This window comes from Sarcophilus harrisii, chromosome 4 (assembly GCF_902635505.1).
Source record: "Sarcophilus harrisii chromosome 4, mSarHar1.11, whole genome shotgun sequence".
In the NCBI taxonomy this organism is placed as follows: Eukaryota; Metazoa; Chordata; class Mammalia; order Dasyuromorphia; family Dasyuridae; genus Sarcophilus; species Sarcophilus harrisii.
This window is the reverse complement of record NC_045429.1, coordinates 441,358,854-441,642,807: the sequence shown is the minus strand read 5'-3', so window position 1 is coordinate 441,642,807 and position 283,954 is coordinate 441,358,854. Positions and strand designations below refer to the sequence as shown.

General features: G+C 47.5%; 6 protein-coding genes, 1 long non-coding RNA gene and 4 other non-coding genes across 20 annotated transcripts; 4 read left to right on the top strand and 7 right to left on the bottom strand.

The window, feature by feature from the left end:
* Nucleotides 1-12,703: 12,703 nt before the first annotated feature.
* Nucleotides 12,704-25,799, top strand: KCTD7 (potassium channel tetramerization domain containing 7). Of its 3 annotated transcripts, XM_031967882.1 has the most exons (6): nt 12,704-13,200; nt 13,932-14,075; nt 17,102-17,271; nt 19,418-19,596; nt 21,398-21,770; nt 23,748-25,799. In XM_031967882.1, coding segments are annotated over exons 1-6 (1,347 nt in total). In that variant the 5' UTR covers nt 12,704-12,720; the 3' UTR covers nt 23,749-25,799. The 3 variants fall into 3 exon arrangements, with proteins under 3 accessions (XP_031823742.1, XP_031823741.1, XP_031823743.1); XM_031967881.1 differs by lacking the exon at nt 23,748-25,799 and having other exon boundaries at nt 21,398-23,271; XM_031967883.1 differs by lacking the exons at nt 13,932-14,075; nt 23,748-25,799 and having other exon boundaries at nt 12,707-13,200; nt 21,398-23,271.
* Nucleotides 25,800-29,583: 3,784 nt separating this feature from the next.
* RABGEF1 (RAB guanine nucleotide exchange factor 1) lies at nt 29,584-64,960 on the top strand. Of its 5 annotated transcripts, XM_031967880.1 has the most exons (10): nt 29,791-30,728; nt 48,777-48,962; nt 50,546-50,712; nt 52,556-52,675; nt 56,025-56,191; nt 57,447-57,528; nt 58,418-58,550; nt 59,630-59,721; nt 60,848-61,104; nt 62,825-64,960. In XM_031967880.1, the coding sequence occupies exons 1-10, from the start codon at nt 30,625-30,627 to the stop codon at nt 63,221-63,223; spliced, it is 1,707 nt and encodes a 568-aa protein (XP_031823740.1). In that variant the 5' UTR covers nt 29,791-30,624; the 3' UTR covers nt 63,224-64,960. The 5 variants fall into 5 exon arrangements, with proteins under 5 accessions (XP_031823739.1, XP_031823740.1, XP_012405281.1 ...); XM_031967879.1 differs by lacking the exons at nt 29,791-30,728; nt 52,556-52,675 and adding an exon at nt 29,584-29,724 and having other exon boundaries at nt 56,022-56,191; XM_012549827.3 differs by lacking the exons at nt 29,791-30,728; nt 52,556-52,675 and adding an exon at nt 48,353-48,511 and having other exon boundaries at nt 56,022-56,191.
* Nucleotides 64,961-73,092: 8,132 nt separating this feature from the next.
* TMEM248 (transmembrane protein 248) lies at nt 73,093-99,521 on the top strand. Of its 2 annotated transcripts, XM_031967876.1 has the most exons (8): nt 73,093-73,430; nt 74,019-74,094; nt 89,228-89,404; nt 93,168-93,453; nt 94,410-94,560; nt 95,550-95,733; nt 96,981-97,124; nt 98,071-99,521. In XM_031967876.1, exons 3-8 carry the CDS (start codon nt 89,237-89,239, stop codon nt 98,089-98,091), a joined length of 954 nt encoding a protein of 317 aa, XP_031823736.1. In that variant the 5' UTR covers nt 73,093-73,430; nt 74,019-74,094; nt 89,228-89,236; the 3' UTR covers nt 98,092-99,521. The 2 variants fall into 2 exon arrangements, with proteins under 2 accessions (XP_031823736.1, XP_031823737.1); XM_031967877.1 differs by lacking the exons at nt 73,093-73,430; nt 74,019-74,094 and adding an exon at nt 81,313-81,449.
* Nucleotides 99,522-125,994: 26,473 nt separating this feature from the next.
* LRRC75A (leucine rich repeat containing 75A) lies at nt 125,995-235,174 on the top strand. Its single transcript, XM_031967875.1, has 4 exons — nt 125,995-126,405; nt 175,541-175,669; nt 212,713-212,828; nt 233,214-235,174. Exons 1-4 carry the CDS (start codon nt 126,076-126,078, stop codon nt 233,764-233,766), a joined length of 1,128 nt encoding a protein of 375 aa, XP_031823735.1. The 5' UTR covers nt 125,995-126,075; the 3' UTR covers nt 233,767-235,174.
* A 769-nt stretch (nt 235,175-235,943) lies between these two features.
* On the bottom strand, nt 235,944-237,289 carry LOC116423666 (proline-rich protein 2-like). Its single transcript, XM_031968745.1, has 2 exons — nt 237,188-237,289; nt 235,944-236,969 (listed from the first exon to the last, which is right to left on the bottom strand). The coding sequence occupies exons 1-2, from the start codon at nt 237,287-237,289 to the stop codon at nt 235,944-235,946; spliced, it is 1,128 nt and encodes a 375-aa protein (XP_031824605.1).
* Nucleotides 237,290-239,969: 2,680 nt separating this feature from the next.
* Nucleotides 239,970-242,521, bottom strand: LOC100933934. 2 transcript variants are annotated; one of them, XR_001121126.3, is made up of 5 exons: nt 242,392-242,521; nt 241,804-241,889; nt 241,519-241,542; nt 240,942-241,002; nt 239,970-240,740 (listed from the first exon to the last, which is right to left on the bottom strand). It is a non-coding gene; the product is annotated as an uncharacterized LOC100933934 (long non-coding RNA). The 2 variants fall into 2 exon arrangements; XR_001121127.2 differs by lacking the exon at nt 242,392-242,521 and adding an exon at nt 242,192-242,385.
* Nucleotides 240,813-240,885, bottom strand: LOC111720927. Its single transcript, XR_002770356.1, has one exon. It is a non-coding gene; the product is annotated as a small nucleolar RNA SNORD65 (small nucleolar RNA).
* LOC111720925 lies at nt 241,095-241,168 on the bottom strand. The gene has a single exon (XR_002770354.1). It is a non-coding gene; the product is annotated as a small nucleolar RNA SNORD49 (small nucleolar RNA).
* On the bottom strand, nt 241,617-241,689 carry LOC111720928. The gene has a single exon (XR_002770357.1). It is a non-coding gene; the product is annotated as a small nucleolar RNA SNORD65 (small nucleolar RNA).
* Nucleotides 241,968-242,042, bottom strand: LOC111720926. The gene has a single exon (XR_002770355.1). It is a non-coding gene; the product is annotated as a small nucleolar RNA SNORD49 (small nucleolar RNA).
* A 2,812-nt stretch (nt 242,522-245,333) lies between the features above and the next one.
* Nucleotides 245,334-278,056, bottom strand: TRPV2 (transient receptor potential cation channel subfamily V member 2). Of its 2 annotated transcripts, none has more exons than XM_031967872.1 (16): nt 277,369-278,056; nt 270,736-271,024; nt 269,719-269,852; nt 267,791-267,943; nt 264,032-264,172; nt 262,576-262,880; nt 260,716-260,889; nt 259,861-260,016; nt 259,389-259,484; nt 257,956-258,026; nt 254,677-254,842; nt 254,098-254,164; nt 253,120-253,418; nt 251,758-251,885; nt 249,676-249,770; nt 245,334-247,435 (listed from the first exon to the last, which is right to left on the bottom strand). In XM_031967872.1, exons 2-16 carry the CDS (start codon nt 270,936-270,938, stop codon nt 247,347-247,349), a joined length of 2,277 nt encoding a protein of 758 aa, XP_031823732.1. In that variant the 5' UTR covers nt 270,939-271,024; nt 277,369-278,056; the 3' UTR covers nt 245,334-247,346. The 2 variants fall into 2 exon arrangements, with proteins under 2 accessions (XP_031823732.1, XP_031823733.1); XM_031967873.1 differs by lacking the exon at nt 277,369-278,056 and adding an exon at nt 276,187-277,172.
* Between the last annotated feature and the right edge of the window lie 5,898 nt (nt 278,057-283,954).

Sequence of the window (283,954 nt, the reverse complement as noted above, 5' to 3'; positions counted from 1 at the left end):
CTGAGGACGTTTATCCCCCTCACCCAGGGCTATGAAGTTTCTTTATTTAAAGGCCCACAAAACAAAGTGTTAGTCTGCCCTCCAACAGTCTAAGGGACAGTGAACTGGCCCCCTTTTAAAAAGTTTGAGGACCCCTGGTGGGCTTGTATTAGAGATAAGGGGCAGTAAGATGGAGCAATGGATAGAGCCATGGGCCTGGAAAACCTGATTCCAAATTTGGCCTCTCACTTACTACTTGTGTGACCCCAGGCAAATCTCTTAATCCTGCCTGCTTCAGTTTCCTCATCTGTCAAAAGATCTGGAGAAGGAAAGGGCAAACAATCCATTATCTTTACCAAGAAAACCCCCAAACGTTGGACATGATGATAAAATGACTGAATAGCAAAAAATATGAGACAGCCCCCACAGTTGTCTGCCACAGGGAGGGATGCAATCCACTTTCCCACCTTTGGAGTGGTTGATCCCACATCCCTTCGGGTTAAATCACCACCCCTTTTATTATTGTTATTATTATAGCTTTTTATTTACAAGATAAATGCACGGGTAATTTTTCATCATTGACCCTTGCAAAACCTTCTGTTCCAACTTTTTCCTTCCTTCCCCCACCCCCTCCTCTAGATGACAGGCAGTCCCATATTTGTTAAATATGTTAAAGTATATGTTAAATACAATATATGTATTCATATGTATATAATTATCTTGCCGCATAAGGAAAATCTAAATCACTGTGCCTTTGGGGTTCAGTTCCAGCCCCTTCTTTGGAGATCACTAATCCAGGAGATCACTGCCTTAGGCTCTGGAAGAACAATTTGTTCATGGAAGCTTCAGAGTTCTGCTGTCATACTTGGTTAAATGGCCTTGCCTCAGAATGGCTTTCACACAGCCCACAATTACCCTGAAGGTAGGATGCTATCTCCAACCCCACCCCTTAAAATCACAATGTCTCACTAAGGGGTCATTCTGCTGTCCCCGCTTCAGTCCCAGGAGAAGGCTGCCTCCCGGACTCTTTTCCTCAGTCTCTTCCTCCCAATCACTCAACAGGCCTTCATCTCCCAGCTGTCAGACTCCATGTTTCTGGCCAACATATAAACAGAATCAAATGGGAAATTCCATCCCTAAAGGAAATGAACAACATAAAGGAAAAGCTAAAAAACCAAACCATGATTGGAAACATATTGTTGGTGACCTTGCTTCATCCTCGCCATATATCTCTGGAATTCTTTTCCTACATTCTTGAACAACCTGGCTTTAGGGGTTGGAGGGTGGGGAGGAAGGAGGCGGCTACTTTCCTCTCCTATCAGCTTCATCTTTCCCCAGAGGGCCTCTCAAAATCACATATGGCTCTCATTTGGGGTCATGTGGGATAGTGGAAAGAGTGCTGGACAAACTGAGCAAGACCTGCTTTGAAATCCTAGCTCTGGCACAATTATGTGCGACTTTGGGAAAGCCGATTTCTTCATCTGTAAAATGATGATAATGATAATAATCAGAGTACTTATATCACATCCTAAATAGGGATTATTTCCTCTGATCCAGTGAAGAATTTTGATGATAGCCCTACAGTTAATTGATCGAACTATTATTTATTGATGGTAGGGCAATTTCTCCTCCTTTAGTTCTTCATTGTGGGAAGCCGGCACTAATCTACAGCCACATAAGGCCAACCTTGAATAGGCTGAATCACATTATACCAAAGACTTCCTGAATAGGAATCTCCTAATCACATCCTAACTTTGAATAGGCAGATATCTAGGCATCCCCTAATCGCATCATAGAGCTTCCTGCCACCAGAAACATCTGAGCAGCTCATCCTTGGGCGGGATACCAACCCTTTGTCATGGACCCCCACCCTGTACTGTGTTTGTACAACCCTGCCTTCTTTCCTACTGCTATATATATCTGTACTAGTGCACCCATTAAAATGAGGCTTGATCAGAATGATTTGACTTGCCTCCATTTTGCGCGTCCCCTCTCTCTTGCCCTTATCTCTTTTCTTCCAGGGTCCACACACTCTGCCTCGCGGGCCGAGGCACTTCATTTTTCACTCGTTTACTTTTTTAGGCTTCTCTTGAATTCTGTGTTTAATGTCACATTTTCTATTGATGGCTTCTAGTCCCATGGAACTAAAACATCGCCTCCATTGTGTCTCCCTGAGGATCTCTCTGTCCTGTGAGGCATGTGGCTCTACCCAGTTTTAGTCTGGGGGAAACCTAGCCTCTAATGAGAAGCAGGGTAGGCTCTCTTTTCTCACTTTCGTTAATTTATTAAAATCCAACTCTGATACATCTGGGACAAATTATTTAAAGCTTATGTTTTTGTCTTATCCTAAGTCCCTCTAAGTAGATACCCTCTAAGACTCTTCCTGATAAGATTCTGAGAGGTTACATGTATCATCTCCCCATATAAAAATGTTAACAATTTGACCTTGTTTAGTATTTTATGATTTTTCACTCCTATTTACTTTTATGCTTCTCTTGAGTTCTGTGTTTAAATGTCAAATTTTCTATTCAGCTCTGTCTTTTGAGGAGGAATCCTTTTAAAAATCTTCTACTTCATTAAATATCCATTTTCCTCTCACTGGATTATATTCATATTTGCTGGGCAGATTATTCTTTGTTGTAATCTGAGATGCTTTGCCTTTTGGAATATATTCCATGCCCTCTTTTTCTTTATAGTGATAGGTGCTAAAGCTTGTGTGCTCTCTACTATAGTTTAACCGAACTTAAATTCTTTCCTTCTGACTGCCTTCAGTATTTTTTTTTGACCTGAAAGTTTTGGGTTTTGGCTATAATATTCCTGGAAATCTTTCAGGAGATGAACAGTAGATTATTTCATTTTAAAAAATGTTTGTTTCTGTTTCTAACATATCTGGGAAGTTTTATAATTTCTTTAAAAAATGTGTTTAGACTATTTTTTTTTTGACTGAGACAATTGGGGTTAAGTGACTTTCCCAGGATCACACAGCTAGGAAATATTAAGTGTCTGAGACCAGATTTGAATTCAGGTCCTCCTGACTTCAAGGCTGGTGCTCCATCCACTGTGCCACCTAGGTGCCCTGGACTCTTTTCTTGTTTGTGTTTCATGTAGTCCAATGATACTTAAATAATCTCTCAACCTATTTCCAAGTCAATTATTTTTCCTCTGAGATATTTTAGTTTTTTACTTTTCCCATCATTTTATTTTATTTTATTTTATTTCTTGATGTCTCATGGAATTATTAGCTTCCATTTGGCCAATTTTAATATTCAAAGAGTTATTTTCTTTAATAAGGTTTTGTAAATTTTTTTCCAATTTTTTTAATCTTTCTTTCCTAGTTCTTGCCTCTTTTCACACTCTTTCTTCTGCTGCTCTTTATTGGTTTGTAAATCATTTTAGATTCTTTTTAATACTTTAACTCTTCTAGAAATTCTTCTTGAGTTTAGCTCCAATCTGCATTTTTTCTTTATGTTTTCATAGATGTTTTCAAGTCATTTTCTTCTGTGTTTGTATCTTTAACTTCTTTGTCATGATAGTGGTTCTTTATGGTTGGTTCTTTCTTTTGTTTCTTTCTCTTCCAATCATCTTGTTTTGGGGCTCTATGACAGTGATGAGTTCTTCTCACTTCTGAAGGGATATAGGATGATGTCTGCTCTGAACATCTGTTCTTTTATATTCTTCTACTGCTTTCATAACTCAAATGACTCACTGTAACTTGTATTGATTTTTCTGTTGAAAATTCATTCTGTACAAAAAGAATCAGACTCTGAAATATTGTACAATTAGCTTGTGAAGGAAATCAAAAATGCAGGTGTGCATAAATATAGGGATTGGGAATTCAATGTAATGGTTTTTAGTCATCTCCCAGAGTTCTTTTTCTAGGCATAGCTAGTTCAGTTCATTACTGCTCCATTAGAAATGATTTGGTTGATCTCGTTGCTGAGGATGGCCTGGTCCATCAGAACTGGTCATCATATAGTATTGTTGTTGAAGTATATAATGATCTCCTGGTCCTGCTCATTTCACTTGGCATCAGTTCGTGTAAGTCTCTCCAAGCCTTTCTGAAATTATCCTGTTGGTCATTTCTTACAGAACAGTAATATTCCATAATATTCATATACCACAATTTATTCAGCCATTCTCCAACTGATGGACATCCATTCAGTTTCCAGTTTTTAGCCACTACAAAAAGGGCTGCCACAAACATTCGTGCACATACAGGTCCCTTTCCCTTCTTTATAATCTCTTTGGGATATAATCCCAGTAGTAACACTGCTGGATCAAAGGGTATGCACAGTTTGATAACTTTTTGAGCATAGTTCAAACTACTCTCCAAAATGGTTGGATTAGTTCACAACTCCACCAACAATGCATCAATGTCCCAGTTTTCCTGCATCCCTCAACAATCATCATTATTTTTCCTGTCATCTTAGCCAATCTGACAGGTGTGTAGTGGTATCTTAGAGTTGTCTTAATTTGCATTTCTCTGATTAATAATGACTTGGAGCATCTTTTCATATGACTAGAAATAGTTTCAATTTCTTCATCTGAGAAAAAGAACTCTGGGAGATGACTAAAAACCATTACATTGAATTCCCAATCCCTATATTTATGCCCACCTGCATTTTTGATTTCCTTCACAAGCTAATTGTACAATATTTCAGAGTCTGATTCTTTTTGTACAGCAAAATAACGTTTTAGTCATGTATACTTATTGTGTATCTAATTTATATTTTAATGTATTTAACATCTACTGGTCATCCTGTCATCTGGGGGAGGGGTGGGGAGGGTAAGAGGTGAAAAATTGGAACAAGAGGTTTGGCAATTGTTAATGCTGTAAAGTTACCCATGCATATATCCTGTAAATAAAAGGCTATTAAAAAAAAAAAAGAAATTAAAAAAAGAAAAAAAGAAAATTCATTCTGGTGCATTTTCAGTATTATTGGGGAAGAGGTGTACTTAGGAGCTAAGGGGAAAAAAAAAGAATTTCATATTCCACCATCTTGGCTCTCTCCTATCCCACCAAGTAAAAAGGGAATCAAGTAGTAATTCAATATGAATCAGCTATGGGAAGGTATTTTATTCCTGAACACAAAAGAAATACTAGACATCAAAAGTGCATGGCACATGTTGACAGAATGACTTAAAAAGAAGATTCATTAACTTAGCTTCTACGTCACAATCTGCTGGGATGCTGATTCTTAAATCTTGTCAGAACCTAGACACTTGATAAGGGCCCAGAAGACAGGAATTATGGGTGATTGACAGTTATATGATGATTATGCCCCCAGGAATTTACAGAATCTTGACTATTAAACTAATTATGTGTGAACTCATGAATCAATCTAGCTGCTTCTGTCTACATGTCTCCCTCTAAGAGGAAGGGGCCTAATCTGACCAAATGACAGGGATAGAATGACATAATGTATGTAAAACATTTTTGTAAACCTCAAAATGTCATATAAATGTAATTTATTATTTTCGAGGGAAACTGTTTTAGGAGGCTCCTGGCATCTTCACTGTTGACACAGTTTTCCTTCCTGGAAAATAATGTACTCTGGAGAATGGTGGAATGTGGGGTGGTCCCTGAATGCTTGGATACTAATTCCCATGATGTATATTATTTAGGTAACTTGCTGGACATATTTGTTTACTTTTTTTCTAATAGTATTTTATTTTTCCAAATATATGTAAAGATAGTTTTTAACATTCAATCTTGTAAAACTTTGTTCCAAATTTTTCTCCTCCTTCCCCAAGACAGTAAGCAATCTGATACAGGTTAAATATGTGCTGTTCTTTTACATTTATTTCCATATTTGTCATGTGGTGCAAGAAAAATCAGATCAGATTTTTCTTGTGCAGCAAGATAATTATACAAATATGTATGCCTATTTTGGACTTAACATATTTTTACCATGTTTAACATATGTTGAATTACTTGCCATCTAGGGGAGGGGGGAAAGGAGGGGAAATTGGAACACAAGGTTTTTCAAGGGTTGATGTTGAAAAAAATATCCTTGCATATGTGTTGAAAATCAAATCTTCAATAAAAAAAGAAAAGGAAAATTACATTGAAACTGGGGGGAGGGACCATGAGAAAGAAAACAAACAAAAAGGTGAAAATATTGTTTTCGATTGATATTCAGTCTCTGTAGTTGTCTCTCTGGATGTGGATGGTATTTTCTATCCCAAGTCTATTAGAACTGCCTTGAATCACCTCACTGTTGAGAAGACCAAAGTCCATCACAGTTGATCATCACAAAATCTTCTTGTTGCTGTGTACAGTGTTCTCTTGGTTCTGCTTGCTTCACTCTTGCTGGACATATTTGATACTATCTTCAGAATATTGACCAAGTAATGGAGAAATTCTTGGTCATATAAAGCCTGGCCCACATCTACTTTATGTGAACCCAGATTAGGCTAGAGATCCCTTTTAGCTCATTCATCCATTCAATAAACATTTGCTAAGCACCGGAGATATAAAAAGACATTCTGCGGTTTCTCACAACCAGCCCTACTAACAGTATCTCCCTCTAGGTCTGCACCATGTATTCCTGGGTTATTGTAATGCCTCCTCACCACTCTACACCTTCAATGTTCTTTTCCTCCCATCTACCCTTCATACGACTGATAACTTTGTTGTTGTTGTTAGTTGTCTTCAATTCATTGTGATCCCATTTAGAATTTTCTTGGCAGAGAAATTGGGGTGTTTTGCCATTTCCTTCTCCAGACTTTCCCAGGGTCAAACAGCTAGTAACTGTGAGGTCACATTTTAACTCAGATTCTTCTATCTCCAGGTCTGGCACAATATACACTATGGCATCCCCTAGCTGCCCACATAAACTTTAAAGTGATAGATAAATGACAGTTATTGTAATTATGCCCCTATTAAAAGATCCTAGAACTTCAAGGAACCTTATGATAGTATCTCCTCCTTTTCCAGAGAAGGAAACAGAGGCCTAGGGAAAAGATGTCCAAAATCACCCAGGTGAATTTTAAACCTGAGTCCTATGGCTCCAAAGCCCCTGGTCTTTTTATATTACATCCCACTTCAAGTTTTGTGACATTCACCCCAAAGTTCCCTAGAACCTAGGGCCATGGACCAGTTGAAATTATGTTAGTGTAGAGGTGACCCTGGGCCCTTAAAGGCTCTCAGAGCACAAACTTCAGCAGGTCTTCTACTAAACTGCAAGAACTTTGAATTGATGTGTTTGGAGGGGAGAAGGTAGGTGGGAGGCAATGGCAATGGACTGGTCAGATTTTATCCAAACCTAGCTAAGTTCAAAGAGACTGGTCATTGAGAATCTGGCCAAGCTGATGAATTGATTCAGTTATAATGACTCATGTTTGTCAAAGTGGGGTCATAATCTGATCATAATCCCTGGAAAGAGAACTGCACGGATGAAATCACGAGTCTTAGAAATCTAAAAGGAATATTATCTCCCTAGAACTATAATTATAATAATAATAGCTCTTATTCTTGTTATCTCTAGTTTCATCTTAGAACAAACCCAGGCCCAGAGAGACTCCCTTCCTCTTCACTATCTGTTCAACTGCTTGAGAGACAGACTGATATGGTGGATAATTATCCAGCACTGGCCTTGGAGTCACAAAGAGTTCTGACACATGCTAGCTATGTGATCTTGGGTGGACATTTAAGTTCTCTGAGTCACAGTTTTCTCGTCTGTAAAATGAACATATTAAACCACAAAATAAATATATTAAATCACTTCTGTGAGTTTCTTTCCAACTATACATCATATTCCACCCAAGGATTGTTTATCTGTCTTTAGGTGTGCTCAACAATCTGCTTAGCACCTCCCCTTTTCCTGTATACCAATAGCAGATCACCAGGAAGTTAGCTCCTCCTATTTTCTAAGTAGAGTATAAGCTTCTTGAGGGCAGGGACAATTTTATCTTTATATCCCCAGCATCTAATACTGTGCTTACTATATAACTGGACACTTGTTAAATACTTGCTAGTTTTAATTGATTGGTTTTTGTATTTATGTATTCCTCATTTTCCAATTCTTTGCTACCACAGGGTTTATGTGTACTCTAAGCCTAAGAACATAGGCAAGGGAGAATCCTAGATGTGTAAGTTGTAGTATATCTTGAAGGGAAAGAAGGAAGGATAAATTCTTTTGTTCATATACACTCATTTAGACCAAGGCTTCTTAACCAATTTTTTTTTTTTTTTTTGTATCATGGGCCCCTTTGGCAGTCTGGTGAAGGTTCAGAAGACTGTTTTTAAATGCATCAGTTAAAATACAGGATTACAGAGAAAATCATTTTTATTGAAATACAGTTATCTAATTATATGTTAATATTATGTGGCTATATTTATTGTATATTTTATTTATATCAATTTACACACACACACATATATGGTTCATAGAATCCAGATTAAGAACCTGCCCTGGCTCTAGGCTAACACTTTGAGACACTTTCTTGCCCCTCACCCCTGAGGGACCCTCTTTCCCACCACAAGACATCAGGGAACTAAGATTCTTACTTCTAGATTCCTCTTCTTGACACAGATATCTGCTGTATGACTGACTTTGTTTTGCTTTTCTCCAATCTGGTCCCGTTTCCTTCCTAGCATCATCCCAGGTTCCTCCAGGTAGGACTGCCCCCCAGTAGCAGCCTCCTAGTCCTTTCCATTATGGATTCATATATGTAATGAGTTGGAAGAGATTGCAGGAGTCATCTTATCTAATCCTCCCCCATTTTACAGATGAGGAAACTGAGGCCCAGAGAAATGAAGCACCCTCCTCTGGGTAATTCTAGCAGTGAGCAGTAGAAGCTGGATTCAGGTGCAGGTTTTATGATCCCAAGTTCAGATCTCTTTCTACTGTCCCTCCCATGACCCAGTACCTTAGCTGGGTGATTTAGTTTTTTGTCTTGGACACTTCTACTGTGACCTTCTGAATTTCTACTCTGTTGGCTAGACAGCTAACTTTTTCTTGGCATTTTCAGGTTTCCAAAGTCCTTTACATGTTATCCCATTTGAGCCTGATCTGTGAAGCAGCTGCTAAGTATTATTACCAAGATTTTACAGATGAAGGAACTGAGACTCGGAAGTTAAAGTGACTTGCCTGTGGTCCCACTGCAAGCAAATGTCAATGGCAGAATTTGAATCTAGATCTTTCTTGATTCTTAGTCTAGCTCTTTTTTTTCCCCACCAAACCAGAGGTTCTTATTTTGGGGATCGTAAAATATAATTTTAAAACAATTTTTTGTTAACTGTATTTCCATATTACTGCTTTCCTCTATAATCTGATATATTTTATTTCATGAATTTATAAATATTATGAATGGGGCCATAGCCTTCACCAGACTGCAAAGGGGATCACAATGTAAAAAATGATGATAAAACTACCCTTTTCCTTTTCTTGCTTTTTTTGTAAATAAAATGTCCTTCATCCTTCATCTCATATTCATTCCATTTTCTGGAAATGACTGAAATCTGGCTTTCCTCTTTGGATAATAAATTCATCAACACCCCCATTAGAGTTGTGAAACGATCCAACCATTCTGGTGAGCAATTTGGAACTATGCCCAAAGGGCTATAAAACTGTGCCTACCCTTTGACCCAGCATTGCCATTATTGGATCTGTATCCCAAGGAAATCATAAAGGAGGGATAAGGACCCACACGTGCAAAAAATGTTTGTAGCAGCTTTTTTGTGGTAGCAAAGAATTGGAAAATGAGTAGATGCCCATCAATTGGGGAATGGCTGAACATGAAGCTGTGGTACATGAACGTAATGAAATATTAATTGTTCTATTAAAAATGATTTTGGAAAGGCCTGGAAAGATTTCCATGAACTGATGCTGAGCAAAACAAGCAGAGTAGGAACATATTGTACATAATAATAGCAATAATATGCAATGATCAGCTATGAAAGACTTGGTTCTTCTCAGCAGTTCAGTGATCCAAAGCAATCCTAGCAGACTTTGGACAGAAAATGCCATCTGCATCCAGAAAAAGAACTAAGGAAACTGAATGCAAATCAACACATGCTATGTTCCCTTCTTTTTTAAATCTCTCCCATGGCTTTTTTTTTTCTTTTGCTCTAATTTTTTTTCTCTCCCATAAAGCAATGTGTATAATAGATAATAAATAAATTATATATATATATAAATAAATAGAAAAAAAATCATCCCCACTAATGGCTCCTCTCTCATATCCCACACTCACAGGCTTCCTTCTCCCTGAAGCTGATCTCAAACTCAAATTATACCACTATCACTCAACAACCTCTTCTCCTGGGGGTGTTTCATACCATTCAATTATACTACCCTCTCCCAGTCCTCATTACCATGATCTATTGACCTCCTATAATGTGCTCCTACCATCCTCCATAATTTGATAAACCAATAAGCTCGATGACAATTTTCTCTCCACTTTATCCCCTACATTATCCTTAGGGAAATGATTGTACTTATTGGTTACCCTACTAACAACCTGGACACAACTTCAAGCCTTCTTAAATCCCATGACTAGGGTCCAACTGGTCCTGTGTCTAGGGCCAGTGAAGAAGTTTTCAGCTCCTTAAAATTAGTATAATAAAGACTAACAAAAATCATTTATGTACAGGATAGCCTCAAAAGTACAATTTTGATCATTAAAAGCTTGAAACTGCCTGTTTCAAAACTGACTTTTGGGATAGCCTGTATATATCTGTATGTATATGTATGCATATATATATATGTATACATATATACACACATACATACATATGTGGATTATATATGTGTGTATGTGTATATTTCTCTCTGTGTGAACGGTATTTTTTGGTTCCATTAGGAATATAGGACAGCAATCACTTGATCCACCCTGCCTCATTAGTCTGCTAAATGAAGTTCCAAGGCAATTTGCAAGAATCCAATGCTAGCTGGGTTAAAAGAAGAGAGGAGTTAAAAAGGATTTTCTCACCTCAACCCAAATAGCAAGCATATTTGAGGTAGTAGCATCTGGAAGGAAATGATGTAGCACAAAAGACAGACTCGGCCTAGGGGCGTTTTGCTACCTGGCTGGGTGCTAGCTTTGGGTCTAATTCATCAAAGAACCGGAGTAATTGTGATGCCATGGGCCAGATGCACGAAAAGTCTCTTCCTCTGTGGGGAAGAGATTACATAGTAGCTGTGATCCAGCAGAAGCAAAAGATGGCAGCCCAGCAGAGAGAATTCCCCAGCAGGCAGTGCTTTCCCCAGCTCTTAAAAAAATACAAACTTTTATTAAAGACAGATCTCATAGGCAAGGATGTGAGGTAAATTTTTAGAAATTAAGGTGGTGAAAAGACAAAAGATATAAATAAAAATAAGATTAAAAAGCAACCCAGCAGATAACACCAGCAACTCAAAGCTCAACATTGAAAGCAGCCCAGCAGATGATATTGGCAACTCTGCAGCAAAAAAATCAGTTTCAGAAGCAGAAAGAGGTTCCCGCTGGGATGCAATTCAACGAGCATTTGTTGTCCTAGCTGGGAATGTTTATTGTGTTTGTTCTTGAAGAGGACAATGACATCAGAAAGGTGATGCTGTGACTTGCAAATACATTGGGTTTAAGTGAGGGAGGGCTGGGCAAAGTCACCAGCCTCACTTTCTCATCTAGAGCCAGCGGGGACCAGTGGCAGGATATAGATCAGGTTGGCTGGAGGTGGCTCTGGGTGCAGTGGGAGACCTTGACCTTTTTAAGCAAAGGTCCCAGGTTCACCGAGGCAACACCTAGTCAGTGGTTAAGCCCAGGTAAGAAATGAGGCAGAGAATGGCCTCTATTACATAATTACAAAAAACAATCTGGGAAGGGAAGATCCTCAGGGTTTCGGGCCCAAACAGAAACAATTGCTATTCGCACTCCCTCTGAGTAGAAGAAAAAACAGAAGTGATAGAAACGCAAAGGATGGCGATAAAATATTAAATCTTTGTCGGGAGTGAAGGGCATCCTTGCTGAACTCCTTCTGGGGGGCCTCTATATGTACCTCCTGCTACCAGGAGGAAAGCTGAAGGTGGACAAGGAGTGACCCCCCTCCCTTCTCTGGGTCACAGACTATAGCTTTACCAGTGGAAGGGGAATCAGCCCTTTATCTTGCGGCGGCAAAGAGTCACCCAGGCAGGAGCGAAAGGAGCCGGGAGTAAGGTGGGATTTGAACCAGGGGCCCGGGCCGCGGAGCCCCAGCCTGCCCCCCGCCCAGTCCCGGGGGGACGCACACCCGCGGGAGTGGAAGCACTTGTGGTCAGTCCGCTCCGCTCCAAGCCCCTCGTTTCACGGCCCAGACCCCCGGCCTGGCCAGAGCTCGGCCCGGCAGCCTCCTCCCTCCCGGGGTCGCAGAGGTCAAGGCCAAGAGCAGACCGCCGGAGAGATGGAAAGGGAGGAGTTGGAGGGCGGCGGATGCGGCGCGAATCCCGTGGCCATGGTTACGGCAGGCCCCGCCTTCTCCTCGCTCTCCCACCCCGGAGGGCGGGGCGGTCTCGGGCCAGCCGGGCAGGGCCCCGCGGAGGCGGCGGGTCCCCGAGAGGAGGGGGCACCCCCCGGCCGGCCCCCGGGCCGTGTCCTCGCCCCGGGCCGACGCGGAGGGTCGGGAGAACGAGCGTGCCAGCCAGCCGGCGAATCCGAGCCTGGCGGGGCGGGCCTCCCGGCGGCCCGCGGCCACTCACGCGCTGGCCGGGCTCTTCGGCTGGCCCGGGACTGGGCGGCGTGGCTGCCAATCAGAGGCGGGCCAGCCGCGGCGCTGGGCCAATGGGAAGGCTCGGCTCGGCTCGCCCTGGGCAGGCAAGGAGGGAGCCGAGGCAGTCCGGCGGTAACGCGGTCCTGGCGCCGCCGCGGGCAGGGAGCACCCCGGGCCCCCACCGCGGGCCCCTTCCTCCTCAGAGGTCTCCGGTTGCTGCCCCTCCCCCGCCTCCGGCTGCCCTTCCCCCCCCGCCGGCTCCCGGTCCCAGCCCCCGCGGAGGCACGCCCCCTCCCCCATCATGCCCGGGCGCTCCCGGGTCTAGCTCCCCGCTGACCCCCCCCCCCCGCCCCACCTGGGCCGGCCCCCCCCAGCCTCGCCTCCCCCCGCTGCCCAGAGCCAGAGGGATGGTGGTAGTCACGGGGCGGGAGCCAGCCAGCCGTCGCCCGGATGATGCCATGTCCAGCTCGGACGCTGAAGACGACTTCCAGGAGCCTGCCACCCCCACGGCCACCCAGGCTGGGCACGCGCTGCCGCTGCTGCCCCAGGAGGTAACGGGAGGGCGGGGGCGCCGCGTGCCGGCTCCGGCAGAGCCCGGACAGCCGGGCCGGGGGGGGCCGGACCGGGGGTCTCCGAGCGACCCCCGAGCGGGGGGCGGGGCGCGGCCAGCCTGGAGGAGCGGGGGAGCCCCTTCCCTCGCGGGAGGGGCGCGGAAGCGAGGTCACGAGGAGTGAAGCAGAAGCTTCTGTCCGCTTTTCTCCGACTTGTCTCCACGGGCGGCCGGCCCGGGGGGCCGCCGCTCCCGACTGACCATTGGGGGTGTGTCTGCAGGCCGGGCGGCGGCCTCCGCCCTCCGCTTCCCACCCCAGCCCGGCCGGTCCTCTGATGCAGCGGGGCTTCTTCTGGGTGCTCGCCAATGCGCGACTCCATCTTCTCCCCGTTCCCCCGGGGGTGAGCTGAAAAGCCTGGGAAATGGCAGGGGGGCGGGGACCGGGCGCCTCCCCGATGGGGGCTCTGGAGGCGCCGGGCCGGGCGGCAGGGCGCGGGTTCTTTGTCCCGCCCGGCACTGACCCGCTCCTCGCCCCCAGCTCTGGGCAGGGAGCCCGACGGTCCCCGGAAGCGGGGGACGGGCAGGCGCCAGGCCCCGGGGCTGTGGGAGGAAAGGGGCAGCCGAGGCCTCAGGTGGTGGTGCCTGGGGAGGCCAAAGGAGGATGGGAGCCTCTCCCTGGAGACCTCCCCCCACCCACGCGGCCGGTCAGAGCCTGGTCGTTATCCCCATCAGCCGCCGGCACTCCCTCACCTCCGGCTATGCGGAGAATCTCCCGGCGGTGTGGACAGTTATGGAGGAGTACGGAAATCATGGACCCCTCAGCGAACACCTGGGGCCGCTCGGAGCGGCACGTTCGCCGGAGAGATCATCCAGAGGGTGAGCCAGGGCTGCTGCTGCGTTCCCGAGCCCCGGAAAACGGCCGGCTCCCAACCTCTGGGCAAGGCGCGCCTTTAAGTCTCGAGCCTCACGTAAAGCACCCAGAGAAAAAGGCCCGGTCATTATGTAGGGGCTGTCAAACGTGGAAACTCCCCACTCCAGGGCAGGCCGCCGCCTTCCAGCCCTGGAGGGCCCCAGCAGAGGTGCCGAGCTCCAGCACAAGTGGGGGCCGCTGACCTGGACGAAATCCTCATGATGACTTAGAAAACCGCATCTTGATATCCTGAAGTTTCCGGGCAGAGATTCTAGATGGGTTTGTTGTTTCCTTCTCCAGCTCCACTTTGCAGAGGAGGAAACTGAGGCAGGCAGGGTGAAGGGCCTTGCCTAGGACCGACCATACAGCTAGTAAGTGTCTGAGGCTGGATTTGAATTCAGGAAGAGGAATCTTTCTCACTCTAGGCCTGGCGCTCCATCCATTTTAGGTGTTAATATATGTAAAATTTTATTTTGTTAAAAAAATTTTTCCAGTTATGTTTTAATCTGATTTGGGCTGCAGTGGAGAGCGTTGCTGCTGTGGGCTGTTTGGCACTTCTGGGTTTAGAACACTAAGAGGTGAAATGACTTGTCTAGGATCACACAGTCAGTATGTGTCAAGTCAACAAGGATTTGCCAAGAACTTATGGGGCACCAGGCACTGGGAATAACCAGAAAGACAGGCCCCAGTCCCTACCTCAAGGAACAGCTCGTGGCTTGATGAGGAAGACAACCTGCAAACAGCTCTGTACAAACAAGAGATGGGATGAGAGCAGGGAAAGTACAAACACTAAAGGAGACTTAAAGGTTTCTTAGGGAAGCAGGGACTTTAGCTGGGACTTGAAAGAAGTTTGGCTGGGAAGAGCCAGCCTTCCTTGGCTGTGAGACCCTCCTCTCTATAAACCTTGTCACGTTGCCTTTCTTTGGGTATGAAAAGTAGAGGAGGAAGATACTAAATCCATCTACCTCCAGTGCCAGATTTTAGGGGAAGATCTAAATTATATATGTAAAAGGGCCTAGCACAGTGTCTGGCACATAACAGCAACAATTTATTCAGTGCCTAATACGTACTGGGTACTGTTCTAGGTGCTTTATATATAGTATTTCATCCTCACAACAATATTGGGAAGTTATTATTATTATCATCCCCATTTTACAGATGAGAAAATTGAGGCAAATAGCGCTTAAGTGAATTGTCTAAGGTCATACAGATAGTATGTGTCTAAAACTGGATTTGAACTCAATTCTTCCTGCCTTCATTCTCTATGCTTTATCTACTGAACTACCCAGCTGCTGCTTTATAGTAGGTGCTTAATGTTTATTGATTGAAAGAAGGTTAAAAAAAAAAAGAAAGAAGAAAAATGGGAGATAAAGAGATGGTGTAGGACAATGAAAAGAGCCCTGGGTCGAGTCAGAGGACCTACCTCAGTTCCCTCCTCTGTCAAACATGGGGGTTGGACCAGGTGACCTGTAAGTTTCCTTCTAACTCTAGATCTGGGATACTTTGATCCTCAGGACAGGTTGGCTATTATTACATCATCTAAGATGTCGTTCATGTGGGTATTCCCCCAACTTCCACCCCCACTCCCAGCTCCATCACAGATCCCAACTCCTCTAAAAAATGATTTTGTAGAATTCCCACAGCAGAAAAAAGTTATCTTAGCCAACCTAGTGGGGAGCCCTCTGAACTAAGCCAGGCCATTCCTGAGATGACAGACACATATTCTGGTCACTAGCCTGTGCCTGAAGCCTCCCCAATCTGGAAACACCTGCTATGGCTAATCCCCTGCAGCTGGCCTGACCTTTGAGAATCCAGAGTCACCTCGGGGCCTAATGAGGCATTGAAAGACGAATGAGTCTTAACTGGAGGCATTGACGGGATGGTGGACACAGCACCCCACAGGAAGGAAGATCCACCTCTGACTCTTACAGACCCTGTGACTCTGAGCAAGACAGCTAACCTCCAAACTGTCCCAGTCAGCAGTCTGTAAGTGTGACTCGAGCTTGCAGAGCAGGTGGCAATCTGCCTGGATAGAGAAGCCTTCACTGATGAAATCGTGTCTGTCCCAGAAAAAGAAAAAAAGGAGGGATGTAGCTTGGAGCAGGGCTGTCAATCAGTAGGCATTTATTAAGCACCTACTAGGTATCAGGTAGTGCATTAGGGACTGAGGATACAAATACCATATGTGACAATCCTTGTCCTTAAGGAGCTACTTTCTCCCACTTCTACTGAGGGACCTGGTCAAGTCCCTTCAGTTTCCTGCTCTGTCAAATGGAGGGGTTGGATTAAGTGATCTCTGAAGTCCTTTCCAGCTCTAAACCTCGGATCCTATGACTAGATCACCACTAAGGTTCCTCTGATCCCTTTAGGGCCTAAGAATCAGTTCCTATCCTAGGGAACTAGCCTCATTTTTTTTTCAGATTTATTTTGGTAGCACCCCAACACAGTGAAACAAATCCAGAAAATCCAAGGGGTGATGACTGTATGACACATTCAGGGATTAAATGTCTTCACTTACCTGCCACAGGTAAATTTACCTAGCAGTTCCCTTTCCTCATTTTTGTTGTTATTATTCAGTCATTTTTAGTCATGTCTGACTCTTCATGACCCCATTTGGAGTTTTCTTGACGAAGACACCGGAATGGTTGGCCACTGCCTTCTCCAACTCATTTTACAGATGAGGGAACTGAGGCAAGGAGGGTGAAGTGACTGGTTCAGTAAGTGTTTGAGGCTGGATTTGAATTCAGGCCTTCCTGACTCTGGGCTCCAGTGCTTTATCCACTCAACCATCTGGCTGCCTTTCCTCATTTTACAGGTTGTTGTTATTGAGTCATTTCAACCATGTCTGACCCTTCACCCTATTTGGGTAAGATGTATTGCATGGGCAAAGGAAGGGAAGGACAGGTCAGACACAGCGGGATTCCCTTTCGATGCCCAGGTTCCCTGTGCCGCCTTCCAGTCCATTCCAACGCCTCCTTGTTTGTCCCTCCAGTTCCCCGAGGTCGTGCCTCTCAACATTGGAGGGATGTACTTCACCACACGCCTGTCGACACTGCGGCGCTACGAGGACACCATGCTGGCAGCCATGTTCAGCGGGCGCCACTACATTCCCACTGATGCGGAGGGGCGGTATTTCATCGACCGTGATGGGACCCACTTTGGGTAGGTGTTGTCTGCTGCTTCTCCAGGGCTGTCCCTCCATGCACGTTTGCTTAGTCTCAGGGACCGTGGACCTAGCTCTCTTATGGTGCTGTGGCGCAGCATCTTGTAGGTACCCCACAAGTGCTCAGCTGACTGAATAGGAAGGTACCGGGGGGAGAGAAGCTGGACTCCGTGGGCCTCTGACCCACTCTAGCTGGGGACTCTCAGCACCTCACTCACCCTTTCTGGGACCCAGTTTCTTCATCTGTTAAGGGAAGGGTTGGACCAGATGTCCTCAGTTCCTTTCCAGTTCTGTGTCTGACTATACTGAACATGTCTTAAGCTGAAGCAATATCAGCTCCCAAAAGGTTCACATTAAAAAATAACTCTGGACATTGTTTTAAAAAAAAAAAAAAAGAAAAAGGAAAAACTTGTATTTGTTGATAACTTTTGTTTTTATATCACCTTCATTTTTGAATATATTTCTTCTCCTCATGCCTCTTCAGTGATCCAACCCTGTGATAAAGATTGAAAAAGAGAGGAAAAGGTATTCAGCAAAATCAACCCAAACCGCAGTCCTATGTGGCTGTGTATACAGAAGGTACCCCCAAAATCCCCCACCTCTGCAAAGAGGAGAGGGAGGGACTTTTGGAGTGATAGGGGAGTAATGGAGCAGATTTTCCTCTAGAAACTTTTAAAAAACAAGAGGTGCTTCTCAGTATGGAACTGGAAAAAACTCAAATTTCCAAGCTTTTCTAGTTAGATCCAAAAGAGCTGTGATTCCGTTAGAGATGCTCCCTTTGCCCCTGGACTGACTCTCTCAGGGTAAAGGAGGACATTAGAGGGGCTCCTCTACCCTGGCTCCTTAGGCTGGCCTGTCCTCCCACTTCCACAGTATGACCATTAGGCCACTCCTGAATTCCTGTCATTGGAAACTCAGCTAGTCGTCTCCCCCGCCCTCCACCTCCAAGCAGGACTTCCTCATTCCCAGGGCGGACAAGGGGCCGCCTTCCACCTTCACAGAGGGGACATGTGGCCAACTCATTTGCTTTGTAGCATCTTCGTGTCCCCAGTGGGCCGTCAGCTGCCTCTGGCTCTGAGAAAACAACGTGTCACATCACTCGTTGGAGCTATAAAAAGATTTGTTTGCGGGCTCTTTGGGGGAGGAAAGTGCTAGGTCTCAGCTGGCATCCCATGCAGACCTTCGATCCCGGCTGGGACTGGCTGGCCAAGAGGAGGGGCTCCTGGTGCCAGGGAAGCACTGAGGTATTTGTTTTTTCCTGAGAAGGCCTCTGGATTGGTGTGCGCCCTGTCCTTGAGGATGCTGCCAAAGAGTGAAGGAAGCCAGGTGGCAGGGCAATAAACATGGCAGCCCTGTCTGGCTCCAATCTCCTGCTAGTCTTGGTACCAGGACATAGCTTGGCAAAGGCCTGGGAAGGACAAGAAGGGTTTGAGACCCGTGACGCTGCTCAAGCTTGGAGCTTAGGGAGAAACCCAGGGTCGGGTTTCCTCAGATCCCCAGGCAAGGCAGCTTCCTCAGCTTGAGTCAGTGAGAAGTGGACACGAGCAAGATGGAGGGTGTCAGGGATGCAAAGGGCCTCGAGAAGTTGCACCTTCTAAAGATTGACTGAAAGAGTGGGTGTATTGAGTCAGGAGAGTCAACCAATCTAATAATGAGCATTTATTAAGTACCTTATGTATGCCAGGTGCTGGGGCTCCCAATACAAAAATGAGACAAAAAATTCTTCCCCCAAAGAAGATGACATTAATGGGGAGCATGAATATAAGTATATACTAAATAAAATACAAGGTAGGGTGGGGAAAGCCCCAGGGTTGGGTGGATAAGGAGAAGGCTTCTTGTAGATCCTAGTGCTTTAGCTGTGTCTTGAAGGAAGAGAGGGGTTCTGAGGTAGGAGTATATCCTGGGAAAGGAAGGGAGGACTGGAGTGGGGACCTGGAGGCAGGAGTTAGAGCTGGAACGGGCCTGTTTCTGTCCAATGTCCTCTTTTTATAGATGAAGAGACTTGTCCGGGCCTTCTTTCCCTTCCTGCAGCCATCCTTCCATCCTTCCCTGCCTGTTTCTTCCCTTCCTTTATTCTTCCCTCCCTCCCACCCCACCTCCCCCAGCGTAGCCCTGTGATTGATTCCTCCTTTGCCTCCCTCTCAGAGATGTGCTTAACTTCCTTCGTTCTGGTGACCTGCCTCCGCGGGACCGTGTACGGGCTGTATACAAGGAGGCCCAGTATTATGCCATCGGGCCCCTGCTGGAGCAGCTCGAGGATGTGCAGCCGCTGAAGGGGGAGAAGGTGCGCCAAGCGTTCCTGGGGCTCATGCCCTATTATAAAGGTGAGGAGGGCAGGGCTAAGCCATGGAATCTCACTTGCTGTGAGACCCTGGGCCAATCACTGAAATACTCTCGGCCTCAGTTTTCCCATCTGTAAAATGGTGACCATAATCCTTGCCACCTCACAGAGTTGTTTTAAGCAATATTCCTTACAAATCTGAAAATATCAGGTAGATGTCTGTTGCTATTTGGGTGTACATACTGGGGTTTGTGGGTCGACTTCAGGGGGTTGTGAATTTGGATGGAGGGAAACGACATCTTTATTTCAATATAATTGATTTCTTTTTTAGTACTGTATTTTATTTTGATTCTAGGACTCTACAGGCTTCCTCGGACAGCCCACAAAAAAGTTAGGAAGCCTTGTCTTACCTCAGCCTACTTATTTTTTTAAATAATAGTATTTTTTCCCAAATATACTAAAGACAGTTTTCAACTTTCACCTTTGCAAAACTTGATGTTCCGATTTTTTCTCCCTTCCTTCTTTTCATCTCCTCCCCAAGACAGCAAGCAATACGATATAGGTTAAACATGCACAATTCTTCTAAACGTATTTCCATATTTGTTATATTGAGCCAGAAAAATCAGATCAAAAGGAAAAAAAAAAAAAATGGGAAAAAAACAAACAACAAAAAGGTGAAAATATTATGCTTTGATCCACATTCAGTCTCCACAGCCCTCTCTCTGGATGCAGATGGCCTCTTTCCATCCTAAAAATATTAGAATTGTCTTGAGTCACCTCATTGTTAAAAAGAACTAAATCCATTACAGTTGATCATCACATAATGTTGTTGTTGCCACGTACAATGTTTTCTTGGTTCTGCTCACTTCCCTCAGCATCAGTTCCTATCAGTCTCTCCAGGCCTTTCTGAAATCATCCTGCTGATCGTTTCTTATAGAACAAAAATATTCCATAATATTCATATACCACAACTTATTCAGCCATTCTCCAATTGATGTGCATTCACTCAGTTTCCAGTTTCTCGCCACTACAAAAAGAGCTGCTACACACACTTTTGCACACGTGGATCCCTTTCCCTCTATAATGATCTCTTTAGAATCTACAGTGTGTCTCAGGGATGGCTCTTGAACCCATGTCTCCCTGTCCCCAAGCCTGGCTTGTTATGTTTAACATGAGAAACAGACCCAAGAAGACATTGAGGGTCACCGTCCCATTTTCTGTCTCTGCTCTACCTTTGTGGCTTTATTTTGCTAGATAGATAGAAATTCTGGCCATTTTTTAACCAGAGCTCCCAAGAAAGGGAATTCACTCACTTTGATTCATTTGGGTTTCATTCTTTTTTCTTTTTCCCCTTTATTTCCCACTTCTTTTTATTTCAGATAGATAAGTAATTTTCAACTCAAACTAATAAAATAAAAACTGTTATTTTTCCTTCCTTTAATAAAAACTGTTATTTTATTTTTATTTCAAACTAGAATCCCTGTTGAAGTATAAAGAGCCCTATTCTTTTTTAGAAACAGGAGTATTACTATTTCTGAAGCATCCTGGTATCAAGAAGACTCAACTTCAAATCCTGCCTTAGATACCTACTGGCATGTGACCTGGGCAAGTCACTTAACTCCCTCAGCCTCAGTTTCCTAGAAAAGTGAAGGCATTGAACTCAGCAGTTTCAAAGGTTTCTTCTGACTCTAGACTTAGGATTCTGAGGATTCCCTCAGATTAGTATTTTAGGCCTATCGGGGGCAGTGTTGTTCCTTTGTCTGGCCTCCCCCAGCCAGGCCCTGTCCCTCCTCCTGGTATGTCCCCCTCTCCCTGTGACTGCTGCTGTTTTCTGTTCCCCTAAGATCACTTGGAGCGGATTGTGGAGATCGCCCAGCTGCGGGCTGTCCAGCGCAAGGCGCGCTTTGCCAAGCTGAAAGTCTGTGTCTTCAAGGAGGAGATGCCCATCACCCCCTATGAGTGTCCCCTCTTTAACTCCTTGCGCTTCGAGCGCAGCGAAAGTGACAGTCCCTTCTTCGAACACCACTGTGAAGTGGACGTGTCCTTCGGGCCGTGGGAGGCCGTGGCTGATGTCTATGACCTGCTGCACTGCCTGGTCACGGACCTCTCTGCCCAGGGCCTCACAGTGGATCACCAGTGCATCGGGGTCTGCGACAAGCACCTGGTTAACCACTATTACTGCAAGAGGCCCATCTATGAGTTCAAGATCACATGGTGGTGAGTAGCCCTGGCAAGAAGCCCCAGTGGGAGGGGGCGCTGTCAGCTCTGCTTGACGTCCCCTGGAAAAAAAATGAGCCTCTGGAAGTGCTGCTGACCACCGGTCCCAGGGACATGCTGTGATGGGGACTGAGTCCTGAGCAGCCCAGCCTAGGGGGGCCCAGCTCCAGGGATGCACTTGGGGGCCAGGCCCAGGGCATTAGCCAGCTGGAACAGTGGCCCCATTGGGCCCTCTCTTAGGAGCAGCACCTTCTTGCCTGTGGCTCAGGGCATCTAGCTGGGGCCCATCTGGGAGACCCAGAACTATCTGACTGTCTCCCTGACCTCAAGGGAGAGCTGTGATTCTTCTTCGAGGTCAGGGCCGGGTCTTGAGCCATGTTTCATACTCTGGTGGGCATTAGTCCCTTTCCTTCCCGCTCCCAACCCCCCTGTTCTGGTTTCATTCCTTATAAAACCCTATGTGCCCAGGACCCAGCTGGGAAAAAGAGAATGGAGTATGGGAGATTGACCGGAATGAATTCCCTAAACTTCCCATGCTGGTGGAGAAAAGGGATCTGCTTTTATCAAGTTATCTCCCTCAAATATCCCTCATCAGTTTCTCCTCTTGGGACCTAGAAAGTTTTGGGACCGTTCTTCCTCACCAAGCACGTTTCTCATCCCCTTTGGGATCTGTGATCAGACCTGCCAAAGGCCTGTGCCCGGTTCGCCTTAGAAAAACCAGTGTTTACAGCCCTGATTTGGGCATTGGTTCCTGCTATCCCTTCTTCCCATCCCCAACCTCTTCCCTCCCATTCCCCAAACTCTGCACGGGGCTATTCTCATAGAGTTGAGATGCAGACAGCAGAGGCTGATGGGAGGCAGGGATAGACGTGGACTCTCCATCCACATCCTTTTCCATGCTCCTCGCTGCTGTGTTAAGTGCTCAGCTCATAGTTACAAAACATATCCACCCTAGAATCAAACAGCAAAAGTCCATGTACTCAGGTCTCTCCCTCAGGCAGGCCCTGGGTTCTGAAGGATCAAAGGAGGGACTGAATGGGAAGCACTGTCTCCCCAAAGGCTTGTAGGTAAGCCAGCAATAATTCCCAAGGAAACTTGGGCCCCTAGATTTGGAAGATTTTAAATGGTCTCTGAGCTTCTCCCTTCTCCTTTAAGGAAGCTGTTCAAATTATGGGCCTGCCCTTCTTGGAGGCTTGGACAGCCAAGCAATGGCACTCAGTGATCCCCCACCCAGCATCTCCAACCACTCCCCCATTCCTCGGCAGGACATGTCAGGGCTACTTAGAGAGTCCCACTGCTGGGCTCCCATCCCCACTCACACCCAGAGCCGTGTGCTATAGAGGGGAGCTTACATGGTCAGCTCTGGCTAACCCATCCCTATTGACTCCATGCATATAAGGACTGGTTGACTTAGCCTAGAGCATCTAAGGATGCTTCCAGAACCCTGATAGTGGCTTAGTCTGAGCCCAAGAAGCTGAGCCAGAGCTCCCCCCCCCCCCCCCCCGCGGGCCCCCGCCCGGGGCCCCCCAAGCGGCGCCCCCGCCCCCCCCCCCCCCCCAGCTTGTGTGCCTCGTCCTTGGGTCCCTGTGCAAAGCAGCCCTCCCCCCCAGGAGAAGTAGCCCTAAGGCCATGAGAGACAGAGAGATCCAGCCCCCGGGGAGAGGAATAATAGGTGCTGAATGAATGAGCCGGCACTGGGCAAGAAGAACCGGGGCTGTGGAGCAGAGGAGTTTCTGTGTGGTAGATAGTACCTGAGACTGGAGAGAAGCTTCACTATAAGCTGGCAGGGCAGCTGCTCTTCTGGATGTCCAGGTGCCTTTTTCATCCAAAAGGCGACTGGGGATGTTCCTTTTGGGGTTGATGTTCCTGCATGGTACCGCGTGTTCTAACCGCGTGTCCAGTCGCCTTGAGCTTAGTAGGAAAATCTTGATGTCTCCGAGTGCTGTTACTGCCTAATCCGTGTTCGTTTCTTGACAGACACTGAGCCAAGCTATTGAGGAGGATGTCAGTGTGAGTAGAGCGCAGATTACTAACACCAGTGCTGGCAGTAACCCACATTGGCCTCTGTCCCCCTGTCCCCTCCTGGTCCCGCCACAGAGCATCGCAGTGGGCTTATTTAGAATCCACATGGGTGAGACCCAGAATGACTGGTTTTCGAAAGTCCCTGCAGCCCTGCTTGGGGGCTAACCTGGATGCTGGGTGAGGACAGTGCCCCCCCATCTTTCTGGAAGGTCACTCTCTGTTACTCTGTCGTGCTGTGCTTTCAATGACTGTGTTTCGTTATGTGTCCTTCTGGGGAGAGGAGGGCTACCAGAAAGGAGCTTCCCTGGTTATGTTTAGGGAACTTTTTCTAGAGCTAGCAACAGACTCTTGGATCAGATTTCCCCTCTGTCTAGGACCTGAAGCTGAGTTGGAAGACAAGTAAAAAAATCTGTAGTTCTATAGCCATCACACCCAAAGGGGAGGAGGGGAAAAAAAAAAACAGCTTCAGGTTCTGCCCTTGGGCTGAGGGAATAACACCCCTTCTCTGGGGAAATTATTCTTGCCCCCAGGGAGTTCTTCTGTGGGGCTAGGGCCTTTTCTGTCCCCCAGCTCCTCTGTGATTTGTCATTGAAGTCTAAGTCAAGAGGGAACAACTTCTCAAGAGAGCCTTAGAATCCTCCCCTCGCCACTACTAACAATGGAGTTTATTTGAATTCTTGCAACTTCTTGGGACCCACTGCCCCCTACCTTTAAACGTACAGCCAGAAGCGTTCTCTTCAGGGATGGGCCAGGAGAAAAGACTCAGTGGACTGAGATGGTCTCATAGATTTTGAGCTGGAACAGGCTTGAGCCCCAATCGTCTAGTTCCTTCATTTTGCAAATGAGAAAACTTGTCCAAGTCATAACATACTGAAGGTGGGATTTGAACACAGCTCTCTGTCTCCAAATCCATTGCTCTTTCCACTGTATCATAGGTCACTGGAGAAAGGAGTTCTCAAAGGTCAGGATACAGGCAGAGGAAAGCAAAAGCCCAGAGTAGGAGTTTCCCCCGGGGTTGGCTCCCTATGGGTCTCTGGTTGGCAGGTGGAGAAGGCAAGACCTGGGGCTGGGCTGTTGACTGGATCCCTACCCAGCTGAGCTGGCTGGTGTCAGCTGACCCAGAGGGAGACGAGTGGTCATCTCCTTGCCCACACTGTTCGTGCAGATGCTCCCTCTGGATTAGCTCATTGGCCCGCCACACCGCTGGCAGCCAGTCCTGCCCTCCTGCCGGCTTCTCAGGCCTACAGCCCACTGGGGGCTTTCTGGAGATGCTCAGGTTGGGTCAGATGATTGCCCTCTGGGTGGTTTGTAGCTCTGTTGAGCCCCTGGCAGCGCTGGTCCTGGTGGCGGTGGTGCCGTAGAAAGGGTCGAGGTCACTGAGCAGGAGGCATTCCGCATGTGACCTTGGGCTCAGGGTACTCAGGGGTGACCCCGTTTCAAAAGAGTTAAAAATATCTTCCCTTACTGTAAGCTGTCTGCTCCCAGAAAGGACCACACACAAACACAAACACACATACTCACACACATAGTCACACACTCACACACATAGTCACACACTCACACACACACGGACATCCATAACTCTTGAGCCAGAAGGGGTCTCAGAAGCCAGCTCGTCCAACCACCTCGTGACACAGATGAGACCCCAGGAGGTGATGGGACCTGCTCAGAGTCACATGGGCAATAAGTATTTGAAATAAGATTTGAACTCAGGTTCTCTTACCCCAGAGTCAAAGCTCTTTCCACTCTGCTTCCCTGCCCTGGGTGGCCGGAGGCTGAAGGAGGCAGGTTTTCTACAATTCTGGGGAAATGTGCATGGGGAAGGGAATGGCGGAAGAAGGGCTGTGCAGGCGCTGACCGGGCTGAGTGCCTTCCTCCCCTGAGACCTGGGGCTCCGTGTCACTGTGTAACAGATCCTGTGTCGCGGCTTCCTTTCAGTCCAATGTCTGTGACAGGATGGCTGTGCCAGCCTTCACGCTGTACGTGGCATTAAAGTGAAGTATCGGATGTAGGCGTGTGTACTTGGTCCTTTGGGGGGCTGGCTGCCTCCTCTCCCCTACCTCCGACTTGACAGAATCATAAGATTCAGAGCTGGAAGTAATCTTAGCACTCCCGAGGACCCCCTCAGAGAACACAAGGCCAAGAGAGGCCGTGCCATTGGGACACTTGTGACTGCCGAGACTCAGGTAAGGAAAAAGGGCCTGTGGCCTCCTGAGAAGACTCCTGCAGCCCAGCCTCCCAGCACTCAGCAATCCCTTTTGTAAGGAGCCTTCCTTCTTGTTCAGATGTTGGGCCGACTCCATTCGCTGCCTTGGATTAACGTTCCTAATGCTCTTTGCTGCCAAAGCCGGGAGCCCCGGCCCTGAATTGTCCCAAAGGACTCCACAGACTAGGCTTCCTTCCATCTCCTCCACCAGTGTTTGTGAGGGGGACCTGAATAAAGGTTTCTGTTTTCTTTTCTATAACTCAGACTTGAAAAGCACCAGATTCGCCAAGTAAAATGGATCTTTAGGGAGATTTTCACAGAGTAACCTTCCCATGAGTGACAAACCACAGGCCAGTGGCTCACCTGTGTCATGCTTGGTGCCTATTAATATCCCCCCTATGATGCAAGCAGCCAGGGAGACCCTCACCTGAGCTTCTGGGTTTAAAGGATTCCTAGAGTCTAAAATGGGAGTGCACTGGTCACTGAATAGTGTGCATAATAGGTCTCATTGGAAGGAAGGTGGAGAAATGAAGCTGCAAAGCAGGAGTTCTTAGCCTTTGTGTGTGTCCTGGACCCCTCCGACAGTCAGTGGAAGTCTATGGACCCCTTCCTTATCAAAATAATGTTTTTAAATGCAAAACAAGGAAGCCAAGCATTTGAAAATGAAGGTCTCAGAATTTTTGAAAATGTCCAGTACATGGACTTCCCAGGTGATGATGTAATATATCTGCTCTAGATGGGCTGATCGGGGCACAGTCTGAGTCATCACCCATATCTCCAAAGAGATGTGTGCACAGAGAAGTACCAATGACCAACGTTTTAGGAATCGGATAGAAATGGACCCTATCAAGAAAACCAATCGACAAATGTGGAGTCAATGTTTCAGTGGGCATTTATGAAGTGCCTACATAGCTACTATGCTATGCAAAGAAGGGCAAAAGTCAGTCTTCCACTTGAGGACATCACAATCTAAAGCCCAGCTTTTTATACTGTGGTCTCATAATTGAAGGAGTCGCAAAATTAAGATTTATTATAAGTAAATGTCTGATTTGTATTCTTGTTTTATATCTCTCAGGGGCATATAAAAATTTCTTGGGTGAAAAGGGACAAGTGGAAAAAGAAGCCCTTGTCTAAAGCACCTCCTGGGTGTCAGGTACCCTGTTAGGTGCTGAGCATATAAATACAACGAACAAAACAATCCCTTTGTACAATGTTTTGTTCTAGCAAGGAAGACATACGATGAGTACAGATATAAAGGTATATACAAAATAGATATAAAGAGTATAAACAAGTAGCTGATAACAAGAGTGATTTGCTAGGGAAAGCTGTAGCACATGGGGGATCAGGAAAGGTTTTTGGGAAGGTGATGCTTGGTTTTGAATGAAAGAAGAGGCATCTGAGTCAGAGAGGAGCAGGAAAAGTATTCCAGGCATGGGGGACAGGTGGTACAAAGCCCAAAGACGTGATGGAATGAAAGCTAGTTTGTCTGACTCTCAAGAGTATGTAAAGGCTGAGGGGAGAAGACTAAAGTTTCCAACCTCTTGGCTCTTCAGTTGCCCCCTTTGTAAAGTAAGGATGATAATACTTTCCTGCGTAAGAGATGGCTAGAGCAGATGACACAAACTACTTTCATATATTGTAATCTAAAGACAAAAATAATGTAGGACACTTTAAAAAGTGAGTCCCAGGGTTGACAGGCTAAGGTGTGTGTGTGTGTGTGTGTGTGTAATGGGAATGAAAATTTGATTATTTTAAATCTTATCATTGGGCTTGCGTAGATAAGCACACTTTCCTCCTAAGAATAAGCCGACATTTATATAAGAGCTTTAATGTTTATAAAGTTCTTCCTATCTGTCTTTGTTTCATCTCCACAATAGTAGGAGATAGGTACTATTAACCTGTTTTGCATATAAGGAAATTGAAGTTTCAGAGTGCTTCTTGCCTAAAATCACACAATCTAATAAGGGTCTAAGTAGGAATGGGAGCTCAGGTCTTCCCACCCTCAAGTCCAGCGTTCTGATTACGTGGCCTTGAAGGGTTTTGCCTAGTGCTGCAAGGTCAGAGGTACAAATATTATGTCTATCCTCACGGCCCCAAAGCTTTGCTCCATGTGAATGGGTGCTTTCACTCTTACACAGAGCAGGCTGGCCATTTTATTTCATCCTTTCCTTAGATCCTTATGGAGGCTCTGCTATTTTTTTTTTTTTGGGGGGGGGGGTATCCCGCTGACAGGAAGACCTGACACCAACTTGCTATGTGACCCTGGGCAAGTCACTTATAGACAACTCTCAATTACCCTCCCAAACCCGTGCGACTGGCATCTGTGTAATTCCACTGGGGAGTTCCCTAAACGCATGAAATCACAGGTCTGACTCTTCTCCCAAATAGGGAACTACTAAAATAGGGCTTTTTAGGATATTGCTTAATTGACCAGCCCATTTTTTTTTTTTTTTTGGAAATACACGTCATGAATGTCTGATAACGTTTTCTCCCGCTCCAGTCAAATGCCACATCCGTGCTCTGAGCACAAACATGACGTTCCCAAATTTTCGGATGAGGAAAATGAACCTCCAAGAGTGTACTGATGTGTCTAGGGCCAAGAGCTAGGAAGTGGTCAGACTCTCCATCGCTGCCCCCTTGAAGGCCAGGGCGAGCCTTCTCGGATAGCAAACCGATGACGCATCGCTTCGCTGCGGGGGTGGCAGTTGTCCCCTCTGCCCTCCCCGGGCAGGAATCGGGGGATTCCTTCCCCGTCCTCAGTTGCGCCGCTGGCTACCAGCCCCTCTGAACGCAGCCAATTGTCCAGGGTTGGGAGCTACTTGCCCCGCCCCGCTGGCGGAGACTCGTCTCCCGGGTAAAAGAGAGGGAGGACACCGAAGAAGGCCCTTGGGTCCACCCCGGGATTTCCCCCTCGGGGGCCTGAATTTGCCCCTCCCCTTTCCGGGCGTACTGCCCAGGCACAACCCTTCCCGGATGTTTCCGAGCCCCCCCCCCTTTTGTCCAAGTTTGTTTTCTTCAGTCGCTTCTCCAGGTAGGAGTCCGTGCCCTGCCCCTTTGCTAAGTTTTCGTTCCAGCCCCGCCCCTTTCCCAGGTGTGAGCCCCGCCTCCTCTCTGACTTCTAATTTCTGCTCGGTCCGATTCCCAGTCTCGGCATTCTATCCCCGCCCTCTCCAAGACTAGGTTCCAGCTACGCCCCCTCCGAGTCTTCGAGTTCCAGTCTCCACCCCTCTCCCGGGTTAGAGTTCCAGCCCCGCCTCCTTTGTCCCAGCCCTCTTCCCAGGCATGTTTCTCAGCTCCGCCCCTTCCACGTCAGCTTTAGGATTATCTTCGTCCCTTAAACTCTGTTCTCTCAAGTCTTCTTCCAATCAGAACTTCGCCCCCGCCCCCTAAGGAGGAGGAAGAAGCGAGAAAAGGCTCTCCATGGCTAGGCCCGGCCCGGCGACTCGTGACGCGCGTCAGCTGATGCGTGACGTGATGCGTTGGTCGGAGCAGGGGGCGGGCTTTGCGCGCGCGCGCCCGGTGACGGTGAGGGCGCCGGCGCCGCCGTCGGCGCCGGGTCGGGGGGCGGGGCGAAGCGGGGCCGGGCCGGGCCGGGGCGTGGCCAAGGCCGGGCCGGGCGGGAGTGGACAGACTCGGAGGGAACGCACGGGCCGTGGTGGCACGGCGTGGCGCGACCAGTTCCGGGAGGCAGGCGGCGGGACGCGGCGCGGCCGGCCCGGGGACACGGTAAAACTGGGGACTGATTGACTGGCGGGTCCCGCCCCTCGGGGCCGCCCGCCCCGGCCCGGCCCCCTCCCCCTCCCCATCCCCGGCCCCGTCCCCCTGGTCCCTGCTCGGAGAACTTTGGGTCCTCGGCTCCGCCGCCCCTCGGGCCATTCCCGGACCACCCTCGCCGGCCCCGAGCGCCCGCCGCGCCGCGCCTTTACGAGCCCCGCGTCGGGCAGGCGGGCGCCCGGGAACTTGGGGGAGGGCTCCTCAGCGCCCCCTTATTCTCCCGAATCCCCGACCGAAGCTGAACCTTTCGATCAGTTCCCTGGGGGTCCCGCACTCCGCACCACATGCGCCCTCCGGGAGTCCCGGGCCCAGAGAGGGGCCGCAGTCCCCGACCTCGCCCGCCCCTCCCTCACGGAGAGGAAACTGAGGCGGCGAGCGGGGCAGCGGTGCCCAAGGTCACCCGGCTCGGGGAGGCAGAGCTGGCCCGAGAGCCCCGCTCCTGCCTCCCCTCTCCGGCCGGCTGGTGCAGACGCTCCTGGGCTGCATCCTGCGGCGCGCCCCGGATGACACCCCGCCCAAGGGTGCTCGAGGCCCTGCTTGACGGGGAGCGGCCGCCGAGGGGACTGGCCCGGGAGTTAGCCCGGAGAGGGCATAGTTCACGTCTCCCGGGGCCCGTCAGCAAGAGCGGGAGCGGCTTCTGCCGACCTCAGGGATGAGCCTCCTGACGCCCGATAAGCCGGGGGCCGCGGGCGGGGGGTGTGCCGACTCGGGGCCCCTTGCGGCTGCTCCCGGGGTGCTCGCGGCGTTCGAGAGGGGCGAAGCCTTGAACGCCGGGATTAGGCGGAGGAGTCAGCGGGCAGACGGGTTGGCGGAGGCAGGCTCGAGCTTTTCCGACGAGTTGGGACTCGTCTAATGGACTGGGAGAAGAGACGCCGAGATGCTCCCAGACGAGTCACAGACAAAACCGGTGGGACGGAAGGAGCCAGTCACAGACAGCTGGTGCTGCATCAGTCTCGGTGACTTGTCTCTGTGGTTGGGAAGTGTGTCAAAGGTGCTCGTTGTAGCCTTGTGGGGCCGGGAAGTTCGTTTTGCCTGAACCAGATGAGGGTTTGGTTCATGGGCTTTGGGTCCGGGAGAGGGAGAGATTAGGTGAAGAGATTTGTTGTCTTCCCCATAAGCAACCTCACAGGTCTTGCTAGTCCGAGATTGTGTGATTGATAAGAAAACAAACTAGGTTTGAATGCTAATACCGAGATACCAGAATGCCATTTACCCTCGCTGTGAATATATATCTCTTAAACATCCGTACCTTCAGCATTCCTGCATCAGAGCCTTTTGCAATCTCCTTGCTGTCCTGATTCTGTCCAATAAATCCCAAGCCTCCTTAACCTGTATTCCATGAACAGTTAGAAAGAAGCCTTCTTGTAACTTCTGAGTTCACTTAGCATCAAGTTCACTCATCAGACCTTTCACTGTTCCATATTCATTCACAATTATCTATGCCTTATTTATCATTGATCCTGTTCTGGTCTCTCTCTCTCTTTTTTTTTTTTTTTAAATCAGTAATTCAGATAAAATCATGTAAGGCACGATGACTGGGTTTTCAAATGACACAAAATTGAGCAGAAGAGTAATGGGATCAGACCTGGAATTTTTTCCCTCCCGGAGGCAATTGGGTTTAAGTGATTTGCCCAGGGTCACACAGCTAGAAAGAATTATTTGGCAGCTTAGTGTAAAAGGACAGGAGAGAAGAAAGCCTAGATGAGGCTTGTAGTCAGTGGTGTCTAGAATATAGGGGATGCCCAATAAATGTTTGGACTTACTCTTCAGAACTTAAGAAATTATCTAATTCAACTCCCCCACATTTTACAGAGTAAATAATAAACCTATGAAAGCTAACTAAGGAAGGAAGAAGCCATGCTAAAAATGATATTCTGAATCTTGAGCTCAGGAGAAAGCAGGAAGTCAGACAGTATGGTTGACTGATTATAGTTTTTGTTCTTTTATTAAGTATCACAGGTGGATTTTCATCATTCCATCAGAATGAAAACCCCACAAAATTTCAGTTGGTGGCCAGCCAGTGATTGCTTCTTGTATTAATTTTCCTTTTTTTTTTTTTTAATTTTAATAGCTTTTTATTTACAAGTTATATGCATGGGTAATTTTACTGCACTGACAATTGCCAAACCTTTTCTTTCAATTTTTCCCCTCCTTCCCCCCACCCCCTCCCCTAGATGGCAGGATGACCAATACATGTTAAATATGTTAAAGTATAAATTAAATCTTGGATTAATTTTTCAATCCTTGATCTTGGCTTGATGTTCTGTATATTGTTAGTATTCTAGAATGCTAACTTTTCTGTATCTCCTCGTGCATCCAAATTTCATCTGTATAAAGTTTCCTCTCAAACTCCTTACAGCCTAAGACATGTGATACAGTTAAACTGGACCACTTTCTGCCTGCCCCCAACCATATACTACTACTACCACCACATCTTCTCTGCTTTTACTGTTTTCTGAACTTGCCTGGGCCTTCCTCCTTTTGTAGCCTGTATTCTCCCCTCAGAAGGCATATTCCTTGTCCAGTCTCACATAGTTCTTCTTCCCCACTTTTAATATTGTAATGCTTAAAAAAACAAAAACAAACAAACAAACAAAAAATCATTGCTACCAATTCCCAATGTAGTCAAGCAAAACAAACCTGCCCATTGGTCTTGTCAGAAAATGTATACTTTGCTCTGACCCTGTGTTATAGGAGCCACCTGCTAGTTGCTGCTGGGTTTCTAATTCTGACCAGCAGGATAGATCCCTTCATATGAGAGGATGGTAATTATATAAGAAGACTAAGAGGCAGTTGCATTCTCTGACCTCTCTCCTCTTCCCTCTTGCCTCCAGTTTATTTCATTTTCAATCCACAAACAACATCTGCGGCAGTAAAGGCTGGTTTGCAATTCCTTCAAGTGTGTTATGATTCACAGCTGTGAGGTCTTTTGCACTTAGACATGGTCCTTACCAACTCTGTAGTCCACTATTTCTCTACTCGTATGTGGAAGGCCAGCATCATTACTAGGTCTCTGCAATGGTATTTCTTAGATTTTTGAAGTCTTTCAATAAAGTTTTCCTTTATATTTTTGTATAAAGATGTTTTGATTCTGCTTACTTTATTTTGTATCAGATGTCTTTCACCATTTTATTATGCTTATACTGGGGTCTCTTCCTTGGACCCTAAACTAAGCTGTGTGTTGGGATCCTTGTACTTTCTTCATTGTCTCACTTAGGACTTTGTACACAAAAAATATTTAATGTTGGTCGAATGAAATGTTTCTAGGCCTTTAGGGATAGGAAACTTTCTTTTTTTAAGGTCAGGGTTTATTTTTTTCTCATTGATTTTTGGCATTCATTTAAAAAAATTTTGAGATCCAAATTCTCTTCCTTTCAACCCTCCTCCACCCATTGAAAAGGCAAGCAATATCACACCTATACATGTGAAGTCATGCAAAATATATTTCCCTAATAGCCATGTTACCACAAAAAAAAAAGGCAAGAAAAATAAAGAAAGTGAAAAACAATAGACCAGTCTGTGCACAGAGTTCATCAGTTCCTCTCTGGAGGTGGACAGTATTTTTCATCATGATTTCTTTGAAACTATCTTGGATCATTGTCTTGATCAGAGTAGTCAAGTCTTTCATGGTTTCATTGTTACGATATTATTGTTACTGTGTATAATGTTCCCGGTTCTGCTTATTTCACTTTGTATCAGTTCATATAAGTCTCAGGAACTAAGCAGTCCTTTCTCTTTTTGGAAAGTATTACAAATCTTTAGAAAGTTGTTTCCTCATAATGAGCTAAAACCCTTTCCCTTTGTAACCTCCACCCATTGGTCCTAGTTTGCCCTTTGAGGTCAAGCTGGCTAAGGCTTATCTTCTACATGCTGCTTCTTAAATATTTGAAGACAGTGATCATGTCCACTCTAATTCATTGTCTTCAGGCTGAACATCTTCTGTTACCTCAGCTGATCCTAGTGCAGCTTGGTTTTGAGTGATCCTTTTGTCTCTTCTTTGACTTGTCAGTTTCCCTTCTGAAATGTGGCTCCCGATACTGGACATGATACTCTAGTTGTCACCTGACCGGGGTGGAATATATCAACACTATCACCTTCCTAATCTTGGCAAGACTGTTTTTACTAGCTCTTGGCTAATAAGAACATAGTGAGCTTTCAAGGCATTAAAGTCACTATATCTCTTTCATGAACTCTTTGATATGTTTCCCTCATTTTCTACTTGTATGGCTGATTTAAAAAGAAATTCATTGCAGTATTTCACACTTACCTCTACTATATTATGTTATTAAATTTACCCCATTGTTCTATTTTGAGGTCTTTTTGTATCCTCTTTCTGTCACCAGGTATCCCAATTTTGTGTCATCTGAAAATTCAGTATGTATGCTATATGTGACTTTATCTGAATTATTGACTTTTTAAAAATGTTAACTAGAGCAGGACCAATGATAAGGCACAGATAATTGTGATTGAATATGGAGCAGTGAAGGGTCTGGTGAATGAACTTGATGCTAAGTAAACTCAAAAGTTATAAGCAGCAGACTTTTAACTGTCTGTTCATGAAATATAGGCTAAGGAAGCTTGAGATTTATTGTACAGAAATCATGACAGCAAGGAGATTTCAAAAGGCTGTGATGCGGGAATGCTGAAGGTGCCAGTGTTTGAAGTACTAAGAGCATCGTAGGGAGAAAATTTGATGCTATTAAACCTAAAGGGATAATGGTTGTCAGCAGTAGGCAAGCAGATATTATTTGCTGAATTTATATGACAATCCACAAGAGTTAGCTGCATAGAAGTGCTATTATACTATAGTAAAGCATTTAAACTCAGTCTTCTTGAAACTAACACGGAATACTTATTTAGCAATAATGGCTTAGTTTGTTAAAAGAGTGTTTTAAAACTTCAAGTGGCTATTTGGTTAATTACATATATATGTATATATATATATATATATATATATATTGCATATGCATATTTAGAAATTTAGGGTGATCAGCACAAGCTGAAAAAAAGCAAATGAAAAATATTTTATTTTAGTATTTCCCAGTCTATTAGAAGCTGCTAAGTAAATGCACACAACTCAGTGTGAAACATAGCAGTCTCCTTTTTAGAGAGTGCATTGGAGCCCAAGAAGGAAAATGTCATTAGAAATTCAATTCCTTAGTTAAATATATTTATAGATAAGGAGAACATTTTTATATTGCTTTTTATTGTCTTTTTTTTTTTAAAGCAGAATATGTTATTTTAGGGATTTTCTTTGCATCTGCTGCAATGATTCTTAGTCCTTTATTTCTCTATTGATTTGCTTCTACTGGACTTCATTTTCTTACCAGGAAAGCCGTCATGGTATTTGTAAAGGCTCTTTATGCTTGGAGGGCTTCCAAAGGAAGAGTCTATTTGAAGGCTATATATGACTTGATCTTGTGATCTCATTGCTATAGCTTGGAGAGTCTTGAGACAAGGGCCCTGTATAGTGGTGGTGTAGTCTGGCCTGTGTCTTTTTTCCTTTTCTTTTTTTTTTTTTTTTTAAATGATTGGTTGATTTTGTTTGGGATGCTGAGATTTCTAAGTGCCTATTTGGAGTTGTTGCCTCCCCACAAAAATGGGGAGAGGCAGAAAACATTCTACTTAAGTGAACATTGGGTGCAACTGTTCTTTGCTAAATAGAATTATGTAATCCCCTAGTCACTTCATTGTGGTGCATCTTGTTTTAAAAGAATTTCTGAAAAAGAAGGTAGTCCAAAGGCTTTGAAAAGGATAATATAAAAGTTAATTCTGAGGGATAGCTAATCAAATGGCACATTTAAGTGCTATAATGAATGTGTTCATAGGAAGTATGTTTACTTGCCACATGGAAAACTGGATTAAATTTATGTTTATATGGATCCATAGAGCCACTCCCATTTGGGATGTTATGTAATTGATGAGTGCCGATCCTGTTTGCTGAGATTCTCAAGCATTGAGTAGTCATGGAGTGGGAAGCCTCATGCTACTTCCCTGAGGTCATTGGGTAGAAAGGCATTATTATAAACCGATTATACATTACATTACAGATTATATATGGATGTCAACAATATAAGCATGATGTCATTTACCTCAAATGATAGAATGAGTTTAAGGCAGAGGCAGAGTAGACTATGAGCCTCCTTTCTACTGAAAAGAATAGTGTAGATCATGGCTAAGGAAAATTAGTAGCTAAATACTTGAACTCTCTTCTCTGTTGGGGAGATGTTACTTTCTCCCCAAATATTGATTTTCTTATGAGCATTCTGTGGCTATTTGGTAAGAAATTTCCTGTGACCTTCCAAAAATCTGGTAGAATATGCAGCCTACTACTTCCCCAGGATAGTGAGTTCTTTGTTGTTGTTGTTATTGTCATTTTAGTTTTCTGTGATCTAATAACTTAAGAAATTAAAAAGTCTAAGACATTGTTCAGAAAGCAAATACGGGCTTATTTGGATGTAAGACTAATAAAAGTGTGACAGGGAAATCAAGAGTGTTCATTTCTGCCTGTGGACTTTGTGGCGAGAGCTTAGTCAATCATGAATGCTGGAGGACCATATAAGTCCAATGTATGTATTTTCCAGTAGGACACAAAAATGTCACTTTCACCCTGCCCAGATTTTACCTGTGGTGAGAAGACAGGGTTTTGTGAACTAGAAAGTACGTTGGAAGGTTTTTTTTTTTCTTTTTTCAGATTTATTCTTAGGAAGTGAAATTTTGGTCCTTCCTTGTTTGTGCAGTTTCAGAGTCTCCTGAACTTAGTACAGATTTTTCTAAGAGAGCCCTTCTTAATTGTGTAAATGAAAGATAACCTGCAAAACTCTGACCACTCCCCATTCACATATTTTCTTCCCAAGGTTGCTTAACAACCACCTGGTTCTTTTACAGTTTCAGCTGAGCTGAAGGAAAACTGGGTTAAGATTAGCTATTTCTCTCCAGGAAGTTCTCTTAATTTGAATACTTTTTTTTTAAGAATGGAATTTTGACCAGATAGGAAAAGCCATTATATTTTCTTGCCACTTTTCCTCTTTTTCTTCCCACTTTTATTGGATCCTAGAGGCAGAGGTAGATCAGGAGCTGGATTTTAGTAAGATTGTTTAATTTTTGCAGGTATCCTGAGCCATTAGGCTGTTCTTTAGCAGATACCATCTCCTGACAGGATAATTTTGACTAGGTGAAAGCTAGGTTTGAGATCCAACAGAGCAGTTGATTGTTGGCCAGAAGTGATTGCTTAGGGATCAGGCTTTGCCACCTCTTCTTTAGGTTATGAGTCTTACTTTGACTGCAGTAAACCTTGAACTACATCTACTTCTTGAAATAGAAGTCAGATTTTGGTGAGCAGGCTAGGAGAGGAGCTCTGACTGCTAATCTCATGGGTGGAAGTGAAAGGGGTATCTTTGTCACAGTTGCTGGCTGATGCTTTGGGAATTTATCATTGCTTCAAAAACATTTGGAGCCAGAAGGGACTTTTGAATTCATCAGATGCAAGTTTGACCTCATTTGATCCATGAGGAATATCAGAAGAGTCAAATGATAGCCCAGGGTCCCCCAGATTGTAAGTGGCCTCAATGCATTACAGAGGAGCCCATGTAGGGAGATGGATGGAGAACTGACTTCCAAGACCCAGGGATTGGGGTCTGAGAGGCCCCAGGCAAACTATACTTTCTACCCCATTGTCCTTTTTTCCTCCTTTTCTCCAATGAAAAGAGAATTATCAATACTTTGTTGACTTTGGACAGTCTTTTGCCTTCTCTGTATCTGTTTCCTCCTGCCCTATTTACCTCATGCAATTGTTTATGAGGATTCAACGAAATATTATGAAGGCACTCTAACAATGCCTTATATTTATATGGAGCTTCACTTTTTATAAGCACTTTTACACTCATTTGATGCTAAGCAGTTATAATTGAGCAAGCATTGTTTGAGAGACTAGAGCCCAGAAGGATTAAGGGACTTGCTCAAGAGCACACGGCTCCAGATTTGTAGCTTGTTGGCCAGTCATTTTCCACTTATATTCAACTCTTTATGATTGAGGTCAAGTAACCTCTACTTGGGGTTTTCTTGGCAAAAACATTGGAGTGGTTTGCCATTTTCTTCTCCAGTTCATTTGACAGATGAGCAAATTGAGGCAAACAGTGTGAAGTGGCTTGCTCCAGTCACACAGGTAGTAAGTGTCTGAGGCTGGATTTGAACCCACAGTGAATCTTCTTGACTTCAGGCCTGGTACTCTATGCACTGCAGCTCCACCTAGCTGAAATTGTAGGGCAAACACTCAAAGGCCAGTTCTTTCACTTTGTATTTTTAAAAACATGTAAGAGATTATTGATGTTTTTCCTTCGGATACAGCACAGCACATAGGATAGAGAACTACCTTCAGGAATGACTTGGATCTTGCTGACTTTATTATTCTGGGCTGGTTTCTTCACTTCTCAGGGCCAGGCAACTCTCAAAATCATTTAATTTCTGAAAAATTACAGATTTGTATCACTAGCTGGTTTCTTTCTGGAGTTTCCTCACAGCAGTAAAATCATAGATTGTAGTGGACCAGAATTTGGGGGGGGGATGAAAATGTCCAATTGCTTATACACTAAAACCTCATTTAGTCATCATTATCCCCTGCGTGTTGACACTATCCTCATTTCTCTGTCTTCACTTGATAAATGAACTCCGTGCTAAACTGTCCTCTGATCTCCAATCCCTTGTTCCTTGTCCCTTCACCAATCACCCCTTGCCAATCTTATCTAATTCTAGTTCCACCCAGTGGTGGAAGAAGTCATAAAACTGTTTCCATCATGAGTTTATATTATTTAATCTACCTCTCAAACTTCCCTGTTAGTGTTAAGAACATCACCTTTCTCCCAGCCCCTTGGCCTCTGGCTTCCTTGACTCCTTACTTAAACTCACCCCACATAGCCTATGGCCAAATACAGTCACTTCTGCCTTATACTGTCTTCGATATCCGTCCCCTTCTTGCAGCTCACACAACCACCATCTTGTTTCAGGCCTCTAACACTTCTCTCACTATTGAGATAGACTGCTCTTTGATCTTTCTGCTTCATGGTTTCTCTCTCTTCATCCTCCATTCACCCACCAAAGTGATTTTTCCTGAAATATCAGTCTGACAGTCAATAAACATTTATTATGTGCCTACTATATGCCAGGCCCTGCAATAAGTGCTGGAGATACAAAGAAACACAAAAGACAACCCTTTTCTTCAAGGAGCTCACTCTCTAATTAGATAGCACATTAAAACAAAGCTAATCACAGGGGCAGAGGCTAGGGTGAGATGAAATGGATGTCCTGGCCACTCTTCTTAAATGGAGGATCTGCAAGGATGGACTCTCTACAGCAGCCTCCTCAGTTCTAATCAGAAGGAAGGATGAGTCCTGGGCCATGGGGTAGAGGAAGGGTGAGTTTCTCAGTTGGTATGATATTGCAAGATAATGAAGTTCCAGAGAGCATGATGTGGAAGTGGGAGGAGTGCAGCCAGATGGCGATCAAGTCACGTATGCCCTCTCCCTTCCCTCACTGAGCATGAGTGACTTCTGATTAACTCCAGGATCAAATACAGACTTCTCAGTTTGGCATTTAAAGGTTTTTTTGTTTTTTTGTTTTTAACCTGGGCCCTTCCTACCTCTTACTGTTCTGCAATCCAGTTACACTGGTTTACCTATTATTCTTCAAATATGATGGTCCATCTCCCATCTTTACCACCTTGCCCTGGCCCTCTACCAGGCTGCCCCTTTCACCTGTTCTTGGCTTCCCTGATTGTCTTCAAAAGGCTTCAAAAAACTTAAAACTTTAAATGTCATCTTCTGAAGGAGACCTTTACAATCCTGCCAGCTGCTAGTACCTTCCTTTTGAGGTTATCTTTCATCTGTTCTAAAACTCTTGAAAATGCCTCAGTTCAGTCTTTACATGTTGTCCCCTCCATTAGAATGTAAGGTCTTTGATAGAATATTTATCTTTTTCTTTGTTTTCAGCATGTAGCCTTGTGCCTAGTACATAGTGGGCACTTAATAAGTGCTTGACAAACTTGACTGATTTATCAAGGGAATCAGGTGTTCTAGGTGGTTTTCCAGGTCACTGAAGGTTATCTTTTAAAGTGCCAACCAGTTAGCCAAGTTAGAGGGTAATTTTCTAAAATGTGCTGTAGCACATTTATATTTGTATTCTGTGTGCTGATTTTAATATAACTTTTTTTTTTAGATGATTCCGGGTTTTTATTATGGATAATTCAATGGAGCCTGGCAACTCCCTCTAACAATCTGCTTCTGGTGGTAGTCTTCTTTGTTCCCCCTTCCTCCAGTCGTGGGACCTTTAAAGAAAACAGATTCTGTTTGATTTGTTAGCTTGTTGGACATAATACAATTTAAGAAAACATATTTAGTTAACTATTAATTATCACAGAAAATCTAGCAGGTTTATAATTGGGGAAAAGGGTAGAAGAAAAAAACCTGTAATCATAGGTTAAAAATAATGGGCTTGGAGAGTCCCCTCTGCACTGCCTAAAACAAGGTGCCACAGGGTGGTTTGCTCCCATCGTGACTTTAAAGGGATATCTACAGAATGTTGGAGCCCTTGCTGAAAGAGAATGCTGTCTCTAATTTCTTGCTACTTTGTTGGTAGTGGTCTGGTGGCCAGATGGAATAATATAACTCCATAAGAGTGATGGTATCAACATCACAGATCTTAGGAGAGCTTAGGAAGACCTTCCCCTGGCAGCTTATAATATGTTTGGCCTTGGAAATCCAGCTGCCTTGAAGGGCATCTCCTCTGGGAATACTGGCCAGTGTATAGTTGGGGCTGGGCAGCTTTTCAGAATCCTTGACTCTTGGTGATTGCTGATCTAAGGTTAATCACTGCCCATTGATGGAAGCATCATCTGTTAACCTTTCAACTATTGTACTGAGGAACACAGATGTCCCGCTTTGATGTGTGGGCATTGCTGTTCCATGAAGCAACAACAATAGCTAGCATTTATATAGTGTTTTGAAGCTGACAAAACACAACAGCCCTGGAAGGTTGGTACTATTATCAATCTCATTTTACAGATGAAGAAACAGGCAATTGGAGATGTGACTCACCCAGGATCACACAATTAGGAAGTGTCTGAAGCTGGATTCCAACTCAGGTCTTTCCGACTTCAAGCCCTGCAATTTATTCTCTGAACTATTTGAAACTCACTCTGATGTGGTATGGGAGGTTCTGACCTCTGAAGGCCTGTGCATGTATGGCACCATCCCCCCCACGATTGGGGCTGCGGGAGGTCATGTCTAATTTTTGCTTCTCCAGGGATCCTATGGAGGTTGAGAAGGACAGAGTGTGGCAGTGTTTTTGAAATAATTTATTTCCTTATTTCTTACAGTACAATAGTATTCCATCACATTCATGTATACTTATTTAGTCGTTCCTCCGTTGATGGACATTATCTTGGTTTCCAGTTTTTTTACTACCAAAAAAAGCTACTATAAATACTTTTGCACATATGAATCCCTTTCCTTTTCCTTTTCCTTTTCTTTTACTCTCTTTTGGATATAGGCCTAGTATCTAAGGCACATAGGTATTAAAAAATCCCATCATAAACAAATTAGAAAAACATGGGGAAAAGTACCCATCAGATCTTTGGAAAGAAGAATAGTTCTTGGACAGAAATAAGAGAGGATCACAGGAGATAAAATGGATAATTTTGATTACATAAAATTAAAAAGCTTTTGCACACACAAATCTAAAAATGCTAAGATTAAAAGGGAAACAATTAGATGGAATCATAGAGTTTAGAGTTAAGAGGAACCTTAGCTAAGTGTGCCTCCTTTTTCCTGATGAGGAAATTGAAGCCCTGATAAGAGGGTGAGGGCTTTGGCCAAGACAACATAGGTAGCAAGTAGCAGGGCTGTTAAGTCAATCTTGGGCCTTTGACTCCAAATCCAGTGATTGTCCTGCTATCCCGGATGCCTCTGGATGTCCTTGGTGCTTTTCTTTGCCTGGAAAAGAGATAAGGAAATGTTAATTGATTTAATAATCTCTAGAGTGTGTCTTTAGAGACCATGCATTTTAGAGCACAGAGCAAGAATATATGTACTGAGTTTAACCTGACAGATCTAGAGAGAAAGAAATAAGGAAAAGAGTTGAAAGCACTAAAAAGACTCCTGGAAAAAGCTGAGACCTTGAAGCTCATGTGATCCACTAGTTGTTCTGTGACTAAATTTTAAACCTGATGATGAATAGTGAAACAAAGTATACCTATGGGGATTTTACTGGGATAAACAACAAACCATTTTTTCCAAAAGTACCTGGAGATTTTGATTTTATAATTCTATGACCAGAAGATCTAATAATCTTTCATATGAAGAAAATTGAAAGGTGAACCCACTGAAAGGGGTCTTACTGCCTCATGATCTTTTTAAACAGTGGGACTGGTTTTGCAGCATTTCATATAGTTTACTTTAAAAAATTTTTTTAAATTTATTTTATTTTTAATTTATGGAATAAAAGTTTCCATAACAGTATAATTTTTAAAAGATTGCAAATTTATTATGTACAACTTGCTATTTCTTTTAAATATATAATAAAGTTATCATGTAACTTTCTTTTTCCCTTTTTCTCCCCTCTCCCTACCCTAGAGATGGTTACCATTAGATACAAATGTGTGTGTGCCGCTGCACATAGCCATTCTATACATCTATTTATCTGTACTTTGTCTTGATGTAGATAGCGTTTCCGTCATAAGTCCTTTTTAGTTAGTTTGGGTATTTATAACAGTCAAAATGACTTACTTGCTTCAAGTTGTTCTTTGAATAGTATTGCTGTTACTATATACAATGCTCTCTTAGTTCTGCTCATTTCGCTCTTCATTATAAACACAGCAGGTATTTGAAATTTCTGACAACTAGAAGAAATCCAGGGGAAGGAGACCAGGATAGATATGACTCTCTTTAAGTATCTGTAGGATAGTCATGTGGAAGAAAGGATTAGATCTGAGCTGGGAGGATAGAAGTCAAAAGGGCAAGTGAAGGCTCTAGAGAAGAATCAGGGAAAACTTCCCATCATTTAAAGCTAGCCACATGGCGAATGAGCTTCCTCCAGAACAACAGTCCAGAACCAGGAGCCTCTGAACTTTTTTCTTAAGTATTTTAATAATCTCTACAGTATAATTGGTTTCCTTTGTATTTTATTTTCTGTATTTGATTCTATGATTCTGAGAAGGGGTCCATAGGCTTTACCTAATTGACTGCCTAAGAAGTCCTTGACCAAAAAAAGTCAAGAACCCCTGTTCTAGAAGTAGTGAGCTCCTTGTCAGTGGAAATCTTTATGCCAAGGTTGGGTGATTGCCTATTGCTTAGGGATAAGTGGGGCAGAAATTCTATTTCAGGTTAAACTAGCCTGCTTTTGAGGGTCCTTCCGCTTAGTCAAATTCTGTGACTGGCCCGGAACTTGTCTCTTCTGTAGAACTCTGGCGCTGCTTTTGGAAGAGCTTTATGACTTTTGGGGTCACTTTGAACTTGACTTGTTAAGTAATAAGATAGTTATTGGACAAATGTCAGGTTTCTTAGACTTGGTGAATTTTCTGTGGTGACTTCTCTAGTGATCTCAGTATTCTGCTGGCAGCTTTACTTTCAAGATTTTTGTTTGCATTGAAAATGTGGGTGCTGTTTGGGCAGAAAACTTGGGGGGCTTAGGGTCTAGATTCAAATCCCAGCTCTGCCTGGGGAATAGCTGGATTATCTAGGGTCAATTTGGGCCTCAGTTTGTCTTTCTCTAAGAGAAAGGAGTTGGGCTCAGTAATCTCCCAAGTCCCTTCGTGCTCTAAATCTGAGGTCCTGTGACTTTCCAGTGTAAGTAAAGAGCATTGGGTTGGGAGTCATGAGACCTGGTTCTTTCAAGTGCAGGCTCCCCCAAGGATTCTGGGCCTCTCATCATTTTGGTTTTTTGTTTAGAAAGAGCTGAGAAAATGCACTCCCTCCCCCCAGCTTGTCCCCTCTGGCCTTCCCAGCCTTCTTACACTGGACTTCCCTCCACGGTATGGTCAGTCCACCAGGGGCTTGTATTCATCGAACCCCACGCTCCAGACCTCTTCTTTGGCTGGCCTGATGCCCAGAGTGCCCTCCTCCCGCCTCCCTCCTGCCTCCCACTGTCTTCCAGTCTCAGCTGGAATGCCACTTTCCCCAGGAGGCAAAGCTTTCAGACTCTGCACTTGGGGAAGCCATTGCCTTTCCTCTGAGATGGTTTTCTGTTTGCACTGCCCATTTCTCCTGTCTAGTTATCTTCCATGTCAGACTAAGCTCCTTGAGAACGAGAACTCTGCTTTTTGTGTTTCCTGGTCTCTCTCGTGAGGGCCATCTCCAGCTGTCCTGATCTCCGTCTTGCCACTGGACCCAAATGGCTTTGGAGGAGAATGTGAGACTGCACACAAAGTCCTCCCCCACTTCAGTCCAATCCATTTGCTTGTTTTGGCATCCCTTCCCTGAGGTCATGGGCCATGAGAATGAAGGACAGATAGCAAAATCTCTTGTACTTAATACAATTCCTGGTACAGCAAGGGCTTACTTAGTGCAAGGTACAGACTGGGGGTGTGGAGTGTGATGTAAGTGTATTGCTTAGTTTGGCTGAACCACTTTTCTCTTTTAAAAATGATTTTTGTTGCGCTGGAAGGCTTGCTGGACAGTGGAGTGGAAAAGAAAGTAAGGCAAAAAAATGAACGACAGCAATAAAGACACTTTTTTTTTTTTTAAAGCAAATAAGAGAGTTGAACTAGGTAATAATCTCCATTGCCCTTATGTGTTTAATAATCTTGGATTCTTTCGATCTTTGATTTATTGACTGAGAATTGTAAAGGATTCTAGGGTTCATCTTAGCCAATCTTTAATTTGTAGATGAACAATCCAATTCTGCCCTCTACAAATTGTTACCTATCTCAGAAAACTCAGGCTTGATTACATTGCTATTCTGAAATGCAGAAGGTTTTAATAACTTAGTTGAATTTCAGAAGGAAGTCTGTGGGAGTTATATTTCAGGGACTACCTGAACTGCAGAAGTTGAAGGGAGTGCCTCTGTCGACACCATCTCTGATAGTCTCTTTGCAGTTAAAAGAATGGGTTCTTGTTACCAGCTAGGTTCTCCAGAGACTCACTTAGAACCTCTCATTGTATTCTGAAGGAATTGTAAACTAAATGAAGGCATTTGTTTGAGTGTGCCCTTTATTTTCTTTCCCCCAGTTGAAACTGTCTACAGAATTTAACTCATTACTCCGTATGTGGTCCAAGTGATATGCTAGAGAGAATCTTTATCCTATCTTAATGGTAAAGACATTCAGAATATCCTACTATCTTTAGGAAACTTGCACACCTGAGCTTTGAGTTCTAAAAATCCTTTAAAAAAAAAATGAATGGCCAGTCAGCTCATGAGCGATTTGGTGAGTCTTTTGGGGGGCAACGTGCTACAGGGGAAAGGGAACCTGGTTTGCAGTCAAAGAATCTAGGTTTGTAGCCTACTTCTGACACTAATATAAATTGCTGACACACGACGGGCACTGTTATATCAATGCTAGCCATCGTTGTTAATTTTTTTAAAAATAGTGTATTTTTCCTAATACAGGCAAAGATAGTTTTCAACATTCATCTTTGCAAATTTGTGTTCCAAATTTTTCTCCCTCTTTCCCTCCCTCCTCTTCTCTCCAAGACAGCAAGCAATCCAATATAGGTTAAACATGTGCAATTCTTCTAAACATTCCCATATTTGTTGTGCTGTACAAGAAAAATCAGATCAAAAGGGGAAAAATATAAGAGAGGGGAAAAAAAAACAAGCAAACAACAACAAAAAGATGAAAATACTTAGCTTTGATCCACATTCAGTCTCCATAGTTTTCTCTCTGGATGTAAATGATATTTTCCATCACAAGTCTGTCATTATTATCATTATCATCATCATATTATTATTATTATTTGATTTTTACAGCTATAGAGAAGGCATTTATTAACTAGGTACCTTGTATGTCAGATCCTGTGCTACACTGAAGGTTGGCTGTTATTGGGGAATTAAATTTAAGGGACATTTTGTAATTAATAAAATACTGTCCCAAAGGTAGTAAGATTGTTCAGGTAGCCTCTTAAAGGCACTCAGATGTGCCTTTCTTGTTCCTTCCTCTCCCTTTTGGATTGAGGAACTCAAACCCTGATTCCATTCATACCTGTTCCCCAGCCTTTTGCTTTCTCTTGCCCCAAGAAGCTCAGACCAGCTCTTTAGCCTCCTCCCTGTGGCCTCCCAGTGATCTCTCCTTATCCCTTTTCTAGAAGTTTTTTTGTGTCATCTTCCCCTCCTCTTCTTTGCTTATATTTGTGACATCAGTGCTTAGCACAGTGATTTGTGCACAGTAAGACATTTTAAAATGCTCTCCCGTTGATGTGATGTCAATTCTGCCAAGGGCAGTGATAAGTATCAAAGAAGTTTTGAAGATTCTCAGCACGGAAGAACCTAAAGGCAGCTCACCCAGTTTGATGGTCTTTTAGAGCACATTTTAGGTTTACTTCCTTTTGGACCTATTCCATCCCACCTTGCTCTGCCAATTTTAAATGGCAGGTAAATGGTCTAAAGTCTTCAGAGTCTTCTAAGAAGTCAGAGCAGAGCTTTTGTAAGTCTGTTTTGCAGGTTAGATCTGTATAGAATGCTAAGAGAAGGATCAGTGCTGCTTCTGGAACTATTAAAAATCTTTGGGAAGATTGGCAAAGATGGTCAAGTGGGGAGGGGGGAGGGCTTCCCATAGATGTTATTCCAACCCCAGAGAGGGATCAGAGCTTTAGCCCACTGTAAGGCTCTCCAGCTGAGCCCGCTTGTATAGGCTAGAGGTAGGCCTGCAACTCTGATGCTCTGACCTTAGAATAGGATCTCTGATTCAGTCAAGGGTGCAGAATATGGAGTCTTCCTGAGGCTCTGTTCCTCAGAGGAAGATCACTGATTTAGGTCACAGGGAAGTGAGTAATGCAGAAATTGTGGGAGAACTTTTATTTGGAGGGAGTGAGATAAGTAATTAAAAGTTTTAAATGGAAAAAAAGAATACCCACAGGTCATTGCAACAATAAACAGAGCATCGGAAAGTTCAGAAAGGGACACAGACATGCAGGGAAATGTTGGAACTGCCATGTTAAAATTAAAAGATTTTTAAAAATACGCTATATGTAGTAGAAATTTATAGTTTCACATAAAATGTTTTTAATTGGTTTTCTATTCTTTGTCTAGGAAAAGATTTGTGTTTCTTGATGCTTGTCAAGTTCATAATGGTAAAACAGGGTGTGTGTGTGTGAAATCAAAGACTCCATTCTGAGCAGTTATCATTACAATGAAACTTACCTTCTGCCTCTTGGCAGAAGAGGTGATGAGTTTGAAGTGCTGATCAAAACTTATTTTCAGTCATGGCCAATGTGCGGACATTTTTGCTTGAAGACAGACATCCATTCCTCCCCTCTTCATCATCCTGCTTGCCACCACAGCTGTTCAAAGCATTCTTGTCTCTGATCCAACCTTCCATGGTACCTCCTCTCTTACCCCTTTGAGCTGAGGGCCTCTCCATATAGTTCACTTAAACAACTGTGGCTATTCCAGTCTCATCTTTCCACTTCTCTATCTCACCTTATTCAAAATCTTTCCTTCCTGTTTTCTTCTCTACCCCTGTCTCATGAAGAAAAAGGGTCCCTTCTTTCCAAAATAATCCCATCTCTATATATTCTCCATCCTACCCATTCCCAACTTCTGTAGCCCTTTACTATTATCATCCCTATTGAGCAGCTAGGTGGTACAGTAGATAGAGTGCCAGTCCTGGAGTCAGGAAAACTCCTGAGTTCAAATCTGCCCTCAGACATTTACTGGTTGTGTGACCCTGGGCAGGTCATTTCATCCTGGTTGCCTCGGTTTCCTCATCTGAAAATGAGCTGCTTCAGTGGCAAAGTACTCCAGTATCTTTTTCAAGAAAACCCCAAAGGGGATCTCAAACAGTACCGCAAATGACTGAACAATACCTACAGAAGAGAAAGTTCACAGTTTCATAGCCAATTCTCTTTTCTATTCTGTGTGTATTGAAATGCCTATGTTAGTTAAGTTCATAATAAAGTACTCTATAAGTGATAGCTTTTCTGGTTGGGGAGAATCTATGAGCTATTTCCATCCAAAGGATTTCCTTTCCTAGAATGCCTCCTTTTCCTCTAAGCAGTGACTCTGTGTCTAGTGAATGCAAGGAAAAAGTAGATAACTGCCAAGATCTGCCTAACTGTATTGTCTTTATCACAAAAGTTGGACTGGAAAAAGCTAGAACAACTGTTGGTATTCTTGGCCCCGGCGTCACCTCTCTTGTTGGGAATTAGCTTTTTCCAAATTAGATTCTTTCTCCTTACTACCTAAAAAGGGAAAAGGATGTGCTAATACATACTTCCCTATTTTCATGATGTCCCCAAGATGAATCTTTCATTGATTTCTTTCATGGGTCACCCAGCTGACAGACGTTGTTTCTTGTGTGAATCCGCAGGAAATGTTACATCAAATCTCAAAGAGAAACTCCTCCATTGACCAATGGAGGCGTGGTTGTAGGGAACAAAACAGCCCTGTCACTTCCCAAAGTCACTGATGCCTTAACTGCCCCCACCTTCCTCTTAGCATTGCTGTATAAAGGACGTGTATATAAATATTTCTTCAGAGGCAGAAAGCCAAAGTAGAGTAAGAAAACACTGATGTATTGCTGAATGGTGTTTTTTGGGTAAGAATTGTAAAGAGTTTGCTGGTGCCTGAAAAGGACCTACTTTGTCCTCAAAGGTTTCCTACCAGTCTAATCTCCAGGCCCCTCCTGAGTCTCAAGAATGTAAGCTCTGACCTGATAACTTTGCTAGTTTTTCTCCCCTAATTTTGGGAGAGTTTAAGGCCATGGATGAATTCCATTGGATTTTGCTATTCCTTCTTCCTGTACCATGGTATACCCAAGCTCTAGAAGTTCTAATTCCCTCCTTTTGTTCCTTGGTTAATAGAAGGAAGATGAACCTGAAGTCTGAACGCAGAGGGATTCATGTGGACCAGTCGGAACTCCTGTGCAAGAAAGGATGTGGTTATTATGGCAACTTGGCTTGGCAGGGCTTCTGCTCCAAGTGCTGGAGAGAAGAGTATCACAAAGCCCGACAGCGGCAGATTCAGGAGGACTGGGAGCTGGCTGAACGGTGAGGGATGACTTCCTACTGCTCAAGGGGGTGGGATGTGGTTCTTTCCCTGGGAATTAATCGTTTTCCCACTCCTGTACATTGGATTGTCAGGTGTTTGGCATAACGTCTGGGAAAAAGGACATTTCCTAGCTCCCTTTTTTGTTCCTTGTTAGACTCAGTTTAAGCTTCGTTGATGACAGTGGAGCAATTAGTACATATTAGAAATTAGAGACTGCCTGAGCTGATGGGACTCTCCTGATCATGAATTCCAAATCCCTCATTTTACAGATGATCAAAAGGAAGCCCAAGAAGTGAAGGGATTTGAAGTAGCAGAGGGAGAATTTGAACTCAGTTCCTCTGATTTTTAATTCAGTGCTTTTTCTGCTACCGTCTGTTGTGTTCCCTGATTGTTTCCTATCCTATGTGTGAGTCCCCAAAATAGCTAGACTGTAATCCCTTTAAGGGTAAAGACTTCTGCTCATCATATCCTAATAATATATAATCAATAAATATTATTGTTTAATCAGTAAATATGATTGGGTTGTTTTGAGGTATAGAACCTTAAATCCAGAAATAGAGCCTTACTCTAAAAATGATGTAGATTTGTATATTCAAGGTGATTTGTATTCCCCAGTTAAGGGATTGTAATAAAATTTAAAAGATGGGAACAAGTAGTAAACTGGGCAGATTGATAGATAAATGGATGGATGGATAGATAGAAAGAACATGAAGAAATGGATAGATAGGAAGATAGATAGATGGAAGGAAGGAAGGAAGGATAGAGCATATGTGATGGTCCCTCAGTTAAGTGCTGGGGATGCAAATAAAAGCAAGCAAGCCAGTACCTGCCCTTAAAGAGCTGACAGTCTAGGGGGAAGACAACATTTAAAGGGGAGCTGGAAGGTCTGGAGAGGGCAAAATGCTGTGGCTAGAGATGTCAGGAAATGCTTTGGAAATCTGCAGCTGAGCGAGAGAAGGCTAGAGTTGGCTACCTGGGAGGTGGAGAAGGTTCCCAGGGCAGAGCAATTTTCTGATGGGGAGAAAGTGGAGGTAATAGCCGGATGTGTCTGGGAAACACTCATGGTTTGTGATCATGAATTCATGAGAAATGTCCCTTGGGACAATCTCTTCCTTGACTCTGCATCCTAAGTGTCTGTAGGCCATTGCCACAGGAGCCTAAATGGTCCTGCAGGCTCTTTATTGGCTTCTAGGAGTGAAGCAGATGTCAAGCATTTAATGCGTGTCCTGGGATAGAGGCATAAACTGCTAATATTTTGTATTCTAATTAAAGAAATAATCTAATTCACTAAATGTTTCCCAAGCCCCTGCTTCCTGGAAGCACTTTGCTAGATGTTGGGGATATTTACTGTTCACGGAACATTCCCCTTGAGCAAGGCGACAGTGGATTAGTTGGGAAGGAGGGGATTTGTGAAGTACGAGAGCTGTCTTTTTCAGATTTTTTGGTAGGTTTAGCATCTGGTTCTAAATCTCTGGCTTCTCCCCAGATCATTGAGTTCAGAGGAAATCCTCTTAGACACAAGGGAAGCCCCTTTCCCTGGAACATTTTTGTTCCCAACTTATCCACGTCTCTCACGTTGCAGGCTCCAGAGGGAGGAAGAAGAAGCCTTTGCCAGCAGTCAGAGCAGCCAAGGGGCCCAGTCTCTCACCTTTTCCAAATTTGAGGGAAAGAAAACCAATGAGAAGAGTCGCAAGGTGACAACGGTGAAAAAATTCTTCAGCGCCTCCTCCCGAGGTGGCCCCAAAAAGGGTAACTAACTGTCCCCTCCTTTGTCTGCAGGGATGGAGGGCTGGGCGCTGGGGGCAGATAGAGGCAGTTTGGGGTCAGCACTGGCTCCATTTGGGGGCAGTGCTGAGCTAGTCAGCAAAAAATTGCTGTGGGGGGTGAAGGGGTATGGGAGGGGGGCCTTTATTTAAAAGTTTGTGTCTCACAGATGATAACAGTTGAGGAATGGAATTGGGTAATTTGAAGGTAATCATTGCATATGGTGCTCAAGCCTTCCATGATTGATTTTTTCTGGTCTTATTATGGCCTTCCTTTTCAGCATCCGGGACTCATGAGAGGGCTCTGTCCCTGGGTTCCCTTTCTCAGGACCAAGTCAGCAGATTTGTGGCACCTTCATTGCCTCAGCTTTGTTTAGAGGCATCCGATCCTGTTAGAGGAGGTTCTAAGATTGGGACCTGGGGGTGGGAAATCTCTTAGCTGACTTCTGGAATGGAATCCAGGGCACTGCTGGAAAGACCCCCTTGTTAGGGCTCAGCACCTTAGGAGTTCATGGGGGTGAGGGGGAGTGGTTAGCAGGATGTTCCTGAAATTGTGCAGCAGCCTGGCTTGTTACTATCAGCAGCTGTCCACCTGCAACCCACTCTGAAGTAAGAATTTCAAACTTAGGTCCTTGGTAAAGTCGAGAATCCAGCCATAATGTGCTCTGATGCACGGGAGTGAATGAAGCAAGCTCTTCAGGCCTCACTGGTCCTGGGTTTCAGGAGGAAAATTTATTTTCCACCAAAACATGGCCTATTGACAAAGCTCGTATTCTCTGTCTTCTCTATGACTCGAGTGCCCGGCACTCGCCTGGTTCCATGACGTTTATTCAAGGTGGCGTGTTGGGTGATGTGTAGAAGGGGGTCTGTGTCAGAGTGAAGAATGTATTCAGAATGTGATTCACAAAAGATTGTGTTTCTGATAGACTGAATCACTGCAATGGGGACAGCTCCTGGAGCTCCAGTGGATGTCTAGTATATTAGAAAGCTGAGGGACTGGAGTCCAGTTATTCACTCATCCTTTCTCTGGAGGAAAACCTCTCTGTATTGAGAATTGGCGATGTCAGGTTAAATTGAGTAAGCCCGATAAGGCAATGATGGCCCTGGGGTTTGAGGATGGAGACAGGTTTTCAGGGATCTTGGACTTTCAGAGCAGGAGGCCTTTGGGATCATCTGGGAAAGTAGCAGATGGAGCCTCAGGGAAACTTGATACTTTGGTTGTGAGGAGCAAGCCCACTGGGATTTGAACCAGAGCTCTTGGGCCCATGGGGTCTCACCAAGGTGCTCCTAATGTGTGACTGATGTAGAATTCTCCCCATGTGGTCCCGGGCTTGGAGCCTAATTTTCTGCTGATGTGTATGATGACCATGGGTCCAGGTTCTCCTCTGGGATTTAAAAATGTTGCATGGGAAAGGACTATTAGAAAGCATGTGAAGTACGTTATGTAAAGAACATTTCTAATGCGGTACAGAGCTTGCTTGCTTTCTTTTTTTTTAAATAAAACTCCTCCTGGTGCTTTTGATCTGGAAGCTTTTGCATTTATTTATTCATTTATAAATGGGCCTCCTTTCCTATCTTTATAGAAAGCTAGACTGTGTGAAGAAGTCTTAGAAATCATATTTTCCAAAACAACCAATGTGTATTTTGACAGCAGGAGCGGTCCCTTTTAGCAGGTATTAGTTGGGGTGCTCAGCGCCCTGACCCAGTCTGGCTGCTGTGTAGTCGTTGAGTCTGGCCCAGCTCCAGGCACCTTGCTTCTCGTGTGTTCATTCCCCCATCACTTGCTTTTCTTGCTTTTGGTGTTTTTCTTGCTCCTGCATTTATTTCAGTGGCTCAAGAGAAAACTCTTAAGCAAGGACAGCTTGGGAGGGAGCGAAACGCTGATAACCTGTTCAGGGACTTGAAGGAGATTTTCACTCCCACCTGGGAGCTGACCTCACCTTCTGAAGGTAACTGTGCGCAGGACCACCTGGCGCTGCCCGCTTAGATCAGTGAACGCACGTAGTTGACTCTGCAGTCTGTAAACTGAGGTTGTGCCAGATCCGACTCCTGCCCCTGGGGGGAAGGCTTCCCAAGCCATGCCTGAATACATTCTTTAAGGATCTCAAGGGCAGCTATTACAGAGAAGAACCCCACATAGGCCCAGTAGGGCTTGTTAATTTAATTGGACATGTAAAAACTGTGCTCCAAAGCCCTTTACTCCTGGACTAAAATCTTCCATTCTTAGTTGTGTTTTTACACACACACGTGCACACACACATACACACATTCACATGCATATAACATATTTTATACACACATATATAGATAGATAGATAAACACTGCATGGCTTGAAGATATATGTACAGGTGGGCTTCTTTATTCTATGGCTCTCCCTCCTTGAAGTAGGTATTCATGGGAGCGTCAATTTTACATCTTAGAAATGACCAAAATATGCCTTTGGGTGTGAATTAATTCAAGACCATCATAAGGGAAAATAACTCCACATGCATCAGATGGGAGACCTAAAAGTCACATTAAAAATCCTGGAGGCAGAATCCTATATCTGGGCCTACTTGGTACCAGGAGCATGGGCAGGGCACAGCTAGGGCCACTTAGGCCTCCTGGATCCCAGATCCCTGCAGTGGCACAATCCTAGTTGCATACTCAAAAGCTTGTCTCCCTGCCCTGACATCCTCTTCTTGCATAGAGGGGTCTAGCTGGGAACCTGTGGGCTAGCAACAGGGTAGGGGCTAGACCAGGCCTGTCTTCCCCAGGTGGGCCTTTCCTTCTGTCCTTTTTGTGGCAGCTCCTTCCTAAACTAGCTTTCCTCAGCCCTTGGGTGGAACGGGGCAGGGGCTGGGGTTCTCTGGGACTTGCTTTGCTTAAGCAATCAGCTTCACTTCCATGTGTAGCATAGCACTGTGTTGTGTCTACACCGGTACCCCTGTCAATATTTAGGGATTGATATTGAATCTGAAAAGACTGTGGCATTCATCTGTTGGATTTTCTAATAGTGGGAATGAGATACTTAAAACTTCAGACTTGCTGCTGCAGTGTCTGTGGGCACTGCTCTCTGTAGGGCCTACGGATTACTTTGGGTGGACACCTGGAAGGCAATTTCCACTCGAGCCCAAGGCAGACGTGCAAAATGAGTATTTCTGGTTTTCTCTTTCTCTTCTTCTAATGACCTCTCGTTCTTCCTTTCCCCTACAAGGCCACAACTGAGCCAGCCCTCCCCAGTTCCCTCTGTGCCATATTTTGTTCTATGTCTTCCTTTCCCCATCTTCCAATCAAAATTCTCATTCCTTTAGGGGAAGATGATCTCAGGTGGTTGAAAGAAACAAAACTGACTAAACAGTTTTAGAATAATTCACACTAAGATGCCCATGACTGGCTTAATTACCCTATTTGCATTTAAAAAGTAAAATTTGTCAATTCAAAATGTCATCAAATTGGGGAAGTATTTGGAGAGAGGGAGGTCTTGCCTCCCTATGATAGGCTGGTATTTAGTAGGCAACTTAATATTTATTGAATTTTAATATCTTTGCCCTCTGGTGCCTGCCATCCTCTTATGTCATGATCACAGAAAGAATATGTGGGAGTGGCTTGACATCTTACTAAGTGGCCTCCTCTATAAGTTACTTAAATTTTTTGAGCCTCAGTTTCTTCATCTGTAAAATGAAAAAGTTGGACTTCATGATCTTTAAGATCTCTTGCTCTGAATTTGTGATCCTTAGATTCCTTCTGTAGTGTGTTGGATTGAGAGGAAGCTTAAGTTCTTAAGCTTATACGATTCTTTTAAATTTGGGGGGGAGGTTAGAAAAATCACTTTTCAAAAGAGCATGTCTCATTTACCTTTGAAATATCAAATTGTGAATTAAAGTTACACATAAATTTTGTTCTAAGTTAAACTGAAAGATAACCATAAAAGTACATTTTTCTTTTGCTGTATTTCCTGATAGTACTTGGGAAAACTCAGCCCTGACGCTTTAACATGAGAAAAATTAAAACTGACTTGAGCTAATGCTGTATCATCTTAATTGCCAGTTAATACCCCATCGAGGGAGAAGTAGATTTCTCAATTTGATAGCTCCAGTTATTAGTGTGTATCATCCACCAGCTAGCTGGCACATGATTCCTTCAATGAGTAAATTTATCACTCTAATTGGGATATTGAATTTTATTATCTTAAATCTTTATTGAAGTTTAGTGTTTCATGCATAAAATGCAAAGATGTTCATACGGAGTGCCAGAGTAGGTTGATTTATTTCTTCAGAAAAACGTTTCCTTCATGAATTTATTATATCTCTTCCTGGATAAGCAGAACTTCTAAGCTTGCTGGTGGGTGTCCCTAGTTACCAGTAAATGGTTCCTCTACATTTGGAGCAGGGTAGAAGCTGCAGAATTCTGTCAGGAAGACTCGAAAGGCCCAGAAAGATCTGGCAAGCTGAGATTTTGTGGAGGGAGATCCTTTTTCTTTGGAAGAGTTCTGACTTTTTTTTTTTTTTTAAACTCACGTCTGTCACCATAAAATCACGATCCTTTTTCTGCATGTAGAAGTAGGTTTGTTTTGTGGAATGGGGGAGGTAACGGAGAAGAGGTTTGATTTTTGGAATGGGCTGGAACATGTTTTCAGTCTCTCCCCAGCCTCCCAATCTCTCTTTATATTCCATCATGTTCATGTATACCAGTCATTCAGACTCATTCTTTCCTATTGAATGGGGCTGGCAGGCAGACTGAAAAATGGGTGAGCTCATTTGAGACCTCTCTGGTTTACATCCAGTTTTTCCCTTTCTTATCAAGTATTGGACCGGGGAGAGAGGTGGGTTTGGACAGTAGGGTATTGAGACAGGCCAGGATGGCCCAGTCATTTCTTAAATCGCCCACAATTCTCTTGTGTCCTTACGTGCATCTGCCCACTGTCAGTTTGCCCACTGTCTGTTTTGTGATCTCCAGATTTTTTTGAATAAAATCTGCTTTCCAAATCCTCTGTGGCTTTTCAGAATGAGGAAAGGCACCGGGAGGTGCTTCCCAGAGATCTTAGTGAACAGCATGAGAATGCTTCACCTACAAACACTGTCCGGCAGCAGCTTGTCCTAACCCAGATGCTTCCATTAAGAGTTGTGCTCGCTGGTTGTTTGTAGAAACTCAGCCTGGTTTAGGCAAGTTGTCAGATGTGTAAATATGAAAGAGTCTTAATTCCATTTTAACCTGGGTTATAAATAGCTCCAGTGGCCTTAAGTCACAAACTTTAAACTGTGACTGGCATGGATATTTCGCTTGATGAGCCTAACGATGTTTGCTCTTCCCAGCAGAGATTCCGGAGGCAAAAGCTGCAAGCCCTTCCCTTCACCGGCAGGCCAGCCTGGAGACGGACAGGGCGTCCAAGGAGTTCATAGAATTTCTTAAGACCTTCCACAAAATGGGCCAAGAAATCTATAAGCAGACCAAGAGCTTTTTGGAAGCCATGCATCACAAACGGGTAAGGGGTGGTACATGATCGGGCACATGGGCTGAGGGAGCCAGGAGGTGCCCATGGACACACAGTGAGCCATGGCAGAGTGAGAGCCGTAGCCCCACCCGTGTCAGCAGTTCATTTGGATCCCCCATTAGTGCAGGAAAACCAGCAACGAGGAAACCCAACAGGCTCCAGACAGGCCTTTGAGGCCTGTGCTCACCTGTGACAGGTGGCCAGGAGCAGCAAAGGGATGCTTTCTTTATAAATGTCTTTCCATTGTACTGACTGGGAAACCAGGCAGAGCAGGCAGGTCATGCTTGTGTCTAAATTTTGGAAATACTTGAGAGCTCATTTGGCCCGGAGGAGTAAGTGGTGCCCCAGGTTACCTGCTGACTTCCTTACAGAGCCAAAAGGCACTCCCAGTGCTGGGGTCGGAGCAAAGAGAGCAGGGAGACGTGCATGTGACCCCTCTGCTGTTCAACAAGTTTAGGATTCCCAGAAAGTCAGAAGGAGCTTCCAAAGCCGGACTCTTGAGTATTGCCTCAGAACTTTTCCCACACTGCCCCCAGGCCTGGGATTTGGTGCTCTTAGAGTCCCTCCTTGGAGTTCTAGGCTCAGCTCCAGGGCTGCCTCCTTTTCTCCCTCTGAAGGCTATTTCCATTCTTCCCCCACTGCCCATTTGTTTCTATTCAATTGGCATGGAGCCTATATTTATTTATCCAGGGAGCTTTCTGTGTCTGTCTCCCCAGTACCTGGCAGGTGTCTGGCACTAGGAAACCCTGAACAAATAACTACAGTTTTTCCATATAGCCCTTGGCATCTCTCACTCTACCCAGTAAACAGGCATTGCTCTAGTTCCCCTAAGTCATGTTTGATCAGACAGTGCTGCCTGTTTACCTCTGCGTGGCTCCCCTGCAGCTGATGGTTACTCCTGCTTCCTTTGTGTTTGCTGAGTTTAGGGGAGGTGCCTCTGGGAGAAAACTGGGGGAGAGGGGTAGGAAGGCCTTGGCGCTGGCCTGAGGTGAGCCATGCAGGATGCTTTGGGGTGAACCTTCCTTTGCTGTCCCTTGGTGTCTGAGGCCAGAAGGCTATTACAGGAAATGGTGTTCAGATGCAGACTGCCCAGTCAGCAAGCTCTGCTCCCCGCTCGCTTGGCCAAGGCCAGCGTCGAGGGGACCGCTGGGGCGGCTTCTTTGTGCTCTTACACTGGCTGGGGCGGCTTGTTTGAGGCCGTGCCTCTGACCTCGTCTCACTGTGTTTCATCTGAATTCTGTTGAAGGAGCTGAGTATTGAGGAGCAGTCGGAGTACGCCCAGGACTTTTACCAGAATGTGGCCGAGAGACTGCAGACCCGGGGGAAAGGTAACGGCCCCTTCTCTGTCCCGCCATGTAGCTAGTGCCCACAGGGACCAGCCTCCCGGGCTTCCTGCTCTCGGAGAAGCTGCTGCGGCCTTCTGGGCTCCAAGGGAGCCACATTTATCATCTGATCACAGCAAACAGGCGAAAGTGGGACCAATGGATGGCAAAGCGATCCGTCCAGCCGCAAGACTGAATTAGTGTGTACTTGGAACACGTGCTGGTCTCTCAAATGGGCACATGTGCTGGTGGACTTTCACCTGAGGAAGTGGGAGAAAGGGCTCAAGCTCGGTGCATGCATCTCTGTGCCAGCTGTGACATTTCTCTTAAGCAGGAGGGGGAGCTCCCCTCATTAAATTCTGGGCACCAAGCCCAGCTATTGATAGGCTTTTGAGTGTTGCCTCAGACTAGACTCTGTATCCCACATTCATCTCTTTCCAATCCCACAAATGAAAACTGGCCAAGTCAGGAGAAGAATCACTCTGAAAGTCAGGATTAAGAACTCGGGTCTTGGGGCAGCTAGCTGGTGCAATGGATAGAGCTGACAAGACCTGATTAAAAATCTGGTCTCAGACACTTCCTGGCTGTGTGACCCTGGGCAAGTTACTTAACCCCAATTGCTTCAGCAAGGGGAAAAAAAAACAGGTCATTTAAGGAAGGAAAATGCACACTCATATGTGTAGGAGAGTATGTGTGTGTGTGTGTGTTGGGGGGGAGGGGGGGTCACATGGATGGTTTTACTTCCAAGGTCTGTAACCACCAGATTTCTCCTTCGTATTTAACGTTATTTTCTGGCTTGGGGATATCATGGCATTTTTTGGCCACTGAGGGAATGCTAACACAAAGGCCCAGCTCACCTGGGGGTCTCTAATTGATGTGACCGTGTATTTCCCAGTGCCCCCAGAGAAGATGGAGAAGGCTATGGATCAGATTGAGAAGTACGTCATGACACGCCTGTACAAGTATGTGTTTTGTCCGGAAACTACTGACGATGAGAAGAAGGATCTGGCTGTTCAAAAACGGATCAGGTGGGCGTGCTATCTGGACTGGGGGAGGGAATCAGGGCTTAGAATGACCTTGAGTCAGGAGACACAGTGCCAGGCAGCAGGCTTCACTTCCCCTGCCCTGGCTCACTGTAAGGGAAGGCATTTGCAGTAGTCCAATCACAGCAGTGATAGAAGTCTAAAGGGGTGAGCAGGGGCTCCTCTGTTCATCCTCTGATCCTGGGAATCACCCAAGTCATACTGAGAGCAACTGAGTTTTTGTCATGTGCATCACACTCTCCGAGGAATGAGATGCCATTTGAGTGTCTAAACTCCAACTCTCAGAAATCTCCCACGGATGTCGGGCCTACTACTCTTCTCCTGTCCTCCCCCCAACAACTTAGAATAGAGTAAGGCCATCAAGTCCCACAGTCTGTGAAATGGTTTGTGAAGTCTTATGATTGTTGTATTTCAGCAATGCTGGCTTCCTTAGGATTTTACTTTACCCGTTTAAAACCTTTTTCCGAGAAGCAGTCCACAGACTTCACCTTCCTGACTGCCAAAGAGACCCATGGCTTAGAGCAGAAGAATCTCTAATGTAGTTCTACTTCTTCATTTTATAGAGGAGGAATCAAGGCCCCCAAAGTGTCAAGGATATGCCTGCCATGGGTGCACTGCTAGCAGGAGCCAGAATTGGCTTTAGGCCCTGTGTTTGCTGAGTGCTGGGCCTGTTGGCTTTGAGGTACCTGGGATAAGCCCAGTGTTATCACTTCCACCAGGATGGAGAACAGCACAACTCTAGCCTTATAGAAACTTTTGCAAATAACTCTCAGCCTTCTCTGGGATAATTTCATTTCATCTAATAAATATTCACATTTGTTATTGGTGGGCTTTTAGTATTCTAAATACCCCGATGGGAATACCTGTTGGTCAGATACCAAATAATCATTGAATATCTACACTTTGTAGGGCTCAGGGTTTGATTCCTGGATTGCCCGACGAGATGGTTTAGCATCTTACTTTTCCCTAGCTGAAGAAACTGCCAAGCTCAGTTGCCCACATAGATACTTAAGAAATTTCTTTACTGGCATGGCAAATGGCCATTAATTTCTTTCTTTTTATAGAGCCTTACACTGGGTTACTCCACAGATGCTTTGTGTCCCTGTTAATGAAGAAATCCCAGAAGTCTCTGATATGGTCGTAAAAGCCATTACAGGTCAGTGAGAGATACAAGGTTTAATTTGTTGGGGATGGAGAGTCTTTTTCAGGCTCCTGTTATAGAGTGATTCACTGGCCCAGGATGGGAGTGTGGTGAGACCAACCTCCTGTAAGGGACTCCGACCATTGGAGTCTCAGTCTTCAGTGCCTGTGGTGCCCACTTCTTTCTTGGTGCCATGGCCAGGGCATGCAGACTGCTCAGCTGCCCCATCTACTGTGGCCTGGCATTCCCATATGTTGTATGCTGGGAAAACACATGGTGCAGTGAGGTCATCTTCACAAGTGCCAATGATTGTCCTTGCCCTCATCAGGAGGATGTAAATGTGGCATCCTTTTTCCAACAGTGGTTACAGGTTGTGATAAACCATCCTGTTTTTCTCAGTCCTTATGGTGGAGCAAAGCAAAAATTGCCTTCTCTGTGCAATCAATGAGTCTGTGTAGGGATTGAGCCCAGGATCCTGACTTCTGCACTGGTACCACACTCTTAACCACCGAGTTCACCAATCTGGAGCAATCTCCCAAGAGTCATCAAGGCCTTGGCTTTTTCTTTTATTTGTCATACATGGAAATATTTGCATTTGTTGAACTTAAGTTCATAGTGAGAAAAAAGGGGAAAAAAACCCTTTAAAGTCATATTTTAAGTGTTTGCAGATCTACTCGACTGGGCTCTTCATCAGTTTAGATCTGAATAGGTTGATTATTGAAATAGGATTTTTATTTTATGGTTGGATTTTGTAATCAAATGTAGACTACTTCATGTGGTGGCTGTGAGTAAGGAAAGTATAAATTAAACAGCTGTTCAATATAAAGTGGGCTGGTACAGCTGGAGAAAGTGTATCCCAATGATCTGACTCTCATCCGTGTAGAGAATGGTGCTTCTCCTTTGTAAGGAGGACATGCCCTTTGGATTCTGAGTGTCAGATGCATTAGAAGAGCTCCTTAGTTGAAGAAATACCCTTCACAACAATGAACTTTAACCAGCAATTCTTTTGTAGAAATGATTTTCTCCTGACTTGTCCAGGTTTTCATTTACTGGATTTTGTTTAAAGTGGGGTGAGCTTGGGACAAGATGTAAATCATTCAGGAATCTCTTGATTGGAGGCAACCTTTTGTCTGTTTTGTAGACATTATTGAGATGGATTCCAAGCGTGTCCCCCGAGACAAGCTGGCCTGCATCACCAAATGCAGCAAACACATCTTCAACGCTATTAAGATCACCAAGAACGAGCCAGCCTCAGCTGATGACTTCTTACCCACCCTCATCTACATTGTCCTGAAGGGTAACCCCCCACGACTGCAGTCCAACATCCAGTATATTACCCGTTTCTGTAATCCAAGCCGACTGATGACTGGGGAAGATGGCTACTACTTTACCAATTTGGTAGGTGTTTGGCTCAGCTTTCCCTTGGTATCTTAGACTCAGTTGGGCGTTCAGTTTTGGTGAGAGATCCACCAGAGGAAGCCCCATGAGCTGGGAGTAAAACCTCGACTTTTCTTATGGGGAGATGATAACACAGACTTCTCTTGACCAATAGATTACCACTGATTCCATAACAGAGATTTTCCCTGATTCTATCTATACCTCCTTATCCACTATTGAGCCAGAGCACATGTGGTTAATAATGCTTGATCCCCATGAGAGTGGGAAGGATGAAGAGTATGGCCAGTCTCACCTGCTCCTTCCTCATTCAGTCCATTTCGTAAGAGCCATTAAATTTGCTGTGTTTCTTCAGTTGAGGGGGCCATGTTCCAAACTGAAGTTGAACCTCAATTTAAGGAAAATTGGAGTTAATTTTTTTCATGTCTTTTCTCAAGGTGATAGTTTTAGCAGAGATTTTGTTTAAAGAAAAAATATCCCAGTTGAGAATTGGGAAGAGGCGAGCCTGTTTTCCACCACTGAGCTTCTCACTTCTCACTCATTGCATTATTACTGATCCTGAGAACAGTTAAATTTGTTCCTTTCTTTGTATTTTAGCTATATTATTGTACTATATATTAACATGTGTTGTGTTATTTCATACATATGTGCATATATATTACTAGCACACATAAGTGATTGAAAACCAGGTGAGGAAGGAAGGAAGGAAGGGCTGGAGGCCACATGTCCTCAGGGCATGGTACCAAAATGCCAGTCTTGGTGGGGCCACTGCTCAGCTGGCCTTGGTAAAGCACTGATTCCTCTTCCCTTCTTGGCACTTAGCTCTTGGGACTTTAGTCCCCAGAAGGGAGAATGGGTTGGAGTGGAATCTGATCATCCCTTTTCTTATCCTTTTACATTTGCCTGTTTCTTTAAAATGGGAATGAAATGTATATTTCATTGCTCTCAACTATGCATGAGACTGTGGTGGTTCAGAGGTCTAGTTCTCACCCCCTTGGTTAAAGTCTTGGGGAAATGTGGAAGGAATAGAAATTCAGGAAGTTATGCAGGGACTTTGGAGGTTAAGGATGAAGCTGGGAGTCTGCTAAAAGCAGAAGAAGGGATGAGCTGAATAGGATTTAGAGCCCACAGATATTTATTGACCCTTGTAAAGGACCCTGTACCAAACTGTGGGGGCACAAAGATTGCTTTTCTGTTAAGCTTGCACATTTTAGATGGAGAGAAGTCCTGTCATTTTGAAGTCATTAAACAGCCATGCAGAGCAATTCATAATTGATGGATAGAAAAGTAAAAATTCTAAGGGTGAAAAGAATAGTGTTTGGGGGCCTGGGGGCAGGAAAGAGAGCCTGAAAGAAGGGAAGGAGAATGCAGTTCTGTGGCTGTGGGTGGTAGAATGAGGAGCCCAAGTTGGCCTGGGACCAGAAGGGCAAGGGATTTCTGAAGGGTGGGGTCAGCCCCTCAAGCTCTCCCTGGTCCAAGCCCATTAGCTGCCTCCTCCCCAGCCCATTATGTGACATGGGCTAAGTCTTGGGCAAAGCCGGCCAAGAAGAGTTGTTCGTTGGGCTTTCTGCCATCGTTAAGGGTCTAGGGAGGCACTTTTCAGAGAAGCAGCCCTTCTATCTCCCTTCAGGATGGAGCTCTTCCCTCTCTTCCTCAGACCCCATGTCGGAGGGGGCTTCTGATGTGCCTCTCGGGCTCACGGTCACTCTCTCTCTTTTGGCAGTGTTGCGCGGTGGCTTTCATCGAGAAGCTGGACGCTCAGTCTTTGAATTTAAGTCAGGAGGACTTTGATCGCTACATGTCTGGCCAGACTTCTCCAAAGAAGCAGGAGTCTGAGCGCTGGGCTCCCAATGCATGCCTAGGGGTCAAACAGATGTATAAGAACTTAGATCTTCTCTCTCAACTGAATGAGCGACAAGAAAGGCTCATGAGCCAGGCCAAGAAGCTGGAAAAAGACCTCATCGACTGGACTGATGGGATTGCGAAGGAGGTTCAGGACATCGTGGAGAAGTATCCCCTGGAAATCAAGCCCCCAAGCCAACCCCTAGCAGCCATTGACTCGGAGAATGTCGAAAACGACAAGCTCCCTCCTCCCCTGCAGCCTCAGGTCTATGCAGGATGATGTCCATTTACCTGGGGAGTGTTGGCTGGGACCCCGACCAAGTTAGGCCGCAGTACTCACTTCCTGCCGATTGGAAGCCAGCATAGGAGAAAGGACATGCTTAGGAGGGTTAAAGGAGTACAATTTTCAAGGTACAGTTGTGGGGGGTGGGGCTAATGTGTAATAAATATTATTTATTTTAGTTATCAAAGTAGGTTCTTATGAGGCTTTTGTGTATTTTTTTTAACTGAACCTGCCTTTTTTACACAAAGCCGTTGTCATTTTTAAGAAACACTAGCATCATTAACAAATTCTTAATGCTTCCTCCCAGGCATGCACTCTGATTTGGTTTTGGTTAAATCATCACTTTAATCGTAAGGCGGCTAGTTTGAGGTCATGTACGTTCAAGAGTCAAGCGGGAACTCCATGGTACTACTGTCCCCACCTCTGAGATTATTTTGTAATTAAAAAGTTGGAAAATATATTGATGAGTAAATATGTAGAATTGTAAATATGTAAAGAAAATTGGAATTTCTGCTGTGCATGGCAACGTGTGAGCTGACGTTCTTAGTGCAACACGACGTATGGCCGTCCGCCTTTCTGACCTCCACTGTTTGTTTGTTGTTCGGCCCTTTTAAACGAGCCTGGCGGAATTTAGATGTTCAGGTGTCCAAGACCGGTCCCTTTTTGTAGCGCGGTGCGGGTGCTGACTCTGTGATTCAGTCAGCGGGAGGTTCATATTCAAACCAGGACCTCATCCAGGGTATCGATTGTCTTTCCCTCACGTCATGTCACTGTTTATTATGATGTCCATCAAATACTTGGAACCACGCTGTTGCCCTGATCACTGAGATGGTCCATCTTTGTGTGAGTCTCCTTCGCGCAGGACGGCTGATACGTGAAGGCCGCTGGCCTAGGGCTCAGGCAGAGGGGATTAAAGAACGGCGGTCAGTGGTGGCCCCAGGCGGAAGTGGCCATGACCTCTCTGCCGAGGACCCGCCCTTTGTCACAGGTGCCTAGCCGTGCCTGTCATTTGGGCCTCGGCCTTGTCATAGATGGACCAAGACGGCTGTCCCGTATCCCCTGCTTCTGAACAAGAAAGCAGAGACCTCGCCCTCTCGTCAGCTGTCACCAACCACTGAACGGTACATTCCGGGCCCGGTGCCTCTCAGCCCGGCGGTTTGCCGTTGGGTGAAACTGCTGAGGCCGCCACTGGAGGGAGGCCTGTGTTCCAGGGGAACATTTTCTCTCCTCTCTCATTCCTTCTTCTGGCTGAGTCTCAGCAGGGTATCCACCATGCTTTCCCAAGGCAGCTTCTGGAGCAATGACGTGTTCGACCGTCATTGGGAGCGGCTTCCTTGTTCTCTCCCTGTTCCTAGCGCAGCTCCCAAGCTTGCAGTGATTTCAGGTCCCAGTTGTGATGTCTGTACGTACACACACACACACACACACACACACTTTATTTACTTGGATAAGCTGCCACCTGGTGCCCAGCTTCTCCCAACCAGGACTGGTCCCCAGAAATGCTCCCATAGATGAAGCTGGTAACTCAGTGGCTGAGCAGCTTCTGCCGCTGCTCTTACGTAATCTGTAACCCGGACAACTCTTTGGAAAGGGGCTGCTTTTCCTTCGGGTTATTTCCTTGCATTCTCTAGGTGCTAATCCAGGTACATGCACAGTCTCACTTTCCCCCAAATGTACAAAACTTACTGCTGTACACTGCTTTTGTGGAATAAAAATATGGACGCCACCCTCTCACCAAGGCTGAATTCTTTGAGTGTCTTGCCGGTTAGTAAAGTGGGTTGTGACATGGATACAGTTCACGCACATCTGTCCCTGGTCAGATAGAGGCGCCGGCTCTCTGCTCAGGCCGACGTTGTCTTGTACCCACCCCTGTACTTGGATAGCGGCGGATGCTGTGGTGATGAGCACCACAGTTTTGTCCTTCCCAACCCAGCTTCCAAAATAATCTTCCCAGGGCACAAGTCTGCCCACTCCATTCCTCTGCTCAAGGACCAACTGGGGCCTCCTATTTCTGTTAGCTTTTAAAGGCCTCCAGGATCTGATCCTTCTCAGACTTATTTCCTGTTCATTCCCTTCCCTCACCCTACATCCCACCAGGGCTGCTTGTTCAATTCTTCTTTCTCTTGCCTCCGGCCCGTGTCTAGACAATCCTCCTTGGTGGGAATGTTTACTCTCACTCCTCATCTTTGTCTCCAAAAATGAATCCTTGAGCTTCCTTCAGAACTCAGTTTAGGTGCCTTTTCTTACAAGAAACCTCTCTTAATCCCTCAGGTTATTCCAGGAACCATGAGGACACTGAGCTGGATTGGAGACAAGGGGCTTGTAGCTCCTTTTGATTACTAAGTCCAGCTAGTTAGCACGTGGTCCCGCACATAGTAGGGACTTCATAAATATTTATTTATTCCTCCTGTGATTCACATGCCCTTTTCCAAAGATAGTCTTGTAGGGACTGTGTATGCAGGGGCAGCCATCAAGCATGCAATAAGAGACACCATCCACAAGGGGCCACTCTGCATGGAGACATTCCTATAGTACAGAGTATCTTAAAAGAAGAGCTTGTTTTTAAAAGGAATCCACTTGTGAAAGCCTCCATCATTGTTGCCAAAACAAGATGAGCTGTGACGTTAGAATCCCTCTCGTTCCTTAATCAAAAGTAGGAATCTAGTTTCCTTTTTATGGAGGACAGCCAGGACTGGTAAACATCTTCAGAAGCAAGTAAAAGAATCCAGCTTTTAACACATATTTTTAAAAAATAATAAAACCTACTGTGATGGCACTGATGGCATTGGCAGGGAGGCGCCTATGAGCACATAGGCACTGGATTATTGGCAGGGATGGAATTGGCAGGGACCTAGGAGGAGTGTCATGTGGACACTGGGTTTAGCAACTGGAAATTGATGTTACTTAGGCCCTCTCAGGGGCCTGAGCTCTCAGGACAGCAAATCTCTCGCTGATTCTCTGTGGTGCTTGCAAGAGGAGCTCTTCCAGATCTCTTCTTTTCAAGCCTCTCATACCCATCCTCCAATTTAAAACCTTACTTCACACTTTGCCGAGAAAATAAAGACAATTCACTTTGGGTTCCCTCTTCTCCCCTCCTGTATACCTCAAAATACCTCTACATCATCCTCCATTTTCTTCTTTAGTATTTGATTAAGTGACCTCTCTGCCAAGGCCAGGTCCTCTTCATGTGCTCTCCATCTCATCCTCTCTAATCTTTTCCAGCAAATTGCATTCCCCACCCCCAATTGCTTTCTCTAATTTTCAGTCTTTCTCTCTCTCTACTGCTACTCCTCCTCAACAGCCTTTTCTACAGGCCCAATTCTCCCCATCTTGGAAAAACTCACTAGCTTCTACTATTCTTAATAGCTTAAGGCTATTGGCTATATTTCTCTTCCCTTTCTTTTTAATCCTTTGCGGTCTGCTTCTGACCTCATCGCTCAATTGCCCTGCCCAAAATCACCAATAACTTCCTGTCACATCTAATGGCCTTTTTTCTCTCAATCTTCATCCACCTCTGCAGGATTTACTACTTTGGATGCCCCTCTCCTCCCATATCCCCTCTGTAAGTTTTCATGGGGCTGCCTTCTAGTTCTCCATGTATCTGAGTACTGCTCGGTACCTTTTGCTGGATGATTGTGCTTGTTAAAGCCACTGACTATTGATGCACCCTAAGGCTCCCATTTAAGTCCTCTTCTTTCTGTATCATTTTGTTGATAATCTCTTCAGCTCTCATGGATTCAATTGTCATCTTTCCATAGGTGACTTCTCAGGTCTATGGTCCATCTTATGTCTTTCTTGAACTCTCATCACACATCTGGCTGCCTGCTGGATGTAGCAAACGGAATCTTGTTTCTTCTCCCACCATATTTCCCGCACCTCTCCCCTTCTCTCCACTCCCAACAGCCTATAACAATTCCTGTAGTATTGAGTATCTTAAAAGAAGAGCTTGTTTTTAAAATGAATCCACTTGTGGTAATCATTGTCGCCAAAACAATATGAGCTTGAAGTTAGAATCGGAACCAATTTGGTTCTGTAGTCCAGTGTGACTGAGCATGCTGCTCCCAATACGTGACTTACCACCTTGTCTGTCCCCATTGCTTCCATTGTGCCCTTCCTCCCGTTTCATAGAATCCCTTCCAAACTCGCCTCCAATGTCACCTGTTACATGGAGCCTTTCCTAATTGCCCCCAAATTACTAGTGCCTTCTTCCTCCAAGTTCCTGGCATTTCTTGTGTATGTATTCTTATCTAAATATACATCTTCTCTCTTGGAATGGATACTTCTTTAAGGCAAAGACCATTTCATTTTCAAACATTATATCCCCATTGGACAGGCATATATAGTAGTTCCTGGGTCTGGTGGCTGTCCTTCGTTCTTGAAGAGTGCAAAAAGGACATCACTATGTTAGAATAAAGTCATCATGTCCAACAGTGGCTGATGAGACCCCAGTACGAGCTTGGAGTGTCTCCTTCTCCCTTTCCCTCTTCCTCTCCCACAGATAGTCCCCGTGAACATTTGGAGTGGGAACACATCCCTCTGTGTATCTCGTATTTCTGAGCTAATTCCATTCTGCTTTGCTCAGAGAGCACAGCCCCTTCTCCGATGAGGGCACACCATGCTGAGTGTTCCTGTGCCAGTGTCTCCCATGTCATACCATCAATTCTAAATTCTTTAAAGAACCAATAAGGGCTTATTGTTTGATTGATGGACCTCACAACACACTCACTGAAGTAAAAAACATTTTTTTTTAAAGTTGAGACAAGTCCATTTGTAAGGTAGGAACCAGTAAGACCAATTGATCAAAAGGGTTGGACTGAGTGACCTCTTAAGATTCCTCCGAAATCTTGAGCTAGGTGGGATACAAAGGGCCAGAAGACAATCTCTAGCCTCCGAGAGTTTATACTCTAGAGAGAAAGGCAAATTATTTATGAAATCCTAGGAAACAATAACATGTTCCAAGGCAGGGTTGGCTAATCACTAAGAAAAGGTCTCCGCAGTGCATACTGTGAGTTTGGGGAGAGCTCAGGCTGGAGCCAGGATGAATGCCCAAGGGAGGCGAGATCTGAGCTTCATCTTCAAAAGAGGGGGGATTTAGAGGAATTCCAGGAAGAATGCAGTCGTCCAGCCACTGACCATCAGAATCCCCAGTCTAGAGGCCATCCTCTCCAATGCCCTTATTTACAGAGGAACAAAATGAGGCCACAGGAGTCATTAGTAGCAAAAGCCAGGATTTGAAGCTACAGCCTCTGAGTCAAAATCCAATCTTCTTTTTTGCTGCACCATAAAACACAGCTTAGCTTTTAGTTATTTAGGTCATAAAATTAGGATATTTTTGATTACGGCTTCTGAGTCCTTGGATTAATGGCCTGGTGTTCAGGTACAGACCACAAGATCACGCCAATTCAGCGTATGTGAGCTGGTACACTTCTGTCCTGGGTTATTTCAGCTACTCCATCAAATCTGATTTCATCATCATGTGAAATTCATTTACTAGGTTTTGCTATGTGCCCCCCCCCCACTAGGAAAAAAACTTCCACATCATCTGAAAGATGATTGTCTACATTACAAAAATACCCTTGAGGTACGTTGCCATGGGTTGGAGAGAATAAAATGGCCACTGAAAAAATAGGAATTTTTTTAGCTGTTATGTGTAGACTTTTATCCATTTCAATCAAAACTAGGCCAATGCATTTCAGATGGGAGTTTATCATTAACTACCTCCCTGGACCAAAAGGACTGATAAAGCAAGGACAGTTAAAACTGGTGTGACCAGGCAGCGTTGCCAATGGACGATTGATTGGAAATGAACATAAGGCATTGCTTGAATGAATGGGTAAGTAAGGGTGGGAAATGGAGGAGCCTTATAAAGCTGGATTGATGGATAACTTCAAGGATAGGTCCATGACTTTGGACACATTGCCCTCTTCTCTCCAAAAGAAACCTAGATGGTGGGATGGGATATAGGTTAGCTCTTCCTAGAAGGAAGACTTCTGACTTAATCAGAATATTAGAGTTCTTTTGACATTCAGAATGGGAATAGGAAATAAGTCCATTTGAAAACAAGAAAAAGATAAAAGCTACAAAACCTCTAAAATACAGTTTAAAAGGTCAGTGGAAATGGGGATAGAAAGAGCTTGAATCAATAACAAGTATCTTTTAGTCAATCAACCAACATATACTTATTAAATGCTGATTATGGGCTAGTTCCTGTACTACGTGCTGGAGACATGAAGACAAAAAAACAAAAACAAAAACAAAAAAAAAAACTACTGTGTGCTGGATACAATCTCTGTCCTTTAGGATCTTGCATTCTATCAGGGAAAACATGATATATACATATATGTACATCTGTATAAAATAACATGCATACAAAAAGCTATAAAATAATTGGGAGTATGGCAGCAGACTTGGTAACTGAAGGGACAGTGGCGGTAGTTTTTAATATGTTCTCAGAAGAATCAAAATGGGAGGCACCCAGAGAACAATAATGGTGACACAGCTAACATTTGTCTAGTGCTTTGAGGTTTACAAAAGGCTTTCCATGTATATTGTGGTCTCATTTGATCCTTACAACTGTAGAAGGTAAGCATAATTAATATCTATTATTCCCATTGTCCAGATAAAGCAAGTCCAGTAATATTAAGTGTTGCCCCGAGTCACACAGCTAGTGAGTGACCACAGTAATCTAGGATTTAACAAGCCTAAAGATCCAAGTCTTGGGGTTAAGAATTCGCCATCTGGAGGAGGAAGAAATTTGTGACCAAAGATGAACTAGAGACCATTATTGATCACAAAATAGAAAATTTTGATTACATCAAATTAAAAAGCTTTTGTACAAACAAAACTAATGCAAACAAGATTAGAAGGGAAGCAACAAACTGGGAAAACATCTTCACAGTTAAAGGTTCTGAGAAAGGCCTCATTTCCAAAATATATAGAGAATTGACTCTAATTTATAAGAACCAAGCCATTCTCCAATTGACAAATGGTCAAAGGATATGAACAGACAATTTCCAGATGATGAAATTGAAACTATTACCACTCATATGAGTGTTCCAAATCACTATTAATCAGAGAAATGCAAATGAAGACAACTCTGAGATACCACTACACACCTGTCAGATTGACTAAGATGACAGGAAAAAATAACGATGAATGTTGTAGGGGATGCGGGAAAACTGAGACATTGATGCATTGTTGGTGGAGCTGTGAACAAATCCAACCATTCTGGAGTTATATATCTGGAATTATGCCCAAAAAGTTATCAAACTGTGCATGTCCTTTGACCCAGCAGCACTATTACTGGGCTTATACCCCAAAGAGATACTAAAGAAGGGAAAGGGACCTGTATGTGCCAAAATGTTTGCGGCAGCCCTGTTTGTAGTGGCTAGAAAGTGGAAAATGAATGGATGCCGATCAATTGGAGAATGGTTGGGTAAATTGTGGTATATGAATGTTATGGAATATTATTGTTCTGTAAGAAATGACCAGCAGGATGAATACAGAGAGGCTTGGAGAGACTTACATGAACTGATGCTGAGTGAAATGAGGAGAACCAGGAGATCATTATATACTTCAATGATACTGTATGAGGATGTATTCTGATGGAAGTGGATTTCTTTGACAAAGAGACCTAATTCAGTTCCAAATGATCAATGATGGACAGAAGCAGCTACACCCAAAGAAAGAACACTGGGAAATGAATGTAAACTGTTTACATTTTTGTTTTTCTTCCCGGGTTATTTTTACCTTCTAAATCCAATTCTCCCTGTGCAACAAGAGAACTGTTCGGTTCTGCACACATATATTGTATCCTATTTAACATGTATAGGACTGCTTGCCATCTAGGGAAGGGAGTGGAGGGAAGGAGGGGAAAAATCAGAACAGAAGTGAGTGCAAGGGATAATGTTGTAAAAAATTACCCTGGCATGGGTTCTGGCAATAAAAAGTTATTATAATAAATTAACAAAAAAGAAAAATTAAAAAAACAAAAACAAAAACTCGCCATCTGACAAAAATTGCTGAGAATACTGGAAAGCAGTTTGGTGGTAATTGGTCCATAGACCAATATCTCAAACCACATACCAAGGGAAGGTCTAAATGGATCAATGATTTAGACATAAAGGATAATCTAAGTCAATTAGGGGAGCGTGGAAAATATAGCTGTCAGATCTGTATGGGGATAAAGGAAGAGCTGGATGACCATAAAAGACAGGATCATGGGAAATAAAAAGGAAACATGAAACTAAAAAGGTTTTGCATATATACAAAAAGGACGCAGCCAAAATTAGAAGGAAAAAGGTTGATTATAAAAAACATTTTAAGAGGAAAAGGCATGTCTTGAATGGCGGGGAAGTGGTGGGGCTGGGGAGGAGAGTGTGTTAAAGTTGGATCGCTGTGGGACATGCCCCCTGACTGTGGGCGGCTCTCCCTTCCGTCAGCTAACCTGTGTTAAAGGCTTTCTTTGTGCCAGACACTGAGTGCCTGCTATGAAAAGAGACAAAATAAATAAAAGTTCCTGTCCTCCAGGAACTGACAGTCTGACGGAGGAACCCAGAAACTGCCCGGGATAAATAGGAAATCACTAACGGGAAGAAGGCGCTGGAAGGAAGAGGGGCTTGGGGGGTCACCGCATTCTCTGCCGCCTCCAAAAGAAACTGGGGAGTGGCCGAGGGAGGAGTGAAGGTGCCCATCTGCACCGTGGGGAATGAAGCCAGCAGGTTTGCTCCACAGCAAACCAACACGAGTTCGGCCGGTGGGAAATAATTGCCCAGGAGGAGGGAACGAGTTTTTATTAAAAACCATATTGCTTACAAATAGCACATTAGCTCCTCAGCCACCTTGGGACAGTGCCCGGCACACAGCACGTGCTTAATATGTGCTTGTTCCCTTCCCTTTTCCTTCATTTGGTCCTCACAACGTTATCCTCTCAGAAGAAACAGCTTAAGTGTCTTTTCATTAGAAGTCTATGCTAGTCACCAAGCTGCCACTCAGCTGCCTGGTTAGGGCGCCAGACTTGCACCCTCAAGACTCCAAGTATTTGGCTTTGTGGAACCCCGGGCCAGACACTGCCTTCCGGCCTCAGTTTCCTTATCTGTAAAATGGGGTGCACGCACGCAGGTTGTAGTGAGGACCAAATGAGAAGATCATTGTTTTAAAGGATGACTGCACAGGGCCTGGCACGGACTAAGTGCCGAAGTATTTTTTATGGGCAGTCATTTTATTATATTATTATATGGCTATATTACTACTACTTCCACTCCCCCCCACCCCCACCCCCAGGGTTGCAAGGAATAAACGAGACACTTTGTAACCAGCGCTTGGCACAGGGCTTACACCTAGTAGGCGCTGAATAAATGCTTATTCCCTTATCCCTTCCCTGGGGTAGAGCACACAGAAGGTATTTAATAAATGCTTATTCCCTTATCCCTTCCCTCGGGGTAGAGCACACAGAAGGTATTTAATAAATGCTTATTCCCTTATCCCTTCCCTGGGGTAGAGCACACAGAAGGTATTTAATAAATGCTTATTCCCTTATCCCTTCCCTGGGGTAGAGCACACAGAAGGTATTTAATAAATGCTTATTCCGTTATCCCTTCCCTCCGGATACAGCACACATAAGGTATTTAATAAATGCTTTAGCAATGGAGGGATGTTTTCTCCCGGGTAAGAAAGAGAAGGCTGGCTCCGTGCCCTGAGTGCGCGCCCCCTGTGCGGGAGCTGACGCGGACGCCGCCAAGCGGGCGATGCGAGAGGCCCGGCCCCAGCCCTGGCCAGGTCGTCGGCCATTGGCCAGAGCGCCACCAGGCTCCGCCCCGAGGAGCCCCGCCCCGCTTCGCGGCTCCGCGCCCGAGGAGTCTTGTTTCTGCCCGGCCGCCGTCGGGGCCGCCGGGGTCGGAGGTCGCGGCGGCGTGGTTACCCGGAAACTGCCGCGGCCCAGTGCCGGAGCCGGAGCGGCGGCGTCTGGGGCGGAGGCGACGGCCGCGGCCTGGGCCTGGGCCTGTCAGCGTCCCGGGCTCCCGGAGCGGAACGCGGAGGGACAGCCAGGAGCGGGCCGGGGGAGAATGGTGCAGAGCGGCCCGGAGCCCGCGCCCGCCCCGCTGCCGCCGCCGCCGCTGCTGCTGCTGCTGCGTGTGAGCGCGGCCCGTTAGCGGCGCCTCCCCGCTCCCGCCCGGCCCAGGGCGGCCGGGCCAGCCCGCGGAGGGTGAGCGCCGGGAGATCCCCCCTCATGCCCGCCCCCGGACCCGGGGGAGAAGCGGGGGGCGCGCACGTGTCAGCCCCCTAGAGCCGGGGACGCCCTGCCTCCCCTTTCCTGTCCCCCCAGGAGGAAACGGGCCCCAAGAGCCGGGGACGGAGGAGTGACCGGCCCCGACACGGGCGTGTCTCTGGGGCACACCGAGGCCGGCCTGGCTCCTGGCTCCTGGCTGCGGCCCCGCCGCCCTCCCAGCGCCGAATGACATTTCTCGGGGTGGACGAGGCTCCCTTTGCCCCTTGATCCACGTGACCCGGGACCGAAGGGGGTCCCTCTTTAGCTTTGCCATTAGCCCCCTCCCCCCGCTGTCACTTCGCGGGGCGCCGGGGGCTCGGGGCTGGAGGAGGCCCCGGGTCCGCTTGGGGGGGGGGGCGGCATCCCTCCGCTAGGAGAGCTCGGGGAGCCCGGGAGGAGGAAGGGACTTACAGGTGCAGGGGGAGGGGCTGGGGAGGGGCCAGGCCGGCCCCCCTTCCTCCCGGACTGGCCCCTCCTCCCCGGGTCCGGTCTCATCCTCGGCTTGCTTTTGGAACTCCTTTGCAGACATCCTCAGAGGGAAGATCGTACGCCCCCTGAAGAGCCTCGCCCCTCCGGACCTGGTCCCTGCTTCGTCTCAGAGGTGAGCCCGGGGGAGGGCCGGGAGGTGGGGGAGAAATGGGGGGAGGCGCCGCGGGACAGGCTCCTCCCCCTCCCAGCCCAGGAGTGGTCAGCACTCCGAGAGGAGCATCTTGGGGCCCCCTCCCCTCGGCCTGGCTCTTCCCTCTGGGGCAGCTGAGCCCCCTCCCCCCCCCGTCCTGGGGGGGCAGTCCTCCTCAGACTGAGGCGCGGGGTCCGCCCTGTCATCAGCCAGGGTCCTGCCGCTCTCGTTCGGCGGCCAGTGGTGGCCGGCGGCTTAGCTGACCTTGGGGAGGCTGCGAAGGAAGGAGATGGCCAGCCGCTCTCCAGCCTGGTCTCGGGCTCTGCCACGTGTGCCGGGGCGGTGGGGGAGGGGGCCCAGCTGTTGTGGGAGGTGCTCTAGGATTACAGGTGCCTGGAGTGTTGGGTCCCAGCCTCCGGGCTCCGGCTTGGTTCCTTTTCTCTGTTGTCTTTGGGTGTTTCTCTGGGAACCCGAGCCAGCCAAACCCCGTCCTTTGCCACATCCTGTTTCCTTCACAGATTCCTCTTTGTGAGGCAGGCAGGTCTGTTGGGGTCCCAGGTTCATGATTCTCCTTAAGTTTTGGGGCGAGCCTTCAGCCAGCTCTTCCCTTGGAGGCCGGGGATCGGCCCTCGGTCAGCCCCTTTGAATCGGCTACACTTAGTGAGCCACGCTGACATTCTGTGGGCTGCCTCTCCCAAGTCAAGCATTGAATAACCTCTCCTTAAAAAATGGGAAAGTGACTGGGTTTTAGGTGCCCGAGTCCCTAGACACCCCAGATTTGGCATTTCTTTATAATGATTTTCTAGGGCAAGTTGGGACCTCTTAATTTGCTCTCTTCCCCGGCAGCTCTCCGGTGTTTCATGCTGATGCGTGATTAGGCAATGGGTGCTCAGCTTTCGTAACACAGTGCAGCCTTGCCCAGACCGGGCCCTGTTTTAGCACAGATCACACCTTTTAAAAATGTGGAACCTGAAATGTCATCCCAGAAGCTTCTCTCCACATTTGCCGGCCTTTCTCCCCTCCTTGTCCTACTTAGAGGCAGCAGCTCCTCCAAGTTCCAGGCTCTGCTCATGGCCTGTAGTTAAATCCTCGAGACTTTGGAACCCTGGCAGAACTTGGGGGTAGTGCTGGTCGGGGGCCCAGAAGGGATTGAAAGATGATTGGAGAGAAACTGGGGGGACAGGGGGGAGTCTCGTTCGGTCCGCTGCCCTCGTAGATGGTCATGCTTCTGACCCAGGCCTGCCCCTCAGGGCGCTGTGCCCTCCGATCGGCCACCTCACCTTTGCAGTCGATGCTGTCCCAGATTCAGGATTGGAAATAACCGCAGGTTTCCTCAAGGAAACTAGGGGTCTGGGGTTACCCAGGAAGGAGGTGGGGAAGGAGCCAGAGTCCCCCAAATCCAGAGAGTGGGTGGCACTGTCACCTGCTTCCTCCTAGGGTGGCCCAAGGCCAGGGCTGTGCTGCACCTAGTGCAATTATTGAGGGGCCGCAGAAGGTGGTGGTCTTTCAGGGACTTCATTCACTGTGTGAATCAGTTAGGAGGCTCTGGGCCTCCTGCTTTGGACACCTTGGGGCAGTCACAGTTTATCCTCTTCCCTCTGGGCCAAGCAGACATGGGCCACTAAGGCCCATGTCCCAGCCTATAAAGACTTTAAACCCTCCTGAATGGAGAGGAGCATTCCCCGGCTCTGAGATTGTGAGAGGATTTGGGGGGGGGGGGGAAGAGACAAGTGACCAGCCCACAGTCACTTGCCACCAGAATCCAGGCCCAGGTCATCCTTTGTGGTCTCCAGGCCAGGCACAAGCTGAGCTCGATGAAACATCAGCTCTCCAAAGGTGGGCACCATTCCCCATCTCTGTGTTTCCTGGTACCTGCTCTAGCCTGGGGCCCTGCCCAGTGAGCCCAGAGCAGGTGTGTTTTAAGAATGGCAATTGGTTGCATTGGAGAGCTCACTGTGCTGGGGACCCCCACCAACTGCAGCGGGAAGTCACAAGCTCTACAGGCACAGTGGCTCAGGTTACAAAGAATCCTCCTCCTTCTGCACGTGGGTGTGGGTGCAATTTTTTTTAAATCTCCCACATTGCTTTTAGGTAGGAGTTTTGATTGGGAGTGTTTGGGTTTGGGGACATTTGGCATCAAAAAGAATGGGCTTCCCTCCTTTCTTCCATTTGCTCCAGCCGGGGGTTGGGGGTGGGGGGGAGTGCTGACTCTGGCCTGACAGCGTCTAAAGTTGTTTATCTTTGAAAATCACTTTTGCTTCCTCTCCTGGAACTGCAGAGTGATCTGCTTCCTTTTCAAGGTGTTCTGGGGCTCATGGGCTGAAGCCACAGAGCAAGTGGAATTAATAGTAGATGACCTGCCTCATTTGATTGACATGAGTGCCAAGGTTATTTCAGCAAGTGTGCTGCCAAACTGGGCGGGGAAGGCCGGTTCTTCTTTCTGTTGGCATTTTATTACCTGTACAAGATAATGGCATAATGAACTTTACAGCTATTTTTTCCCTTGTTTTTTTTTTTTTTTTTTTCTCGTGTGACATTTGAAGATTGGCCCTTTGGCAAGAGTCCTGATTTAGTTTGTAAACTTTTTGTAAATGCCCCAAAATGTTATTGGGTTGCTGAATAATTCAGCATTTCAGGACAAAAGGTTTGTTTGAAATTTCTTGAGATTTTTCCCCCCAACTTTTAAATTAATTAATGTGCAGTTTGGTGCCTCACCAGTGCAGTTAATACCCCAGGAGCCTGCTCCATTTTCTTTTCTTTTTAAAATGTGTGTTAAACATGTGCTTATGCGTGACTATTGCAGAACTGATTTGCCCTGAGGGTGGGGAAATCTTTGAGCTGAGTGGCAGTTTTGTGACAGCTCGTAGTCGGCTGCGCTGTCTTCATCATCTTCCTGCCTCCAGTGGAGAGTGCACTGGAAAGGACCCAGAGAGGCCTGGATTCTGGCCTCAGCCCCGTCCATGAGCAAGCACTGTGGGTTGGTCATTTCCCTCTTCCCCTTAGTAGTATTTTCTTTAAAATGAGAAGGTTGGGCTGGGTGGCCCCTTTCCAGTTCTACAGCTTGGTGATTCAGCTGGGAAGAGGCTTACTAGAGATGTTGGTTAGCCATGTCTGTCTCTTCTGACCCCTTGGGGGTTTTCTAGGCGGATATAGGAGCAGTTTGATATTGCCTGTCCCAGTTCATTTGACAGATGAGGAAACTGAGGCAGACTTGCCCAGAGTCATACAACTAGTGTCTAAGGCCAGATCTGAATCCAGGGAGATGAATTTTCCTGACTCTAGGTTCAGGGAATGGAGTATTAGAAGCAGGCATCTTAGGAAGGCTTGGAAAGCCTTGCAGAACTTGTATACAATCCTGGAGGCCATAGGAAGTCTCTGGAGGTGCCGTGGGCAGTGGCTGAATGGATGCTGGGTTAGTGGGGAGAGAGCTGAGGCAGCAGCCTCACCCTCCGGCCATTGTAGTAATAATCTCAGCGTGAAGGGCTGAGGATCTCCACCAAGCTGGGGAATGTGTCACAGAAGTGCAGTTGACTGGCTCTGGCAAACAGCTTGGATACAGGGAGAGAAAATCCTAGCTTGTGAGCCCAGGGGACTGGGAGGATGCTGTTGTATGAGGTCCCTCAGACCATCCTGGAGAGGGACTTGAGCTGGAGATCCCTACTTGGTTGGCTCTACTGAGAGCCCTCAATATCTGCCTCTGAAGAATGGGGGAATTGTACTAAAGAACTGCTGAGACCTCTTGTGGCTCCAGTGCTCTGTGATTCTGGTACTTAATTTGTATTTTTGCTTACTGATTGTTGGATTGACTTATAATTCCTGGTGAGCTCATCTGGGTCCTAGAAGCTAATTTAGCAGTGGCAGCAGAGGACTGCAGAGGGGAAGGAGCTCTGACCAGCTTCAAATTCTGCTTGTGTGACCAAAACTTCTTGAGCCTCAATTTCCCCAACTGTAAAGTGAAGGGGTTCAATTAAATAATGTCTGTGGATCCTTCGAGTCCTAAATCTGTGGTCTTATCATTATGTCACTTGTACAATCAGTTTTAAAAATTCAAGTTCAAGACATAGCTATATACACACATTATTCTCATTCTCTCCTTTTATATCTGCCTATATCTATCTATATAAATTTGCACTTAACACACACATGCATTTCATCTTCTTAGCTTTAGCCCTCCAGCAATAAACCGTGTATCTTTGTAAATATTCATTATCCAGTGTGTTGTAGATACTCATATCTTTGTAGATATTCATTATCTGATGTGTTAGCAATCATTCCTTCGTGCTTTTTGTCATCTGCATATTTGATAAGCATGCCTTAAATACAGCTTTTTCACAAACATGTTGAACAGAACAGGGTGACAGATGGACACATGCCCCAGGTTTTCAGCCGGTCTGCATTGGGCAGCATTGTGAAGGCTGATCAGAGGCAGGGAGCCTAAGGAGGAAGTGACTGAGGGGCTGATGGGATGGTGGCTTCCCGTGAGTCAACAGATAGCATGAAGGCAAAACTGACAAGAGCTGGCCCCAAAGATTCCACTGCAGAGTTTCTTCAGGTTCGGCCTCAGTCCATTAATTGGTCCTTTTTGAATCTATTGAGCTAGGTTCTGGTGCTCTTCCCTAAGCTCTCATCCAGCCCACGTCTCTCCCATCTTGTCCATAGGGACAGATGACAACCAGGATGCTCTTTGATCACAAGTGGGAGACTTTGACCATCTGTGTTGATGAAATTCAGGCATCCTTCATCTGTGAAAATCCTCCTTTATTAGTTGTCACAAAATGGAAATGGGGCTAATCCAACACAACTTGCTCGTGGTGGCTGCCTCTCCCTAAGTCCTTCTTTTCTTCTCTTTGTTAATTCACCCCACAGTTTTGCCAGGGATTGAAGTCAAGTTCATTAGTCTTATTTAAAGTAACTGCCTTAGAATTATTGGGGGCCAAAAGGAACCTCAGTGGCCATCTAGTCCTCATTTTACAGAGAAGAAAAGGCCAGGAGCAGTTCAGTGACTTGTCTGAAGTGACGCAGACTAGCAGGCCTGAGAGTCACACCCCAGTCTGTGGATTCCAAATGCAGAATCTTCCCCCAAGATACCCCCTTCTCAAGAAAATCCAGAGAGCATTCACTGACCCCTTACCAGGCTTGCCACATCTCCCCTCTGAGGTCAGAGAAACCGTGTGCATAAATTATTTTCAGGGGGGTGTCATTTTTTTGGCTCAGGACACTTGATGCTTTAAAAAAATAATTGTCCTTTCCCAACTCTCCTCATCGTGAAGGCAAACAAAATAAACTCATTTCCTCTGAGTTGTCAATGGGTGCAGATTTTCTCCAGCTGTTGTCCTCTGTCCCTCTCTGCAGAGGAGGAGCAGAATTTGTTTTCGGCCTTCCAAAATCAGGTTGGATCATGGCGCTTATGCGGCTTCTGATCTTGCTGAGGGCAGGCTTTCTTCATATCACGGTGATCTCGGTTCTGCCTTCCCCGTCTGCTTCCAAAGTATCCCCTTGTTCTTCTATCTTCATTCTCCATTGAGAGAGAGGTGGGGGCTTCCTTATCTCTGCTTTCATTTGGCTCACGACCGTTTTGTTCTCGCCTTCCCAGTCAAAAGAGTCCTCCTTGCTGAAGAAAACCAGAGCCACAGCAAGTATGGAAGAAGTTCTGCTTTCTTGTTATTGTGCCTTCTTGCCTTGCCTTTCTCAGGTCCTTTGCTTTGATCGTCCAGATCAGAGTCCACAGATTGCCCGGGCACCATCTCCACAGATGGAACCTTCCCTTGTGGCAGGGAGAGACAGTGGGCCTAGTGGGGGTGCCGGACTCCACTGACTGTCATCCTTGGCCTGATGTTTCCCGTGTTCCCCCAGGACTGTCCTTTGTTTCTGAGCACTACCTATGTTCTAGATTGGCTTGTGATTGCTTTAGTAGCCATTGCCTAGTTAACGGGCTTCCATTTTCCCCTAGTTCTTTGCTCCATTTTGCCGTGGATATTTTGGTATAATTTGGACCATTGTTTTCTATTTTGAACTTTCTTGGTGAATATTCTCAGTCATGGATTGCTGGGTTCAAGCACATGTGACCAGTTTAGTCTTTTTGCTTGTCTTTTTGCTTTTTGCCAGATTTATATTGACTGTTTGGATTAATCCGGAGGCTCATTCTAAACCAATATTCTCTATTTAAGTAACATTGTATTGGTCTTTTGTGATGACATCTTCTACATTTTCTGATGTGTCTCCAACCCTACCCCTTCCCATATAAAAAAGGGGGGAGAAGCTTTCCAACAAAAGAAATCAAGAAAAACCCTGATAGGATTAGGGTTCTCCACACGTCATTCCACGCAATTGTGTTCTCCTTTCTTTGATGCTTTTGGCACTGATTGCCTTCACTGTATGGTTGTATTAGCTATTAGCCTATTTTCTTCTTTTCCCTTTGTTGCCAGTGCTGTTTGTCAGGGTTTTGGAAGGTGTTTTTTTTCTCTTTTCCCCAAATAGATTGTAATCCCCTTGTAGGTGGAGACAGTGTTTTGTGTGTCTTTTGCATCCCACAGTGCCTTGTAAAGTGCCGATGACATTCACTAGGATCATCAGATTCCAGATTTGGACCTAAAATGGGCCTCCGGTTGTCTAGGCCAACATCCTCCCCGCTTCTGTGAAGAGAAGGAGCCCAGAGATGTGGAGGGGTTTGGGTGGGATTCACACCCAGGCCCTCAGCTGCCCAGGCTCCCTGTCCTTCTGCGAGGTGTTTGTGCCGTTTTGAGCATCTGATTTTGCTCACGAGTAGCATGTGGGGTCGTGTGCTAAGCTGGAGCACTTGTGCTGGCCCGCAGCACTCAGCGAGCCTTCCCAGAGCAGCTGAAGGGAGAGTGACAGAGGTCAGAGGCCGGGTGAACACCCCCTGGTTCCCTCACTTGTTGGAGTCTGAGTTTTCTCATTGCTGTGCTGGGGACAGTGACATCTGGAGTTGGAGGCAGTAGGAGTGGGAGCCGCCGCTCTGAGAGGTTGGAGATATGTGAGCCTTGGGCCTGGCCGGATGGATGGTGCAGGGCCCTCACTGGCTCCTTCCAGAAGCTTCTCTTCTCGCTCCGACTTTCAGGAAGCCTCCCCTCCCTCCCCCCCAGGATTGTCAATTGGACGCTCAGAATGTGAGTCAGAGTGCTCCCACTGCAGTGGAGGTGAAACAAGGGCCCGTTACCTCACAATGGGCCTTGGGACCAATTGCCATTCAGGGGCTACAGACACCTTCAGAATCCCCTGGGCCCGATCCTGAAGACAGAAAGTGTGTCTGGTAGACCTGGGCTCTGACTGGGACACCCCTTTCCTGGGGGAGGGGCTCGGCGCGCCCTGCTCTGCAGGTGACAGGAAGAAGCCGGGTGGCTCGGGGGCTTGGTTTTGGGGCGTGCTCAGCGATCAGGCCTCCTGAGCTCTGGGATCATGCTTCATGCAGCTGGTTGTCTGGTACACTTTACAGTTCAGATTGTCCATGGTTGAAGTGCCTTGTACACAGGAGACACTCAGTATTCTCCACCCACATGCATTTATCGAGCTTCTTCTGTTTGCTGGGGATAAAAAGGGAAAGGAGACCCCCTGGGCGGGACGAGGCCCAAGGTGCCAAAGTGCTGGCAGGTCCCACTCACTCCTGAGGACTCCGGGCTGGCCTCCATGGCCTTGAGCTTCTTTTCAGGTCTCGACAATGTGAACGGCTGCACAGTTAGCATGCATTCGAGATTGATTTGTTTGTCACGATCGTCCATGACCTCAACCTTGCCCGGGGAGGCAGCAGATGCTTGCCCCTCTTCCATGGGGACCATGAGCACTATGTGGGGCTGGCTAGCAAAGTGGGCTGGGCTTACAATCGTCCCGGGTGCACTCAAAACCTTCCCTTTTTGTCATCCTCAGCAGGTCAAGAATGGTGCCCCTTGTTGGTGCTTCCTCTTCTGCCCACCCCTTGTGAGTCAAGGGTGGAACCAGGCACCCCCAGCGCCCCTTCTTCACTGCTCTCATTGACTTTCTTAGGAGAATCACCCTTCAGCCACCTCAGTCTGAGTGTCCTGGCTTCTGTTCTTTAACTAATTTCCATTTGACTCTTGCTTTTTATCAACTTGTCGTCAGATTCCAGGCACCTCGTGGAACATAAAAATCCCATGATTTCCCAGCTTCATCGTGAGCCCCCTTTGTGGAAAGAAACCCAGAATCCTGGGAAACCTCACAGCCCTTATCAGCAGAGAAGGCACAGTCCTGAACTCCTAACCTCCTCCTGGAATGATTTCCTTATTGTTTCCTTCTGTTTGGGAGCTTTCATCCTTTGTCCTTTATACCTCCAGTCAGCAGCTTTCCTTGAAGCAGATAATAACTTTTTTTTATACCTTTTTATTTATAAGATATATGCATAGGTAATTTTTCAGCATTGACAATTGCAAAACCTTTTGTTCCAACTTTTCCCCTCCTTTTCCCCATCCCCTCCCTCAGATGGCAGGATGACCCATACATGTTAAATATGTTAAAGTATAAATTAAATACAATATAAGTATACATGTCCAAACAGTTATTTTGCTGTACAAAAAGAATTGGACTTTGAAATAGTGTACAATTAGCCTGTGAAGGAAATAAAAAATAGAGGGATTGGAAATTCTATGTAGTATTCGTAGTCATCTCCAGAGTTCTTTCACTGGGTGTAGCTGGTTCTATTCATTGCTGAACAATTGGAACTGAATATTCCATAATATTCATGTACCACAATCTATTTATCCATTCTCCAACTGATGGGCATCCACTCAGTTTCCAGTTTCTGGCCACTACAAAGAGGGCTGCCACAAACATTCTTGCACATACAGGTCCCTTTCCCTTCTTTAAGATCTCTTTGGGGTATAAGCCCAGTAGAAACACTGCTCAAAGGGTATGCACAGTTTGATAACTTTTTGGGCATAGTTCCAAATTGCTCTCCATAATGGCTGGATGTATTCACAGTTCCACCAACAATGCATCAGTGTCCCTGTTTAGCCTCATCCCCTCCAACATTCATCATTATCTTTCCCTGTCATTCTAGCCAGTCTGACAAGTGTGTAGTGGTATCTCAGAGTTGTCTTAATTTGCATTTCTCTGATTAATAATGATTTGGAGCATCTTTTCACATGGCTAGAAATAGTTTCAATTTCTTCGTCTGAGAATTGTCTGTTCATATCCTTTGACCATTTATCAATTGAAGAATGGCTTGATTTCTTATAAATTAGAGTCAATTCTCTATATATTTTGGGAATGAAGCCTTTATCAGAACCTTTCACTGTAAAAATGTTTTCCCAGTTTATTGCTTCCCTTCTAATCTTGTCTGCATTAGTTTTGTTTGTTCAAAAACTTTTCAATTTGATATAATTAAAATTTTCTTTTTTGTAATCAATAATGATCTCTAGTTCTTCCTCTTCCACAGGTCTGAGAGGTAAACTATCTTATGTTCTTCTAATTTGTTTATAGTCTCATTCTTTATGCCTGAGTCATGAACCCATTTTGACCTTATCTTGGTGTACAGTGTTAAGTGTGGATCAATAACTAGTTTCGAAGCAGATAACTTGATCAAGTCAATGCACTGAGCAACCGTACTTTGTTTCTTTTGAATTCTTTACCTTTGGTAAAATTGTATTCTTGTTTCTCTTCACTAGCCCCACTGTCCTTCCTCCCCCTCAAAGAAAACTCAATGACAACCCAGAAATAATCTGTATTCAAGACTTCACTTGCCAAGGCAGAAATCAGAGCAATTTCTTTGGGTTGGGCCTTGTTGAGAGGGAAGAAATGTAGTTATGGAAACATTTTTAATTTGATGCTTCCAGAATATGTTTGCAAAGATCTGCCTATGAAATAGCTGGTCTGGGGCTTAGTTCATTTGGTCCAAAACTTAATGCTGTATAACTACCTTTTCCTTTTTTTTTTTTTTTTTTTTTTTATTGACAGAACCCATGCCAGGGTAATTTTTTTACAACATTATCCCTTGCACTCACTTCTGTTCCAGTTTTTTCCCCTCCCTCTCTCCCTCTCCTCCCCTAGATGGCAAGCAGTCCTATACATGTTAAATATGTCGCGGTATATCCTAGATACAATATATGTGTGCAGAACCGAACAGTTCTCTTGTTGCACAGGGAGAATTGGGATTCAGAAAGTATAAATAACCCGGGAAGAAAAACAAAAATGCAAACAGTTTACATTCATTTCCCAGTGTTCTTTCTTTGGGTGTAGCTGCTTCTGTCCATAATTGATCAGTTGAAACTGAGTTAGGTCTCTTTGTCAAAGAAATCCACTTCCATCAGAATACATCCTCATACGGTATCGTTGTTGAAGTATATAATGATCTCCTGGTCCTGCTCATTTTGCTCAGCATCAGTTCGTGTAAGTCTCTCCAGGCCTTTCTGACATCATCCTGTTGGTCATTTCTTACAGAACAATAATATTCCATAACATTCATATACCACAATTTACCCAACCATTCTCCAATTGAGGGGCATCCATTCATTTTCCAGTTTATAGCCACCACAAACAGGGCTGCCACAAACATTTTGGCACATACAGGGCCTTTTCTCTTCTTTAGTATCTCTTTGGGGTATAAGCCCAGTAGTAGCACTGCTGGATCAAAGGGTATGCACAGTTTGATAACTTTTTGGGCATAATTCCAGATTGCTCTCCAGAATGGCTGGATTCGTTCACAACTCCACCAACGATGCATCAGTGTCCCAGTTTTCCCGCATCCCCTCCAACATTCATCATTATTTTTCCTGTCATCTTAGCCAATCTGACAGGTGTGTGGTGGTATCTCAGAGTTGTCTTAATTTGCATTTCTCTGATCAATAGTGATTTGGAACACTCTTTCACATGAGTGGAAATAGTTTCAATTTCTTCATCTGAGAATTGTCTGTTCATATCCTTTGACCATTTATCAATTGGAGAATGGCTTGATTTCTTATAAATTAGAGTCAATTCTCTATATATTTTGGAAATGAGGCCTTTGTCAGAACCTTTAACCGTGAAGATGTTTTCCCAGTTTGTTGCTTCCCTTCTAATCTTCTTTGCATTAGTTTTGTTTGTACAAAGGCTTTTTAATTTGATGTAATCAAAATTTTCTATTTTGTGATCAGTAATTGTCTCTAGTTCATCTTTGGTCACAAATTTCTTCCTCCTCCACAAGTCTGAGAGATAAACTATCCTATGTTCCTTTAATTTATTTATAATCTTGTTCTTTATGCCTAAATCATGGACCCATTTTGATCTTATCTTGGTATATGGTGTTAAATGTGGGTCCATGCCTAATTTCTGCCATACTAATTTCCAATTATCCCAGCAGTTTTTGTCAAATAATGAATTCTTATCCCAAAAGTTAGGATCTTTGGGTTTGTCAAACACTAGATTGCCATAGTTGACTATTATGTCTTGTGAACCTATATCTTTTCCTTAATGACAGTAAATGGCCTCCTCTAGGAAGTTCCTCTAAGTCTGATGGGAAGCTGGTAGGTTGTAGAGTATTGCAACTGGATGAAAATTTAGAGATCATCTCTTTTATTTTATTTTTGAGATCATCTCATTTTACAAAGGAACATCCTGCGTGTATAAAGGTACTTAGAGCAGCATTTCTTAGAGGAGTAAAGAACTGGATATGATGCAATATATATGTTTATTTTAGTAGTGTGATCTAAAAAATAATCCTTGATGGCAGTTTCCAGGTGAATGCCCTGCCTCATATTTGCATACAAATGAAGGCCCTGAGCTCTGCATTCATTACAGATTGAGGTCCGGACCCTTTATTTGGGGAGAACCAGCTAATTGGTAGCTGGATTGTGTCTTCTCTGTCTCTTCTACACCCCTCAGTCTGGCTTCCAATTAAGAAGGCCTTGTACCCTCTGATTTCATTTACAAATCTGCTTCCTCTGGCTCCCTTCCCTTTTTTTTTCAAAGCCATAAATCCTAACTTTAAAAATAGCTTTCTGATTAGAGTCAAAAGAATGTTGTTTATAAAAATTTCTGTTTAAAAAGTTTTAATGCCTTTTTTTTTTTTTTTTTTTTTTTTTTTTTAACATCATCGTTTCAAAATCCTCTCTCCTTCCACCTGGCCTTATATCAAAGGTTTAAAAAGAAAGAAAATAATTCTGAAAAGACAGCCTCTAACAGCCTATGATTAGAGTATTGCACATGCAGAATCCTCTGGTGGTAAAAGAAGGAGGGGCATTTCCTCAGCTCTCTTTATAGTATTAGAAGGACTTTAGCGGCTATCTATTCCCCACTCCCTCATTTTATAGATGAGGGGTCAAGACACTTGGCCAGGATCACAAAGCTGGTCGATGTCTGAGTTGGGATGTGAACCTAGGTTTTCCTGCCTTCAGGTCCAGTGCTCTCCACTATATCAAGTTGCTGCTAAGTTATAGAACCCCTCCCCCACCGCCCATTTCAAGAAGATTTTAAGCATTTCTGTGCTGTGCTATCAGTGGCTACCAAGTAGTGGTGAAATTCTATAAGCAGAGTATCAAACCCATAGTCCTCTTGGCCATTCCAAAAGATGAACGGGAAAGGGAAAAAGATCCTACATAAATAGCATAGATTGCTACAGTATGGCAGACTCTGGAATGGTTGGCTTTTCCTAGTATGGTGAAGGTTTGGTATTTAGGATCGATTCTGCTCTCTAAGCAGAATGTTGTGGGCATTCAACTTAGTGATAACCTCCTTGAATACAGGAATTAGCTTTATGATCTTTTTAATACCTGATAGTTTTATATTCCTAATTATTCAAGTATAGGTTGGATAAATGAACTCAATGCTTCTCTTACCAATTTTGCCAACTAGCTTCTTACTCATCTGGACACTAGGTCTGTTAAGAGCCTCTTTTGCTTGCTCTTAGATCTCTGGCTCCTCCTTTCCTCATATCTGTTCCCCTTATTTAAAATAATAATAATAATCTTATTTCCAATTATATGTAGAAGCAATTCTTAACATAAGTTTTTGAAAACTTTGAGTGCAAATTCTCTCCCTCCATCCATTCCTTTTCACCTCCCTGAGACAACAAGCAATCATGCAAAACATAGTTCCATACTAGTCATGTTGTGTAAGAAAATCCAGAACCCCCCCCCCCAAAAAAAAAAAATAAAGTGAAAAATAGTATGACTCAGGCTCCATCAGGTCCCATCAATTCTTTCTCTGGAGGTGGACAGCATTTTTCAACATGAGTCCTTTGGAATTGTCTTGGATCAATGTATCCTTGAGAAGAGCTAAGTCATCAGAGTTGAAAGATGTACAATATTGTTGTTACAGTATACAATGTTCTCCTGGTTCTGCTCATTTCACTTTGCATCAGTTCATGTCTTTCCAGGTTTTTCTGAAATTATTCTGCTCATCATTTCCTACAATACAAACTGTTCTCTTTATTTTGGGCATTTTGCACCCCAGCTAAGCTTGGTGGTAGTGTGGTGGATAATTTGGAGTATGAGAAAGGGGCTTTAGTAGGAATATTCCTCAGAGTTCATTCTAGTAGGCACAGTAGGAGCTGAGGCTGAAGTGAAGGTGTGAACACAGAAGTGGAAAGGAAAGAGAAATAGATGGAAGAGAGATTTTAGAGGCTGGTGGTGGGTTGGGTGTAGAGAAGAAGGAAGGAAGGAATTTAAGATGACTGAGGTTTTAACATGGGAAGGAGAATAGGAAAGTATTAGATTGCCTTTTAACATGGGCTGTGATCACATAAAATAACACACAGTACACTGAGAGTAAAGCCACACAGCTGGAAGGATCTCTTTCTAGAGAGGTTTAAATCGTGCTAAAGACCCAGATGTCCTCAGCGGACATTTGTTATGTCTGTCAGTCTGCACAGCTTGACCATCTGGCATGGGTCTTTGAATTCTGAGAGCTGGGGTCTGAAATCTCAATCTATCAACAAAAACCACCATTTTCTAGCCTTTCATCTTCTCCTGCAGTGGCCATACATACATGTGTGTGATTGAACTCTCTGCAGTGTTGTCCTAAGGCGGGTTTGTAGGCCTTCTGGCAGAATTCTTCATCTGTAGATTCAGAAAAACCCAAGCCTTAGACAATGATCACTATCGCTTAAGGAAGGGCTTATGGTGGCTTTAGAACAGAGTGAGTGTGTGTAGATACATTTTGTATACATAGATGGATACATTTTGTGTGTGCATGTTCAGATACATTTTGTGTATATAGATACATTGTGTGTGTGTGTATATAAATACATTATATATGTGCACAGATACATTTTCAGTCCCATTCTATCCTCAAGAACACAACAGCCAAAAAAAACCTAGTCAGACATTATGTAAGAGAAGATGATGATAGAGCTTTCTGTGTTCATTAAGTCTCCTCCCCTCCCCCCCACTTAAAGTCTACCAGTTGGCTGACCTTCCATTTCTCTCTCCAGGGGGTTGTATCCGGGTGGTAAGAATATACTATTTAGTTTCCTTTAATGGAAACTCCCGATCTGTGCCTTCTTGCCCAACTGAGGTCATATTGTATTTACTTTGAGGGCTCCAGTTGCTGCTTATGTGAAGAATACACCGTAGCTCACCCAAGGGAACAACTTGACTCCTCTGAATATAAGCTAACTTCTGCTTCCCTCCAAAGAGAAATTTCTGAAAGAAAAAAAATTCCATATGAATAGATAACTATAGAGGATACTATAAAGAAATACATCTCCTACACATTGAAAAACAGCTTGGATTCATAGACTAGTGGTTGCATTTTTTAGAGCCACAGCGACCTTAGAGGTCCCTTAATACAACTTCACGTAAAGAGAAGGGGACTGAGACCAGGGAAGTGAAAATATTTGCCCACCAGTGAGTGGCGGGGGATGGGGGAAGGGGCTCACTCCCATGATCCTCGATGTTCCAGATCACTTGGGTTTTTACACAGACCAGATTTTGCACGAAAGTGCCACTGATATTTTTGTTGGTGGCAAAGGAAACCAGACACCTCTTCTTTTAAAAATGTTTAATTCATGTCATCATGCATTTTGTATCACGCCCGCTGGCCAGCCCCTTTTCAAGGGAGTCAGTCACATTGTCAGTTTCGGGAATCAGTAGCTTTTTTTAAGAGATAAAATGTCCTTTTGAGATGGTTTGATTTTTTTTTTTAAGTCTTTTCTCTGCTGTGCTCCCCTCAGGTGGAACTAATGAGAATAATGTTTAACATCAATCCCTTGGAGAACCTGAAGGCTCATATTAGCAGCCGGCCTCCACTGGTTGTCTTTATGGTCAGTGTGAGTGCCATGGCCATCGCTTTCTTGACCCTGGGATATTTCTTTAAAATAAAGGAGATCAAGTCACCCGAAATGGCAGAGGTAAGAGAATGTTTAGGATTCATCTTTATTTAGCACTGGGTGGGCTTGTGGGAAAGTGAAAAACATCGACAGTCTCTCTGGGTGAGATGTCTTAATTTGAACTTTTTTTTCCCTCGAGAACATCTTATTATTAGTGTAAAACAGCAAAAGGTTCCTTGTGCTTTTCCTTTGCCAAAAAACTCTCAGGTATTATTATATGCCCTTTTAGCAAAGATCTTGGTTTATTCTGCTAGATAAGTTATGGTTAATTGAACCTGTACAGTATAGTTATTCTAACAGGCTGGCAGCTTTACAATCCTGGGGAACTCTCTTACTCTCTTCATGCTCCCATTGGAGAGTCTAAAACTACATGCCCTAACTAAGGAGTGGCTAGTCTGCATCAGTGAAGGGACTTTTCACTATGTCAAGAGATTGTGACTCAGAACTCCTTGGGTCAAGGTTCGAGAAAATGTTATCTGAAGTTTGGAGAGCCTTCCCCCTCCCCCCCTTTTTAAAAAATAGGATTTACAGGAGGATAGAAGGGTTTCTGAGTAGATGAAAACCACTCCCCCCCAATTCTTTTTACAGAGAAGGCCATTTAGACCCAGTGAAGTCACGTGGTTTGCCCAAGATCAAACCCAGGCCTCTGACTCCAGGTTCCTGCCCCTTCCATCCAGCCTTGTATGGTGGTTTTTTTAAATGTTTGTTACGTATTTCAGAGGAACGTTTTAAAATCCTACATGCTAAGAAGTCTGTGGAATTTTCGAAATTAAATGATTTTAAAACTAAAATCAACTTGAAAAGCATTTACTTGTTGCTTTATGCCTCATAATTTATACTTGATATAGCTTTCTGATAGATTAAGTGGTCTGGAAAGTGCCAGTTTTCTTTAAAAACCAGTCATGTTTTCTCTTAAGCTTAGTAAAGAACCAAGTACTTTGTGGAGAAAAGGAGGGCTAGGGAGTTGGTTCTTTGTATGGTCAGCATTCTGGCTCTTCCCTGGACCTAATGAGAGTCTCCAAGCAGCTTATAAGTGTTGACGGTCATAGGGAACAGAAAGACGCCAGATAAATCCATTGTGATTTGGTTTAATTAGAACTGTTTTAGCTGGAAGCACATGGAACCTTTGACCAGCATGCTTTTGAGAAAAAACTTTAGTTACCCTAAGCTGCCCCTCCTCTTCCTCTGGTCTGGGAAGTGCTGACTAGCAGTGACCTTGACCAGAGGGTGAGCAGCCTTTCAGAGAGGATGAGAACCACAGGATCTGGATTACTTACATCCGGAAAGCCTGCCCCAGAGAAGTCTGCAAGGAGACATGAGTTTCCACAGTCATAGAGTTAGTTCTGGGTGGACTTTGCTGGATAGGGAGGTTCAGTGGGAGGGGAATTCCAAGGCTTTGCAGGTTTTGTGCCCAAATGTTTCAGAGCCTTCATTTCTTCATCAATTCAGTTCGACTCAACCAACTTCAAGTTGCTAACATGTTTAAGAAACTGTTTACAAAGTGGACCAGCAGGATCCATTGGGAATTTTTACTTCAGCTTCAGTCCTTCCAGCTGGTACATTCTTGGGCTGGGCCCAAATAGAGCTGCATTCATCAGATCCAAAGTCCAGTTACTGAAGTTGGGCTGAGAACAGTAAGGGAGTTAAATGCATTTTCATTTGGCTTAAAGGAGAGCGAGCAGTTTTTGATAGAGTGCCATGCAGGAGACAGTGCAGCAAATCGTGTACGAATGAAAATTGGCAGAGAGAAAGTGCTTGGATGTCTCACTTCGGGGGTCAGCTCTGTGCTTCCGGTCATTTTAATGTGGGGCTTCTCATTTCCAAAATGGCTTCTGAGTAAAGCCTCAATGTGCCCTCCAGATGTGAAATCATTAGAAAATGTTAAAAGATGCCTGGGGGAGGGGGCAGTTAGATGGCACAGGGGTCTGGAGTGGGGAGGACCTGAGTTCACTTAACAGTCACAAGCTCTGTGACCCTGGACAAATTACTTAATCCCAAATGTCTTACAAAACAAAAAACAAACAAAAAGATGCCCAAAAGTGTTTTTTCTTCATCTGATATTTGAAAAATATCTTCAGGATGGAGTCCATTGTGAGGAGGGCAGATAGATGGACCCAGATAAATATTAGTGCCCTCTGAGGATTGAGGAATTGCTTTTCACCATAAATGGAATTGAGATTATTTGTAAGTTAAAGTCACTGTTTTGAGAGCTTTTGTATCATCTTTGTCTGACTGGGCTCTTATGCCTCAGGACAACAGGCAGTTTCCATTCCTGGAATCAAAACCAGAGCCCTTTCTCTTGTCCCCTGTGGATGTTATGCCCTAGCTCCCTAGGTTTTTTTTTTTTTTTTTTTATTGTTATAGCTTTATATTTGCAAGATATATGCATGGGTAATTTTTCAGCATTGACAATTGAAAAACCTTTTGTTCCAGTTTTTCCCCTCTTTCCCCCCACCTCCTCCCCTAGATGGCAGGTTGACCAATATATGTTAAAATATAAGTCAAATACAATATAAGTATACAAGTCCATACAGTTATTTTGTTGTACAAAAAGAATCAGACTTTGAAATAGTGTACAATTAGCCTGTGAAGGAAATCAAAAGTGCAGGAGGGCAAAAAATAGAGGGATTCTATAGTTATGCACACCTGCATTTTTGATTTCCTTCACAAGCTAATTGTACAATAATTCAGAGTCTGATTCTTTTTGTACAGCAAAATAATGTTTTGGTCATGTATACTTATTGTGTATCTAAGTTATATTTTAATATATTTTAACATCTACTGGTCATCCTGACATTTAGGGGAGGGGGTGGGGGGGTAAGAGGTGAAAAATTGGAACAAGAGGTTTGGCAATTGTTAATGCTGTAAAGTTACCTATGTATATATCCTGTAAATAAAAGGCTATTAAATAAAAAAAAATTTAAAAAAAAAAAAAAAGAGGGATTGGGAATTCTATGTAGTGGTTCATAGTCATCTCCTAGAGTTCTTTCCCTGGATGTAGCTCGTTCAGTTCATTCCTGCTCTATTGGAACTAATTTGGTTCATGTCATTGCTGAGGATGGCCACGTCCATCAGAATTGATCATCATATAGTATTGTTGTTGAAGTATATAATGATCTCCTGGTCCTGCTCATTTCACTCAGCATCACTTCATGTAAGTCTCTCTAGGCCTTTCTGAAATCTTCCTGCTGGTCATTTCTTACAGAACAATAATATTCCATAATGTTCATATACCACAATTTATTCAGCCATTCTCCAATTCATGGGCATCCCCTCAATTTTCAATTTCTGGCCACTACAAAGAGGCCTGCCACAAACATTCTTGCACATATAGGTCCCTTGCTTCCTAACTTTCTTAACAAATTCTCCATGCAAGGAGCAGGTTGCTTGCCTCTGAGATCATAAACGTGACAGGATTTTGAAATCATCACAGCTGCCCTGCAGATGAAAAGTGATGACAGTTTCACTTGGAAGGAGCTGGATCCCAGCAGTATGGACAGTCTTTGGTCAGTGTAGATCACAGCTCTTTTGTGGCCAGAAGAAAGAAATTCATTATCTGATCATTGGCCTGGACGGATGGCCCTGAGCTTAGAGGACTGGTTCTCAGGCCGATCTGTCGTGAGGCTTTTCTGGCAAGGAAAGACCTGGGGGGCACAGCTCAGTGACCACACCGTGGGACCACTGAGGCGCTAGACTAGCCTTGGTGGAGGAGGGGATCAGATACAACAGTGGCCTGTAAAAGTTCTTACACGCCGGTGTCTCATGGCTTCGTTCTTTATTTAAGGATTGGAATACTTTTCTTCTGAGGTTCAATGACTTGGACTTGTGTGTCTCGGAGAACGAAACCTTAAAGCATCTTCTGAATGACACTGCCACCTCGGAGACTGCAGTGACCAGCGGGCAGGCCCGGTCAGCCACCCAGGCACCTCAGGCCCTCGATGACTCTGGCCCCACGAACATTTCTGTTGCCATCACCCTGACCCTGGACCCACTGAAGCCCTTTGGAGGGTACTCCCGCAATGTCACTCACCTGTATTCCACCATTTTGGGCCACCAGATTGGCCTTTCAGGTATGTTCAAGACCGTCTCTTTTTCCTAACACTTGGCTCTTCTCCATTTCCCCACCAAAAGCTAGAGTGCTGGGAGGTAGCCCTTAAGCTGCTGGACTCCAGTTTCAAGCCTTGTCTCCTGGAGTTCTGTCTGGGAGCCCTTTATATCTGCTGTGTCTTCATTAGTAAACTCCAGGAGTCTATTACTCCTGGGTCCAGTAGATTTCTATATTTGGCACTGAAGCTGTACAAAAGTAGACCCGGTCAACCTTTCCAGTCTTCCCTTCACATGTTCTCTGCCTGGCCAGACTGGCCTTCATTGTGTCCCCCTGTGTCTCTGGTGTTCTCCCGCCTCTGAGGCCCTTTTTTTCCCCAAGTCTCTTCAGCTGCCAGGGTTGTTGTATTCATCAGATCCATATTTTGTACCCACTTCTCTATATACACACTTCAGGTGTTTCCCCCAAAAGACTTATGTCTTTGAGGTCTCCCTTTTCTCTCTTTGTATCCTTGGGGCCTCTCCCACAATGTAGATTTGTGGTCATTCAGGACTGGAGGGGCCTCGGTGCTCGAGACAAGCCCTGTTCCTACTGTAGGAGCCCAAAGGGGCCGCCTGGGAGTGCTGAGCTGTCCTCAGCTGCCCCTGACTCTGGAGCTTTCACCTCTTGCTGTGGCCTCCTGGCTCACTTGTGTGGGCTTCTCATTCCGGCCCTGCTCAATCCCTTCTCCTTATTCAAGTTCTGGGGTGTTCTTTAGCTGGACCCTGAGGGACGGGGAACCCCGACCCGTTTGCTGGCTTTTTGTGGTTCCCAGTTGAGCAGGTGCTTTCTACTTACATTCTCTTTATTATATAAGTTCTGATAAGTTCCCCAAACCTTGAAAACCTTCTGGGCAGGAATGTGGGGCTGGGGGCTTGTGCTCAGGCCCTTAGGCAGGAAGAGAAGGGTCCCCAGTGCACTGAGGCTGCTTCCTTTTCCCAGGGAGAGAGGCCCACGAGGAGATCAACATCACCTTCACCCTGCCTGCGGCCTGGAATTCCGAGGACTGTGTTCTCCACGGCCATTGTGAGCAGGTGGTTTTCACCTCCTGCATGACGGTCACGGCTGCCACCAGCGTGTTTCCTGTTACCGTGTAAGTATGCCCCGGAAGCACTCGGTCAGGCTGCACAGAGGGCCCACGTTGTAAGGACTGCAGTGCCCTCCCCCATTCATAGGGGAGGATTCATTCTGAATTCTCCTAGTTGAGCCTCCAGCAGTAAGTGGAGACCTGGTGCGGCCCGAAGTCCTTGGGCCCCAGCCTCCCACAGGCTCAGCCTCTTGGCCCCGGGGCGGCCCTTCTCCAAATGACCGTGGCCCAGGAGGGTGAGGCTGACATTTCAGAAGCTGGATTGTCATTTCTGAGGGGCCCTCAGCTGTTGGGGAGCTACCAGGTGGGCTGTGCTTTCCTGCCAGCTTCTCTCTGTTCCCTAAGTGGGGTGCTGCAAACACCATGTGAGGGGAAAAGTCTGCGTCAGGGAGGCCGACAGAGGTGGTGGGTTGGCATTGGAAGACCTGGCTTCGAATCTCAGCTGCATGACCCTGAGCAGGTCATTTCTCCTTCTTGGGTCCTTCCAGGTCTTAATGTTGGGATTCTGTGACTCTTAGAGTCCCTAGGAAAAGCTTCTGAGATCATAAAGTCCGAGGGAGGGGAAGGGACTTAGCCTGGATTACCCAGCCATGGCTGCATGGCCAAGGTGATAGCTGCCCTACAGCATATCAGTTTCCCATTGGGCTGCCTCGGAAGGAGCAGGGTCCAGGATGGCCTCAGTTTCCCCCTGACCCTGGAAGATCTAATGATGGAAAACCTAATGACTTGCTGACTCTTCTGGTGTTGAATTTACTACCTCTTGAGAGGGAGTTGGGTACACAAAGCTGCCATTTGGGATGAAAGAGTTTAGTTGGAGAAAACTGGGTACCAAGGAGTCCAGGCAGCCCTTCTGGCACATAACAAAGGGCCGGGATTGGCGTGGTGGGGTTCTCTGCCCAGGAAGCCAGCGGGTCCTGTGTGCGGGCACTGACTCTCCCGGGCACCCCGGGGAGTGATTGGTACAGATCATGGTTTTCTCTGCTTCCCCCCCACAGACAACCGCCGCATTGCATCCCTGAGACCTACAGCAACGCCACGCTCTGGTACAAAGTCTTCACCACCGCTAGGGATGCAAATACTAAATACGCGCAAGACTATAATCCTTTCTGGTGTTACAAAGGGGCCATCGGCAAGGTCTACCATACTTTGAACCCCAAGCTCACCGTCATCGTGCCAGATGTAAGTGACCAAAGCCTCCTGTGTCCTCTCAGCCTTCCAGAGGGAGCTGTGGTTTCTTTTCCTTGGAGGATTTATTTCTAATGAACTGGGGGGAGGGGGAGGAGGGTGTGTGTGAATGTCCTGGGAGAATCAGAAGAATGGGCCATTTGGGGCCAGAAAGCTTTGGTTCTGTTCTTTTGGTTTCTTTTCAACTTGATGAGCATCTGCTTTGTGTCGACAGTGCCAGAGACTCTGGAGATAGAAAGCATATTCTCCTGGGGATCTGAGGGGAGGTCCATGCAGAACACTGACCTATAGATAGATCTTGCACTGGATGGTATAGACCAAGTCCAAGGAGGCACAAAGAGGGGTCCAGGAAAGCCTTTCTAGTGGATGTGGGGCATGTGTGTGGCTGCATCTGGAGGGTAGAAAAGCTTAGGATGGATGGAAGATGGAGCCGGAGAACCCTCCTGGTAGACTGAGAGCTGCTTTGGCCAGCCTCCAGCTTACTGTGCTTTTGAAAGCTTAGAGAGTGTGATTATCCCAGCATCCCCAGGGTGGAAGGGGTCTTTGAAGCCCTCCGGGTCATGGGCCTCTGTCCCTCCCAGGGCACTTTGATATGGCGAAGATTCTTCTTCGATTGGGCCAAAATCTGCTTGCTTTCATTTCTCCATTAAAGAATTTGTGATTCTCTCCTTGTCCCGTGGGTCTGGTTCTTTACTAGAAACATGAAGTTGATTGATGAGCAGGCAGAAACTTTGTATTTCCCCTCCACACTTATGTGTCATTTAATCAGTGGGTTTTGGGGCTCGGGCTGAGGGCTAGATCCCTGGGACAGGTGAGGAAGGAGGCCCCCAGACCTGGTGGCAGCAGCATGCCCATGTTGACGGGTTCGGGGCATCAGCATTTAGGCCTCGTGACTTTTGGTTTCACCGTTCTGAGCTTTGGTCTGATGGAATCCAGAAATAGAAAGAAAACTCTTCTCACAAAGCATATGGAGGGGGGCCTTCTCAACCTGGGGTCCTTGAACTTGTTTCTAAAAACATTTTGACAACTATTCTAATTGGTTTCTCTTGTAATCTCATGTCATTTATCTTGTATGTTTGAAACGTGATTCTTGAGAAGGGGTCCCTGGAGGTCTAATGACCCCAGAAAGGCTTAGAGAAATGAGGGTCCCTCCCCAAGAGAGATGAGGGCTCCTGCACTGGCATTGCCAGCCCGGCCTCTGATTGCAACTGCAGCTGGCTTCTCCCCTTTCCTTTTTGTAGGATGATCGGTCCTTGATCAACCTCCACCTCATGCACACCAGCTATTTCCTCTTTGTGATGGTGATCACAATGTTCTGCTACGCCGTCATCAAGGGCAGACCAAGCAAACTGCGACAGAACAATTCCGAATTCTGCCCAGAAAAGGTGAGCAGAAGCTGGAGGAAGGGTGGCCGTGGGGGGCTGTGGAGGGCTGAGCATCCTCCTGGGCCTGCTGTGTCTGAGCAGCAGCCACAGGCCCAGTCTGAGGAGGAGGGGGCGAGCTGTTCTTTCAGTCTTTTTTTGTCTCCTCCTGTACTTTTCCTTTGAAAAAGCAGGACAGGCCATTTCCCTGTCGTTGAATGGTTAGCCCTGCCTAGAACTTACTGGGTAGATTTGAAAATCCCAGCTGAGCTGGATCTTGGCTCGTGCTGGGGATTGCCCCCTGCCCATGGAGTGCCTTCTGCCCGTAGAGATCCCCCTGCCCAGTTTTCTCCTCTCTTGGTCTGTTGGCCCGAGCAGACACCACCAGAGAAGGGCAGAGGACTCGGGCCACAGCAGGGCCGTGGCCAGCTCGATCAGCTGGGCCTGCACAAGGCGAGGTGTCATGGTGGCCAGATCTCAGTCCACCCCCTCCTTAGGATTCCCACCCCACCTGATTTGTATTCCTTGCCTTGACATTGGAGGAAGCCATCTTTATCTTCAAGAAACTTAGCTTGTCTCAGGAGGCTCCAACTTCTACAGAGATAAGAAAATACGAAGTAATGTGGTGTTGGTGCAAGGAGGAGCCTCAGGAGGGACCTCTTGTGAGAGGTAGCCCTTAAGATAAGCCTTAGGGAACTAGGGATTCTCAGAGCTAGTGGGGGGGAGCAGGATGTGCATATCGGATGTGAGGTATAGCCTGGGTAAAGGTAGAGTGACAGGAGATGGGATCTTGAGTCCAGGAGAAAGAAGGGACACTGATTTGCCCAGGGTGTGGAGTGGGCCATGGGGAGGAAAGTGCAGTAAGTGAATGAAAAAGGGTCCCCACAGGGTGGCCGGCAGAGCCCGTGGGGGCCGAAGCCCCGGGAACGGCCCCCTGCTGACCGATCCCTTTGCCTGTGTTCTGTTCCAGGTGGCTTTGGCTGAAGCTTAGTCCCAAGGAGGGACCGAAAGAACCGCAATCGTTGCCTGCTGAGCCCGGCCTGGATCTGGACACTCTGTGAATATATTATCTGGCAATGTTGGGTTATTCCAACCAAAGACATTTCAAGTGCCTGTTCATTGATTTGTGATTTGTACATATTTATAAAAGAAAAAAAATATATTCAGAAACTGGTCGGATGATGCACTCGCTCCGCACTGGGGTGCGACCAGAACCTTTCAATCTTTCCCCTGTGGACTTCGCCCATGTTTGTGTAAATATGTTAACAGCGTGGCTCCATCAGTCAGAGTGGAACGCCACGGCCCGGCGGCATTGGAGCCCGCCCGATGCCTTTGCGAACGTCTCAAAGCAAACAGATTCATCCGACCTTGGGTTTGGTTTTTGTTTTAGCCCCAAAGTAGCCTGTGTGCACCCTGGATATGGGACATCACCTTTCCAAAACCGCTGATCCAGGCCTGGCCTGGCTTAATAAGGGCAGGAACAACAATAATGATACCTGTTCTCCACTTTGCTCTTTGCTTGCAAGAAAAGCTATCCAACTTTCTAGGATTCTTTCTTTCTTTTTTTGGAAGAAGAAAAATTAAAATCCACATTCACATTTTAATACTGCAGTAGTTAGGACAAACTTACGCTTTTATCCTGAGCAAAACAGATATTTAAAAGATGAATCCATTTCGAAATCATCCCCACTTTAAGTGCTAAGTTTCATTTTGTGTGGACTGTGGAAAACCACGGGCTCGGTGGCGGGATGCTTCCCAGTCGCTCTTCCTTCCTCCCTTGGCTTTTTTCTTCTTTAAAATGGAAAAAGCAGCTTGCTTGCGCCAAGGGACTGAGCCATGTCTCCCTCTGGTCTAAAGGGCGGAGGGGGCTTCCGGGAGCCTGCACAGCCCTGAAGATAGCGAGCTCCAGGAGCGGCTAGTGATACCGACAGCCATGTTTGTGGAATCTGGAGAGGAGGCCCCGCCAAAGCCAGACGCGTCTTGGTTCTCCTGTGACCCACTCGGCTCATTTCTTCCCTTGATTTCCCTTCTTTTTTAAGAATTTGTATTTTCTAATCCCCTCCTCTTAAGTTTCCTCCTCATCTGCGAGAAGAGAAAGCATTTTGTAACTTCCCCACACATCGGAAATGGGGTGCCTTGATGACCATCATTAAGGACCTTTTACATCAGTCTTTTGGTTTATGTTGCAGAGTTTATCAAGTTAAAGCCTTCAGAATAGCAGTCACGTTCTTTCCTTTCACTGGGGATCCTCAGGCATCGCTCCTCTGGCCCGGAGACCTGAGACCCCAGAATCCCCCAGATGGACAGCTGCTCTGGGTCTTTTCCCAGAAGACTGTGAGATAGGCCACTGCAGGGACCTGGCGTTTCAGTGTTTCTCTTGGTACATTTCAAGCACAATAATCATATTTTTCTGATAGACAATGTTTTTTCTGTATGGTCTTTGTTGCTGACATGATGCATGGGTAACTTGTTGAATGTAGTTTTCTTTCTGGAGCCCTGGAGCTCCAGACGGGAGCAGATTTGGAAATCACTCAGGCTTGGTTTCCAGAAATGTCTTACATTAAAAGGCTTCCAGATTGTAGTTGAAGCTGCTACTGACTTAGAATCCTGATGAAGTGAAGCTATAGGAATCGATTTATAGCCGGTGTGTGTGTGTCTGTGTGTGTGTGTTTTGGGGTGGGTGATGCAGCTAAAAAAACTTATTTTTCCCAATTTGTTCTGCTCTCAGCTCATCACACATATACGTGTGTGTGTGTGTGTGTGTGTGTGTGTGTGTGTGTGTGTGTGTGTGCTGATTCTTGATGTTTTCATTGAAGGGAGTGGGGTGGGGTGGGGAACCGATAGCCAAGGGAAAAAAAATGAAGTCAAGAATGGTGCTAGGAAGTGCCAAAAAAAATTCCCCAGGAACATAACTTAGCTGAGATTGGAAAACATCAAAGGTTCATGATTTAGTCAGGCAAGCAGTTGTCAAGGGGCAGAAGCTCACAGTGCAGCAGCCCTGAAGGGCAGGGAGGCTGGAGATCTTGAGGAAGGCGAACCCTGGGCATCCCCCGCAATCCCCGGGGAAGATTCCCCCGGCTCCCAGGCCGGCCTCTCTGGCCGCTGCTCCTCAACCCTCACTCCCGGGTCTGTCTGTGGATGTTGGGGCGGGCCCCAGGCCCGGCTCTGACGCAGCCAGACGCAAGGTCGACGACAAACAGTAGGGTGGTTGTTTCGGATCATATTGATCTCTCCTTTTTGTTCCCTTTCACCATATGACTTGAATCTGTCTCGATTCTCTTGGTGAGTGTTTTTTTCCGTAGTTAGTGCGTCCTGTAGAGAGTCAGAGCCTGGCCGTCGGCCCCGCTTCGGGTCACGGCTGAGATGGCCCGGTGATCCCGTTCACTTTTCTTGTTGCATGATCCGATAATGGCATTCTCTGCTAGGTTAAATTTCTGTGTTTGTAAGATGTGCGTATATGCTTTACAGAATAAAAACACCTGAGTTTCCTCCGGTTTCTCTCTCTTGTGCTCGGCTGGGACCTTTGGGGGAGGCGCTGAGCTCGAGGTCGAGTCCTGGATCGTCAGGCTCTGCCCCGAATTTGGCCACGGGGGGTACAACGTAGAAGGTGTCCTGTTGAGCAGGGCAGAGAGGGAGAGGGCCCCTCAGTCACGCCGCGGAAAAGTGGGCCTGTTCCCCAGCCATCAGGGCCTGTTGTGAGCTAGAAGGGGCCATTAAGCCCATCTGGTCCGACCAGAGGTTGAGTGACTTTCCGAAAGTCGTACTGGTCAATAAAAGGTTAATAAAAGAATGGGAACTCGGTGTCTGGACTCCATGCTCATTGTGCTGTACTTGGCCTCCCAATTCTAGAGGGTCTTCTGGGTCTGTCCTAGGACTAATAGAACATCTTTAATGTAGCTCAGCATTTCCTTTTCCCCAGAGACAAATCATTGGAGGACTCCTGGGGGGAGTGCTCCCTCCCAAAGGCTAGCTAGCAACCTGGCTGGTGATCTCCTGGAGCTGTTGGTCTTTTCTCTGAGTTTTGTGACTTGTTGGAAGAACAAACGATGGCGAAATCCTCCCCTGCAAAGGTAAATAGAGAAGCCAAATGCAAAGGGTTTGAATAGATGCAAGGAAAAAAGCATCTCAGTTCAATCCTTGGTTTCCCAAATGGGTCTCTTGCCCCTGGCTGCCCATGTCCCCTTACCAAGGCCCTCCATTGTCTCAGACCGGGCTGCTTAGCATCGTTGGGCGCCCCAGTTCCGTCTTGCTCATGGAGGCCGTGAGAGCCAAGGGCACCCCCTTCATCCCCGGGGAGGGGCCATTCAGCCATTCTGCTGACGAAACTCCAAACAGTGCTGCTTTGTGAGAAGCCAGAAATTCAATACCTCAGTGCTACCTCCTGTTTCCTCTTGTCTTTGGGAAAATGGAAGAGCTCCGGACTCGTAGCGGGGGTCAGTTGCAGGTTATCAATGAAAGAACCCGACTTTGGGGGGATGGAGAGCATGTACCTTGGCACGGAGCTGGATGGAGCAAATCCTTCCCTTTGGGTGCTCTCATAGCTCTGGGGGGTTTGTTAATTGTAGAGAAGGGACTGATCTACGCTCGGAGAGAGTTCCCTCTCCCAGGCCCTATCTTTGTCCTTTTAAGCTCTTCAGCAGCACGGGCCTCCAGAAGTAGACGGGGCAGGCCTTGGGCATGGGGCCCAGGGAGGCAGCATCACCCTGTCAGCTTTGGGGGCTCCTCTCTAACCGGGCCAAGAAGAGGGAGACTCCAGTCACCTCCTGCCTCATTTGTAAGCAGTTTTGTGAACCTGAAAGGGTTACAGAAACGTGTGTTCTACATGTTTGTTTTTTAAGAAATCAGGTACGAGTTCAGGGATGGATAACTAGTCTGGGCCCACTTGATGCAGCAGATGTTGCTGTTGGACACGTGGCGGGGCGTGCGTTCCTCTCGATTCCCTGCTCTGCACTCCAGGAGACTGGAGTGGAACAAAGCGGGCCAGTGAGGAAACAGGGAGGCTGGCGGAGGCTCACCCGGCTGGCCACCTCGGGCAGGAAGTGACCTGCAGGTCCAGCCTTCTTCACCAGGAAGCCTGAATGAGCCCCGTCCCCTCGTGTGTCAGTCCTGGAGTCACCAGCGAATCGGCCACGTGACCGTGGGCAGGTCCGTCCCATCACCCTCTTTTCCTTGTTGTGGAGAGCCGGGCCTGAATCTGTCCCCAGGACTTAGCCCAGTGCCTGCCTGTAGGAAGTCCTTCATAGGGCTTGACCCCAGGCTTGCCCTGGCTCCCACAGTGTGACCCTCAGAAGCCCTATCGGAACCTGGGCCCTTTACCGAGCAAGTCCTCAGTCTTCCCTGCTGTACCCGACTACCCTCGAATGTGGCTTTCTGCTGTGGAAGGGGGGGATGAGAGTCGAGCTCGGAGGGCACTTTCACGTGACGCATTCCTGCATTCAGCCCTCCGGTGCCCATTTATGGTCCCCCCCCAAGGCAGGTATGTGGGGTGTGCCAACCACCATCAGGAAAGTCGTGGGGCGACCCTCCTGTGCTCCGAACACTCTCAAACCTTCCTGGGCACTCAGAAGTCTTCGATTCTGACGTTGTTGGAGCTGGAAGAGACCTTACAGCTCATTCACCTGCACTTAACAGATGGGGAAACTGAGGCCTGGGGGGATCCTGAATCAGCCCAGTCCCTCCCACTCACCACACCTGCCTTCCCCTGTGGCTTGGAGTGGATTCTCTGAGGGTGGAGGCAGGGGGATGACTCTGATGCTCCTCCCAGATCCCAGATGAGGGCTCAGCTATAAAAGATCCACCTCAAAGAGTGGAGATGGGTGGAGAGATCTCTCCGGAGAACTAGATTGTGCGGGAAGCTTCATCTCTTGCCTCTGAGCATTTGCACCAGCCGTCCCCCATGCCTGGAATGCTCTCCCTCATCTCTTCCTCCTCCCTTCCCCCGCTTCCTTTAGGTCTCACCTAAAATCCCATCTTTCTGATCCCTTACTGTGAGGTTACACACTCTAACCTGTTATTCCAGCTTATCCTGCCTCTATTAATAAACAGTTATTAAGCACCTACTGCATGCCATGCACTTGCTGAGTACTCCGATAAAGGCAAAACCACTTCTCTGCTCTTGGGGAGCTCCCAATTTGAATAAGGCAGGTCGGGGCCCCACGATTCTGTACAGACCGCCAGAGCTGTCCCGTTAGCTGGCGAGCTCCTTAAGATCAGGCACATTTTGGTTTGGTGCCTTTCTTTGTATTGCCAGCACACTGCGCAGATGCCTGGTAGACAAATGGTGTTTAATAAATGCCTATTGACTGGTTGGCCGGTTCAGGGAAGCTTACCATTGCACGATGCCCCGCACACAGATGGCGTGCAATAAATGCGGGCTGGTTGCCTGGCCGGTTCCGGGGAGCTTCGCCAGTGCTCAGCTTCGTTCCTTTCTTAGCCGGAGCCGGATCCGAGAATGGTTCCTGGGCATCGGTTTTGCACAAGGGGGGCGGCTGGGAGGGGGACTTGGAGAGAAGGGGGGCTCGCTCTCAAGCAGTGACGAATCCATCGCCAAAGTCTGGGACAAAGCGCCCCGTGCCTGGGCTCAGAAGCCGGAGCTCCAGTGGTAACCCCCGCGGCGGCGGGTCACCCCTCATGGGCTGGGGGGCCGCCAGACCCTCGCCAGCCGAAAAGTAAATGGGAGTGGAGCCCCCGGGGGCTGTAGCCCGGCGCTTCTGGGTTGGGAAAGAGCGGGGAAGGGGCCGTCAGCTCCTCGGAGGCGTCCGGGCCAACCGCCGCGTGTATGGGGGGACACTGAGGCACGGGGAGGGGGGGGGCTGCCCAAGGTCTCCCAGGTGAGGCTTTGAACCCAGGCCTTCTGACTCCTGGGGCGCGGGAGGCGGGGCGGGGTCAGGGAGAACCGGCGTCTTCAGCCCGGCAGGTTCAGGGGAGGAGCAGGACCAGCGCCCCGGCCCCCCGCGGGCTGTACACTTGGGGCGCAGTCTGCACTTCGCCAGGAGATGGCGCCCCAGAGCCTTTGCGGTGGCGCTCCCGGAGCCCCAGCGTGGGCCGGCATCGGCTGCTCCTTTTAAAGGAGGATGCTGGGGCCGGGCCGGAGAGGGAGGACCCCCTCCCCCCCCCTCCGCTCCTCCCCTCCCTCCTCCCCGGGAGCCTCAGGGCCGGGACATTCTGAGGTTCAGAGCGTCTGGGACGGAGCACGCGCCTCTGGGGCCTTTCGGAGGAGGGGCCGGGCCCGGCTCCCGTCCCTGGCCCAGGATCCCGAGCCTCAGGCCGAGAAGCGGCGGGCGTCGGGGGCCGGGGGGACGCCCTCGGGGGGCCGGGGGCCGGAAGCAGCTCGGAAGCCGGGAAAGCCCCGGGCTCAGTCCCAGCAGCGGCCGCGTCTCAGCCGCCTCGGCTCTCGCGGCCTCCGCTGATAAAACAGCACAATAACAGTGCGGACACAGCATCAATACAGGCAGCGGGGGCATCGGCCACAGATAAGGAGGAGCTCCGGCACAGAATCGATACAGCGCGTCGTGTGTGATAAAGGAGGAGCCCCCGAACATATCTAACGGGCCACATGTAATAAGGAGCTGCAAACGCGCGTGATCAGCGCACGCAGTCAGCATAACAGACCGCATGTGATTAATGAACCCCAAAGAACACATATAGTCAACATATACAATCGATACAATGGGCCACCTATAATTAACGAGAACCCCAAAGAACATGCATAATATACAATTAATATTCCACATACAATTACTAAGAACCCCAAAGAACATATATCATCAATATGTACGAGCAATATGATAGACCAGCTATAATTAATATAGGAACTCCAAAGTTACGTAATCTCCACATACAATCAGTATAATAGACCACGTATGATTAATGAACTCTAAAGAACATATATCATCAACACAATGGACCACATATAATTAATAAGAACCCTAAAGAACATATATCATCAACATATACAATCAATATAATGGACCATCTATAATTAATGAGAACCCCAAAGTTAATCAGTATATGCAATCAATATAACAGACATCTATTTAATCTAATTAATGAAGAAGTCGAATATGATTGAACAACCAAAAATGGCCCAGGTGCCTTACCGGGTGTTAGGGACACAAAGGGAGGGAGGAAGGAGAGCAAGCACTTATTAAGCACCTACTGTCGGAGCCGACATCCCAAATTTTCACATTGTTAGAGGATTTAGAGCCCGAGGCTCAGAGGCTATTTTGTCTTAATGCCTCATTTTACAGAGGAGGAAACTGAGGGCCGGTGAAGGCTGAGAGCTTTTTCCAAGTCCAAACGGGGTGAGGAGGCGAAGAAGGGGAATCTGAACCCAAGTTCTGGGATCTGACACCGAACGTCCTTCCTCCTCTGAACTCCCCCATCCTAGATGTTTTTCACATTCTGATACCTGGCTGCCCCTCTCCCATGTAAACTGTAAGCTCCTTGAGGGCAGGGCCCAGGTCTTAGAACTCTGCCTGTTATTCCACAGCCCCAAGTTTAGGGCTGGACACATCACGAATCTTCAAGTTTGGGGACTCGAGAAGTGATTTCATCCGCCAAGGCCAACAGGAGCCTGCCCGTCCCTTCTGGTGCTCAGGGAGAGGCCCGGAGCCCTGGGATATCGCATGAAAGGCAAGTCTTCAGCCCGGCCTTCCTGGCCCAGACTCATGCTCCCTCCACTCCCCTCCCCTCCATCGCTTCACTTTTTGTTATTCACTAATATTCTTATCATCATCCGTGTCCTTTTCTCCATCTAATCCTCCCTGACAACACTGCTCCCCTTGCCAGATTCGCTCCCCACTCCGGGTTTTCAAGCAATCGGTACTCATTAAGGAGGCCAAAATCAGTCCCTGGTCCTCAAGAAGCGTCCAATCGGACGGGGGAGGCCACGTGCAAACGGCTATGCTCCAGCCCATGGGTTTTCTTGCTCTTGCTCTTGCTCTTGCTCTTGCTCTCCTGATTCTTCCCTCTCTGCCCCCAGCCTCCTTTGCCGCTGCTTCCCTCTGACTGCGGGTGACCTCTGCCACTCTGCCCTGGACCTTCTTCTCTTGTCTATCCCCACCTCATGGGTGATCTCCTCAGTTCCTGATTATCTCCAGGGAGATGTTTCCCAAATCTAACCTGAGCCGGGGTCATACGTCCCCCACATCACTCCTATTAGACTGTAAACTCCCATACCTGGCACATAATTATCACTTAATAAATGCTTGTTGGCTCACTGACTTTGGAAAGAGTCATTTTGTCCTTCTGATCCTCAGTTGTCTCATCTGCAAAATGGGGGCAAAGCCTAGTCATCCCATGTGCTCTCCAGGTGGGTGTGAGAAAAAAGCATTTTGTAAATCTTCAAGCCCCATAAATGAGGGTTACTATTTATGATTATGAATGAAAAAGGTTTATTAGGCACTTAGTAGGTGCTAAGCAAGGTTGTTATTGTTGTTACTATTGCCCAGAGCCACAACTAGCATTCTGCGCTGTGACAAATCCAGCCGTAGGGAATGACGCAGGGATGAGGATCAGGGGGAGAGCTGGGAGTTGGGAGTGGGGAACAGGAGAGGAGAGTCTTGTCTCAGTCGAATGGATTCTGGGAGATGGAGCTCCGGCCAACGGCCCTGTAGCGGTGCAAATGGTCCTCGAGCTTCCCCAAAGGGTGAGGAGAGGTCTGGGTGGGATCACAGAAGGCGGACCCTGGGGGGCAGCCTAGAACAAAGTGAGCAAGTGGCAGTGGTTGAGGGTCGTTGGGAGGACCCATGAAGTCAATGCCCTGGAACAAAGCTCTGGTTGGCTCCCTTAAGCAGAAAGCCATCCATCCGGGACGGCAGCAAGTCGCAGACACAGAGGGCTGTCCCACAAATCAGGAGCCTCCCTGGGAGGGAGCAGTGACTGAGGGGGTGCGTCTGGCTCTGGCCGCCCCAGCTGGGAGATGTCCCTCTCAGAGCCAGGGCACAATGGGGTGCTCCCTTAGGAAGAGCCCTAATCTCACCAGGTGAAAATGCTGTCATGGGGAAGGAGACTGGAGGGCCCCCCCCCCCGGAAGCTGAGGCAGCAGGTGTGGCTTCAGGAAAGTAAATGTTTGCATTGGGCCCACAAATAGGAAACGCAGTGTCCGGCCTGTCGGAGCCCTGCAGCTGTTTGCAGTGGGCCAGGCTGGGGATCAGGCCCCCACCGCACCTGGACCTCCAGAAAGAACTGCAAAAACTGGATTTTTACCTTTTGTTTTGACGTCCCCCACATTGCCCTGCTCCCTTCCCCTTGAGAGAGCCACTCCTCATAACCAAGAAGGAAAAAATTAATTCAACAAAACTTACCCCTAAGCCAAGAGTCCGCCATTATACACAAGCTCATCCCAGCAAAGGCCCTGGGGGAGACACCCTCACCTTCTCTTATCCCTTCTTTGGGAAAGAACAGACCTTGAGTGTAGAAGTTCACAGTCTTCAGGTTCAATTGCTTTGTCGTTGGAACTTGTGAATATTTTAAAAAATAGATTTTTTTTTGCTATCTTGTTTTTATGTTAATATTTTCCACTGCATCCTTCTTCCCCTCCATTAGAGCAATAAACTCCTTGGGGGATAGGGATTGGCTTTTGCCTTTCTTCACATCTGCAGCATTTAGTTCAGTGCCTGGTACATGACAGGTGCTTAATAAATGCATGTTGATATTTAAGATATATGGGACTTCCTGCCATCTAGGGGAGGAGGTGGGGGGAAGGAAGGGAAAAGTTGAAACAGAAGTTTTTGCAAGGGTCAGTGGTGTTTTTTTTTAATAACTTTTTATTGCCAGAACCCATGCCAGGGTAATTTTTTACAACATTATCCCTTGCACTCACTTCTGTTCCGATTTTTCCCCTCCCTCCCTCTACCCCCTCCCCCAGATGGCAAGCAGTCCTATACATGTTAAATAGATTACAGTAGATCTTGGATACAATATATGTGTGCAGAACCGAACAGTTCTCTTATTGCTCAGGGAGAATTGGATTTAGAAGGTATAAATAACCTGGGAAGAAGAACAAAAATGCAAGCAGTTTACATTCATTTCCTAGTGTTCTTTTTCTGGGTGTAGCTGCTTCTGTCCATCATTGATCAATTGAAACTAAGTTAGATCTTCTCTTTGTTGAAGAAATCCACTTCCATCAAAATAGATCCTCATACAGTATCGCTGTTGAGGTATATAATGATTTCCTGGTTCTGCTCATTTCGCTCAGCATCAGTTCATGTAAGTCTCACCAATCATCTCTGTATTCATCCTGCTGGTCATTTCTTACAGAACAATAATATTCCATAACATTCATATACCACAATTTACCCAACCATTCTCCAATGGATGAGCATCCACTGAGTTTCCAGTTTCTGGCCACTACAAACAGGGCTGCCACAAACATTTTGGCACATACAGGTCCCTTTCCCTTTTTTAGTATCTCCTTGGGGTATAAGCCCAGTAGTAGCACTGCTGGATCAAAGGGTATGCACAGTTTGATAACTTTTTGGGCATAGTTCCAGATTGCTCTCCTGAATGGCTGGATGTATTCACAGTTCCACCAATAAGATATCAGTGTGCAAGGGTCAGTGTTGAAAAATTACCCATGCATATGTTAAATATCATATGTATTGGTCAACCTGCCATCTGGGGGAGGGGTGAGGGGAAGGAGGAGAAAAATTGGAGCAGAAGGTTTTGCAAGGGTCAGTGTTGAAAAATTCCCCATGCAGATGTCTTGTAAATAAAAAGCTAAAATAAAAAATAAAGAAAGTATATGTTAAATCAAAGAAACAAACAAACAAAAAAAAAAAAACCAAAAAACAAAATACATGTTGACTGGTTCCCACAGAGAAATGATCTGTAAAGTCTACTTTCCCTTCCAACTCAAAATCTCCCGTCTTTTGGTCCTTATAACAAAGAAGAGGAAAAAAGCAAAGGAAAAATGTGACCGATACAGTGGCAAAAACCTGACTTTCTTGTCCCCTGCCTATGTCACCACATGGCTTGTGAGTGTATTGGGGCAGAGGGGACTTTTCCTGGCCTGTCCTTGGGGTCAAGCTTGGTCATTCTACTTCCAGCGCTTCCAGCTTTCGGTGTTTTGTTATTTTCAGAACTTGAGAATGGTAATAGCTGACATTTAATTTGTTGTGGTTGTTGAGTCACTTTAGGCTTTTAGTCATGTCTGTCTCTCATGACCCCATTTGGGGTTTTCTTGGCAGAAATACTGGCGTGGTTTGCCCTTTCCTTCTCCAACTCATTTGGCAGATGAGGAAACTGAGGCGAACAGGATTAAGTGACTCAGCTGGGGTCACACAGCTTGGCAGTGGCTGAGGCTGGTTTTGACCAGCACCCTATGTACTATGATGTCACCTTGCTGCTCCTTGCTGCATTTATTTAGGGCATTAAAGTTTCCTCATTGAACCTCATTGCTGCAACCCTGTGAGGTAGGGACCAGTGGTATTATTATTTGCATTTTACAGATAAGGAAACTGAGGCAATTAGGGTTAAGTGATTTGCCCTGGGTGACACAGCTATCAGAGGCTCAGTCAGGCTCGCCTTACTTCAACTCCAGCTATCAGTCCTCTATTCCATTTCCCCTCCTAATTTGTCACCCTACGCCAGGGCTTCCTACTCACTTTTGCCCCCTTTGGCTTTCAGTAAACGTTTCCATACCCCAATTTGATGGGAAAGGAAATATATTCTAGAATGTATTTGTTTATTCATCTAAGAAGTAATAGTAACAACAAAAGCACTATCAAAGCACTATCCTCACAATCATCTTAAGAGGTAATGTTGTTGTTATTATTCCCATTTTTACAGATGAGGAAACTGAGGTAGAGATTAAATGATCTACCCAGGCTTACAAAGCTAATTGGTATCAGTCTGGGTTTGAACACAGATCTTCTTCACTCCAAGGTCCAGAACTTTATCCGTTGTATCACCTGGCTGCCCCAATGGGTAATGAATTTGCTTCAATAGGATGATATTATTTATGGAATAGTCTTCATGCTTTCTTTACAGGATGTTTGAATAACATGTGTAGCACTTTAGGGTTTACAAAACAAACCTTATGTTTATTATCTCATTTGATCTGTTCAACAACCTTGTGAGACAGGGGCTATTATTATACCCATTTCACATAGAAGGAAACTGAGGCTGAAGTTGGGAACTCATGCCCAATAGACCAGAGACATGAACAGATTCTTAGAAGAGTGAGACACAATGGATCCACAGACATTTTAGAGGCAGCTGAGGTAATGAGGAAGGATTACCCATCTGGACACCTGGGTACAGATCAACTAACTCCCTAAATGATCTCAGTTAAGTCACTTCCCCATTCTCAGCTTCAGTTTTCTCATCAGTCACACAGGGATGATGATAATACCTTCTCTGTCCTGTCAATAGGCCGCCCTGAAGGGGTACTCAGTACCTTGAAGTGGGAGGAGTGGGGAGTAATGAGAGACCATCTGGTGTGGGAGCAGATGCTAGGATAGAACAATTCATTTCATCTCAGCTAGAGTCTGAGCGATCGGCACAAAAATGGAATCAAGCAAAGTCCTTCCCTCAAGGAGTTTCCAATCCAAGAAAAGGGAGCAGCAGAATATAAATGATGAATGCAGAAATGGCTGCATGAGACTCAAAAAAGGCCATATCACAACTTGTCACAAATAATCAGTTAGGGAAGAATTAGAAGAGAAACATCCAATTAGAAAAAAATCTTTGCTAAAGCTCAAAAGTCTGATATCAAAGTTATATAGGAAACCGATACTGATATAGATGAAGAAGAGGAAGAAAAGCCATTCCCCAATCAATGTGGTCAGAGAGTTGGGTTTCAAAACCAAACGGTCAACAACATGAAAGGATGCTCCAAAGCACTTGTAAGGAAAGAAATGGAAATTAAATGGACTGTGAGGTTTCAGACCCATTGCTTTGACAAAGAAGGCAAAAGGTTGACGGGGCGACAGGAAGACAAGATGGCTGGTAGTAGACCTTTTCGTCCAAAGCCATAAAAATCTGAGAGGAGGCTTCTCTGAGGAAGTCAAAGACAGAGCGAAAGGCAGCCAGAAATATTTATAGAACTCTTTTGTGGTAGCAAAGAGTGCGAAGAAAAGTGGGCACTCATCATTTGGAGAAGGGCTGAACAAAATGTGTGTAATGGAGAAATATTGTGCTGTAAGCAATGAGGAGTATGAAAACATTTAGAAAAACTGAGGAACACGTTTGAACGGATACAGGGTGAATTAAGAAGAACCAGAAGAACAATGTGTCAGCGTCGAGGAAAACAACAATGAAAGACTTCAGTGTTCAGACTGGGGAAGGAAGATCAATTAATGCAACAGGATGGGTAGATCAAGGCAATGTCCAATCCTGACTTGAGGGGACTGATGGGGAAGCACCTCTGGGCAGAGGTTCAGAGATCAGCAGGCTGACTAGATGAGTATTAAGGTTTGTTCCGGCTCAGAATCTATGATTTTGTGATCCCATGACCAGAAATACAGAATAAGATGGACCTTTTCAGATGTGGTCGATGTGAGATTTGCTTTACTGGTTATATAGAAGGCTCTCCTGGAAAAGGAGAGGAGGGAAGTGCATTAGTGAGAAATGGTAACGATGGTTTTTTTAAAGCATCAGTAAAACATTAAGAAAATATAAAATAGGGGCAGCTAGGTGGTGCAGTGGATAGAGCACCAGCCCTGAAGTCAGGAGGCCCTGAATTCAAATCTGGTCTCAGACACTTAACACTTCCTAGACCTTGGGCAAGTCACTTAACCCCAATTGCCTCAGCAAATATATACATATTTATAAATATATAAACATAAATATATATAATTATATATATAATAAAGATATTTACAGGGGGAGAAAAGGGAAATACAAAATCAGTGCACAGGTTTGGATAGATAATTGGAGAAATCAGGGAAGTCCTTTTGGAAAAGGAGGTATGTGAGTGGGGACTCAAGGAAATAAGAAGGGAGTGTACAATAGGTGGTAGTGGTGAAGCACGTGAAACAAAACAGAAGCAAAATAGGTAACGTCATCTACCAGGAAGAAATGTTCTTGTTGGCAACAACATAGAGCTTGTGAGGGGAAGTGCTGACTCTTAGGTGATGACTGGAAGATGACACTTCCTTCTGTGCAAATGGATTAAGGAAGAAGGAAAGAAGGGAGTGCTTAGGGGATTAGTGGAGGAAGAGAATGATTTCCATTTTGAACATGTTGAGTTTAATACAACATTTTATTCCAAAATGAGTTTGTATCATATGAAGACGCCCAACGGACGTTTGGAGGGTAGGCAAGAAGGGAAGTCTTGGAAGGTTTGGGAGCCATTGGCTTAGAGGAGAGAGCTTGATAGCTGAGAGAACTGAGAAAGAGGAGAGAAGAAAGGGCCTCTCTTTGGGTGATAGTGATGAGCCTGTAAAGGAGAAAGAGCCTTATGGGTGGAGAGGACAGTGACAGAGCAGGAAGGAGAGAGGTTCCAGAAGAGGAGGAAACTTGCGGGTCATACTTCATCTGCCTTCAGCCTTCACATCACATCACATCACCTTCTTTTTGCTTCTGCCTTTAGGAATAGTTTAAACATGATTTGGGTCTAAAGAATGGCACCATAAACAAATTAGGAGAGCAAGGGATAATTTACCTACCAGATCTTTGGAGAAGGGAAGAATTTATGGCCAAAGAACTAGAGAACATTATGAAAGGGAAAAGGGACAACTTTGAGTACATTAAATTACAAAGTTTTTGCACAAACAAAACCAATAGAAACAGGATTAAACAGGAAGTACAAAGCTGGGAAAAATCTTTACAGCCAGTATTTCTGATAAAGATCTCATTTCTAAAATATATAAAGAACTCTGTCAAATTTCTAAGAATACAAGTCATTCCCCTTTGATAAATGGTCAAAGGATATGAACAGACAATTTTCAGATGGCGAAATTAAAGTCATTTGTAGTTATGTGAAAAAATGCTCTAAATCACTCTTGATTAGAGAAATGCAAATTAAAACAACTCTGAGCTACCGCCTCACACCCCTCAGATTGGCTAAAATGAGAGGAAAGGATAATGATAAATGTTGGAGGGGATGTGGGAAAAGTGGGACACTAATGCAATGTTGGTGGAGTTGGGAAATGATCCAAACAATCCGGAGAGGCATCTGGAATCTATTTCCCAAAGAGCTATAAAACTATGCATATCCTTGACCCAGCAGTGCCATTACTGGGTCTGTATCCCAAAGAAATCATAAAGGAGGGAAAAGGACCCACATGTGCCAAAATGTTTGTGATAAAAAAGAATTGGAAAATGATTAGATGCCCATCAATTGGGGAATGGCTGAACAAGTCGTGGTACATGAAGATAATGGAATATTATTGTTCTATTAAAAATAATGAACAAGCTGATTTTAGAAAGACCTGGAAAGATTTACATGGACTGATGCTGAGCGAAACAAGCAGAACCAAGAATACATTGTACACAATAATAGCAAAAATGTATGATGATCATTTGGTTCTTCTTGGCGGTTCAGCAATCCCATAGACTTTGGACAGAAAACACCATCTGTGTCCAGAAAAAGAACTATGGAAACTGAATGTAAACCAACACGTGCTAAGTTCTCTTCTTTTCTTCATTTTTTTAAAATCTCTCCCATGGTTTTTCCCATTTGCTCTGATTTTTCTCTCCCAGCATAATTCATAAAACAATGTGTGTTAAAAATAAATAAACTAAAAAAAAGGAATGATTTTAAAAAAATTTGTTACAACCATTGTTCCTACATGGGACGGGACAACCCTGCGGGCAGCTATGTGGTGCTGTGGATAGAATCCAGTCCTGGAGTCACTTGGAGACAAGTCCATTAACCTCTTCCTGCCTGTGTCCTCAGCTGTAAAATGAAGATGATAATAACAGCAGCTAGGTGGCACCATAGTGGACAGAGCACTGGAACTAGAGTCAGGAAGTTCAAATCCAGCCTCAGACACTTAACTAACTGTGTGAGCTTGGTCAAGTCACTTCACCCTGTTTGCCTCAGTTTCTTCATCTGTAAAATGATCTGGAGAAGGAAATAGCCAACCACTCAATATCTTTTCCAAGAAAACCCCCAAGGGGGTCAACAAAGAGTTAGAAGTGACTGAAAATAACTAAATAACCCAAGGTTGCTTTAAGGATAATGAAATAATACATATAAAGCAGTTAGCCCAGGGCTGGGCTGTTAATAAATATCCGTTCCTTTTCTGTTAACATCAGTAACTCTGCTTGCCATTTCTCAACTCACCAACCAAGAGTTCCTCCCCATCGCTTACTGTTGAGAGATCAAGAGGAACGAAGCCTGAGAATGACATTGGATTTAGCAACCAACGGATCATCGGCGACATGGCAGCGAGCGTTTTCATTTGGCTGGTGAAACCAGAATGCGAGAGATCGGGAAGTCGTGGGTCAATTTGAAGAAAGAAAAAAAGAAACGAACCCCCAAACCTCCTATATTTCGAGTAAGGGAAGACACGAATGTAGACAGATTTTTTTCGAGGAGTTTGGCTGTGAAAGGGGTAGGATGATAGTTTAAAGGGGTAATAGAGTCAAGAGACTGGAGAGTAGAAGAAGGGAAGGGAAAAGAAGGCAAGGGAAAGGGAAGCAAAAGGAAGTTTACTTACTTTTGGGAGAGAAATGATCTGAATTGCAAGGGAGGAACCAGTGGAAAAGGAAAAAAAAAAAAAAAGAAAATGGAAACAACTGGGTGGTGAATGTCTGTAATCTTTGCTGCAGGGGAGGCTGGGACTGGGGAGCTCCTGAGTTTGGGAGTACTGGGCCACAGTGGCATATGCCAGCTGGTTGGCTGTATTAAGTTCTGAATTACAACCGTGAGCCGCCTGGGAGCAGGGGACTAGCAGGTTTCCTAAGCGGAAGTACACTGGCCCAGGACAGAAAAAGAGGAACAGGTCTGAGAGAACCAGGACCGTGAGAACCAGATACGTGAGGGAGAATCAGGAACATATGGAAGAAAGCCCTTGGGTAAGAGAGAGAGACCAATTTTTTAAAATAAAGAAAAGAACATAAGGGAGAAAGAGGAAATGGTTGAAAGGGGCAAGATGGAGAAGATAAGAGGGCTTGGATGTGAGCAAGGGTTTGACACTGACAAGATCAAGGGCACTAAGAGAAGGGTTGAGGCAGGTTAGTGGGGCAGTGGGTAGAGGGATGGGTCTGGAGTCAAAAGGACTCGAATTCAAATTCAGCCTCAGATACTTTCTGGTTGTATGAACCTGAACAAGTCACTCCACTCTCTTTGTCCCAGTTTCCTCAGCTGCAAAATGAGCTGGAAAAGGAAACGGCCAGCCCGCTCAGTATCTTTGCCAAGAAAACCCCAAATAGGGTCACCAACGGCCGGTGATGACTGGGAAAAGACTAAACCACAACAGAGGCGTTATCTGGGTCCCAAGAAGGGCCACTAGATTTTCCAAAACTAGAACAAAAGATGAGATGAGAGAGAAAGCTTGGATGATCTGAAGTATAAACTAGCCAGGAGACGGAGCTTAGACTGGACGGGTTCATTGTTTTTGATATGGAATACTAAAGGTCTCTGGGGGGGGGGGGGACTCAGGTGAGAGGGAACAAATGTGGTCTGAGAAAAGAGCTGGAACAGCCACTGACAGGAGGGCAAGAGAGAGCCCACTGAGGCAGAGGGAAAACATGCCGGGCTGAGGGGAGGGCCCGGTGAAGGCTGTATGACATCTGTCTGTGGAGGTCACACTCAGCATGGCCATCTGCCTTCTTTCACTAGCTTATGACAACATACAGGCAGAAGGGGGGAGTGATTCAGGGTTGGGTCATGGAAATGGATAAACAGAGTTAGACCAAACAAGGGTCTGAGGTGGCTGAGATCAGAAGACTGGAGAGGGGAAGGGGAAGGGAAGGGGAAAGGAAGAGGAAAGGAAGGGGAAGGGAAGAGGAAAGGAGGGGAAGGGAAGGGGAAGAGAAGGAGAGGAGAAGGGGAGGGGAAGGGAAGGGAGGGGAAGAGGAGGGGAAGGGAAGGGAGGGGAAGAGGAGGAGGGAGGGCAGGGGAGGGGAGGGAAAGAAGAGGGGAGGGGGAGGGGAGGGAGGGGAAGGGGGGAGGGGAAGGAAAAGAGAAGGGAGGGGAGGAGGGAAGGTGGGGAAGGGGGAGGGGAGGGGGGAGGGAAAGGAAATGAAAGGAAGAAAAGGGAAGGGAAGGCAAGGCAAGGGAAGAGAAGACAAGGGAAGGGAAAGGAAAGCAAGGGAAGGAACAATTGCACTCCCTGAGTCTGAGGCAAATTTGAGGCTATCCATGAAGAGAGGAGAAATAGAAACCAAAAAAGAAGCATCTGCTTGTCTCCCAAATAATAATAAGGTAGAGTCACAGACGCTGTCGTGTGAGAGATTATCTTGCAAGGGTCAAAGGAAAAAGAGAAGAGCGATGGTCCTGCTCAGGGTCCCAAGGCAGCTATTTGCTGACCAGATAACCACAATAGAGCTCTTGTCTTCCCCAGACTTGTCCAAGCAGGCGACTCCTACTCACTTTTGGTGATTCATATGGACACAAACAATCCTACCAGAAGCAATGCAGAAAGGATTGCCAAAAAGTACAACTACGGAGACAACTACTACTCAGGCAAGAAATGGGAGACCATGTAGCGTGAGTTGCTTTTTGCCTCGAAGCTGCCCATTGAAAGCAAAGGCAAGAGAAATGAAAATGAATTCAGTTGGAAAGTGAATATCTGCCTAAGAACATGGTGTCTAATAATGGGATCCTAATTTCTTGACTTAAAATATAGGAATAACAGGTTTCTGGCCAGGGATGGAGTAGATTTAACCAAGATTGATAAGAATGTATTTGGTTAGGTGACTTGAAAATCTAATCAAAGTGGCTTTAAAATAAGAAGGATGAGTGAGAGGAAAAAGCAGCCCCCCAGATTTATCAAGCTAGATACTACAAATAGGCACTTCAACAAAGGAACAAAAATAGCCATTGAGATACCCAGGAGTTGGAGATAAAATAAAAGAAACCAGTTGTAAGATTTATGACATCGAATGACTAGAAAGAAACCAGAAATAAGATTCATGATATCAAATGTCTATGCACAAAAGCTTAGGCAAAAACCAAGATGAAATAGAGAGAGAGAGAGAGAGAGAGAGAGAGACAGAGAGAGGAGAGAGACAGAGACAGACAGAGAAAGAGAGAGACACAGAGAGAGAAACAGAGAGACAGAGAGAAAGATACAGAGAGGCAGAGACAGACAGAGAGAGAGAGGAGAGAGAGAGAGAGAGACAGAGAGAGAGAGACAGAGACAGAGAGACAGAAACAGAGAGAGAGGAGAGAAAGAGACAGAGAGAGAGAGACAGAGAGAGAGAGAGAGAGAGAGAGAGAGAGAGAGAGAGAGAGAGAGCTCTTAATGCAAAGAGGTCAATTTGATCTCATAGATATCCCTGACTTGGTATCTATGATTTAGAATATGGCTGTGGATGGACAAACCTTATTCAAAAATCATTAAAAGGGGAAACAGGAGATAGCATTATATTTTTTAAAAAGAGGTATATTTGTGTGAGAAAAACCAAAAACCAGAGAAGAGAAGCATGATGGAGAACATTTGCGTGAAAACCAATGGAGAAACATATTTTATCACTGATAAACATTATAGTCCACTTGTACAGAGAGAGGATATAGATCAGGGTGGGGATTTTTTTTTTTATGCCAAAGGCCATTTGGAAATTTATAACATCATTTCTGAGCTTTACAAAATGATCAACTTGAGGCAGCTAGGTGGCTCAGAGCACCAGCCCTGAAGTCAGGAGGACCTGAGTTCAAATCTGGTCTCAGACACTTAATACTTCCTAGCTGTGTGACCCTGGGCAAGTCCCTTAACCCCAATTGCCTCAGCTAAAAAAAAAGTATCAACTTATAGAACTCAAGCAGTGGGAGGTTGTTGTGCCCAAATTTCAGCTCATCGCCTGCAGATGTCTTAGCAAATGATTTCACAGGTTTTTATATGGCCCGTAGGCTGGCTATTCCCTACCTCTGCTATAGATGAAGACTTTGGGAAACAGCTCACAAATATGACACAGAGGCATGATAGTACTATTGGAAAATATATGATTCAGACATCTGCTAAAATTCTGTCTCTGTCTCTGTCAAAGTAGAACAGCTAATAAGTTCTGACTTTTCTTAATTCTAATTACATTAATTACAAAGTTTTTACAAATAACAAGGGGAAATTTTATTCTAGCTCTGATTTTTCCTCTCAGGGAAGAACCGGTTAATGGAATGGAAATGTTAAGAACCTTGGAGGGAAGAGACTATTATTCCATGCTAGAGTTTATGAGAGAATAGAGGATAATTGGATATAGTATGACATGAATCTTAGATTTGGGGAAGGCAGATTTTTAAAATTCAGAAGAAGGCTAGGGAGGAGCCAACAAATTAAAATTCTACATAGAAAGCGAGTTTGGGAAGGATGGGAAACTCTTAAGAATGAAATGCTGAAGAAACAAAGGGGGAAGGAATTGTAATGAGGAAGTAAAATAGTAATTGAAGAATCAGATGTGGACACAAAGGGAATCCACTAATCAATTTAAATTTTACTTTACTTAAATTTAATCCTTTTCAAATTAAAAATTAAATATGCACATCTACACATACATGCATATATGTGTATGTGTGTATATCTATCTAGCTACTAAAGTTGGAAGCAAAAGCAGTTAACGGAGTGAGTATGAGGACATGGATGGTACTAGGAAGTTTTTATCGGCAGGGCTAAAGCTCTGAACGAGCTGAGGTTTCTGAAGAAAACTCAAGATGACAGCACCAAAATTTAAGATATAGCAGAGAAAAGAGGAGGATCAAAAAATGGAGAGCAATGATGCTGAGGGAGGATGGGATGACAACCGACAACAGAGGGGAGGAAGTTACTCAATTCTTGGAGAGTGACCACTGGAACCCCACAAGAATGGCTTCACATATTGATACCCAAGAAAAGAAAGAGGATAATAAAAGAAGAGGAAGAATTCAGTTCATCTGATCCAGATGAGCTCTATTCCCCAAACCTTACAGATGTGATTGTTGAGCCATCGTCAGTGATGTTTGTAAGGTCACGGAGCATGAGAGAGGGACCACAGAACGGTGACACTATTAGAGAAAGGCCAAGATGTTGATTTTCCCAAAATGTGGGGAAAATAGTTTTAAAATTCTAAGCATGGATCCTAGATCTGGGACTTGGAGCTCCTTAGAAACCATTCAGTCCGACCCTATTGTTTTAGAGATGAGGAAACTGAGGCCATAAATAACAGAAGTTAGATTTGAATCTGTGACCCCTCAATTCAGTTCTCTGCATCTGTAAAACGACTCTGGTCTTGGTTCTTCCCAACACACCACAGTCTCCCATTAGACTGGAATTGACAACCAAGGGAACATCAGAAAGCTCATAGAGAATTGAACGGATTCTGATTCTGGGTGAGTTTGGCCAAATCCCTGCCTCTTTTTGGATATTGGATTTCTCATGACTGTAAAAGGAGATGATGATAATGCTCTTAGTACATCCTTCCAAGGGTGGGGGGCTAAATGAGCACACTGACTACAGAAAATACTTTGGAAACCGGGAAGAATTCTAGAGGTCAGAGCTGTGAGGATGTGGTTAGGAGGGTGAGGAGGAAGAGACAGACAGAAAGGAAAAAAACTGTGTTCATTAGAGAAAACTTGCCAAGAAACTGGTATTGGGGATGGGATTTGGTAGTTGCTGAATGGGTTTTAGGGAACGCATCGGAAATGGTCAGTGTTCCAAAGGTCTTGGTGGTAAAGTTATGATCGTTTCTTTTTTTAATTAGAGCTTTTTATTTACAAGATAGATGCTGGGTAATTTTTCAGCATTGACCTTTGCAAAACCTTCTGTTCCAACTTTTCCCCTCCTTTCCCTCACTTCCTCCCCCAGATGGCAGGTTGACCAATACATGAAGTTATGATGGTTTTAAGATATTAAAGCTTACAGATGAACAAAGATGTTTGGGCCACTATGTATATTTCTCTGTGTGTGTGCATATAAGCATACTTGTGCACATGTATGTTCAGGTTTGCATGGGTGTGCACATGTGTGTACTTGTGTGTTATATATGCAGTATGTATATTGTCCAAATATTGTGTACATGTGTGTTGTGTGTGTCATGCTGTTCTTACATGTGTGGCTGTGTGAGACATATCTACATATGTTGTATGCATAGTTGTAAGTTGTGGGCACACGTATGTGTGCATGTTTGTTGTGTGTGTGTGCGCCTGCAGGTGCATGCTTGTTTGTATGTTGTATACATGTACATTGCATATGTATGTGTGCACAGTGTTTACCTCATACAGATATGTCATGTTGTGTTGCATTGCGTGTTGAGTGCTCACATGTATGTGCATGTATGTTATGCAGGTGTGCCAAGAGGTCTGTTTATGTGTTCCTATATTGTATACATGTTCCTATATTATATACATGTCTATTGTGCATATCTGTATGCATGTTCCTATATTGTATACACATTTACTGTGCATGTCTGCATTGTGTTCCTATGTTGTGTACAGATATGTCCATGTATATGTGTGTCATGTTTATATGTGCTGTGTTGTGTGTGAATGACTATGCATATTGCATAATGTATATTTTAAGCGTATTGTTTATTATAAATAGATTGTGCATGTATGTATACTATGTGTCGTGTGCACGGGCAGAGTGTGTGTCTTCTGTATGTACACATGTAAATGTGTATATGTATTGTACATGTGTGTGTGTTGTGTATGCATGTATATATTTTACTATAACCGATAACTATCTTTTGTAATTTAAAAAAAAATGCAATAAACAAAGACTGTTCCTTCAAAATGGAGACTCCCCCTGCAGAATCTCCTCTTTCGAAGGATGGGCAATTTGATTAGCTCCGGTCCTGCCAGGGCTCAAACTGACTCACGACCCCTCGGAGGATTGGGATTTCTGGCCGTTTCTCTTTTTTTGCTCCTTGTCTCCTCACCAGGCTCCAGCTTCCACCCTAACTCTCTGTGGGAATGCTCAGAGTGGAGTCAGCTTTGGGATCCCGCCAGCTCCCGTTTCAGAGGCTGCCCCGTCCCCTTCCCTTCTCCTCTCCTCCGATACCTGCATCTGTCCCATTCAGGAGAAGCTTGTGCTAAGCTCTCTGTGAATCATCTCCACTCCAGATCTGGCTAATCGAGAATAAAGGCTTAGGCTGAAGGCTTCTGCATTTTAATTAGGGACTTCTGGGGACCAAAAAGCCTCGAAGGTTCCAAGAAGGGAATACATAAGGGAGAGAATTCAGGCCCCTGACAGATGGCAGGAGGTGGGGGGGGGGGCAGGAAGAGGCTTAACCTAGTCCCTCATCTGCTCTTCCCTAGGGTTGGCCTTCCACTTTTCCCCTTGCAAAAGTGGCTGCAAAAGATTGGCAGTGAGGAGCAGAGGAGAAAGAGGAGAGGGAGATGGAGGAGGGAGGGAAGGAAAGACAAAAGGACTAAGAAAGGAGAAGGGAAGGGAGAGGGAAGGGAAAGGGGAAAGGAAGGAGAGGAGAGAAGGAAAGAGGGAGAGAAAGAAATGACAAAGAGGGCAGAGGGAGAGAGAGGCAGAAGAAGAAGGGAGAGAGAGGAACAGAGAAAAAAAGATGGGGAGAAAGAGATGGGAAAAAGAGAGGGGGGAAGGAAGAAGAGGAGAATGAGGCAGAGAAAGGAAAGGGAGAGAGCGAGACGGGAAAGAAGGAGAGGAGGGAAAGAGGGAAAGGAGGAGGAGAGAGAAGGAAGAGGAAGAAAAAGAGCTCTTGTGAGAAAGCATTCTCCTTGCCTAATCTTCCTCAGCAGAGATAACTGGAAAACCCTTCATTGGAGGGGAAGAACTGGAGAGTGGACAGGCAAGGAGAAGGGCCCTCAGTGTCCCCAGAAAAGATGCTGTGAGCCATGCCGGCCTTTAGAGAGATATCCCATTTACAGCTTGGAGTGGGTGTGCAGAGGGTAGGGATCTTGGCCCGGTGGGCTATTGCTAAACTACAAATAAAGCAAGCAAGAGCATCCCCTTCTCCGATACCTCTAGATCAAGATCCTAGAAAAGGTGCTTAAACTAAATGACTTTATATTGAACCTAAAGAAACCTGGATTTGAAATCCAGCCCCTGCTGTAGGGACAGAAAAGCTTCAGTAGATGATCTGGAATCAAACTCAGGAAAACCTGGATTCCCCTCAGCAGTGTGCTGTTTAACACTCGGATCTCTGAGAAATGTACAGACTTTTAAGTTTAATCTGAATGAATCATCGTCATCTTCGGCATCACTTTCTTAAATCTAAACAAGTTTAAAAAGCAGTGATTTGAAGTCTTTGTCGATATTTGAGGAGTAAATGGTCCCGCTGAATATTTAACACTCAGCTTTTAGAAACCTAGTTGGAGCTGGCTCTACATGCCCCCGATTCTGATCCTCACTAGCCCTTCAATCTCAAACAAGTGACCTTCTCTCTGTGATTTCCTTTTCTTTCAGGTGGGAAGGAGGGACCATCTGACCTTTGAGGGTCCTTCCAGGAGGACTGAAGGAAGAGGATGTCAGTAGCACCGATAATTAACCCACCAATCAACCAGTGCCAGTGATATGTCAAGCTCTAGGCATACAAATGCCCTCAGAGAGTTTACATTCTAATGGAAAGACGGAAACAATGGCTGGAAAATCCAGGGTTCAAATCTTGCTTATGGTACTTTAAGCAAATCACTTCATTCTCTGTGCCTCAGTTTCCTCATCTGTAAAACGAGGGGGTTGCCTTGGATGACTTCTGAGGAACCTTCCTGCTGTGTCCTGGGGTGGAATAAGCTCAGCTCCCTGAGGTCAGACTTCTTTTGCCCACCTGGATGGGTCCCAGACCTCTCCAGATGTCTTTCCCAGGGAGGTGAGCCTTCTAGCGAACAGGAACTCCTCCTTCCTAAACCGGATATGGGCTAAAGGACAAGGGGCCCGGAGTTGTTTTTTTCCCTTTCCTGACATCCCTCCTTCTCCTTGGGGATGGTTTCCTCAGCAATGCAGGCAGCAGCTGTGGCTCGCAGCCCTCCCCAGAGCTTAGGAATGTTTCCGTCCTCTCCCTCAATCTTAATGAGCCATCAAGAGTGAGCAGCTTCCAGAGGGTCTGGGAGGGAGGGAGAGAGTCTTTCCCATCAACCTCCTGCCCGTTTCCTGCTCCTTAACCTGGTATCCAGGAACTTGGTTTTGGTCTCCAACATTTGTATAACTACTTCAATATAATTGTTTTCCTTTGTGATCCCGTGTCTTATTTTGGGCACTTGAAAATATACTTCTGGGAAGAGGTTCATCGACTGGCCCAGACCACCCTGGGAGGGGTCCTGGTGCACCAGGGGTCAAGCTTGGCCTGCCCCTCCCCTGTGTACCTTCTTCCCCCTTTTAATCATCCTCCATGAGAATGTCAACTCCTTGAGGACAGGAGCTATTTTCCCTTTGTGCTATGTACGAGCACAATGGATTATGATGATATTATATATGATGACATGAGATATATATATACCTCAGACTTTTAGCAAATGTTTGTTGATTAATAGAAAGGGGAGCGGGGATGGGATGGATGCCAGGGAAGGGGTTGGTTTGGTCCTCTTGGACTCTACGGAGGGTGGAGAAAGGATGTTATAGGGGATTTATCCTTAGCTGTGAGTGGGAGCTCTGGAGGCAAAGGGCACAGATTGAGAACTAGTCCAATCCCTTGGTCTTCCAGATGGAGAAACTGAGGTCCAGAAGTTTGGGATCATTTCTAGAGCTGGCTTTGGATCCATCAGCAATCATTTATCTAGCACCAAGGGCGGGCCAGCCCCAGGGCTGGACAATGAGAACAGACAGAGAAGTCCTTCTTGACCTTAGAAGAAATTACATACTAGCGAGGAGAGCTACAACAAGTCAACACACAGATTTGTAACAAAGAGATACTAAGTAATTAAGGGGAAGCCACTAGCCTTCCAGGTTAAGGATCAGGTAAGTCTTCCTGAAAGTAAATCCCTTCATCTTCTTAGACCTCGATTTCCTGCTCTGTCAAAAGAAAGTTGGACTTGAATGTTTTCTGCTCTCTGATCCTGATAGATTTCTACCCACAAACCAGAGTCTGTTCTTACTGAAACAAGTGCCCAAAGCTTCACTCCTCTTTCGTGGGGGAGATAAGCACCTCGCCCCCGCCTTCTTAGCCTCAGAGGGGTCCCTCACTCATTTGCCTGAGGAGGGGGGGAGCAGAATGTAGGGGATCCACCCGCGTTAGCTAAGCCTCTGCTTCCCCCCAGTGTGGGGCAGGAACATAGATTTAGTTTTTGAGTAGAAAGGGAACTTGAAGGTCATCCTTTCATTTGACATATGAGGAAACTGAGGCAGAAGGCCTATTGAGATGAAGTTTTTCTCTCAAGATCACATGGGAATAATCAGAAACTTTTTAATTTCTTTTTTCCTGGATGTGTGAGAGAATAGGAAGAGGGAAGAATCGGGAGTCAGGATGGAATTGACTCAAGGGTCTAATGGGGGAGACATTGTCCCCATCCCAGAGGAGGGTTTAGTGGAATGGGGGGGTGGGGGGAGCCAGAGACCACTTTTGGACCCAAACTAAGTAGGTTATGTTGCTAATGAGTAATGGGGGGAGTGATGCTGGGCAAGGGTCAGAGCAGGGAAGACTTTTCTGCGGGAGCTGAGCAGTGACCGAGGCTGGAAAAAGGGGTCTCCCTGGCTGACTTCCCGGCCACCGGCCTAACAGCCGGAGGGTTTCTCTGCGCTCCTGCTCGATGTGGTTAAGGGAAAGGCCGGTAGTCAGCGAAGGGAGGACTGCCCCAGTCGCTGCCCTCTGTCCCACAGCCCAGGGAGGCCTTTGCCGGGGGAGGATTCAGCCTTCTCTTTCTCTGCCCCCTCCCCCCTCCCCCACGAGATTTCCCTCCGCAGTGGAGAGCAAGGAAAAGAAAACCGAAGGTCTAGCGAGACCCAAAGCAACAACTGCGCGCCCGGTGTCCCGCCACCCCGCCCGGGGAGGGGACCGGGAACAGAGCGGCTCGCGTCACCCCCGACCCCGTCCTCAACGCCCCCTCCCTCCGCACTCCCCAGCCCAGCTAAGAACCGGGCTCCCGGCGCAGTCACAGCATCCAGGCGGGGCGGGGCCTGCGGTCCCCGCTCGGTCTCGGCCAGCCCCCTCGGGGCCCAGAGCCCCCCAGGCCACGCCCCTCTCCCCGGCAGCTCGGCCGCCAGCAGAGGGAGCGGCAGCGCTGGGCCCGCAGAGGAGGAGGAGGAGGAGGAGGAAGAAGAGTGGGGCGCTAGGTGGACCGAAGGTGGCTCCCTGCCCAGCCCGGCCCGCAGCGGCGGAGGCATCTGCCCGCGCCCTGGCAGCCCCCCGAGCCCAGGACTGCCGGGGGGCCCTGGGCAGCCGGGGAGCCCTGGGCAGCCGGGGGGCCCTGGGCAGCCGGGGGGCCCTGGGCAGCCGGGGGGCCCTGGGCAGGGGCGGGGGAGGTACCCACGCCCCGCCTCCTCTGCGCTGGGGGAGGGGACCGTGAGGTGCCACGGGCAGCCGCCGTGGCGGCGGCGGCGTGGGGCCCGAGAGCTCGCTCACGCGTGGGGCCCCGGCCCGGGAGGGGCGGCTGAGGGGGCGTGGTCTCCAAGGGGCGGGGCCGCGGTCGCTCGAGCCCCGCCCGCCCCCTCCCCTCCCTCTCCTCCCTCCGCGGCCCCGCCCGCGTGCAACAGTTTCCCCAAAGTTGCGGCCCCGGCGGCGGCGGCCGGGGCTGGGCTGGGCTCGTGGGCAGCGGGCGGCGCGCGGCCGGGGGGCGGGGGAGGGCGGGACCCGCGGCCCGGCTCGTGGCCCCGAGTCGTTGGGGAGAGCCCGAGAGGAGCGGAGCCCAGGGGCCGAGGAGGAGGAGGAGGAGGAGGAAGAGGAGCAGCAGCAGCAGCTGCAGCGGCGGCGGCGGCGGCGGCGGCGGCGGAGCGGAGCCCAGCCCGGGGATGGAGCCGGCGGCGGCCCGGCGCTGAGGCGCGGCACCAGCATGGGCACCCGGCAGACCAAGGGCAGCCTGGACGAGAGCTCCGGCGCGCCCTCCGACGCCGCCCCGGGCCCGGGCTCGGCCATGGCCATGGCCACGGCCACGGCCATCCCCCGCCGCCGGAGCTCGGTCCGCGAGCGAGGCGAGTTGTGGGCGGCGCTGCTGCTGCGCTCCGGGTCCAAGGCGGGCCGCTCTGTGTCCGGCTCCACCGCCGGCTCCGGGGTGGGCCTGGCCCCCTACCACCGCCGGGTGACCATGATCCAGGAACTGCTGGCGCTGGTGCGCCAGGGCCGCCAGGAGGAGGCCGGCGAGGTGCTCCGGCACCTGCGCCAGGTGAGAGTCCGCGGGGGGGTGTCGGGGGACAGCGGGGGGGGGGCAGGCGGGAGCCTCCCGGATCGGGGAGACTGGGGGAGGGCTCAAGGCGGGGAGCGCACGGGCCGGGGGAGGCGGGAGGGGACTCCGAAGAAGGGGCCGGGAGGGAGGTGCACGGCGCGGAGGCCTGGGGAGCGCATGGGGGAACCCCGAGAAGAGAACCGGGCAGGGGGCGCCTGAGGATGCCGCCGGAGCCTCAGGGTCACGCGAGCCGTTCAGCGGGCTGAGATGCGGCCGGGGATGTTCGTCCCGTCCCCTGCTAGGGCAGCCGGGGGGAGGGGAGGCGGGATCCCCGCAGACTCCGCTTTCCCCCTCTCCCGCTGGCCTGGCTGCCCTCCGAGGCAGGCTCGGAGACGGCTGCGCCCTCTCCAGGGGGATGCCCAGGCTTGCTCTGTGGTTTTTGGCGCTTCTCACCGAGGGGCGCCGGACTTGGGGGAGGGGGAGCGGGGATCCCAGATGGTTCAGTCGGGGATCTGTGTTCTCTCCTGTACCAGGGCACGGGATGTATTCAGGAGGGAGGGAGGGCAGACTAGGGACGAGAAGCTGGGGCAGCAGGGAGGGGGAGGATTTGGAGGGAGGAAGGCTGGGGAGTTTACCTCTTCACATTTACCCACCCGGATCCCTAGGGCTTCTCCTGGGCCCAGGGAAGAGAACCTGGTCAGGGGAAGGAAACAGGGGGCCGGGAAGCTTCATCATTGGCGCAGCCCGGCCCCTTCTGGGCTCCATTTTCTCTCTGCCTCTCTCCTACTTCCAGCGTAGCCCGCAGACATTGGGGGGGGAGGGGGGGCTCCTGCGCCTGAGGGAATCCCAGCTCGGTCCTCCCGCCCGCACACCTGTACCCACTTATACACATGTTGGAAGCAGCAGCATTGGAGGCTGGAAGCTGGGCGAGAGCTGGACTTCACTGCCCCCTAGGCTATACTAGAGAGAGGGAGAAAGACAGGATGCTGTTGAGAAAGAAATGCAATGGATGGGATGGTGGAACACCCTCCAAGTGTGTGAGGCTCTGAGGCTGCCCTTTGAACTGTGTGTGTGTCTGTGTCTCTCTCTGTGTCTCTCCTCTCTCTTTTCTCTGTCTCTCTCTCTCTGCGTTTCTCTCTCTGTCTCTCTCTCTTTCTCTGTCTCTCTCTGTCTCTCTGTGTGTGTGTGTCTACCTCTCTCTCTCTTTCTCTCTCTCTATCTCTATTTGTGTATGTGTGTCTCTCTTTCTCTGTCTCTATCTCTGTCTCTCTCTGTCTCTATCTCTGTCTCTCTGTCTCTGTCTCTCTCTCTCTCTATCTCTCTGCCTCTGTCTCTCTCTCCTCTCTCTTTTCTCTATCTCTATCTCTGTCTGTTTGTCTGTCTGTCTCTCTCTAACACACACACACACACACCCTCCTACTTTAAAGGACAAAACCTAAAAGGACAAAATCACCTTCTCTATTTCTAGCCCCCTAGCTTGCTTGTAGCCCTCAAAAAGTGTGGTCTACATTCACCCAGAGCATGTAGCACTTCCCGGGAGTCAGGAAATCGGGGTCTGGCCCCGGCCCTGCTGGGTGGTCTCCCTCTAATCCACGCCCCTCTCTGGGCTTCCACCTCTCGAAGGAGACTTTGGATGAGGTGATCCCATTTTCTTCCCAGTGCTAACGTTCTCTGGCTCCAGCCAGCAAGGGAGAACAGCAAGTTCTGTTCACAGGCAGGTTTCGTGACAGAAAAAAAAAAAAATCAGTGGGGCCCAGAGCTCAGCCCCATGGTCTCTCTCAGGAGCAAAGTCTCTGTCTGTACTTCTCTGCCGTTGCTGTTTTTATGGCCGGAAAGCTTTGAGCTCTCACTTGCTGCCTTTTGGTCCCAAAGCCCCAACCAATGCCTGCGGGAGAAATCCGGGCTGCTGCTTTTGATGATGCGCTGTCTGGTCCACACTGATGTGATTTGTCTGCTGTTCCCCGGCTTCCTCCGGGAGGTGGAGGTGCTAACAGGGTTAGCTTTGCATGCCAGGCGGGAGCAGGCAGATCTTCCCGACCCAACAGTGGCAGGCAAAGCCCTTCTCTTCCTCCTCCTCCTCCTCTCCTCCTGCCCTTGACTGTGCCATCCTGGCTCCAGGAATAATTCCACTTCTTAGGAGAATGAATCCCTTCTCTTCTCTGAGCCTTAGTTTCTTCCTCTGTAAAATGAGGTGTTAAGGGTTCTTAACTTGGGATCCACGTAGATTTCATGGAGACTGTGAATTTGGATGGGAAAAAATGGCATCTCGATTTGCAGTGACTTTGGCTGAAATTGAACGTTTTCTTCATTTATTTAAAATCATTATTCTAAGAAAGTTTATAGGCTTTGACAGATTGCCCATGGGGTCCCCCCAGGGACCATGGGTTGCATCCACAGTCTTGTCAGGCTGCCTGAGGAGCCCCTGGAGGGCCAGTGGTTTCCTCAGGCCATTAGGGGTCCCCAAGGGTCTCTAGGCTTTCTCAGGTGAGGGGTCCATGGCTTGTCCATGGCTTGTCAGACTGTCCATGGGGTCCCTGGGGGAATCCCTGGGCTTCATCGATAGGCTTGTCAGATGTCCGAGGGTCTTACTCAGGCTATGAGGGGTCTCCAAGGGTTTATGGACTTTCTCAGGTCACCCCCAGAGTCCATGGGCTTCATCAAACCCCAGAGGGTTCATGGTTTCCTCAACTGCCAAGGAGGGGGAGGTTGATGGCAAGAGAATGGACCTGACCTTACAGGTCAGACAGAATTAAGCAGAGCGTGGGGGGAGGGGGGGAAGGGGAGAGGGTAAGGGAGGTAAAGAACGCCTTGCCAGAGGTTTCTCAGACTCCTTCTAGCTCTTTTTTATATTTGTGTGAGGTTGTAAATATATTCCTCATGATGTTCATCATCCCTGGAGAAGCTCCTGCCATCCTAATAGCTTTATGCAAAGAGGAGCTAAGGATCAGGAGGCCAGAGATCTGGGTTCAAGTCTCCATTCTAGTACTCATTAGCCCAGTGACCTTGGACAAGTCCTTTTACCCAAATTTCAGGTTCTTCCTCTATTTTAGGTCAGAAAGTCAGATGAAGGTGGTCTCTGGGGTCCCCTAGTCTCTGATGCTCCCTGACTCCAGTTTTCTAACATTTGCTCTTTATATCAGGATCCATACATGTTCTCTGAAGATTTATTAGAAATCCTCTACCACTGGCACCTTTGAATGGCAGGAGTGCCAGATGGCAAATTTGGGAAGTCTGGGTTGGAATCCTATCCCTACCATGAGCTTGCCGTGTGGCTTCCCCTCTCGGGGGCACAATGAAAAGGCTGGTGCCAGAGCTTCAAGTCTCCTCTTGTGGACTCTTTGCCCAGTAGGCTGGGGAAATCTCTCCACTTTTCAGCAGAATCATTTTTTAAATAAGTGAAGGAAATACTCCATTTCACTTAGAGATGAGTGAGGGAAAAAAAAAATGGAACTTTTTCCACCCAAGTTCATAGACCCCCTAAAGTTTGTTATCCACAAGTCCCCCTCACTCTTCTGGGTCCCCGGGTCCTAGAGGATCTCTATGATCTTCCCAAGGCCAAAGCCTTCAGAACTGACTCTGTCTGACCTTTTCAAGCCGACTCCCAGGAATCAGAGATCAGTGGCCCTGAAAGAAAGAAAAGAAAGAGTGGAAAAGGGAATATAGGAAAGAAAGGTAAGAAGGGTGGAAGGAAGGGAGAGAGAAGGGAACAGAGGAAGGAAGGAAAGAAGGAGGAAGGGAAGGAAGGAAAGAGAAGGAAGAAGGAAATAAAGAAAAATGAGGAAGAAAGGAAGAAGAGGGAGGGAAGGAAGAAAAAGAAAGAAAAAAGGAATAGGAGGAGGGAGGGAAGAAATGAAGGAAGAAGAGAAGGAGGGAAGAAATAAAGAAAAAATAAGGAAGGAAGAAGAGGGAGAGAGGGAAAGAAGGAAGGAAGGAAAGACAGAAAAGGGGAGAAAATAAAGAAAAATAAGGAGAGGAGGAGGGAGGGAAGAAAAGAAAAAAAAGAGAGAAGGAGGGAAAGGAGAAAGAGACAGAGATAGAGAACTAAATAACATTCTGTCACTCTGTGCGACATTCTATACTCATAGACCCCCACTCTGCAAAGAAGGGAAGGAGGTATATTTCTTCATCTTTTTTTCGGGGCTTATCCTGGCCATTATAATGCTGTAGTTGTAGTTCAGTCCCAGGATAGCGTTTGTAGGTCTGGGTGCTGAGGAGAGGCAGCGGTGTCTGTTTCTGGTCGGCCTCCTTGGAGAGCCCTCAGAGTTCATGGAGGCAGAGCCGGCCTCCAAGGCTGGGGAATGGCCCAGATGCCCCGGGAAGGCCCTCTCCCAGCCTGGGACTGGCGGCCGCTGAGCTGGCTGGCGTCCCCGAGCTCGGGTTTCTGTGTAGCTCAGCTGGGTGAGCCAGGTGGGTGTGTCTCGCTAAACTATGAGCTACAATGGTTAGAGGGAGGCAGGAATGCAAGGAGACCAGTGGCCGGGAGCCAGGAGTCCTGGGTTCTGCTCTCAGCCCTGACCCTTCCCTCCCTGTGGGACCGTGAAGTGAAGTCATCAGGACAGCTTGGGGCCTCGGCTTTTCCACCCACTCCACGCTGGCTCAGGGTGGCTCCGGTTGCTCTGGGCCCAGAGGAGTGAGAAATCACTCACATGTGTTAACAGTCAAACCGAAAGAGGTCAGTACCTGATACTGGGGGATATTGGCCCGAGCTAGACTTTTTTTTATGTCCCTCAGGATCATAGCTAGAGGGGACCTTGGAGGTCATCGAGTCCAACACTTTCTTTTTACAGATGAAGCTCAGGGAAATTAAATGAATTCCCAGAGGTCACAGGGGCAGGAAAGAAGGGAAGACGCATTTATAGAGCATCTACTGTGGGGGTTAAGTGCTTTTATTATTTCTTTCTATCCTCACCACAATCTTATGAAGTAGAGGCTGTTATTATCCCCATTTTACAGTTAAGGAAACTGAGGCCAAGTTAGTAAGAAGTCAGTGTCTTGAGGCTGGATTTGAACTTGTTGCAGGCCCAACACTTAGAAGGGTTAGCATTCAAACCTCAGACTTAGAGCAAAGCTGGAGACCAGCTTGGCTGGCACCTAAAAGAGACCGAGACCTTCAGAATGAAGGCTGCAAAGCATAGAGTTAGTTATAAGTGCTTTGGTTCTGGATTCAAAGGATGTGGGTTCAAATCTCCTTGAATGCTGCTACTTGTATAACTCTGGCTCAATCCCAGCCTTCTTGGTCTCAGCTGAAAATTGAGGGCCTGGACTAGATGAGGAGAAGGTAAATTTCAGCTCTGACACTGGTTATTTTCCAGCGTCTGTGTCTGGTGTGTGTGTGTGTGTGTGTGTGTGTGTGTGTGTGGAATGGGGCAGGGGGAAGGATTACTGCTGTTCAGCAAGAAAATCCTATGGCCTGCAAGATGCCAAAGGGCATTCTGAATCCTCAAAGGAGGATCATGGGAACCACCTCCTCTGCTGAAAGGGACCCTGGAACTCCTTCACATCTGTTCTCCCCACTCACTGGGCCCTACAGTGTCCCAAGCTGCAGGCAGAACCTGGGAAATTTCCAAGGTCCTAGACCACCTTTGGAGGCAGCGGGGGAGGCTGGGATCACAGAGGGCGCTCAGCTAGACAGGAGCCACATGCCGGAGCTGAAATAAGACATACCTATGCCCAATTATTCCACCTGTTTATTATCGTCCATCAGGGAGTTTTAGCAGGAGCCATTTATAACAATATTTGCTCTGACCTGACATTCAGTGCAAATGGGCTTTCCTTGCTTTAAAGAATATGTGTATTTAATATCACTCTTGAATAACATTAAAAACTTGATCTCACTGAGTACCCCTTCCATGGGTTTTTGCCCTAAGCACCTCCCCATCTTGCCTACCCCTAATCCCACAATCCAGGTTGCCATAAACAGAAGCCACAGGCTAGACGGTTTTTTGGTGGCAGGTTGTAACCTGACGCAAGGTCCATGTGTGCGTAGAAGGGAGGAATGGCCAAAAGATTCCACACTTCTGTTGGGGAGGCCGGGATAATGGAGTCCTGGGATGTAGATCTGTTAGAACAGCAGTCACGCTTCAGATTCAGTGAAAGGGAGTAGAATCTCTGCCCTGTTACTTACTGAGTGTCAAACTTTCTCTGTGTCTTTCCTTCTCTGGGCTGGAGAGCTCTGGGTTTAAAGGATCTTAAAGTTCTCTTCTGGTTCTGAATCCTTTGGAGCCTGGAAATCATGGAGGGGATCATGGGGAGAAGACATGTTTGGAGGGTTTCAGAGGAGCAAGAGAAATGGGAATGGTTCCTGGAAGGCTTCCTGGAGGAGGTTGGAAAGATGGGCAAGGAACAGAGAGGACTGAGTAGGGAGGGGAGGAGCCACCTCCTCCTCCCCCTTTTCTTGCCCTTCCTGAAGGAAGAAGGACCATGTGTCGGAGGGAGAGGAGATGATCAGTCATGGTGGGCCTGAGCAAGGGCAGGGATGGTCTGCGTTGGAGTGTTTGGTTCTGGAGGCCACATGAATTATGGGTGACAAGGTATCCAGGTGTCCAGGGCGGGGAAGGACTGGGAGATGAGGCCATCTGAAGATGGGCTAAAGGAACTGGAACATTTAGCTTGGAGATGAGAAGGCTCGGGAGATCTCTGGGATGTGGGAAAGGGCCTGAATTTGTTCTGTTTGCCCTCAGGGGAGGGAGCAGGAACACTGAGGGGAGGTCACATTCTGCAGGGCGTTCTGGGAATAAATCACAACCGCTCCTCATGTTTTGTAACCATTTAAGAATTGCAAAGGTTTTATAACCCAAACCAGGATGTTTATCATTTGCTAAAGCCTTGGAGCTGAGACTCAGCTGCAGGCAGCATCGGGCAGTGGTCAGAGCACTGGCCTAGCAGTCAGGCTGAGAAATTGGTTCCAGATCTCACCTCAGGGCCACTAGATGCAATGTGGATAGGGCACTGGCCCTGGAGTCAGGAAGAACTGAGTTCAAATTCACCCTGAGACACGTAACGCCGCTTAGCTGTGTGATCCTGGGCAAGTCATCCAAACTCCCTCACCAAAGGAAAAAAAAAAAATCTCACTTCACACAGACACTGTCTGAGCATTGGGCAAGTCACTTCCATTTTCTTATCAGAAAAAAGAGGAAATTGGACTCGTGGTCTCCAAGACCCTTTCCTATTTGAAACCTATAACCCCCAGATGCTAAAGTCTTTCTTTCACAGCAGGTGCCTCCCCTATATGGACACTTTTGTGCATGAAATTCTCCTCTATCAGTATGGGTCTCAGTCAGGACAGGAACCATGTTTTTGCTTTTCTTTGTATGCCCAGCGCTTAGTAGGTATGGTGGCCGTCACATAGTAGGTGCTTAATGAATGTTTACTGACTGTCTCGAAGAGGCCTTTCCTGTGAGGTTGTAAGCTCCTGCCCCTTTGTAGGCAGGTGTGTTATGTGAGCAAATGAATTGGGTACAAGCTGAAGTAGTAGAGTCATGGGTGGAGGAAGGAAAGCTTTCCGTGTTGAAATCTGATTATTTCCCAACATGTCCTGGAGAGCTGCGGGCCTACCCAGTGAATGGCAGCATGGGCTTTTGATACGCTCCCTCAGCAGGGCTATGGAAGGCCGCTGACAGGGCAGCACCCCGGGAGGCTGAGGAAGGACTCCCCCGGGGGTGGGGGAGGGCCTAAAGAAGGCTCCACAAAGAGACTGAAGTGAGAGATTGGGACTGGGAACAATCCGGGATGGGCCAAGTCAGAGGTGAGAGTCTGGGAACAAGGTAGCAGGAACACCGAGGCTTGCTGCCGGGCAGGAGGGAGGAGGTGGCAAAATCCCTTGGATCAGGAAGAGCCCACGGGAACACTCCTACTTGGCTTTCACAGAGATCAGACCCCAACACTGGGATTCTAGGGGTGGGGCAGAAAGGTTGGAGGATGGACTGATCGGACCCACAACTCTAAGGAGAGAGGGGAGATTTCTCTTACTGTGAACGGCCCCCAGAATCCTCTGGGGTGAGAGTAAAGTTCTCAGAGCCATCCCTAGCTCAGGGAAGCCAGAGTCAGTGTTGGTAAGCATGTTACTCTTATGAACATACTTAGATTTGGGACGATAGGAACGGAGCTCTCTTCTGGTGCAGAAACAGACTCATTTAAGTCCTTCATTTTTACAGAGGGGTAAACTGAGGCCAAAAATGATTCAGTATGTTGGTTTAGAAGATTTCAGACAGTGGAGAGGCTGTAAACTTGGATGGGGGAGGGAAGGAAATAACATCTTTATTCAATAATAATTGGCTTCCTTTGCAATCCCATGTATTTTATTTTAAGTATTAGCAACATTGGTTTGAGAAGGGTTCATAGGTTTCCCCCTTTTACCAAAGGGACCCTGGAACAAAACAAGATTAAGAATCTCTGTTCTAGATATTCCAGTCACAAGATCCCAGATCTCATGCTGGGAGGGATGTCAGAGACCATCTAGTTTAACCCCCTCGTTTTACAGAAGGGTAAACTGAGTCCCCGTGATGCCCTAAGGTCTTACAATTGGCTAGCCAGAAGAACCAGGAGGAGACTCCAAGCCTCCCATTCCACTCTGGCTTTACGCTTTTAGATGAGACTCTTGTCCACGTTCAAGTTCTCCCCTATCCAAGCACAGCTTTCCCTGGGCTAGGGTGGGGAGGCCTGTGACTGGCAAACGTCCACCCCAATGGGCTTTTCTGTCATCTCATCGTCAGAACTCTGGGGTCCCAAAATGCTTAGAATCGGAAAGGTCTTCTCCCCGCCCCCATATTTTATTTATTAGTTTGTTCATTTGGATTTTATTATTATCGTGAATTTAATTGTTAACAAACACAAATATACAAAAAGCAAAAGAAGGTTCTATGTGGGCCCGGGAACTTCTGTGATCTGGACCATGTTTGTCAAAAGTGTTTGTTTGTGTCCCCTCAGAACTTTTGTCCTTTTATGTGTATTTTTAAAAATATTTTATTGTTCTTTTTTTCCGTCTCTGCTGATCCCTCCTGACTTCCTGCCCTCACAAAGTCCCTATTTTACAGAAGACATGAGTGAGGTCTTGGGAGAGTAAGGGGCTTGCCCAGGGCCCCTAATGGATGAGTGGAAGAAACTGAACTTGGAGTTGAGTGTTTCCCTCTCGACCCCAGGACCCCTTGGCTGAGATAAGGGACCTTGGGAGTAGAAGGGAGTTGGTTTGGGGGGTGGAGAAGCGTGGTGGGACCTGAAGGTGACTGAAGGAGCTGGTAGAAGAGGCCTTTGAGGGGTCAGGGCTGTGAGGGCGTCCGTGACTTCAGTGGAGAGCACAGTCCGTTCTCCAGGCCCAGAAGTAGCTTGGAGTATCTGAGAGCAGAGGCCACTAAAGCTCCTCTTCCTTCCAGGAGAGGCTGGCGCCTCCAGCAGAATGGGTGATGATAGGAGCGGTCAGGAGTCCGCTTCAAAGAAAGGAGCTCTGTTAAGGGGGATCTCCCCCAACCCTTGCTGGGAACCCAGAGAGATTTGGATCTGGAATCCTCCAAGCAGACTGGGATTTAAATTCTCCTGAAGATAGTTGGCTGCTGTGGACCCTAGGCAACTGAGTTAACCTGTCTGTGCCTCCGTTTCCCCTCTGTTCAGCAGGCAATTGTAGTCAGTAGTGTCTGGGGTCCTTCCCAGCTCTACACGTGAGCGATCAAACATTATTCTAATTGTGCTCATGAAAAAAACCCAATAATAATAACTGTGCCCACTGCCCGTGTGACCTTGAGCAGCCAGTCGCTTTGTGGCCCCCCAGTCTTAGTTTGTCAATAAAATGGGGGGTGGGACTAGACAGTTTCTAGGCTCCTTCTACCTAGAACTAGAATCTTTTGTTTTCGCAGAAGCTTTGCTGTCCTTTAAGAAGCGCCTTTTGGAGGTTTTTTGGGGGGGTAGAAGGTGGCTAGAGGGTGACTATGGACCTTTAGCTGGGACTTAAAAATGACCCCCCCATATTCTTGTTTGGAATCAGGATCTGGGTTCAAATCTCAGTTCTGTCTGTTGGACCTTTAAGCTTCGTTCTCGAAAATGAGAGCCCGGAGGCTCTTCCAGCTCAAAATCGATATCCTCTGTCTACCTGGGTTCCAAAACTGCCTGATTTGGCAGGCCCTTTGAAGGATGGATGACTGGGGATGACCATGGCCCGGATGGGGTCACCGTGAGCCAGGGCAGCTCAGTCAGGCCAAACCAAGCATCCCCGGCTCCAGATCTTTGTGGTGAGCTCCAGAGGCAGGTGTGGCTTTGCATCATGGGAGCACGGGCTACTGCCGGTCCCTCAGCCTGGAACCTCAGTGTTGTTCACCCTCTCCTTCCGAATCAGCCTTGGGGCCCAGTCTTGCCCAACTGCCCCTTTCTCTCCACTTCCGTGAAGTGACCGGCCCCTGTGGCCTCTCTAAGGCCGCTGCAGTGGCGTCCTGGTCCCAGCTACCTCCTCACTCAGCCCAGCAGGCACAGAGCTGCTGAATGGCCGTTCTGAAGGCAGGGCCCGGCTGCGCCCCTCCCTGGTCCCCTCCCTCCTCTTTCCTCTGGGGCCGGGCTCAGATCTTGGTTAGCCCTTCTCTACTTGTCCTTCCAATGGGACTTGGAGCCAGCTGCCGTGGCCTTCCCCCAAACAAAGCTCCATCATCTGTCTTCATTCCCCTGCCCATTCTCCTTCTATCCTTCCCTCAGCGTGCACACACTCACACACACATACACACTCACACACATTCACACACTCACTCTCAAACTCATGCACACTCACACACATATTCACGCACTTACACACACACTCACACTACACTCACACACACTCACTCACTGTCACACACTCACACACTCTCACACTCACTCACATGCACTCACTCACACACACTTTCACACTCACATACACACACTCACACTCACACTCACACACACACTTACACACACACATTCTCACACACACTCACAGACACACACACCCTTGGTATTCGCTCCTCTCCGCCATCTTTCTTTCTAGGCTCCTCTCCAATCCCAGCCGAGGTCTTTCCTGACCCCCGGCCGTCACGTCTCCCTCCCACTAACTTCCCTTGGCCTTATTTTGGCCGGACTTAACCTCGATGCCCACGTCTCCCCTTACAGAACGGAGACTCCGAGGGCCGGGCTGGCATTCTCAGCGCTTGGCACCTCGTACACGGCGAGTGCTTCCTAAATCCTTGCGGACAGATTGGATTCCGCAGCATTTTAAGTTTTGCAAAAAACCTTCCTTGGGGAAAAACCACAGACCCAGAAAAGAAGGCCATGGTATCATGTCTCCCATTTTGCAGATGATGGGACGCAGGGCTCCGTCCGGCTGTATAATATCGTATTTCCCTGGACTTTTAAAGCAAGGAAGGGGCTCGCTTCCCAGGGACTCTGGAGTTTTGTGCGGGGTTGTACTCGTTGACGTCGGTAGAGACAAACTCCGAGAGGAGAGTGAGTCTCCTTCGGTACAAAGCAGGCTGCCGTCTGAGGCTGGATCCAAATCTGAGGCTCCCGGTAGGGACCCTAAACTGCAGTAGGAGGGATGCGGGTCAGACCACTTACAGCGCCATCAAATGCTACTAGGAGCCCCCTGGAGGGGAATGTCATTCACTTTTTAGGGACCCTGCTGTGGAAATGCTGGGGGCTCTGAACCATCCTCCATCACCCCCCTCTCAGTCCCCGGGAGCTGTGAACCTTTGAGTCCCTTTTGTTTTTATTCAGGGGCTCCATAGATAGAGCCCCAGACTGAGTGCCAGGAAGTCTCAAGTTCAAACCCTACCTCAAACACTTGTGAGCTATATGACCTGAGTCACTTGAGACCTCAGTTACTTCATCTGTGAAATGGGAACAACTCAAGGTCAAATGAGATTGAGGCCATGTAGCTGTGAATGAGGATGAAGATGAGAGCTGTCCTCTGGCTTTCTTTGCTCAGCCAAGAGCTGGGGCTGGGGGAGGAGCAAGCCCAAAATCCCCGTCAGCGCTGGCCTGCCCGGCTGAGTGACCCCTGCAGTCTTTCCTTGCTGCCCCCTCCCCAATGTGGCGGCTCTGCCGAGCCCGAAGTCCAGCCCGTCTGGCTGGACCCAGTCCCCGGCCCCTCCCCCCAAGCCCTGCTCAGTTCTGTCTGCAAGGTCAGGTTCCCTCTCTTGCCACGGACAGTGAGCCTGTGGCTGCTGCGGGGGTGGAGAGCCAGAGCCAGAGGCTGGAGACAAGCAGGGAGGCCGCTGCTGCCCGCCTGGCTCTGCCTCCCTTCCTCTGGGGGAAATCGGGGAGGGGGCTCGCCTCCCCCCCCCCACCACACAAGGCCCAGGGGAGGCCGGGCTCTGAGAGGGGGAGGGGAGAGCACAGAGAGAAAAAGCTCCAAGAGCTGGCATTTCTTCCTTGAGATGCTGAGGAGGAAATCCCTTCTGTCTGCTTCCTGCACTGGAGGGGACTGGCAAGGCAGCCTGGGGGAAGAGGGGGCAGGGAGGAGACTCCTTCCCACTGCCTGGGAGCAGGGAGCCTGGGGGGGGGTCTGGCATCCAGCCCCGGTGCCCGATGGTCACTGATGCTCTGTGATCCTGGCCAAGCCCGGCCCCCTCTGTGCCCCCTCCCTGGCTCCTGGAAGGCAAGACTGGTCTCTGTCACTCCAGGTCATGGGGGGAGCTCTCCCAACTGCTGAGATGTGACTGAGCGCCGGGCAAAGGGCTGGCGCTGGGCCTGCAGGGCCCCCCAGGCTGACAGGAACTCCCAGGCTGGCAGGGGCCCCCAGGCCAGCAGGGACCCCAGGCTGGCAGGACCCCCCAGGCTGGCAGGGACCCTCAAACCATCAGGGCCCCCCAGTCCAGCAGGGATCCTTAGATCAGCAGGCAGGGATCCTCAGACCAGCAGGGCACCCAGGTGCCTTTATGTCCCTGCAGCTCATTTTCTGCCTCCCCTATTTCCTTGGATTCCCCCTTCCTAGGGCCACCGCCTGTTCCGGTAGGAAATCAGTGACTTTATGGGCAATAGCAAGAGTCTGCTCGTGAGGAGGCTCCCCTGCTTTGTATCCTCACCCGCTCGTTGGCTTGGCTCCCCCGGCAAGCTGTAGAATTTCTCCGTGACACACTTTCCTGCTCTGCCAAACGAGGGATCTTGACCCCTCCCCCTCTGAAGCCGGGGTCTTTGGCTCCTCTGGGCTTCTCCAGCCTCAGCCCAAGCCCTGTCTCTGCCTTTACTACCCCTGTGATGTTGGGCTCTGAGGGGAGACGTTCCTTCCAGCTCAATCAATCCTTTTGATTCTGCCCCCAACTCGTAGGGATGAGATTGAACCCTTTGTTTCCTAGAGGAGGAAAGTAAGACCTTGAGAAGGGAAGGGACAGAGAAGATCACGGGAGCAGAGGGGAGGTTTGTACCCCAAGTAGGAGGCTGGAAGTGTGACTGTCAGCTAATTAACAAGCATTCATTAAGTGCCTACTGTGTGCTAGGAGTGTGCTAGGAGAGCAAAATGGAACAGTCCCCAGCCTTAAAGAGCTTCCATTCTGTCTGGTGGGATACGGAGGCTTGGTCAGGTTGCCTTGATGGCCCCAAAGCCACAGGCTCCATTCCTGCTCACAGGACAGGGGAGGGGATGCACCTGGAGCCGGCCATTCTGAGTGCCATGTTTGAAGACGTCCATTAAATCAGCTGGAGAATTTCTGGGGACCAGGATGCTCCCGAGTCTGTGCCCCAGGAGCCATGTTGGCCAAAAGGCCAGGCTGAGGATGTTCGGTCTAGAAAGAGCAGCGTGGGAAAGCGTGCTCCACTTTGGAGGGCTGCCCGGTGGGGGGGGGGGGCCAAGCGGCCCCGTTGGGCCCGAGAGGATCACCGGGAGCTACGGTGGCAAAGGGAAACTGAGGCTTGCTGTGGGGACTCTTCCTTCCCGTGAGAGCGATACGTGGAATGAGCGGCGCTTTCCCCCTGGAAGGCTTTGTAAAGCAAAGGAGGCTCATCCAGGTCCGGATGGGGCTGACGGGTCCCCGAGGGCCAGGAGGTCTCCTGCGGAATCCCTCAGTCCTCTCCCTCCCACCCACCGTGGATCCTTGTGCAGTTACAAAAGTTTGATACGGCGGCAGCAGCTTCCGGGGTCATGACAAGACTGGATGAGGACTCATGAGAAGGAACCTAATGAGGCTTTTGAATCGGTGACATTTGAATTGGACTTTAAAGGACAGTAGGGACCAAACGGGGGGAGGGGGAGAAATGCGGTGTCGCTGCCTGAAGGGAGGCAGGAGAGTGTCGGGGGCCCAGGAGACCGAGAACCAGAAGAGACTTGGAGCCTTTAGTCCGTTCATCTCCTCCAGCCATGGGAAATGACCTGTGACCTGGGAAAGGTCCCACAGAGAGGAAGTGGTCAAGCCAAGGTTCGCAGAAAGATTGGGGCCTGGGGAGGTTGTTCAGGTGAAAACCTAAGTGTCAAAACCTCATCTGTCACTTAATGACTACGGGCCTGCAGGCAGCTTGGGACCCAGGGGTGGAGAGCTGGGCCAGGAATCGGGAAAATCTGAGTTCAAATCCAGTCTCAGACTCACTGAATCTTTCCAATTTCTTGAACTGTCAAAGGGCTGAGAAGGTCCCAGCTCAGCATCTGTGATTCTTTGTTCCCTCCGAATTTCTGGGGTTTCCCACCTTCCTATGACCCTGTTACTGCAGCACTTCTTTCCCAAGCAAGACTGCCTTCGTGTAACCCCCATGACCTTCACAGGGACAAAGCCTGGGCTCTGGAGGGACAGTCCTCTGCGCTCCCCGTCCCCTCCTCCTTCCAGCTTCCAAGTCCTCTAAGGGGTAGGCAGCGGGAGCCAGGAATAGGGCGGCAGCTCCGTGCGGGAGCATTTCTACCCATTCTCATTTCCCTGTTCTAGTTGGACAAGAGCCTGGGCCTGTTGGCAAGGGCTGTCCCAGAGCAGCTGGGCTTCTCCTGTCTGGCTGCTGATCCCAAGGTGTTTGCTCTGTGTGGGTTTCAGACCATTGCAGCTTCTGAACTGTTTGTTTGTCTGTGTCTTTTATTGTTTTCTCCTCTTCCCATTTTCCTGGTTGTGGTTGGATTTTTTGGAAAGCCCCGATTGTCTGCTGGCTGTGGTTGCTGGAGAGAGGAGACAAAGAGAGACAGAAAGGAGGAAGGAGGGAGAAGGAGGGAGAGAGAGGAAGAGGAATGGAGGGAGGGAGAGAGAGACAGAGACAGAGAGAGACAGAGACAGAAAACAGCCATATGCTTCAGTGAGATGAGAATGAATCGCCTCCATTGGGTTAGTGAGAAGGAAGGGAGAAGCAGCAGGAACGCCTGGGTCAGCTCCTAACTCTTAGCAGGCCTGCAGGCTGTTCTCAGGCAAACTCATCTTCTTCCTAAACCAATATAGATCAAGTCAATGATATTCCTGGTGGCTCTGATTCCTTCTCTCCCTCCCTCCATCCCTCCCTCCTTCCATCTCTCCTTTCCTCTCTTCTCTCCCTTCCTCCTCTACTTTCCTCATTCCCTCCTTTCCTTCTCTCCCATATTCCCTCCTGTATTCCCTTCCTTCTCCCTTCCTCTCTTCTCTCCCTTCCTTCCTTCCTTCCTTCCTTCCTTCCTTCCTTCCTTCCTTCCTTCCTTCCTTCCTCTCTTCTCTTCCTTCCTTCCTTCCTTCCTTCCTTCCTTCCTTCCTTCCTTCCTGTCTTCCTTCCTTCTCTCCCTCCCCCCATGCTGCCTGGCCAGGTCCAGGCCCAGACATTTTTCTAAGAAAGGATCAGGGAGCAGCAGGGTGCTGTGCCCCGAGGCTGCCGCGGTGCCCGCTGGGGAGGCCAGAGCAGCTTCTCCAGCAGCTTCAGGGAGCCGCTGCTCCAAACGTTTCCAGGGTTGGGATCCAAGGGAAACACAGGGAATGGCTCCCTCCCTCCAGGAAACCTTCTGAGACTGGAGGATCATAGCTTTAGGGCCAACAGGGATCATGTAGCCCCTCCCCCTCATTCTACAGAGAAGGAAACTGAGGCTCGGAACATTGGATGTTTACCCAGTTACTAGGGAGTGTCGCTCCCCGTCCGTGCTGCTTCGGTCACGTCGCCCAGTGCCGCCCGATGGCTGGGATGTCCCTCCTCCCCCGGATGGGCAGAAGTGGATAAAGCCGTGGGAGAGGATGGCCACGTGGCGGCTGCCAGGGTCAGGACCCTCCCGCCCTCCCGCTCCCCCGGGCCCTCTGACACCACAAGAGCAGGGCCCTCCGTGCCATCCTAGCCTGGGCCAAGCTCGGCTGGCTGGCTTTTATTCTTCTTGGAGTTGGTTTGTTTTTAATTGGAGATAATCAGGGCTGAGTGCCTTGCCAGGATCGCCCAGCAAGTAGACTCCGGTCCTCCTGACTCCAGGGCTGGCGGCTCTACCCATTGTGCCTCCTCGCTGCCCCTCCTGGCTTTTGGAGAGGGATTTCTGGCTTTCTCTGTGGCTCTGACGACCTCTGCCAGAGCCAGGACCAGGCCAGGTGAGCCCCTGCTACTCCTGAGACGCCCCCACTCATCTTGTTTTGTGCCATTCTTGGGCTCCCTGGACCTTAGTTTTCTCATCTGTGAAAAGAGTGCATTAGCTGGCCTCTTGGGTCCCTTTTCTCCAGCTTTCCATGAGGAGCTCTTACCCTTTCTGTGTCCTGCCCCCCGGGGCTGGGGACCTCTTCTCAGAATCACATTTTCACATGCATAAAAAACACAGAATTACAAAGGAAACCAGTTCTATTGCTACATTCATTAATTTTTTCTTTTTCAAACCATGTTCCTGGAGCCCGAGGTCAGAGCCGCTGCTCTAAGTTAATAATCCCATCTGAGTAAGAATGAATTAAAGCTGATTTGCTTCTGGGGGTGCCCTCATTCCCCATCTTCCCTGGCTCTGGAGTCAGAGGTCCTGGGTTCAGGCCCCACACCGGGCGCTTACTACTCATATGATTCCTTGGCCCTCAGTTTCCCCTGTTTGTTCAATCAGAAGGAGCTGAGTTCAAATGCAGCCTTAGACACTTACTAGTTGTGTGACCCTGGCCACGTCATTTACTCCTAATTGCTCCCCCCAAAAAAGGAGGCAGAGGACTCCATGACCTCTGGGAGCTCTCTCCAATCCAGCCTCCGAAGGCCTGTCCAGCTCTAGATCCCGTGGTCCAAAGTGGCTCCGTCTCTCTTGATGCTCCAGGCCTTCCCCTGGGACCCTGTGAGGGGCCATTTTCTCTGAGACTCAGCGCCTCTGGGTCTGTATGACTAGTGATGTGTCCGCCTACTCGGGGCACTCAGGATACAAAGTCTCTGTCCTCCAGGCAGAGTCCGCCAGAGTCTCACTGACCAACTGCCCCTGGAACCTTCAGGAGCCCCATTGGGGGCAGGGTCAGTCTCTCTTATTGGCCAAGCAATTAGTGAGCACCCACTGGGTACCAGAATGCTCGATTCTGAGGACAGAAAACACCGTCCCAACATGAAGGAGAGGCAACTGTACAAAAAGGTTGTCCCACAAGTCTTTGTGCAGTCTTACCCTCTTCAAGCTTGTACAGGCCTTAAAGCTATGCAAAGACTGGGGAGAGTGGAGTAACCGTAGAATAAATAAAAGGTCATTTGGGGGGGGGACCCAAAAAAGCTTCATGGCGAAAGTCGCACTTGAGCTGAGTTTTGAAGGAAACCAAGATTTCTAAGAGGTGAAGGGAGAGGCATCCCAGGCGAGGAGGCCGGCTTGGGCAAAGGCATCGCCACGGGAGATTGAGGGTCATGGGAGAACAGAGAGAAGGTCTGTTTGACTGGACCGGACACTAAATAAAAGGAGTAATGGATACGAAGTCTAGAAGGGCTGGGCCAGGATGGGACCAAGCGGAGGGATTTGCATTGGATTCTCAAGGTACTAGGGAGCCTCGGGAGCTTATTGAGTAGGGGAGTGACCTGGTCAGACTGGCCCTGGAGGAAAATCACTTTGGCGGAGGGGGATGGAGCGGCCTGGATGGGAACTTGGCACAGGGGGACCAAGCAGGAATCTGATGTTCAGGCTTTTAAATGAGTCTCCCCCTTTGTGTCCTTCCCTTCCCTTAGTGAACAGGTCTCTAAATAGGAGGGGGAAATCTCTTATGGTCCTCCCCCTCCATTCCTGCCCCCTCCTGTCCAGAAGCCCCTAAGGCTGGGAGAGCCCAGCATGTCTTCTTGGAACCTCCGGCTGCTGTGAGGGAGCGCCCGAGCCGTGACGCTTTGTCCTGGCCGGAGGCCGTGGCACGGGCCTCTTGATTGGCCCCCAGCCTTGTTCCACCTGTGCTCCTGCAGCTGTTCTCATGCAGAGGAAAGGAGGCTGGCTGCTCTCCCTGTCTCTGTCTCTCTCTCTCTGTCTCTCCCTGTCCCTGTCTCTCTCTGTCTCCATCTCTCTGTCTGTTTCTGACCTGGGAGCTGGGAAGGGGGTGAGGGAGGCCTCTGAAGAACCCCCGTTGTAGTGAAAGGCAGCATGGTGTAGTAGATCGAGAGCTGACGAAAGCCCGGGTTCAAATCCTGCCCTGGCGCATCCTTGCTGTGTAACCTCAGGAGGACAGCTAACCTTTCCCTGCTCTAGGGAACATGGTGACTTTCCTCACCTGGGAGGACAATAGCAATGAAATCACAGACTCGGCCCCTCTCTCTTATTTTTATGGTTCCCATCACAGTCAGGGGGCCCCTGCTTCCCCCACCACCACCACCTCGTGTTTAAATTAATCTAATATGTCGCCTTGAATTTCATTATGGCACATTCATAATATATTAGAATCATTTCCAAATCGCCAACCTCCCTCCCAACACACGCCATGACCTTGTAGAAACCACCGCCCGCCGTTCACATCCTAGGTCCGGGGCGTTTCTCCACCCGTGGTTCTCCACCTCTTCCACTAAGGGACATTCACTTCACTCCTCTCGTGACTGGCAAAGACTGGGGGGCTTATGGTCCTCTGGAGCCCACGGTGTGGGAGTGTGGGAGGCTTGGGTTGGGGAAGATACAAGACAGAATATGATGGAGGGAAAAGGGTATCAGTGAGACCTTTCAGTCACATGCGACTCTCTGGGACCCCGTTTGGGCTCTTTCTTGGCAAACGTACCAAGGTGGTTGGCCATTTCTTTCTCCAGCTCATTTGACAGATGAGGAAACTGATGCAAACCAGAATCAAGGGACTTGCCCAGAGTCACATAGCTAGTGTCTGAAACCAGATTAAACACATATATATGTATGTATATAAATATATATATATATATGTAAAATCATACTATACATGTTTCTATCAGTTCTTTCTCTAGAGTAGAGAGCATCTTCCTTTTTGTAGTTGATTTGAGTATTTTTTGCTTAATTTAGTATTTTATTTTTCCAAATACACGTAAAGATAATTTTCAAAATCCACTTTTGTAAGACTTTATGTTCCAGATTTTCCCCCTCCGTTTTTCCCCTCCCCACCTCCCCAAGACAACAAGCAATCTGATACAGGTTAAATATGGGCAAAGCTTTTAAACTTATTTTCATATTTGTTTGGTTGGGCAAGAAAAATCAGACAAAGGGAAGAAAACTACAGGGAAAAAAACCAACCAAACAAAAAAGGTGAAAATACTGTTCTTCAATCTACATCCAGTTTGGAGACCCAAAGGAGTTTTTGGAGAGGCCCCCCCCTTCTCTTTCTCCCTCACCTATGCTCTGCACATTTGCCTGTCTGCCTCAGCTCCCATTGAATTTCAGGGGCTGCCCTTCTCCCCCTCCTTTGCCCAAGCTCTTTCCTTCTCTCCTTTTGAAATCTCTAACCTACTTCCTTCCCTTAGCGCCCCCCACCCCCAAACATAGTTACCCACCCACTTGCCTCTCAGGCTGTACAATTCCTTCCCCTTTGGATGCCCGAAGGAGGAGTTGTCTCAGGCCCCTTCCATCCCCCCTTGAGCCTCCACTGTGTGACCAAAGGCAAGCTCTTTGGCCTCCCTGTGCCTCAGCATTTCCATCTGGAAAAGAAGCCTGGCTCCCTGATCCAGCAGTGGAATGCTCTGCAGACCAAGGGCAGGGCCAGCAGGGGGGGGGGGGGGGGAGGAAGGGGGAGGGAGGGGGTAGCTGGCCTGCAAAGTCAGTAGGAATCAGGAGTCTCATGGCAGCCCACAAGCCCAACTGCTGTTAGAGCGAGGGCAGCCTGAGTTACAATCCAGCCTTGTATACTTACTAGCTATGTAACTAACTTCACCCCGATTGCTTCATTTCCCTCATCTGTAAAATAAGCTGCAAAAGGAAATGGCTGGAGACTGAATGTAAATCAACACATGTTCTGTTCAATTTTCCCCCTTTTTCTTCTGTCTTCTTTTTCTTGTGTTTTTTTCCCTTTTGTTCTGATTTTTCTCTCCCAACACGATTCATAAAGAAATGTTGTTTAAAACGAACATACATGTATAACCACAAAAAAACAAAACAATTAAAAAGGGAAATGGTAAAACCACGCCGGTATCTTTGCCAAGAAAAGCTCAAATGAGGTCAGATATTACTGAAATAACAACTGTCCAAGGGTGGTATGCATGTAGACGAGTCATAGGATCACAGGAATACGGTTCTAGAACCGGGTTCCTTTTCTCCCATCCTCCCTCCCTCCCGCCAGAAGCAGCCCGTTCCTGATGACGTAGAATGTTAGCACATCGGGATAGAATGTAAGCTCATCTAGGACAAAATTTTGATTAAGGGCCCTTTATGTGCCAGGTGCTCTTTTGGGTCCTAGGGCTCCAAAGCCAAACAGAAACAATCCCTGCTCTTGAGAAGGTTACATTCTATCAGGAGAGACAACATGTTTGCAAATAAATTAAAACAAGGTAATTTTTTTAGACGCTAGAAGCCGGGGAGATTTAATAAAGCTAGTTGCACTTTTTAGAAAGTTGGAGCTTCTAAAAGACTGAGGAGGGAGTGCCTTCCAGGCGAGGGACTCAGCTAATGCAAAGGGCGCGGGTGGGGAAGAGCAAGTTGGTCAGTCTGGCTGGATCACAGAGGGTGTGAAAGGATCTGGACAGATTCTTTGCCTTTTGCTCAAGCCTACCCTGTTTTCTTCACCCTAATCAGAAGTCATTTTCTTCTATCACACTCAGTCACTCAATTAGACAGTCAGTCAGTCAGATAATAGTGAATAAACATTTATTAAGCACCTACTATGTACCAGACACTCTTAAGTGCCAAGGATGCAAAAAAAGGCAAGAGGTAGTCCCTGTCCTCTCAGAGCTTACAATCTAACAGAAAAGATGATAAACAGATCTGTACAAACAAGCTATGTCCAGGATAGATAGGAGATGGCCAGCAGAGGGATTAAGAATTAAGAGAGGTCGAGGACGCTTTCCTTTAGAAGGCAGGACTTTAGCTGGGATTTGAAGGGAGATGGAGCTGACTGGAAGGTGAGTGTCTGTATGATTTGGTGCCAGGAGGACTTAGTACAAATTCCAGCTCTACCACTGCTTGTGTGACTGGGAACAACTCTTGGGGCCTCAATTTCCTTGCCAGTAAAATTCAGGATAAATAAACTATGGGAATCGGGAAAGGTCTCATGTAGAAGGTAGCATTCCACCTATCCTTTTATTGAAAAGAATAATTTTTTTTATTTAATAGCCTTTTATTTACAGGATATATGCATGGGTAACTTTACAGCATTAACAATTGCCAAACCTCTTGTTCCAATTTTTCACCTCACCCCCCCACCCCCTCCCCTAGATGGCAGGATGACCAGTAGATGTTAAATATATTAAAATATAAATTAGATACACAATAAGTATACATGACCAAAACGTTATTTTGCTGTACAAAAAGAATCAGACTCTGAAATATTGTACAATTAGCTTGGTGAAGGAAATCAAAAATGCAGGTGGGCATAAATATAGGGATTGGGAATTCAATGTAATGGTTTTTAGTCATCTCCCAGAGTTCTTTTTCTGGGCATAGCTGGTTCAGTTCATTACTGCTCCATTGGAAATGATTTGGTTGATCTCGTTGCTGAGGATGGCCTGGTCCATCAGAGCTGGTCATCATATAGTATTGTTGTTGAAGTATATAATGATCTCCTGGTCCTGCTCATTTCACTCAGCATCAGTTCGTGTCAGTCTCTCCAGGCCTTTCTGAAATCATCCTGTTGGTCATTTCTTACAGAACAGTAATATTCCATAATATTCATATACCACAATTTATTCAGCCATTCTCCAACTGATGGACATCCATTCAGTTTCCAGTTTTTAGCCACTACAAAAAGGGCTGCCACAAACATTCATGCACATACAGGTCCCTTTCCCTTCGAAAAGAATAATTTTTAGGTGATTTCACCTTCCTGTGCCTTAGTTTCCTTTTCCAGTCTTTAATACTTCAAGAACTGGTAATTTTCAAAGTTGATATGCTCCTTTCACCAATACAGATTGTAATTCCTTTAGGTCCTCATGGACCACTTTTACAACCTTCTTGATCTTCATGTGTTTGAGAAAAGGCAGTTCCTGGTGGCCAACTCTCAATCCATGAGCAATAGTATACTGTGTGTGTACCCATGTGTGCTTGCACTCTCCACACACACACTCACACACACACACACTCTCTCTCTCACACACACACACACTCTCTCTCTCACACACACACACACTCTCCACCTCCCACCTTCTTAGAATCTCCCAGAGCTTGGGCAGTTACTTATGTTGCCTTTAGGAATCCTGGGTGATTTCCAGTCCAGCTAGCCATAGTATCATGTTATTGCCATCTCTGCATCCTGCCCACAATGATCATAGCACCTCTAGATTTAGAGCTGGAAAACCATCTAGTCTAACTCCCTCATTTCATAGAAGATGAGGAAACTGAAGTCCAAGGATTTGCCCAACTTCATTCAGCTAGTAAGGAATTGAACCGAGACCCCGGGAGCACTCCCCATATATTCTGAGAACCTTGGTCAGCTGCCCTGCTGATAACTGGGCGTACTAGACTTAAGCATTCCTCTGGTCCACATCTGTCAAAAAAGGAGGCCGCTTTAGTAAAACTTATTCTTGGTGAACCTGTGCTGCATCCAGGTAATCCCACTCCCTCTCTGGAGGGCTCTTATGCTATTATTTCATAAAATAGCCTAAAACTTTGCCAGAGGCTGCTGACTTCTCCTCCTGTCTCTTTTTAAAGACCCTCCTGTTTCCCACGGTCCATCCCCGTGCCCCCTCCTGGCCCCCAGGCTGATTTTCTGCTGAAATCTGAATTTTTGTCTCCCCCATAGTCCTCCTCTCCTACCCACTTCAGCCCAGAGCAACCTGTTCATTTCTAAAAAGCCAGCAGCTTCCACCAGGGTGCTAGGAAACAGTGTGGGAACACCCAAAGATAGCTAGCCTGTCTGGCCTCCTGCCAAAAGATATTGGGGACGGGGGTTGGGAGAACCCTGGGATTGCTGAGTTTGAAGGGATCTGGGGGAGGCTCTGGGGGGTGGGGACGGGGGCGGGAAGGGGGGCAGTCTCAACTCCACGTTCTCCAGCTGTTGTCTTCTTTTCCTCTGTATTTTTCATTCTCGCCACTGGTCCAAACAGACAAACCACACTAATAATTTGCATTGATATTTGGAGACATATTTTGGGTATTGTTATTTAAGCAGAGAATTCGTGCCTTTCCTTTAGATACATCATTTTCATTCCCAAACAACAGCACAATAGGACCAATTAATTTGCCTCAAGTGAACGTACTTCCAATTTCAGACTGAAATGAAAGGGAAAAGAGGATTCAATATATAGAAACTGACCTTATAGACATTTTTAATAAAATAAGGAGCCTGGATATTGTCTTATATAAGTGCCAGGGGTTCTGAACCTTGGGCATCTGTGAACTTCAAAAATATGTCTATTTGGATAATTGGCTTTTGGCATAAATGGTTTCCCTGGTGTAATCCTTTACATTTAAGGGGTCCATCAGCTCCCCCAGACCACCAGAGTAGAATCACAGGCTCCCCACCAAAAGGGGACCATTGGTCCTTCTCTAGACTGCCAGATGGGGTTCATCAGCTTCCCTGGACACAAAGGGGGATCAGGATGCAGAAAGGAATAAGAATTCCTGACTGATGCTCTTTAATAATTCATAACTTGTTTTCATCTGAAGCAGTGTGGGGCAATGGCTAGAACATGGGATTCCAGGTCATGGGGCCTACCTAGGTTGAATCTGGGCAGGGTTCTGCCACTTGCACCTTGCTTGAGGGCTCAGGCAAGTCCCCTAAGCCCAAAGGATCATTCACTTAAGAGTTGAAAGACACTTTATAGGTTATGGAACATAGACCCCTTATGTTGCAGATGAGGATCCTGAGGTCCATGAGACACTCAAATCTATCATGAAGGTAGTGAGCTGGCTGGGAGCTTTGATTTCCTGTCCGTAAAGTGGAGGGGCTCAGACCAGCTCCTCAGAGGGCTTGAGTTCGAATCTCTGCCCCGCTAACTTCAGGGAGCCACTATTGCCAGGTTTGTTGTCTGCCAGAGGGTTGGATATGATGACCTCTGATGCCCTTCAGTGCTGAGTCTCTGGTCCTCCCGTTCTCGGAGGAGGCAGATAGAGCTGCCTTCGGAGTCCAGAAGTCTGGGCCCAAGTTGACACGTGTGGCCCCAGGTGCTCCCCAGGCTTCAGAGTACAGGTGTAATTGGTATAATGGAGAGCGAAACTCGGGGGGGACCCCAAATAATCTCAGCTCTGTCCATGAATGGTCGGCCTCAGACACTTAATTCGATGTCTGCCTCTTTTTCCTCATTTGTAAAATAGAACAAGTGATTTAGACCCTGCCTATGTAGGGAGAAATCAGCGGTGACGGAGCTGCAGAAAGTCCAAACCATTGCCCGAGTGGGTGGACAGGATTGGCAAGGGCAGCCAGCCCGCCCTGGAGCTGGGACATAAGCTGGGTGGCTTGTGGGGCCAGCCCAGATCAGCCGCTCCTCTGGCCCTGGCTGCGGAACTCAGGAACCAGTGATGGCACCGGCAGATGCCAGTTGTGTCTGGCTCTGTGGGCCTCTGCCCCGCCCGGCCCTTTTCTCTCTGGCTGTGGCCTGTGGCCAGTTCCCATAATTCCCGACTGAGAGAACTCTAGACCCATATGATTCCCAGAGACTCATGCCAGTTGGTGGTTCTGACTCCTAGAGAAAACAGAATTGTTCCTGCTGGCACCGGTGACCTGGGCTGGCACCTGTCACTTCCCTATATGACAAGGCTAGAACAAAGCAAAAGAACAGCCTGGGGGGGCATTTGAGCCTAGGCAGGGGCTGGCAGATGCCCAGGTGGGCTGGGCAAACCCCGTGAACAGATGGTACTGTTTGGAGGGAGATACACTCAAAATCAAAGTGACAGAAGGCTGGAGCTCGAAAGGAGACACTAGGGGTTGTGGTGTGTAACCCTTGCATGTTACAGAAAGGGAAACTGAGGCTGAGATGTTAAGTGACATGCCATGAACTTGGACGCAGATCTGCCATGAAGTCCAAAGTTCTTTCTCCACTACATGAGGTGACATTTGAACGTATATACCTTAGTATTAACCTCCAAAAAGGTGAAGCCATTTGCTAAGAGCTCCCCCTCCTCATCTCCCATCCCTCCAACATGATCCTTCACTATCTCCTTCACTTTGTCTAGGATAAAGAGCCCTTCTCTTGCCCCTTTCTTCTTTTCTATCTGATTACCTCTGCCATTATCTCCTCCCTCTAGTCTTCACTCTTTCCCTATCCAGGGATCTCTTCCTACAACCACACGCGGGTCTCACTCTTACTAGATCCTACTGTCCTCTGGTAGCTATCATCCCTATATCCCTCCTCCCCTTCTCAATTAAACCCTTGAATACACCACCTTCATCAGGTTCCTCCACTTCCTTCTCAGCCCTTTGTAATCATAATTCAAATGAAATTGCCATCTTCAGGGTTCTTAAGGCCCTCTTAGTTGCCAGATTGAATACAGCAATCTTTCCTCAATCCTCATTCTTTACCTTTCCACAGCATCTGAACATGCTGACCACCTTCTCTTCCCGGCCACTCTTTCTCCTCTGGATTTCCATGAACACTCTTCTCACTTGGTTCTCCTTCGGCTCTAGAACAGCTGCCTCTTCTAGATCTTCCTCTATATCCTGCCCACCAACATTGTCATAGATAGGATGTATATTATCTCTCTGGTTCTGTCTGCTTCACTCGCTGCATCCGTTCATGTAACTCTTCTCATGCTTCTCTGAATTCTGCCCATTCCTAGTTTTTAGCCGCATATTCTCTCGTTTCTTTAATCGATCCTCACATTTTGTGCTAGGTTTGCTGCCACTGGGAATAGTTTTGCCTCCGCCGTCATCCCCTCCCTCTGGTCTTCACCTCCCATCCAGTGATCTCTTCAGTGGGGTACGTCTATGCCCAATAGTCGGATCACTGGGCCAAAGAATAAGGGTTCTCTGGTCACTTTGTCAGCATAATTCCAAATTACTCTTCAGATGACTGAACCAACCTGTAGCTACATGGACATTCACGGGTCTGTGTTTTGCCAGTCAGGGAAAGGTTTTCTTAGTCGAGAAACAGAGTGCAAGGTCATAGGCTTATGAAATGTTGGAACTGAACATTACCTTTGAGATCATTTAGTCTAGTCCCTGGCACTATAACAGAGGAGCACATGGAAAGCCAAGGACTTAATTTGTTGTTGTTATTCAGTTAAGGGTGACTCTTCATGACCCATTTGGAGTTTGCTTGGCAAAAATACTCGTGTAATTTTCCATTTCCCTCTCCATTTCCATTTCCTAGTGTAGTTTTCCTTTATAGAAGAGAAACTGAGGCAAACAGAGTGAAATGGCTTGCCCAGGGTCTCACAATTAGTGTCGGAGGCTGGATTTGGACTCGTGAAAATGAGTCTTTCTGACCCCAGACTCAGTGCCCTATCCACTGCTCCTCCCTGCTGCCCAATGAACTTAATAGGGATGGAGTAAAGTGTGAACCTTAAGCTTTTGTGGCTCTGTCAGCACTGTATAAGAAGAAATCTTGGTTGGCAAGATCTCACAGTTCTGCTACAAAGCAATGCAGACTTGGCTGTTCCCTCAGTTACCTGAGTAATTTCCCCATAGCCCACATTGGCCCCCGTTACCTGCGTTGCTGGGGTGGAGTATCTGTTCCTTAGGTACTAGTTCCTGCTTCAGCTTAGCACTCCTTAAAAAAAAAAAAAAAGCTAGAAAAGAAGGTTAGAAGTTGGGTCTGTCTGGTGGCTGAGGGATGGGTAGGATTCCAGAGCCTCATTGAATCAGAGAATGCCCAACTGAAGTCACCCAGTCCAACCTGGCATTTTACTGAGAGGAGACGACTTGCCTAATGTCATACGACTAGTAGATGTCAGAAGAAGGATTTGTAATCCTGACTTCCAGGCGCAGATCTCTATACTATGCCTCAGGTAGAGTGCCCTTGGTTGGAAAGAATATAAACACTTGGAAGCCAAGGCTGATGGGGGATTGAGGAATCATAGTCACAGCTCATGCTTCTATGATACTTTCAAGTTTGCTATGTATTACCTTGCATGTATTATCTCTTTTGAGCCTACTGTTATCCCCATTTTACAGTTGAGAAAAAGACTCTGAAGAGTTAGGAGTGGTTGAGGCAGATTTGAACCCTGGGATCTGAACTCCATCTAAAAGAAGGAGTGAAATAATTTTCTAGCTCAAGATATCTTAGAAGGACTTCAAAAAAGATCTGTCTCACTTAGGTGGAAGGGAGCACAGCCCAATGTAGGTGGTATCCGGACCAGCTAGTGAGAGGCTCTTAGACCCAGCACAGATCCACAGCCTATGCCCCGAGGCCCTGATTCAGCAGGCCAGTGGCACATCAGGCCAGCTATGGGGCCCCAGCACAGAAGGCAAACTGCCACCCCTGGGTAAGCCATGAGCCCCAGGACAGAAAGCCAGTGACCAGGCCCCTGGCTCCCAGTACAAGAAGTGGGAGACAGGGCCCTCTGTGTGCCAGGAGCAGAGCAGAACTTTAAAAGTCATGAAATGGGCTAAAAAGGAAGGAAAAAAAAGTTCTGACCACAGAAAGCTACTATGGGAAGCTACAGGGAAGACCAAAAGACAAACCCAGAAGAGAAAGCAGTGTCAAAGGCCTACAGATGAGCCTCAATAGGAAAATAAGAATTGTTCTCAAATCCAAGAAGTCTTCTTGGAAGAGATCAAAAAGGATTTTTCAAATCAGGTAAGAGAGGTAGAAGAAAAAATGGGAATTATGCAAGAGAGGGAGACAGTAGCTTGGGAAAAGAAGGACAAACATTCACTGAAGAAAACATAAGTATAATTGGTTAAATGGAACAGGAAGTACTAAAACTAACTTTAAAAAATTCCTTAAAAATTCGGATTGGGGAAGTAGAAGCTTATGACTCTATGAGACATCAAGAAGCAGTCAAATAAAATCAAAAGAATGAACAAAATAGAAGAAAATGTAAAATACCTCACTGGGAAAAACAACTGACCTGGGAAATAGATCCAGGAGAGATAATTTTAAGAATTACTGAAGTATCTGAAAACCATGCTCAAAAAAAAAGAGGCTGGAGAGCATCTTTCAAGATCAGATGTCCTAGAACAGAGGGTAAAATAGTAATTGAAAGAATTCATCAATCATCTCCCTTAAAAAGATCCCAAAAATGAAAACTCCAAGGAATAGTGTAGCCAAATACCAGAATAATCGGGTGAAGGAGAAAATACTGCAAACAGCCAGAAATAATTCAAATATATGGGAACCACAGTCAGGATTACACAGGATTTAGCAGTTTCTGCATTAAAGGATCAGAGGGCTTGGAATATGAATTGCCAGAAGGCAAAGGAGTTTGAATTACAACCAAGATCCACTTTCCCAGCAAAACTGAGCATAATCTTTCAGAAGAAAAGATGGCTATTCAATGAAATAGGGGACTTTTAAATTTTCCTGATGAAAAGACAGAGCGGAACAGAAAATTCAATCTCCAATTACAAGGAGGTAAACAGGATGAAGGGAAATCATAATTGTGAATGTGAATGCAATGAAGCAAAAAATAGGTCTAATTAAAAGGCTAGAATTTATGACCAAATGAGAGAGAAAACATTATGAAATGCAAAGTAGATGATTCTTATTTCATTAAATTAAAAAGGGTTTGCGCAAACAAAGCTAATGCAACCAAGATTAGAAGGAAAGCGGAAAGCTGGAAAACAAACAATTTTTACAGGCAGCATTTCTGATAAAGAGAACAGAGTCAAATTTATAAGAATACAAATCATTCCCCAATTGACAAATGGTCAAAGAATATAAATAGGCAGTTTTCAGATGAAGAAATTAAAGCTACCTATAATCATATGAAAAAAATAGGAATTCTCTAACTATTGATTAAAGAAATGCAAATTAAAACAACTCCCAGATACCTCCTTACACTATCAAGCGGAAAAGGAAAGTGATAAAGGTTGGAGAAGATGTGGGTAAACTGGAACAATAAGCCATTGTTAGTTATGAACTGATCTAACCATGCTGGAGAACGATTTGGAACTATACCAAAGAGCTAAAGCTGTGTATACTTTTTGGCCCAGCAATTTATTACTAATTTGTATCCCAAAGAGATTGTAAAAAAAAACGGACCTACATTTTCAAAAATAGTTATAGCAGCTCTTTCTGTGGGGACAAAGAATTGGAAATTGAGGGGATGCCCATTGGGGAATGACTGAACAAGTCATAGTATGTGAAGGTGATGGACTATTGTTCAATCAGAAATGATGAGCGGGCGGGTTCCAGAAAAACCTGGAGAGAATTACATGAACTGATGCTGAGTGAAGTGAGCAGAACCAGGAGAACACAGTACACAGTAAGAGCGACACTGTGTGACGGTCAGCCATGAGTGAGTTAGCTCTTCTCAGTATTACAGTGATTCAAGACAATCCCAAAAAACTCATAATGGAGGAAATTCTATCCACATCCCGAGAAAGAACTATGGTGTCCAAAGGCAAATCAAAACATACAATTTTCACTTATTTTTTTTAGTTTTTTTTCTTTCTCATGGTTTTTCCCCTTTGTTCTAAGTCTTCTGTTGCAACATTACTAAAGTGGAACTATGTTTAATTTGATTGTACATGTATAACTATTTCAGACTGATGTTTGGGGGGGAGGGGACAGAAAAAGAAGGAAGGAGAAAAATTTGGAACTCAAAATTTTGCAAAGATGAAAGTTGAAAACTATCTTTCTAAGTATTTGGGGAAGGGGCAGCGAGGTGGCACGGTGGATAGAGCATCAGCCCTGAAATCAGGAGGACCTGAGTTCAAATCTGGCCTCAGACACTTAATACTTCCTGGCTGTGTGACCCTGGGCAAGTCATTTAATCCCAATTGCCTCAGCGGGAAAAAAAAGAAGTAATTGGAGGAGGAGAGGAATACTATTAAGTAGGATAGAGTGGGTTTGAGAAGCCAGCGAGATGATTCAGGCTTGAGTTACCTCCCCTCAATTAACACTTCTCTTTCCTACTCTACTGTGAATTAATTTTTCTCTCGGAGGCCCTTGTGAATTATGACAGGGTGACTAGAGGGGAGCCCCACTGGAAACCTATCTGTCTGTCTCCTTTTGGCAGGGGCAGCCTATGACTGCTGCCAGGGCGATCTCCAGCTGGAAGAGCCCGTGGAGGCCAGCCCCCTTTCTTATAGAGGAGAAGCTATGAATAAATGCTTGTTAACTGAGTGATTGAGGCCTCCTCATGGTCCTCTGACCTCCAAGTCCCTGACCTCCAGGACTCCTGACCTCCTGATCCCCTGACCTCTATGGTGGAGCTCTGTCCAGCTTAGCTCAGGAGGGTTCGGCCATTCCCCAAACCTGAGCTCAGCAGGTGCTGCTCCCGCCGGCCACATCTATTTGGGTTTTTACCTCATATCTTTAGGAAGGATTGTGGGCAGGGGATCAGGTTGTTACCAGCATGGCAAGGGTTAAAGGGCACAGGGCAGGAGCTGGAGACCCACACCTAAGCCCCTGCTGAAGCTGGGAAAAGGGGGAGGCTGGTGAGGGGGTCCAATGGTTTCCAGATGTTCCAGGCAGTCTCCCTTGGCATTGGTGGTCTCGGGTAGCCCAGAGGAGGCAATGGACAGCACTTAGGGTATCAGGGAGAAAAGAACCAGATTTGGTCCCTATGTGGCCTTTGTCAAGTCACCTCCCTCCCTTCTCTGGGCCTCAGTTTCCTGTCTGTAAATCTGGCCTCAGTGACCTTGACAGCCTCTGGGTTTTTCCAGGAGGAGTCTTAGAAGGCAGCGTGTTGGGCAGGTCTGCTCCCCAGACTTCGTCCAGTGGACAAGAATTGGGTTGAAGCCCTTCTTGTTTGGGAGTGCCCTCCCAGGAGACAAGCTGGGACTCGTGCTCCCTGTTCTTCCCCTTCCCTGAGGAATCCTGGGTCATCTGAGACAGGCATCTCATCTTTTGAGGTGATTCCGGACCAAGAAGCTCAGGTTCCTCGTTGCATCTCCCACCCTACCCGTGGCACCTTTGCCCCGACTCAGAATACAGATGAAGCATATTACAGGGGACAATAAACTTTAGGCTTCAGGGATCTGAGTTCAAGTCCAACCTTCCTTATGCCTCATGTTGGAGAATACCGGGGATCTTGGGAAACTGAGGCACTGGTTGGAGGAGGGGAGCCAAGCTGGGGAAGCTGCAGAGGGAGGAGCAGGGCAGTGTGGGCTGGGGAGCAGCCCACTGGGGAAGCTGAGAAAGCCTGGCCATCTGCCGGCTTCCTATTTTAACTAATTAATCTTGCTAGCTAGGTGCTAAGCTCCTTTGTTTCTTCCTGCGGGAGGAAGTACCAGCGCTCTGAGTGCCCTTTCCATCTTGGCACCCTGGAGCGAAGTCAAGGTTCCTCTGCCATCTTCACCGTCTGGCTGTGTATGAACTATGTGATCTTGGGCTAGTCACTTCCCCAGAGTCCCCCCCATACGTAAAATAAGAAGGTTGGGCCGGGTGATTTTAAGGTTAACTCCAGTTTTAGTCCAATTTGGGAGGCTTGGGGAAGGGAGTCTGGTCTTCTGGGAAGTGTGCGAGAAACTGGGCAACACCAGTGTCTGTTAGGAAGTCTGCAGCCTCAGAGAGACACCTGGGGATGGAGAACATGTGACCTTCTTGTGTTGTACCGGGTCTTCTGGAGTTTGAAGTTGGCCCACTGGAGCATCAGGCTTCTTCCCTTAAGGCAGACCCTTTAAGGTTGTACTGAGAGACATCCAGTGTGTGTGTGTCTGTGTGTGTGAGTGACAGAAAGAGAGAGACAGAGGCAGACAGAGAGAGACACAGACAGGAGAGAAACAGAGACAGGAGAGCAAGAGCTGCCCCTGGAGCTCAGAACTCTTGGTTCCAGTGCCCCCCACTGCCATACTCAATCATACCCTTACACTAGCTAGGTCCTAGGTATGTCATTTAATTTCTCAGTTCCCTTGGTATCTATCTTAAAGAGAAGGTACCACCCTGCACTGGGAGATAGATTTCTTATCTGGGAGTTCCCGTTTTCAGTGAAGTGCCCAGGGCAACCCTAGCCTGCTATGTGCAGCAGCATCCTCCTGACGGGCACTGGAGACTGTGCAAAGGTTAGATAGGAAGTGCCCGGCCCTGAAGGGGCTCACACTTCCCCAGGAGACGTAGACGCTTATATAGGTGACTACAAGACGTGGACAATGTTCTCAGACCAATCCACTGGTGAGCCATAAAACAGGACTGACTGAGGGAGAGTTGGGGTTTGGACAGGGCATCGTTAACAATGGGGTGACAACGCGGGTGGGTTTTGGGTGTGGGTTGGACTAAATGGTCTCTGAGCACCCTACAACTTCCCATCTGTGATGCGATTCTCAGTGGAACTTGCAAAGGGGAGGAGGAGGAAGGAGGCTGTTCCAAGCACATAATGATAATCATATAGTATTATTACATATATAATTATATTTTTACATGTTATGATTATAAGAGCATATATTTTTGTTGTCTGTTCAGGCACGTCTTACTCTTTGTGACTAAATTTGGAGTTTTCTTGGCAAAGGTACTAGAGCAGTTTGCCATATCCTTCTCCAATTCATTTTATACTCACATTACAAAATTGAGGCAAACAGGGTGGAGTGACTTGCCCAGAGTCACACAGCTAGTAAGTGTCTGAGGCTGAATTTGAACTCAAATCTTCCTGACTCCAGGCCAGGCACTATATATACATTATACCTCCATGTTTTAGAATGCCTTAAATGGTAGTCATAGGAGTGTGTATGTTACCCAGGAGATAATAGAGCCCTCTGGAGGCTTTTAAGCAGAGGGATAACATGACTAGATCCATATGTAAGAAAGAGAATTCCAGCAGCAGGATGAAGGAAGAAACTAGAGCAGGGGAGAAAATGAAAGTGGAAAGAGACTTAGATCACACATATTTAACCTATATCAGATTGCTTGCTGTTTGGGGGAGGGGAAGAGAAAAATTTAGAACACAAAAATCTTACAAAGATGAATGTTGAAAATTTTGGAAAATATTTGGAAAAATAAAATATTATGGAGGGAAAAAATTGGGGGATGAAGAAGAATGTGTCACCTAGGTGGATACCAAAGAAGCTGTTTACCTGAGGTGGTAGCAACAGGATTGGAACGAGGGGATGGAAACTACAGATGAAAATGGCCGGGATTGGATGCTCGTAGGAGCTTGAGAGGTGATTGATGACTGCATCTTAGAGTCAGTGAACAAGACCTTCAAAAACATGTGATCCAAACTTCTCATTTTATAGAAGAGGAAACTGAGATTCGCAGAGGTTGAGTGAGCCAATGTTACACAGGGACAGAGCGGACTCCAAAACCAAAATGAGAGGCTGGACTCGATGGCCTCAAAAGTCCCTTCTGGCACTATATCCAGGATCTGTGAAGCTGGTCTGATTCTTCCCCCTTCTAGTGTTCTCTAAGTGCCTTCTGTAGATGTGCTGTACCCCTGCCCCCATAGAGAAAGAGCTCTTTGAAAGCCTGGGCTAGTCTGTGTCTGTAATGTTAGCAGACATAGTACTTTATACTCGACACTCATGCGATCCATTTTTGTTGACTCCAAGTGCATGCTGTCTCTAAGTATCTGAAGGGTGATTTAGAAGATGAATTAGCCCATTCTTCTTGGCCCTGAAGGGCAGGGCTAGGAGCCGGGCCCCATAATTAGAACCCATCCAATCGTGTTCCATTAGCGCTCAGATCCAGCAAATATTGATTGTCAGATTGGAGCAGCAGGAGATTCGGTCCTGGATGACTAAGGCCATCCACCTTTGCTGTTATCCCCTGTCCTCCTCCTCAGCCTCTGCCTCCATGTTGGAGCTCGAAAGGGGTGCTTCTAACTGGCTTCCTGGCCCAGCCCCTGGGGTATTCCCCAAAGTCCCACAGTCCTCTCTGCCAGGGCCACTCCAAGATACTAGCCTTGAATGGCAGAGCTTATTGGCCCAATACTATTGTTAAACCCAATAATCTAACTTCCTAGAAATTTTGGGGGGGAAAATGATAAGGGGGGGTGGCGAGGGCCAGGAATTCAAGATTATTTTTGCGGACTGGGAGGTGACAGCCATTGGCCAGCTCTGGTGTGCCCTTCTCTTCTCACCTCCCTGTCTGGATGCAGAGTAAGTGAGCTTCCTTATCCAGCGTGACTCATCCTGGCTTTGCACAAGTGAGAGCCAGAAGGCTGGGTCCAGATTCCTGCAGATTTAAGCCAGCTGTGCAGGCAGCCACTGGCCCACGGGCCTGACTGAAGCGAGGGAGACAAATGGGAAGGGACACGGAACTTTCTTTCTGAACATTCTAGGCTCAGGGGAGGGAGGTATCGTGGTCCTGGGTACTGGAAGGGGCCCGGAGGCATCCAGCATAACTCCCCCATTTTGGAAATGAGTAAACAGACCTTAGAAAAGTAAAATGATTCACTCAAATCATATCAGATTTGAATCTCTGACTCCAAATCCAGCATCCTTTCTGTCTCACCATCTGCCCCACCCTATTCCTCTGGGATCTGGGGCCAGTCTTTCTCATCTGGGAAATGAGGGACGTCAGAGGCCACCTAGGTGAACCTCCTTGTATCACTGATGGGGAAACTGAGGCACATGGAAGGTTAGTGTCTTTAGTAATCATTGACCTAGACTGATATTATCCAATGAGATAATAATTGTCTAGCACTTAGCACAGTGCCTGGCATCTAGTAAGCACCATATACATGTTAGTTATTATTATTATCTAATTCAACCTACTTCTTTTACAAAAGAGCAAACTTGTTCAAGATCACACAGATATTAAATATTAGAACTGGGATTTGAATTCAGGTCCAGCCTGCAGGGTGTGGTGCAGGATTTCCCAAGAGCCAGCCAGTCTTTTCCTATTCCTCCAAATATTCCCCGTTTCCCTCTCATTGCCTAAACTGCTCTTGTCATAGTATTTCATTCTCCAGTAAAAACTAAATTTAAAATGCAATTATCTCTGGCTACACATTCTACACATGGCTATACATTCTCTCTCCTTTCCTCCCTCTCTTTCTCCCCCCCACTTTCTGTGTCTCTCTCTGTGTCTGTCTCTCCTCCCCCCCCTCCTTCTCTTTCTCTTCTCTTCTCTTCTCTTCTCTTTTCTCTCTCTTTCTCTCTCTCTCCCCCCCTTCTCTCCTTCCTTCCCTTCCCCCTTCTTCTCTCTCTCTTTATTTCTCTCTCTCTCTCCCTCTTATATACATATGTGTGTACATGCATTTATGTATAGATAGATGGATAGATATACACACATGTGTATGTATATTTTAGATATACTTAAATATAGATATACTATAGATAGAGATTTTTTGGTTTCATATAATTTTCTTTTCTAGTCATAATCCTCCCCTCATACTTGGAGTGCTAGCCCTAGTAGCAAAGAGGGGGGAGGAACCTCATCAGGACCAAAAAAAACCAAACCATAACTCAAAGCTGCCAGGGGATGCAGCATTTCCCACCCATAGGACCTCACTACGGGAGAAAGGCATATTTTCCCATCCCTTCCTCGGGACCAAGCTTGGTCCTTCTATTTACCCGTGTTAAATTCCCACTTGCTTCTATGCCTTATTGAGTTAACACATTTGTTCTGGAATAATTAACATTTTGATTTAAACTCATCTGCCCCCTACCAGTTATCACTGACTATTGGTTTCTTTCTTGGGGACAGGTTTGGATAATGGGGCAGGGAACACCTGATAAGGATCTAGATTGGGAGAAAAGCCATAAAACAGGGAGAGTGAAGATTGACCTTCACCTTTACCTTTTAGCAACCTACAACATTGGCTCACTTCTCACTTTTGCCCGGGGCCAGTAGGAACGCTGTCTCTAGTTCTGGAGCTTGTAGGGGATGGAGAGAGAGGGAGCATGCAGGAAGGGTCCAGTTTTTAAGTCTTCTAGCAGAAAGGCTTTGGTTTTGGAAGAATCTGATTTGCTGGATTGGTTGCTTCTAAATTCTGGTGTGAATTGGAACTGATGTCTTCCCTTCTCTAGGCCCTATTTCCTCATCTCTAAAATGAGGGGTTAAAACTGGATGGCTACTGAAACCTCTTCTGGCTTTCTGCTGGCCATCAGGGCCAACTGCTTCCTTTTTCTAGGTAGAGAAGGGAAGGGATTTACCAGAGAGATACAATTGGTTGGTTAGCCCCCAAACAGGCCCTGGAAGGCCTTGCTTTCCTGTCTCTGTAACTTCAAGCTCTTTACTCTGAGAAGGGCCCTCCTTGCTTAGAACCAACAGCAGGTGGGGAGGCCAGTCCCCTCCCGCAGGGGCTGCTCCAGCTGGAGCTCGGGAGGCCTGCTCTGCTCCCTTTCTAAACCGACCGGGGCTTGGTCACTGTGTTCCTTTCCCCAGGCCAATCCTTCCGGGTTGGTGTTTATTTAAGGCAACTGCTGTTTCTGTTTCATGTATTTAATTAAATTACTTTCTGGGGTGGGTTCAGAGGCTCATTTCATGCAGAGGGTTCAGTTTCTTTGAACGCTTTTAAACCAAATTACAGAAAAAACCCGACACAGCCGTTCAGCAGCCCATGGATGGAGGCCCCTGAATGGAGGCACTGGGGCTGCTGGTAGAAGGGGAGCCTGTAGGTGGCAGGGGATGTTGGCCAGCTCCAAAGGAGGGCTTAGGGCAGGGGGGCAGCAGCAGTGGCAATGGGGTAGGATGTGTCTGTCATTGGTGGTTCTCAAGTATTCCACTGACAAAACCCTGAGTCAGGGATGATGGCTACTCGGTACAGTTGCTCTAGTAAACCAGATCACCCCATTGGGAGAGTGGGGAAATGGCAGGACAGAGAACAGGCTGGAGAACAACCTGTTGGTGGGAGCCTGGGCAGAAGGAAAGGAGAGAAGAGAATAAGCATTTCTTATTAGCACCTACTATGTGCCTAGTGCTGGACTAAATGCTCTACAAATGTAATTTCATTTGACCTCATTTCTTGTGGCTTTTCTTCCATCCTTAGCCCCTTATACCCTTTTAGGTTTTCACTGCCCTATTATCAAAGGAGTTTCAAAGAATCCTAGCTTTGCTCCTCCCCTGACAAAAAGGAGATAGACACAGGGTACAGAGGTATATATTTTTTGGACATGGCCACTGTGTGGATTTGTTTTCCTTGACTTTGCTTAGCCAGGCTTATTTGTTATAAGGGTTGGTCTGTTTATTTCTCTAGGTTAATTGGGGGAGGGGGCAGCAAAAGCAGGAGGTGGAAAGGGAGTAGAAATACTGAAATAAACAAAAAAAAATAGGATCATTGTAATGTTGTAAGAATTGCATAAAAGGAAACAAGGCATTTCAGAAGGAAGCACAGACCAACAGGACAGTTTTGAAAATAATGTGTAGAATTTTTTTTTTAAAGCAGCAGCATGGAATGTAAAATAGTTATGCTTTCATATAGAATCCGTGTGTGTGTGTGTGTGTGTGTGTGTGTGTGTGTGTGTGTATGTGTGTGTGTGTGAAAATGCTTTTTGGGGGAGATTTAAAGTTCAGACTAAGAAATCAAAGATTCTCAACCTTGCAAATATGGGTAGGGGAAGGGAAGAAGTATTCCAAAGCAACAGATAGAAGTTCCTGAGAAGTAAATGTAAGCTATCAGAGCAAGCCTGTTAACAGGGGTGGGCTATCCATCCTTGGAGGCTTTCACTGTGATCCCAGTGAGATAGGATGGAAGCTGTCTGTGTGACTTAGAGCAGGAGGCCTGGGTGAAGAGATGAACATTGAGATTCAAGCTGGAAGGAACCTCTAAGACCATCTGGCCCAACTCCCTTATTCTACAGAGGGGGAAACTGAGGCCAGTTAGGTAACTTGTCTATAGTGACAGAGGCAAGACCTCTGACTCTATATAACAAACCTAGGATCACAGCTTTGACAGAGGAGGGCCAGAGAAGGGAAACAGCCTGCCCAGCAGTATGTAGGTAGAAAGGGACAAAAGCATTTGAGCTCAGAGTCTCTGACTCCACCTTCATGTCCGTTTTGTTCCCCAGGGAGCCCTGGTTTAGGCGGCTTCCTCTGCTTTTGGAAAGGTGCCTTTGAACCGGGCGGAGGGGCTAGAGGGGAGATTAGGAGGTTTGCTGAAATTTCCTAACTCTATTTCTCCTGGAGCCTTTTTGATGAAAGGAAAGGAAAATGAATACTTGGTGATCCATCAGGCTGTGACCCTATCCATTAGTAAGATATCCCTGGATAATGTGTCTCTAGATATATTGGCTCTGGATAATTTGTCTCTGGATAATGTACCTCTGGGTGATGTGACCCAATACCTCTTCCCCACTTCTCCTTCTCCCCTTCCCCCATGAAAGATGCTGTAGTTGTGTTCCCAGCAGAGGCACAAATGGCCAAGAACTTTCCAACAAGTTGCTCTCCAACAGCAAGACTGGCTGCCGTGGAAAGCAATAAATCCTTTGGGTCTGCTGGGGAGTATTCAAGCAGAGGCCTCCAACCACCTGTCAAAGATACCATGGTGGGGTTTGCTTCATCGAGTAGGTCTGGCTCGGCTGCTGCTCTCCCCAGACATCTGCATTGGCTCCCTTTGCCTTTGGAATGAAAATTATAAAAACTCTTTGGCTTGCCGGTTCAGTCTGGGCCGCCCTTATATTTCACATGACTAGTGAGCTCTTCCCTGAACTCTCAGTGCCTTTGGACAGGCTGTACCTCATGCCTGGAATGCCCTCCCTCCTCCTTTCATCAAAGCTTCCTTCAAAGCCTAGCTCAGGTATTGCCTTCTTCAGGAAACTTTCTCTCTTGTTCCCAGTCATTAGGGTTTTCTCCTTGTATAAATTGCCTTGTATTTACTGATTTGTGGACATGTTTCCCACCCAAGTAGAATGTAAGTGCTTTGGAGCCAGGGCTGGCTTTCAGTTTTATTTTTCTAGCCATTATTCCTTGTGTATCGTAGGATTAGATGGTTTTTGATTTGTGGTGAGTTCTGGTTGGGTGAAGGGATCTCCGGTGTTCCTTCTAGCACGAGACCTCCGGGAGAGATTGATTTTTTTGGCCTTCTCGACTCTCAACCTACCCCAATGTATCAGGCAACAAATGGGAGATACAAAGGCCCAATCCCTTCCCTTAAAATGGCAGAGTTGCAAGGGAACCCCGGATAACTAGTACCTGAAAAGGAAAAGAGACACCAAGTGCCCTAGGAATCGGGAGAAGGGAGAAAGCTGGACCAACTCGGTCGTTGTCTCCTGAGCATCCACCATGTGCCAGGATCTCTCTTGCTTCAGTGGGACCGAATGGCAGGGTGTTGTGCAGAGAAAGACAGAGATAGAGAGACACAGATACAGAGACAGCAACACAGGGAGAGAGCCTTGTGTGCGTGGAGTCAGAGGGCCGAATCCCAGGTCTGCTATTAGCATCTTGTGTGAACCCAGGCTAACTATCAGTCATCAACAGAAACTTATTAAGTGCTAAATTATTAATGCAGCAAGTTATTAAGTATTTACTCTGTTCTAGGTATTGGGAAACCAAAGAAAAGGGAATACAATCCCTGCCCTCAAGGGGTCCTTACAAGATACATTGTAGAGATGGTTTGAGACAGTCAACAGGGGCTGTTAAGTGTTACTAAGTGTCAGGTATCGTGAGAAAAGCCGGAACAACCCTTTTCCTCAGGACTGGAGGCAGGAAACACAAATCTTCACTAACATGGCAGTCAAACAATCCTTCACCAACACAGCAGTGAAACAAACCTTCATTAATACGGCAGTCAAAGAAACTTTCACCAATACAGCAGTCCGACAAACTCACCAATATGGTGGTCAGTCAAACCTACCAATATGGCAGTCAAACAATCCTTCACAAACACAGCAGTCAAACAAACCTCTGTTAATATGGCAGTCAGACAAACCTTCACCAATACAGCAGTCAGTCAAACTCACCAATATGGCAGTCAAACAGACCTTCACCAGCAGGGCAGTCAACCAAACTTCACCAATACAGCACTCAAGCAAACCTTCACCAACATGGCAGTCAGACAAACTTTCACCAACATGGCAGTCAGACAAACTCACCAATATGGCAGTCAAACAATCCTTCACCAATATGGCAGTCAGACAAACCTTCGTTAATACAGTGGTCTTCACAATTTTTAGTCTCTTCAGCTTGGCTCAAATTCTAATCATGGAGACAAGAAGGAACTTGGTAGAGGGAAGAGAAAGGAGAGAAAAGCGGTTCCCAGAAGGGAAAGCATAAGCCTCAGAGAGGGCTTCCTGCTGAGCTTTGAAGGACAGGGAACTCTAAGAGCTGAGGGTGAGGAGAGAGGCAATTCCAGGCACGGAGGACGCGTCCCTTTGTCTCTCTGTAGAACTGAGCTGGTATGTGGCATCCAGCTCAAAATCCACATTCTTCCCTCACTGTCCGGCCTCGTCCTCCCTCAACCTCCGTTCCAATCTGCCCTTCATGTTCTCATCTCATTTGGCCTTACACCGGACGCTTGGCAGCCCAGTTCAGTCCTTGCCCTCTAGAATGACCTTTTAGAGGAGAGTGACTTTGGAGGAACACACACTGACACCCACCCATGTACCCACTCCTTTCCCAAGGATCCAGCCAGGGGAGGAACATGACAAATCGGCTCCTGGCACAGTGTTCCTGGGTAGCAGACAGCTGTTATCCTGGCTGTTGGCAGTGCCACACACCCAGCTGTGTCTCCGGCTGCTATCTCTGAGCCCCGAGCTCTCTCCTTGACTCAGTGTGGCTTTGGGAGAAAATGTCACCCTCTGTGTGATGCATCCTCTTGGGGCTTGTGAAATGTCCACTGCGGCCATCGCCCTGCTGTGCCCTAAGCCTTCCGCTCCTCTGGCTCCTGGTACTTAAATTACTTTCCATGATATACAGATAGATTTATTTCAGAATGTGTTTTTTGATTGCATCTCGAATGCTGGGCTAAGCTCTCTTAATGCGAGATGCAATAGGCTATATGATCACTTGATTTCTTTGGCCTCAGTTTCCCTTGTGTAAAGCGGGGCTAATAATACTTCAAGGATCATAGCTCACAGGACACATTGGAAAGGGCTTAGGAGATGATTGATCATAGGATTATAGGTCTAGCACTGGAAGGGACCTCAGAGGCCATCTGACCCATTCTTTCATTTTATAGATGAGTAAACTGAGTCCTAGGAAAGTGCCACACCTTCTGAAATGAGTTTTTCTCTCCTCTGTAGATGTCTTCTCCCTACCCACTTCTTTCTTGCCTCCCTGATTAGAATTCAAGCCAAGCTGAGAAGACTGAAAATTACATAGACTGCCATATTGGTGAAGGGGTGTGTTACTGCTACATTATTTGTATTACTGCACAATATGGGTGAAGGTTCGTGTTTCCTGCCTCCTTTCTTTGTATCCCAGACACTTGGCACAGTATACAGTAGGCGCTTAATAATTGCATGTTGTCTGACTGTCTCTAAGGTCACATCGGGAGTGAATGACAGAGGCAGGAGGCGACCCTGCCCTTTCTTCAGGTTTCTGAAATGTCCCCTCTTTGGCCTGTTCCCTGGGGCTGGCCCCGAGCTCTGGCTCTGTCGAGCCTTCCTTTCCTGGATTCAGTAGGGGACAAAGTCCTGCTCCCTCCCCTTCCGGCTCATCCTTCTGAGCCCTCTGGCTAATTTCCTTCTGCTTGGATGACAGCCTTGTTAAGGGACCCTTGGCACCCATCCAGACTCCGTGGTGGCTTCCGTATTGACTGGCCACCTTTGCTGGTGAATATTCATGGCGTGTTTCCTCCCTCTCGCCCCAAGTGTCTGTGCAAGAGAGGGCGGTCGTGTCTGGAAGGCAGAGGAGAGAGACAGAGCCACGAGCTAATTTCCCATCTCTGCCATTTGGGGCTTCTCGGGGAGAAGGTGGTTTAGATCTCTTCAGGGTAAAGATGAAAGCGAGGGTGGAGAGAAAAACCGATTATTTGCTGCAGAGCAGCTAGAAATCAAAGCTTTAGGAGATTCGATTATGGAGAAGTCAGCAGGCTGTCTGGGAAGGCACAGGGAGAGGACATGCAGACATGCAGGGGAGCAGAGCAGCCCCCAGAGCGTCTCACTTTCAGAGACTGATAACATTGCAAGGAACTTGGGGAAATGGCCTCATTTTTACAGAGGAGGAAACTGAGTCATCTGCTCCCTGGGGTCACAGAAGCAGGAGAGGGCAGCTAGCTCTGAGGCACATGCTCTGTCTACATGGCTCCGGCGGGAGAGAAATCCAGGGTAGGCCCCAGGGACCTTGGGCAGAGGGCCAGAGAAAAGTGCAGGATGTCCTCTTCCATCCTTATCTCCTTTCTCTGGCCTTGGGGGAGGAGGGGCCTTCTGGCCAGGGGCAAAGACCAAAGTCCACACTGATGAGATGGGGTGTGGGCTTCCTCTCCCCCCATTGCTCTACCCCACCCTCAAGCTGTGACTAGGGGGAAGACTCCAGGGTATATGAGGAAACGCGGGCAGAGCCGGAGTGAATCCTGTAGCCAAGCTGACTTGTGGCAGCCAAACTGGAAAACTATTTAGAGGGCTGGCAGAAGAGAGGGAGAGGGAGAAGGAAGAGAAGGGAGAGGGAGGAAGGGGAGAGGGGAGGAGGAAGGGAGTGAAGGAGGGAGGGAGGCAGAGAGAAGGAGAGAGAGGGGGCAGGGAAAGGCAGAGATAAAGAGAGACAGAGAGAGATGGAGAGAGAGAGAATGAGAGGAAGGCAGAGAGAAAGAGAAGAGATAGAGGTGGAGAGAGAGGGAAAGAGAAAAAGACAGAGAAAGAAGAGGAGAGAGAGAAGGAGGGAAAGGGAGACAGACACAGAAAGGATGAGACAGAGAGAGATGGAGATGAAGACACAGAGAGAGATGGAGAAGAAGAGTAAAAAGAGAGATAGAAAAAAAGAGAGAAGACAGAAAGAGAAGAAGGGGAAGGAGACACATGCAGAGAGAAAGAGACAAGGATAGAGAGACAGATAGAAATAGAGAGAGACACACAGAGACAGAGAGAAAGAGAAAGAGGAGAGGGAAAGAGAAAATGAGAGAGAAGAAGGGAGGGGGAAAGAGAGACAGGGACAGAGAGAAAGCGATACAGAGAAAAAAGGAGAGAGAGAGAAGGAGAGAAGGGGAAGAGAAGAATGGGAAAGGGAAAAAGAAGGGAAAAGAGAGGGAAAGGAGAAGGGAAACAGAGAAAGGAGGGAGGGAGGGAGGAGAGAGAAGGAAAGAGAGAAAAGGGGGCGTGGAGAATCCTCTCCCTCTCCCCCCTCCTTTCCTCTTTAGTATGCAGGGTACTCATTGTGTGAGCAGTCCCAAAAATATTCTGCTCACAAGATCATTTTAGCCCAAACCTCCAAGCATCCCCCCACCCCCACCGGGGCTCCTACCTCTCATTTTCCCAGGCTCTTCTCTCCCCCCTCCCCCCCAGGCTCCCTGGCCTCCAGCACACAAGAAAGAAATCCTACGCACTCACTACACTGCTCGGTCCCCAAGAATGAAGCTCCCCCATTTATCTCCCCTCTGAGCTGAGCCTGTTCTGCCCCCCCTTTTCCTCCCTCCCGCCAGGTGCCCGCGTGAAAGACAGGGCACCTCCCCGGAGAGGATGGCGGTCCAGCTGACTCAGGCGAGAGCCCCCAGCCTGTCGAGATGGGGGGGCTCCCTACACTTGTTTCCATTGGCCTGCGGCCTGGCCCAACATCTGGTCAGCTCTGGCCTCCCTGGGCTCTCCACCCTAGGGATCCGTGGGGGAGCTCAAGGCCCCCAGTGGCTTTGTTCTGGCCTGGAGAACCTCATGGGGGGGGGCTCTGCCTCCTGGTCTATGTTGCTTAAGGGGTGGGGGGAGGGAGGTCTCCCCCCTGAGTTTTTCTGCTTGGTTTTCCCCAGCCTGAGCCCCCCTTTCTCCTCTTTCGGAAAGTCAGAGAGGGAAGTAAGATCTGGGGGCCCACCGAGTCACACAGAAGTGCAGGGGACAGACAGACAGGGGTCTGAGAAAAAGGGAGGGGGGTTCCCGCCGTGAACATGTCAGTTACTGAGCCCCACACTGTGCCATTGACAGGGGACGCAACACACGGAATAGCCCCTGGCCTCGGGAAGCTTCCAGTCAGCCAGCAGGGGGGAAGCTGCAGAGACAGGTGTCCCAAAAGTCTCGGGGCAGTCTGAAACCCTGCTGTTTTTATCTGCGTACGTACACACACACTCACACTCACACGCACACACACATTCACACACTTACACACTCAAACACACACTCACACTCTCACACACACAGATTCACACTCACACACTTGGGATGTGGGGGGTGGGGGGAGATGATAACTTATCATAGAGAAGCAAATATATTCAAACACTCAGCATCATGGTCCAGGGTCCCAGAAACTGGGAAACCTTCTATTTAATTCCGCTCTGTGGGGGGCCGTTGTGCGACCCAGAGAGGAGATCCTTAGCCCCTCGGGACTCCCCGGATCCCACCCTTAAAACAAAGCATTCTATGGTCAGGCCTCCGGGGAAGGTGCCACAAAGCTGCTGACTCAGACTTCAGGAGCCCTTCCAATGGAGACTTCCCTGTCACCTTCCACCATTCAGAGCATGAGAGAGCTAAGGCTGGGTGGGGGGCTTGGGAGATTACCTAGTGCCTTTTACAGAGGGGGAGAACGAGTCACAGCAAGGAAAGTGTCTTGCAGATGTGAAGCAGCAGGGCCCAGATGTAAACCCCCAAATCCTCCAGTCTCTTTTTTCACAACATCATCCTCCATCTTCCCTCCCTTCTCTTCCTTCTCCTCTTATTCTTATCTTCTTTTCTACCTCCTTTCCCCCTTTTCTTTCTCCCCCTTTCCCACGGAGCAGGAAGTCCACGTGGGTTGAGTCCAGGCCTCTGTCCACCGGGCCCCTCCCGGCATCTCCGGCTGAGACCTTTGGTTCCCCACACCCCAAGTGTGAGTCACGGCCCCAGGAGCCATTAGCTAATGTGGCCATAAATCTCCTCGGTGAGAAGAGCCTCCCCCTTTTATCACTTCCTGTCCCTCCTCTCCCTCCCTTGCCTCTCTCTCTCCTTTCCTTCTTCCCCTCCCTCCCTCTCCCTTCTTGAGTCAGGAATCCACTGGAGAAAAATAAATTTTGAACAACAAACAAACACAGAGATACTTGCTGGGGAGGGTGCCATCTGCCTGAGCTGAGCAAAGCAAGGATTGGCTGCCTGTCAGGTTGGCGGGCCCTGCCAACAAACAACACCCCAGTCACGCCTGGCTGGGACTCTTAAGGTCATCTTGTCCATTCCCCTGCCTGCAGAAGAACCTGGGAGCCAGTCCAAGTGTAGGAGAGGAGCCTAAATGACAGAGATCCTGGCTCAGCTTCCCAAACTCTCCTGACCCATTTACTGAATCCTCTGGAACGGGAGAGATAGGACTGGGGGTGTTACCAGGGACCCCAGGGCCTAGAGCTGAAAGGTACTGATTTACCCCCTAATTTTACAGATGAAGAAAAAACACACACCATAAACATAGGGTAATACTAATAGCCAATGTTTACAAAGTGTTTTACATTTGCTACCTCAAGTGATTTTCACAACAGCCTTGGAAGGTGCTTTCATTATGTCCATTTTCCAGATGAGGAACCTGAAGCAAATCCAGAGTCAATTAGATAGTAAGCAACTGAGTCAGGATTTGAATTCAGGTCTTCCAGACTCCAAATCCACTATAACCTCATATTGTAAGCGTCTGAGGCTGAATTTGAACTCAACTCTTCTGGACTCCAACCCTCTTAGTGCAACTGGTGCTCTGCTCGTCTTTTCTTTAAAATTATTTTTAATTTTAAAAATTCCTAAGTATTTTTTCTCTTTCCTTCCTGCCTTCTCCCCTCTGAAAAATAAAAACAAGATCCACGTGACAAATATGGGAAACAAATCCCCACGTTGACCATGCTCAGAAAGGGAGGCATCTGAAACCATGGCTGGGCATTTATTTCACTGATTAGAGCTTCCCGTCGTTCAAAGTCGGTCTTGTCGTTATTGTATAAATTGTTCTCCTGGCTCTGCTCACATCACTGGCCGTCACCTCCCCACGCCTTCCCGTCCCTTCGGCACGCCGTGATCCGTCCGGCCATTCCCTGGCCGGCCGTCGCTCCCTGGGAGCCCTCTGGTATCACAGAAAGATGGGCTGTTCTTTCCATACCAAAACACCCTGGGAAGGGGCTGAGGGGAGCAGATGCTTAATAAGAATGGCTGCTGACCAAAGAAATAATAATAATAATAATAATGATGACGATGATGATGGTGATGATGATGACGATGACGATGACGATGATGATGATGGTTTGCATTTATATAGTTCTCCAAGCACTTTACAAACATTCTCTCATTTAACCTCCCGAGAACTCTGGGAGGCAGACGTTATTATCTCCCCGTTAGAGATGAGGAGACCAAGGCAGGCGGAGGTTAAGTGATCTGTTTGGCCTAATAGCGTCCGAGGCCAGATTTGTGAAGTGGAAGAGGGGGCAGGAGGAGGCTGATGGTTTTAATGAAAATTGGATCATCTACAAATAAATAATCTGTAGCCGGCTCATGCTTCATAGATAAAAAAAAACAAAACAAAACATGATTCTCTTTTCCCAAAGGTGGCCCCAGGTCAGGGCTATGAACCAGAGGGAATTATCTCTGCTTCTGGGGGGATTAAGCTCCCCCACCCAAGGCCACAGGGATGGAGCCCCCAGTTGGGAAGCTGCAGGAAATGAGGATGTGGGTCCTAGGGGACGCCTGGGTGGCCTGGAGCAGGCACTGGACCCCAGAGAAGCAGAGGAAGGGCGACGTGGAAGTTACCAACTTACATATGAATCAAACAGAACAGCTTTTAGACTGAACCAAAGCTAAGAGATTATTAGAGGGAGCAATGGGGGAAATGAGGAAGGAGCGGGATGGATGGGAAAAGGAAGACACTCAAATCTTGAACCTTGAACCCTGCCCTTCCCCATGAGGTCCCTTGGCCTGCGGATCAGGTGGGGACCCAGCCAGTTTTCCCCATGATCCCATAGAATCATCAGTTTAGACACAAATAAGATCTTTAGGGTCAATTCCCTCAGACTCTTGTCTGGCATACAGTAGGCGCTTAATAAATGCCTGTTGATGGACACTTCACAGCTCTTTTTTTAAGGGAGAGCCCCAGGGTTACCTTGGCCATCTGGTTTTCCTGCTGGTGACTGTACCAGAGGGTTTGGGCTCAAAGGCTCCAAAGCCCTTTCATCCCTAGGCCTGGTGACCCTATGAACACTGTGAGGTGGACGTGATAATCCCCATTTTACAGATGAGGAAACTGAGAGTCCTGTAAGCCGGCTCGCACCAACCAGAATGAGTGACTGGGGCTTCGCTTCTTCCCGAGGCAGTGGGAGGAAGTGGGGCCGTCCTTCTGATGTCCGGGCGTGGAGTGGGCATCCCGGGCACGCTGCCAGTCCGCGGCAGCTCTCTCCCACCGAGAAGCTTCCCTGCTTCCTGCCCGCCCTCTCCAGGGCTTCAGCTGGTGTTGGCAGGGAGATGGGGAGCCCGCCACAGAAAGCTCTGATCTCACCCTGCTCCCTACTTGTTCATTCTCTGAGCATCCTTGGGAGAAGGTGTGTGGGTGGGTTTGCTCCCCGCTCCCTCCCTTCTCCTTCCCCTCCAGGGCGAGACCAGCTGCTGAATTTTTTTTTCATTTGTTCCTTTGGTTGCTATAAATCCAGGCAGCAGATTTCTCATCTCGGGGAGGGGGGGCAAGGGCCCAGAGGGACAAGGGGGGATGGAGGGGAGCTTGAGGTCTCTCCTGGCCACAGGGAACCACGGCTTCCAGCTCTGGTGGGGGAGGGGACGGGGTGGGGATGGAGGCAGTAAGAGGGCTGGTGAGGGAGGGCAGAGGACAGTTGCCCCCTCCCTCATTTTTTGCTTTAGAACAGAGGTTCTAGACTAGAGCTCTGGGGTCAAGGGGTGGAGGAACTTGGATTGGGGGGACGGGGAATTACAGCTTTGTTTTTTATTAAGTCTCCCTGAAATTTAGCATTTCTTAAAATTATTTTAAAACGTCGTTCTGAGAAGAGATCCGTAGGCGTGCCTGGGCTGCCCAAGGGGGGTCAGAGAGAAGGAGCCCCTTGTTTCAGAGTAAAGGGCAAACATCTGCCCGGTGTCTGGGGTTCAGGTGGCTCAGCTGGGCCTGTTAAATAAAAGATGGGGGGGAGCGGGGAGACCATCCAGCAATCAGTTAACTAGTCACTCACCAAGGACAGATTGAGGAGCTCAGGTCCCGGGCCCTCGGCCCTTCTGGGGGGACAGAGTTACCTGACTAGATAAACAGCACCTCAGAGGCCTCCTGCCTGCCCCAGAGCCACTGGCCCTTGTATATTTGGGGCAGACCTGCTGCCAGGTGTGTCTGGGGCAGGGGGCCGAGTCTCAGTGGAAATCCACCCGGGACCTCTCCCAGGGAGCCACAGTTCTTAAAACAGGGGGATCTGAGAGAAAGGATGCAATTGTGCCAGACTTGTGCTCTTCAGAGGGCTGGAGTGGACTCGAGAGGGCAGTTGTTCTCCCTCCCGTTTCACAGAGAGGAAAACTGAGGCTCAGGAGAAGTGACTTACCCAAGACCCAGCAGAGCCAGGATTAAACCTGCTCCAAATTTAATTCTTCTGCTTAATTATAGCCTCCTCTTGCTTCAGGCGGAGCTGGTTAGAGGGAGCCCCCCTCCTCTCCCCCTGGCTCCATCTCTGAGGGAGCCACCGGGACCCCGCTCTGGGGCCTTGGCCGTCGGGGCTGGGTGCCCACGGGAGAGCCCGGCCCGGCCCCAGGACGTGCCCCCCTGTGCCGGCTGCTGCCTCTCACCGTGGCTCCTTCCTTTGCTCCCACAGGACTTGGGCATGGAGTCGACGTCCCTGGACGATGTCCTGTACCGCTACGCCACCTTTCGGAACCTGGTGGACCCCATCACGCACGACCTCATCATCAGCCTGGCCCGCTACGTGCATTGCCCCAAGACAGTAGGTTGCGCTGCCTCTTACTGAATTACTGGGGGGAGGGGGGAGATTGGGCTCTAGACGCTCAGTGATGGAGGATGGAACCCATCCAGCATGCCCGAGGAAAGTGATAAGACCACGGCTGTAGGGCTGAAGGGGCCTGGGAGGCCGTTTGGTCCAGCCCCTCTCCATTATACAGATGGAGAAACTGAGGCCCATGGAGGCTAAGGGACTTAAAGGGTCACAGTCTTGGAAGGACCCTTATGTGCCTCCATTTTACAGCCCAGAATCGAGACCCAGAACAGTAAAAGTGACTTGTCCAAGGTCACACAGGTGGGAAGAATCAGGGGGTGAATTTGAACCCGGCTCTTCTTAGGTCTAAAGCCTTGTCCTCTGTTCTCAGCCCGGGGGCCAGGAAAGTGGGATAACTGACCGAGATCCAAGCCCGGGGAAACGGCCCGTCCAGCTGGGCTGCGGCTTAGCGCCTCGGGGAGGGGAGCCAAAGGGGCAGGCTGTGGGGGTGGGGGGCTGGAGGGGCCTGGCCCAGCTTAGATTGGAAGCTAAATCCCAAAGCACTCACCAGCCTCTGGAAATAGCCCCTGACTCTGAGGCTCTGAAGGCTGGAGGGCGGGGCAGAAAAGCCCAGCAGGAACATCTGCCCCTTTCTCTTCTAGCACAGGAGGGCTCCGGAGCTGTCACTCCCTCACCAGTGGGGAGTCCTCCCAGCGCTGGCTCCTGGGGAGGAAGCTGGGGGAACTGGGAATCAGAGCACCTGATAAAGTGGGCTTTGTTTCCCCGGTCCTGGGGAGGGGCTGCCTCAGTGGGGTGGGATTAGACTCTCCTCCCCCCACCCCAACCCCCAGCCCAAGCCCAAGCCTCTCTTCTTAGTTCTTCCCAGCCGCTTGCAGAAGGGAGTGCCCAGTCTCAGAAGGAGGCTGCTTTGACCTTGAGCAGTTAACCACTTTGGGGCTCAGTTTCCTCATCTGTAAAATGGGAAGGTTGGACTCAGATGGTCTCTGAGGCCTTTTCCAACACTAAGTCTTTGCCTTAAATTGGAAATTTGAAAACAACTCCTCTGGATCTCTGTCCTTTTTGTAAATGAAGGGCCTCAAAACAAATAAATGTGAATGGATGAATGGATAGATAAACAGAAAGAAGAAAGGATGAGAAGAAGGAAGGAAGGAAAGAGAGAAGGAGGAAAAGCGGAATAGAGGGAAGGAAGCAAAGACAGAGAAAAAGAAAGAAAGAAAAGAAAGGAAGAAAGAGGGGGAAGGAGGGAGAAAAGAAAGAGAGCAAGAAAAAGAGGGAAGGAAGGAAGTGAGGAAAGGAGAGAGGGAGAAAGAGAGGAAGGGAAGGAAAGGAAGGAAAGGAGGGAGAGGGGAGGAGTGAGGGAGGGAGGGAAGAAAGGAAAGGAAGGAGGAGGCAGGGAAGGAAAGGGGAAGAAAGAAGGGAGGAAGGAAGGAAGCAAGCAAGCAAACTAGCAAGGCAGCTTTAGCCTAGGATCCTGGGATTCAGATACCTGAGATTAGCCCTATTGAATATAGGAGACCATCCATCAATCAATTAACTAATCAATTAGCAAGGACTGATTAAGGCCCTACAGGTCACAGGCCCTCAGCTACTGCTGGGGATACAGAGCCCCCACTCTCAAGGAACTTCCACTCCTCATGGCAGACACATTTATACACGGGCATGTAAATATGGCTGGCTGCCGCTCTGGGCACTTGGGCTCCTCGGGAGGAGGGAAATCCCTTAAGCTACCTCCACATTCTCTACCTGCTTCTCTGGGATGTCTCCAGAAGATTTTCCCTTTGCCTGGAAAGCAGGAAATCGCCCTCCAGGGGACACTGGAGACAGAGAGCTGAACCGAGTCTTCCCAGGGATCTCCTCTCTCTGTGTCAGGGACAGATTGTCTCAGTCCTGGGTCCCGAGGCTCAAGGCAGGAATTCCTTGACCCCAGTCATTCCTCACCACATGTTTTTTGCATAGAGAGGAAGGGAGCGAGACAGAGACAGACAAGCAGGGACAGAGACAGACAGAGACACGGGGGCTGGTGTGAGGAGGAGAGGGAAGGTTTGGCAGGTGGTGAGCGAGAAAGACACCTGGCCCATACGGGAAACGTTCCTCTCTCTCCAGGACTTGTTTTTAATTAACTGGAGGAGTGAGCTGGATGGGGAGCAGAGGGAGGCAGCACTGATGGCTGGCTCGTGGTGACGGGCCTGGGAAGGGAAGGGGTGGGACTGGATGGTCTCTGAGTCCCTTCTCGCTCTCAAGTTTCCCCCATGGGAGGAGGCTGTTTAGCCTGGAGAAGGAGGGCACAAGGAGGATGTTGTGACTACCTTCAGGTGATAGAAGGACTGTCTTCTGAGACCGAGATTTGACTTGTTCTGCCCAGCCCCAGGGAGTAAGAACTCTGAGGGAGAGATGGCACCAGAGACAGTTTTAGGTTTTCTAACAATTTGTGCTGTCCCAAAGTGGGTTGGGCTGCTTTGGAAGGAAATGTAAATCTTTACTGTAAATCTTCAAGCAAAGGCTACACAAGCACTTTGGGGGGTTTATGGGGCATCAGGGGACAATATATGGAAAGTGAGTTTAAAAATATTTGTATTGTTATTGATTTTATATTACTTATATTTTCCAATACATCTCTCTCTCTTCCCCCTCCACAACTCATCCCTTATAACAAAGGAAAAAAAGCTCAACAAACTAATCTAGTCAAGAAATAAGTCCAATATTATATAGAGTCCTATACCCAGAAGCCCCTTTTTCTGCAAAAAAAAAAAAAAATAGAAGGCGGTACCTTCTCATAGTTCTTCTTTGGGACCAAATGACCAATATAATTTCACAGCCTTCAGTTTTGTTTCTTTTGTTGTTATCATTCTAACTCCATTATAGTGATCATTTCATTTTTTTTTCTTGGTTCTGCTGAATTACTTTGCATCAGGTTATACAAATCTTCCCATGCTTCTCCGAATTCATCATATACATTCTTTCTTATAGCATATATATATATATATATATATACATATATATATATATATATATATATATATATATATATATATATATAATTATTACCTTCCCATGCTACAGTTTGTTCCGCCACATCCTATGTACTTTTTCCTCTTTGCTATTACAAAAAGTACTTTTCTAGTTACATCTATGGGTCTTTTTTTAATTGACCTACTCATTACCTAGGAATAGGATTTCTAGATGAGATACTATGGACAACTTTTCTTATCATCATTCCCAAATTGCTAACGGTTAGACCAATTCACAGCCTAGCACATAACAAATGCTTCTTCACTCAGTCCATCTCTCCTCGGCTCTACATTTTATCATTGTTAATTTTCTTTATGTGGATAAAACCTCACAATTCTTTGATTTACATTTCTTTTATTATTTATTTGGAATGATCTTTTATGTAGTTAATAGTTGGTGATTCTTTTTAAAACTGTTCGTTCGTGTCACATTTTTTCCCCAATCAACTACTTCTTATCTTACTCTATTTGCATCAATTTTGTTCATGCAAACACTTTTCAACTTCCTATAATCAAAATTACCCGTCTTATCCTTTTGGCAATTTCCTTCCCTTGTTTAAATAAGGATTCAGATGTATTTGGGAAAGGGATTTGCTCCAATTCTCTTGTAATTTTTTAAAATGCTCTGATCTTTAATATTCAGGTCAAGGATCAATTTTGAGCTTATTGTAATGTACAGGATGTTGACCTCACTCTGCTAAATTTCTGCTAAACAGCTTTCCAGTTTTCCCAGCAGTTCTAGTCAAATAAATAGTTCTGTCCCCCAACAAATGTATTATTCTCCGCTTTATCACTTGCTGGATTATTATCTGAGGCCAGATTTGAATTCAGAAAGATGAGCCTTCCTGATAGCAGATCTGGTGCTCTATCCACTACACCACCTACTGCTTTTCCCTTTTTTAAACCAGTCCCAAATCGTTTCACGGATCATTGCTTTGCAATATAGTTTGAGATGTAGGGATAGTTTTTTTTTGGGGGGGGGCTCAAGCTTGGTCCCTGAGATCAGATGTGGGATGGCCAACCTGAGGATTGTGTTATTCAGGTGGGGTTGTGGAAGAGAGCCAGATTAGGAGCCTTGAGGAGGATGAAGGAGGAAGGCTCTTGCACCTGCTGTCTCTCCTCTCCCCTCCTGCCCTTGGGTGGGGAGGAGGTGACAGGAATGAGCACTTGCTCCGTGAAGATTACTGAGCTCCATGCAGGGAGGAGAGAGGAAGATGAACATGACAAAGTGATGGAGCTTACGGCCCTGCCGGAGAGATGAAACACCCTTGATCTTGGAGTTTATTTCTCCCCTTCCCACTGAAGGAGATCAGAAAGATCAGATGATGGGACTGTAAGCTCAGATATGAAAGTGGCCTTAGAATCCAATTTCACAGATGAGGATGCAGTGGGCAGGGAAGCGAAGGGACGACGGCTCGGGGTCACACAGGTGGTCGGTGACTGAGATCCGAGCCTCCTCCTTCCCCATCCTGCCTCCCGTTGAAGAGGTCTTGGATTTAGAAAATGAAGGGGATGGGCTAGCTATGGGGCACACTGGACAGAGCACCAGCCCTGGGGGCAAGAGGCCTTATTGGCTACGTGATCCTGCACAAGTCACCCAAAAAAAGAAAGTGGAGGAGACTTTTAGCCATCCTTTGGACTGGAGTTTCTCAAAGGAGGCCCTTGCAGGGGGTCCATGTGGTCAAAACTATTTCATAATAATGCGCAGGTGCTTTATTATAAAGTAATAAATAGACATAATCTACTTCAAAGAAAGATGTTTGGGGCAGGTCATTTTTGAGAGTGTAAAGGGGTCCCGAGACCAAAAAGTCTGAGAACCACCGGCCTAGATACATGTTCTCTGAGAGTCGAGGAGTCTGACGGCCAGTCACATACTTAATAGGCAGCACGGCTGGGATCCAACCTTGTAAATAGAGTTGGATCAAGACACCTCCTTGATGGCTCCAGGTCTCTGATCCAGTGGGAGACATGAGAAGTCATGAGGTTAAAAAAAATGGGGCTTTCTTTCTTTAGCTTATCCCTCCCATGGCTGTGTCCCTGAGCCCAAGGATTTGCTGGGAAGTTGTGTCTAATTGACTTAATGGGCTTAATCAGATGATCGAATGGGGGTGGGGGAGAAGGCAGGATCCTCTGTCTCATCCACCAGACTCTAGGCCATGGCTAGTTAGTCCTCTCCAAGGGAAGGAGTTGGGTGGAGGGCTGAGCTCATGCTCCCAGAAGGATGCCCCTTCCTCCAAGAAGGGGCAGGGGAGGGACCAGAGGCTGAGCAGAGCAGGGATGGAGAGCATCATGGAACCATGGAAGGGGCACTGGCTCTGGAGGCTGAGACCTGGACTCATGCTCACCAGAAGGAGGGTTCTTCCTCCAAGGAGGAGCAGGGGAGGGACAACGGACTGAGCAGAGCGGGGATGGAGAGCATGATGGAACCATGGAAGGGCCACTGGCTCTGGGGGCCTGCCTCAAGGAACTTACAATCCAAAAGGGGAGATAATGTACAAACCAATATATTGATATATAGGAGCAATGGGCAACAAGAGAGGGGAAGCACTGGCGCTGGGAGGAGGTAGGAAAGGTTTCCTGTAGAATAGAGGGTTTTAGTTGGGGCTTGAAGGAAGCCAGACTAGCACTCCAGGCATGGAGGAGAGAGAATGCCCAGAGGAGGCTGAGGACGGATGGATCAGGGACTGAATAAAGACTCGGCGCACTTGGGAAGGAACTGGGTTAGATTTGAAGACATGGGAATCAGTTCCCAAGGAAGGCAGATGAATGAGCCTCCTGACCTGGGGATGTTTAAAGGAAACATTAAGGACCCCACGCTCTAAGGTGACTTCCCAGAAGTCCAGAAGAGAGGAGATAGGTCTGTGGGCTTCTGGGACGCAGATCTGGAAGAAACCTCGGGACTCCAATGCCCTCATTTTACAGGTGAGGAAGTTAAGGCTGGAGAAGCAATTTATTTCATATCCCACAGCTGGTGGAATTGGTGGGGGTGGGAGTGGGAGAAATTGGAGAGACTGTCATGAGCTCCCCCAGCCAGGGACACCTGAGGCAACCAGTGTCCTCGGGGAGCAGGTGGGGAATCACCCCTCAGGATGTTTTTCCTCCGGAGTAATTGACTGGAGCGCTCACCGCTTTTAATCAGAGCAAATTTACTGCCTGGAAAAGGAGCAGATTGAATCGCTTCTCGCCGGCTTGTTTCCCTTGTCATGCTTGATGCCAGGAACATGAGTAGGATGAAACCTCTGCTCTCTCTCCTCAGGCTCCCCCAGAAGCCGGGTGTGGGGTTCCAGGGCAGGAAGGGAGCCTCAGGGCCTGGCTCTGGGGTCAGGCCAGGCCAGTGGAAGGAGCCTTGGCTCAGGGGCCGCAGGGCCTGGTTTAAAATCCCGATTCTCAGGCTTGTCACCTGGGCCTCCATCTTGTGGGTTTCTCCTCTGTACAGGAATCGGACTAGGTGGTTTTCGAGGGCCTTGCTAGCTCTGGCTCCAACTTGTCCCTGGCTCTGCTCCTCGACAACCCGTGTGTATTGAGGGAGCCTCTCTGAGCCTCGGTCTACCTGTTCTCCAAAATGCTCAGGGTTCGGCCTGGAAGGCAGCTTGATCCAATGGGAAAAGCCCCAGATTAGGGCCTGATTGAGCTCCTGAGTGGCTTTGGGTCCATCCCTTTTCCTCAGTTTCCCCACCTGTATAAACAAAGAGCACTAACCTCTAAAATCCTCTCCAGTTCTAACTCTGGGACCCTCTGTTGTGAAGGTCTCTAAGATTTCTTTCCAGCTCCACCTCCCACGACGACGCCTTCTCCACGCCAGGGGCTGACTCGGGATTTTCTGTATGGAACGGGCAGGACTGCCCTGAGCAGGTGACCAAGATGCCCAGGTGGGCCTGCCCAGGCCCGGGTCCTGCAGGAGGGAGCCGATCTTCAGGCTCCATAGCCAGGACCATGAATTCTGTTCTAGGCCCACCCAGGGCTCTGCTGGGGAAGCCCACCTGCTCCCCGCAGCGACTGCAGCCTGTATTTGTGTATTTGTAGTGATTCACCTTATGCTGGGTGTCCCAAAAGATTTAGGGTGGTTTTATGCTTTCTCTGATCTAAATAATACCAAGACTTTTGTAGCCAGGCATAGTGAATAGAGAGGGAGTAAACAAATGCCTCTGGACACGAGGTAGTTAAATACAGGGGTTTATGTGCATGGCCTTGTCTCCCCCTCGCACCCCAAGTTCCTTCCGATGGGGATTGTTCATTCTTTGTATACAGAAAGTGATTCTGGTTAAGAGATGGCCACAGGTGGACCCTGCCTCCTGGGAGCCCCAGGTTTTACTCGGAGCTGGAGGGAACCCCAGATCTTACAGATAAGAAAGCAAAGGGATTGAACCAAAGATACAGAGATGGGGTACAGACGAGGGTCCCCCATCTCCACTGTCCCATCCTGCTTCCCTTAAGGGGAAGGACAAGAGGATCTGGGCTCAAACTCCACCTGGAGGCTCTTTAAGAGGCTCCAGGGTGAGCCTGGAGCTCCAAGATCATGTCAGAATGGTGTGGTGCTGGCAAAACTGAGTCACTCCCTAAGACTCAGTTTCCCCATCTGCCAAATGAAGCCGGTAGCTGATGCTGAGACTCCCTCGCCCACAGGGTTGACATGAGGAAAGGGGCCTTCGAACCTCGGAGCGCTCGAGAAACGGGAGCTATAATTATCTTTGTTCTCCTCCGAGTTCCGGAGGCACTTCCTCGGAGGCAGGGCTGGGAGGCGCAGGAATGCCACGAAGGAGGCGGAGGGCTGATGAGTTCATCCGGGGACGCGTCAGGGTGCGGAGGCTGGCAGGGGCTGCTGAGAGGGTAGCGGCCGGGCGGACCGGCCTCCGAGGGGCGAGCCCGGAGCAGGGGACCTCCCTCAAGAGCTTTCTTTGGGTCAGGCTCCCCTGTTCAGATTCAGGGTGTCCATTGGCCCCTCACTTTGGGTCCGGGGTGGGAACCTTGATTTCTCCCAGCTAAGAAAAGGGGACTTTGAGTCAGAGGAATGGAATCTGTTCTCCCATTCTTTGCACCTCCCTCTCAGTTTCTTCACCTGTAAAAACTGGGGGCCTCTAAGGCCCCTCCAAACCTATGACCCTACTTACCACCTTTGTGATCTCAGGCCCATCCCTGAGCTTGTGTGTGTGTGAAAAAGAGAGGCAGAGAGACCTTGTGGAAGTGATTTCCACCTCAGGTCAGACACTGCTACTTCCTCTACAGGAGTCTGTGGGGAGGGTCATCTGTGTGGCCCTAGGGCCGATGTGAGCCCCCCAAGAGCCCCCTAGGATGTTTTAATGAATCCGAGCCCTCCGTGGCCTGGGTCCCAAACGTGGCCTGCCCCACTCTGCCCTGGACAGGACACCCGGGATGTCTCCGGCCCCCAACCAGCCTTAGCTGGACCCGGAGAAGGCAGAAGGTGGAGGGCTGACCAGCCAGGCCCATGGGGCTCTTCCAGAATGAAGGCCAAGAGGGCCTCCAGCTAATTTGCTCCTGACCCAGATCTGGGTTGGCCCTTCCTTGAGCCTTGGCAGCTTGACTACTTTCCCTTTGCCAGGATGTGTCCCCTTGCCAGTTTAGATTGGCGTGTGTCCCCCCAGTTACTGGAAGGCATGGTCAGATGCTGCATGTGGTTTCTTTTGCATTTGATAATAAACCAAAAAAACCTCCATTTCCTTTTCCTTCTCTCCCTCTCCCTCTGTCCCCCCCCCTCTCCCTCTCCCTCTTCTTCTCTCTTTTCTCCTTTCTCTCTTCCTCTATCTCTGTCTCACTCTCCTTCTCTCCTCTTTCCCTCTCCCTTTTCCTTAGCTGCCTCTCCCTCTCTCTTTCTGTCTCTCCATATTTTCTATATATAATCATTTTCTTTCCTTCCTCACTATTTCTTTTCTCCCTCCCTTTCTTTCTCTTTTCTCCATTCCCTTTCTTCTCTTTTCTGCCTCCTATTTTTCTTTCCTTCATCCCCTCTCTCTTCTTTCTCTCTTTCTTTTCCTTTTCCCCTTTCTTCCTTTCTCTCTCTCTCTTCCCTCTTACCCTCCCTTCCTCCCAACTTTTCCCTCTTACCTTCTCCTCAGCTTTCCCTATATCTTGTTCCTTTTCAGAATCCCCATCCTCCATCAATCCAAAAGCTCTTCTGCAGGTCCTATCTCCTCCAATCTAGGAGTCCCCTTGGAATGGTGGACCAAACCCTAGTATGTCTCTGGCTCACAGAGGGATCTCATCAACTATCCAGCAAACCTCACTTTATTTATTTATTTATAGATGAAACCACAAGTATCTATTACTTAGATCATATTTTTAAAATCTATAATAAATTCAAGAGTTAGTTTCAAAGCTGTTGCTCACCTACGGCTCCCTCAGTACTCCCTTTTATTCTTTTCTGTGCATTTAAAAAATGTTTCAGGGCATTTCTTTTCATCTTTTTGCATCACTTCTACTAGCTTCTCTCCACTAAATGCCCTCCCATTAAAAATACCTTTCATTGTAACAAATAACCATATTCAAGGAAAAGAAATACACACACTGGTCACGTTCAGAGATGTTTGTATTGTTGGGTATGGTGGCCCAGCTGGAGTCTCTACTGGGGAAGCTATGGGCTGCCAGATGGCCTGGGTTTGGGGATTCTGGGCTGAGATCTGGCTGAAACCAGTCAGATCAGGTTCCCAATGCTAATATGGTGAGTACCTCCAAGTAGAGGACCACCAGACTGCCTAAGGGACGGCCCAACTGGCCCCTCAATCTCTCTTTGGTCACTTCCTTCAAGGATTCTCCCTCAGCTGGGCACAGGGGACCTGAAAGGATCCAAGGGACCTGCTCCTTTCTGATCAGTACGCTGAGCACTTCAGAGAATGGGGAAAGAAGGTGGATCATAACTGGAATCCCATCAGGGAAAGAGGGAAGGCAAGGTTCTTATTCCAAGTTTTTGGTTTCAATTCTTGTTCTTTTAAGTGTTTGCCCAAAAAATGGGAGGAATTAGGCCTAAAAGAATGGGAGGAGGTAAATCTGGAAAGGACTTGATTGATTGATAGATATTTTTCTCCTGAACTAGAAAGGTGTGGTTTTGTTTTGTTTTTTAATATGTTTCTGAATTCTTATCTTGGTCTCTTCTTCTTATCACTATTCTCTGTCCCCTTTTACCCTGCCTATTTCTTGTACCCCTCAGTTGTTGCCCAGGGCATGGAGTGAGGGCCAGTTGGACTAGTGCCCTGGGTTTTCAGGTGTTTTTATCTGAAAATGAGAAAAAGAAGAATCCTATTCATGGGTTGGAAGGGACCAAAAGAATGCTTCGGGCTGTTTAGTCTGTATTAGATGGATGGATTCTTTTTGTCATCCTTTGAAGGAACAAAGGAAGAAGAAATTGGATGGAGGGAGTAGGCCAGGAGAGGATGAAGGGCCTTGAGATTTAGGCTGAAAGACTGTGTCTATTCACTAGACAGATGTAAACCATGATCCCTTCCTCCTTTTTTTGCAGAGGTGGATCAAAAGGATCAGGGAACCATGGGTGTAGAACATGGCGCTTGCTGTCAGGCAAGGTCAACGAGGTGATTGGGTTTGTGGAACTGCTCTCTTATTTTAGTCTTTGGTAATCTAGTCTGATTTTTGGTGTTTTATTTTTAAGGTGATTTAAAAAGAAAATATCAATAAAATACTTTTAAAAACCAACGTATACCATGTGAGGAGAGCAGGGCCATGTACATTGTAGGCACAGCTAAATATAATAATAACTCTGATGATCCCTGCCCCAGGACCTTACAATCCATGAGGGGGTAGGGTTGGGAAATGGGAAATTGGCTATGGACTCAGGAACCTTTCATTTGAGATAGAAGCTACATGGCAAGATATACTATTGCCATAATACAAGCTAACTGTCACGGAAAGGACCTGGGGACAGGGGGAATTCACTTTTGGGTGGTGTGGTTAAGGGAACTTCCTAGAGGAGGGATTGGCAATTAAGCTGCAGGGAAGGGGGTACTAATGCCATTTTGGAGCTGGTCCCCATTACCTTTCCCTTTAAAGCCCAAGACTCATTTTTCATTGCTTCTGAAACTTTCTTGATGCCCCAATGACCCTCCTCATCCCCCAGCTGGAGGCTCCAAGCTTCCTGGCTTTCCTTGGCTCCTTGGGGTAAGACTTATAGAGCCCTCCATCCCTAATTAGTAACCTGCCCTGTTGGCCAAACAGCTCGGTGCCTACTTCATGGAATCAGAGATTTCAATCTGAAGGGGGCCTAAGGGCCCTTTGAGTTCACCTTTTTATGATACTCATATGTAAAACTGAGGCCTACAAAAGTTGGTAATTTTCCCAGAGCCCATAGCTGTTAAATATCTGAGGCAGGATTTACACTCAGGTTGTCTTTCCCTTCTATTTCCTCTCTCCACAAATTCCACTCTGTAATAGTACATTTTCTAGGATTAGTTTTTAAAAATTTAATATTTTCCCACTATTACATGTGAAAATATGCTACATGTATTAAATGTATTAAAACATATTAAAACTTAAATAAAGCATATATTAGTCATTCTGTGAAAGAAAACACAGGCAAAAAAAGCAAGAAAAAGAAAGAAACAGTATGTTTCAATCTGCATTCAGACTCCATGAGTTCTTTCTCTGAAGATGGATAGCCGTTTTTATCATAAGTCCTTCAGAATTGTCTTGGATCATTGCATGGCTGAGAAGAACTAAATCCTTCCCGGTGGATCATCCTTACACTGCTGCTGTTCCTGTATACAATATTCTCCTGCTTCTGCTCATTTCATTTTGCATCAGTTCGTGTAAATCTTTCTAAGTTTTTCTGAGAGCATCCTGCTGGTCATTTCTTATGGCACAGTAGTATTCTAACTCCATCATATGCAGCAGCTTGTTCATCCACAGTCGTGTGGCCATCCACTCCATTTCCAATTCTCTAGGGTCAATTTTTAAGAGGCAGTGTGGAGTAATAGATAGAAGGTTGCTGTTCATTGTTATTTATTCTTCTTTCTTAAAGTGGATCTTGACTCCAGGAAGGCGATGTCATGACTTGCAAGTGAATTAGATTTAAACTTGCAGGGCTATGCAGAGTCACGGACTCGCTCTCTCCCTGAAGCCATCTGGGTCCAGTGGCCAGATGTAGATCAGGGTGACTGGAGATGGTGTTTTCAAGCTTTAGTCTTTCCTGGGTCTGACTTGGACTGAAGAAACCCAATCTCCATCTGTCTCACACACTAGCAGGTCACTTTCCACTTCAGTGCTCCAGGCAACTCACTTAACATGAAAATATTGGTGACATACAGAGGCGCCCAGGATAGTGGTCGGAGCACTGGCTTCGAGGTCAGGAAGATTCAGTTCCAATCCCACCCTAGTTCTGAATGACAACCTTTGTGGGCCAGTTTCTTCATCTATAAAATGATGGGGTTGGATCTGGGGGCTCTGACCTTTCCAGCTCTAACTATGATCCTATTCTCCCATAAACTGCAGACAAGCTGCCAGTTTCTATCTATGAGAGAAGATCCCTGAGACTTCTCTGTGCCCCCACCAAGTTACAAGAGCAAAAGAGAGTGTACAAATTCAGAAATAATACACCAGAGCAGGGGAGGTCATTAGAAGTGCAAATGGAAGAAATACATCCCTTCCCAGATTGAATGTCATTTAATTCCTAATTAGCTTCTCCTCTCCTCTGGAGGTACCGTGTGGAAAGAGAAATGAATTTAGAGGCAGTGGTTCTGGGTTCAAATTTTAATACTTCTGTGTATTACTCCCTTTTTGAGCCCATCCCATCTGGCAGTTAGCTTATCAAACAGCAGGAGGGTCATTGGACTCAATATGATCACTATGGTCCCTTCTAGCTCAAATCTCTGGTTCCTCGGGCCTAGCTTGGCTCCTCCAGATGTATGGCTAACACCAGGGAGGGGCTCTTTACTGTTTTTGTGTGTCCCACACCCTTTTGGCAATAGTCTGTTAAAGCTTATAGCCCCCTTCTCCAAATCACGTTTTTAAATACATAAAATAAAATTCAGTTGTTTTTCAGTCATGTTTGACTCTTTATGACCTCATTTGGGGTTTTCATGGCAAAGACACTGGAATGGTTTGCTGTTTCCTTCTCCAGCTCATCGTACAGTGACTTGCCCAGGATCATATCACTAGTAAATGTCTAAGGCTGTATTTGAACTCAGGATTGACTCCATACCCATTGCTCTATCCACTGAGCCACCCAACTGCCCAAAATAAAATACATAGGATTATTTTTTAAATTATATTGAAATATATTTATCAAAATGCAATTTTTTTAAAAAATCATGGCCTTTAGGTTAAGAAACCTTGCAGTGTCTGCTGCCTCAGGGATCCAGATGGAGATGATATCTCCCAACCAAGTATACCTCCATCCCTTGGACCGTGAATTGAGTTCATTGCCTAATCATTACTTGAGCCAATCAGAATTCTCCTGATTTGTATGTTGGGCTTAAGGTGCTCCATCCTCATTCTAATCTAATTACTGAACCAACTTCTCTCCTTTATGTCAAACCTCCAGGGAGATATAAAGGAGGAAATATAACAGGTAAATGGCACAGAGCTCCTAATACCACACATATAAAAATCAGAATAATTTAATCTAAAGCATGTCAGTCCTAAAGCTCACCCTAAAATCCATCTTTCTTCTATAGACTTTTTTTCCCTTCCCTCCCATCTTCCTTTCTCCTTGTTCCCTCCTCCCTACTCCTTCCCGAGCACTTTTTGCCTCCAGAGTAGGAATGGGCCTTGTCCACTGGGCCCATTGGTCTGGACAAGGGTTTTATTTTATGTGTGATGTGCCAGACTCTCTGCATCTCCCAACAAAGAGTGGGACCCTGGAAGTTGGGGGATCAGGAGAACCTTCCTGTGGCAGGTGGGACTTCGTCTGATCCTTGAAGGAAACTAGGGATGCTTTGAGGTAGGGACGGAATGGGAGAGAGCCTGTTCCTGTCATGGGGACAGGACGTGAGATGTTGCCATAGGTCGGTCTGATCAGTACGTACAGTCAGTCCAGGGAGGTAGGCTGGAGTCATATTGTGAGGGACCCAAAAAGCCAGGTGGGGACCCCTGGAGCTTTCTGGGCTTATAGTAATATGGTTCCACCTGTGCTTTGGAAATGTCTCTTGGGCATCTCTATGGAAGCTATGGAGGGGAAAAGAGAAAAGGTTAAGACAAAGAGCCAAGTCATTATTGCCAGAGTCCAGGTGAGAAGTGAAGGGGGTAGAACTACAGCGGTGGGAGCTAAGATAAAGGGCTGGGTAAAAGCGCTGCTAGAAAGGTAGAACCAAGAGGGCTCGGCAACAGATTCAAAATGGTGACCGTGAGGAAAAAGGAGTTGTTGAGGATGACTCAGAGGTTGCTGAACCTGACTGATAAGAAGGCTGGAAAGGCTCTCAATGGAAATAGGGAAGTGGAGAAGGAAGAGGAAGATGAGTTATGTGTTGGGCATATTAAGGTTTCTATGACAGATCAAGTTTGAAATGTCCAATGGCAAATAATGGTATGGGGCTACAGCTCAAGAAAGAAACTAGGGTTGGGTATATGGTGCTAGAAGGACAGTTGGAGGGTGCCATAATATGTGGAGGGCTGGGCCTGGAATCAGGAAGATTCATTTTCCTGAGTTCCAATCTGGGCATACTTATAAGCTTGTGTGGATTAGTCACCTAACTCTGCCTCAGTTTCCCCATCTGTCAAATGACTGGAAAAGGAAATGGCAAGCTACTTCAGTAACTTTGCCAAGAAAATCCCAAATAGGGTCACAAAGAATTGGATATGACTGAAAAGTGACCAAATAAACAAATATAGTCCAGCCTAAAGATGGTAGTTGAACCTATGAAAGCTAGTGAGATCACCAGGAGAGAACAGAGAGAGAAAAAAAAAGGGGATGATCCAGAACAGAGTCTTGGGGGACACCTATGAGAGAGGAAGAGGATGTGGATAATCTAGCAAAGGTGATGGATAAGAGGCTGGCGGCCAATAGGAAACCAGTCACTAAAACTGGAGGGGAAAGGGTGTTAGGAGGAGGGGATTGTCAGTAGTTCATATGTAACAAGAGACCAAGAAGGTGGAGGATTGAGAAAGAGCAAATAAATCCACACCAGCTTGGACAGTGAAGAGATCTCAGGTCACATGGAGAAGGCAGTTCCCACTGAGTGACGAGGTCAGAAGCCATGTTATAAAGGATTGGGAAGTGAGTGAGGGGAGACTGAAGGTAGAGGATAAACAGCTTTCTCTGGGACTTTGTCTAGGAAATGGGGGAGAAATGAAGCTCGGTGGCTTGAGGGAATGGTGGAGCCATTGGCGATCTGCTCTACCAGTTGGTTTCCAAGGTCAAGGGAGAAAGGATGGGGGTCGGGGGTGTAAAGGGCATGAGGTTGAGAAGGACGTGAGGGGATGTTCTGAGTGAGTCTGGGGGTACAGTAGGGGATCTGGGCTGGAGGATTCTGGGGGTCTACACTACATGGCCCTCTATCATCCCATGACATGGAGGACCTTGGAAAGACTGAATATTTTAGGGACATGGAGAAGTCCAGGTTACGGGATTTGGGTGAGATGTAGAAATGACAGGGAAGGTGGGACAGAGAGAGGACCTGGAGGTTGTTTTGGCACATGGGCACGAGCGTGACTGGTGGTGACAGTGATTTAGAAGTAGCCTAGAGGCTTAAGGAGGGTCTATCAGGGTATCGGGGAGAAGCCTAGGAGCATAAAAAGGGGATCTGGGTCCATGGGGAGATGTGGTGAAGGTGGGGCTTCTTGGGGAGCAGAGGAAGGATGATCCCAGTCTCCTCCCTGCCCAGGTGCTTCTGCTCTCTCCCTCTTCCTCCTATCTCTGGACCCTCCTCTTCACTCACCTTACAATGCCAGGCAGTCCATAAATGGTCATCAAGCACCTACTACATGCCAGACACTGTGCTTAGCCCTGGAGATACAAAGAGGCAAAATCCTGTCCTCCAGGAGCCCCAGCCTAAGAGAGGAGACGACGGGCAAACAAATATCTGCAATGGTGCTACATAAAAGATAATGGGGAGACTTCGAAATGCTGCAGATTCTTTGGGCAGCAAGCGCCGCTGAGATGTTCTCATCGGGTCCCATGTGAGGCCCCCAGAGGGAAGTGACCAGCCTGAACCCCCTCAATGGAACCGTTGCAGAGCCAAGAGCTTTCCTGGTTCCAAGACTCCGTCCCCAGGGAGCTGCTAATGAGAGCTCAGTGCCAGCCTTCCCTCCTCCTGGCTCTCTCCCGCTCATGCTTGATGGGAACAGGCGGGACAGATGGCTTGACTAAGGGGAGGGTCCATTGTCTCTGGGGGCTCTGGAGGTTAAACTCTTCTGAGGGGGCGTATTTCTGGGCAGCAAGATGGTCCAGCTGTCCGGCTCAGCACTGGTCCTTGCCCACATGTGCCCTCTGAGGACACAGTTATTTACATTCGTCCAGGGCAGGGATCATGTGCTCTTTTTGTGTCCCATGTTGCCCGCGCCAGAGATCGGCCTCTCCAGGTGTCCCATGACAGCGGCTCCGGTGGCTTCCTGGGGGGTTGCTCATAGACCCAAGGGCCAGTTACTTGTCTGCTGCCCGAGGGCACCGAGACCTCCCCACTGCCGCAGCCTTGCCCACTCCTATGTCCTGTCCTCCAGTGCTCTTTGACCCCAGTCCTCCTTCCCTCCAACACCCGCTTCCTTCTGCCCTGATGAGTAAGGTCTGGTTAATTCCCTGGCTCTGTCCTTCCTAGGGAAGCAAAAATTGCTGAAGAATTCCTTCATGGAATCAGAGCTTTTGAGTTGGTTCTCTGACAACCTCTTCATTTTACGAAGGGGGAAACTGAGGCCTGGAGTAATTCAGTGACCTGGGATCAGAGTTGTGGACCTGGAAGGGACCTCTGACACCATCTGATCCAACCTTCTTATTGAATACAGATGGGGAACTGAGGTGCAAAGCTACTAAGTAACCTGCTCAGGGTTACATAGCCTGTAAAAGTTATAGGTGGGATTTGAACCTGGCTCTCTGGGCCCCACGCCTCTATACCGCTAAAGTCCTTAGAGGGTAGATGTGGGGTCCTTCGCCAGGAGATTTTCGGCGTCAGAGAACCATAGTGTATCAGACTAAAAATGAGCCGCTGAAGGTGGGCTCCAGCGCCATGGGGCTTGCCTTCCCCCTCTAAATCCTGCCTCAGAGCTGATTACCTGCTCTGTCTATCCATCAAGCCCATCAGGACCCACATTAAGCGGGCATCCCAGGAGGCCAACATGCCCACAGGCTTCCCCAGAAGCCCTTTTCCCATGATCGCTAATGAGATTTTAGCTCCAGGGAACTCCCCACGGACTCCGAGCCTTCTCTGGAGCCTTTCTCCTTCTACCATCCTTTGACTGCCCTTGGAAACAGCTTGCCCTGATGCTTCTGGAGACAAGGTAGGGTGTGGCAGGGAGACCAGGCTCTGCCCTAAAGGAAGATGCCCCCCCCCCCCACAGTGATTAGAAGGGGCTGGGGGAAAGGGTGCTCTCCAAGGTGCCGTCCAGCTCCTGGGCCGGGAAGGATGGCTGTCGGCTTCCTGCCCTCTCTCCACCTGGGCACCCTGGCCCACTCTTTTCCCACCCGACCCTCCCGTCAGCTCCTGCCACTTCCCCCATGCCTGTTTTAGGATGCCCAGTCAGTGGTTCAGAGTCAGACCTCCCCTCTCTGCTCATTCATCTTGTTCTATTTTTCATTTCTTTATCTTCCTGGAGCCTGACACAAAATGACGACTTAATAAGTACTTATTGATTAATTTATTGGAGAGAAACTAAAGCAGCATCAGCAACAATAACAAGCATTCATTAAGGGCCTACTATGTGTCAACTAGGTGATAAGAGTGGGCAGAAGCTTCGCGTATGAAAGACCTGAATTCAGATCCATCTAAAGACACTTATTAGCTGTGTCACCCTGGGCCAGTCACTTCACCTTGTTTGCCTCAGTTTCCTCATCTGTAAAATGAACTAAAGAAGGAAATGGCAAACTTGTCTAGAAAAGCCCAAATGGAGTCATGAAGAGTACAGTGTACCAGGAAGTGTGTTAAGCATTCAAGATATACAGAAAAGCCAAACTACTCAGCAGTTTCCATTTCTTCTTGTCATATCCCTGCCCAGTTCATCTGCTATTTGGTTTTAGTGTTTTAAAATTTATTGATTTTTTTGTTTTTACATCACCCACATTTTCCTGCATATCCCACTCTACTTTTCTTCCCAGGATGTCATCCTCTCTAATAGTTTTTAAAAACAGGAGAAAAAATCCAACTCCACACAGTTGACCAATATTTTCTGCAGTGTTCCATAGTGCCCCACCTCTGGTGGGGAAAGGGATGGAGAGGCAGGAATGGGGGAGCTTAGGGGAGCCTTCCCATTTCTCTTGCTCAGTAACGGTAACTTGACAACATCCAGTTTTGTTGTCATTCCCTTTCCTCCATATTGTGGTTGTCATTATCCTTAATATTTTCCATATTCTGGCACCCTGATGCACTCTAAGGATGTCTGGGTCTTGTTAGTCACCCTATTTCTGAATCCTTATATATCTTGTTTCCCCAATTAGATTGTGAAATCCCCAAGAGCAGAGCTGTCATCTCCTGAAGGTAGTTGACACATAGTTGGAGTTTTAATAAATCCTCTTTCAGCCATCCATCCATTCATCCATCCGTCATTCCTTCCCTCTATCCATCCTTCCATCCATCAGTCCATCCATTCATCCATTGTGAAGACTGAGTTAGCACCCTGGATATCTTAGAATCAGCTGGAGTCAGGATAAGCAAAAGTCTTTGATCTTTATTCTTGGTCTTTAAGGGTAGAAGTGAAGGGGATGGATGCAGGATCTCCACAACCTCTCCTTTTCATCTCCCGCTGAAAAAGTGACTCTGGCTAGTCTTACTCCACCCCCTAGTCTCTCCTACAATTCTCTGTATACACCATTTATCGAGCCAGCACAGAATAGTGGGAAGGGCCATTTTCCAAGCATATGCTGGAGTATTGTCCAGTCGGTAATTAGCCTTAAGTGCTCGATTGTCCAACCTCAGTGCATGAACTCAAGAGTTTCAGCCCTTTACATCTCCCACTTTCTTTTGTTTTAGAACACAGGTGATCATATCTCCCCCCCTGACTTCTCAGGAAAGGAGGTAAAAACACTAAAAAGGAGATGATCACGCCCTCCCTGACATCTCAGGAAGGGAGATGAAAAGCACCAAAAGGAAGTGGGGATTGCTAGCGGGTTTCTGGGCTGAAGGGTCTTATTAGAAACAGGGACGCACAAACCCATCAGCATGGGAGGTATTACACAAGCACATAGCAATAACACACAGGCTATCAGTGATGACTCTCCCTACAGCCAGGGCAGGCTCAATGTGGTGCAACAAACATGAATTATACATGCAAGTAGTGATATAACAAACAATATGAATCAACATGGTGCTGTAAAAGATTGCCAAAAGTCCTAGAAGGAGGGTATGTAAACAACAATCACACACATGCCTCCTTCAGCAGCCAAGAGATAGTCCAAAACCAATCTATTGTCCATTGCTTCATGTGCCAGGGAATCCAATGATCCCCCCAAGTTTTTGAAGTCCTGCAACAGTCTTTTTATGTGTTAGGGAATCCAATGATTCCAGCAGATTTTGAAGTCCTGCAATAGTCTTAATCATGTCTCAGAGAATCCAATGATTCCTGAGGGTTTTCAAGCCCTACAACAATCTTATGTCTCAGAGAATCCAATAATTCCTGAGGGTTTTGAAGTACAACAATTTTTGATGTCCATGATTCAAACGCTGTAACTGCCATGCTCTTTCAGTGGTGGGCACAGTCAGCAACAGAACTACCTGATGTTTCTTGGGTCTTCTCCTTTGTTTCAAGGGTCTATTCCGTCTCTCTCTGATGGATGAGGTGAATACGGCTTGTTGGCACCCATCTGATTCCTTCTCCATTTGTAGAGATACAAGCAAATGCTCTCCCCCAAGCAGTTAACCAGGGGTCCTCAAACTTTTAAAATAGGAGGCCAGTTCACTGTCCCTCAGACTGTTGGAGGGCCAGACTATAATAAAAACAAAAACTTGTTTTGTGGGCCTTTAAATAAAGAAACTTCATAGCTCTGGGTGAGGGGGATAAATGTCCTCAGCTGCTGTATCTGGCCCACGAGCCGTAGTTTGAGGACCCCTGATTTAACCTATCTGGTCCCTTCCATTCACCACTTTCTGGATCGCTCCACATCACCTGGCGATTATCTAAAGATAGTAGAACTGCTCGCACAGGATACTGCCCTTCCGGTGGGTTATAAAACCTGTCTGCCAGAGCCAGTGCATCTTTGTCAAAAATCAAGAAGTTAATAGTACAATGGGCTAGATTTAGAATTTTCTAGGGTTAGCTGTGGCTCCCCCTTTCTTTTGTTTTTGGAGGAGAATCTTAACGTCTCTGTTTCTCCTCTCTGTGATTGCCTGTCCTTGAGGATTAAAGGGTATTCCAGCGGTGTGCAAAATCTTACACTGTGCACAAAAGTGTGCAAAATGTTTAGAAGTATATGCAGGACCATTGTCTGTTTTTATTGCTTGTGGCACACCCATAATTGCAAATGATTGTATGAGGAATTCAGTGACCACTCCGGCTGTCTCTTTTGCTGATAGTATTGCAAAGGTAAATCCTGAAAAAGTATCTACCATAACGTGGATAAAAAGACAGGCAACCAAAAGATTTATAATGGGTCACATCCATTTGCCAAATTTCATTGGGTCTCAAACCACAAGGTTCTTCCCTGGAGGCAGTGTAGGAGTGTGGAAAGGAAGGCAAGCTGTATAGGCTTTTACTATGCTCCTAGCTTCCTCTCTTGTTATTCCAAATTGCAAAGGTAAAGCTTGAGCAGCCTGATGATATTTAGAATGAGATTCCTGGGCTTCTTGAAATAAAGGAGTATTGGCCAGCATAGTCAGAAGGCTATCTGCCTTTGAATTGCCATCAAAAATGGGACCTGGAAGTCCACTATGAGAGTGGACATGCAAGATATAAATCTTACCCGGATGCTTTCTCACTTGCTCTTGAAGTTCCTTAAAGAGCTGATATATATTAGAGGCTACAAATTTTATTTGGGCTGTGGCAATTCTTTGTACTACATGTACTGAATAGACCGAATCAGATATTATATTTATATCTCCTGGATAATAAGTAAGAGCTAGAATGATCGCTTACAATTCATTTTGCTGAGTGGACTGAAAAGGAGTTCTGACAACTCTCTTTATAGTTAAGTCGTGAGAGTATACAGTGCAAATATTATGTTTGGATGCATCTGTAAAGATAGTTGGTCCTTTAAGAGGAACTTTAGAAACCTTCTCTTCAAGAATGCATCGCCAATTATGCATCGCCAAAAATTCGCGCTGGTTATCTTTAATGGAGACTCGTGTGTAAAATTTGGAGCCATGGCTAATAAAATTTGCCACTCTGGGATGGTTTCACAGCACACATTAATCTGTGTATTAGTATAAAAGGTGTATATCTTGTCAGGTCTTGTCCCAAATAATTGTACTGCCCGCTTAATGGCCTTTAATAAAATTCTAGCCACAAGCACTGGGTAAGGAGTAAGGCTTCGTTCTGGTTGTGCCAGGAGGTTCACCCAGTCTATCACACTGTCTCCTTGATGAAGGACTGCTGGGGGTGCCTCTTGTATAGCAAAAACTGATATTTCCAAGGGTTTTTGAGTGATTCTTTCAACCACATTGGATAAAACCAGTTCAACTTCTCTCAAAGCCCCTTGAACTTCTTTTGTAAGCTGGCATGGTGAATTTAAAGCACTGTCTCCCCTTAAAATGTCATATAACTGTTGCAATTGATAGGTAGTCAAGTCTTACACTGGTTGCATCCATTGGATATCTCCTATCAATTTCTGAAAGTCATTTAAGGTGTTTAGCTTCTCTGTTCTTAAGGAAAATTTTTGTACTGTTAAGCACCTTAAGGTATGCTTCATATCCTAAATATTGAAAAGGCACATGTCTTTGAATTTTTCGGGAGCTATGTGCAATTTGTAGTTCTTTAGTGTTTCCATGTAGGCATGCTTCTAACATTTGCTCCTCAGGTGCACATCCCAATATATCATCCATGTAATGTAATAACATAACTTTTGGAAAGGCTTTTCTTACTGGAGTAAGAGCAGCAACAACATACATTTGACACATAGTAGGGCTGTTTTTCATTCCCTGTGGCAAAACTGTCCATTCATATCTTTTATAAGGCTCAGCTAAGTTAATGCTGGGCACTGAAAAGGCAAATCTTTTCATATCCTCCTTATCTAGAGGGATAGAATAGAAACAATCCTTAATGCCTATAACCCAAAGAGGCCATTCTTTAGGCAAATGAGTAGTAGAGGGAAGCCCAGGCTGAAGAGTTCCCATAGTTTCCATCTGTTCATTTACCTTTCTTAAATCAGTCAACATCCTCCATTTTCCCGATTTCTTTTTTTACAACAAATACTGGGGAATTCCAAGGACTTAGAGAAGGTTAGAGAAACCAAATTCTGTAATAACATCTTAACATAAGCTGATGTAGCCCCATAAAGAGTGCAAGCCTTTTTCAGGTCTTTGAGGATTTCTATATTAAAAGGAGCATATCTTCTACTTTCTTGACCTAAAGAGTTAAATTGTTGAATCACAGGATACATTCCTATTTTCAAAATAGGCTAAATCCTGCCCTTCTTCTGTGGCTTTAAGTACTGCCTTTTGCAATCTAGTCATAGGAGAGGGTAATTGCTGGGGGCGGGGGGAGGTACTGGTGATGTTACTGCCCCTCCCACTACTTCTCCTCCCTCCACCCCGGAAGGTGAAGTTAATGGAGGGGGTGTCAAGAACCAGCTCTGGTGTGTTATGGACCCCTCAGAGAGCCTTTGTGCCCTTTCTCAGAATATCATATTTACGTGACTGAAGGAAATGCTCATGTTCAGTTAAAGGTTAATGAAAATAAATGTGTATTTATTTCCCATCCAAGTTCATGGACTCCTGAAGTCTGACCACAGATCCTTGAGGAATTGGGAACCCCTCATCTAGTCTAATACCTTATCCAAATGGGGAAATCGAGGCACAGAGCTTTAGAGCAACCTAAATGATTTCTTCTGAGAGTAGGAAGAGACATTTGAGGCTGATGCAGCTCTATGGGAGTGTTGATACAAAGAGAGGAAAGGATGGGGCCAATGACCTTCCTTCGAAGGCATCCCTGGGAAAAGACTTGGAATTCTTGCCCTCTGGCTGTAACTCACACTTCCCCCTCTCCTTCCTCCATTCCTCAGTGGAATTCTCCATCTGGAGTGGAAGCTCCAGATGGCCCGCTTTGGTATGAAGTGAGGGGAAAGGGGGAATGGAGGGCCCAAAGCCACGCTTTCTCCCTCCCAGAATACACCGAGACGGTTCCACGGTTGAATCATGCTGTGGCTTTCTTGCTTCCTCTCGAGGCCCCCCTCTCCCCAGTTTCCTTTCTTGTTCCTTCTCCCCTTTCTATCCTGTGGGTCATTGGAACATGGAGAAAAGGTATTTGAAAAGATGTTGTCTTTGCTCCCCCCAGCCTTGTTTCCTCCCGTCCTGGCTGCTTAACCACGTCCTTCAAGGCTCAGCTCGAGTGCCCCCTGCTCCCTAGAGCCAGACCAGACCCTTCTCTCCCTTTCCTGAAACCCCCCAATAAAGCTTTGCACTCAGAGTATATAATAATATAATACCTCACTCTGTCCCATGTAGTAGGGAGATCTCGAGCACCAGCCTCACAGTGAGAAGACAGGTTCTGGTCCCAGCTTGGGCACTTCTGAGCCATATATCCCTCATCAAGTGACTGAACTCTGAATCTCAGTTTTCTCATCTGTAAATGGGGATGATCCTATACCCTTTGCCTGCTTCACAGGGTCATTAGACGAAAGTACTTGGCAAACCTCAGATGGGTGAAGTGGGCGTTATTGCAACCGGGTCCCCTCTAGTGCACACAGTGGGTCCTATTCAAAATTATCATTACGTAAAATATGGTCACTGGTCCCAATGCAACAAGGCAGTGGGAGCCCACACAGGGGTTCCTTTTTCCCACGGATCAGGACTGAGCTATGTTATCATTATGATGGTTCTGTAGTTGTTTTCCATATACATATGGAAAGAGCATAGGGTTTTTTAGATCTATTTTTCTTACACACGCGTGTATGTGTATATAATTTAGTTTTCAACATTTGCTCTTACAAGATTTTTATTTCCATTTTCTCCCTCCCTTCCTCCTCTCCCCCTTCCCAAGACATCAATCAATCTGATATAGGTTAGACATATTCCGTCATATTAACATATTTCCATGTTAGTTATGTTGTAAAAGAAGAATCGGAACAAAAGGGAAAAAATAGGAGAAAAAAAGAAAAATGAAAATACGATGACTTAGTCTGCATCTGGGCTCCATTGTTATTTATCTGGATGTGGATGGTATTTTCTATCATGAGCCTCTTGGAATTAAGACCAGAGGTTCTTAAATAGAGATCTAGAAGGGAATTTAGCCTAGTCCCTTTCTTGTACAAACAAGGAAACTGAGATCCAGTCTTTGATGATTACCGATGCCATATTCTTGTTCCTCACTATACCATAAAAGCCAGATAGTGTCCTTTCCAGCTCCGATAACCTGCGACCTGGAGAGCTTTCCCACCCTCACTGTAGGTCCTTGGAAGGCAGAGCCCCTGCCTTAAGCCACCGGCACCTCTCCCCTCTCCCCACTTTCTGTGCCCTTAGAACAGTGGTGATGGAGGCCGATGCTCAGTGGATACTTGCCAAATAATTATCTTAGAGAAGAGTCCGTTTAACCAGCATCTTTCCTCAGAGTGGGGGAGATGGAAAGGCAGGCGGGATGCTGGCCAGAGCCGCCAATCCTGCTGAAGAGGTGATGGGGGTCTAGGTACCAGAGAGCCCCCTGCCCATGGACTGAAGGGAAACCGATGAAACTAATCCTGTTAATCTCCCCTCCCTCTGTAGCAATTGGAAGGAATAGGAAAATTGGAAGTGTAGACAGACTCAATGTGTGGGTGGGATAATTGGGGTAGGGGAAGGACACTGGGGATGATATAGACAGGTATCCCCACAGTCACACAGTAGGCGCCTGCAAATGCTTGTGAGAAGGGCCCGTAGTGCAGAGTGTTGAAGTCAGGAAGAATCCAATTCCATTTCCCTATGAGTGACCAGAGGCAAGTGTCCCTTCTTTGAGCCTCAGTCTCTTCATCTGTAAAATGGAGATAATACCTACAGTGACTACCCTATGGGGTGGGATTTTTAAAAATCATTTCTGTTTAAAGTTTTGAGTTCCGAATCTGTTCCCTCCCTCCCCCCTCCCTGAGAGACTAACAATCAGATATAGGTTACCCATGTGCAGTCATGTAAAACATTTCTGGATTCGTCATTTTGTACAAGAGGACTTAAAGAAAAGGAAAAAATGAAAGAAAGGGGAAAAGAGCCTACTTGCTCTATACCCAAACAATGGCAGCTCTTTCTCTGGAGGCAGATAGTGCGCCTCATCACGAGTCCTCTGGGAGTGTCTTGGGTTTTTGTACTGCTGAGAATAGCTCCATGGCTCACGGTTCTTCCCCAAACAGTCCTGCTGTAACGATGTGTGGCGTCCTCTTGGACTTCACTTTGATTCAGTTCATTTAAGTCTTTTTATGGAGTGGGTTTAAGACATAGGAGTAAAGCTCTGGCTCAGCTCTGAGGTCTCGTGTCAGTAATTGGCAGTGATTATTTCAGGCGAGTCAGAGGGTCAGCGAATGAATTGGTCAATGAGTCGGAGGGTCAGCGAATGGTGGTCAGTCGATCCCTGCCCAGTCCCAAGCCTGGCACCGAGGGGGAATGCATGAGAAGCAGTTTCCCCAGCTTGTGTAGAAGAAAATATGAGAAGTGCCTTCCTCTTCCTTCACTGAGAGATGAGCACCACTGCCCAGATGGGCTTCACCCAGCCAGCCCCAGCCCTGCCCCTTCTTCCTCTCACTTTACATTTGGAACCAGCTGAGTTTCTGTTGAATGGCTCCCTTTTTATTTTCCTTCTTCATTCTTTTTTTATTAGAAATAATAGCTTACTAGGTAAGGAGAGAGAAAAGGAAAGGGAACAAGCATTTATTAAGGGCCTACTGTGTGCTCAGCACTTAACAAATAATTCATTTGATCCTCACAACAATCTCAGGAGACAGGGGTTATTTATGACGCCCATTTTACAGAGGAGGAAACTGAGGCAAATAGCTGTTAAGTACCTGAGTTCTTCTTGACTCCAGGTCCAGTGCACTATCTAGCAGGGAATATACTGAGACATGAAGGGAACGTAAAAGCAAACAAACAAAAAAAAAAAAATCAGAGGATCATAATCTTAGAGCTGAGGGGAAATAAGAGATCACAGTCCAGTCCCCTCATTTCCCCACAGAAGGTGCCCAGTGTCAGTGATTTTTTCAGTAAGTGTCTGAAGGGGGCAGCTAGGTGATGGCCCGTGGAGAGAGCACTTGTCTGGGAGTCAGAAGAAACGAGTTCAAATCTAGCCTCAGAAACTTATTAGCTGTGTGATCCTGAGCAAGTCACTTGACCCTGTCTCAGTTTCCCCATCTGTAGAATGAGCTGGAAAAGGAAATGGCAAATCGCCTCCGTATCCCTGCCAAGAAAACCCCAAATGGGGTCACTCAGATCTAGGGGTACAAAGAAAGGTAAAAAGTAGTTCTTGTTTATTTGTTTTATAGTCTTACAGTTTTTTCTGCATAGGGAAATTCTTGGTAAACAATTTAAGGGTATGATTTAAGTATTTCCGATAATTGTCTGGGATGATAAAAAGTTAAGTGCCTGATTCTCCTGGGTGCCAGAATCAAGTCAAGACTTGAACCCGAGGTCTCCCGGCCTCAGAGGTCAGCACTCTCTCCAGGGCATCAGTCTCCTTCCCCAAAGACGCATGGTTGGATGGGTGCCCAGCCCCCCCGGACCCTTGGACAGAAGCCCCCAGAGTTCCCGACAGTACTAGCATGGCCTGGTTCCAGTTTCCTTCTGGGAAGTGAAACTTCAGCCCAATCAGTGCTAGATCAAGTCAGTCTGGAGACTGAGATTGAAAGCCACCTGCCTCCCGCACTCCCACACTGGCCCAGCCCCCCCCTCCCCTTCTCCCTGTGCGTTTTTATAGCCAACATCGCTGAATAATTGAGCTCCAGGAACAAGTTACAGACATCAATTATGTACCGCCTTCTTTGTTTATGGCCTGGCCTCGGGGGCCACGAGGGGCTCGGCCCCTCCACTCTGGTGTACACCTCCTCCTCCGCCCCCCCATCCTTGCCACCGTGTCCCCACTTATTCTGCCTCTCCCCCTCTTTATCATAAGACTCTTAGATGTTTAATGGTGGAACCCAGAAACCTTCTGGGCCAAATACCTCATTTTACAATAGCTTCCGATTTAGAGAGGGGCCATCTGATCCGAGCCCCTTATTTTTACATAGGAGGGAACTGAGGCACGGGGATGTAAATTTGCCCAAAGCCACCCAAATCCTAGATCTAGACCAGAAGGAGCTCAATGAGTCTTTTGGCCCAACTCCCATTTTAGAGATAAGGAAACCGATCCTGAGAGAGTGGTTGGGGCTGAGAGGCGGCTCCCTCCCTGGCTGAGCGGGTCTCCAATGTCCAAGAATGGCTACAAAGGTCAGAAAGGGTTGGTGGGGATTTTTTAATGCTTCTGCCACTTGTAAAATCCCCTGTATCCGGACAGCTCGGCGCCCTTCCCCTGCACTGTTTCCCACTGTGGGACTTGGGAGGGCTTGTGGAGGGCTGATCAAGAGATCAGGCCCTGATCCCAATAGACTTGTGCTGGAGAGAGCCATCGGCACCCGAGAGAGAGGACTATGGGAACTGAAGGTGGATCATTTCCACGTTTTTGTTGTTGTTTGCTTGCTCTTTTTTCTTTTTTCCCTTTTTGATCTGATTTTTCTTGTGCAACACGATAATTATGGAAACACGTATAGAAGAATTATACATGTGTAATATGTATTGGATTACTTTCTTGTAGGGAAGGGGTAGAGGGGAGAGAGGGAAAATTTGGAACCCAGGTTTTTTCGGGGAGGCTGTTGAAAACCATCTTTGTGTGTTTATTTTGAAAATAAAAAAATGATTATCTAAAGAGAGAGAGAGAGAGAGAGAGAGAGAGAGAGAGAGAGAGAGAGAGCCTGAGCGAGCACCTGAGCAAGCACACAAGTGAATTCGGGCCCTCAGGCCGTCCCTCCCCTGTCCCTGCCCACCCGGCCCATCCATCTGCAAAGGAGGGTCTGCCTCCTTGCTGTCTCTGTCTCTCTCTCTCTCTCTCTCTCTCTCTCTCTCTCTCTCTCTCTCTCTCTCTCTGTTCAGTCAGGGATGCTTCTAGTGAGACTCCATATAGGAGGATCCCCTGAGAATCCCTCCTCTGCTGCTTCTTCTTTGCAGAGAGCTCTGGCTCTTGGGACGGCCTTCCTGACACTGATCCTCGAGCCGTCTCTCTGATGTTCACCCACTGCACCTGGTTCTGCCCTCTGGTCCTTCAGGCACTCATCCCCCACCCTCCAAAGCCCCCAACCTTCCCCTCTCCAGGAACATTCCCAGTTCCTTGAGCTGATCTTGGTCGCCTTCCTGCAGGGAACGGAGGGACCTCCTAAAACGGGCCACCAGAAGGCAGGGCCCGGTAGTCTTGCCACCATCGTCCTCCCACGTCAGTTGATCTGGCTCCCAGCCAACACACTCTTGACTCATGCCGAGCTTGCGGGTCACCAAGACCTCCAGATCTTTTTCATAGGAATTCTTCTCGAGCTACAGTGAAGCTGGTTCCTTGGACCATGAAACAGGAATGGTGATTCCCTCCCCGCCTTCTCCGTGAAGCATCTGAAGGGTGTTCGGAGCCTCTGAGAAGATAACAAAGTGTGGGAGAATTCTTCAGAGCCTGCCCCTAGAGTCTAGAGTCAGGGTGGTCAGCTGCAGCAACCCTTCAGGGTCCCTTCCCTTGTGGGAGGTGGCAGGGATGGGGCCGGAGGGTTTATAGGAAATCCCTCCATCTCCCTGTCTCCATCTGGCCATCAGACCCAAACCTCCTTCCCTGCCTCCCAGAACAGATTGGGGGGAGTGGCTCCATTAGAGCTGGTTGGGCTCACGGCCACCGGAAGTGAACAGCTCTTGGTGTGTGTCGGAACCAGAGAAGAGCAGAGTGGGGGAGACGGTGAGCTCAGGCTCACGTTTACAGATGTCCCGGGCAGGGACGGGACAGGAGGGCAGCCAGGTTGGAAGAAGTCGAGTCAGAAGAACAGGGGCCTTCAGATCCAATGCCGTGTCCGAGGCCCGGACTGACACCCTGGTTCTGCGACAGAAGATGCCGGACTTGTCATCGGGGGCTTGGATTCAAACCTCAGCTCCTGCTCTTAGCACTTTGTGACCTTGGACCAAATTCACCATAACTGGTGAGAAGCTCTGTCCCCAGGAGACCTCCCGGCTCTAGACCCAGCCCTTTTTGGTCCTCCCAGCCAGTCCCGGAGCCACCTCGGGCTGAACAGATTCAAAGGGAGGCAGTTCGGAGCTACAGAGTCAGGTTTCTGTGGTTCTGAGACACAGGGAGCCCCCTGGGCCCGATGCCATGCGTCCGTGGGCGAAGCATCGTCCATCAGCGCCAGCCTTCCCTCGCCACCTCGCTGCCAGGCCGGGAGTCGGGGCTCATGTGTGTGGCCCAGTTAGGGCCCGGGCCGATGTTCGGCCACCCTCCTGGTCTCGTCGTCTTCTCCGGAAGCAGCACCAGTGGGTTCTAGGGGCACTGGGCCCCCTCAGCCAAGGGGAGTTCTGCTCAAATCCGCCCCCTCCCCTGCTACCCGAGAGAGTGCTGGTGATTCTGGCACCCAGGCACTCCTCGGCTGCAGAGCCGTGGGTCTGGGGTCAGGACTCGTTGCTCGGCCGTGTTCAACTCTCTGTGGCCCCAAGGGAAGTTCTTGCAAGATTCACTGGTGTGGTTGCCATTTCCTTCTCCAGATCATCTGACAAATAGGGAAACTGAGGCAAACAGGGCGACGTGACTTGCTCAGGATCACACAGCTAGTGTCTGAAGCCAGATTTGAACTCATAGCCAGCCTCAGACGCTTCCTAGCTGTGCCATCCTTAGCAAGTCACTTCACCTCCATCTGTCTCAATTTCCTCAACTAGAATACTAGCATCTAGTGCCTAGTACATAATAGGCGATTAATAAATGCATCTTCTTCTCCTCTGACATGAGGCAGGAAGGACCCCCGAGATCCCATTCAGTTGACATTTATTAGGGCCCAGAAAGAAAGGTCTTACTATTAGCGTCTCCTTTCACAAGTGCCCAGCAAAAAGGGAAATGGGGGAGTCTCCCGGGGTGAAAGACCTCTCTGGAGGGAGGCGGGAGGACCAGATTTCCCTCCTGCCTCTGGTGCTTGTGATTCGTGTGACTTCTGGCAAGTTCTGAACCTCGTTTCCTCAACTGCGGAAGGCAGGGGTCGGAGCAGTGGCCATCGGGGTGCTCCGACCCCCGGGCTGTGAGGATGCTGGGGAAGCTCTGGCGGCTTCCGAGCCTGATTGCTCTTGCTCCTCAGGTACTAAGCTGTTATTTCTGCCGGGTGCTGAGGCTGGCCACCCCTGGATGTCAGCGTCTGGGAGAAGCCCACTCCCCTGCCCTGCTCCGGACCTGGCTGGCTTATTCTCTGGCTGGTGATGCTCAAGGTTTGCCTCTGAGGGAGGAGGAAGGGACTCCCCTGAACTAACAGACAGAGTGGCGGCTCCTGGAAGAGACCTGAGGGGCCAGGCTAGCTCAAGAGCCTCGTTTTTCATGGAAGGAAACTGAGGCCTCAGGTAGCGAGCATCACACGTAGCATTTGAATTCAGCTCCTCTGCCTCCAGGTACCATGATGACCTAGCTCCTAAGGGCTCGGGGAAATCTGTATTCAGACACTTAATGGTCATTGGTGGGGAGAGGATGTCGGCGCTCGGGACGGACCCGGATTGGGGCGTGTTGGTATTGGGGGAGACAAGGCATTGAAGGGAAACTGAGCTCCCAGAATTTCTCTCCATGGATGGCTGCCTCTATAGGATCTTCCTGGGCAGCATTTCGCCCCATCCCCCTCACTCTGCAGATGAGGAAACTCGGGTCCAGAGCAGATAAATGATTAGCCCTAATCTAATGTTGTCCAGCCTTCGTTCTTGGAGGGGATCAATGACATCACGAGGGCAATGTGTTGATATAAGGTAGGGAGAGCTGCTCTCTCTCTTGATCTCTCTCTTTCTCTCCTTTTTCCCTCTCTTACTCTCTCGCTCTCTTTTTCCCTCCTTCTCTCCCCCTTCCTTTCTCCATCCTTCCCTCCCTCTCTCTCTCTCTGTTTCCCTCTGTGTCTTTCTCTCTCACTCTGTTTCTATCTCTCTCTGTCTCTTTATCTCTCTCTTTCTCTGTCTCTCTATGTCTCTCTATCTTTCTGTCTCTTCATCTCTCTCTCTCTCTCTCTCTCTCTCTCTCTCTCTCTCTCTCTCTCTTTCCCTTTTCATCTCATCTCTTCTGCAGAAATTCCCAAGGTCAAATAGGACACGAGGATGACTCTCTTCTTGGAGGCCCTAGGAGGGGGGGCCGTTCCGGGCGAGGGCGGTGAGCCCTCCCCCTTTGGGCCAACCCCCAAAGCAGGCTCTGGAGCTTCTTGCAAGACTAAGCTGAGGGGGCGGATGGAGGGAAGCTGGGCTTCTCTGACCTGCTGTGGGCCCAGGGAGGGCCCTGGTTCCCCAAGCTGCCTCCCTCCTCCACCCACCCTGCCCCGCTCCCCTCCTTCCCAGTCTCTAATTGCCGAGTCTCACTAGGGATGCTCTGGAGAGATCGGGAGATCGTGCTTGGAAGGAGCCGCCGCCGCCGCCCGCTCCACAGTCCGACCTTTTCATTTCCTCCTGACAAGTCATATCGAAGACACTTAACAAACCCAGATCTGTTTGAGCCGAGAGGAGGGTTTAATAAGGGGGTGTAGATGTGCAGGGGCAGGGGATGGATGTCCGGCGTGGGTGACGACAGCAGCAAGGCTCCCGGTCCCCACCTCAGCCAGCACCCACTCTTTCTCTGCCCAGGTCTCCTGGGTCCTTGGTGGCTGCCGGGTCTCCTGGGTCCTTGGCGGCAAAGTGGTTGGCAGTGCCATGCTGGCAAGTTCCTGCCTGGGCTGGCAGCTGCTACAAGCATTGGGCTTTTTATAGTGTTCCCGCCTATGCTGAGGCCTGTGGGGGATACAGAGAAGCAGAAGAACCCTAAATTCGTGCTTTAAAGTTCTCACGACCCTTTTTTAAATGGTTTTTTAAATGTTTTTATTGATATCTTTTGTTTTTACATCACCTTTATTTTCCAGATTTATCCTCCTTTCCCCCACCCAATGAGTCATCCCATGTAACAAAGAATAAAAAAGAAATTGGGGAAAAAACAGTTCAGCAGAGCTAGCCAATATCAAATCTAAGTGGATTCGGCGTTCCAGATCCATCACCCTCCACCCCTGCAAGGAAGACAGGGAGATGCATTTTGCTCATTTTGTCTTTAGGGAAAAGCTCGATCATTAGAGTTACCCAGCATTCAATTTGGGTTTGAAAAAATATTTTGAGCTACTCTGGGATTTGTTTTTGGGTTTGTGATTTTTTTTAATGTTAATATCACTTTCCCATCAACACCCTAGTAGCTATCCCTTGGAACTTAGATCAAAATTGAGCAAAATGAACTGCAAATTGACCATCTGCCTCTCTCACCCTTCCTACCATTTTCTAGCAGGGTTCTTGCAGCAGGGTCCCCAGCCCCGGGAGAGGGGGTGCTAAGAAAGCCCGGCTAGAAAAATGCCTCCTTTCCTGGCCACTCAAGAGGCCCTACTCTATCCACAGACCCCCACTGTTTTTTTGTTTGTTTGTTTGTTTTTTGGGGGTTTTTTTGCTGAGGTAATTGGGGTTAAGTGACTTGCCCAGGGTCACACAGCCAGGAAGTTTGTTAAGTGCCTAAGGGCAGATTTGAACCCAGATCCTCCTGACTTCAGGGCTGGTGCTCTTCCACTGCACCCACTAGCTGCCCCTATTTTTTTTTTTAAAGAGTTTCCTATTTCTCCTCTTCTTTTGGTTTTCTCAGGCATCTAGTAAATGCAATGTGACTCTGGACTTGTCCAGAGCCAGAGGAAACTCTTGTGATCTTTTTGCCCATCGCACAAATCTCCCTCTGCCGCCCTTCCCCTCTGAGGACTCCCCCACCTCATCTGAATTGGGCTGGGTAATTGCAAGCATATGGAAGGCAGCGCCTGTGGCCCAAATGGTGTGGCCGAGGGGCCGCCCTCTCGGAGCAGCCCAGTGACCTGTAAGTCAGTTCCCAGCGAGCCTTTGTCTGACACATGCTGAGGACATGTGTGGCAGGCTTGGCTCCGGAACCGCTGAGATTGAAATCAGGTCAGCTGAGAAAATCATCTGTTGGCCGTTCCGTTGGTATGTTTTCCTCGCTTCTTTTTTCTGGATTCTCACGGCCAGGATTCTTGCCCTGTGAGTTCTGGTCCGTTCTTTCTCTCGGGTTCCTGGGGAGAAGGAAAGGCAGAGGTTGGAGTGCCGCTGGACCTGCAGAGAACCAGACCCCTGATCCTGCCCACGGGGCAGCGATTCAGTCTGGTCGTTCAGGAAAGTGATATGGCCTTATATAACAGCTACAGAACTGTTCATACCCTTTGGCCCAGTTATCCTACTTATAGGATTAGACCCGAAGGATATTATTGGCAGGGGAAAAAGGCCCAACTGCGCCAAAATATTCCTAACAACATTATTTGTGACGGCAAAAACCTGGAAACCTCCAGAAGTCCAATAGATGGAGAATGGTTAAACCACGTGTGACAAACTAAATGGAATATTATTGTACCATAAGAAAAGACAAATATGAAGAATACAAAGAAATAAGGAGAGAGGAATCACCGCCACTGAACATACTCTGCCTACAACTAAGTTAAAGAAGAAGAAGAAATAAAATTCACAGACTCAAGAGATCAGAAAAGGACACAAATTTTTTTTTTAATTTAATAGCCTTTTATTTACAGGATATATACATGGGTAACTTTACAGCATTAACAATTGCCAAACCTCTTGTTCCAATTTTTCACCTCTTACCCCCCCCCACCCCCTCCCCTAAATGGCAGGATGACCAGTAGATGTTAAATATATTAAAACATAAAGGACACAAATTTTTAAAAGAAATGTTTCGTGCAAGAGCAAGATAATATGAAGTGGTAGTATGCATGCCGTGCATAACAGGCACTTAAATGTTTATTCTCTTTTTCTTTATTTTTGCTGAGGCAATTGGGGTTAAGTGACTTGCCCAGGGTCACACAGCCAGGAAGTGTTAAGTGTCTGAGACTAGTTTTGAACTTATCCTCCTGACCTCAGGACTAGTACTCTATCCACCAAATAATAATTAAAATAATTAAATATAAATAATAATTTTATCTTTGTAACAATCTTGGGGGGAGCAGATGTTATTATTAACTCCATTTTACAGATGAGGAAACTGAGACTTACCCAGGATCATGCAGTTGGATTTGAGTCTGGATTTGAATTCAGTTCTTCCTGACTCCTGAACCAGCACTGCTTCACACAGCTGCCCAAAGTTAACATGGTTCCATATATCATTCTGGCCAAGTCGAGATAGCTAAGTGGCCGGTGGATAGAGCACCATCCTTGAGAGTTCAATTCTGGCCTCAGATACTTAACACTTTCTGGCTGTGTGACCCTGGACAAGTCACTTAACTCCAATTGCCTCAAGGGGAAAAAAAAAGTATAGCTTTGATAAAATGAAGACCAATAATAGCATTTACCTCTTAGGGTTGTAGTGGGGATAAAATGAGATAACATTTGGAAAGCACTTGTCACATTATCTAGCACATAGTAGGTGCTATATGAATGATGATATCAGCAAGCATTTTAAAGAGCCTACTATGTGCCAGGCACTGTGCTCCATTATGTTATTCAATTTGTGGTCTTGTTGAGGGGGAATCATGATCCATACCTGACCATTCTCTGAAGCTCTTGTCCACATGCTATAAATTGCTCTCAAAGAGTCCATCGCACATGATGGGGACCTTCTCCCAAATCTCTTGTCATTGCTGGGAACTTAACCAGTGGGACATTTGGGTTCTCCATTGGCTATAACGTGTTCTTTTTTTTTTTCCTTTTAATTGGGAAGTAATTAGGGTTAAGTGACTTACCTAAGATCACACAGCTAGTAAGTATCTAAGGCTGGATTTGAATTCAGAACCTCCTGACTCCAGGGTCAGTGGGGTCCCACTTCCTTTTCCTCTCTAATGAGCTAGCCGGCGCCACTTCTCCCTCCCAGTTCATCCCCGATAACGTGATACGGCTCACTCATCCCCGCCATTCTTCTCCTGATGGCCCTCTGGGTGACCTGAAACTCGGATGTGACATGACTCACAGACATAAAGCATCTCCAGAGGAAAGTGACTAATAAAAGATGCAGCCTATTCCAGTTAATTTATGTCAATGGCCGGTGATCTTGTCATGGGGGAATCCTTCCCCCTTGAGGCAGAGCCGTCCATCACCTGCAGTCTTTGGGAGCTGCTTTTGGCTCGGAGAGGCTGTGACTTCCTAGAGTCGGGAACAGGAGGAAATCCAGGTTTGTGCCTTTCTAAGATCAGCGTCCCATCCACAAAGCTACCATCTTTCTCTCAGATAATACACTTTCCTAAACAAATAATCTGGACTTGATAGCTATTTATGCTGTGTTCCCTTATCTGGATGGTTTCATTGAGGTCAGATTTAAAATATTTTTAAGTTAAAGAAATCCTATAACTGATGGCATTAGCCATTCGTGATACTCAATTAGACTTGACTAAATCTAACTGCTTCAGGTTTTTTTACAGAAGAGGAAACTGAGGCACAAATCAGTTAAGTGAGTGACCCACGGTCACAAGTAGTGACCACATACACACAAGGAGTGTCTGATAGTGTTTTGCTGGTAGCATCTGAGGTGGGAATTGAAGCTAAAGCTTTCTGACTCAAGTCCAGCCCTCTATCCTTTGTTGGAACAGTGGTAGCCTGAAGGACTCAGAGGGGACTGATTCCCAGCTGGGTTATGTGCCTTCCGAAAGGCGCCACTCAGAAGTGGATGTGGGGTCTGAGCAGGGACTATCACCTCCCTCTGCTCCAGTGGTCTCAGTCAATTAACAGGCAGTTATTAGGCACTTACTGTGGACTAGCCCCTGGAGTTTATCGTGACCGAGGATTTGATTCCCAGGCCAGGGCTGCATGTACAGCTTACACAAGGACGGGGACCGCTTCCTCTCCGTCCTTGTATCCCCAGGGTCTGGCACGGAGAAGATGCTTGCTGGCTGATTCTTGGACGACATTATCATCCACATCGTAGGACCGCATTTCCTGGATAATCACTTTAATATCTTTTAGCATAAAATTTTCATAGGCAATAAGTGTCTACCTCTCCGTCCCCTGCTACCCTTTGGGTGGAAAGAGCCCTGACTGCAGAGCAAGAAGTCCCGGGTTCAAATCGTGCCTCTGTCCCTAAATCCATTGGCCTCCTCCATAAAAAAAGGTAGATCAACCGAGTCGAGATGGTCCAACAGCTGCAGAAAGCCTCAGATACTCCCCAGTGCAGCCAGAACCAGAAACGATGAAATTGGGAAATATTTTTTTAAATAAATAAAAACAAAAACAATAGATAAATAAATGAAACGAAAATTAGTAAAATAAATAAAAATACAACGAAACGCAGATAATGTTAATATGTAATTTCCTAAGTCAATGTGTGACCCAGAAGGATCCTTGTTACGTCTAATGGCCCCCATTTCTATCTGGACCAGACAATGTCTTTCCCAGCTCTAAATATTTAAATCAAATAAGATCTGTTAAACAACCGGCCTCATTACCTTGTTGTCACGCCTTGTATTTCGTAGGTGAGATGGGGAAATTTGGGGGGCACCCGGTAGCTCCCCCTTCCGGACTGGGCCTGGTGGGCGAGACTCCCATCTGGGGCAGGGATCCCAGCCATCTCCCCGCTAACCCACCTCCATTGTCACCTTGGCAGGAGGGCGACGCCCTGAGCACCATGGAGAAGCTCTGTCGGCAGCTGACCTATCATCTGAGCCCTCACTCCCAGTGGAAGCGCCACAGCATGGCCAAGAGGAAGTCGTCCCAGGCGTCGTAAGTCCCCCTTGGGATCCTGGGAGGGGCTGCCGCAGAGTCAGGGAATCACAGCCGAGGGAGCCCGGCTGCTTCTCAGCCAGTGACCCTTGCTAGGACAAAACCAACGTGTGGCCATTTGGTCTTTGCTGGGAGTCTGTAGTGTGGGGGAACCCGTCACTTCCAGGGGGTCCCATCCAGCCTGGTCAGTGAGGGGGTCCATACGCCCCCCTGAGTGTAATCATGGGCAAATCACTTATTTTCCTGAGAAGCAGGACCTGTGGTGTGAGGGTCGCCTGCCCCCTCTCCTAGAGAGCTCCCTCAGAGGTGGTCCCTGCCATGGTGAGCATCCCAGACTCATGGGGAGACTCAAACGTTACCTTCCAGCGGCCTTCAATCTGTCTCCAGGGAACCTTAATAAGGGGAATGTGGGGGAAGGGAAGGGGGAGGAGACATGGCCCCCCATCAATTCGAGGATCTCTGAATCCAGGGACCGGGCCTTTCCAAATAGATGGGGCTCTCTGCTCTGACAGGAGAGATGCTGTCTCCCCCTCTGAGAACACTGAGTCTCATCTGGTTCCTTCCATGTCTTTTGGAAAGAGACCCGATGCCTGCTTAGGGGGTGGGGAGCGTTGTACGCTAGGGGTCTGCTGAAAGATAGAAAGGTGTTCTTTCGGGCTCCTCCTGCTCCATGACTGGCACCATTCCTCCCCTTCCCTCCCCTCACTGTGGCTGTGCTCCTGGGCCCCTTCCTTGGTCATCTTCTTCCTCCCTTCTCAGCCTCCTCATGGGCCTCTCCCGCTCCCAACATCCCCTGCACAGCTTCCACAGTGCAGCTGGGACAGGGTCACACCCCTCTCCTTCTAGGGAGTCCTTATTCCCTTTAAAAGGCAACTACGAATTTAAAAAAAGATAAAAGAGTTGTCACTTAAAGCCCTTTCCCCGCTGATTACAGAGCATCCGAGTCACACGCGCTCCGTTCTAAGGACAGCCAATCTGTCCTTCATACTGTGGGGGTTTTTTAATTGTAGTAAGTTTATTTATTTTTAATACTCATTGCTTTATGAATCATGTTGGGAGAGAAAAATCAGAGCAAAAGGGAAAAACCATGGGAGAGATTTAAAAAAACAAACAGAAAAAAGAAGCGATCATAGCTTGTGTTGACGTACATTCCGTCTCCTCAGCTCTTTTTCTTGTCCTTCTCGCTGTTGCTCACACACAAATCCAGGCTCTTTCTTTCGGGACACAGGCCACCCTCCGCGCCTGGAATTCTCTCTCTCCTTACCTGTTTGCCTCCTAGAATATCTGATTTCTTCCCAGACTCGGTCCTGGGAGCCTCCTCTCCTGTGGCCCCAGCCATCCCGCCTCCCTGCCCCCCATGAGCCTGATTGTTCTGCACGTTTTTGTCTATGGCTCTAAGTGCTCGCATGGTGCCCTCAGAGAGTGTCAGCTCCTTGGGGGCAAGCTCTCTCTCATCTCCAGCCTGTGGCTGCTCTGAGCCCAGGCCCTGCCCCAGTACTTTGGGATCTCCTCAGGTCTGAGGTTCTGTGGCCTGGGAAATCCGCCTCAGGTGCACCTGAGATGCTGGTTGATGGACCCATTCTCCTGATTTCCAATTGCTCAGGCAGATGGGAGGCACTCTGGAGAGAAGGGAGTCCTGGGAATAGGGGGGCCTCAGGGCCCGAAGCTCCACTCTCCGTTCCCCCTCCTCTCCCCAAATGCAGCCTCCGGGGAGCCCCCAGATCTGTGGGTGTCATTTACCGCCTCCCCTACCCCAGAAACTGATTAGTCCTTGAGAGAGCAGAAAAAAACAGGGTAATGAAAGGAGCCTGGAACGAGAAAGAGCCAGAGAGGTAGAAGGAGGGAGGGAGGGAGGGAGAAGGAGACATTCCCCAGAGTAACAATTAATTAGCTGTCAGCTCCGAGGAGCAGCTGCATCTGGCTGGATCTGAATTGCCGGAGAGTGGGAAAGGTCGCTGGCTAATTGGTAGTTGGGAGGGAGAGCCCCAGGTTCCCCGCGGAAGGTGAGGTGCAGAGGCGATCGGGAGCCCAGCCCCCAAACTGGCCCCTCTTTCCGGGTGCCACGGGAGTGGGGGCGTTGGGGCTGGTTCCCCCTGTCTGGGATCAGCAGGCCTCCCTCTCGAACCTCTTATATTGAGGGGTACATCAGCCACATGCTGAGGGGCGTCAGGCTGTTTCCCCCTGCCTGGGCTCAGAAGGCCTCCCTCTCGAACCTCTTATACTGAGGGGTACACCAGTTGGGAGCTGGGGGGCATCAGGCTGGTTCTCCCTGCCCCATAGGGCTCAGCAGGCATCTCGAACCTCTTATTCCAAGGGGTGCACCAGCGGGGGGCTGGCATTTCAGGAAGCTGGAGATTCAAGGGAGGGGGATTGAGATTTTGTTCTAGATGGCGTTATGAGGAGGAAGTTACTGAACCCGGAGATCCTAGATCCCCTCCATCCTCCCCCAAGATCCGTCCTTCCCTTGGGATCTTTCAGGGGAAGCCCTCTGAACGAACAAGTCAGGAAATCAGGGTCAGTTTCTTCCCTTTGTGTGCTGGATGCTGTTCCTTTCCTGGGAGGTGGAGTTGTTGGGAGGATAGCAAGATTTAATGTACAGAAAAGTACTTTGGAAACCACTGTTGCAGGTAAGAGGCCCAGTGTAGAAATCTGGCTTCAAATCCAAGCCGAAAAAGTCTTTGTGTTAAGGTAATAAACTGTGTGCCTGCGCTTGCAGGCAGCTCGAGGGCCGGACCTGAATCAGGAAAAGTAGCTGGGTGACCCTGGGCAAATAACTGAATCTCTGTTTCATTCTCCATAAAAGGGGGATAGACTCTGGTTCCCGCCTCTCAGGGTTGTGAGGATCAAATGAGAGAATGTTTGAAAATCATTTTGTAAACCTCAAAATGCTATTATCATTATCATTATCATTAGCCAAGGCAGAGGGAGGTCAGAGACGGCTCTGGAAACCAAGCGAGCTTGCTCTTGCAAGCCACTTTCCACCTACGAGTAGCCTAAAACGAGGAGCAAACCCAGACCCACCGGACCCCAGATTGTCCCTCAGCCTGGGATAACGGCGTTCCCTCCGGCGGCATCTCACACCTAAGCTTTGCTCTGCAGGTTTGTTAGGCCCCAAGCCGTGAGCCGACCTGGGGAGGACAAGAGTTTGCTATCCAAGGGTCTGGCCAGAGAGACTGAGGGGGGACGAAAAACATCAAGAGAGGGTCAGGACTCACTCAGTTTACACTGAGAAATAGAGGGGCCGCTCGCTTTGCCTCCTCTCCGTGGGCCTCTGACAAATGCCATGTGCTTTTATTGGGACAACAAAGTGAGTCAGTTCTCAGAATTTGTTTACCTAGAATCCCAGGGGGTCCCATCAAGGGAACACGGGGTGTGTATGTATAAATATGGGAGTGGGGGAGAAGCTTGACCCCCAAAGGGGTCAGATTCTTTTTCTTTCTCTGTCTGTCCCTACCCTGGAGAAATTTCAATAAATCCCTAAACGAGGGGTGGCTCGTGTTTAGAGTCCCCCCCAAAAGGTGAGTGACAGAGTTCATTTTAGAAAACAACAACTGCTCGTTCCCTCAGAGCTGGACATGCGCTCTAGCTTCTCTGAAGGACCACAGTCAGACAAATTAAGGCTTTGCCTAGTCAATCCCTGCTATATTAGGAAGCAGGAAAGTTAATTGGCCATTTGAGAAGGATGAGATTGGGATAAAGGTCAAAGGTAGGGGGAGGTACGTACACGCCAAGCTTCAAATTGGACCAAACCCCCCCATTCTCTACTCCTCCCATGCTGTCTCCCCCAAGTGGCCCCAGGCTGGAGCTTGGAGATAGAAAGCCCACTATATTTAATCAATTTCAACTTCAATAAGCATTTATTTTTAAATAGACTTAATCGACATGGTTTGCTTTTACATCGCATAGATTTTTTTTCCATTTATATAGATTTCCTCCTCCCTCCTTCCCATATAACAAAGAATTTTTAAATGTTCTTTTTAAGCTTTTTATTTTCAAAACATATGCCTAGATCACTTTCCAACATTCACTATGACAAAACCTTGTGTTCCAATTTTTTTCCTCTCCCCCTTCCCTCCCATCCCTTCCCCTTTATGTCAAGTAAGCCAATATATATTAAATATGTGCAACCAAAGAAGTTTTTTTTAAAGAAAAAGAGAAAGATAAACATTTGTCAAAACCCATTAGTACATTTCAAACAATCTGTCATTGACGGACACACCCATCCCCATCTTTGCAAAAGATACCAATCTTGTCTCTTTTCTGGGGCCAAATTTATGTTTTGTAATTTTACAGTGTTCATTTTTGAGTGTTTTGATCAATGATGATTGGGACCTTAAAAAAGGGCTAGCCTGGAGTCAGCGAGACTTACTAGCTGTGTGACTCTGGACAAGTCACTTTTCCCTGTCTGCCTCAGTTTCCCCACCTGGTCAAATGAGCTAGAGAAGGAAATGACCAACCGGTCCAGTGTCTCTGCCCAGAAAACCCTAAGTGAGTCACACAACTGAAAAAGAAGCAAACAACAACAACTCAGCGGATGCCCCATCTCCTCCATCTCCAGTAAGGCCCTCACGCAGCTGCCGGAGTCATCTTCTATGTGATTCATTCTCTCCTCAATCTGGCTCCAACCTAGCTTTCCAGACTAATTTTCCCATCACTCCCCTTCCCACATTCTACATTCCAGCCAAATTGGACCGTTGCCTGTTACCTGATCTCCTCCTGCCCTGGTCCGCCGATGGGGGTTTGCCAGCTTGTTCCAATGCCTGGAACATGCTTCCTTCTTCAGGAGTGTTTCACTTGACTTCCCCCCATCCCCCACCCTTTTCTCTCTCTGTTCCGGCCAGACTGGACGTCTGACTGCCCCTCTGAACTTGAGGTTCCAGGTCCCATGCAAGCATTCAGATGTCTGTAATATTCTACGGATAAAAGCTTTCTTTTTAAGGGCCACCAAACTCAGGTCCCATCTCCGTCCATCCGTTCCTCCTTGTCTTTCCCCCCTCAAATAGTCTCCCATCTCTTGATCTGGATTTCTCATTTGTCCCTGTTAGGGTCCCCTGTATCTTATGTGTATATTGGCCATATTGGAAAGAGAGCGTGGAAAGAGTATCCGTTTGAATCCTGACTCTGCCTTTAACTAGCTGAGTAATCTCGGAAGAACCTCTTACCTTCTCCCTCACTCCCAGGAGATCCTGTGGGCACACCCTGGCAAGCCCTTGGATTTTTATGCACTTTAGAAAATATTCTCAGAGGATCCATATTCCAAAGATCCCAAACGCCACAGGCCAACCTAGAATCATGGAACCTCCATAAGGGAAGGCGACCCAAAGGTCAACTGGTACAAGCTCCAGATCTGACTCTCTGCAATTACTAGGGTGCCATCTTAGCCATGTTCCATTGCATATAATGCCCTACTAAGGTGCCATCTTGGCTATGTTTCATTGCACACATTGCCCTATTAGGGCACCATATTTATTATGTTTCATTGTACACGTTGCCCTACTAGGTTCCCATCTTGGCTATGTTCCATTGCACACAATATTAGAGTGCTATCTTGGCTATGTTTCATTGCATACATTGCCCTACAAGGGTGCCATCTTTATTATATTTCATTGTCTACACTGCTCAGCTAGGGTGCCATATTGTTTCCCCATTAGAATGTAACGTCTTTGAGAGTAAGAACAGTCTTTTTTTGTAGTTTGTACCCCAAGAAGTTAGTACAGCGCCAGGCACAGAGTTAGCTTGAATAAATGCTTGGTATACCTTTCTATCAATCTCAATAAGTTAATCATTAATCATGTATTAAGCATGCTGAGGTCAGAGGTTATACACACAGAGAGTGAAACAATCCCTCCTAAGACTTGCATTGTAACCCCCAAAGGCAGCCTTTAATTAAGTCCAAGAGTGCCAGTCTGTCCCTTTAAGTCTTCTCCAGATTAATCTTCCTCAGTCACACTGGACGGCTCCTGTTGGCTTTTTCTATTTAAAAGTCCCCTCAGTTTCTGTTAGAATTGGGGTCGGGGTTAGAGCTGGATGCTGGGCATTCTGACCCAGCATGCCTTTCCCCCCACTAATGTCGGGCTCTTCTTGCCTCCCATAAGGGGGATTTGACCTTAATGGCGCTGGAATGTCAGGAGAGCACTCAGGCCAGGGGGAAACAGACATTAAAGCAAATTAGCAAATCAGTTCCTGCCACTGGATGTCTCATTAGCTCACCTGTCTCCAGCTGTTTGTTCAAACCTGAGGCATTCTGGGTGAGGAGCGGAACAGGTGGGGGTCCTGCTGGGTCAGGGCAGAAGTCCTTATGATTGGGGTCACTCAGACTTGTCAGCAAAAGCAGAGGGAGTCAGAGGAAGCCCTTCCAAAGGTCATTTAACACTTCCCTCCACTCTCTGAGACAAGAAAGTCTTTCTCATGCCTAAAGATCTCCAGGAAGAAAGTCCTCAGTCTCCCAGCTGTTAAAGACTGAAGAGTCACAGTATTTTGAGCTGGCTGACCCCATACCCCATCCCCTCCTAAAAGGCACCCGACAAATGGCCTTGCAAGCTCTTCCTGAAGATCCACCACGTTCCAGTATAGTTCTCTCTGCAACCTGGAACGGATCAGCAAAGCGAATTTCTTTTCCATGGATCAGCCTTCCTGATACGTGGAGACAACTATCAAGCCTGGGAAGATGGTCCAGTGGGGTCAAAAGATCTGACTCTTCCATTTACTGTGACCTCGGACATGCCACTTTCTCCCCTCGTGCCTCAGTTTCCTTGCCTGTAAGGACTGAACTAAACAGTCCCTGTGGCTCCTTCTAGCCCTAAACCTGCTTTCATACAGTAGTGAGTAGGGGGGATTCTAAAGTGGAGAGAAAAGAAGAATTTAGGAGCCAGCATTCAGTATGCTGAAGGCAGTAGTTCAGTCCCTACCTTGGACACTTCCTATATATTTGTGGGGCAAGTCGCATCCCTCCCTAGGTCTCGGTAAATGCAAAGTGGGGTTAGGTGGCCTCTGCGGTACGTGCAGCCGAGGTTGGTGATCCAGAAGGGTGGGGGGCCAGCGGGGCAGAGAGACAGAAGCCCCTCCAAGGAATGGGCAGATTCAGAGGCAGGGGCAATCACAGGACAGGATTTGTATTCTTTTCTATCCCCCAGACCCCTTGGGCAGATAGACCCATTCCCAGAATCATATTTTTAAATGCATTAAATACAGTAAATATAGGATTACAAAGGAAACTAGTTATAGTGAAATACGTTTGTTAAAATATTTCTTTAAATGGCACATATTTAACCTATATCAGATGTATGTATATATTTATATTTCTTTTTTTTATAAGTTCACAGACTATAGATTGAGAGGGAAGAAAAAAGGAGGAGTGATGAAAAGGACGAAATTTAAAGTGAGAACAGGCAAAAGAATAAAAGAGGAAGTGATAGGAAAGGAAAAGAAGGAGGAGGGAAGTACAGAGAAAGAAAGGATGAGAATAAGGGATGGGTCAGAAGGGAGAAGAGAGGAGCAGACAGGATGAAAAAGAGAAGAGAGAGATGGAGGAAAAGGAAATTGGGTCTGAGGGGTGCCTGAAAGGAGGACATGGCTGCTGGGGCCTGGAGTGTGGCAAGCACCCTGCCCTCTTTGGGGCCACAGGAACTGCAGGGAAGTCACGCCAAGTGCCCACAGCGGTGATTACAGAGCTGATATTTCACTGCTTGGCTGGCTCTGGGCCTTGGAAGCCCCGGGTCCCTCCTGCTCCCTGTGTTTCTAATTAGAAAACCCATTCCTTTCTGGGAGCCACAAATAGGCTGGGAAATGCTTTTCCAGCCCAGCCAGAGTAGGACAGGCAGGTGGGAGCCAGGTTGCCAGCAGGGGGGCGGAGAACCAGGATTGCTAGCTGTTTTCCCCCCACTCCTGTCTGTGTTTATAGATCTTGGTCAAAAACACATAAATTTTCCTGCCTGAAAGTAGAAAATGGCGCTGTTGAAGATCTGGCCTGAATGAGAGCTCTGAGGTTATTTAGTCCATCCCCCTATCTCCAGGCAAGGCAGACCCAGTCTATCTCACTGGGGAAGGAAACATCAATCAACTACTATTATTATTAAGCAACTATTATATACTAGGTGTTGACTTAAGGCAGATGGGGGTGGGAGAGAACACAGGAAAAGGAGTTGGAGGATGGGCCAGAGGAGATGGCTTGGTCTGAAATGGCTTCCTCTTCCAGCATCTCACCTTTTTTCACTGAAAGGTACCATCTAACACCTGGCTAATTTAATTCCCTCTGGCAATTTCTCTCCCCTTAAAATGGGATCCTGTGTTTTCTGTGTGTCCTAGAACCAGCCAACCAACGGGAAGCTTCGCTTTTTAGGATTCCAGCTGGTATCTCCCATGTTCTTAAAGGCAACCCAATTAAGCAGGTCAAAAGAGACAGTGCTAGAAGGCTAGAAGTAGATACTCTCTGCAATGGAGGAATGAGAACAGGAAGAAAGTGGGCTGGAGAGAGAAATAGAGACAGAGAAGGAGAGAGAGAGAGAAGCAGAGAAAGAAGGGAGCAAGAGACAAATGGGCAAAGAGGCAGACACAGAGGGACAGAGACAAAGACTAGATACAAAGAGAAGGGGGGAAAGACAGACTGAGAAAGGGAGGGAGGGAGAGACAAAGAGAGACAAAAACAGACACAGATGGAGAAGAGGGAGACAGAGACAAAGCAGAGACAGAGAAAGACAAAGAAGGGGGAGGGAGGAGAGGGAGAGAGAAGACAAAGACAAAGAAGGGGAGAGCAGGAGAAGAGGAAGAGAGAGAGAAGGAAGGAGACAGATACAGAGAAAGAAGAGAGACAGACAAGAAAGGAGGGTATAGCAAAAGAAACAGAATCAGAAAGAACTCCAAGGGAAGACGAGATCAAACACATTGGCATAGAATAGTTGCTTAATAAATGCTTGTTGATTGATGCTTTTTCCCTCAGTGGGTACCCTTGAAGTAATTATTTTTGAGAACAGATTACTATTTTTTGCTTTTGTCTTTATATCTTTATCACTTAGCACAGTTCCTGGTGGCTTGCAGGTATATAATTGGTACTTATTAATTGTTCACTGATTGACAGGGAAACTCTAGGCAAAAAAGAGATCCTTCTTCTATTCTTCTCCCAAGCCTAGATCTGTATTTTCCTCCTCCTACCTGCCCCATCTTCCTGGCCTCCGATTGCCATCACCATGGCTGGCTTCTTGAAAACACCCCTACCCATTTCCCCAGTTGTTGGACTGGGTTTAGATAACAATGATTCTTGTTCAGAGTCTAGGGAAAAGCCCGTGGAGCTGGGGACAAACCAGGAAGAGATAAGTCAGGAAAGACAACAGAGCCATTCCTAGAACCTAGACTCCTGCCTCCAGCAGGCTCTTTCTGACAATTTATTGGATAACCAAAGTCATCCTGGCCAAGTGAGTACAACCATCTTCAGATCAGAAAAGCCTGGGTTCAAGTCTTTACTGTGTGGTAAGCTACTTAACTTCTCAGGCAGCTAAGACTGTGAGAAAAAGCACTGCCTTGGGATTAGAGGACCTGGGTCCAGTTGCCATTTCTGACAATACGTATATGAATCCAGGAAAAACATTTAACCTCTCTCTCTCAGTTTCACCATCTGTAAAATGAGAGGGTGATACTCTGGGTACCTTCCTCAGTGCCCTCTAGCACAAGGTCTACAATCCTATGTTTCTATATTATGAAAGTTATTTTTTTTTATTTAGCAGTATTTTATTTTTTTCTATTTCAATGTAAAGATAGTTGTAAATATTCATTTTTGTAAGATTTTAAGTTCCCATTTTTCCTCTCTCTTTGCCTTTCATCCCCTTTCCCCAAGACAGCAAACAATGTGATAAAGATTATACATATACAATCTCATTAAACATATTTCCATGAGTCATGTCGTGAAAGAAAAATCAAAACAAAACAAAAAGCATGAGAAAGAAACCCCCCCCCCAAAAAAAAAGTGAAAATAGCATCCTTCCATCTGCATTTCGTCTCCATAATTCTCTCTCTGGATATGGATGACATTTTCCATCCCAAGTCTATTAGAATTGTCTTGGATCATTGTATCTCAGAGAAGAGCCAAATCTATCACAATTGGTCATCACATAATCTTCTTGTTGCTTTGTACAATGTTCTACTCATGTCACTCAGCATTAATTCCTGTCTTTCCAAACTTAGATCACGAGATTTCCTTTCATTCATTCATTTATTCCTTCATCCCAAAGTGGTCAAGGAACTCTAGAGCAAGAAATCAGAAGAAAGACTTTTTGAAAAAGACGTTTTTTGAAATCTGCCTGCCCATCATTTCTTATAGAATAATCCTACTCTATTACATTCAGATATAGCCGCCCCCAAATTGATAGGCATCCCCATTTCCGATTCCTTGGCTGCCACAAACATTTTTGCACACGGGGGTCCCTTTCCCTTTTTGAGAATCTCTTTGGGATACAGACCCAGGAGAGACACTGCCAGATCAAAGGAAATATACAGTTTGATAGCCCTTTGGGCATAACTCCGTATTGCTCTCCACAATGGTGGGCCCAATTCCCAACTTATGGAACGGTGACTGATCAGCAGTGGTGGAGCGGGTTTCCTCAGTGAGCTCCCCAGCTCGATGAAATCCTGGGTGGCAGAATGCTTGCTCTAAGCATTCACTGCCTCCTGTGTGGAAGTCTCCAGGGCTCTCCCTTAGTCTGGATAGTGATGGGGGGGGGGGGTGCCTGACAGTGATCATCCCCTCTCTGTGGGGGAGTAGATGGTTCTTGGGGATGTCCCAGTTCTGTCTCCACGCCAGCCTGAAATGCTTGAACTTGAGTGACTCAGAAGTGAGATAGTCTAGCTCTGGACGGGTTAAATATTTCACCCAGGGTCACGCAGCTCATAAATAACAAAAGTAAGATTCGAATCCGTGTCTTCCTGATTCTGCTTGCAGCATTCTGTCCCTTGAGGCCGCTGCCTTTCCTGTTGGAGCTAGATTTTTCCTGCTTAAAGCCCTGGTGGGGGGTGCCAGGAGTGGACAGAAGTGTTTGCTTGGCAGCCGAGGCAGCACTTGGGGGTCTGTTGTGCAGTGGGGTGGGGAGCCTGCACTCATGTGTGAATGATGTGCGATATTTGGCAAACTCTGACTTTTCTGAGGGAAAGTCTAAAGTTTCTTGGAGTGTGCAGCTGATCCAGCCAGACCCATAAACCCTGAACGGCTTCAAAAACAATTTCCCCTAATTTGGCAGAAACATTTGGAAAATCTGCTGCACTTGCCACATGGCCTTCTTGGGCCGGCAGGGTTGGGGCTGGAAGGAGGGCCAGGGCAGGGAGTGGAGCCAGACAAGCGGGGAGGAGGGGCTTGGGGGCAGTGGATGCGTGAGGGCTGAGCCAGAGGAGCTGGGTGGGAGGCCCGATTAGCCAGGGTCTTTGGAGGGCAGCATTAGTTCCCCCCAATGTCAGTGCCTTCCCCTCTTCTGTGATCCAGAGACTTTAGGGGCCCAAGACCAGGCTTTCCTCAAGGTCTCTAGATACAGTTTGGGAAACTTGTTTGTTGCTGCTCAGGAAAATTGTTTAGAAACCTGTCTCTCTCTCTCTCTCTCTCTCTCTCTCTCTCTCTCTCTCTCTCTGGTCATCTCTATTGTGGTCCATGCTTTCTGGGCTGGGCAAGGGGGATCCTCCAGGTCAGGGACAAGTTTGAAAAAGAAAGTGGAGGATGAAAAGGTTCTGCTCTGGAAAGTATGAACCTCGTTCCTGGGGAGTTTCTGGCCTTATGAGCGGTCCCATCCCCTTCCCTCAATGAAGCCCAAGCCCATCCTAATCTCAGGCAAGACAAGGTCATGTTGGGCCGCTGATAGCCAGTGTGGACTATGGACAAAAGAAGCCCCCCCTACACATACCCAGACCCGGAGGGCACCCACCTGTCCAAAAGGCAGCTGCCTTGTTCTCCAGATGCATGAATTGTCTCTCCCCACCCCAGCCCTTCTCCCCTGGAGAAGGTTCTTGGCCCCTTCTTCCAGACATGGGAGGGGCTCCCCTGGCTGAGGAGGGAAAGGGGCCCATGCAGGCTCTGGAGAACATACTTCAAAGCAGACCTTTCTCCCTGGAACCTGAGCCCAACAGCATCAAAACATGTGGCTTGCACACCAGACCTACAGGCCTCCCAAATAGTCGGGGGGGGGGGGTAGGGGGGGAGGGAGGGGTCTCCATAGCACTAATAACTACCTCATGTGCTAGCTGCTTAGCTCAGCTGGTTGCAGGCCCCTAGGCCCCAGGATCAAGCTAGGTAACTATACCCCAGACCTCAGCCAACTGTCTCCAAAATGGCGCCCCTCAGCCCCAAGGGGGTTCTTGCTCCCTTAAAGCATTGCAAAACAAGAATGGCCGGGCTCATGCAAGGTTTCTGAAAGGAAGGGCTGACTTTAGTCCTATTCTTTTCTTTTTTAAAAATAAGCCCAGTTGAGCTATATCATCAGCAATGTAGAGATCACAGGAAGATTTCCTTTCATTCATTCATTCATTCATTCATCCATCCCAAACTGGTCAAGGAGCTCTGGACCAGGAAATCAGAAGAAAGCTGAATTCAAATCCCACTGCTGACAGTTACGAGCTACAGAATTGTAAGCCTTAGTTTCCCCATCTGTAAAGGAGGGGCTTCTGAGGGCCCTACCTGCTCTTAAGTCTAGGCTCCTAGAGGCAAAAATCTCACTCAAGTTGACAAGTGTCTTGTAAGCCTGGTGTCTGGGGGGGGGGGGTTGAGAGGCACGGGGCTTTCCCACCAGAAGCACGCCCACCCTGTTTCAGAAGGGGGACCACACGGAGTGGAGAGAGCGCTTGTTGGATGTTACAAGATCGAAGGCAATATCTCTTACTGGGTCTCGAATGAAGACCTTGAAGGCCCAAGGTCGCTTCTGGCCCTCGGTGCTCTGGTCACAGAAGGCTGAAGTTGGAAGGGACCTTCAAGGTCATCTTTATCTTGGAGGAGGAATCAGAGACCCAGCAAGGGGAAAAGGGCCTGAAATTTGACCTCTGCGTCCCCTCCCCAGAAAGGGGAGAAGGCAGCCTCCAGCAGCGCCAGCCTGGGCTTGTGACCCTGCACATCCCGGATCGGAGTAGATAGGACATTGGGCTTGGAATCAGGAAGAGCCGAATTTGAATCCTGCCTAGCCATGTGACCGTAGGCAAATGAGTTAGCTACTCTGTGCCAGTTTTCTTGAGGTGAGTTAAGGGGTTAGGTCTAGTAGTAACACCTGGGGTATCTTGTGAACTGGATGTGACCCCTGAAGTCCCTTTAGCTCAAGATTCATGAGCCATCAGGAAGGTTATGGGAACCACAAGTCTCTAGGAGGTCAATGAGATCCATGGGCCTCTAGGAAGTCAATGAGATCCATGAGCCTCGAGGAGAACTATGAGATCTGTGAGTCTCTAGGAGATTAATGAGAACCATGATCCTCTAGGAGGTCTATGAGATCCATGGGCCTCTAGGAGAACTATGAGATCTGTGAGCCTCTAGGAGGTTAATGAGATGCATGGGTCTCTAGGAGGTCAGTGAGATCCAGGGGCCTTTAGGAGGTTCCTTCACTCTGCTATTCTAAGGGGCTGTGATTCTTGCTGAATTGGTTACCCCACTCTTCCTTGGGCAAGCAACCCCCATTATGTCCAGAGCCCCCTTAAGAAGCATGAGTTACTTTTCTCACTTTCAAATGGAGAAAGCTGAGCTGAGGGCTGTCTGGGAGCAGACTGGAGAGTGCATCAGCCCTGGAGCCTAGGCCTCCTCAGCACCTTCTCTCCAGTCATGGCTATGCTGCCTCGGTGGGATCCGGCCCTCCCAGAACCTCCTGCCCTGAGGTCCCAGAGGAGCCAGAGCTAATTTCTCAGGATCTTTCCCACTGAAGGGGGAACGGAGGGGGCTAGGGGTAGTCTTCCCTAGTGGGTTTGTTGGTTGTTCCCAGCAGCTTCATCTCTCCACCCCCACCCAAGGCCAGGCCCGGCCCGTCTGCATCCCTCAGCACCCCCTGGTCTTCCTCAGTCAGAGCCTTAGGAAGACATTTTTATTTCAAAATCCTTACTATCGATCAGCCTGTGGCTGGAAGAGCGGGGGAGGGAGCGGAAGGGATTATTTTTGGAGCTGGGGGGGAAGGGAAAGTTCTGCTTCTCTGGCCAGATTGTTCTGAAAGGGCAGAACAGGACTTGGAGGGGAGAGCCGGGCTGGAGAGGCTGCCCTTTTTAGCCCCTGGGCTGGCAGCCAGACCAGAGCCAGAAGGGATTTTAGAAGGCTGAGGGTGGAGGAGGGGACCCAAGGAGGGAGGGGACAAGAGGCAAAGCCTACTGGGGGAAGGAGGGAAGGATTCCCCCAAAAGTCATGAATCTGTCACCTGTATGTGGCATGGAAGAGCTGGACCCTGAAGGAAATGCAAACTGGAAACCTTTGGAGCCAGAGATGGAGCCGTACCGGGATTCCACTGGTGTGAGACTTTCTGATGCAGGCAGTTTTCCCTGAGACAGTTCCCTGACTTGCCCAGGGTCACACAGCCAGGAAGTGTTAAGGGTCCAAGGCCAGATTTGAACTCGGGGTCTCCTGACTCTAGGGCAGAGAAGAGCCTGGATCACTACATGGGGCAGTGACTAGCACAGGGTCACCCATCTAGTAGAGATCTGTTATGGGATTGGAACCCAGGACTCCCTGAACCGTCTCCATTCACCAGTCATGCTGCCCCTCCTTTGCCCGCTCCGGCCACAACTGTGGGGCAAACCGATTTAAAGCAGAGCCCTCTCCAGGCCTTTGTGTATAGGCTGTGCCCCTCCTTGTCTGCCTTGCATTCCCTCCTTACCTCAGCTACTGCTGCTAAACCACTACTACTACTACTATTACTATTATTACTACCACTACTATTACTACTAAACCACTACTACTACTACTATTATTACTACTATTTCTATTACTACTACTATTATTACTACCATTACTATTACTACTAAACCACTACTACTACTATTATTACTACCACTACTATTACTAGTACTACTACTATTACTAAACCACAACTACTTACTACTACTATTATTACTACCACTACTATACCACTATTACTACTAAACCACCACTACTACTACTATTACTATTATTACTACCACTACTATTGCTATTACTATTATCACTTCTACTATTGCTATTACTATTAATACTACAACACTACTACTGCTACTAATACTACCACCACCACCACTACTATTATTAATAATTATAATAGCATTTATGTAATGCTTTAAGATTTAAAAAACACTTTGTGAATATCCCCTTTTTTGACCCTCACAATACTCCGGAAACAGATACTATTTTTGGCCTCCATTTTATGGATGTGAAAACTGAGGCTGAGAGAGATTAAGGGAATTGTCTCCCAGCTAGTAGGAGGCAGGATTTGCATTCAGGTCTTCCTCCAGCATTATCAGTAGGCCCCTAAGAGTAGTTCTTTACAATTCAGTCCCAAAGCCACGTCTGACCTGAGACTTGTCCCAATCTGGCCAAAAAGCTGAGAAAGAATGGTGGGAAGGGTAGGAGGAGAACTAAGAGAGAACATGATTGTGGAACCCCGGGGGATCCCGTTCAACTTGGTCTGAGTATCAGAAGACCCTGAGGTTGAGGAGGATTAACTTGGCAGCAGAGAGCCTGATCAGTAACCCGAACACCTCTGAGTCACAGAGGCTGGATGAAAAGGGATGGAGAAGTGTGGGGGGGGGGAGGAGCCAGAGAGAACTGGGGGGCCTGAGGACAGTCCTCGGCTGGGTGGTCGTGCCCCCAGAGCCCGGACAGCTGCTCCTTCCTGCATCCATTTTCTCCCAATGACTCAGCCGCTGGGTACGTGTGGCAGGCGATGGAAGCCCTGGGCCGAGAGCTTATTTTGGAATCCAGGTGACAAAAAAGGAAGGGGCAGGAGAGCACAGAGTCGGTCAGGAGGCATCCTGAGAAGTTGGGAGGAGAGCAGAGGCAGGAGAGCTGCAGGGAGGCCCCTCCGGTCCTTCTGTGGCCTCCGTCCTTCCTGGTTATCCTGCTCCCTTGGGACTGAGGGACCAGGAAATGCATTCTTTCTCCCCTCCAACCCCCAACATGGATGTGGAGACATGGTGACCCAAAGATCTGAGACCAGTCCTGGAACCAGAGGGTCTCAGGGGTCACAAAACCCACCCTTCCCATTTTATACCTGGTCCTAGTTAGCGGCAGGCTGGGCCCAGGGCCTAGGGCTTTGGGCTCCCAGTCACCTTTCAGGTGAGCTTGTGAGCTGCAAATCTGTGTAATTTGTAAATTGTGTATGTGTGTGAAATGGAAAAAAAAACAAAAAGTAAATACAGCTGTAAAAAAGCATTGTCTTAGGTTAGTCTGCAAGTCTGTGCTGCCAGGGGGCCACTTGCTGTCCCCACAACACAGCCTGGGCCATCACCCACCCCCACCCTACTTTCAGTATTTCCTGTGCGCACCACCTCCAGGGTCATCATCTGTGTCCACTGACATGGGGGCCTCTCTCCTCTGCTCAAGACCTTTATTGGCTGCCTCAGCAAAATTCAGATCCCTGGCATTAAACATTTAGCCCCCCACCAAACAGAACTGCTTCTGGAATCAGAGGACCTGGGTTCGAATCTCCCATTTTCTATCTTTTATAACTTTGGACAAAGCATTGCCATTGTCCATTCTGAGCCTGTTTCCTCTCTAAAAATAGAGGTCTGTTTATTTGTAATCTTGGACAAGTCATGACCATCAGACATTCTGGGCCTGTTTTCTCTCTACAAAACAAATTTTCCTAGAAGGCCTTTTAATGTCCTTTTCAGCTCTAAGGCTAAGGCCTAATTAAGTGCCTTTACTTTTGTAGGCCTCAGTTTCCCCCTTGGTAAAAATAAAGGGTTAGAAACAAGGGTCCAGTGGATTATTTGTTGATCTCAGAACACTTTGTCAGGGCCTTGCCTTTGCTGGTTAGGATGCCCGTCCCCCATCTCCACACTTATTGATATTCTGCCCATGCAGAATGGGCCTGTCACTCCCAGCCACAGGTGATCTTTGTCTTCTCTGATCTATTAGCACTTCATACCCTTTTTATTCTGGATTGCTTTTCTGTGTCTGGCTTATCTCTCCCTGTGCTGGGCCCGAGCAGGGATGTCTATCTCTTTGCTGATCTAGTTCCTGAAAAATAGGTGTTTAATGAATGTTTGTTGAATAAATGAATGCACATTGGGGTCCTCAATGAAATGACCATCTTGGTTAAACAAAGAGCTTCTTGGTAGTGGAGACCATTGCTAGACTCACCTGGACATCTTTGGGCCTCTCTTTATCCCTTCTTCCTCACATTGAAGTCTAAGAGATAGGGGCTCAATTCCAGCTTCTGATGTTTAATTAACTGTACAACTTGGTGGTTTTTAACCTAATTTTTGTTTTGTTAAATATTCCTAATTATAAGGGCAGCTAGTTGGCACAGTGGATAGAGCCCTGACCCTAGAGTCAGGAGGATCTGAGTTCTAAACCAGCTTCAGACACTTAACACTTACTTTGCCAAAAATAAAACAAACAAATATTCCCAATTACATTTTTTTAAATTAATATAAATTTTTTAAAAAATATGGTTCCAAGTTCTCTCCCTTCCCTTGAGAAAGCAAACAGTATGATACTGATTGTACATGTGAGGTCATTTAAAACGTATTTTCATAATTAACTGTACAACTTTGGACAAGCCATTTAATCTGTTTCTTCATCTGTAAACTGGAGATGGTGATATTACTTACCTCAAAGTAGGCAATCACCCACTGTAAGGACCAAATGAGATAATATTTGTAAATTGTCAATTATTATTATAAAGTGAGATTTACTTAGAAATTATAATTATATTATTATAAAAGTGTATAATTATAAATTGTATTATATTATATGCAGAGAATATTATAGAGATAATTATAGACATAGGAGGGAGAATTATTATCAAGTGAGAGAGATTAGTCGTTCAACAAGCATTTATTCACTACCTACTGTATGCTAGGCAGTGCCTTGTAAAACTTCACAAAGATTTTTGGGGATTACTCTGGCTATACAAAATATGCAAGAGGCTATTTCATGGGGGAGTTGGGACAGGTGCCCCCGTCTGAGCAGTTTAGCAGTTAAGGGGGGGCAGGCCCTTCCCCGGAAAGGGTGAGGGTAGAGACAGGCAGCAGATTGCTTTTTCCGAAGAACTTTCAGGAGAGATTCTAGAGCCAGCAGGCTGACAAAAGGAGGGAACTTCCTCTTTGGGCCAGAAAGCAGATGCCAAAGCCCCCAGAAGCCCCAGCTTCCCATGACCTTGACGGCTTTTTGCTAGACGCCTGGGGACTGGAAGCTGGGAGCTGTGAGGAAGGTCACCCTTCTGGGCTGCTTCTCTTGGGAATCACTGTAAATGCCCAGGAAAAGGCTTTGTGTGAAGAGCTAGAATTGCAGCAGCAGCTTCTCTCACAACCCCCTCATGTGGATGATCTCATTTGAGCTTCACGACCTCCATTGAGGCCGGTGTGATCTCATTTTACAGATAGAGAAACTGAGGCATCCAGGGGTGGTCAGAAGGGAGACTTAACCCAAATCCTTTAGCCTTCGAGCCCAGCACTCCCCTGCCACACATATCACATCTCAGACAGGGAAAGAGCCTCAGAGAGCGGCCTCGCTCATCGTAAAGCCAAAAAAAGGACCTTCAGAGCCAACATTTTCATTTTGTAGAGGAGGAAGCTGAGACCCAGAGAGGGTGACTGATGTGCACACAGACACACAGCCCCAGAAGCTCCCTGTCTCGCTGGGGAGACCAGTTGTAATTAAAGACCAGGATCGGAGGTGGGAGGCCTGAAGGCTGGGGTGGGATTTGGGGGGGGGGAGGTCAGAGAAGACTCCCTAGGGCCTCCTGCTCTCCCTGGCAGAGGTTGGGGTGGGGGGGCAGTCTGCCTGTCCAGGTGAGCCTGCCCATCCCGGGTAGCCCAAGACGTGACCGAAATGCCCTCTAGTGGTGAAATCCCTGGTAGCAGCAGCTCCCACTCCCTGCGGGCCACCCCAAAAGCCTCGGCTGGGCCTGAGGAATAAGATGAATCCTCTGTGTTCAGGCCAGTGGAAGCAGCCTCGGCCGGCCCCCCAGTGCCCAAGCCTGTCGCTCAGAAGGCTTTCACAATGTAAAAAGGGGAGCCATCGAGGGCTGGTCCTGATCTCTCCCCCCTGAGGGACTGGCAGTGACTGCTTCAAGCACTCTCCCCCGGCTCTCAGGACCCTATATAAACCCATCCACGAGTATACGCAAGAAGGAGAAATAAATGCAGCGGATGAGCAGCTGAGAAAGGGACCCCGTCCCTGCCCCTCCCTAAAGAAGTGGGATGGGTGACTGGGCTGTTACCCCATGGGGTGCTACTTGTGGGGGCTTGCTCTGTTTTCTCCTCTTTCTTTTTTGAGCCTTCCTCCAAGGGCTTGGGAGGGGAAGTGAGAAGGATATTCAGAAATGAAGGTGATACAAAAAACAAAAAGCATTCTACAAAAAAAATTAAAAAGATCAAAATAATTACATTAGACAGCAGCAAAGTACTATGGGAGATCTGAGGAAATCAGAGATCCATGTCAGAATATGGAAAGGCCTGAGAAGGTGGGGAGGAAAGCCCTTATTCTTTCGTACCCACAATCCACCACACATGGAGTCTCAAGACACTGGGGTTCGAAACTTTCTTCCCTCCGTGGTCAGGGACTTGGGGCTGAATCTCTTTTTCCATATTAAGCAGAAGCTTGTCTTTGATCCGTAAATAAAATTTTTTTCTCTTTCTTTGGTGAGGCAATCGGGGTTAAATGATTTGCCCAGAGTAAGTGTTAAGTATCTAAGGCTAGATTTGAACTCAGGTCCTTCTGACTACCCACTGTGCCACCTGGTTGCCCCATCCAGTCGGTCTTGAGACTATCCAAGGAGGCTTCCCAGTGTGGGGCGCATCCTCTGGGATTTCTGCTCTTCCCACAGAAGCCTTTCAGAGCCCATCTCTCTGTTAAGATACAGAAGAGGAGTCGAGTAAAGGGTAACAAAATATATGTTATAGTACTAACAATTACATATGTAACAATTGCTATATGTGCGATATAACAATTATATACATTGTGATAATATATAATACATATTCTGTATCATCATATATGACACATAGTTAAGACAGCCAACAGGGGGAGTGCGGGTCAGACCTGTGATTTCATGGGTTTTGGGAGCTCCCAGTATGGAGACTTCCTCCATCAAAGCGGGCTGACCCCCCCCCCAAAACCTCAGAGGATTATCAATCTCAGTGGTTCCGGAGAAGTGAGGGGCGCCCTACCTGGTGCCTCCGGGAGCGGGGCAGTAGAGCAAGGACTCCACCCAGGCCCGCCCTTACTGACCTTCCTGTCCCTGCCCCCCACAGCCTGAAATCGGTCCTGATGACGCCCCCTCCGGACAACATGGTGGACCTGTCGGGCATCCCGCTGACCTCCCGGGACCTGGAGCGGCTGATGTCCTACCTGGAGCGCTGCGGGGACCAGGTGGAAAGCCTGGAACTGGGCTTCACGGAGCTCACCGACGAGATGGTCCTCCGCCTGCTGCCCGTCTTAAGCACCATGCCCAACCTCACCACCCTCGCCCTCAACGGCAACCGCCTGACCAAGGCCGTGCTCCGGGACTTCACGGACACCCTCAAAGACCCCAACAAGTTCCCACGCGTCACATGGATTGACTTGGGCAATAACGTGGACATTTTCTCTCTGCCCCAACCCTTCCTCCTCGCCCTGCGGAAGCGCTCCCCCAAACAGGGCCACCTGCCCACCATCCTGGAGCTGGGCGAGGGGCCCATCCTGGAGGAGGCCGAGGAGGATCTGCCCGAAGTGGCGGACTCCAAGGAGAAGCGTTCGGCCTCTGTGGCCCCCAGCAACCCCCTCAGAGAGAAGGAGTCTGCCTCCCCCCTAGTCAGGCGGACATGACACGGAGGGAGAGGGTAGGGGTTACCTGTGTGGAAAACTTTGTACAGAGGGAGGTCACCTGGGCACCTTCTGACCAATGACTCGCCGGGAAGCTTCCCCTTTGGGCAACAATCAGCCTTACCCAGGTCTCATTGTAGGGGGGTGGGGGTAGGCAAAGAACCCTGGCAGGGGCTGCCTCTCGGGGTCCCTCCTATCGCCGCACGTCCCGGCCTTGCCCCTTCGCACAGCGGGCTGCTCGAGGCGGCTCCCCAGATTGGGGGGTCCAGCCCAGCGGAGAGCGTCCCCTCTCTAGCCTACAGGGAGAGAGGAGTCTGGGGCTTCTGCCTCTGTCCGCCTCCCAGGCTCTCATCTTGCCATCCCTCTCTCCTGTGTTGTGTGTCCCGTGATGTGTCACCACTGGCTCTGGACGCTGCTTGGTCTCTTCCTGGGGCCCCAGCCCTGCTCCCCGCCTCTCCACTCACACAGTGATGGGGAGCCCCTGCCTCTGCTCATGAAGTGATGGGGAGCCCTTGTCTTTCTGCTCACACAGTGATGGGGAGCCCTCATGTCTCTGCTCACACAGTGATGGGGGAGACTGTCAGAGCTTTTCTAGCCGGACTTTCCTTTACAGCAGGAGAACTGGAGGCCCAGAGCGGGGTTCTTGGGACCCAAGCCCAGAATGGAGGGGCAGAGAAGGACCTAGTGATCTCAAAGAGATTGGGGTCTTGCTAGCGAGAAATCCACTTTCCCCCCAGAGAACACCCTGGAATGTGGGATGGGGGCTCCCGTGGGGACCAACCCTTCAGACAAAAACAGGAGCTGGGTGCTGAGCACCCCACGAAGGACCGGAAGAGGCCCCCCCCGGGTCATGGCCTTGGGACGCTGAGGTTTAGGAGGGAAGGGAGGCCCAGCTAGGGATCTCCCCCTCGTCCTAGGGACCAAACCCCAAACCTGAATTCACTGAAGTCCTTTGATTCAGAATGCCCCTCCCTGCTCTGGAACCTCACCTGACCACTCTAGAACCACTGCCCTTGCCAGGCCAGAGGCCCACTCTGGACCCCCGGTGGTCGGGGGCGGGGAGCCCAGGCCACACCTGGTGGAGTGGGGGTGAGCCCCCCTTGCCGTCTCAGTGTCTTTCTCCCCAGCGCAGGCTCAGCCCGGTGTGGGGACGTTTGCTGACTTGGATTTTTTTTAAGGTTGTCTTTTGTACAGTTTCCCAGGATCTGCAGAGCTCAAGATCAGACTGGGTAGCTGTCTGTGGCTCGCCCCTCTCCCCCCGGCCCGAGCCTGTCTGGGATCTGTCCGTGTCCCCGTCACTCTGCCTCCCACCCTGGGGGGGTCGGGCCTGAGCAGACCTCCAAGCCACCCCAGGCTGGCTGCGTGTCCCGCCCTCGTTGGAAATAAAGGCGCCAGCCAGAGTCTAGACCCATCTGCTTCCCCCGCCTGGTGTCTCCCTGGAGGGTCGGCGCTGATGTCGTTTGTCACGGGCTAATGGTTGTCCGGAGGATGGGCGCGGGGGGGAGGAGGGGTCTGGGGCTTCCTGGGGGAGAGGGGGAGGGGTCCGAGGTGCCCCCGTGCACACAGATCCCTCTCCTGCCCCCACCCCGGGCCGCCCCTCTCTGCCAGCCGCCTCCCACCTGCCCCTAGTGACGCAGTCCGGGTTCATGATGGAGAATGAGGGAAAGCGCTTCCAGGGGCCTCTCCAGGCCAGAGGCCCCTTCCCCAAAGTGGCAAATGGAGTGGAGCCGACAGGAGCCGCCAACAACCACTAGGAGACTGGCCCTCCCTCCCTGGCCATGGGCAGAGGTGGGGGAATATGGAAGCCGGGAGCCAGAAGGAGCAGGGGCCCCCACCCGCCCCCCAAAGGCGGAGTGTCCGCGGGCCCGGGTGGGACTGGGGAGCTTCTCCGCGGCTTCCCGGCTTCCTCACACGGGCCTCCCCGCCCCCCCGGGGGAAGCTGTGCCGGGCTTCTCTCCAGGCAGGCTGGGAAGGCACAGGTCAGAAACCCGGGGTTCGGCGGCTCCGCCGTCCAAGGGGCAACAAAAGCAGCTGAGGCTGCCCCGGCCCAGACTGCTGGGGGGGAGGGGCGGCCAGTCCTGGGAGCCCTGCCCTTAGCCCTGGGCACTTGGTGCTCGGCAAGGGCCGCTGCTGCCGGACCCCAAGTCCCGAGGGCCCAGCGGGACTGCAGGTGGGGCCACTCAGCTGGGCCTCAGTCTCCGCATCTGTAAATGGGCTGCTAGAGGCGGGCCGGGGCAGAGATCTCGGCCTGCAAGCGGCTCCAGGGGCCCCTCTTCCTTTACACGTGCAACACCCCACGGCCCCAGGCCGCCCGGGAGAGGGGGAGGGGACCCAGGGACGAAGGAAGCATCTGGCGGCGATTGCTGGGAATGAACAGGGCCGAGCAAAAGAAACCCCTTCTCTCCGGGGTCTTGTATGGGGGGGGGGGGCTGCCCCGGAGAGGAGCGCTCGGGGTGGGGGGGGGGCGCGGCCAGGGGGCTCCTGGGCCCAGGGACGGCTAAGGGAGGCCCGCAGGTGCTGGGCAGCCGCAAGGAGTCCCGAGCCTCACAGCGTCCCTTCGGCAGCGTGGGCCGGGCCGGGAGGGAGTGGGCGCGGCGGGCGGTGTCGGCGGGGGGCCCGGAACGAATGAGGGGCGCGGGCCGGGGACCGGGGCCCGGAACAGAATGAGGGGCGCGGCGGGAAGGCTGGGGGAGGGAGCACGAGGGGGCAGAAAGCCCGAGATTCCCGCGCCCCTCCGCGTCCCTCCCACCGCCCGGGCCGGGGAGTCCAGGCTTCGGGGCCTCCCGAGTGGCTCCGGCCGCTTCGCGCCACGTGCGGACGCTCCCTGCGCCGGGCGCAGGGCTGCGCACTGGGGATGCCCCTCCCCCCCCCCGAGCTTCCATTGCGAGGGTGCCGCGGGGACTCCCGGCAGCAGGCGGCGCCCTAGTTCCCAGGCCTGGGCTTGGGATCGGCCTCCCCTGGGTTCGAGCAGCCTGAAGCGCGCGCCGTGGGATCCTGGCCGGGTCACTGCCCCCGCTGTGGGCGAGCGCCGGGGTGGCTGCGGGAGCCCCCCCCCCCGCGTCCGACACGCCCGAAGGGATCGGGGGGGGGGGACCGGGGGGGGGCCTGGGGGGCGGGGCTGCAGCTGCGGGGAAGCCCCGCGGGAGGCGCGTTTGGCGAAGTCCGGGCTGGGGCTTCAGGACTGCGCCCCGGAGGAAGGCCCGCCTCTAGGGGGCGGTAGAGGGGCCGGGCCCAGGGCCGTAGGAAACGCACGTCAGGTGACTGAGGCAGGGTTTGGGCGCGCGGGGAGGGGTGGGGGGAGGGAGGCTCCTGGAGCGCGGGGCTTGGGCCCGGGTCCGGGGAAGGGGACGCGGTGGGAAGAGCTGAGGAGGCCCCCCCCACCCCCTCTCCCCGGGAGATGGCGGCGGCTTCGTCCTGTTCCTGCCTGGGCCCGGGAGAGGGGGCAAGGCGGGGGCCGTGTCCTGGTCCCTGAGGTTCGTGGGTGGGCCAAGAGACCCAGGCCGAAGTCTGAGAGCAGGACGTACATCACGCGCTCACACACACGCTCACACTCACACACTCACACTGACACGTGCACACGCACTCACACTGACACACGTGCACACGCACTCACACTGGCACACTCATGCACTCACTGACACGCACACTCACGCACACACATACACTGACACGTGCACACACACTGACATACACTGACACGCACTCACACTCACGCACGCACACTCACAGACACGCGCACACACACTCACACTGACACGCACACACACTGACACACGTGCACACGCACTCACTCACACTGGCACACTCATGCACTCACTGACACGCACACACATACACTGACGTACTCACACGTGCACACACACTGACATACACTGACACGCACTCACACTCACGCGCGCACACTCAGACACACGCGCACACACACTGACACGCACTCACACCCACATGCACACACACACTCACACACCACTACCAGAACACTAATTCCCCACATCCCCAGTGTGTTACGGCACCTGAGAATCACCTGGGTCCGTCTTTAGCTCAGTCTTAAGGCTTAGAAGGGTCCAACGCCCCCCCCCCCTCCCCCCAGCAAATTCGCGCTCCTTAGTCTCCCGATTTGCACCCGTTGGTTGCTCCTGAAGCTGGCCCCCAAAGCAAAGAACAGCTCGTCCCTGTGGCTGCCGGTGACGCCGCTACCTTTCCTACAGTTACTGTACTATTTCCTTTGGTCTCCCCACAGGCCTAGGAGGTGGGCGCCATTAACCCTTATGACAGAGGAGGAAACTGAGGCTGAGAACGAGGCAAAGTGACTTGATGGAACTCGGGCCAGAATCTTTATTCCAGGCCTGGCCACCCTCCCAGAGCCCTTTAAATTTCACCTTGACATTGAGAGCTCAGCACCACACATAAAGCCCCAGAGCTGGGGGCTGCAGAACCTAAATGCACTTGTTTAACTGTAGGAAGTTAATTAACGCCCCCCCCCCTTTATTTTTCCTTCTCATGGTGACCAAGCCCACCATGGCAGAGGTGATAACTACGTGCAAAGTCCCCCAAATAACATTTTTGCACCTCCAGACAATCCCCTCCCTCATTAATGAGGAGGCCACCTTGTGACCATAGGTCACTGACACGTCACAGAGAATAGAAATGGCTTGTGCCCAACCTAAGAGAAGCCTGTGGATATTCCCGGCTCCACACTTGTGAGGCTGCAGGCATTTTCCTTATTTTAGCTTATGCACCACATGTCAATCACGGGACATTCAGCTCTACAATAACGGGGCCCTGGAGCGGAGGCGTCTTGGCTGGGGGAAGGTTAGAGAACCCTGGACTCTAACAAAGTGCCATTGGCTCAGAGGGGATCATTTTACACCCCATGCTACCTTGGGTCACTAGTGATTTGTGACTACAGAGAATGGGGCACAACAGGTCCATCCCAGGCCAGACACAGCTGCCACAGCCTCCCTGAGGATGGCCCAAGCTTTGTCCCTGCCTGCTTCCTTGTCCTGCCTCTGTCCCCTCTCCTTCCCAAAGGACCAGGAAGGCCTCCAGCTGGTAGGGACCTTCCGGAAGAGACGCCTTTTCTAGAGGCCATCCAGTGCAATCCTATCATTACAGATAAGCCAAGGTCCAAACCAGGTCCTTTGCCTCAAAATCCAGGGGATCCAGCTTTCCCACCATAGCATTCATTTCACTCAATCCACTTCACTCCCAACCATCCCACTGGACTGGGCCTCTTTCCATCCCAACAGGCAGTTGCCAGGGGCTCATCCGCCACCTCCATCCACTGAGGTTGGACAAAGCAAGGTCTTGGGCGTTTGGAGAACCACCAGCTCTCTACTGACCACCCTAATGTTCCCCTATTTGTGCCCAAGATTAGGCTGCCACCACGCTGCCCCCTCACCCAACAAATAGCCTGACCATCTCTTCTTGCCTGTTCCGAGCGTGTGGCACTGAGCCTACATCAATCACACCTTTTTGGGAAATAGACGTGGTATGCCTCACTGAAAAAGCTTCATCACATGAAAAGTTGAGATGCAAAATTAGCCAAAAGACAAAATCCCCCAAGGCTCTCATGCTGCAATGACTTCCCGAGGAGACAGCAAACATGGATGTGCAAGAGGACAAGACAGTGGCAGGAGCCTGGAACAGAGACTGATCAGTGAGTGAGTGGCATCAGGCCTGGCCTGGGATGCCTGGGCAGAATCCTCTGGACTCTCCAGGGGACGCAGCACCAAGCCACAAGTGAGGTGAATTTTGGGGGTAATTTGGCTGGGAAAGGTTTAGTCCAAGGCCCAAATGGAAGCAGGAGACAGCCATGGGAATTTCCCATCAAGATGAGGGGGAGAGGGCTCATCTGTCTTTCCTGACTTCCATTTTTGAAAGTCAATGTTGCAACTTGGGCCAGCCTCCAAGTCTGATCAGCCTCTGTCCTAGTCAGGTGAGCCCCTTCACCAGCGACACTCTTCCCTTCCCTCCCATCTCCAGTCCCCAAATTCTGAAGCTATCCAAGCAAAGCCTAGTAAGTCTGCAAGGTCTTGCCATGCAAACCCAACCAAGGCTGACAGCAGACACTGGGTCAGCATGGCAACCGAAAGGCAAATGAAAATGCCTCACCACAGCAAGGACTTAGGTCTACTTGCCTTTTCTTCCATCTACCCAGTTTTTATCCCCAAAACAATTAAAACAAATCTTTGCTTTAGTTTGGCTTTTTTGCAAATGGTTTTACAATTTTATTTGTGGGTAAAGCTTTATATAACACAAAGGAACAAAAACATACTTTGAGATTTTAATTAAAATGAGCTTAAAATCAATGCCTTCAGTTGCTATACTCTACACCCAGATAAGAAATTTAATTAGCACAAACACTGAACTCTGCATGCTTCATTTAGTTGATCAGAACAGCTTAGCAATGTTCTTAGAAACAAGAAGTCGTTATAGCTCTTTATAATTAAGCAATGACATAGGTCACTCTTCCTTTTTCAGCTCCAACTTTTATTGTTCTCAATGTTAGAATGACTTTTTGCCTGAGGCTACCACTGCAAGTGATGAGAGTTGCCAAGACACTAATGCAAGATGGGCAGGGTATTTTTGACAGGGAAAAAAAGGACTTTGTAATTCTGGAAACAGTGGGGCAACAAATACTTTTGCACATGCTAGTGTCAATTCTACCATTTACTTTTAGGCCTTTCCTTTCCAAAGTATACAAGGATATGGCCAAGGGTTAGAACATCCATTATAACTGATCCCAAAGATCTCTTGGCTAGGGCTACATTAAAATAAACCTTTTAGCAGAATGTTTACAGTAAACATATGATCAAACACACAATCCTAAAATACTTTTGCCAAGCAACTACTGGATATAAAATTTCATGAAATCCACTGGAAACCATATAATGTCAAAGAAGTCTTCAAGATGTCATCCAAAGAGCACTGACATTGAGGGTAGATTTCTTTCCAAATCCAAGTCTCTTGATAGCCTACAATTAAAATTAAAAGTATTAATTTCATTGCATTCCACACCAAACATTCTCATTTATGACCAAGGACATAATCAGAAATCCTTAGGTTCACCACCAAACAATCTGACGGTAATTCCAGCTCTTTAGGTGAATTTCATCATTTAATATCTTACTATGAATATTAGTTTTAATTTACAACTTTTCCATCCATCATCTTACCTCCTAGTAGGCTGCTCAGCCAATGTTCTGCTCCAACAACCGATGTCACATCATACAGATTCTTCATTATTGGGGTTTAGAAGAGAGAAAAAGATGAGTAAAAACAAAATCTGATAAAATAGACACCAGCCAGCTAGCCGAATATTTGGCTGCTTTCAGACAAGATCAAATTCATCGTCAGTTATCGCATCTGACGGCACTTCCTATTGAGTGGTATCATCATCAACAGCCAAATCCCCCTCCCAAACCCTTGTCTTTCAGCTCTGGGGGGGTAGGTATTAATCCCTTTAAGAAATCCTTAAAAGCTAACAACTTTTCACTTCTGGGCAACATCTTTTAAAATCTCAACAAAGAGTTGGGTGGAGACTGTTGCCAGTTTTTTAAAAATTAGGATTGTGGGGCAAGCCAGGTGGGGCAGTGGACAGAGCATCAGTCCTGAAGTTAGGAGGACAGATTTCAAAACTGGCTTCAGACACTTGATACCTTCCTGGCTGTGTGACCCTGGGCAAGTCTCTTAACCCCAACTGCCTCAGGGAAAGAAAAACAAATTAGGATTGTACTTAAAAAAAGTACTTACCCCTTGCTGAGAAGAGCACCTTTCCTGGAAAAAAAAAAAAGCGAAACCGTTATTCTGTGGTTCCCAGGCACAAGCACAAGGAGCCAAGGCCCAAAGGCAATCAGAACAAAACCCCGTCACCACTAACAGTCTGCCGGTAATTCCAGCTGTTGAGGTTCTGTTTCATCACAGCACCATGCGCGCCCCGCTCGGGAGGCTCCTTGGGTCCCGTCACCCACAATTACAAAGCCCCCAGTGTCGGGCACAGCAAACAGAAAAAAAGGCGGGGGCGGGGCGCATGCGTACCTGGGGGCGCTCCTCCCGGCAGGACGCCTCCGACAGCGGCTCCGGCTACTCTCCGGGGAGTCTCGCCTCCCATTTCAGCTGCTACCCTGAGGAGGAAAGGAGAGGAGGGCTTGGGTCCGGGGCTCGGGCGGGGGCCTCCAGCGGCCGGGGCCGGGCAGGCTGCGGGTCAGAGACCAGCTAAGACTATCGTCAGTTATCGCGTCTGACGGCACTTCCTATCCTGGGTTCTCATCATTCCGCAGATTCGGGACACGGGACTGGGGACGGTCTCGGGGAGCGAGCGTAGAGACCAGACAAGACCCAAGTCACTGCCCCCCTGTCCCTGCCCCGGGACCACCCACCAGAGACTAGCAGATAAAACCGGGGCGCCTCGGGAGGCGAGACTTACGCAGGGCTAAAATCCCCGGCCGCACGTGGGTCCCGAGAGGAGCCGTTCGCGCGCAGGCGCAGAAGGAAGCGGAGCGCGCCCCACGTGGGGGGAAGCTCCGACGCAGGCGCAGTGAGCCGCGGGCCGCGGCGCCGGCCCTCCGCCTTCCTCCCTCCCTGCCACCCTGCTTTCGCTTCGGTCGCCCGGGCCGGCCGGCATACCTTCCGCAGCGGCGGCCTCGCATGCTTCGCTACCCCGGCTCCAAAGCCAGCGCCGAGTCCGGCCGCGCGGCCCGGGGACACCACAGCCCCATGGCGGCGAGCAAGGCGGAAAGGCCGAGCGTGCGCCGGCCGGCGTTCTTAACGTGCCGGGCCGTACCACTCCTGAGGGCGGCGTGGGGGAGCTCACTGTGATGGAACCGTCCGCTCTTGTAACGAAACTGCCAAACTCCGCCCCATCCCCTCCCTCAGCCTCGCGAGCGGGGGAGGGGGGGCAGGGGCGTGGCGGCGGGGTCTGGTTTTCTCCCGCCGGCAGATGGCGAGCTTCATTATTAGAGAAGAAAAGGGGCGGGGAAAAGAGAAAGGAAGGATTTATTAAGCGCTTGCGGAACAGTCCCCAAGCATTTATTAAGTGCCTACTGTGTGCAAAACTATTGAGTTACCGTATGCCGACCGGTGTGCGGCTCCGGCTTCACTTCGCGGGGAGATAGCCCTTCAGAACATTAAAGATTAAATTAAAATAAAAATTAAGACCCACAGCTAGTGGAGGCTCCGGCTGGGATGTGAACCCAGGGAGCTCCAGCCAGTTGTTCAAGTTCTCAATGTGAGCACCGTACGCCTCAGAAATGGGCAAACTCCATAAACAGAGATTCGCCTTATTGTTCTACTGATGTTAAATGGTAGAGAAAGTGCTAAGCATGTAAATAAACCTAAAACGGTTGCTTATACATTTCCTCTTAGAGCTGCTTGTTAAACATTTACTACCACACCCTCAAACCTGGCTTCTCTGACTCCTTGGTCTGGGTTTTTTTTCTGTGAAAAAGCATGTAAATTAAATTTAAACCTCTGTTGTTCATACATTTTTTCACAGAGCTGGTTGTTAAACATTTACTAGCACACCCTCAAACCCGGCTTCTCTGACTCCTTGGTCTGGATTTTTTCTGAGCTGCCTTCCCCTTCATATAGAGATTTATAGCAAACTGACAACGGGGGAAGGGATGGACTGGCTGTATCAGTGAACGTCAATGTGTCTCCTTCACATTTATCATTCTTTCTACACGTCTTTATTAAATGCCTACTGTGTGCCAGGCCTTCGGAGGCACTGAGGGACCACAGACAAAATCTTGGTCTGTAGGAAGTCACCGAAGGGACATTGAGGTAGCACAGTGAGTGAATAGAGCATGAGCAGGAGTTCAAATCCCAACCTCAGATACTTCACTTTCTACAGAAATAATGATGAGACATCTGGCTAAGGAAAATGCCAATGAGGTTTGCAAAAGAATTATATGGGGACTAGACAAAGATGCTCCTTTAGAGGAGATCATAAGGCGCTGTGACAGTGGGCACAAATGCTTATTATACCCAAACTATGATGAACATGGAAAGACAGGGTCCCTCTTGGCAAGGGACTTCTAGAGAAGCTCGTCGATGTTTTCAGTGTGGAAAAGTTGGACATTTGAGAGCTCAATGTAGATATGGAGATAGAGTGAGAAGACAGGGAGAGAAAACCCCAAACTCCATGTCCAAAATGCAATCAAGGCTTTCACTGGGCCTCTGAATGTAGATTGACTCAGAGAAGTGAAAGGCAAGGCCCAGCTCCTAAGTATCAATCAGGGCCCCAGGTGGGGCAAGATGGCAGCCGAGGTTACACCCAGAGAGCCTTTAGAAATTCATTAGTGAGATATGATCAATCAGCCAAAAGGCAATCAATGGAAGAAGGAGATTATACAATCAATCCGCAAAAAGGCAATCGGAGGGTAAAAGGGGGTTGCAATTAGGAAAAACAGAGTTGTATGCAGTAGAGACTACTGAGATATCCCCTGGAGAAGTGAAATCTGTTCCTGTCCAGCCTATGGATCCCTTGCCTCCAGGCACAGTAGGCTTGACCATTTCACCTCCGGAGAGTGCTTCCAAACCAGTGGCCATCCACACACTGATGTGGGAAATTAGGGAACAACCTGTGATTTATCAACCAGGGGAAGTAGTAGCATCAGGCTTACTACTACATACCCCTAATAGACAATCTGATGACAGTTGCCCAGATTCTGACTTCAAGCCGCAGAGTCCAGGAATATTTTGGACTGCAGCTGTGACAGATGACCGACCTATGCTCACTATTTATGTGAATGGAATACCGTTAAAAGGATTAGTAGACACGGGTGCAGATCGTACTTGCCATTAGAGGTGCCAGCTGACCCAGTCACTGGCCAAAGATGAAGGCAGACACCTACCTGTCTGGTGTAGGAGGATCAATAGCAGCAGAAGTTAGTGCTGCCCCTATGAGATGGACATTTGAAAATGAAACAGGAGTTTTTACTCCTTTTATGGTTGAAAAAAATCCCCATCAATCTGTGGGGAAGAGACATTTTACAGCAGATAGGATTACAATTAAGTACTTCGGCTTTTTAGGCAGGGCTGCTGTTGAAGGCCTGCCAACCCGGGGCAAGTCACTTAACCTAAATTTTCTTAAAAAAAAAAAAAAAAAAAAAGTCACTGAAGAGCTCAAAGCAGAAAAGTGGCCTGGTCATATTTGTGCCTATTCTATTATGTCAATTGGAGATCAAAGTGGAAGTGGGAATAATTGATTAAGAACTGATTTGGAGGGGCAAGAGGCATTTAAGCACCTACAAAGGGATCTCTGTAGAGAGAGGTCGGGGAGAGACTGGGCTGGACGAGACGTGGGCAGTTATTGAGCAGGGGAAGGTGACAAACCTGGGTGTCTGGAAGGATGTTGGTGCCCTCTGTGGAAATAAGGACACTGGCAGGAGGAGGAGAGAATTAGGGAGGGAGGGGGGAGTTCTGACTGGGACATACGGGGTGTGTGACGTCTACAGGACATCTGGGTGCAGGTACCTACGGGCAGCGGGTGGTTCTGCCACATCTGAGGACCGAGGTTTGGCCGAAACACATAGATCCGAGTCATCCACAAAGAGGTGGAGATGGAATCGAGTTTAATTACATAATTTATTGCATGTGCTATGCAGTGCATATATTAATTGATTCAAATCAATACAAAGTTATTTGATACCTACTAAGTACAAGACAAGTGCAAGGACGCCCCGAGAATACAAAGATGAGAAATGACAAAGATCGTTCCCTCAGGGATCTTAGCGGCTACTTGAAGGAAGATGATATGTACGGAAATCAGGAACTTATGAACTGTGGCACAATGAAGACGGACAGAAGATCCAGATAATTCCAGGAAAAGGGGAGGAGGGAGAGCCCCCTTCCAGCTGAGGGGCCCAGGACTTGGGAAGCAGTGGAGCCCCGGCGGAGGCTGTCACTGGTGCAGCCCAAGATGGGCCAAGTGGGCGGCTGCCGGCCGGTCATCGGGGCAATGGCTGGAATGTCAGTTGAAGGAGACGGCTGGTTGTCCATTTGGCTGGAATAAAGCGGGGGCCCTTACAGGAGGAAGTCTTCAAAGTGAGCATGGATTCTGACTGATGGAGAGGCTGTAAATGCCAGCCTTGGGAATCTCATTTGATCGATCATTCGGTGTCTCATTGTGGAGTTAACTTGAAGGCTACATCAAGTAGCCAACTAACTAATGTTTAAGAAGCACCCACAATTCTTCGTTCTAGGGGCTGGGGGAACAAAAGGAAATAAAAGTAGGAACAGCCTCGGTGCTCCTGGGGTTACATTCAAGGTCATTTTCTGGAGGGTCCTACCAGAGATCAGTAGCTCACCACGGCATGCCGGCTCCCGGACGATGGCCACCATGAGGTATGAAGACATAGGACTGCCTCCGTGGAGGGGGCAGGTACGCTGATGAAATCAGACCCCGCTGAAGTAGGAGGTTCTCCAGGGGTCCAGACGTGAGAAGAGATCTGGCCCTCAGGGAGCTTGCCATGGAAGGGGCTTCTAGACAATCCCCCCCCCACCCCCTGCCCCATCCCGGCCTCTCCAGGCAGATGCATCCATCTTGCCTCGTCTGCGCCGTCAGTTTCAAGTACTGGGGAGTCCATCTTTGTTGGCCAAGACATTGTCTACACATACTCAGAAAGTGAATTTCCTGCATTCTCAATTCTGTGGGTGTAGACACAGCCTAGACCTGGAGTGAGTGCCCTGGCCCCGGCAGGGTCACAATTCCTGAGAATGACAATGGAGGAGCGTCCATCCCTGCAGTTGGTTCTCCTGGGTCCACCCTCGCAGTTTCAGGCACTTGGGGCCCAGTGGGGACTGACTTGGGGAAGCTTCAGGGACCCTCCCAGGATCACAGACTCAGAGTTCGAGGTCGTCAAAGTCAAACCCCTCATTTTAGACCAGAAAACGTCAGCCACAGGCTCACAGCAAGTAAAAAGCAGAACCCAGGGCTTTTTACTCCAAACTCAGCAGTTTTTTAGGGTACTAGGCAGATACTACTGCTGCTACTACTACTACTATTATTGCTACTACTACTACTTCTACTATTGCTGCTGCTACTACTGTATTACTAATAAAACTGCTACTAGTCATAAGCCCAATAAAAGCTAGCCTTTTTATGGGGCTTTTGAGGTCTGCTGAGTACTTTATGTATATTATCTCATTCAACTCACAAAAAATGCATGAGGTGGGGGAATTATCATCCCCATTTTACAGATCAAGAAACTGAGGCTCAGAAAAAATTAAGTTGACTTGCCTAGGGTCACACAGCTTGCAAGACCTCGGATCTTCCCAGCTCCAATCGCTGCCTTGCAGGCGGTAGATTTAACACAGTTCTGTGTCTCCCAGATGCAGAAAGAGAAGGACAGGGGTTTGTGGGGTGTCTTCCACCACAGGAGCAGGGTTCCAGCCTGCCTAAACATCTAAGGCAGCTCTATTTTAGCAAGAATTGAGCATGAAACCCCAGCGTGGGTCCCTGCGCAGAAGGTTCTTTTGGAGTCGGGCACTGGGAACAGGAGAAGAGGGTCTTTCCTCCCTCTGGTGCACCCGGCTCTTGGTCGGGTCCCACTGCTTCCAGGTGCTGCGGCCATCCCTCCTCAGGCGCTGAGAGTGCTCAGGGGCACTTGGTCCTCAGAGTCCGGTTCAGCCCGACCCCTCGATGACAAGAGTCGCTTCCAGGCTGTGCCTACAACAGAGAACAGAGGGTTTGTGACCACACTGGCAGAGGGCAAGATGTTCTGAAAGAACAAGCCAGTTCCTCCAAGTTGGAGACAGGGAGAAGGGCATCAGTTGGGTATGATGTGTCATTCTGGGAAACATCAGGACTGTGCAAAAACCCATGGCTGCCCCTACATTCCCCATGAGGTCTGATCTAACAAGTCCCAAAGGCAGGAAAACTACAGTCCTGAAAGGCTTGAGTCTCTCCCTGTGGATCATTGGGAATAGATTTACAGCTGAAGGCTGGCTCATCCAACCCCCTAACTGTGCAGTGGAGGAAACAGACTCCCTAAGATCACACAGAACCAAGATTTGAATCCAGTTCTCAGATTTTAAATTCGGCCAGTTGTTGCTTTCTATGCTCAGAGGGGACCAAGGGACCTCACTGTGTTGGAGTCAGGACACGGAGCATCCGACTATAGCTGCTCAGGTCAGCAGGAGCTGCGAAGGCTCCTCATGGGTCAGCCACAGCCAGTCCAGCTCTCTTAGTTTCCCTCATAATTTTCCTGGTGAGCAGGGATGCTCAATGCTCCCATTAGCGATCCCCCCCAATCCTCCCATTGGCCAGAGAAAGTGCCATCAGGGATTCGGGTTTGGAGATGGGTGAGAAGGGTCTTTAAATGTGGAAGAAAAGTAGAAATATTTGCTCAAGTTCACAAAGCTGGTTAGTGCAAGAGCCAGAAGGAGAGACCCAGGGCTCCTGACCCTGAGTCTGAGAATCTTTCCATTTGTTCATTTATAATGACCCCTTTTAGGGAGCCATCAACTTTAGTTCTGAATCAGCCTGAAAAATAATTATCATGTAAATTATATGAAATATAATTATTAATATTGCTTTTTTAAAAGGACAAACTACTTTCTTTATGACCACTGCATGAGATAGCCAGGAGAAGCCTTGTTACATGTATTAGGAAACAAGGCTTTTAGGACAGGTGAGATGAATTTCTAGAGCTAGAAGGGACCTTAGCGGTCATCTAGTCGTCTAACCGCTTCAGGAAGCTGAGGTCCAGGCCACAAAGCCAGTATCCGAGCTAGTATTCATGTTCATTGTTCTCTCTTTGGTACATAGGGATCAATTTGGCTTAATGAACATTTAATATTTATTAGGTGCCTGCTGTATGCATGGCACTGGGGATGGGGTGGATGTTGTTCTTGGGCCCTTATTCCCTTTCCATCCCTTAGTAGAACTGTGAAATTCAAGAAGTTTGTCTCGATGCCTTGAGCCTCCTTGGCTACAAATATAATCTAGGTTTGGCCTTTGGGAAGCTTTTTTTTAAGTGAAAATTATCGGGAAAGAGACAAATCAGAGATCATGCTTTTTAAACGTAACTGGAAAGATATCAGCAAGAACTAACTCCCTGCCTGATTCCTTAGGGCTATATAATATGAGAAAAATCTAAATACACATCCAAAATAAGCCTCCTTGCTGAAAGCATGAGAACCAGTGAACTTTTGTAGACACTTTCCTATAACAGAAGTCAAGAACGCACGGAGTCATCTGTAATGAATCCATGGACTCAAACCCATCTTCCAGAAAAGTGACAAATAGCTTTATTATGGCCCTTACTACGAGGGCAAAGTTCCTAACATAACAAACTCACGATTAACAAAAGAAAAGCCGCCATAAGGCAGGCAAAGTTCTATAGCAGAATTCATCATTTTCAAGGGGAGGGGGGAACCTTTTATATGACTCAAAGCAAGGTATGCTTGTCAACTCCTAAGGTTATTACTTTCCGAGACATCTTTAACTTGGCCTCCCGATTGTATATAGTACAGTGGGATCAAGATAATCCTGCGAATGGCCCACCTGGGCCACTGGGTTGCTGGCAGGGCCATGGCCTTTTGCTGGGGTCTTATTCACTCCATCAAGACCACATCTGAGAACACATTACCAAACAAATGATCTACAAAGGACTTACACAATCAGCCAAAATGGCTGACCTTTCACTCTGGCCCTTGCTAGGGGACCAGGAGGGCAGCCCTATCTACCCAGTGTTCTCTCTGGGTCTCAGTGGTTATTTCAATCCAAAAGGTCTTAAAGGAGGAAAATGGGGGGAAGGTTCGTCCTTTCGCCTCTGGCTGCTGCTCAGTAGAAAGCTGAATTGTCTGCTTGGGTCACCCCAAGTAAGCATTGCTAGCCAGGAGAGAAACCCTATTCCTGGGCCTAGGATATGGGTAAGACCAGGACTGGGGGGAAAGCAGACTCACCAGGGAGGGTCTTCCCCATCTCTAAAGTGCTCTCCGGCTCTTCCTTCAGTGTCTGTAGCTCTTTCTCCCACGTGGCCCAGTTTACTTCCTCCACTCTGTAGAACAGAATTATCACAAGACCATAGATTTAAAGCTAAAAGTCACTTTTGAGGTCATTGAATCCAATCCCCTCATTTTAAGGATTAACAGGTCCATGGGAGGCTAAATGATTTTACACACTGTCACAAATAGTAGGTGTCGGAGTCAAAATTAGTACTCAGAAGAACACCATACACAATAACAATAAGATTATGTAATGACCAAACTAGGATAGATTTAGCTCTTCTCAGCAAGTCCATGATCCAAAGCAATTCCAATAGACTTAGGATGGAAAATGCCATCCTCATCCAGACAGAGAACCATGGAGATTGAATTTGGATCCAAGCATAGTATTTTCACCTTCCCCCCCCCCCCGCCCTTTCTCATGGTTTTTCTCTTTTGTCCTGATTTTTCTTACACAACATAACTAATATGGAAATAGATTTAAAAGGATTGTCCAAGGTATAACCTCTATCAGATTGCTTGTTGTTGGAGAGAATAGAGCGATAAGAAGGGAGAAAAAATTTGAAACTCAAAATCTTACAAAGATGAATATTGAAAACTATCTTTGCATGTCATTGGGAAAATAAAATACTATTGAAGAAGAAAAAAAAGAATTAAAATCCGGGTCCTCTGGGTCTAAATCTTTCCATTTTACCACCTTGAGCCATTTCTCCGAGATAGACGAGCTCCACGTGGAGTATAATGCCCATGTTGCTGGTCATGGGCCCAGGTCAAGGCTGGCAGAATTGCTGGATCAGGGTACAGAACTTATTTTCCTCAGTCACACACATGCACAGACACTGGATGTGAGTAGCCCTGTAGAAATCATTGGCTGTGACTCCTATCTTGGGGTAGAACAAAATCTTGTCTTTTTAAGCTCCTTGAGAACAGGGACAATTGTGCCTTTCTTTATTTTCATTGGTTTGTCATAATGGCTTCTAGAATGATTTACATCTTCCCCAACTAAAATCCTACAGTTGTCTTCACTTTTACAGAATAAGGAATGACTTGGGTAGAACACTCTGGAGTAACAGGACCTAAATGCAAATCTCATTGTGGAAACTGTCCTTGTGACATTCGATAAGTCACAGCTCTCAGAACTCCGTTTCCTCATTTGGAAGGGATGGAATAGGACTAAATGGCTTCTGAGGTGGTAGAGGACCAAGTGCTGCACTTAAGGGCCAGGAAACCAACTTCAAAGTTATTTTCAGACCCTTACTATCTGTATCACTCTAAGCAAGTCACTTCCCTATTTGCCTCAGTTTCCATGTCTGCAAAATGAGAGTAGACAGGGGTGCCCATCTCCTCAGGTTGTTGTGAGGATTAAACGAGATGCTGTTTGTAAAGTGCTTTGCAAACCTTAAATAAAAGCCAGATGTTACAAGAAGGATAATGCTTTAGGAGGTCCTTAAGGTCTTGCCCTGAATTTAAGGATTCAGACATGTTTTAGTAGCTGGAAACCCCAGAATGGATCAGCAGTGTGACATGGAAATTACAGGGCTGTAAAAAAGCAGCATCCAGAAAAAGGGAGTTTCCAGAACCGTTGTCCCAGGTCCTAAACCCACACATCTGGAATCCCAGTAGACATAGCTGGAGTCTGTGACTTGCTGCCACCTTGTGGCAAAAGGGTGCACTACAGGTGTGACTGGGCAAATCCCCACAGGTCAGCCTTGACATCTTGAACCTCCTGGATCTGACCCCGATTCTGCCAGGCTTCTGGCTCTCGGGACCATTTCCCTCTCCCTGACGAAGGCAATTTACCACAGAAGTCTCACAGAATAAAGGTTTGGATCCTTGTTAACGGATCCTAGATGTGGAGCTGGACTGGACCTCAAAGACCATCTAGTCCGCTTCCCTAGGGAGGGGCCTTTACAGAGGAGGAAACTGAGACCCAGTCCGTGTAAAAAGCCAAGTTCTCCTAGGCAGAGAAGGCCATACCACCATTAGGGCAAGGGGTTGGATCTGGAAGCCCTCCACTTCCCAATTCCCAGCCCAGCTTACCTGAAGCACCATCTCTCATCTGGCTTCTTGTCCGGAGTGGTGCCCACTGTAAGGAGGATGCCCGAGCGCTCCTTCTTTCTCTTGCACCACCAATAGCCCCTCTCCATCTCTAGGACCGAGATGGCTCTCTGAGAACAGAAGCGGCACATCGGTGAGTGACCCTCCTACCTTGGGGTGGCAAGCAGGGTCTTTGCAGAAATGAAAGGAATAGCTCCTTGTCTTGGGACAAATAAACTACTTCAGGGCACCTACTTAGAGAGCGGGTGTTTATTCCGGTGAGTTTGTTCTATTTGGTGACAGCTAGCCTCCTCTCCTGGACTCCTGCTGGCCTGAGCTCGCCACCCCTGCCAGGGACCCTTCTCCCAGGTCTATCTGCTGGGCCTCTCCTCCCAGACCTTTAGGGAGGGTGTCGGACCGTCTCTGCTGCTTCAGCTGTACCCGAGCCATGTCTGCTCAATCCTTTTTGCCTTATGTCTAGTTAGGATTCTACCCTCTGTGCTCATTTCTACCCGTAGCCTTCCCTTGGCCAAGACAGAGAACCTCTCTCCTCTAGTATCTAGTCTCCTCATGATATACTATTAATTTCTCCAGATCTACCAAGGTCATAGGACCTCATTTTTGCCCTAGAGGTACCTCTTTTCCAAAGTGTCCCCATTTCCCCATATGGACAAACTGAGAACCAGAAAGGAGAAGCCATCTGCCTAAGGTTATACTGCTGTTTCACAAATCTTTGAAGGTAAAACCCAATACTTTTTTTTTTGTCCTAGTGTTTGGCACATAGTGAGTGTTTAATAAATATTTAACGCCAACAATTCTTCCTGCTTTCTCTCCTATCCCCGCTTGACTGACCCCCAAGATCCCCAAATCCCTGAGCAATGGCATATCCTAGATTTAGAGCTGGATCTACAGGTCATTCATTTAGATCTTACAGGTCATTCAGTCCCACCTTCTCATTTTACAGATGAGGAAACTGAGACACAGTAATAAGATGACTTGAACCCACTTGCATAGCTACTTCTTCTATTCCCCTATACTCCCACCCCACACCCACCCCTGTAAAGTGACATAGGACCCTGGACTTAGAGTTCATCCCATCAGACCCTCATCTTACAAAGGAGGAAACTGAGACCTGAGAGTTACACACATAGTTGACAGTGGCTTCTGACTCCAAATCCAGCTCTTCCTCTCCTACATCAACCTGCCTTGATGATCCCAGGAGATGGGCGAGTCAAGCCCTCCCCTATCCTTCTTTTCCAGTGGGCTACCACAGAAAGCAGACTGGGCTTGGGCTCAGGGACCCCGGCCCAGTTCCCGGCTCTGCCTCAGTTTCTCCCCCTGTACACGGCCCCATGGGAGGCAGACCTGCAGCTTCCAGATGCTCCAGCTGTCCGTGGCCACGCTGTTGACAGTCTCGCTCATGAGGGCGATGAGCATGTTGAGCAGGAGGATGTAGGTGAGCAGCACGTAGGCCAGAAGCAGGAACATGATGAAGCCCTCAAACTGCAGCTCCTTGTGGAACTCCAGCTCCCCCATGCCGATGGTGAACTTGAAGAGCTCCAGGGAAGCCTCCACCAAGCCTCCGTAGGGGGGCTTGTCTGCCCCGGCCAGGGACTGATTGGAGAAGGTGGGCAGGGGGGCTTCCCTGCTCAGGCTCACCAGCGCTGGAAGGCAACCGGCCCATTCACATTTTTAAGCAACTACTGGGTACCAGGCCCTCAAGGGGCTTCCTATCTAATGGAGGAGGCAGCTTGTAAAGAATCGGAAAAAACAATATAAGGTCATAAGATAGAGAAGAGATAATCACCAGAGGGAAGACGCTTGCTTAAAGGAGGTCCGAGAAAGACTTCTAAAAAGTGGGTGTTTTCTTGGGATTTGAAGAAAGTCAGGGAAGGGGGGGAGGGAGAGGGAAGGAGGGAGAGAATTCCAGGCAGTGGGCAGCCAGGAGAAGTACCTGGAGCTGGAGGATGGACTGTGCTGTTGGGGGAAGAGCAAGGAAGCCAGGGTCCCCGGATTGTGGAGCATGGGGGTAAAGGGCATAAGCTGTAGGAAGACTGGAGGGAGGGGAGGGGGGTGTCTGGGTTATAAAGGGCTTTGAACACAAACAGGACTTCATATTGGAGGTAGGAAGTAAAGGGAGCCCTTGCAACTCATTGATTAGGAGGGTCAGACCTGTACTTTAGGAAGATCAATTTGACAGATGATTGGACGATGGACTGGAGAAAGGAGAGTCTTGTGGAAAGGCAGCAAGCAAAGGTAATAGGTGGGTTTCCGGGGAGGGGGAAGGGAGTGACCTCAGAGCCTAAGAAAAGGGGGTGATGGGGCATCAAGGGAGGCCCTTACCTATGGCAAAGCCGAACAGGAAGACGAAGTAGACCAAGAGGAAGCGCAGCAGATCTCGGAGGATGACCTGGAATAGACACCCCAACCCGGACAAGGAGCCCCATAAAGGAAGGAAACCTTGGGGCTCCCAAGCAAGAAGCTATCAGAATTTGAACTCAGCTCTTCCTGCTTCTATGTCTATGACCTGAACCCCACCAGAAGGCCTCTCTGGTGGTGACCAACGGACTTCATCCTCAGGTGAGCAACCGACCCGTTGGGGATGAACCTCAATTTGATTCAATTCAGCAGAAATTTATTTCCTCCCCTAGAATGTAAGAATCAGGAGGGCAGGGACTTCTTTATCTCCAGTACTAAACACCCTGAACTTCATTCTTAAATGGTTAAGAACCGGTGGCTTAAGAAATGCTTGTTGATGGACTGATTGTCCGCAGATGTGAGCCTTAAAATACTGGAGAATTATGGGGTCTTGCTGCCCAATTTAACTTGGCCCGAGGAGGAGCCAGACCGAGTTGCTCCTGTTTTTTACCTGTCCTGGTCAGAATTGGAGGAGAGGGGAAGAGCCGGGAGGAAGGCACCCACCTTCTGTATCATGACGCTGTAGATACCAGTCTGCTGGAAGCCACGGGCGTAGTAGAGAAGATTTATCCAACCCAGCACCAAGGAGAAAACCAGCACGGGCAGGTACACGCTGAGCTCCAGGAAACACAGCACTTGGGCCACCACCGAGGTGAGTGCCTGGCTCAGGCTGGGGGAGAAGACATCAGTATCAAGCCCACTGACCGCAGGGGTGCTCCTCCGCCTGGGGGACTCCCCAGAGGGTCCCCAAAACCCTTTTCCTAAGCTCAAGTCTGCCTCCACACACTCGAAGACATTCAACTCATTATAATCATTCTTTATTTTTATTTTTATAATTATTATTTATCATTATATAATATAATTATGTTTATAATTGTGTATATTATACATATTATATACATATACATATTATAACACTATTTATATTATATAATTTATTTATATTTATATAATGTATTTATATTCATTATATAATATTTATATATTTATAATTATATATTAAACATATAAATAATATATATTTATAATTTAATATTTATCTTAGTAAAAGAATCTCTTATAGAAATAGGATAGGATAGTGGGAAAGGTCCTTATTTTGGAGTCTCGAGCCCTGGATTCAAATCCTGACTTATTATCTTAGTATCTCTGGCCTTCAGTTTCCTTATTTGGAAATGGAGAAAGTGGGCTCCTTCCAGCTCTGACATGTTGCAGTTTAGCAAGAAGCGATTATTAGAGAATTTCTGAGTTTCTCTCAACCTTGGTCAACAAAAATTCCAGCCCAGTCCTCAGATAAGCTCCCCATTCCAGAGAAGGGAGGGCCACAGATAAGGGTAGAAGAGAAAAATCAGGGCCTAATGAGGGAAAGAGTCAGGATTAACCCAGGATTCTCCTCTGTGGAAACAGAAACAGGGACTAAGCTCTCCAGGAGCTGGTCTGGCCTCCAGCTGTAAACAGAGGCCAGCAGGCTCCAACACCTTATTCTCCTAAATTCCAAGAGGCTCTCGCTTTGATTCCTTTTCTTAATTTCTTTCCTTAAACTCAGCTCGTTCGCCTAATTTCTCTGAGACTCGGTTTACCTATCTGTCAGATGGAGAAAACATCCCTGCCCCGACTGCCTCATGAATTTTCTGAAAAATCATGAGATGATGTGGGTGAATAGAGCTGGAAGGGACCTTCGAGATCCAGTACTCTATCCCCTTCTCCCATTTTGATGAGGAAGCACTGAGACTCAGAGAGAATTGATTAGATCTCCAATTCCTCTGTGGTACATGGTACCGTACAACCATATATTATATTCATTATTTATATTTGTAATATAATTGAATATAAATAGTTACACATATGTATACATGTGTATATATACATGTATGTCTACCTACACATGTGTATACATATATATATGCTATGTAGACAAGACCTGTGTAATTTATCAGTGTAGAACAGTGGTTCTCAAACTTTTATTCTCAATATCTTTATCCTATTAAAAATGATTGAGGATCTGTCCAGAGTTTTTGTTTGTGGTTTATAGTTATAGATATTGATCACATTAAAAATAAAAACTAATTATTAATTTGTAGCCTCTCTGAAAGGATTTCAGCGATTCCCAGGATGCTCTGGGCCAGAGTTTGAGAACCACAGGTGTAGAATGGTCCCACATGAAGACACTCTGTACCTATGCAAGTGTCCCCTGTTCTGTAACTTGTCATCTTAAAGGGGTGAAGGGAGTGAGTTGCCCATCAGCTGGGGAATGGACTAAAAATTACGGGGATGTAAGAAATGGAGGAAATGGCTTCCAAGAACCTGGGAACACCTGTAGGAACTGATGCAGAGCGAGAGGAGCAGATCCAGGAGAACATTGCAAACGGTGGCAACAACATTGTAAAGACTTTGGGGGACTTGAGAGTTCTGAGCGGGGCAATGGCCGGCCAGTGTTGTAGATGATGAAGCTTCTGGCAGGGAGAGGAAGGATGGAGGATGTGAGGAAAGTAGGACATGTCTGTAATGGGAATTTGGGTTTTCTTTCTTTTGGGGGAGGGAGAAGAAGGGCAATGGGAGGGAGAGAAGATAGATATTCATTGATCAAAAAAAAATGTTATTAATTTTTAAAAATCATCTAGACCTCACTTATGAGCTATATGACTCTGGGTAAGTCATTGATTGCTTACTTTTCCTTCCTCTTCCACCCAAAACAAACAAACAAAAACAAAAACAAACAAAAAAGCAGATTACAAAAAGACTAAAACATTTACCTAGAAACACGGTCAATAAGTACCTGAGGCAAGACTTTTTTACCTTTGACTTTCTGACTCAGTGGCTGCCTCTCTATCACTTATGCCAGGTTATCTCACCATATATCATTTTGATAATCTTTCAAATGGAGACATCTGTGTCTGAGGCATAATGATAATTTTGTTCGGTCATGTCCAACTCTGTGACCCCATTTGAGTTTTTTGGGAACAAAGATACTGGAGTGGTTTGACATTTCCTTCTCCAGTTCATTTTACAAATGAGCAAACTGAGGCAGATAGGATGGGTAACTTGCCCAGGCTCTTACTAGCTGATCTCGTAATCTAATTAAAAAACAAACAAACAGATAGCTGATCACTAAGTGTCTGAGGCCAGATTTAAACTTAGAAAAATGAGTCTCTCTGACTCCAGACTTGGCGCTCTATCCTTTTTACCAAGTTTGCTAGCTGTTTTACAAATCTTTTCTCATTTGATCCTCACAACAACCATTTTTGTAATTATTACCATTTTACAGATAAGAAAACTGAGGCACAGGTTAAGTGATTTGCCCAGAGTCACATAGTTTATAAATGTCTGAGTCTGAATTTGAACTCAGATTCTCATGACTTATAAGATTATTGTGAGGATACTACCTGTGTGGGCATCAGCAAGTCATTAATGCTTTTTAATTTAATTTTAAATTAAATTTATATTATCCATCAAATGCAGCGATTGGATTTGAGGGCTCTAGTTAGGTTTAACAGCCCAGATCTCTCAGTCCTCCGAGATGATGAGAGAAGATCCAAGTTGGATTTCATAAGAAGTCCTGTGGGCCAATTTTAACCAAATTTTAGGTGGAGGTTGTTCTGGAGCCAGCAAAAAGGACGACAGGACACTAGAGGCCTCCATCACCTCCCTATACAAATAAAGGGGCTGGACGATGGGATCCCTGAGGTCCCTTCCATTTCCAGGGTCCTGTGGGGAGAGGGAGTACACGGATCCTGGAGTCCGAGAATGGGAAGAAGGCAGCTCGTTCCCAAACATCCTGGAACTTACATGAGAATCTCAAAGTAGCTGTCAATAAATGAGGTCCAGATGAACAGGCGTCTCCTCCAGAAGTACTGCAGCTGTCCGAGCACGAGAAGGAGAGAATGTGAGAAATGCCCTGGACCTCGGGGCAGCCTCTGCCCCTTCCCACCGGGGATGGGGAAAGGAAATCCCTGCCAGAACCACCTCCTGAGCACAGGCTCAGAAATGAGGCGGGACAACGGGGAAAGAGAGAATTTGCCAACCCCATGGAGACCCCACAGAATCAGAGGGCATCCATAGAGTCCTAGAACCACAGAACCAGAGAAGGGGAAGAGTTTAGGGGTCATTTAGGTCCATCCCCTCATTTTACAGAGCAGGAGTCCAGAGGAGGGAAATGGCTTGGCAAAGATCACACAATCCCTCAGTGAAAGAGCTCCCACAAGGACCTTTTGCCTTTCCGTCTAAGATCCTACTTATTGGCCACTTATATGGCTTGAGCTTCCTTTGGTTCCAGATGTACCGACCAAAGACCTGGGAAGATTTCAGGGTCAGCCTATGGGCTGAGAGATTTTCTGTCCCCTAATCTTTCATCTCAGAGACTAGAATACATACACATACACATACACACACACACACACACACACACACACACACTAATATATATATATATATATATATATATATATATATATATATATATATATATATATATATCCTTATTTGTCTTCCTCCCTCCCAACTACAATCCAGTAGATGGATTCTCTATGCAGGTGTCTTTCTCTATCTGCTTTTCTGCCTCCTCCATCTTTTTTCACATGAAAAGGGCAAGATTATTATCCGTGTCTCAAGGTATATATGGTTCAAAGGAAAGAATATTGGGATTTCTCAGTAAAATAAAAGTCCCGGACTGGATGACGACAGTCGACATTGTGTGGAAGGAGCACCTTACCTTTTCCACAATGGTTTTGTTTGGAAGGGCTTCCCCAATGGGGAGAAATTCTCTGGGAACTACGTCCCCCAGAAGGCTGTGGGGAGGACAGTCCTGGGTGTGTCCCTTACATCTATTCTAGGATTTCACTGAACAGAGTCACAGGAACCAAAGACTTCAATAAACTTGTGGAAGGGATGAAATTCAATTTTAAAAGCATTTATTAAATACCTATTGTGTGCTAGATAGAAATAAGAAAATAACTCTTCTCCATGAGTTTACTTTCTACTGAAGGAAAACAACATGGAAAATTCAATATAAAATTTAGGCCAATTAGTTTCTGGGGGAAAACACAAGCCGGGGATGTTGATCAGAATAGATTTTCTATTGGAAGTGGTATCCTAGTGGTGTTCTATTGGGAAGGGGTAGGATCCTATTGGTATCCTAGGGTGTTCTATTGGGAAGGGGTAGGATGAAGTCTGGGCCCAATCTTGCTTCTGCTACTAAGCAGGGAGAAGGATGAGGCACTCACCTGGCCGAAGAAGAGATAGACTCCCCCAAAGAGAATGAAGATGTGTCCCATGAGCAGCATCGAGTTGCCCACGGTTGCTTTCATGGGAATGAAGTTCTAGGGGAGAGAAGTCCAGAGCTCTCAGGTCCCTCTCATCAGAGCTCATCTTTCCCTTACCCAACTGCCCCTGTCCCCGGCCACCACTGTCTTCAAGACTTTTCCCATCTTGCTTTCTCTCAGTACCGTGACCCCCTCCAAAAAGAGCAGCCCCTTCCCTTCTCCCTGAAGGTAGTCCTGAATAATAGACGGCACCAATGGGACCCTCCCATGCAGTGTACTGGAATATCGCCCGGCCATATGATTGATAAATGGCCACCGATCCCAAGTGGCCGCCCCACTCCCTCTGTCCCCCCTCCCAGAATTGCCACCCCCCCCTTTCAGGTCCCTCCCCTTTGTCCCCTTCCCCGGGGTTTTCTGACAGTACACGCCCTACCTTCCCCAGGACAGGCTGGTGGTAGGTGACGATGGTGAAGATCACCATATACAGGAAGTAGGAAATCAAATTGAAGCGAAATCGGGTGACCAGCGACTCCCATTTCTCCTGCAGCAGCTTGTTCAGGGGCTCCAGAGTCACCATCTTGTGTCGATTCTGGGAGAGGGACCCAGGGCAAAATACAAAAGCGGGGCGTTTGCAAGGGGGCGAGGTCCAGAGGGACCCCGAGGTTTGCCGGGCCCCGGGAGCACCCGGAGGAAGGCCACGGAGAAGGGGCCAAAGCCGACACTTTCCCAATCACCCTTGCAAGCTCCTGGCTCGCAGGGATCACTCCATTTTCTGTGCTTGTGTCTCCAGCACCAGGTATATAGTAGGAGTTTAATAAATGTTGATTAACTGACTGAGGAGAGTCCTCTCCATATCCATGCAAACGTGGAAAATCTTCACCATAGAGGATTTCACCTCTGAAATATCAATCCCCTAGATTGGGGGAGAACCACCAAGGTGGAAGGAACTGCTTTTGGGTCGGGCGCTATAGCAGGAATCATGTCTGAAGTAACAGGAGGAAGAGACAAGGGGATTTAGGGCTGAGAGGAAGCGCCTCCTCGGTCAGTGATCCCCAAACTTTTTGGTCTCAGAACAACTTTCTTTACCCACCAAAAAACTGAGAACCCTCTCAACAAAGAGCTGGATCATAGCTATGGATAATTTCAAAATTAAAATATCTAAAATACAATTTTGAAAGTAGTGTTGATTGAGGCAGGAGCCGGTGCCTGTGGCCGCCGGAGGCTGGCGGGTCTGTGGCCAGACTCGTTGGGTCCCCACACAGCATGGCGGTCCCTGGCCCTCACTCACCGGGGCCTTGCAGCCAAAGGCGATGATCTCCAGCACCGAGTTGTCCTCGCAGCTGTCCACGGAGGACAGGTCATAGAGGGACACCTGGACAGGGCCGTAGGTCCACTCGGTGAACTTCCGGGAGAGGTGCCGGTACTCCCCGGAGATCTCCCGCTGCAGAATGTGCTTGAAAACCTGGGGGGGAGGAAGGACGGGGGGATCCTCAGCTCGCCTCCTCTCAGTTCTGCTCGCCCCTCCCCACTTCAGGCCATGAGTGGGGGTCGGTCACCCTCCAAGGGACCACCGCCATTGACCTTAAGGGTCTCCAGTCACAGGGCTGAAACTGAAAGGGAGTCGAAAGCCCTCTGACCCAATTCCCGAGGCAGCTACGGGATCTGCCCCTTCTGACCCAGCTACACAGTGGGTCACTGGGTGGCCCGATGGGAGAGGGGCCAGGCCTAGAGTCAGGAAGGTCCAAGTTCAAATCCAGCCTCAGATTCTAACTGTATGACCCTGGACTTAACCACTATCTGCCTCAGTTTCCTCAGCTGTAAAATGGGATTAATAATAATAATAGCCTCTATCTCCCCGAGTTGTTGTGAAGATTAAATGAAATAATATTTAAAAAACACTTAGTAGTTCAATCCTTGGTACATAGTACATATACAAGCTATCTATGTGTATATATATATATATATATATATATATATATATATATATACTTTATTTTTATTTAATTTTAATTTTATTTATTCACACTATATACAAAGCTGTATAAACAAATCACTTATTCTTGGGGTCTCTGTTCCTTCTGGAAGGCGTGAGGTTTGGAGCTTCAGGATCTGCTTCTCTAGCCCCTCATTTCCCAGAAAAGTCCCAGAATAGAGCTGGGACAAGACTCAGACTCTCTTGAAGACCGGTTCACATATCTGAATGACTGTCACACGAAAGAAGAATGTGACACGGTCTGCTTGGCTCCAGAGACCCTGACTACGATCCTGGGAATCTCAGAGATGGAGGGAGGAGGGGGGCATGTCCCCATTTTCCAGTTGAGGAAACTGAGAACCAAAAGAAGTTAAGAGAAGTTAAGGTCATGCGGGTAGTAGGCAGCAGAGTCAGGATTTGAACCCGGCCCCAGTGATCTCCTATTCAGTGTTCTTTTCCACAGAGGAGCCACAGATGGAGGCTAATGGGAAACAAATTACAATTTGATCTTAAGAAAACCTTTCCAACAATCTGGCCCCAAATGGAACGGGCTTCCCTGGGAAGTAGTGGGTGCCCTCTCACTACCCAGGGACTGGAGAATATTTTGTGGGGATGTGACAGAGCGCAAAACTACGATGAGCAATTTTTGCCCCTATAGCTTCCCCACACAAAATGTGCAATTAAATTAATTTTATAAGAAAATTGACTTTATAAGTCAAAAACTGACTTTATAAGAAAAAGTCAGTCTAAGAATCTGGGATTACCAAGAGACCTCTTTTGGGGGAAGCAGCTTCCCTAGAGCATGGCCCCTGAAGAAGGACATGGCCTCTTATTTTTACCAATTAGGAGTAAAATAATAGAAATCAAATAAAATATGCTCTACATAGATAAATAGGCGATATAAATCAGTGAAAAGAGCAATGGTCTTATAATCAGAGGATCTAGACTCAAATCCAGCCTCTGCCACTTATAATGGTGCAAATCTGGGCTTCTAAACTCCCTGCCACCACTAGTTCTAAGATTGTATTACCCTATGATCTTATGAACTTCAAATGCCACATAAATTTCAGTGCCTTGGGCCAGCACCCACATGGTCTCACCTTAGTTATAGCTCTGATAATCAAGTACAGTTTGAACCTGATGTCCCGTTCTAAGATTCTGGTGGTCCCTGCTCACCTCAATCTTGCCTTCTTTGGCTGCCAGCTTGAACGGCGTCAGCCCCTGGAAATTAGCAATGTTCTCCAGTTTCACCGAGGGGCACAGGCGGGCACCAGCTTGGAGGATGTAGTCATACATGCTGTTCACCTGGTGGCTGTTTTCCACGGAGTCATCGGCGATCATCACCAAGGCGTGGAGGACCGTGTTGCCCCAGGTGTCCACAGTCTCCAGGCGGGCCCGGCGGTCAGGGTCGGGATTCTCCAGGAGGTAGGACACGATATCCCACTGCCTGGTGCAGGCGGCCAGTGACAGCGGCAGCTCCCCTGGGGTCAGAAGGGGGGGGGACAAAACCTGCTTTTAAACTTCTGTTGGGAATCTCACCTTGCCAGGCTTCCCTTCCACCAGTTGCCGACCACAGATGGCAATGTCGATGGGAAACAATCAGATTGTGGGACGCAAAAACAATGGAAATAGCGAACATGAAGAATTCAGAGAAGAATAAGAAGACGGCTACAGAGTGAAAAAACCAGAACCAGAAGAACATACATAGTGCTCTGCCCCCCCTTCTCCTTTGCAGAGGTGGGGAGCTCTGAATGTAGAATATTGCATACGCTCAGATTCAGCTGATGTGTTGATTGGCTCTGTTGAACTGATTTCTCTCTTTTTTTTATTACAAGAGACTCTCTGGGGAAGAGAGTGGACTGGAATAATTCATAAATGAAGTTGACAGAAAAGCAAAGGACATCAATCGATAAAAATTAAATGCATTTTAAAGAGTTAAATTATTTAAATAAATAATTTCAACCTAAATTAAAAGCAAAAGGCATAAAGAAAAATTATTTTTAAAATAACCCTGGAAGACGTATGAGAATGCGATTCCTTCCCTGTTTCGCAGAGGCGGGAGGCTCCCAGTGTAGACGGTTGCACATGTTTCTCATATGATGAACACATCAACATCAGTTGATGTTTTGGCTAATTTGCTTTGCCCGATTGCTTTTTTTCCCTCTCTTTCTAAATAAGGGATGGTTCCCTGAGTGGGTGGAGGAGTGATATGTTAGAAAATGAAAGTATCTAAAAAAACAAAGATATCAATAAAATTATTTTTCAAATCTAGGTGGACAGCTACAACTGGACCCTGCAGAGCTCAGGCCTTTGGGGCCATACACCCCCTGGTATAATAAGGTAGAACTTTGAGGGCAAATTCTCTCTGACCTATTCTTGACTGTCACTTCTATCCCCCTGCCAGCCATGATTCAGAACAGTCACATTAGGTTCAGTGAGTCACAGGTGCAGTAGAGTAACAGTGGAGACAGTAGATGCTCGGTGAACATTTGTTGTATTGAATGAATTAAGGGCTTCTTTTGGGTGGCCATTAGAAGGGTTCCCCTTATTCAAAAAATAGGGCACCATCCACCCCCAGCTTTGCCCCAAACAAATAAGCCAGTGGTATCCAGGGAAAGACCCGTCCACTCACCAAAATAGAAGCAAATGCCTTGTCGTTCTTTCCCAAAAAAACTCCCACGGGCCCTAGCGTGGAGGTCGGCTCCATTCTCCACCAGCACCTTCACACACTCAAGACTTCTCTTCTCAATGGCGATGTGCAGAGCACTATGACCTGGAGAAACAAAGGCAGGCTGAGTAGGAGGAAACTCCAATGGAGTACTGGAGGCCATTGGGATAGTGCAGGTGGGCAGTCCTGGAGGAAGGTCCCTCAATCCGAGGAGGGGACAGTGAGAGGTCCAAACCCAAGGGGAAGAGCACGGGGTGCTGTACACATTGCATCCCTCTCATTAGATCAGTTAATGAACAAAAGGGGTACTTGGCTAAGTGCTGAGTGTACAAATGCAAAAGCAAGTATTGCCTCCTTCAGGAGCTTACACTCCAAGAGAAGAGACTAGACGTACAGGAAAGTGGCGGTCCGGGAGGGATGCTAGAAATCTGATCTCACATTCTGCCTCAGACACTTCCTAGCCTTGTGAGCCTGGAAAATCCTTCTGCACTTTGTTTTCCTTCTCTATAAAATGAGGCCGTTGAACCAGACAACCCCAGAGGTCCATTCTGGCTCAAGAACCAATGGTCCAGTGCAGCCAGAACCATTCTGCAAGTGTCACCTTAAGAGAGTCACCTGGGGACCAGCCGTCTCTCCACTCTGTCCTATGGTCTGAATCTTTCAGTTATGTCCGACTCTGTGACCCCTGTGGAGGTTTCTTGCTTGGCCGTTTCTTTCTCCGGCTCATTTTACAGATGAGGAAACTGAGGCAAACAGGGTGAAGTGACTTGCCCAGGGCCACTCTGGTAATAAGTCCCTGAACTCGGGGAGATGAGTTTTCCTGACTCCAGGTCCAGTGCACCATGGTACCACCTCACTGTTCCTGTCTAAACATAGGAGCTATGTCTTTGGACCATTCTTGTCTGTTTTTCTAGAAATTCTCTGTAGCAAAGGGTGCTGAATGCCTTTCTCGGGTTGCTTTTTGCTTCCTAATCCCCAGTACTTGGCCCATTAATAGGCGACGAATAAATGCCATTTTGTGCATTCATACTTTCCTTCAGACATTCATTCATCCATTCGTCCATCTGTCCATTGGTTCCTATGTCCTTTCATTCATCATCCATCCATCCATTCATTTGTACCAACACATCCATCAGGCACTCTACCTACCCACTCCCCTCAAACTCACTAAACCTTCCCACCTCCTTTTCTATTCAGAAAACTTTGCTATTTTCTGCAGCCATCGAGCAGTCTCCCTACTCATCATTTCCTTTTCCATTCAGAAATCTTCGATAGTTTATATATTTACATTTTACACTATTTATATTATTTCTCAGCTGCCAGTATTCACTGGGGACATGTTAAAACTTGTTCATCCCATCATGAATGTCTCCATTACCCTGTAGATCGCCCCAAAGTTTGTTTTCCTGAGATCGTAGCACCCCATATTCAAAGCTACCAAAATATTCCAAGGATGAGCTTTTAGAGTGGCTGGGGATCATTGCAGAAGAACTGCCATATCCCAAACGCCAACCAACTGGGAGCCGTGGGGTGCTCATCCCCTGGGGAATGGCTGAACAAAGGAGGGTGTATGAATGAATGGAACCCTACAGTGCCGGAAGAAATGAAGGTTTCAGAGAAACCTGGGAAGACTTGTATGAACTGACACACACTGAAGAGAGCGGAACCAGGGGAACGACATTAAAAAGACAAAAACCCACAAATGTTAAAAATTGTTTTCATATGTAATTGAGGAAAAAAATAAAATATTCTTTTTAAAATGACAATTATAAAATAATAAAACACAGGATTGAGTAGCCATTGACAAGAAAAGTCAAGGATGAAAAATGTGGTCAATTCATTAAAATGCTGTATTTTTTTTATTTTCTGTATATTTTCTGTTAAAAAAAAAAAACAAAAACAAAAACCAGCTTTGAAGGGCTTAAGAACTCTGATCCATGCAAAGACCAACCACGATTCCAGGGAGTAAAAGGTAAAAAAGAGTACCCATTTCTTGATAGACGGAAGACTCTGCCTATTTCTGCCTCTTTTCAATCTTGCTTTAGGATTTTCTCTTCCTGGGTGGCTTTCCACCTCCTGCCCACAGCCTTCCTATGCCCCCTCAATAGTGATATTTACTGCTGCTTTGCCATTGACAAGGATCAGGTTTGAATCACCATATCCCACTGACTGTCTCTAAACTCATAAATTATGACTAGAAATAAACTATAACTAAGAATTATACACTATATATAAATTATATTACTATATATCACCATATATATTACTATATATTACTCAATTTATATAAACTATAACTAATAACTATACACTATATATAAATTATATTACTATATATCATATATATATTACATATATATTACTGCAACATAAAATATGACTAGAAGTAATCTAAAATAATAACTATATACTATATATAAATTATATTACTATATATTGCCATATATATTACTATATATTACTCAACTTATATAAACTATAATAATAACTATAAACTAATATAAACTATAACTACAAATAAAACCAAAAATAGATAAAATACAAACTAAAAATAAATAAATATAAACTATAAGTAAATAAAATATAAATTTATAGCAAGAAGGGACCATAGAGGCCATCTAGAGCATTTTACAGTTGAGGAAATTGAGATTTCACAGAGGTTAAGTTATTTGCTTAAAGTAACACAAACCAATATATGTCTGTGATGGGAACTGGACCCAAATCTTTCTCTCTTTTTTTTTTTTTGCTGAGGCAATTGGGGTTAAGTGACTTGCCCAGGGTCACACAGCCAGGAAGTATTAAGTGTATGAGGCTGGATTTGAACTCAGGTCCTCCTGACTTCAGGGCTGGTGCTCTATGCACTGTGCCACCCAGATGCCCCAAGTCCTTCTCATTCTAAGGCTGGTTCTCTATCCATTACACTCCACTGCCTCTCAAAGTTTAATATAAATGTGAGTTATTATTATGGTTTTATGTATAAGTAGGAATAGGAGGAATGACGGCTTGGGTTTGAGAAGTAGATTGTAAGACATTATCAACTGATTGGGAAAGGTGGTGATAAGATGATCTTGTGATCCTGGGAAGGCAGCTAGATGGTGCAGTGCACAGAGCACTGGGCCTGGAATCACAAAGACCTGAATTCAAATTCAGTCTCAGATACATACTAATTGTGTGACCCTGGACATATCACTTAAGCCTGATTGCTGAGAGAGACAGAGATCAGCACACAATATCCACAACGGTAGGAAAAAGGAGGAAAAACCCATGACAAGAAATCTCAAATCTACCCAATGATCAGTCCTTATTCCAGAGGACTGATGAGCAAAGATGTGGTGGGCTGCAGGTGCAGAATGGGGCATACACTATCAATATGCTCAATGAGTCAGTTTGCGTTGTTTGCCTATACTTTTATTATAAAAGAGGGTTCTATTGAAGCAGGGTGGCAAATAGAAAATATGCCTTCCCCAAAGCATCAATAAAATATTACTCTCCCCATAAGAACCAAATCTGGAAGCCCTGTCCCTAAAGTCTAACATCGTGAGAACGTACATCCCGCAGAGATGCAGACATGCTCACAGATGAGCCTTTGATCACTCTTCTAGGTCAGGAATTCATGGTTCTGGGCTGCTTTGAGGCTGCAGGTAGAGTTAGTGAAGGAGCAGTGACCGGAAAGCCCAGCGGTCCTGACTGGACTTCCAGGCGGGTCTCTGGCCTCTCACTAACCTTTGTAGTAGTCCCCCGTGCACACGGCGTTGATGAGGGGCTGGGGATTCCGGGTGGCCAGGTCGATCTGGAGCAGAGGCAGGATGCAGGCGTTCATCCCCTCCCGGAGATTCAGCACGGCTTTCATCAGGCACGTTTTCCCAGTGGAGGCGTCTGGGGAAGGAGGGCAAGAAAAAGGCACATTAGAACTCGGGTCTTCCTGTGCCCAGCTCCGGCGCTCGCCTGGGCCCTGTGACCTTCCTGTTCTCAGCCTCAACCTTGTGGATCCCGCCACCAGTGGTGGATCCAATGGGATCTCTCATCCTCAGGCCCAAAAAATCCTCTTGAGCTGGGGGTACCTGAGTCTACGATCTCACTCCTGGGTCCCCTGAGTCCAGGTGAGGAGCTCCTATGCTCACCTGAGGGTTCTCCGGTGGTAACTGGGGAAAGGGAATGTCTCCTGTTGGGAACAAGGTCAGATTGTGTTGGGACCAGGAAAGGAACTTCTAGGATCACGGATTTAAAGGTGGGACACCGTTAGGTCCAATCCCTTTGTTTTACAGATGAGGTTACATTACTTGCTCAGGCTCACACAGTTCGTTCACAGTCGTTCACAAGTTGTGATGTTTTTGTATTTACGAGGGCCCATTACTATGAATTCTTCTGGTACCCTTCATCCCTTCAGACTGGGACCCCCTCCCAGGAAACTGGGACCCTCCCCTCCAGGAGACTGCCTTCCTTAGAGAGAGGGCAGAGCAGCCTGGACTCGGTCCAGAGAAAGGTATCCAAGGCTATGTCATTATTAGAGTTTTACTTTTCCCACTGATGGGAGAAACAGACACCATTGACATCAACACTCATGAGTGCTTCTCATTCAGCTTCATATTTAGAGCTATAACTAGGCCTGGGCCACTGTGGCTTTGCCTCAGGGTGCATACATTAAGATAGGAAGCACTTCTTCAACAGCATAGAAGAAACAGAGCTTAGCACCTCATTAGCAAAAATCATTAGTTCAAGTAGGAAGTAGTCATGGGCTCCTGGATCTGCCAGGAGCCTTATGGGCTCTTACTCCTCTTTTCAATTGAATTTATCTTATAAAGCTGATTTGAGAGAATATTTGCTGCTTACACCAAGCAGCTGTTTATGAAATTTGTCCCCCCACGTCCCCCAAAATTGCCGATTACAGCTTTGTAAATACCCATTCAACCATCCCATTGGCCAAAAGACCGTGGAACTGCTAACGGAACATGGACAGGCTTATAGCTGGGGTCCTTTGGCAACATTAAAGCAGAGTTTGCTGTCTACCCAGCAAGAGGAATGAGTTAACTATATTGGATTGCTTGCTCTCTAGGGGAGGGGGAAAGGGATTGGGGAGAGAGGGGGAAAAGCTATGGAACACAAGGTTTTATAAGGGTGAATGTTCCAAACTACCTTTGCATGTATTTTGATTTTTTTAATTTTCTTTTTTATTAAAGCTTTTTATTTTCAAAACCTATGCATGGATAATTATTCAGCATTAACCTTTGCAAAACCTTCTGTTCCAAATTTTCCTCTCTCCTCCCACCCCCTCCTCCAGATGGCAAGTAGTCCAATATATGTTAAACATGGTAAAAATATATGTTAAATCCAATATATATACATATTTATATAATTATCATGCTGCGTAAGAAAGATCAGATCAAAAAGGAAAAATGAGAAAGAAAACAAAATTTGCAGGTGTTTTTAAAAATAAAAAAACTGTTAAAAAAAAAAAAAGCATGAGTTAAAGTAGGACCCAGCCTTCGATGTACTTCCTCTTCGCCATCCCCAGCCCTGGCAGCTCGTCCCTGGCCTGCCCTAGCTTCCTCTCCTCCAACCCACCACCGCCTCCCTAAGCAGGAATGGCCCCAGAAGCCTCCCCTAGGATGTTCTTTATGTTTGCCCCGGATGCAACAGCTCTGGGGCCTTACCTGTGAATTCAGAGTCCGTGAGATACTTGCTGGTCAGCAACAGGTACCCCAGCAGGCCATCCAGGCTCTCCGGGTTCCCCCCCACCACTGCATTGAAGAGTCGATCCCGGTCAAAACGGTTTGGATCGGTCGGACTACAAAGGGGAAATGGGAGATTGAGGAGGGGGTTAAACCGGGGCACTGCCCACGTCCCCAACCCGTAGTGAGTTTGGCTGCTGCCCCCCGACCTCTCAGCCCGGATTGCTGACCCAATTTAAGGTCCCTTCCAGGTTCAACACTAGGTGCCATCTTTTTACTTTCTGCCCCGAGACCCTTAGACATGTGTGATTCTCCCATTTTCAGATGTGATTTTGTGAGCAAGAATCATATGCTTGATTTAGAAGAGACCTTAGAGCTCCAACCCTTTCATTTTACATAGGAGTAAACTGAGGCCCATGAAAATCAGGATACTGCAAAGATATGGCACGGGAGGCCAGCCAGAGCCCAAGGGATAGAGTTTTTCAAGCCTGTCATCCAGCTCCCTATCCCTCAACCAAACCCCCCAATTAAAGCTCTCTTCAGTCGCCTCCTTGACTGACCAGGATGGGTCTTGGAGATCAGGACCATGATCCAGGAGGTTGGAACTGTTACCTTGTGGACTTTCTGGGCAGTCTGGGGAAGCCTAGAAATCTCTGCTCAGAATAATACTTTTAAATGCATAAAATAAAATGCAGAGCATTACCAAGACCAATTATTGTTGAAATATAGTTAATGAAATATTTTTTCATAGTTTATTTTTAATAATAATTTTTATTTTCAATATATTTTCAACATTGATGCTTGCAAAACTTTATGTAATGAAATATTTTTTAATGAATTCACAGACTTTAGGTTAACAATCTGGGTTCTAGTCCCATTTTACAGATGAGGATGATTTGCCCATGGAAAGACCCTCAGCTCCCATCTAATCTAACCCAGGAATCCCCATTAAGATAAGCCTAATCCTCAAGTTATTTTCCCACAGAGCACTCCGCTTACCTGGGACCCATTCCTTTCCGATAATTGAGATTAACTTTGATCTGCGGGGAGAAGTCTGTGCTCTCCTTCTGGAATTCCGATTCCATGGGGGGCAGCTGGTCTCTGGAGCCCCTCTCTCCTGCAGCGGCGGCGGCTGACCCCCCTCCCTGGTCACCTTCTGTAGTCTCCAGCCGGAAGGCCGGCCCTTGGGCTGGCTCAGGCATCTTGGGGCGGAGGAGGGTACCCTGTTTTATCTCTTCCCAGAGGTCTTATCTCTTCCCAGAGGCCTTATCTCTTCCCAAGAGGTTGGCTTCAAAAGAAAGAGATACAGAAAGGTTTTATGAAACCAGACAGGAACAGAGAATGAAACAAATGTTTTACAAGGCCAGGAGCATGGGCAAGATTTTCCCAAGTCTTCTCCCACTTTCGCTCTCCCAGAAATCTTCACCAAGCTGTCCATGAAGTCCCAGCTCCAACAAGTCACTCCCACTGCAGTTTGAGAATTTGTTTGAGCATGTTTGAGAGGGGGGACAATGATGCAAAATGATGCTCATAACAGAGAGACACACTTTGAAACTAAATTATGAAAAAAAATAAAAAATAAATGAGGCAATTAAATTAAAATGTAAACACGGAGTTACATTTTGGAAGTATGCTGAGGCATATAGAGAGGCAGTGGGCTATAGAGCAAAGCTTCTTAAACTGTGAGTTTCAACCCATATGGGGTCTCATAACTGAATGTGGGGGTGTCATGAAATTGTGATTTATTATCAGTAATGTTTGATTTGTATACCTAGTTTGTATATCTATATACCCAGGGTCATGTAAAAATTTATTGAGCAAAAAGGGGTCTCAAAGCAGAAAAAGGCCTCTGGGGGAGAGGGTGGGGCGAAGGAGGGGAAAAATTGGAACAAAAGGTTTGCCAATTGTCAATGCTGTAAAGTTACCCATACATATAACTTATAAATAAAAGGCTATTTTTTAAAAATTGGCCTCAAAGCCAAGAAGTTGTGGATTCTAGTCCTGCTTCTGGCAGGACTCTGGACAAGGCACTAAGTCTCTCAACGCACCAGACCAGGATTTCTTACACTTTTTCCACTCACCCCCTCTTTTTGTCGGAGAAATTTTCTGGGAGCCCATCTGGAGTCTGAGTTTGTGCACGGGCAGCACAAAGCGCACAGGTTGTGTCCTAACACTGCCCCGAACCCCTCGACTTTATTAGGCGGTTGATTTTGAATTCATTTTTGGTCCCTGCGTTCAGAAATTTTTCACTATTGTCAGATTTCTCCCAACTCCCACATTCAGTCAGTTTAAGAAGTTTTGTTCTAACAACTCTCTAAGGAAATAAAGGATAGAAAGCTGCTGACCGGGATAAAGTGCTAGAGCTGGAGTAAGGACGCCCTGAGTTCAAATGCAACCTCATATACTTAATAACTTCGTGATCCTGGGCAAGTCACCTAACCCTCCGTTTGCCTTAATTTCCTTATCCGTCAAATGAGCTGGAGAAGGAAAGCACCAATCACTCTTTATTTTTGCAAAGAAAACCCCCAAATGGGTTCACAAAAAATCAGGCAGCTGGAGTGACTGAACAAGCAGCTGACCACTATGGGTGGAGGGAATTTCCTCACCTGGAAGTTCCCCAGGCCACTAATATAGTTTCAGTCCTTTTCTCTTTAAGATTTGCAAATGATATTCTATCCATTACTTCATTTGACTCCACCAACAGCCCTGAGAGGGAAGTATTATTATTATGAATAATATTTTGCAAATAAGGAAACTGAGGCTGACAGCTTGAGTGACTTGTATCATATATCTAAGCTACTTACATACATACAGATACATATATATACACATACACATATATATACACAAATATACATACACAAACACAACAGACACATAGATATATAGATATAGACACATACATACAAACACATATATACAGATACATATACGCATATAGATAGATTATAAATATAGATACAGATATAGATGTATACAATCTGTCTGTCTATGGGACTTCAAATCCATCTCTGTCTCCACAAACCACCAGGCAGGTCACAGGATAGAAGGTCCCCGGTCACTCACAACACAAGCCCCCATAAGAAAATGAAGCATCATGGATGAGGTTGGTCCCTCCCGCCTTTTCCCTCCCCTATTTTGGGCCGTTTCAGTTAGCTCGTCATCTGGCTAAGAACAAATTGTAAAGATGGACCGTGTCCTTGTATGTGCTTGCTCATCACTTACAGAAGAAAAAAAAAAGTATTTTGGGTCTTATTTTTTGAGTTTCTATTTTTAAGCAAAATTGAGTCATTAATTTTAAAAACAAGGGTTTTTTTAGTTTGTCAAATAAAAATAATATTTTTAACAAATGAATACTCATACATTGTTTCCATTGCATCACAACAACTCCTTATAAGGTAAGAAAACCCCTTCCAGCTCGGAACCTCGAGTCCTAGAAGAATGGAGGCCACCGTGGGGGCCTGTAACCGTAGAGACAGTTTGCTCTGGGGCGATCCCACTTTCTGGCTCTGTTGGAACTTTCCAGGGATCATAATCATGAGAACAGTAAAAATAAAGATGGCGGCTCACATCAATAGGCAGCTCTAAGGTTTGCTGGACAGTCCCCGTCCCATCTCATCGGAGGAGACGTTCACTTTATCTTGCTTAAATGGAGGAAGGTCACAGTGCCCTTACTCCAGAGCTGGAGAAAGGAAGGAAGGATGAATGGGAATCCACCCCCATCAGCTTTATCATTGAGTATTTCATAGAACATTCAAGCTTAGAGGAAATTTGAGCCCCAAATTTGATCTCTCCTCTTAGCTCCCTAAACTAGCTTCCTGACCTTGGAAAACCATCCCTATGCCTGTTTGTGCCTCAGTTTCCCCATATGGATGTTTTATATGTATATATATTTCTGTTATAGAAATATTATATTAATAATGTAATTAAAATAAGATTGTGATATTAAATTAATAGTATATGATCTATAATGTTACTATCATATAATTTTGAATATATTATTGATATTAATATCGTGTATTTTCCAAATACAATTTCCAAATGAGTTCCAGACCCTACTAGATCCTAAGCCACTGACTTTGTTGTCCAGATGGGGAAATTCAGGCATGGAGAGAAGAAGGGACTTTGCTTGAGATTAGCTCCTTGGGGCCAGAGATAGGATCAAAACTCAAAGTTCTTTTCTCCAAATCCTGCAAACTCCCTTTTCTAGAGTTCTCCAAATTCTTTGGAAATCCAAGGCTGAACAAACCGTGCGGGGGGAATGGGCCAGAAAAAAATGGATTTCCCCGTCTTTGCCAAATGGGCTGGATGTGAGGAAATTAGGTTTGAGGGCAGGAGAAACTTCCTAACCATCAAAGCCGTTCAGACATGGAACGGGTGGCTTTGGGCAGTGAGAGCCGTTAAGCAAAATTCTTATGGCCAAATGTGGCCATGCTGAAGAGGGGATTCTGGGTCCCTGAGCTGGACGGTCTCTGAGGAGCTTCTGCGAGTCTGTGAAACAAGGAAGGAGACGGAACAAGAGGAATGGTGGCTGCAATGATGAGGGGCAGCTGGGTGGGCTACAGGGCTTGTCAAATGCAGCCACATCAGCACTTACTGGCTTTGTGGCCCTGGACAAGTCATTGGATCTGTCTGCCTCAGTTTCCTCATCTGTAAAAAGGAGATGGGAGCACCTATCTCCCCAGGGTTGTTGTAAGGATCAAATGAGACAATAATTATAAAGTGCTTAGCCCAGTTCCTGGAATTTAACAAATGCTATGTGAACACTAGCCATTATAAGGATTATAATTATCAATTTCAAATAATATAGACCCTCATATTGTATTAATATTATATAATAGATTAAATGGTATGTAATATTCTATAGTTGATGTTATAGAAATATTACACTAATAATGGTAATTAAAATAAGAGTATGACATTAAATTAAAAGTATATACTCTATAATAGTACTATCATATAATTTAGACTATATTATTGATATTAATATTGTGTAGCTATATCATTTTTTTTATTTAAAAGCCTTTTATTTACAGGTTATATGCATGGGTAACTTTACAGCATTAACAATTGTCAAACCTCTTGTTCCAATTTTTCCCCTCTTACCCCCCCACCCCCTCCCCCAGATGGCAGGATGACCAGTAGATGTTAAATATATTAAAATATAAATTAGATTGTGTAGCTATAGCATCATAATGTGGGCTGTTAATGATATCATATGTGAATATTTCTGTGAATGAAGAGGCGACATCAACAGGAAGCCAGCCTCTGTGTAACGACCCGGAACAACCGGGGGGAGAATGTGGGGAGCAGATGGGGGGACAGCTTCCTTGTCCTAAGGAGAGGCGGGAGCTGCTGGGGCAGGATGCTGCACCCTCCTCTAGAGTAGGGGCCGCTGCTTGTGTTTAACTGCTTTTCTCTGCTCTAAGGGGTTGCCATTTGGGGACGTACATGGCTAGAAATGATTATGGTGGGAAAGTAAAGGGAAAGAAAGGAAACATTAAACCAAAAAAAGCCATCCCTTTTCTGGGATGATGTCGGAGACCAGAGAAAAGTCAGAGAAAAGTCAGAGAAGCAGCGGTGGATGAGGGAGAGCCTCGGGCCGGTCCCCCCGGGTCCGTCCCACCCTTAACGCGGGCGATATAGCCCTGGATCCGGCACCTCTGGGTGCCCTGCACTCAATGGTATTCACATATCTCAGAGTCTCAATGGCGCTCGGCAGGGCCCTCACCAGGAGCTGCCCGCGTACGCTGCCATGTAAGCTCTGCTCAAAATATGCATGTAAACATATGTGTTTGTATATGTACACATGCACGCATCGCAAACACGTGGGCTCATATAAATATGTGCATCACAGAACACAACCACACGCTTATAAAGTATTGCGTCCAGTGCAGGGACAGACACGTAAATGTGTGTCATATGCTCCTATTAATACAGACGCCGCAAACCCACAAATACATGTGTGTCCAATCTAGGTGTGTGTAAATATACATATGAACAAATACACCAATGTGTGAATATAGTAAGTGCATGAGTGTGTGTATTACAAACATAAATGTGTGTGTATAATGCATTGCACATAAGTACATGTATGTATAGATACACAGACATGTGTATAGCATGTGCTTGTGAGTATGTATATTGCAAACACAAGCATGTCTACGTGTGCTCCTATAAATGCCTTGCAAACCCACAAACATGAGTGCACACAAATATGTGTGTACAAACACATGCATGTAAAAGCAACATGTTCAAGCCCATGTGTTGATGTCCCTGCACATGCGCGCCTTGCCAACACACATGTAAATGTGCACATACAGAAGTCACGGGTGCACTATAGTGCGTGTCTGGACACTCAGGCGTGTGTTGTGTTCCCACAAATGTGTGCGTGTATAGCCCTGTGTGCACACGTGTGTGCATGTATATGTGTGTGTGTGTTCCACATACGTGTTCCCGGAAGACGTCCTCACACTCCCCGACCAGGCCGGCTCCGGCTCCGGCTCCAGTTTTCAGGCCATGGCGCAGGGCCGGCCGCTCTCCCCCCCACAAGCCCCTGCCCAGGGCGCCGTGCCCGCCAGAAGGGAGCTTCCTGTACCGGATCCCGTCAGCCTCGTGGGCAAACTGAAACCACAGCCGTCACGAGGTCCCGGAGGCGAGGCCTTCTGAGCATGGGGAAGTGGTCCTGCCCCCCCACGGGCTCTCCCCTCCTCGGCCCTGGGATGGGGGCTGCTTGGGGGGCAGCCTCAGCTTTCCAGAGGTGGGGCTGGGGGAGGAGGGCAGGAAGAGAAGTTAAGGAGTTGGGGCCTGGGTGGGGACGCAGGATGGGGACAGGGCTCAGCCTTGGAGAAGAGGGGGTCAGAGGTCCAGTGGGGAGCGCTCAGCCCCCCGGAACCCCTGGGGTGGGGGCTCCCTCTGTCCTGGGTGGAGCCGGTGACGCTGTCAGAGGATCAGGGATGGAAGGGGGGAGCCCTCTGAGCCCCCAGCACCCCTGGGGTGAGACTCCCCGAGATCTGGGTGGGGCCAGTGACGGTGTCAGAGGATCAGGGATGGAAGGGGGGGAGCCCTCTGAGCCCGCAGCACCCCCGGCGTGGGGCCCCCGGTCTGGGTGGGGCCAGTGACGGTGTCAGAGGACCAGGGATGGGGAGGGCGGCGGGGGAGCCCTGAGCCCCCAGCACCCCTGGGCTGAGACTCCCCGAGATCTGGGTGGGGCCAGTGACGGTGTCAGAGGATCAGGGAGGGCGGCGGGGGAGCCCTGAGCCCCCAGCACCCCCGGCGTGGGGCCCCCGGTCTGGGTGGGGCCGCTCTCTGGCTCAGTCCCAGGCAGCCTGGGCTGTCACCACGGAAGCCTTGATTCCCGGCTCATTGTGCGGCGGCTCCTGAGCCCGGAGCTGCCGGGGCTGGGACAGCCCTCCTGGCCCCGGCCCTCGGCTCCCCAGCATCCCCCCCCCGCCGCGGTCCTGCCTCCCTGCCATCTGCCCCCCCCCCCCGCATCCCGGCGCTCCCGAGGAGACCCCCAGCTGCCCGCGTCAGGTCCGGCTCCACGCCAGGGAGGAGGGGGGAGGCTGGGGGTCCCGGGAGAGCCGCGCCCCTGACCCGGGGGCCCCGGACAGGCCGGCGGGAGCCACTTACCCGCATCCAGCGGCAGCCGCAGCGCTCTGGGGTCCGCCTGCTGCGGGGCCCGGGGAGGGAGGGGCAGGGCCGCCGGGATGCTGCAGGTCCCTCTCCGAGAAGGAGTAAGCGGCCGGAGGCGGGAGGGGAGGCTCGGGCAGGATCCTCCCCTCGGGGGTGTGTCCGGCCGTGGGCAGCCTCGGGGGGGGCATCCTCCCGCGCCGGGTCCGCAGCCTCCGGGAGCCAGGGGGACGCCCCGGCCGGGGAGCCGCTGCCTCGCGGGGTCCGGGCCCCACCACTGCCGCAGGCGGGTCTCCCCGCGGGGGGGGGGGTCCCCACAACACCCTCCCCCTTCCAGCGACGGTCATGGATTCACCAGCTCCTGAGCCTCAGTTTCCCTCATTTGTAAATGAGGCGGGCGGGGCCTGAGTCCGGTCGGGAAGAGGGGGCGCTGCCTTGTAGCCGGACTGTCCCTGCTGGGCTCCCACCTCTGCGCCTTTGTCCGGGGCTTCCCCCAGGCCTGCCCGAACCGGTCTCCCGCCCTTGGAAACCCCAGCTTCCTTCACCGCCACCTCCGCGGGCCCGCCGCGATCTCCTGGTACTGGTGCTCCCAGGGACCAGCCCCCAATTACTCTGTCGTTTCCTCATCTGCGTCTCACCCCAATAATATCGGGGCTCCCCCGAAAGCGGGGACCGGACTTAGTCAGCAGGACCTCGCAAACAGACGGGGCTGCAGACTGGGAGGTGCCAGGGGGCCCAGAGCACGGGCTCGGAACCAGGAAGACTCAGGCCCGTCCTAGCCCGGGGACCCCGGGCAAGTCCCCTCCCCCCGCTCGCCTCAGTTTCCTCTTCTGTAAAACGAGCAGGGGAAGGAAATGGCCACCCCTCCGGCATCGGACACGAGGACTGAACGAGGGACGGCCGATGGATGAGTTTGCTCTTCACCAGATCGCCGCCCTCTCGATGCCTCAGTTTCCTCCCCTGTAAAATGAGGCCGATTGAGAATCCCCTTAACCCTCTACGCTCCTGCTCCTTCCATTCCTTTACACACTCCATGGGAGCTCCAGAACCAAGTCCAAAGGGAAGCGTCCTGTGGATGAGACAACGGTCCCAGACGTTCCCGCGCTTCCTGTCCCCCGGCCGCGAGAAGAGGAACCTCAACATCCCCTAGGAAGAAGCGCTTGGGGTTCCCACATCATCCTCCCCATCACCCCTTCTGCTCTCTCTGCACAGAACCAACCCTGCACCGCCACCCGATGGCCTTACCATAGCTCGTATGAGACGAGATTCAGCATCTCCGCTGGAAAGCTGGCTTCGGGACCCAAGACGGGCCTCGGGGGCACAGGCTGGGCCCGACACGAGAAGTCCCTACAAACTGACTCCTTGGGAACCCCCTCGCCCAGCTCCTCCCCCACAAAACTCCCAGAAGAGAATGGGGCCGTGGCTTTGGAGCTGGCCTCTAAGTCAGGGAAACCAGGGTTCAAGTCCCAGCCCCTGCCATTTTCCTTCTCACCAGCACTCTCTGAGATTCTAAAATTCATTCTAATAAAGGGAGTTTCCTCCTAGAGGGTTCCCACATTACTCCTGGAAACCCTTTTCTCCTGCTCTCATGTTGGGCTGTTTCTGCCACGTCCCACTCTCTGTGACCTCACTGGAGCATTTGGCAAAGTACTGTAATGTACTGTACTTGTCATCTCCTTCTCCAGCTCTTTTTACAGATGGGTAAACTAAGGCAACCAGGGTGAAACGGCTTGCCCAGGGTCACACAGCTAGTAAGTGTCCGAGGTTACATTTGAACTCGGGTCTTTCTGGCTCCAGGTCTGGTGTTCTAACCACCGTGCTGCCTAACTGACCCTCTCATTTATTACCTCATTTATTCTTCCCCATTTATTAAGCACCTGCTATATACCAGTGTGCCAGGTGCTAAGGATACAAACCCAAAAAGGAAATCAAAACTTAGTCACAACATGACTAATATGGAAATATGTTTAACACGATTATACACTGAGGAGTTTCCATTCTAACTGGGCGGCCAAAACTGGACACTAGCCCCCAGGAAAGGCCTCCTGGAGGAAGCAGGACCAGTCGTAAGGCTGGGGGGCCTCCAGGAAGCAGAGGTGAGCATGGAGAATGCTCAGTCAGAGGTCCCAGAACCCGGCTCTCGCCCTTTTTATATCTCATCAGGTACAAGTTTCATTCTGATTGGGGAAGGAAAGAAGTTCCCTACCGAGAGAATTTCAAATTCCATGGAGGAGGTGATGGGAGTTGTGGGTGACGGGGGCTCTCTGGGCACCCCTGAAATCACATCGATCAGCAGCTGCCCACGGGCCCAGTCACTCCCCTGCCATCAAAGCCAACATCCTGGCCATTGGCGAGACAAGGGGGGCCGGAGAGGGGGTTGGGAGGAGCCCCTAGCAAACCGTGCTCCTGGACCCAGAATAGGAGCTCCCGACCCCATCTGTGGCTTAACGGCAGACACCTCTCGAACCCCTCCGAGACGTGGACTCAGCCCCACCATCTGCCTTGCTCCTGCCCGCCAAGGCCCACGGGGACTTTCCATCTGTTGGGGCTGAAACCTTCCATATATGGGCTTTCCCCCGTCCGAATATGAACCTCTGACAGGGCGATTATTTGCTTTTCTGTTTGTCCGCGCATCCCTTGCACAAGCAAGGACTTAACATTCATTTATTCATCCCCAGCTAGAGCCCTACAGAACCTACAGAGCCTTGAGAACTTTTTCTTAGTCAGAGGGAGGACGGGCTCCAAGGAAGGGAGGCGACTGTGGGAATGTCTGTTCATTAAAAGAATCTTCCTCCTCCTGCTGCTTTTTCTCCTTTTTCTCCTTCTCATCCTCTTTGTGCTCACTCAAGATGCACCAGCATAAAATCCAACTCATAGAAAATGTTAGTTTGTCCTTATAAATTATATATATATATATATATATAAACTATCAACTCTATATTTTTGTGAAAAGATAAGATTGCCTTAGCAGAGGAGGAAGGGGGGACCTTGGACAAGCAATTTAAACTCTTGATTCAAGGCAATTCCAATAGACTTGTGATGGAAGGAGCCATCCACATCCAGAGAGAGAGCTATGGAGACGGAATACAAATCAAAACACCGTATTTTTATTTTTGTCGTTGTTGTTTTTGTTTGCTTACTCGTTTTTATCTTTCTCATTTTTTCCCCTTTTGATCTGATTTTTCTTGTACAGCATGACAAATGTGAAGATGTGTGGAAGAATTGCACATGTTTAACCGATACTGGATTACTTGCTGTCTAGGGGAAAGAGAGGAAGGGAGAAAAATGTGGAACACAAGGTTTTGCAAAGGTGAATGTTGAAAACTATTTTTGCACGTATTTTGAAAAATAAATAACATATATTGGATTACTTGCCATCTGGGGGGGGGAGGGGGAATTGGAACACAAGGCTTTGCAAGGGTTAATGTTGAAGAATGATCCATGCATATGTTTCGAAAAATAAAATGCTTGGGGCAGCTAGATAGCACAGTGGATAGAGCACCAGCCCTGAAGTCAGGAGGACCTGAGTTCAAATTCAGTTCCTAACTGTGTGACCCTGAGCAAGTCACTTAACCCCAATTGCCTCAGCAAAAAGAAAAAAATAAAAAGCTCTAATAAAAAATTAAAAAGCTATTATTATTTTTAAAAATTAAAGAAAAAAAGTTTAACCTCTGTGGGCTTTCCTTCATGTAAAATAAGGCCTTGGAATTGAGAGACTCTAAAGTCCGTTCCTGCCTTCAGAATCCTTAAGGGAGGACCTAGGATGGCACCCCCTCACATCTGGAGGATGGCTTTGAGCTCAGGATTCCAGAGGTGGGGGAGCGATTACAGCATCAGGAGGGCTCTGGGGAAGTCTTGCTCAATCAGGCAGCTGTGGCATTGTTGACCATGGTCTACATAGGACCTGGGAAAGGTCTAACCTGGGAAAGAACCCCCAGAGTCTCAGCCCCTTCCGCTTCAGCCCAGAGCTTGGTTCTGAAGTGACCAATGACCTCAGGGAGGGGACGTAGAAGGGTGATGTGACTCATGGGGCGGCTCTCCTCCAGCTGCCCCCAGTCCCATTATAACAGCAGCCCACTGGGAAAAGCAGAATTTTTAGACCCAAATCCCATGGTTTGCTTCCTCCCAAGGACTTTCCCAGGCTTCAGGCTCCCATCCCCAGCCTCCTCTGTACAAGGATGGGACCATAACCCCTTGGCTGCTCGGGTATCTGCTTGTAAAAACATCCTCAGTGAAGGGGGGAGGGAGGGAGCGGCGAACTCTCAGCTCTTCCCCCAGACAGAAGCAGAGGCCCGGATGAGAGCAGGGGCCAAGATGCCTGGGATGGAGGCCAGCCTGGGGCTGAGACCGAGATAAGAGACAGGGACTGGAAGACAGACAGAGGCCTGGGAGATTGACATAGATACCCATCCATCCACGCGCATTTATTAAGTGCCTACTGTGGGTCAGGCTGGGGATACAAAGGCTAAAAGTGAAACCAGCTCCTGCCCTCAGGGAGCTTCCATTCTATGGTTACGTAAATGCGGACCTGTGCTTTCACTGATATAGGGAACTCCCGGGTGAGGAAACTCTCTCCACTGGCACCGATGGGCATCTTTTCTACGGTTTAGGGACTTGCTCAGGGTGTCGAGAAGTGAAACTTACTGGGGTCCCGCCCACATGGGCCAGAGGTGGATCTGAATCCAGTTCTTCATGACTCGGAGACCAGCTTTCTCTCCCCTGTGCACAAAATCAATACAAGGTAATTGGGGCAGTGGGGGATGCAGAGGGGAAGGAAAAGGGACTGGGAGAATCGGGAAAGTGTCCATATAAAAGGTGGAAGTTGAGGAAAGGTTTTTAGGAAAAAGAGGGATTTGTGGAGGTGGAGGGGAGGGAGGGGAGATGGCCAGAACAAAGGGAGGGGGAGGGATGACCAGAAAGACACTGTGGTTGGGAACAGAAATGATGGATTGAAAGGGGAGTCGGGGCCATGTTGAGAACCAAAAGTCAAATGGAGAAATTTGGGGATGTTGGAAACTAGCTGTAACTGGAAAAATAAAATAATATTAAGAGAAGAAGAAGAAATCCGAGTTCCATCATTCAGTCAAGGACGCAAAGGGGACATGTCTGAGAAGGAGAAGAGGGAAAGGATTGTTCAGCCCGAGGAAGGTTGAATCAGAGAATTTCCACTTCAACCTGGTTGGAACACGGAATGAGGAGCCCACAGTCAATCAAATGGGCAAAAAATAATTAAATTAGAAACTCAATCAATTTAATGAAGAGACAGAGATATTTCGATCCAAGATTTTGTTGGCTTTTTCCATCTTATTTTTATGAATATTTTGCTGTAGATATAAACCATTAAAAAAGAAAGAGAAAAAATTCTGTAAAACTCATCAACCCCTCCCCAGGTGGGTCAGATTCTGTGGATTTGTGGTGAGTTTTGCTGAATTGTGTTCCCATCACCCCCTTTATTTTTTGTTCTTTATTTCAAGGTCTGACTTTCAGGAAAGGGAAGGGATATTTGTGGAACAGAAGGGGATAGAAAACCAAAAAACAGAAATAGCAGGTTTTTTAATTTTCCACACCTGTAGTCCCCCACTTCTACAAAAACAAGGAGGAAATACATTTTTTCAGTTCTTCTCCAGAGCAAAACTTGGCCATTTTAATGACAGAGTTCGGTTTCATTTTTTCCAACAGGCATTTATTCAGCCCTCAAAACATATGGAAATTATGATTTGGAATGAGACTATCTAGACAAAAATGAGTTCCTGTCCTCAGGGAGCTTACATTTTTCTAGGGAGATACAATATGGATATAGAAGAAATCAAAAAAAAAAGCAGCCTCGTTTCTTATAATAGCTTCACTTCATCGTTTTGATCTTTAGGACAACCTCTAAAAATACAAGTATCCTCAAGGAGCTGCCATCCTACCAGGAATGGATCAACTACATAGCTAAGGAAGTCAGCAAAAGTAATTGGAGGAGACGCAGATAAATGGGAGGAATGGGAGCGAACGGGTCTGTGTCAATGAGTTTGTGGGGAGTGGGAACATGGGAACGTGTGTGTGGATCAACAACTGAATCCAGGCCTTCCAAGTGAGTTTCCCTGAAAGCAGGAGCCCCCACCAGGCACCTGAAAGAAAATAATCCAACAGAGGAAGAGGCAGGACCTCATCCCGACAAGGGTCCCCAGTTGGTGTGAAGATAAATGTTTAACAACCATTACTCTGGGGGAGAAAGGATTGCGTATGTGAAACACTTTTCAGTTTAATCTGCAATATTAAGCTTTTTCCCATCGCTCTCTTAAGGCTAGACAACCAACAAAACAATAAATCAAGCCTAATTTGTCCGGTTTGTTGATACCTATGGGGAAAATTTAACAAATGGCTCTCGAATTGGTCCAAGCTGATTCCTGCTTGGCTCCTTCCCAAGGGGAATGGGTGAACCATGTGTGGTACAGGAATGCCTTGGGATGTGTTGTGACCAGCTCAAGATGCACAATGTTTGTATTTTGGGGCACAACCGATGTGGGGCTTTGCTTAACTGTGCATATTTGTTCTAAGGTTTTGTTTTGCTTTGTTTTTCCCAGGGGGGTGGGGTGGGAAG

Bases quoted from the DNA above. Each gene is read 5' to 3' on its own strand.
- KCTD7 (XM_031967881.1), top strand. From the start codon at position 12,721: ATGGGAAGGCTCGGCTCGGCTCGCCCTGGGCAGGCAAGGAGGGAGCCG. The intron at 13,201-13,931 runs GTAACGGGAGGG...TATCCCCATCAG, and splicing joins TGCCGCTGCTGCCCCAGGAG to CCGCCGGCACTCCCTCACCT. The intron at 19,597-21,397 runs GTGAGGAGGGCA...TGTTCCCCTAAG, and splicing joins GCTCATGCCCTATTATAAAG to ATCACTTGGAGCGGATTGTG.
- RABGEF1 (XM_031967880.1), top strand. From the start codon at position 30,625: ATGGACTGGGAGAAGAGACGCCGAGATGCTCCCAGACGAGTCACAGAC. The intron at 48,963-50,545 runs GTGAGGGATGAC...CTCACGTTGCAG, and splicing joins GACTGGGAGCTGGCTGAACG to GCTCCAGAGGGAGGAAGAAG. The intron at 57,529-58,417 runs GTAACGGCCCCT...TGTATTTCCCAG, and splicing joins ACTGCAGACCCGGGGGAAAG to TGCCCCCAGAGAAGATGGAG.
- TMEM248 (XM_031967876.1), top strand. From the start codon at position 89,237: ATGAGAATAATGTTTAACATCAATCCCTTGGAGAACCTGAAGGCTCAT. The intron at 89,405-93,167 runs GTAAGAGAATGT...TCTTTATTTAAG, and splicing joins AGTCACCCGAAATGGCAGAG to GATTGGAATACTTTTCTTCT. The intron at 97,125-98,070 runs GTGAGCAGAAGC...GTTCTGTTCCAG, and splicing joins CCGAATTCTGCCCAGAAAAG to GTGGCTTTGGCTGAAGCTTA.
- LRRC75A (XM_031967875.1), top strand. From the start codon at position 126,076: ATGGGCACCCGGCAGACCAAGGGCAGCCTGGACGAGAGCTCCGGCGCG. The intron at 126,406-175,540 runs GTGAGAGTCCGC...TTGCTCCCACAG, and splicing joins TGCTCCGGCACCTGCGCCAG to GACTTGGGCATGGAGTCGAC. The intron at 175,670-212,712 runs GTAGGTTGCGCT...TCACCTTGGCAG, and splicing joins ACGTGCATTGCCCCAAGACA to GAGGGCGACGCCCTGAGCAC.
- LOC116423666 (XM_031968745.1), bottom strand. From the start codon at position 237,289: ATGTACGTCCTGCTCTCAGACTTCGGCCTGGGTCTCTTGGCCCACCCA. The intron at 236,970-237,187 runs GCAGGAACAGGA...ACCGCCCCCTAG, and splicing joins GCCCCCTCTCCCGGGCCCAG to AGGCGGGCCTTCCTCCGGGG.
- TRPV2 (XM_031967872.1), bottom strand. From the start codon at position 270,938: ATGCCTGAGCCAGCCCAAGGGCCGGCCTTCCGGCTGGAGACTACAGAA. The intron at 259,485-259,860 runs GTAGGGCGTGTA...TCTCTCCCCTAG, and splicing joins ACCAGCCTGTCCTGGGGAAG to AACTTCATTCCCATGAAAGC. The intron at 254,165-254,676 runs GTGGGTGCCTTC...TGTCTATTCCAG, and splicing joins ACAGCGTCATGATACAGAAG to GTCATCCTCCGAGATCTGCT.